A 288358-nucleotide genomic window follows, 5' to 3' on the forward strand; every position below is an offset into this window, starting at 1 on the left:
ATGAGAAACCATATGGAAAGCCTTGCTAATGTGATAGTAAGCAATGTCCACTGTTCATTCCTCATGCACAAATCTAGTCATTTCATCATAGAAAGCAATCAGGTTGCTTTTGCCTCTTTCATCCTTCGTAAATGCATGCTGGTTATTTCCAGTTATTTTTGTTCCTTCACCTGCCCAGAAATGGGTGTCAAGAGGACTCTATGATTTTCTGGGCATGAAAGTGAGATGAAGCAACCTGCATATCCCTGAATCATCCTTCTTGCCTTTTTTGAGGATGAGTACCACATTTGTATTTCTTTAGCCACTGTAGGTCTTCCCTAATTAAATGCCATTTCAAAGACAACAGAGAGTGCCACAGTGACATCGATCAGCTTTCTTAGCATGCCCAGATACATCTCATCAGGTGCCACGGACTTGCATAGGTTGAGATTTCTCAGGAAATCACTGACTTGGTCCTTTTCCATTCCTGGTAGATTGTCTCTTCCCTGAACTCTATCTCTAGGCGAAAAAGCCTGGGAGACTTTGTTGGTGAAGACTGAGACAAAGAGAGCATTGGGTACCTCAGCTTTAACTGTGCTATTTGTTATACAAATAAATATTACAACAAGAGGAAAAAAGAGTCAAACTGTTGCTAAAAGTCTGATTCTAAGTCCCTGTGGTAAAATGTGTCCATTTTACAAGAGCATAATAACTATGTTTCCATGTTTCTGGAAATAAGGAACTAAAATGGGTAACATTTTTAAAGCTTAAAATACCCAAGCCAGAAGTAGGATCTTCTGTCCATCTTTTTTCTAAGGGTTGAAAGAACCTCTTGCTGTTTAATTTTCCAAGCCAGCCTTTTCCAAAGAGGGATGTTCTCACTACATGTAGAGTTCAGTCAAAGACAGGATGTGTTATTGAGAGTGCTGTCTTCACGTGTCTATTTGAGCTATTATCTCCATTATTTATCCACATGTATGTACATTTACATATACAAGCGTACATACTTACATGCTTACAATTACACACATAAATTTCTATATACTCATGTATAAAGGTAGGTCTTAAATACATGCTCAGAAGCACAAGGCAGGTAAGTTTCAAGTATGCTTTGAGTCAAGAATGAGTCCTGGAGGGTTTGAGAATGGCACAATTAAGGCTTTTTATATTATAACTTAATCTGTCAATTAGTATTCTGAGCTTGTATCTCTGTAAGCACAACAGGGATGCATGAAGAGAAATCCAAGTTAATCTTATCAGTATAAGATAAGATAGGCAGTGCCTGTGGGGCTTAGCATGCTTAAATATTCTCTTAACACTACCCATTAACCCTGCAATATAAATATAGCCAAAGATCTATGTTCTCATACAGCTCTAAGGGTCTAAAAAAGAGTAGCACAAGGGGGCAACGGAGAGGAAACAAACCATGCCAGCCAAGTTAATATCCACAAAATGCTTCTGCTGTATGTGGGGGAGAGGGAAATTTAAGACATTGGAAGTTCTTTCTCGCGTGACTATTCATTTGTCTACCTTTATTTGCTGACCCTTTTCTCTAGGCATCCATGGTGCCTTAATGAAACTTTTGTGATATATTTCAAAACCTTTTTATAAGGAATATTTTTTAATTTTCTAGTTACATCTGAAAATTATTGTTTGAAAAATACGGGCCAGCTAAATTATGCAATTTCCTATATTACTGAGTCTGCAAAATATTATGAAGGTTTTGTGACAGAAGTCTGACACAGTAGCAATAAAGTATTCCTGTTGCAGGTATACTGCCCCTGTGTGAGAGGTTTTGACAATAAATGATACATTACGAAAGTATCTGTGTAAAAGAAAGATGATGACATGTGTAGGGCATGACCAGGATACATTCTGAGATGCATTTTGTTTGGCAGTTTGAAGTCATGCTTCTAAGTATGTCAGGAGCTGAACAGTACCCTCAGGAACCACCAGTCTATATCAAGATTCTTATCAAGATTCAGATCTCAACGATATTTCGTTAATCTGGATCTCATTTTCTGTGCCAGCATTTCCTTTTCAGATGACAGTAGAGCATCTCTTTCAAGGTTCAGGATGAGCTAGTCTATCTGTTAGGTTTTGTGCACCTGGATGTAAAAGAAAATTTCTAATATTGGATCAGAATTTTTTCTTCTTATTACAATAGAGAACATACTGCAAAGACTGCGGTTGTTGTTGTATGATAAGGAAAATGTGGGCTGCAGAAAATCTGGAGTGTTACTGTGTCTTGGCTCATCCATGCTCTGCCACCATCTGCATACATAATGCTGTGGCCTTATGAGTAAAGATGAAAAGCAGAAAGTACAAGCTACTTGAGCAACAACAATGAAAAACACTCCTATATACTGAATTTGATGAAAGGCTTCTGCTGATTTTCATGGGCATTGAGCTTCTGTTGTCAGTTTTTCTTGCATGTCTGAGTTTGTGTGCCTCTACTAGTATCATCCATTAACTGTGAAATATGCTTTACTACCCTACATTTGCATTTGCCATTGGAAGCACTCTACCTGGGCTTATTATTTCTTGGGTGAAATGCTAAATGCTGTTCCTGCTGTTTCAAGTTTCCTTCTTCCATGAGAACCAGTCGTCTTTTAGTACTTGCTGTAGTGTCTTAAGGTTTGCCTGAAATAATGGGAAAGTAAGGGAAGAAAGAAGCAAGGAATGTTAAGATTTCTGATGGTCAACAAGTCTTTTTTTGGTGCCAGTCCTATCATTAAGCTCAAAACACTTTGGCAGATTTGACAGGCTAGGAACTATATGCAAAGAATTGCCACCAACGTGAAGTCAATATGGATGGTCAGCAGATACAAGTTTTTTCATGGGTTTAATGGTGATCCTACTTATCGGTTCAGATACCACCCTACTGCAGAATTGTTCTTCTTTGTTCTTCTTACTGTTTCCTACCTTATACACAAATTCTAAGATTCTAAGTCCAAATCACAAAAAAAAAAGTAACTAAATTAGAAAACATTTGTAATGTCTATTATTCCTAAGTGTTAGGTGATCAGGAAATCACAGCTCTTCCAGTTTCCCAGCTTCAAAACCATGCTTTTGTTTCAGTGGATGTTTAGATTAAGCTCCTTCTTAAACCTTCTGCCAGAGATGTTTTTCATTCTACCCAGAGGTGGGAATAAGTTAAGGACACAATATCTTTTTGGTCCTACATCCTGAGACATCGCTTCTCCCTGACTCCCTGGCATACCCAGAGTGAGGAAATGCCTCCTATATATCTGTTTTTCGCAGGCCAGGTAAACTCTTTGTTATAAAATTTTTGGAAATAAGGTAGTTATAAATAAAATGAGAGAAACCCATTGCACCTGCAGCAATTGTAGTCTCACTACCTAGTGAAGAATTATCTGTTCCCAGTAACTTAATATGAAACCTGTGGAAAAGAGATTCATTATGTGAAGATGAGAGTGATCTAATCTGTAAAAATAATAAATTGCATATACCAAGAACCCAAGACATCTGGCCCTTCGTCAAGACTTGCTGTATCTCCACTTGGTGCAATAAATTAAAAAGCTGTTTCTACGTGCATACTCAAGCCAAACGTATTTTCTTTGAAAATATCTGCTGTCTCAGCTGCTCATTATGTCAAACAGGAGTTTCTTGTCTTGTTTTGGTTACTGTCCTGCATCCTCCACATTCTCAGTTGACATTACCTCATGCTCACATAGATAACGATCTGAAACTCAGTGCTTAGTTTTCAGAGTAGAAATTGTCTCTACCCTTCTGTAGTAAGGAGTCACAGTTCTTGAGTTTCACCGTTACGAAGAAGGAATTTTCTGGAACTGGCACTGTGATGATTAAACTATATTATCCCTGAATAGTTATTCACTGCTTTAGCAGTTGAAACCTTTGAATATATACCAAAGCTATCCCCACCTCATTAATGCATGTAACCTCCAACCCCAAGCTAAGCATCTATACACTTTCTATGAGGGACTTGAGTGAAATAAGGAGTAAGAGATGATAAGGTAGAAATGGGACTTGAGTATCCAAGTGCAACATGGAATGGGATACCTCATTTCCCTCAGTATTGACAGCCAAGATAGTACTCCTTGAGTCATTCTCATGCAAAACATAATGCCAAGATATTATAGCACCCGTGAATCCTGTAGTTACAGAAAGCACCTTGCTGTGTTCAGAGAAAGAATGTGAGTTTGGCTTTCCAGTAAGAGTGCTTACATCACCTGCTGATAGACCAGTGTACACAAGGCTTTCCTGCTAAAGCTGTTTGATTCTGTGTAAATAACTAGGTATTCAGTGCACCACAGAGAGAAAGAGAGAAAGTAACTTTCACTTGGTGGGTAAATGCTGATGTGGGTGAATCAAATTCATGTTTTGATGAATCTTCAATTGTTTCTGAAAAGAAGAACTGTTTCATTGGTTTTCAGCTGTATATTAGGTAGCCTGATGATTTTTGGCACTTTCTCTCTGAGTTAAGACCCGTGGCCCAAAAGGCATTTTGAACCCTATCTTGAGAGGTATGTTCTCAACAAGTGCTGTAATGTCTGAGCTGTGCACAAGCAGCTTTTCCTAGCTCTGTGTGAGTGTGGGAGAGAGACTGAGGGCAATAGAACAACAATGGTGGAAAGTAGGACTAGCTTTTACAATTCTTCAGCCAGGAGCAATAACTACTCAAAGGACAGATAGTCTTGTATATCCACAGCAAAAAGCGGACTTAGGTCCAGGAATTCAGGATCCAGTAAATCTAAAATCCCAGTCCAGAACAGGCTCATAAAGCTGCAGAGCCCAAATTACTCCTCTCATTTCTATCAGCAATGGAATATTGACTCCTCTAGTGAAATCATTCCAGAGCTCCCATTCTCCAGGTGTTACAGTCAGCAATTTTGTCGTTCTTAGCTATGCAAAAACATTAGCCCGATGGTCAGGAGATCAGGAAATCTTGTTACCTTATGAGAGTGTGCACACCAGCTCATGCCCCACAGATGACCATCGATCTTTCTCACTTCATCGATGAATTCTGCCTGAATTTTAAGAGCAGCACAGCTTAGGGTGTTTGGAGGAAGACATTCTTGCACCCTGAGAGGAATATGTCTGCCTTGAGGCCCTAATAAAATTTATGCCTCAGGAAATATATCTAAATGCTTCTGGGCATTGCCTGAGTAGGAGGGTTAAAGTTTAAATTTTGAATTTTGGTATATAAAGGGAAAGTTATTTATTATCTTATTGTTCATCCATTTCAAAGAGATTTTGTAGATCAGGCTGGAGGCCTGATTTAAAGACTGAGGATGCTGCTGTTTTGATCTACTTCAAGTAAGCCTTTAAATAATTTTTAATACATCTCCCAAACCTCCACTACTGTAAGTCCTCTTAGGTATACCACCTCTACATGGAAAGAAATATTTCAGGATTTGGAAATTGATAAAATATTGTTAAGCATAATTCCATTGGTTTCTAAAAAAATATTTGGATGCCATCAAATATTTGGGCTTGCCCTGCTAGAAAAGGTTTGGATGCAAAGCTTTTCTTTCTGTGCTACTACTTCCAAAAATAGTTAACAACATCTGCTAGAATGGTTTCCAACTAAAACAGAGATTTTGGAGTTGTTTCTCATCCCTAGCAACATTACACATTCATGGGAGAATGTTACAATTTTTTATCTATTTGGCCTAGTTAAGTGTATCTGTTGAAGAAAAAAAAAATGAGACCAGTAATGCCTCAAGGAAACTGTGACAAATAGAGGCTGTGGTCATCAGCCAAATAGTTTACCAAGGCATGTCAACGCGGTCTTTAAAATTTTCAGCTTTAAACTTGGCTAGATTGCATATTTATGATACACATACCGCTTTTCTTGCCTTGCTTCTTCTTCATCTTTGTAACACCAATAGTCAACCTATTAATGCACCTCTGGAAGTGATATGCATGTAAATATTATAGGAACTGTATGAATAGTTCAGAGGGCATTATTTTTTACGTCAGTCACTGTTTCCTGGTGCTTGGACATGACAGCGACTCAGACTGGTTTTGTAATATTTAGCAAATGGATCAGATTCCTTGGATGGCATGGGCCTAATTGTCTTACCATGACTTTGCTATTATCTTCAAAACAACAGTTCGATAGATAGGAAGCCACATCAGAAAAAGAGATTAATTCCCAGTCTCATTCTCTTTTACTCTTGGCATACTGCAGGTCATGATCTAGTTAACAATATTGTGGTAGTGATGTCCATTGCAAAAAGCTGAAATTGAGTGGAAACTTTGAACCTCATTGCATATAGCTTTCAACTGAAATACCCATCTGTGCCCTTGGTTTCCTTCAAAACATTTTTTCTTTTCTAAATCTCCCTCTCTCCATCCCCCACCATAATGAGATGAGAAGATGGAAATATATTATGTGCCAGTGAACCATCTGCTTATTTTTCTTTCAAGAGATTCTTCTGCATTGACTGGTCTGTTTACCTAAATTGATCCATAACCTTTACATAGAGTATCTTATCTGTAACTGTTTTCTATAATAAAATATAGCTTCTGTTACACTACAGTCATCTTTCACAGCATTGCTGCTTAACTTATGGAAGATGCTTCTACATTGCTTGAACATGACCCAAAGCATGTGGGATGCTAGAAATATCAAAATCTCCATTTTAGAATAAATCACAGTCACTGATGTAAGTGTGGTAGGATTGTTGTCTGTATGTTTCCAACACTTGTGAGAAACCTGAAAATCTTGTTTGCCTGTCATTATTGTGTAGTTTTGACTGTGCTGCATATGAGAAAGAAATGTTTGATGAAGGCATATAGGAATATGTATCACCTCAAATCTCAAATTTTAAGCTGGACAATGTCAATGGAAAAACTGAATAAATAACAGCGATTATTTGCCTTCAAACCAAAAACTTGCTACTTAAGAGTAATGCTTTTAAAAGGAATGCTCTGAGAGTTTTATTCTTAGAAAAGCTTTAAAACAAACACAGTGAGAAAATGTTGGTAGCTGAAGGATAATTAAAAGTGTATAATGGAACACAGTCAATGTAAGTAATTTCATTTGTACTAAAGGCAAGAGGAGAGCTTTTAAAGATATAGTAAATTATTTCTTATGGATGTCTGGATTTCAAATATGAAGACTGAACTTGTCCCTATTGAAGCCAATGGCAAAGCTCCCATTGGCAGTGTGAGAGCAGCTTTGAGACTGTGAGCTGTTACAACTGTATGAAATTCCTCATATCCACTCTGCAAAATGTATTGCTGGTATAGTAAGCCAAATAGGAACTGTCTCAGAGCTAAATTACATATATATTTGTGTTACGCTGTGCATCCTAAGGCAACAAGAAGTGAAAATAAAGATTTAGCTCTTCTGCAGATAAGTGACAGTGAAGCATGAATCTGTAGATAATATACAGAGCTCCAAGGAATTCAGAATACATTTTTGTCTTATGAAATGTGCACTAAAATCTATCCCTGTTGCATGCTCAGGAAAGCTAGAGCTGAGGCTAGATGGGAGAAAGCAAAAAAAAGAGGCAGAAGGAAAATAAGGCTTGACAGGCTCTAATGGCACAAGGTTAAAATGACAAGGATATTTATGCTAATGAGTCTGTCATACTATACATACTCAACTTTTGTCTTCTGTTAGAGTCTATATTTACTCTTAGGGCAGCATAAAATGTTGAGAGGAAAGGAAAGAGGAGGTTGGTATAATTTCCACAAACCAAAACATATGTGAGCATTTCAGTCACCTATAATAGCTTTACATTCTAGAAGAGATTGCTGTGTTTTCCATGCTGGACTCCATCTTTCCAAACCTTCTGAACATAGAGGTAGATACTCAGTGCACACCATCGAGGACAAAGGTGGATCTGTCCTCCCTGGGCTATCATGAGTGGCAATGCCTTCCTTGTGCTATTGACAGCATTGCCTGAAAAGGGGTCTTTGATTTTGCCATCTTCTGTGAAGAGATCCTGTCACATCCTTCCTAGACATCCCTTGCACTGCAGTGAACTGTTTGGGCACAAAACATAAAATTCTGGGTCGCATCACTATTCATCTGATGTTGTGTAGGCAAACACATGCCTCTTTAAGTTCCCTTCCTATCATGTATTTGTACAGTAAAAGTTTTCAGTTAGAGCATTATCTGCACATCTCAAAACCAGAGATTAAAGAAAAACATGGGGAGTGTTTTGTTATTTGTATGCAGGGCCCCACCTTCAACAGAATAAGTAAGTAAGCAAGTAAGAAAGTAAGTAAGTAAGTAAATAAATAAATAAATCTTGTTTTGATCTTTGAAAGCAGGTGGCTTATTTACATTCAACAATCTGAATTACTCAGAGGGGGTTTTAAAATGTTGACAGCGCTATTGATAAAATAAGCAGCCTTCACTGAGAAAAGGTAATTGAAGCAGGAATAAGCAGGCCTATTCAGGCTGCCGCTTTTGTAATTCAAGCTTTCTGCCTTGGCTCAATGATCTCATCAAAAATAAGTCATCGAGGGAGAGTCCCATGTTGTGCTTTGTTTATTCAGGAACCAGGTGCGGCACGTGTTAGCAATTTTAAAGCGCTGCTATTCTGCAATTTCTGCAGTGTAGGTGAAATCTGCCACAAAACAGATATCACTGTCCAATTTGTTTTTCTTTCTGCTAGTCAGTAAGATGCCTTTCTACTCAGCTAGAGTTCTCTGAAAGAGCTGACTCTTTAAACTGAAAAAAATATCAGATTAACATTCTAGTTTTGCTGGATATAAATATTTACAGCTTTTGTACTCATTTTATGTTCCTTTATTAAACATGGGTGAGGAATCGTCAAGTCAGTGAAAATGCCTTTTTGGTGGAAAATTGGACAATTAGCCTCTGACATTTTGCTGATGAACGATTAAATAGTCATCAAGAGTGATAACCAAATATTCTCAGTTTCTAATTTTCTGCACCTTACAACTAGCATTGACAAAGCTGGCATCTATCTCCAGCTGACATAAAATTAATATTGGCTCTTGAATTCAAATATTAATTTCTGGCAATTAGTAAATTAGGATTCCCACCACAGTAATGTGTAGCACATATTCATGTAGTTATTGCCAAGAAAAATTTCCTCATGTTTATAGCATACCTCTTCATAATTAAAAAGAACACAGAGATGATCAGTTATGAATTGCTTTCTTCTAGATTAGAAATTATTAAACAAAGAAAATAAAGACTTCACAGCACCAGATGAAATGAACGTGCAGGGGAGGAGGGGGGAGGTAGCATGAGACAGCCCTGTAGTAAAACCAATATGCACTGATTGCTAGATGGCACTGGGCTCTCAGCATCCTTCAGGAGCCATGCTCACCTCTGTGGTCCTCAGTAGCATGAGATGTCCTCATCATGGAATGGACGGCATTAGGAATGAGGAAACCAGAGCAAAGTTGTACACCAAGGACAGCCACACACCATTTGTGATCTGTTTCACAACACATTTTGCTGCACTCACCTTCAGTTTTCTTACCTCTAAAGTAGAAAAAAGTGCTACTTTTATCTTAAACGACACCCTTATGAGAAAAAAAAAAAAAAACAGAAAAAATCAACCTTTCCTACAAGTATTGCTATTAGTTACTAAGTTTAACTTCTAAAAAACTCCTAGTTGTAAATTATAAAAAAGGTAAGAATCCTGATTTCACCTTGTGAATATTTATTCATACTAGTGTCTCAGATTCTCTGAATAAAACTAACTTTTGAGAGAAGCACAACTGCATGAGCTTCTTTTTAGTATTTATGATCACCAGGATATCACAGAAATGGTTACTTATAAATTTTTAATGAAGTAATGCCCACATTAATCTAACAGACTCAGCCTGTTTCTTCTTACTAAACTCTGAAGTACAAAAATGGAAATATTAAAAAACAAAAGTCACCTTAATAGAATCAAGGTCTCTAGTCATGCAATGAAGTTGGTCCAGATTATTCTGCTTCCCTCACCTGCTTGCTATTTTTATTCTTTTAGGAAGTTGGTTTTGGTTAATAACATTATCATGGAACTTGACTTCAGTAACTATGGAAAAAAATGAACTCTTGGTTGTCATAGGTAACTGAATGTGTGCTAAGTATTATGGTAAAATGACTTCTTTTTGATAAGGCTAAACAAAACATCGGCAGGTAATCAGCAAAACGAAGCAAACAGCTTTGCTAAGGTTGCTTGCACAATTCACTACCTGCAGGTTTTGAAAAATATCAGTGAAGCAATATTGAAAAGAGGATTCTGGGTCCTCAGCCTTTTGCTGTTTTACTGTGGGGTGTGCCAGCTTAAGGGTTTAGCATTTCTAGGAATGTATCAGAAGGGTCTGCCTAATTCCACAGTAAATCACCTTATGTGTGGGATACCAGATGTCTTTATCTCTGTCCTTATGATGATCTCGCTCTGTACCAGTCTGCTATTGAACTAAACACTTTTCTTTCACATACATTTTGCCAAAACATCTCTTGATTTTTTTGTTTCTTTTTCTATTTTACAAACAGATACAGGCATACATGCTTACCTGCCACACATGCATACATGCCATGTTAAGAACAGTATTACAACATGTTAGGGAGCACTTAAAATTGATTAGGAGCTAAATATGTATCTTAGAAGTTTCTTACATAAAGATGAAAGCCTGACCTTGCATTGTTGTGCTGTTAAATCACTGGCACACAAACATACATCCAGAAAGTATTGCGTCAGTACTATTGCATTTGTTTAAACCAAAAGTGGTTGGCTAAAACATAGGGTAATACACAAGCTGATGCAGGCTAAAACTAAACATGCATTTGTTTTTTAGAATGAACTGATGAATGTCTCAATTCTTTTTATCTTCTCAAATGTCAATTAATGTATTACTCTTTATTACGATAATCACTATAGTTAGAGGTAAGTGAATTAATGAAGTGCTGTCTGGCTTCATCCTACATCCTGGATCTGTCTCTGCTCTTTGGCCCTGAACAAATATGAGCTGAGGACAAGAAGAACAGAGCCAGAAAAGTATTCAGGCATTATACTGGTAGTCATAGGTGAAGAATGTGTTCATGCACCACACTCAGGACAAAGCTGCCCTCAAAGGTCTCGAATCTACTCTGACAGTTTTAATCTCACTGATAGAACTGTTCTCCACCCCACAGTGATCTGCACTGTAACTGTGACATGCTCAGTACAGTAGTAGCCTGATGGTAGTGAAGAATTAATTGCCCTGTGTTATTTTAACTACAGCAAGAGACAAGAGGCGCTACTTACTCCTGTATGACAAATATTTCTGTCCTTAGGCCCCTGTGTCATGACCTTTGTCTGGCAGGATGTACAACTCAAAGCATTTCCTCCAAAATCCGTTTGCCCCTTATCTAAGGAACATCTCATTTTCACAATCTTACCTTTTGGATTGTTTGCTCCTTCTAGTATTACTTAAACAACTTTTCTAGTTACAAAGAAAGCAAGCTAAAAATGAAGTATTTATGCATTTGTTAAGATTTTTTTATTTGTATTTAGGGATTTCTGAATAATGATGGTTCATAAGTGTGACCTCCATATTCTCTGCTGATACCTCTACTGTCCTCAGCTATGACTGAGTCACACTTCGGTGCTGGTCCAGACAACTATCTCTCTGCCAGGAGGACCACCTCACCGTGTAGTCAGGCAAACAGTGGAGCTGGTGTCAGGGCAGGACCATCCTGGGGCAAGAGAAGAGGAAATAGATGGGGCAGGCAGTTGTGCAGGCTGTGGGGCTTTTCAGCAATGTATGGAGATACTTTCAAGGCATTATCAACAAAACAGATTTTTGAGACAGGGAGATATTGTGCCCCTTTGACACTATGAGAGCTTGAGTCTCAGAAGTAGGACTAGACTCCTGAGTTTCACTGAGTACTGTTTTCTATCTCACAATACCAGCAGAATAGCTCAGCTTTCCAGCATTCCCAGATTAGAAACCCTGTATAGCTCTGTAAGCTCTAGTAAGAATTCATGAACACTGTTTTTCTTCCACCTGGGAACAGGAATTCAACTACACAAAATAAATGCTTTAGTTGTTATCAACTGAACTCACACATTAATGAAAATAAAATAATAATTATGTTTCCTTATAGTTCCCTGTAAGATGAAATCCCACATAAAATATTGCTAGTGCTTCACTGTTGTTGATCCAAAAGTCTCTCGGACATTAAAGGAGTTATATTCAAAAATACTGGAGAATAACTGACTGTCTCATCTTAATGCTGACAGCCTCCCCTCAGCTGACATTTCTTGCTTTGCAGGTCACTATGGGGATGAGTTGACATGTTTTTACATCTTAAAGAACTGTAATAATTTTCAAAAGCAAAATCATTTAATAAATTCTACTTGTTAAATTTCTTTTCTACCTTTACTCAGTTGCACCCACATGGGCAATTGAGATATCTTGTAGCCCTTTTTGTAATGTCTTCATCAAAACGAAGTTAGTGAGACTGATTAAAATCTAAAGGTTACATGACTTCCAATATATTCATTCCTATTTAAGCCTATTCAGAGAGGAAACAAAATGGATTATGGAAATAGTTGGATATAGAAATTATTTTCTTGGCTATTAAGTTTCTTTGGTTTCTTTGATGGTTATTCTAGTGTGTTGTTTTTCCCATAAAGTTCATTGCAAAGTATGTGGATCTGAACACAACATGCAAGCCTAGGAGTTTAGTTACAGATGAGTTAATCTGCAATTCTATAGGCTGTCTGTTAAACACTAATTAAGTCAACTGGTGTGTGCTTGAATGCATTTCTTATCAGTAAGCATTCCAGCCTCTAGTAAATGAAGATGAGCTGATGAACAAATTGCACATACATACAGACACACATGGTGTGTTGTGTACAGCAAAACCAGGAAGTAACATATTAATACTACAGCAGGATGAGGATTGTTCTTGATTCACTTTTGCAGAATGTGGAATGATATCCTGTATGCATGGTATTGGATTTAAAATTATCACCTTTGAAGTGTAAAATGACATCCATTAGAAAGCAGATAAATTACACCTTGCATTGGGGATGTGTGTAGGAAGGAGATACTTTTAGTTTGGCAATGACACAGTATTAACTGTTATTGTGGCAAATTAGCCCCAGCAATTTTAAGGGTCTTGCTGCTTGTTCTGATATTGTGTGCTAAGTATCCTTACAGTTAGTTGGCTGTGGATTGTGTTGCTCACCACAAGTAATGATTATCTATAGCTATGAATCGTGCAGTACATCAGAAGACACTATACAGCTTTCTGCAATGGACACCTGAAGGAACTGTCTGTTATTAAAAGAAAATTTCAGTCTGACTAATCTTCAAAAAATCCTAAAGCCTTTCAAAGAAAGGCATAGGAAATATGTACCACAGTGACATTCTGTATCTTGTTCTCTCCACCTACTTGTAGCTGCTAATCTTCTAAAAAATGTGTTTTAGTAAAGTCTGCATAGACATCCTAAAACTCAGAACTAGGGTAATTTTACTAAAGTAAAAATAATATGCATTTTTTCTATTCTCAGGAACTCTTACTGAATTATATTTGTATATGAAACTACGGCTAGCAGTTCAAATTTGTTTATGAGGCCAATACTTTAAAAAGAACAGATGTTGGATGTTCATTCACAGTCATTTCAGGCCAGCTCTTGTAGGTCCCACAAGCAAACACCTAACGCTGAGAAATCAGACAGTCAGGTTTAAATACAGCAAACCTCAATTTTGTTTGTGTGGTTATATCGAAACAGTAGTTACTAGACACTTGAGGGAATACTTGGTGATAGCTTGCCAAGCTGTCCTGGTTTTGTTTAAAACAAGACCAGTTCTCTTTTAGTGAATTTTCCTTTCAGCTAAGTTTTTCTAAGTAACTGCACTTTTTTGAATTTAGCTGCATGTTTTTCAGACATTGTTCACTTCGGAGCTGATAACGGTAGCAATGGTATGGAGAAGAGGCCCAGGCTTAGACTTATTGCTATGGTTACTGATCAGTCAAGGTTACTGATAAGCAGGTGCCTTATGAGCTGACCAAAAATCCAAAGCATTGTTGTTTTGAAGTGTCATCTTATTCTATGCAACAATGAAGAATCATTTCTTGATCGGATTGTGACGTTCAATGAAAAGTGGATTTTATACAAAAACCGGCGACCACCAGCACAGTGGCTGGATTGAGAAGAACCTCCAAAGCACTTCCCAAAGCCAAACTTGCACAAAAAGGGTCACGGTCACTGTTTGGTGGTGTGCTGCTGTTCTGATCCACTACAGTTTTCTGAATCCCAGCAAAACCATTACGTCTGAGAAGTCTGCTCAGCAAATCAATGAGATGCACCGAAAACTGCAACATCTGCAACCAGCATTGGTCAACAGAAAGGGCCCAATTCTACATGACAAAGCCCAACCGCATGTCACACAACCAGTGCTTCAAAAGTTGAACGAATTGGGCTATGAAGTTTTGCTTCATCTGCCATGTTCACTTGACATCTTGCCAACTAGCTGTCACTTCTTCAAGCATCTTAACAACTTTTGGCAGGGGAAATGCTTCCACAACCAACAGCCAGCAAGATGGAGAAAATGCTTTCCAAGAGTTTATAAAATCCTGATGCACTGGTTCTTACGCTACAGGAATAAAGAAACTTATTTCTCATTGGCAAAAATGTGTTGATTGTAATGCTTCCTATTTTGATTAATAAAGATGTGTTCAAGCCTAATTATAATGATTTAAAATTCATTGTCCAGAACCACAATTACTTTTTCACCAAGCTAATATAATTATATAAATATTATGAGAATGATAATTCTACAATCACCTTCGGGAAATATTATGCAATTATCTTATTTTTCCCCATGCATAATAGTTGCAAAATTTTTTTTGTCTTCTGCAATGTGTGCAGGAAGACAAAAAGTGGTCAATCGCCCCTCACAGAATCTCCACATATAAAAGTGTCTATGTTTTTCCACTGTTTTCATTAGCTTGTATCTGTGCACTAGGTAACTGAATTGTCATCTTCCTGTGCCTCCTTTAACCACCAAAGCACTAGAATTTTCAGATGGTGAGAGCTGTCACTGAGAAGTGTTCAGCCTAAAGCTGCAAGGGATTCAGTGTGGTAGTGTGTTTGTTGGAAGACGATAAGTTGCAGCAAATAGTTCTGAGGGAACGCAACCAGAAGTATTTTATTAAAATTGACAGTTTGACATTTGGGCTTTTAGGCAGAGTCCTTGCAAGGTTTCATTTGACCTTTTGCAAAAGTACTCTCTGCCCCTGCAGGTGTGTTCTGCTGGAAGAGGCTTTCCTCCTTCTAGATTCCCCAAACTTTCTGCTTTTGCAGTGAGACCGAACCAGAGGTTAGATGAGAACAAGTAAGTGGTAGATGTTAGATCAGTTTCTTAAAATAACTATGAAACTGTGGCAGCTCAGAGTTGTATGCCTGCCCCCTCCTATGGTTTACTGATGGGAGAAATACATAATGATATTTACTTGGCTCTCAAGAAATAATACTAATCTTGAAACATTAGAAAATAGAATTTCCCAAGCTGCTATAGGTAACTCAGTGTGGCTATTCTTCAAAGCAAAAACTGCTAACTCTTTAACAGTTAATTTAAAGGTCATAGGGAGAGGAATAATGGTGCTGGATGATAATAGAATATATATAAACTGATATGAGGTTTATTTCACATTGGAGTGAAGCCTTTTAAGACTGTAATGGTGAAGTGTGTAGTGGCTAGTGTGTAACTGGTTTAAAAAATACATAATTATTTGAGCTGGTTTTGATACAGTGTTAATAGGAGTAGAAGGAGAAACAAAAATCACACACAGATACAGCTAGCTTTTATAGTGGAATGACAGTTCTTTATGGCAAATCTCTTCAGCTAGTGAATCTGTGAAGCTCCTTTTAAGTCAATAGAAATACACTGATTTATAGAGATATGGTCATGTATCTTTGATCTTCCCCATCTCCTTACACAGACATTTTGCTCCTTCCTCTGCATTTATCTTGGAAGATATGCATCTGCATCCTTAAAGCATCATTTCCTTAATTGCCTTTCTTCGCAATCCCTTACCTGCAATTGCTCCTGTGGTTTATCGATGGCTCAATGTCTGGATGGACACTGGTGACAAGTAGTGCCCTCAGGGGTCTGTATTGGGACCAGTACTGTTCGATAGCTTCATCAGTGATGTAGACAGTGGGACCAAGTGCACCCTCAGCAAGTTCATGGTTGACACTAAGCGACCCATTTTTTTCCCAAAAGTCTTTGGTGTCTTTTCTGTGTTCAGGCAGGAGATATGCACTGCTCTGTCTGGAGCAGTCCTCCACCCACTTCTCACTGTAGCACAGGTAGGTATTTGGGCCATTAAACTCACAGTTCCTCTGAGAAGTGTTGGTATTACACCTAGATAGCAACTCTGACACGGTGTAAAAATTTTGTAGCACATCAAACAATGTTTCTGTTTCTTTTAGTGTTCTTGGAACAGATACATGAGCCATTTCTACTTGTGAACAAAGTACAAACATGAGATAGAAGCAGAATAGCCATTCTGTGAATTTTCACTGTTTATTGCAAGACAGAATGCTGAGAGTCCTTATTGCATGTCAAAGTAGTCTTTCAACCCCCTGGGGAGTATAAGATTGCTGAATGTAAAGAACTAAAAATGGTTTTTTGAAGTAGTTTGAAATGCATCTGACTAGCAGAGTCAGTTTGTATTAAAAAATCAGATAATGTTTCTAGATATGAGTTAGCAAACAGGAGAGTAGATAAAACAAAAAAAGTGGAATGTTATTATTACCAAGGTAATGCATCTCCACAGAGCCAACAATTTGTGACTTGTACTTGTCATCTAGAAACATTGTTAGGCCTGAGTTATAATGAGATGAGCTTAGCATAAATGTTTTGGGGTTTTTTTTTTCATTTTCCTGCATATCTGTAAGAGTTATTGCCTTTAATCAACTGGTGTTAGTTCCCTTTCAACAGACTGATTCAACAACTGATTATCCCAATAGAAAGCTAACTCGGAAGTAAAAATGAATAAATAAATAAAATATGAGAGAAAGAGAAAATAAGATTTTGTTGTTGTTGTTTTTTATTGACTTAAGTAGCATGAGAACTGAAATATTTGCTCAGATGGGACCATGTGGCCAAGACAGAGGGGCTGGACCAAGGGAGGGCTGGAGAGAAGGCAAATGTTTGTCTAATTCACTCCCTAGACAAAAGCAGTATTTCTTTGTGCTTCAGTCTTCTCAGAAATCAAGACTTAGACTAATATTTTTTAACAGCCAGGTTATCTCAGAACTTCTGTTATTTAAATTTATTCCATCTGCAACTGGACATATAGTTAGTCCAGCTCTCATCATGAACCAGTTCAAATCACTGAACAAGCAGAAAATGATCTGTAGGGTTTGGCGCCTTTTTACTTGTACTAGTTTTTGTGTAACTAGTTTTCAGTCAGTCAGCTGTTTTGATTCATGGACAGATCCAAGGAACACCAGAGCTCGTATACAGTGAGTAGTAGTTATTTCTCTACAATAGCAGAAAAGTAGAAATAGGTATCACACTATCTTTCTTATACAAGTACAAACTTTTCTTTTTGCCCATTATTTCCGTACAGCAGACATTTGATAAGTCTGTTTTATAAAATTTAGTTTAAGAGTTATAGGAGTTGTAAGGAGTGTAATGCTGTAATAGAATCTTGGGAGGAATAAGCCTGTGGGGCCTGTTTTCTCTAGTGCAAGACTAACCTGGATGTTATAGCAATTCTTTTCTGTTTCTAGCAGCTATTATTCTATAGTATGGAGACATCAAATGCTAAAGTAAATCAACTGCAAAATGTGAAACTGATAAAATCTGTGATAATTCGAGGAATACAAATACGGAAACCCAGGTTCATTTTTATTGAGTAGTGTGGATATAAAGTGTCTCCATATGAAGGAAAGGCCCACTGAAGATTAGATCAGGGGAAGAGTGGGAATGAGCAGTTAATGCCTGACTGCTCACATGGAAATTTCTTAATGAAACCAGAAAAAACTTTCCAAGATGTCTTAGCAAAGTTCAGAGAGAAAGCTATGCGGGAGGGAAAGAGAGCCCATTACTCAGGATCAGTGTAATATTGTCTTACTATCCAAACAACAACAGAAAAAAAATCTGAAGCACAGTGCATGGTCTTTCTAGAACATGCTGTATGTGATATGCTTCTCATAATATGAGCCATCTGCCCATCTGAGTAATCGGAGTCTTTGTCATTGAAATGATGAGAAATAAAGGAAGATTGTGATATGTATCGCTTAATTTGTCAAACTTCATAACTGATTAGATTGGACAAAATTATTGGTTTAGGATTTGTCTCTTTCTTCAGTTTGGAGGAGGATTGATAAAAGTTCATTGAAAAGTATTTAGAATAAATATTGCCTTGAGAATGTCTTATATAGATAAACACAATATCTCTATCATTTCTCATGGGACACTTTGTACTTAAAATCCTGGTCATTTTCGTCTTTATCTCTCTTCCACTAGACGTGAAAAGAACAAGCTTATTAAGCAGTCAACAAGGCCATTTCTTTGACTTTTGTAGGGCTTTTCTTCAGTAAGCGAAGATTTTATTTTTTAGAGAAAGGTGCTTGTACTTGTAGTAATTGTGTACATGGGTAGCTGTGTCACTAATATGACCAAGATAAAGGGTGCTATGGGACTCCTTGCTAGTATTTCTCACGTATACCTCTTTTACCATAGCCATAATTTAGAAGAACAAAGAAACTAATTCATCATCATATATATATTCTACTGAGGATGACTGACATACTTTGTAATATTTGAATTGTGTAAGAGCTAATAGGTACAGGAAAGAAACCAACCAAAAGCTCCTGTGTCTCCAAACACCAGTAGCTTTTCAGAAGGTGTTTACAGTAATTTTAAGCAGATGAACAGAAACTAAAGTGTCTGTCTTTCTATGTCTCATTTTTCTGTTCTCAAGCTAGTACAAAATCCTTGTACAAGTGCCAGCAGAAGAGCAGGAAGCTCATGTGGATCAGAATTTCCCATGAGGAAAGCTTTCATAACCCAGGATAGGCAGAAAGCAGTGAGTGCTTATAAGATGCCACTGTGTCATTTCATCGTCTCTCTCAGAACCGCAAGATCACAGAATGGTTGGGATTGGAAGGGACCTCTGGAGATCATCCAGTCCAACTCACCTGCTAAGGCAGGTTCACCTAGAGCAGATTGCACAGGAGTGCGTCCAGGTGGGTTTTGAATGTCTCCAGGGAGGGAGACTCCACAACCTCTCTGGAAAGCCTGTTTCAGTGCTCTGGCACCCTTAAAGTAAAGAAAGTTTCCCCTCATGTTTAGACAGAACCTCCTATGCTTCAGTCTGTGCTCGTTGCACCTCTTCCTATCATTGGGCACCACTGAAGAGAGTCTGGTCCCATCCTCTTGACATCCACCCTTGAGATATTGATAAGCACTGACTGATGCCCACACCTCCTCACCCTTTCCACTGCCCCACCCTGTTCATACTGTCCTTTTCTCATACTCTGCTCACAGTCCCAGTTTGTTCTTCTCCCTTTCTCCTCCTGCTTAGGATCCCTCTGTAATTTTTTACCTCCCAGAACTTAATGCTTAACTTTTAATTTTTTTTTTTTTCTGGTGGTGATTCATCCGTGCAGTTTTATTCTGTTTGAAAATAGACTAAAGGCCTTCTGAACATACTCTAACAGCAGAAAAACAATTCCCAAAATGAAGGCAGAACCATTAAAAACTGAACAGGAAGACTGAACAGGAAAGCACAGGTACTGTTCAACTCTCTTCCTGAGTCATGTTTCAGCTGACTGTACCCAGGTTTGGTGGGTGATGGCTGGTCTGGGCTCAGTGGCAGTCCAACTCACATCATGTGTGCTCAGTGAAATCTTTTTAGAGCCTGCTTCAGTTTTGCTTCCCAAAAATATATATATTATATATATTATTTATTTTTATATATATATAATTATTACTATTATATATTTTTATATATATATAGCCACATCTGTAGCATAAATCCTGAACACTGAGACATTCCTTCAGCTCCCTGCCCTACCAAATCTACTTGAAATAAATGTTTGAGCAACTGCAGCCTACTTGGACACACTGAGAGTTGCAACTACTTCCTATAACATGAGGGGGAATAAAAAATTATGAAAAAAAAAAGTATGGCTTAAAAAAATGTTTTATTTGAACTAAATTTTGGAAACCCATTGCTCAACTGACACAGTATTTGGATCCCTATACTCTATAACTTTCCAAGATAGGCTAAATATCACCATGGACCAAAAAGAATGCGATTTGAAGGTACTCAGGAATTAACTTTTGGAGTTAAATTGTCATCCGCCTTTGCTATTGCAAAACAGAGCTCTACAATCATGTAAAACAATGCCCCAAGGTGCCATTATAATAAGTATTCCTCTCCTGTATTGCTGAAATCACAGTTAATTCTACAACACAGACTCCCAAGAGCAAGCTCAAGAACCAGAGGCCCTCAACTGTTTTCATTCATGAGAAACAGACTGATAATTTTTTAAGATGAAAACATTTAGTTACTCTTATTTCAAAAGGAAATAGCTGGTCACAACAGTTTTGAGTTCAAATGATGCTTGTTTTATTTTCAGAGTAGATTTCTATGTGCAAGTATACTTGAAAGCACTCGGAGTTGCTTGAGTTAATCCTCCACACTTTGTCATGGTGAGAAAAACATAAATTTAAGCTGAGAAGATAATCCCCCTTAAAATGTCTGAAGAGTCTTATAAGTTCAACAATGCTTCGAGAATAAATACCATTAAACAATGTTAAGGATAATATTTAACATTTGGTGCAGTAAATGGCATTTAAAAAAACTTTTTTTTTTTTTTTAAGGTAGAAAAGCATCAATGTACATTTTATATGTCAATGTTTTTTCTTACTACCACATGTCATGTCAGGAGTGTGATGGATTGAGCCAAACCATGATGAAGAATCTGGGGGTTCTGGTCGGCAGCAAGTTGGACATGAGCCAACAGTGTGCCCTGGCAGCCAAGAGGGCCAACCGTGTCCTGGGTGCATCAAGCACAGCATTGCCAGCTGGGCAGGGAGGTGATTGTCCCGCTCTGCTCTGCACTGGTGCGGCCTCACCTGGAGCACTGTGTGCAGTTCTAGGTGCCACAGGATAAAAAGCATATAAAGCTACTGGAGAGTGTCCAGAAGAGGGCTACAAAGTTGGTGAAGGATTTGGAGAGGAAGCCGTATGAGGAGCAGCTAAAGTCACTTGGTTTGTTCATTCTGGAGAGCAGGAGACTGAGGGGAGACCTCATGGTGGCTCCAGCTTCCTCACAAGGGGAGGAGGAGGGGCAGGCGCTGATCTCTTCTCTCTGGTGACCAGTGACAGAACCTGAAGGAATAGCAGGAAGATGTGCCAGGGGAGGTTTAGGTTGGACATTAGGAATAGGTTCTTCACCCAGAGGGTGGTGGAGCATTGGAACAAGCTCCCCAGGGAGGTATTCATGGCCGCAAGCCTGACAGTAGTCAAGAAGCAACCAGACAATGCCCTCAGACACATGGTGTGAACTGTGGGGTTGTCATATGCGGGTACAAGAGCTGGACTTGACGATCCTTGTCAGTTCCTTCCAGCTCAGGACATTCTATTTCTAAAAAATGTTGAAGGAATTTAGTGAAGACTTGGTAATCTCAAGGAGAATGAATCTTCACTTGCAAGTCAGATATGTTCAGGAAACAAAAGCTACCAACCTAATAATGTCTTACATGTGCTCATATCTGACAGTTGTTGTCCAACTGTAACATTTTAATTTCTGAAGACAGATCTTAGCAGGGATGTACTGACTTGGAAGAATTTTTTTAATGGTTATGTGTCAACTTCATTGCACTGCAGAATGGCTACTCCTAACATGGATATTTTAATGTCAGAAATAACTGTCAATCTGGTTGTGCTACAGAACATCAGGAGACCAAAGAAACGACATGCCAACTTTCCTCATTTCTATGCTATGAGGCTTGGGTGATATAACACTTGGATGAGACTGATTATCCTGTACCACAAATGCTGAGAAATCTGGGCAGGCTAGAGATCTAGACAAATTCTCTTGCCTTAAGCATCTCCCATTTGCCACACTTGTGGCAGGATTTCTTGTTTATCCTGAAGATCCCACCAGTACTATAATGACGCAGAAGCAGCATTCTTCCAGGAAAAAAAAAAAATTATACATTTATTTATTTTGGGAATCCATGTTTTCTTCAGGGGACTGTTCCATCAGAAAGGTGTAAGGGTTCTGTGAGATTTAATGGTGATACAGGAACATTGAGAGTGTAGGGGAGGTTAAAAATCTCGGGTGTTATAACACGAATAGGATGTATTCCATAACCCTTCAATGTTTAGTTTTCAATTGAATTCTATATTAGGACAATCAATACAGATGTATTAGGTTGGTGCAAGAGTAATTGTGGTTCTGGACAATGAATTTTAAATCATTATAATTAGGCTTGAACACATCTTTATTAATCAAAATAGGAACCACTACAATCAACACATTTTTGCCAATGAGAAATAAGTTTCTTTATTCCTGTAGTGTAAGAATCAGTGCTTCAGGATTTTACAAACTCTTGGAAAGCATTTTCTCCATCTTGCTGGCTGTGGAAGCATTTTTCCTGCCAAACGTTGTTAAGATGCTTGAAGAAGTGATAGTCAGTTGGCAAGAGGTCAGGCGAATGTGGCAGATGAGGCAAAATTTCACAGCCCAATTCGTTCAACTTTTGAAGCACTGGTTGTGCAATGTGTGGTCAAGCATTGTCATAGAGAAGAATTGGGCCCTTTCTGTTGACCAATGCTGGCTGCGGATGTTGCAGTTTTCGGTGCATCTCATTGATTTGCTGAGCAGACTTCTCAGATGTAATGGTTTTGCTGGGATTCAGAAAACTGTAGTGGATCAGAACAGCAGCACACCACCAAACAGTGACCGTGACCCTTTTTTGGTGCAAGTTTGGCTTTCATCATCTAAAATAAATATAAAATAAACAACAAGTAATAAGTCAGTAGCAAAAAACGTAAAGCAAGAAAAGTGCATTCAAATTATGTGTAATATAACCACATTTATTTAAGAATGTATTACAACATCAAACGGCAAATTTCAACAATGCGAAATTGTGATTACTTCTGCACCAACCTAATAAGTTCTCAGGTATTTGCTTTATATGCTGTCATCTCCTCAAAGTCTGTTGTTTTAGGACAAACAATGGGGAAGCCAGAGACGCACTTGAATGTGCAGTGTTCTTAGAATTTAAGTGACCATTGGCCTGAGTGTTAAATCTTAACAAAGACTTACCTTTTTCTCTCTCTTCTCCTCTTTCTGCTGTCTCTTGACTCTTTACACCTATTGTGGGATCATCTGTGTATTTGTTTCCCTTATACTCTGCTTGGGTAAAATGAATCATGGATTGGATGATCTGCAAAGGATATTTTATATAGCAGTATGGAGGACATGTTGGTTTTCAGATAGGATTGCTGTCTTTCTCTCTTGTAGTTCAGAATATTTACCTTCTCAAGTCATCACTAACCACAGCAGTCTATGACCCTCTGACTTGAGATCATCCTGCCTTTTGACCCTAGTTAGCTTGAGATTAAATCTGCCCTTATGCTCATGCCTACTCGCATACAGGAAAGTAGATTACTTGATGATGTGAATGTCTGGAGATCCGCCTGCTGCCTGACCAAGAAGAGAGAAATACATGAACACATAATTTTCTATACTTATTCACTCATCGCTCATTTTTAATTTTGTTCCTCCTTTTCTACGTGTTGCGTAGATGATAAACTGTTTGGGTCACATTCGTGGTGCCTATATGTGTTTATAATGACATAAGTTGGTATTGATGTTATTTCAGTAACCAAAAAAATTCTTTTCTGCTTCAAAACTAAGATGGTGGCCTTTCACACCTACCACCTTGAAAAAAGAAAGGGAAAGGGAAGGATATGTTCTATGTCCTTTTGCCCTTTCAATGTGCCAGCTCCATGGCAAACTAATTTGTCAATATTCAATTAAGTAAAATATTAAAAGTATCTCATTTCATACATGTTATAAAATTACCCTTGTTGGATGTAGCTTGAGATCATCTGGCATATCCTTGGAAGAAAGAGTTAATTTTTAACAAGGCTTCTGCTGAATGCTTTTAAAGGTGCTTTCTACAAAATATATTCAAGGCATGACTACTACTAATATTTCACAGCATGAGGCAAGGCCATTGCCTTGCTGTTCATGGTAACTTCTGTTCTTGGGAGTCTATAAATTACAAAACCAAAAAAGAAAATCTGAGCTTTAATGAATACTGTCTCCTGGAGGCTCCAAGAAGAGTGTGGGAGCTGGGGAAAAAAAAAAAAATATGTTATCTGTCATTAGCCCAGCCTACCCCTACATTACATCACTTTCAAAAGGAAAATAGTATTATATGTTGCAGCCTTAGTGCAGACATCAAAACTGCAGGGAAAAGAGAAGCTAAGTGGGGTAGTTGCACATTGTAGACATCAAAGCGAGTAGATTTTTCCCTGGACTACTTCAGGAGCATTTAAAAATGCTTGAAACAAATCATCCAGCCAGCCACTAGGCTGGCATAATGTATGAGTCCAGGAAAACAGTTTCTGTGTAGGTCTCAGTCCCTATAACGCTTTATCTGAAAACTCAGGGTTCTCCATCCAGCCTGTAGCAGCCTCGACTGTAAGGGGAGGAACTGAACTTCTAATGTGGGGTGCCTTTCAGAGCTCCTTCAGCAGCAATACAGGAGTGCTTGCTGCCTGTATTGTGCTTTACACTTGTCTCCAGTTCTCTGCACATACCCTGCAAGACACTGCCAACACGGATTGCAGAAGAGGTAGCTGCGAAGCCGCCCTGTGTTGTGTTGCAAATGGCCACTTTGGTATGACCTTTTTGGGGGGATGTTTGGATACAAGGGACCATTCCCCTAGGCATCTGTCCTTGAAAAAAATATATGCTTCTCATACCAGCTCCACTTTTTGTTTAAGACTGCTGCACTTGCCTGTAAGAAGGAGGTGCAGTCTTCTCTTTTAATAATTTAGGGCAAAGAGCTAACAAAGAGCTCCAAAACTGGAGGAGAAATGTCCTTGAACTTATATGGCTGGATAAAAATAGGCCCTTGATACAGTGAGGCAGCCACCGGAAATGTGCTTTCTGACTGCCACTTCATCAAACAACCTTTGACATTGCTGCCACTGCCTTCCAGCCTCCTGTGAGCAGGCAATAAGGGATCCTTTCCACCTCCTCCTGCCAGTGGCAGCACCAGGGCCAGCAGTGCCCTGCAAAAAGATGCCCTGCCTGACCATGCTTGATGCTGAACAGCAGTACTTGAATTCCCCACCCAAAGTATGCTGTCATGATTTTCAATCCCCAGGTTAAATCACCTGAGGATAAATCAGGTAAAGATACAAAAGAAACAGAAATCTAACCCAAACTGTTCAAAGTCATGCAGATAGACACAGGCCAGAAGCTGTGAATAGATTCCCAGCCTCCTTACTCATATTCCCATGTCTGCTGCCCCACACTTTGTTCCTTATGTTATAAAAAAGACAAACATTTATTTTGGAAGCACTGTTCCCCCTCCCACCTCACTGTTCTCCTCCCCCTGTCTTTCTTTTCCCTGCCCCACCTTCTCTCCCAGATGCTGGAAAAAATGAAACTTCTGTACAGACTATCCCTGTACAAATGAGATGCAGAAGAGCATGATCCTATGTGAAGGCAATGCTGTCTGATGTGCTGGCAGTGTGGAGGTCTTTTTCTATATGCTGCCAGAGGTGAAATGGATTGCCTTGGCCAAAGCAAAAGACCTTTCTGTGACTCAATTTCCCCTCTTGGGGAAGAAGTTTAATCATAACACTGGGGATTTTTTGATGTCTAATTCAATGACATTCACACAGAAGTTTGTGATTAGTGCAAGCAAAGATATGAAAAGAAATGAAACTGTTCTAATGTAGCTGTCTTGTCGGCACAATATTAAAGCAGCTGAATATGGGCACTTAATTGAACGAAATAACAATTATGATCGGTTAGCACAGAAGCAAATAGGTGATCCACAGCCTGATGAGAATGTTAACTCCACACTTTTCTGTTCTGAAAAGAAAACTGAGCCATGACATGGGCATGTTTTTTATGTAAGTTGAAGATGCTTTGATAACTAAAGCTAGGATTTCCCTTTGGTTGAACTCATGCTTTGGAAGAACTGATGAGGTTCTGCAATGCATGTCCTGCCTCACAGAATGAACCTGAGCTACAAGTACAATTGCTGAGATCAGCAAAGGGTGATGAGAGGCAGACGGACTGAAACTGCACATTTAAACAAGAAACATTGCTCTCGCCTTGGTGTCTTGATATACTCCTCACAACCTGACCTCCAGTAGGGTAATAAGTGGTCTTTGCGAATGGTGGAATGGTCTCTTCCACAAAACAGCTTGTTTTAAACAATTTGTTCTAAAGCCACATTTTCCTTTGGTGGCTTTAGTCCCCTTGTTTGCTTTCTCTCTGCCTGGCTAAGAATTTTTAAAACAGAAACCTCTAGCAGAAAAACATGTCAGTATGTCAGTCGTGTTTCTGGATATACCTGTAGGGTGCTTTAGAGCAATGTTTATCACTATATAAACATGGTGCTTTGATTTTTGCTTACTGGGTTCTTAGCATGACATTTCCATAGTATGGCAAAGATGCAACAAAGGTGTGGCAAGAATTCTGACAGCTAAAGGACACCATTCCACAGGTGCAAGCCTCTTGCAGACTGCGACTTCGAAATTCCTTTCCCAGGTGAATGCCTGGAAGAAATTGGGGCATCACTTTGGCTTCCCTTAAACTATTAGTGAACCACAAGGCATCTTTAAAGAGTATAAGAAGTTGTCTTTGAGGATGTAAGGAGGAGACATGAAGTGAAATACATTGGTTTTTTTCACATCACTTTTATCAAATAGTTTGTGGGCAGTAATGCCTGGCATGCTGGGTCTGCTTGACTAATATATAAAGTATGAAAGCTCTTCATTAGCATTTTTGCTCTCCTTGGCAGATGCCTTTTGCCCCTGTGCCTCTTACTGTGCTTCCTACTGTCCTTCATCCCTTTTTTTGAAACAAGACTGTTTTACTTCCCTCTTTTCCTCATGCTCCTCTAAACATTAAGTAATGAGGGAAAGGGGATGGCCACTTGAATAGTTCCATGCTACATGTTTGGTTTTAAAGAGTGTTATCCAAGAAAACTTTATAAGATCTTCCATTTCACTTGTGTACCATCTGCCAAAGATTCATGTCAACAAGGCTTGTATGATATCCAGAGGAAGGTTTACAGACACTTGCTGGTGTTTTATAGCAAATTATATGGAGGAGGAAAGAAGAAAAGGGCATTGTCACCAGTTTACAATGATGCTAGTGACTTTTTATCATTATAAACTTGAAAGCAGCTACCTTGCAGTGGTTTGATAGTTCTCTTGTTGAGTGTGACAAGCCTTGCTGTTGTGCTGGAAGTTACAACCCTAATTCCAGGGCTATGAAGAAGAGCAGAGGCTTTTTCACTGTCATCAGGGAGCTCTGCATTAAGTGACATCCACAGCTCGGAATCCTTTCCATTTTAATTGGCGTGTATGACACTAAAAAATGGATGTGGATTAAATTTCCCTTCCAGAAACAACAATAATTCAGAGGGAAGTTTCCAAGGGTCAGTATTTCTTGGGCTTGAGCCTTTTTTCCAGGTTAGTCCATTTGCTCGGTATTTTTTTTTTTCTAAGCTGTACAAGGACAGCTTAGTACTAACAAAACATTTACATTTTTACTGGTTTAAAGGTGTTTCATGGACAAAATATATTGGAAAAAAATTCAAATCCAGCGTTATCTCTTGAATATCTTGCTTTGCTTTTTTTTATTGGATTTTCACTTAAGTTGGTGAATTTTTCAGGTGAGTAATAAGTACCTACTAGAAGATGAATTCAGAATACAAAAATGTAACCTAATTCTGTCTGATTTGTTCTAGCTGACAAGTATGGAAGCATACCAGGAACAAACCAGACGTGCTTCCTGAACTTTATCAAATGGTCCACTTTGGCAAAGGCATAGATAGGAATCTACCCACCTCACTTCAATTGCTCAGGTTTGAGTTTATTTTGTACTTCATAAGAGGCTGGTGGAACACCAGCTGCCTCCGATAAAAAAGAAAGAAGGGTAATTGTGGTAGGCAATTCCCTTCTGAGAGGGACGGAGGGCCCGATATGCAGAGCTGACCCTCAGCATCGGGAAGTTTGTAGCCTACCTGGAGCTCGGATCAGGGACATGGCCAGGGCCCTCCCCAAACTGGTGCGCCCAACGGACTATTACCCCCTACTGATCTTCCAGACAGATGGGGAGGAAGCGGCATCCCGTAGTCTGAGGGGAATGAAGAGAGACTTCAAGGCCTTGGGACAAATGGTGAAAGAGTCTGGGGCTCAAGTTATCTTCTCTTCCCTCCTTCCATTTTCGGATGATGATGTGGGACGGAATAGAAAAATTGAGTCCGTAAATGATTGGCTTCGGGACTGGTGCTACAGGCAGGGCTTTGGGTTCTTTGATAACGGCTGGTTTTATAAGACACCAGTCCGGTCAGTGATATGTGGGAAAGGTTTATCCCACAGGGGTAAAAAGATGCTGGGACAGGAATTAGCAGGGCTCATTTGGAGGGCTTTAAACTAGATTTGAAGGGGGATGGGGTTGTAGCTGGGCTTGCATCAGTGGGGCAGCATGCTGGAATACATAAAGACTGGGAGGCCCCCCAGGCCCCTAGGGTGAAATCGGTGTACTCGGCTCACTCCCTGAAGTGCCTGTACACCAATGCGCGAAGCATGGGGAATAAGCAGGAGGAGTTAGAAACCTGCATTCGGTCAGGAGATTATGATCTGGTGGCATTAACAGAGACATGGTGGGACAGCTCACGTGACTGGAATGTGGTCATGGATGGCTATGTCCTTTTCAGGAAAGACAGGCCAGCCAAGCGTGGTGGTGGAGTTGCTCTTTACGTGAGAGAGCAACTACAATGTATAGAGTACTGTCCAGGTGCGGTTGAGGAGCAAGTTGAGAGTCTGTGGGTGAGAATTAAGGGGCAGGCTGGCAGGGGTGACACTGTTGTGGGAGTCTATTACAGGCCACCAGATCAGGGTGAGGATGTTGATGAGGCCTTCTACGGGCAGCTGAGCGTGGCCTCACAGTCACAGGCTCTGGTTGTTATGGGGGATTTTAACTACCCTGATGTTTGCTGGAAGGACTACTCAGCCAGTCAGCCTCAGTCTAGGAGGTTCCTCCAGTGCATTGACGATAACTTTCTGATGCAAATGGTGGAGGAGCCAACTAGGAGAGGTGCGCTGCTGGATCTCGTCCTCGCTAAAAAGGAGGGTCTGGTCAAAGCAGTAAAGGTGGGGGGCTGCCTTGGTTGCAGTGACCATGAGATGGTGGAGTTCAGAATCTCCTGTGGTGGGAGCAGAATACCGAGCAGAATTGCAACCCTGGACTTCAGCAGGGCCGACTTTGGCCTTTTCAAACAATTGCTGGGGGAAATCCCGTGGGCAAGGCTGCTTGAAGGTAAAGGGGCCCAAGATAGTTGGTTAACTTTCAGGGACTGCTTCTACCAAGCCCAAGATCAGTGCATCCCGACGCGCAGGAAGTCAAGGAAGGGAGCCAGGAGACCTGCGTGGTTAAACAGGGAACTGCTGCGTAAGCTCAAGTGGAAGAGGAGGGTTTACAAATCATGGAAGGAGGGGCTGGCCACTTGGAAAGAATATAAGGCTGTTGTCAGAGGATGTAGGGAGGCAACTAGGAAAGCTAAGGCCTCCTTAGAGTTAAACCTGGCGAGAGGGGTCAAGGACAACAGGAAGAGGTTCTTCAAATACATGGCAGATAAAACTAACACCAGAGGCAATGTAGGCCCACTGATGAACGGGGTGGGTGCTCTGGTGACAGAAGATACAGAGAAGGCAGAATTACTGAATGCCTTCTTTGTCTCTGTCTACTCTGCCGGAGGCTGTCCTGAGGAGCCCCGTACCCCTGAGGCCCCAGAGGAAGGCAGGGCAATGGAGGAGTCTGCCTCAGTTGATGAGGACTGGGTTAGGGAGCAATTAAGCAATCTGGACATCCATAAATCCATGGGTCCAGATGGGATGCACCCGCGGGTGCTGAGGGAGCTGGCTGAAGTCATTGCTGGACCGCTCTCCATCATCTTTGCCAAGTCTTGGGAAACGGGAGAGGTGCCTGAGGACTGGAGGAAAGCAAATGTCACTCCGGTCTTCAAAAAGGGCAAGAAGGAGGACCCGGGCAACTATAGACCGGTCAGCCTCACCTCCATCCCTGGGAAAGTGATGGAACACCTTATCCTTGGTGCCATCTTAAGACATATCAAGGATAAGAGGGTCATCAGGGACAGTCAACATGGCTTCACCAAGGGGAAGTCGTGTTTGACCAACCTCATAGCCTTTTATGAAGACGTAACAAGGTGGATTGATGATGGCAGAGCAGTGGATGTGGTCTACCTTGACTTCAGCAAAGCATTTGACACCGTCTCCCACAGCATCCTCACGGCAAAACTGGGGAAGTGTGGACTGGATGACCGGGTAGTGAGGTGGACTGCAAACTGGCTGAAGGAGAGAAGCCAGAGAGTTGTGATCAACGGGGCGGAGTCTGTTTGGAGGCCTGTATCTAGTGGAGTGCCTCAAGGGTCAGTTCTGGGACCAATACTGTTCAATATATTCATCAATGACTTGGATGAGGGAATTGAATGTACTATCAGCAAGTTTGCTGATGACACCAAGCTGGGAGGAGTGGCTGACACGCCAGAGGGCTGTGCTGCCATCCAGCGAGATCTGGACAGGCTGGAGAGTTGGGCGGGGAAAAATTTAATGAAATATAACAAGGGGAAATGCAGAGTCTTGCATCTGGGCAGGAACAACCCCAGGTTCCAGTACAGGTTGGGGAATGACCTATTAGAGAGCAGTGTAGGGGAAAGGGACCTGGGGGTCCTGGTGGACAGCAGGATGACCATGAGCCAGCACTGTGCCCTTGTGGCCAAGAAGGTCAATGGCATCCTGGGGTGTATTAGAAGGGGGGTGGTTAGTAGGTCCAGAGAGGTTCTCCTTCCCCTCTACTCTGCCCTGGTGAGACCTCATCTGGAATATTGTGTCCAGTTCTGGGCCCCTCAGTTCAAGAAGGACAGGGAACTGCTGGAGAGAGTCCAGCGCAGGGCCACAAAGATGATTAAGGGAGTGGAGCATCTCCCTTATGAGGAAAGGCTGAGGGAGCTGGGTCTCTTTAGCTTGGAGAAGAGGAGACTGAGGGGTGACCTCATCAATGTTTATAAATATATAAAGGGTGGGTGTCACGAGGATGGAGCCAGGCTCTTCTCGGTGACAACCAACAGTAAGACAAGGGGTAATGGGTTCAAGCTGGAACACAAGAGGTTCCACTTAAATGTGAGAAGAAACTTCTTCTCAGTGAGGGTGACGGAACACTGGAACAGGCTGCCCAGGGGGGTTGTGGATTCTCCTTCTCTGGAGACATTCAAAACCCGCCTGGACGCCTTCCTGTGTAACCTCACCTAGGTGTTCCTGCTCTGGCAGGGGGATTGGACTAGATGATCTTTCGAGGTCCCTTCCAATCCCTAACATTCTGTGATTCTGTGATTCTGTGTAACACCAGAAATATGAGCTCAGATGAGCGAACTGGACTAATTCCAAGTCTAATTGTTTATTTTCTTCAGAAAGTTATGCTACCTTTAGAAATGTATGAGTTGACGCCACATTCACATGAGATTTTTGACCAACCTGTCCTCAAATAGAGGCAAAAATACTGATAGAATTGACACTCCCAATCCAGCTATCAAACAGAAAATATCATCAGAGATTAACGTATCTACTAGTTTTCATTGCTTCTTTAAAAACTTGCATGTGAAACTTATCCATGTCCATAAATTTTGCAAGGAAAAACAGCTTGCAAAAAGCCATCTTCTGTTACCATGTTTTCATTTGTCTTCTTCCTTACAAGTAAACCTCTACTCCTGCTACCTACGTTTTGGTGCGGGAATGTCTCTACAATCTGAACACCAGTTTGGTTAGCTCGAATTTAAAAGAAACATTAAGAATTAACATATCTGGATGGACACTTGTGACAAGTGGCATTCCCTCAAGGGTCTGTACTGGGACCAGTACTATTTAATATTTTCATCAATGACACAAAGAGGGAGATTGAGCATACCATCAGCAAGTTTGCAGATGACACCAAGCTGAGTGGTGCAGTTGACATGACTAAGGGATTGGATGCCATCCAGAGGGACCTGGACAAGCTTGAGAAGTGGGTCCATGTGATCCTCATGAGGTTCAGCAAGGCCAAGTGCAAGGTCCTCCACCTGGGCTGGGGCAAGCCCCAGTACCAATACGGGCTGGAGGATGAAGGGATTAAGAGCAGCCCTGCAGAGAAGGACTTGGGGGTACTGGTAGATGAAAGATGGGACATGAGCTGGCAATATGCGCTTGCATCCCGGAAGGTAAATTGTCTTGGGCTGCATTAAAAGAGGCATGGTCAGCAGGTCAAGGGAGGTGATTCTGCCCCTCTACTCCGCTCTGGTGAAACCCCACCTGGAGTACTGCATCCAGCTTGGGACCACTTAGTACAGAAAGACATGGAGCTGTTGGAGACAGTCCAGACGGAGGCCACAAAAATGATCAGAGGAATGGAACACCTCTCCTAATGAGAAAAGACAGGGAGTTGGGGTTGTTCAGCCTGGAGAAGTGAAGGCTCCGGGGACACCTTATTGTGGACTTCCATTATGTAAAGAGGCCTATTAGAAAGATGGAGACAGACTTTTCAGCAGGGCCTGTTGCAATATGACAAGGGGCAATGGTTTTAAACTAAAAGAAAGGAGATTCAGGCTAGACATGAGGAAGAAATTTTTACAATGAGGGTGGTAAAATACTGGCACAGGTTGCTCAGAGGTGGTAGATGCCCTGTCCCTGGAAACATTCAAGACTGGACTGGACAGGGCTCTGAGCAACCTGATCTAGTTGAAGATGTCCCTCCTCATTGCAGGGGGGTTGGACTAGATGACCTTTGAAAGTCCCTTCCAACCCAAACTCTTCTATGATTCTGCTGAAATGCCTGGATATCCACAAAGAGCTTTCCAGCACAACGCCTGAACCCTGTACACAGGGCTTAGTTGTGGTTACTTGGTTTATTGGAAAGCAAAGGAAGGGACAGGGGTTTCCAGTGTCACACACTGGTTGTTTGAGAGAAAAGGAAATAAAATAAAGAAGGGACTAATTGTATTGCAGATGATACTTCCTTAGCAGTACAATGTGTGAGAGGTGGGACAGATGCAGACTGTAGTACCACTGAGGCAAAGTAATCTTCTCTGTCTGGAAGACTAGCTGCCTGCAGGCTATGGTTCTAATTTGAGCCTCTCCAGTGCCTGTGTTTAAGACACATGTTTTACCATAAGCCTAAAATGAGATTTTTTTATTTCCAAAACAAAGATAATTTGTTGATTTCCCACTTCCTTCTATTGTCCCTCCAACTGAAAGATCATGTTCAACTTTGGCATTTTACTTTCCGCACCACCATCAGCCTTTTGCAATGAGGGAATCTGGAACTCTCACAGAGCACTCTGAAGATAAGGAAAACACTTTATTTCTTGAATCTTTAGTGGTAGAGTTGGTGTCACGTATACTTTTTCAGGTGAGAACTCACTGATTAGATTTGTTTAAAAGAGGCTGAGCATTTAAATATAGTACATATGCACAACTTTCTCCCCTAACCCATACCTCTCTTGTTGGGTTGTAAATAGGAGTAAGCTATTTAGAAGAGGGATTGTCATTTTGTATATTTTCTAACTATGGTTAGGTGTCTATTCTCAGTTTAATAATACTAGTCCCCAAGTACTATCTGTTATTTCTTGGTCCACTGTCACAAATTTGGTGTGAGGCTTATTCCCTTCCCCCTCAGACGCACTCACAGAGAGATTGATTTTCCTCTATTACTCTTCAGACTTTTTGTTTTGGTCTTTTTGTTTTGTGTCTCTTCCTTGGACCTTTGAGTTTCCTCCTCTGGGTTTCTTCACTTCTTCCACATCTTCCTTAAAAAAATTATTTTCCCAAAGTAGATACTGTTCTAGTTGAAATGGGCCAGAGTTGTCTCAAGTGTAAAATTTTTGTTTATAATTCCAGTTTCTGAGGGTAAACTTGGTGAAAATATTATAGTCTTAATTCATGTTGGGCTTCCGTTCCACTGTAAACACTGGCTGCTGCTTTTTGCAGAACTACTCCCTACCCTCATCTTGTATTTATATAGCTGAAGGTTCACAGGAACCACAATTAACAATAATACAGAGAGAGTGAAGAGCTCAAACATTACAGTATTTCAATTAAAGAGTATAGTGAACTGTTACAAACTTGGATCTAAACAAGAATATCCGCTGTGTAGCTCTATCTTGCATTGTAAATGTGTCATCTCTCAGTGGCTGAGCAGAGTTTAGACAGAAATAAAATTTCAGAAATCCTCTTTGAGCAGCAAGCAGTACCGTGTATATTCAGGGACGGCAGCAGAAGAAGCTGATTCTGTAGATATTCCAGCATATTTTCTTTCAATTCATTATAAGCCAAAATGTAAGGTGACTTTTGCTAAGCTTTCAGTGTGACCTAAAATTGATATCCCCATTCTGATGTACTAAGTAGTGACTAAGTTATAATGATGGTGAGATACTTCAAATTAAAATTAGAGGTTGAATCAAATGATCTTTCAAGGTCCTAGACTCAAAATCAGCCTGGGCTTTTTCAACCTGGGCTGTTCTGTGATTCTGTGATTTACGAAAATAGAGAAAAAAATAACATAATTCTTTAAAATGATACTGACCAGGAGAAAAGGGGAACAGGGAAGATCAAGATACTCATTGTGCTATCAAGCGAGGGGTGTCAAACTCATTTTCACCGGGGGCCACATCACTCCTACATTTAAACAGTCCTAAAATTACATTTGGCCCTTGAAGGCAACTGTGAGGCTGATGTGGCCCCCAGTGAAAATGAGTTTGACACCCCTGGCTTAAGCCATGTATAATCTTTTTTTTTTTTTTAACCATCAGGTCAAGCAAAACAGGAGAAAAAAGAAAACAGCATATTGGCTGTGCTGAGCAAAGGTACTGGTGTACTGACAAGTGCAGAGTGGTTAGTAATCCTGCCCAGCTGCACATAACTACCAGCATGTAGGTCAAGCATTTGTCAACAGGACCCAGAAACTGAAGCTCATCCATTATATAAATTGTAGATTAAAAGGTATCTGGTAGAAAGGAAATAGTAAGGACTTCAATATCCCTGGAAAGTGTCTTGGACTACAGACTCACTGGACATCTCAAGACAAAACAGTACTTAACTGCTGGGCTCCCAAATGTCATGGTTTGCCTTTCAATGTTGAAACAGTGTGCCCAGCATAATAATGTTCAAGTCAGATCTTTTGCTCTGTGCCTAAACGATACAGTGTTTGCTGTTTGGCAGCATCTGTAGAGGAGGCAAACAAGATGCATGGTTCTGGAAACACACTGGACTGGAGCTGTAATGGCTGTGCGTGTGGCAGCTGCTGAAAAAAAGGCACAGATGTTGCCCCCACTGCAACTTAGTGCAAAATAAAAAACAAACAAAATCTCTTTCCCCAAACAGTGTTACCAACAGAGCTGAGAGAGAGAATCTCAGGATGACCTTTCTACCTTTGTGGTCTGCAACATGCTGCATTTGTAAGGAAAAGAAAAGCCCAAAGGTTGTTTTGAGGCTGACTTGTTCGTTTCTGTGGCGTTTCAGCAGTGAGTGTGATCTACTGTGATGAAGAGGAAATAAGGGGACACAGTTCCTTTTGGTTTTGCAGTCCATTACAGTGCAGCTCATTTGGTTTATATTTTCTGTTTGTTTTGGTTATTTTTCTTTCTCTCTTTATTTCTCCTATTCTAATTAAAGAGCCAGGTGGAATATAACTTTTATTTTCTGAGGTAGTTACTGATGTCCTATTATGGTATAATGGAGCTACCTCTGCTATAGGAAATGGTGGGAGATTTTTCCTTCAAGGTGTCCAGTGCAACCTGGCTGTATATTTTTGTGACTTGCTGGTAAATTGTTTCTGGGATCAAAGCTGATACAAGACTTTGACAGAAAAGATGCAGACGGGTGGCAAATTGCCCTACGGATGGATTGCTTTGACTGTTGGTGACAGTGATAAGAGCACTGGCTGTTTTTCATGCCTAATGCCCTTCTTCAGAAACCAGAAAAACCCATCTAGTCTTATAAATTGTTACTGAGCCTTCCAGCTTGTCAAGCTGCCACAAGGAAAGAAAGTGCATGAAAAACAGAGCAGGCCCAGTTCGTTGCCTAAACCTGAAAGTTTCCCATTGCAGCTGTTCTTGAGTGAGGGCATAACAATGTTCAAATCAGGCCTTTACAACTGTATTCCTAGTGCCCATATTTCAGAAATGGCTTGTGAGACTGCTCATGCACGTTATTAATATGCTTTTTTGCTAGAAACCATGTGTGTGTTAGACTCAATGATCTTAAAGGTCTTTTCCAACCAGAATGATTCTGTTTCTATGCAGATTCTGAGGCCCAAATGAGAATTAGAAAAGGTCAAGAATATTGAGAAGAATTAGGAACTTATTTCAGAATAATAATAAGGTATCTGCAACAGATAAGGTTATTTTTTAAGTCAAGCACCTGTTTGAGGACATTTTCATTTGTATTTATTTTTTGTATTATGTCAATGATATCAGAACCTTTCCACAAAACTTATCTAGACAGTAAGGAATGAAAGCATGCAGCAGACACAGTCTGAAATTGACTAATTCTTAACAAAGCCCTGTGTCTCCATAAACTTACTGACTACTATTTCTTTCTAATAAGACAAATGACTCAGAAGACCAATTTCCAAACCATAATGCTAACTTAAAAGAATAATTTGTGATATTTAATGTGAATGCAATAAAGGACTTTTGTTCCTATGAATATAATGGTATAATTATGTTAATACATGTAACTATATTTATACATCCTGCATAATTATTGAAAGACATAAATTTAAGGATAAGAATCTGGGCATTTCTTTTCCATGACTTTCCTGGCTTCTATCATCTCCTTAGCTTCTCCCCTTCCCACTCCCAGAAAAGGATAAAACCCAGTATAGAACTGCTGATAAAACACTGCTTCGTTATGTGCACGCCAGCAACGACTCTTGGGTGCCCACAGGAAAGAACAAGACACCTAATCTGCACTTCTGTTGTGACAGCATATAAATGCAGTTTCAAGAAGAGTGTATCATTATCCAAAGAGAGGTAGCTAACTTCTTCTTTCCCTTTGTGTAGGTGACCACTCGGAAATGGGTATTTTTCCCGGCCTTTTCTTAGAGTGTTGTGGGTTCTGCTAACACTAGTGCATTCACTCTCTCTGTGTCATTTGGTTTGAACTGGTTGTTCTGCAGGTTTTCAGGTGGCAGCATATCATCTGGTATTGCTGGTGCCAGATTGCCTGATAATCCTCAGAGATGAACTAGTGTCTAATTTGATACAGCCACTTTGTGCATGTATGTCTGTATGAAGAATGCAATAGCCGATCCCAATGTTGAACAAAAGGGAGAAAATCAAAGTGGAAGGATAGGCTGGGATACTTGGTATAGCATGTCAGCCAGCACATTGCAGCCTCTCACTAGTACCAGGAATTGTGGCATCCATTCCACGTTAGGCAAGATGGATGAGGAGCCGCACAGCCCACACCACAGCCTGTGGCTGCATCTCACCATCAGCACAAGAAGGAGAATGGAACTGCAGCTTGCACAGTCATAGAATTGAAGGAAAGAGGGAAAAGACTTCTTGTCACTTGTTTGCATAAAAGAAAGCTGTAAGAGAGATTTACGAGTATTGCCAACCTGGAGAATTCAGATAATATAAATTGCATCTCAAATCAGTAATACATTTTGGTTTTTTTATTTGTTTGCCATTTTCCTTACTTTCATTTGTAGAACTTTTAGGGCAGGTTTGCAAATTTCCTTTGACACTACAAAGGCAGGTGGGTTTTGCTTTGAATGAAACCGAAAATGTTTAGGCAACTACTGAACTCCAGGAACTGTAGCTTTAAGAAAAATGTCAAATAATGCACAATGGCTATAAAAGCTTGAAAGGGGAAATGAACAAATTTTTGCCTTTGTGTTTTCTCTCTTTTTGTGGTAGGTAGTCCAAACTGAAAGGGAAATCCTCACAGCACTGAAATTAGTAATACACAGATAACACTACACATCTGACAACAGCTTGATCTTTTGCTCAACTTCCTGGATCAGCCAGCAACTACTGTTTCAAATTTTCTCCACACCAAATTTTAGTATCAGCTAGAAAACAGAGAGTAATGCAGAGGGATAAGCAGGGGAACTTTGCCTTTCATAAATCCATGCTATTCAATATCTACACAGCGTAGTGCGAGCACTGTTATAACAATTATGTGCTTTTTAAGAAAATATTTTTCTTCCATCTTTAATTTCTGTGACTGATTGTGGGTTGGACTAGAAAATAAGAATATTGATGTATTTCCTATGCTACAAATAAAATTAGAGTTGAATTTACAGTGTTTGTTTGGTCCAGATCTGAGTTTTATCACTCCTAGGAACTAAAGGAAGAAAATACAGGAAAAAAAAATCTTGCTGCTTTTTCTCTGAGGTGTTATTCAAGACTATGCAATAAGTGTGCTGGACTATGCAACAAAATAGCTGACCTCCATATTTTGTTCTTTGGTTCAATTTCAGTATGTAAGCAGTGTCACAGAAACTTACATTATAAGAGAATCTTTGAATAGAATGGTTGCTGTAAGTAACAGATAGTTGTGACCAAGCTCCTGATATTTTCTCTTCTACTACAGAAAATATCACAGACTTTTCTTTCTGTACTAAAAAAGCAAGAGCTGGACTTTGGAGAGGGCAATCAGAAAACAGTTACTGTGCACTTTTCTATGTATGGATGTTTTATTTTAATTCTGTACTAGCAGTAGTTGAGTAAATTTGGATAAAAATTTAAAAATAAGGAACTGCCTTCAGGAACAGATTGTGCTCTTACACATATGGTAGCAGCACGCTCTTAAAGTACAAGTAAACACAAGGAACATGTTTTCAGATTAGTAAAGTTAGCACTATGCAAAAGTTTCATGCTGAGCTTCAACCTATTGTACTTTAGTCAGTATTAGCAATGTGTTTTTCTTGACATCAGCCCCCTACTGCAAAAGGTTGACTGAGAGGGCTGAAGAATTTGCAATAAGTTTGGTAGTCCTTGACTGAAACACCAGACCCCTTCAGAATATCCTTCCAGGAAATGCAGCATTTTAGTTTGGATCAGAGGCAGACTATGAATAACGTGCCAAGAACACAAAGAAAGTGGGAGGGTCTTCCTCAAAGTATCTTGAAAGGATCAAGGTAGGGACCTTTTCTGGGAATGGGACTGTTCTGGAAGAAAATTTGATAAGGGTGTGTGAAGAGTAGAGGCAGAGGGGAAAAAATTAATGATTGGTAGCACTGATTGTACAGCCATAAACAGCTCATAATTATTTGGGGGAGAATACTTATTTGATGTGTTATGAAAAACAGAAATTTCTTTAGCAGCCTTGGTCTGGTGTTGAAGAAAACACAGATATCTCTTTGAAATGAGCAGGATTATGTATTTTTGTCCTGTAAGAATGACATACATTGTTGTGATGCACCTGCAATTCAAGAAAGGATAAAATGCTTATCCCAAAAAGAGAAAAAATGCCTGTCCAAGATGGTCATTTGGTAATGATGGGTAGCTTGTTCCTCAGACTTTCATGTGACTTGGCTGAGCAGCTTTGTGGCTTCTTGAGGAAATACTTTAATGCATTTATAAATCTTAAAATAATTGGTAAATTCTAAAAGACTGGAAAAGAGATTCTGTGATTATCCTAAAAAAATGGCAAGCAAATGATACAATGAATAAAAGCTTCTCACCAAGTTAGGCAAAAGTGGAAAAGCAGATAGGGGAGTCATATGATAAAGAATTAAGGGATCATACTGTAGCTGCAACCAGCAACATAAATTTATGGAAAACAGGTCTCGTCAAAGAATCATAGAATCATTTTGCTTGGAAGACACACTCAAGATGATCAAGTCCAACCATTAACCTAACACTGGCACTAAACCATGCCCCGAAGAACCTCATCTACATGCCTTTTAAACACTTCCAGGGATAGTGACTCCATCACTTCCCTGAGCGGCCTGTTTCAAAGCTTGAAAACCCTTTTTACGAAAAAAAAAATTCCTAATATCCAATGTAAACCTCTCCTGGCACAACTTGAAGCCATTTCCTCTTGTCCTATCACTTGCTACTTGGGAGAAGAGACCAACACCCTTCATGTTACAACCTCCTTTCAGGTAGCTGTAGAGAACAAAAGAAGCCTGATTTCATTCTTACAACTGTTTTGTTAATAAAGGTACCTACAGGAAGACTTTAATAAAGCATTTCAATGATAAATTCTGAACAAAGTGCTTACTCTGAACACTTCTGTAAGCAGTAAGGAAGCTTGTGTACCAAGGAAGGGGTGAATGTTACCTGAGTTTCTTCTCTCTTTTGTATATTTTTTGATGTCTACTAAAATGTGAGTTAACATTGAGGTTTTTTTCCTCAGCCAAACCTTTTAAATAAGATGTTTCTCTTGCCATCAGGGAACCCGTTTCCACAAAGCTATAAAAAGTTAATAGCCTTTCAGTCTTTTAACCCAGATAAAGTTAAATGGTTAAATGGTCCAAAAGTACTACAGGTTGTGGGCACACAGGCAGATGAACAATACAGTGAATACAGAAGCCTCGTTTCCAAAGCTATTCTAAAAAAAAGGAAAAAAATTAATATTAATTAAGCAGATCCTGATGAATTTAAAAACAGGCCACATGAAAGTGTCAAATATGTACCCACACTTGAATGGGATGCAGGATGGCAAAAGGAATAGTTATAGTGATAGCCAACTATAATCTTTATAAACCAGTGATAAATTTCGTCTCTTTACAGCTCTTCAGCTACCAATTTCAACTCTATTTCTGTGCCTCACATGGTGGACTATCTCTAGTATTACTAGAAGCAATAATTAGATGCTACTGAGGATCCAACATGCTGATATTACATGCAAATGCAAGTACATGATGCTGTCATTAAAGTTGCGCCCAAGGGTAAATTCTTGATTGATGAGGATTTAGCTACTGATCAAGGTGAAAGTAACAAATTTTCTTGAGGTTTGTCATGATTTGATATGTGAAAATGTTGATGACGTGATTTCATGTGCATATTGACTTCAAGAACAGGAGGAATTTTTGGTTCTTTCACCGTTAGCTCTATTTTCTGGATTACTGTACCACACTGCACTGCACTGTCAGATTAGCCCAGAAAAAAAGGAAAGGTGCTGGCCTATTAACATGGTCTGGTACTGTAAAAGGGAAAAATAATGCAAAAAGAAAGCTTTTAAAAAGTAATCATGTCACTGAAACTGTACTTCAAGCCCCTGTGAAACAAACAGAAGTTTTGATACATATACAAGACGTGTATATATTTATGGTTTATCAACCTTTTGTTCAGGTCTATGACATCATTCCACATCATCCTGTCAAGCATCTGTGGCATGCTTTGTGCATGCACAAATGCCCAGTGTAGGTTTGTGTCACCATTTACTGCAGGGCGACAATAAACCATGGCAGATTCTCTCTGTCAACCCCCCACCCTCCTCACTAGGAAAGGTAAAAGAAGGAAAAGGGAGAGAGACTTGCAAGTTGGTAAAGTTAAAAATGCTTTACTAATGCTACTAATAAATAGGGAAAAAAATACAAAATATACAAAACTAATCTTGAATTTCCCAGGGTAGCGCAGTGTTGCCCGCGCTGGCGTTGCTCCAGCGGTTGCAGGATGGGCACCCGGAATTCCTGGGCTGGACCCCACAGTAAACTGGAACTGGATTCAGGGATACAGGGTCTGGAACCAGGCCTAGGATTACAGGCACCACAGGCAGGGTCCTCTTCAGATGCCAGACATGGTCGAAGAGAGCGAGACCCTCATGATCTCCCACTTTTATAGGGTGTATGAAGTGTATGGGATGGAATACTCAGTTGGTCAATTTTAGTCACCTGTTGTGTTCGCCCCTCCTTGCAAATACGACCCTCTCACTTACAGGATGTGCAAAATGTACAGTAACCTTGGCTGCTATAGCAATAAGTCTAAACCTGGACCTCTTCTGCACACCATTGCTACCGCTATCAGCTCCAGAGCGAACAGTGTCTGAAAACATGCAGCCAAATTCAGAAAAGTTCTGTTACTTAGAAGAACTTAACTGAAAGGAAAATTCATTAAAAGAGAACTGGTCTTGCTTTAAACAAAACCAGGACAGTTTGTGTGTATAGTAAAGAGGGGATCACATCTCTGACTGCCTGGAGGCTCCTGTTTTCTGTTTTGAATTATCTTAGTCTTCTCTGTAAATTGAAATAAATATAAAGCTCTAATTTATATGAGATTATCAGTTCAAACTTAACCTGGCAGCCTGGGCTGGGATTCAAACATTATACTCTCTTCCCCTGCTATACTGTCCATACTGCATGGCACAGAGTACAGCACAGAAGAGAGTTTATTCCTGCTGTTTAGGTAACTTCCGTTAATCCAAAAGTCAGCAAAAAGAATTTTCTGCCTTTTTTTTGTAATTTCAGCTTTAAAGCAGATGAATCAGGGAGAAGCAGATAGCTTTTAGTCCACTCTTTCCTGGAACTATCTATAATCTGTGGTTTTTAAGCACATTCCTCCTAGATACATTTTATTAGCAGACAGTACTGCTCTGTAGTACCCACATGTAGCCAGCCTGTAAAATGCAGTTAATAAGGGGTTAATGTGGACTAACTGTAGCCTGTAGTGTTGGCAGGGTCCCAGTGGATTCCTTCATGTGAGTCACTCATGACAGTCTTCCCTGCACCAAACAGGCATGCTGGAATGCATTATTCAGGTTCTAGTCGCTGGAAAGATGCTTTGCATATAATGAACCCTGTTTTCTAGGCCAGAGATTGAGAGAAAGGTGTTTAGTATTCAAAAGAAAACACATTTTAGTGATATGTCAACTCTATTGACTATGTTGTGGAAAAAGGAAGACAAGTACTTAATACCGTGCTATACAGAATTTTCCTTCTTAAATTCTCTTCCTCTTTTCTTTCCTATTCTGAGTGAATAGGTATTGCCAATGTCTGCTTGGCTTGTGCTGTCATAGTAGATTAGTAATGTCAATGAACTAGACTGGTTGTTTTTTTGCTTCTACTGAAGCATATGCTAAAAACAAGGATGCAAGACCTGTATCCTGGGGAATGGATGGGACGTGGAGGAGCCACATCTTGCTTGATGATTCTGTGTGTTGGCCTACACCAGGTGTAACTCCAAATCAAATTAAAAATGACATGTTGTTTCTCCAAATTTTGAGCATTGTAGAAGGAATATGAATTGTGGAGAATCAGCTGATGTGACATGGAAAGTCTGCTTTTAAGAGCTGGGGAATTTGTGCAGAGGGAAACTGCGAGTAAGTGAAACTTCTGGGGAAATTCTCAGCAACACAGAAGTTGTCTGAGTTTCTATTCTGGCCAACATCTACAACTTCTGTGCAGTTTATGTATGACATTTTTTGTTTACTAGCAAAACATTTCATACTTTTTAACAGCCTATCCCTAAAAGGAAACCTCAGAGCTAAACTTCTTCAAACCTTTCTTTCAATTTCTTTTACTCCCTTTCTTAAACTGAGAGCCAGGCTTTCCCTCAGTGTTTCGATGCTCTGTCCTAACCATACTTTCATTTGGGATCATCCTCATCCTTGGGTTTAATTCTGTTGGTTTTAAGTAACTATTTCTTCTATCATTATTAATCTGTAAGTGAAATGCTCCCCTTACTTTCTCTTTTTTCATTTTTTTCTAACTCTAACTCCAGAGATAGTATGGAAAAGACTGGGATTCCCTATCCTGTCTCATATAGCACTTTTCACTCTGTCCGATCCAGGTACATTACTGTCTCCCTGGCTCTTGTCAGAAGACAAAACATTCTTTATACTGTGAAATTTACAGTACGGGCACACTGCTGCACATTTTCTATGTAATAGCCTGTTGCCTTGAGTAGCATGTATGTGAAGAAATAAGGATAATACATTATCTTGACTAGGAAATTAGACTGAAACCTTTCCTAGTACTTTTATTTTTTGTCAAAGCCAATATTTTCTTTTACTTTTTCTTTTTTTTTTTTTAAAGTAAAAATGCCACCCTTTCCATAAGGATCAGCCCACTAAACTCACTCCAAGCATGCTGAGTGTGAACAGAGTGTTTCTGAAGCTTAAGCAGAGTGTGACCAAGCTGAGCACTTGAGGAAATCTCTGAATGCTGACAAGTCTGGCTCCTTAGTGCTTCCAATATTCTCAAATGCATACTCTTGACTCCCGACTGTGTGTTTGAGATAAATTGAGTTGATGTAGCTTCCACTCTGGTACCTCTGACCATAATAAACACTGGACAAAATTCCTCCCTTTGTAGCCACATTGATTTCTGCTGTCTACAATCAAGGTGCAAACTATATTCTTTACAGCAGCATGACGTTCGTTACAGATACCATTTTAATCTAGGTTTCATCTCTCTGCTATGCCAGTGAAGACAACCTCAGCAGCCTTGATCCTGCAAGTCATCATGTGGTACTTACCAGGAAATGCAAATCTGTAGTGCTCCAGGACAAATCCAAATCAAACACACACATATGCTCCACCCCCCATCCCCCCACCACTGAGGAAACAACCTCCAACACATAACCCCCTAGCCCGTACCTGTGCTATGAAGAATAAAGTCCAAGGGCAAGGAGATCTTAGAGTGTCTTTGATTCTGCAGAATGTGATGATTGCTGCTAACCAGTGTGTGGGCAAATGACATCTGTTCTATTACCCAACAAGAGGCAAGTTGTTTATGTCCTTAGAAATAAAGCAAGCATGTGGTCTTATGTCCAGGACAAAATAAAACTTCAAACAAATTGAGACATTTACAAAATACCCACTACTTGTGATGATGATAAGTATTCTAACAAAATTCTGTCACTGGATCATAATGGAGAAAAAGCAGTAAAACAGATGGAGGTATTCAGGGAGAACAAAATCAAAGGAGTTGATTGAGAAAAATAAAAGATACACTTTTAGATGGGATAACAGAGCAAGCAGGAAAGCTCTGGAAAGCTAGAGGTAAGTAAGTAATATGAGACTGACTGAAAGCCTTTACTTCCATGACAAGAGAAGTTACCCATGTTTGATTACTCAGGCTGTTTCCAACCTGTGCTGGATTTGTGGATGCATGAGCTCAAATTGCTTTGCAGTAATTATTTTCTAAGATCTACAGCAGCAACCCTGCAGCCTGAGTAAACTTTGGCCTTAGATGTCTTCAGGCACTCCCATATAACCTGTCCACAGGCTTCTGTGTTTAGACCTGTATGTATAGCATGCAAGAAGAAAAAACTATAGGCACAGCCTATGTATATAAGGCTAGAGGTACAGCCCACTTGAGAAATTATCCATACTCTGAACATAGAAAGGATTTTAACTAAAAAAATAGCCAGAAGGATATAGAGAAAAGCATTGGGGCAACTGCAACTCTCAATCTTTTTTTTTTTCAGTGCCAACTGCATTATCTTCCAAAGCCATGGAATTTCCCAAAGGAACTTCATATGTCTCACCACCTTGAGGGATAGGAAATTAAATACTCTTCAGCTCATATGAGACTGAAAGAACAGGAAGCCACTGTGAATCTGTTGTGGAAGGAGGCTATCAGTTACCATTAGAAGAGAACTCATAAATTTTTGGACTTGTTGCCTTGTGATTTTCTGATCCTTTTCAGAGATGAACTGTAGGAAGTTCTATTGGTCTCTTCCAACCTAGTGGTCAACTCATCATCATCAAATTAAGTGGTGTAGCTCCATCTTGTTAGGGATGCTACTGGCAGCTGTAGATATGTCAGTATGTTGTTAACTGAAAACTTGTGCAGAGCCTTCCATTGTTGGTCCAGACTGTATTTAAATATCCCAGATGTGAGACAATATGTGTTTCTCTGCTCTGAAGAGATTGGGTGGGCAAAATGGGAACCTTTTTAAGATTCAGAAGTTGCAGTTTTTATTAATGAAAATAAAGAGACAAACAAAGACAGCAGTTTTGATATTCACATTAGAACTGCAATAATTTGGCTCTTTCCTGATGTCATTGACTGATTTTAAAGGTTCATTTGCTTGCTTTCCTACAAGATAAACTATTGTAATTATAGAGATCATAACATTCTAAATGTATTTCACTTTTATTGACTCTGTTTAAAAACTGTAAAGGAGAGGCTGTGCCAGATTTTTAACATGGATATGTGCCAACCACGGCAAATGTATGAATGATGTAGTTGTCATTAAGTCAAAATGGCCATTGCTATATAATTTTTGCCATCTCTGCTGTAACCCCAGGTGCTGCAGCTTGGCAAATTACTTCCAATACTGTGGGAAGTTAGTCTATTTTCTTCTGGCAGCAAAGCTTGCTACTAGTTGTAACGTTACTTCTTTGTCAAACATTCAGGTTTAGCACATTTGAGGTTCAGGTTTAATGAAGTCTCATTTGGTCAGCTTAATACGTGTTAACATATCAGCCAATTAAGACCTTCTTTCTAGTTTGGCCTTAGGACAAAATTAAGGGGAGTTTCTAAGGAAAAGAATCTGGATGCAAAATTGTGGTATCTTGGCAAATGGCAGAACTCTCTTTGTCTTCAGCAAGACCAGCACAACACTCTAGCTGTTGTACCCAGAGCAGACAAACCTTCAAAGCACCATGAAAGGCAAACAGTTGTGAGCAGAGGAAAGAACACTTCATTCTCTAGTTCATTAACCAATGTGTATAGGAGGAGGAAGGAAAGGAAGACAGAAGGAAAGGAAGAAGGAAGAAAAAAAAGTGTTGGGGGATTGCTGAACAAAGTTGTTCTTTAAAAGTATCATAAACAGAGGAGGAAAAAACTTTTAGAGGAGAATAAATGTTGATCTCTTTGTTACCTTTGCCAGCAGTCCTGAATATGAAGCTGGCAGTCTTTTATATTCTGAGAAATTCATAAAGAATAATCCAACCAATATGTCAGCTATTAATTATGTGATCCACCCAATTACAGATAAAATAATAGCATAATGACATTTGTGCCCAAAGAAAGAAAGCTGCTGTTTTGAAGAGAGGCTGCTTTGTTGTCTAAAGTTTTGGAGTAGAGTAATAGGCATACACACATCCCTATGATAGTTTTCATGTAATTGTGTGAATGTACGGAAGGCAAAGCTAAACCATCTCTTTGTTGCTGATAAAAAAATATCAGTGAGTGCATTTTAAGAATTGTCATTATATCAGAGTCAAACAATTGTACAAAGATTAATGGACTCTAATTTTTCCTGCCTTTCACTGAATAGCTCATAGTACATTTGTGAAAACACACAGTAGAAGTTGCATAAATCATGTTGCACATTATTCTACTTGCCTGTGATACATCCCAGCATAGATCTACACCCCTTTCCCTGTATTGCCTCGCCTACATAGTTTCTAGATGGCTACTTCTGGCAAAGGTATGGGTGCATATGAATTAATAGGAATAGGATGCATTTTTTGAAACCAGGAAAGTGACATTGAATGAGATATGCAAGCTGAGATATGGGGGGTAAGAGGCTGTTGCAGCAGTTTGAAACTGTGACATTTTTTATATTGCAGAAGTGCAAAGAAAAATAAGGCAGTGGCCAGCCACTACCTGTGAAATCACAGATGAAGTTAAAAAATCCTGTCCATGCATCCAAAACTTGAACTGAAGTAAATTACTTCATCGGTATAAATGAAATAAAGGCTTTACCTGTGTCAGGTTACTTGGGGGACAAGATTGCAAGATTTCTTTTATTCACAGGTTTTCCAGCATTCAGCAGTTGCTATTGTGCAAGTCATCCACTCCCAGTGTCTTAGTTTATCCATCCGAGGTGGAGATTGATTTACTTTTCAAAACACTGTATAAGATATCCAGTTAATTACTGAAAGTGACCAGTGGCCTCTCCTTGATTGTTCTTCAGTGGTTTCATGTATTTTTTACAAAGCAAACATATTTTTTTCTTTAAAATTTCTTTGTTCTCAGTAGTATTTTTTCCTGCCTTCACTTTCAAACCAATTGTTCTCTCAACTGAGAAGTTTTTTTCAATTATTTCCAGTAGTTTACCGTGCTTTTCATACATTTGAAAACTTCCTAGACTGTACATATGTTCTCCCTTAATGCTGAAACCTTTTGGTTAACTTCCTAGCAAGCTTTCTTCTGACGTTCAAGATTCACTTGAGGAGGTATTAATATCAGCCTAACAATTTCTTTAGATCTGATCCAAAACCTTTCTAAACCACTGAATAGATTCCTAAAGTTTGTGTTCTTCCCGATTTATTTACAACTTAATTAAAATTCAAATTTTGCATAAATTCTGCATGTTTCTAACCTATATTTTAGGCTATGTTGGGTTTTGATTTGGCTAGTATTACCAAATTTGACATTGAGAAGTCTTCATAGTTTTTTGAGCAAGTTGCATGTTGTTTAAAGGATGAGGACCTTGCTCATCTCTCTAAAGATAACTAGATTTTTGCATATATGTTTTTCTGTACTAAAATGGCAGACCAACAGATATAAACATCAGAGATGGGGATTTATAGGCAACCGAATATGACAGATTCAGTGTATTCTTTTCTGACAAGGATGTCAGCACAACCATTGCTGCCCATGTAATTAACGAACCAGTACCGACACTCTCTCAGTTTAAAAGCTACTGAAATGCTGGTCTCCAGTGGAACAGCCAACATCTAAGATTTAAAAAAAAAAAAAAAAAAAAAAAAAGGCTATAGCAGCCTGCTCTAAAGATGTTCTGGCTTATTGCAGGAGAGACCTTTAAAGGTCCCTTGCAATCCAAACCATTCTATGATTCTATGATTATATGGTATTATCTTTGGTATTACTGAAGTACAAGTACTTAACCCTAAAGGGTAATATAGTAATGCCATAGTTTAATGCTAACATTTTTGTATGGGTGAACAGTATTCTAAGTCCTTTTTTTTCCAAGACTGAAAAATAAAGTGAACTATTGCTGCATTTTATACTTCACATCATTCCTAAGAAAGTATGGCTTTTTGTTATCCTTACATTTAATTAATTTTAGAAGCAAAGAAAGAAGAGAAATTCTACCCTTTCACTGCCTTGAACTAGTTGCTTATTGCCATGAGTCCTTGGTGTATTTTAAATGGGTAATAGTTGCAGCGTCTTAAAGTAGATCATGGAAAGGACTATATGCTTTTAGCTGCCATAGGAAATCTACAAATGAATGCATAAATACATTAGTGTAAGCAACAAAATAGTCAAGTTGGGGTTTAATGGGCCATTAAAATAAGCCTTTAGGCCCAAAACCCAGCTACAAGAAATAGATGCAAGCTTCAGTGATTCACAAATCATAAGCACAATGCCATTTAGCAACCACAGCAAATACGCATAAGGTTGTTCCTCTGGCAAAAGCTCCCAACAGACTCTTCTAGTTCCCTACAGGAGACAGCAATGATACCAAAGCAATTGGAAAAGTAGAAAAAATGGCTTTGCTCCATTTATTGACATGTTATATCTTTGTGATAAAAACCAGTTATTCAGTTCCTGTCCAGGGCTACATGGAGTTGGGTGTTCAATAAATGGAGACACCTAAAAAGGTAATTGGAAGGCTCCTCAAATCATGTTCTCTATTTTTGTCTGAGGAAAAATTATATTTAGCAATGAATCTAGCCAGCTGAAGTTTACAAATACAAGAACAAAAGGAAGAGTAAGGTCTAATACTGAACACTGCTTTTGGACAAATAGAAAATGAAGTTCTTTTGGACCAACCTACTTGACTTAGTGTTTCTATAGATATTTTATATTTCCCTATACACGATTCTGCATGGTTCAGTATCCCAGGTATGCCTATTGTTGTTCTCACCCTTGGATACAGGGTACAGAATGTGGTATTTTCTTTGCTGATTAGAATCATAATCTGTAACATAGAATCATAAAATCATAGAATAATTTGGGTTGGAAGGGATGTTCATAGATCATCTATCCCCCTGAATGGGCAGGAACATCTTTCACTACATCAAGCTGATCAAAGCCATATCCAAGACTGCATCTTAGTTGCAGTCTCCTAGGAGATGAGGTATGTATGTATCCTCATATAAGCTGTGTTTACACTGTATGAGAAAAACTTGTTCCAAACTAGAAGTGACTAAGCTGATCTAGTCAAATTATGTTAAAAATGCAGTGAAGAAAAGATGTCTTATGTTTTTATTCTAATCATCTCTAAACCTGAGTTTAACCTGCTATCTCAAAATAAAGCCCAAGTGTCTCATCTTCACTGCTATTTTAACCAAGTTGATCCAGATGAAGATCACATAGCTTTTCCCCTTTTTTGAAAGATTCTACTAAAATACCCCTAGCCTATGCTGTAGGTGTGCCAGCTTTTAAATATTTATGAAAATAATACCAGCTGAAATGCTTTGTATTATGACAGGCATAATAGATTGTATTCATTACCATAAATGTATGCACAAAACTCAGGTTAAAAAAAGTTCCCCTTGATGATAAATAGGTTTTGAAAAATCTATTCAAACGACAGGCTGATCCATTTTAAATACTGAAATCGTAGAAGGGTATTTCATCTACTGTGTGTAATTGAAATACTACATAAGATGAAAAACATTAAATGTAAAGGGGTCTGTGAAGAGTTTCACTGAAATCATAAAGACACGATAACATGAGGTACGCACAAGGACCCTACTGAACCAAAACAAATACTGTTCAGATATGATGGGTGAATAGTATCTCACGCTGTTTTCATTTCCTTTCTTTTATTTTTTTTTTTAGTTTAATTGTATGAATGATGAAAAATGGGAGAAGAAATAATGTTATGAATCTGTAAGTTCCATAAATCACAATATATTTAAAAGAGGAAATAAGAGTCCTGTCCAAAAGGCAAAGGCTATAAAATCAGATCATTACACATGGTAACTTTTGAAAGCTATGCTATGCTATGGAATCATTTCCAGGCAGACTATTTCGAAGACTGCAAAAAAGGTCACCTTGATAGTGCACAGTTTACCTGTTTCTGCTCATGCACACAAATTTGCACACTCTAAGTCAGATCCTGTGAGTGATCTAGGCAACCAAATAAAACCTAAAGACAAATTACATTCCTCAGATCTCTCATTCAACTGCTGCATAAAACTGGAGTGCTAAAATAATGTTTCCATACCTCTTTTGGCATATTTTCTAGAGACCTGGCGTTTTCACCTGTTTTCTCAGAACTACTCCAGTTTTGACAGAGTTTGAAGGATTTTCTCTCTTACCCCAGTCATGGGTATGCCCAGCTAGCATATCTAAAGTAGTTGTTCCTTTAATTGTTCTGTAACCCCATGAGAAACTTGTAATATAGTACATCTAACACCTGCAAGATCAAGTGTATTAGAAAACACAGTTATACTTTTGTATTTTGCAATCATTAGACATGTTTCACAGGGCAGATTTTGCATCATGCAATCTGCTTTTTCTTTGGCAAGCTGGATAATTTTTATTTTTCTTTTTTAACATAAAGTAGAAAATGGGGGACACAGTTCCTGCACATAAAATAGCCTGCCACTTGGAGTGAGGTTGCACCAGAGTGGTTTGCAGCCCCCTCCCCACATATATCACACAACCGGAGCATCACAGAAGGGCTGAGATTAGAAGGGAACTTCAGAGGCCATCTAGTCCAATCCCCCTGTTCAAACATGGCCACCTAGAGACAGTTACCCAGGACCAAGTCCACATGGCTTTTGTGTCTCTAAGGATGGCAACTCCACATCCTCTCTCGGCAACCTGTGCCAGTGCTCAGTCACCCTCACAGTAAAAAAGTGTTTCCTGATGTTCAGAGGGAACCTTCTGTGTTCCAGTTTGTGTCCATTGCCTCTAATCCTGTCACTGAGCTCCACTCAAAAGAGTCTGGCTTCCTCTTCTTTGCACCCTCCCTTTAGGTATTTATAGGCATTGCTGAAATCCCCCTGTGCCTTCTCTTCTCCAGGCTGAACAGTCCCAGCTCTCTCAGCCTTTCCTCATAGGAGGGATGCTCCAGTCCCACTGGACACAGTGCTCTAGGTGTGGCCTCACCAGTGCTGAGCAGAGGGAAAGGATCACCTCCTCGATCTGCTGGCAGAACTTCTCCCAATGCAGCCCAGGATACCAGTAGCCTTCTTTGCCATAAGACCACATAATTGGCTTATGCTCAACTTGGTGTCCACCAAAAGCCCCAGGTGCATTTCTGCCAAGCTTCTTTCCAGGTGGGCAGCCCCCCGCATATACTGTTGCATGATAGGCATAGTACTTGATCTTCCTACATCCTCAGAAAGTGCTTTCATCACTTTTTGGATTATTGCTGCTATATTTTTCCACCAGGTCCTTGGAGAAAGTCCCGTGGGTCTCTTGGGGAAAAAAAAAAAATTACTTACAAGTGAGAATTTTGAATGCTTAGTCAATAGGGCATTTCTCTTCAGTATTTGTTTTGTGAGTAAGTCTGCGTTGTGCATACGCTGACTGGAAGCACCTTGCTGACTGCAGGGACTGTTGTAAATCTCACTGAAGAGGTCCATCAACCACACATGTATCTTGACTGTAGAGGTCCAAAAGTTACAAGTCTGGCAGAAAACCATGTAGAGCTGATGGAAAATATCCAGTTGACTTCCTTGACCTCTGGAATCAGGCCTGCAAGATATGTTTCCACTGAAATCAGGGGAATTTTTCTTAGATGGTGCGATAAGCAGAGCTGGCCACCATGAGGCAGAAGTCATCACTGGCACTGCAGAGCGGCACTTGGGGCTAAAGCGGTGGGAAGGTCTCCCCAGCTTTTGGTGAATTTGGTGCAGATCAGAAGGGTATGTTGGTACTCGACAAAACTGTAATGTCTACTAACAAAATAAACATAGATTTCATGACTGCAATGGTATTTGAATATTCCTACAGATTTTTTTTTTTTTAATGTTAGCATTGTTTTTCCTCCCTTACAATCCTTTGGAAATCCTTAGGAAAATATATTTGCCCTTTAGCGTCACCTGATAGTTTGCAGTAATCTTGCAGTGACCTTTCTTTCACTTAACTGGAATATTTTAACTGCCCAGACTACTGTGTTGTCTTGCTAAACACGATTAGGGGAAGAAAAAGAGCACTTAGCCTTGTTTAGAGAAGTGAGATATATTTCAGACTAGAGGATAAGACTCAATCTATAATAGATGTAGTCAGGCTTGTACATACTCAGTCTGAAGTTAAAAACAAAGATAAGCTCTCCTTAGAGTAATGCGTCTCTGTGCTTTAAAGTGCTATGAGCACTGAGGAGGGGAAGCATTCTCAGGGATTAACTGCTAAGATGCTATAAAAATAGCTGTACCAAATATGCAATTAATTTTTTAGGCATGCAGACCTACTTTTAAATAAAATTTTCTTTCAAAAAATGAGATGATTCCTATAAGTCCCTTCCAAATAGATATATTCTGTATTCTATGAGATTTTTAATTGCACCTATAGGTTTTCAAAGAAACAACCTAGTTTTCAATTGTAATCTTGACTGATAAGCAAACAGATTGTTTAGCAAGTAAATTAAAACACAATAAAGGAAGACCGTGTGAAAAAGGTATGAGATGTTAGTAACGTCACTACCTGACTATGTAACTCCCAACTTACCTCACATTAAGAAAAAAGTAAAATGTTTCTCTTTTTTGTCTTAAGAAAAAGAAAAAAACCCTCCTTCTCTACATTTACAAACATACACACTCACAAGCACAGACACACATATACATCCTGTAATATCTGTGGTTGTTCTAAAGGCTCCTACTTTTGCATCAGTTCAGAAAATTGTGTGTTTCCTCTAATCATTAATAAGAACAATAACACTTATCTCTTAAAACTCCTTTTGAGAACACAGTCTCTCTTTCAAACCTTCATGCACACGAGCACATGCACAGTGTGTAAAGAGGAAGAAAGAATGAGACAAGAAAATAATTAAATTACTTTACTAAGCTGAATTTCCAGTTCATCTATTTATAGTAACACTGGAGCATAAGCTAAATAGCATTATACAGGTTTATGCAAATTGTTTAGGATAAAAGGGGAGCACAGGTGACGAGAAAATAAATAGAGCATTGAAGGCCACCAGAAATCTGTCTTAAAGTTGAGCAATGGTCTGACTAAAGGATTTAGTAAACACAGTACAATATAAAGTTGTCTTTGTACTTTTAACATCCAGCAGTTGTTACCTTAAAGAGAAGAGTAGCTCCATCTTGAGGGTTTAAACTCAAAATAGATCCAGTAACATACGTGTCGTTAATTTGACCTGATTAGTTGTTGCTAGTTGCAGGACTTGCATGAAGAATCTCATTACATAGATTAGATATAAAATAGAGGGAATCTTGGCCCTTGGTGGAGATCAAATGGAGCAGCAGTTTAATTTCTGATACATGCTGTTCCTGGGTACTCTGGTCTTTGCAAGGGGGTATTAGAGGAAGTGAATCTCTAGTAATTGTCTTCTGTGACTTAGCCTTCTGTAACAAGCTTATCTTTCTGTTTCAAAAACATAATTAAAATTTTTATTTAAAATTCCACTGGTTTTGGAGATTATTTCCTTTGGTTTATTAAAAAAGCAAAGGACTATATCTGTATTCACTTCAGTGATGAAGTGCAAGTACTAATTGACAGGGAAGACACTGGTTGTCTGTAGTATGTTATGTCTTGAAACTATTGTTAGCTTCATAGTTATCATTAGAAAACACTAAAATCAGTATAAAAGAGCAATGTTTTCCTCCAGTGGGAACTGTTTGCAAACACATTACTTGTTGTAGTTGTTAAATTCGTATTGCCAGTGTACTTTTCACTCTTTGACAGGAGGCTCTGAAAATGAAAATATGCAGGCTTTCAGAACAATTACTCGAGAAAAGCTCCCAAATAAAATCAATGTGGAGTTCCGCCCAAATCAAAAGTCCAGAAGACAGCCTCAGATCTGGCACTTGAAGAAGTTACTCACAGAACCACTAGTGAGTGCAGTCTGATAGCAGAGCATGCTCTGAACATTACTAAGAGTGAAAACTTGACATAATTAAAACATATATGGGACAAAAAAAAAAAAAAAAACTTAAGCAGCTAATAACCTTCATTTAAAACAAAAATAAAAAGGAAAAAAAGAGCTGTTTACTAAATTTTCGATTCATAAATGATAATACCTTCCTTTATTATAACTGATCTCAGAACATATTTTCAATCTAACTTAGAGGTGAGCAAAACAGAAGAAGATCAGATCTGGTGAATATGAATTTCTATTTAATGTATATTCTTAAAAAATAGATGTATCAGAAATACGACTAGGAGTGAACTGTGAAATTCAGCTATGACTTCTGTCTTTATTTTTGCTTATATTCTTGTCTTTTCCTTTTCAAAGGATTCAAGGGATTACACTGACCAAAATGCTTGTCCTTACACAACTCTGAAATATATCTAAACTACATTTCACTAGGCAAACAAGGACACTATAGGCTCTGAACAAAGCCATGCTCTTACATTCGAAAATGGCAATATGAACATAAAGAAGAACAGAAACCTTCCCTGGGAAATAAGCATGGTTATACTATTAGGTCTAATATAGCTGCAGTGAATATCAAAACTTCCCTTGATTTCATGGAACAGGATCAGAACTTTTTAATGTTGTCAAACACTGACAGCACCCTGATGCTAGGCCTTTGCAGAACTCCTAAAACGAGAATTGAATGCTTTACATGGAAGCAAAGAAAATTAAAATATATTTTCTTCCAAGTGGTCTCAATTTTATTGAGTATGTTTTTACAGCTAAGGGATATTTTAAGAATGCCCTGGCCAATCAGATCACCTGCATAACAGAAATTGCTACCAAGTCTGCTAACTGGTTTGAGAAATCCCAGAATCACAGAATCACAGAATGTTAGGGATTGGAAGGGATCTCAAAAGATCATCTAGTCCAACCCTGTCAGAGCAGGAACACCTAGATGAGGCAACACAGGAAGGCGTCCAGATGGGTTTTGAATGTCTGCAGAGAAGGAGACTCCACAACCTCCCCGAGCAGCCTGTTCTAGTGTTCCATCACCCTCACCATGAAGAAGTTTCTCCTCAAATTTAAGTGGAACCTCTTGTGTTCCAGCTTGAACCCATTACCCCTTACTGTTGGTTGTCTTACTGTTGGTTGTCACCGAGAAGAGCCTGGCTCCATCTTCGTGACACCCACGCTTTATATATTTATAAACATTAATGAGGTCACCCCTCAGTCTCCTCTTCTCCAAGCTAAAGAGCCCCAGCTCCCTCAGCCTTTCCTCATAAGGGAGATGCTCCACTCCCTTAATCATCTTTGTTGCCCTACACTGGACTCCCTCCAGCAGTTCCCTGTCCTTCTTGAACTGAGGGGCCCAGAACTGGACACAATATTCCAGATGTGGTCTCACCAGGGCAGAGTAGAGGGAGAGGAGAACCTCTCTCGACCTACTAACCACCCCCCTTTTAATACACCCAGGATGCCATTGGCCTTCCTGGCCACAAGGGCACAGTGCTGGCTCATGGTCATCCTGCTGTCCACCAGGACCCCCAGGTCCCTTTCCCCTACACTGCTCTCTAAGAGGTCATTCCCCAACCTGTACTGGAACCTGGGGTTGTTCCTACCCAGATGTAAGACTCTACATTTTCCCTTATTATATTTCATTAAATATTTCCCTGCCCAACTCTCTAGCCTATCCAGATCTCGCTGGATGGCAGCACAGCCTTCTGGCGTGTCAGCCACTCCTCCCAGCTTGGTGTCATCAGCAAACTTGCTGATAGTACACTCAATTCCCTCACCCAAGTCGTTGATGAATATATTGAATAATATTGGTCGCAGAACTGACCCTTGAGGCACTCCACTAGATACAGGCCTCCAATCAGACTCCACCCCATTGACCACGACTCTCTGGCTTCTCTCCTTCAGCCAGTTTGTGGTCCACCTCACTACCTGATCGTCCAGACCACACTTCCTCAGTTTAGCCGTGAGGATGCTGTGGGAGACGGTGTCAAATGCTTTACTGAAGTCAAGATAGACCACATCCACCGCTCTGCCATCATCTATCCACCTGGTTATATCTTCATAAAAGGCTATGAGGTTGGTCAAGCATGACTTCCCCTTGGTGAAGCCATGTTGACTGCCCCTAATGACCCTCTTATCCTTGATATGTCTTAAGATGGCACCAAGGATAAGTTGTTCCATCACCTTCCCGGGGATGGAGGTGAGGCTGACTGGTCTGTAGTTGCCCGGGTCCTCCTTCTTGCCCTTTTTGAAGACCGGAGTGACGGTCGCTTTCCTCCAGTCCTCAGGCACCTCTCCCATTTCCCAAATCTTCATTGTTCTGTTGCATGGACAAGTACTGAGATGTTGAGGGAGAAGGATTGGGTTTGGTTTATTTTTCTTTTTTTCTCTCCTTTTTTTTTTTCCTCCTCTTTTTTTCTGAAAGAATTTGCAAAATAAAACTTGTGGGAATTCAAAAATATTTGTATTTTGCCTGAGAACTGATCCAACTTCATAGAATTGTGGGTTTTGTGAGATATCAACTGTGGAGTTGGATGAGAAAAAGTCTGTTAACCAAGCCAACCAGGAAAGACAAAATAATAGCTTTATTGAAGTAAAGACAACTGCTTGGGCTATATCCTGGCCTTAGATGGGAATGTGATTCTGAAGATACCAATGTATTGAAAGATCTGCCTTACTGAAAGGAAAAGAGGGGAAAGGCTGTCAGCTGCTGCTGGCTAGCATGATATTTCTAGTCTCCAGATCACAGTGTAAAGAACTCAAGGCAGCCCTGAACAAGCTGTCTTCAGACACGGTTACTGCACAACAGTGTAAACGTAGTATGAACTCTGAGCAGGCAAGCTCTGGCACAAGTGCAAGGCTGTACAACGTGCAGATACATGGGTTTCAGTAAATGACCTGGTACCTCTGCATGGACCTGCATTGCATCATGAGGGTGTAGCAGACCTTCATAGTCAATTGAGAGTAGATACATCATAACCTCTTGAGCACTATTCTCCATGGAAGAAGAGTAGGCTCTAACTTACATATTTAAAATGAAATAACAGAAGTAGACCGTGGAAGTGCTGTCTAGGTTTTGCAGGTGGTTTGTGATTTCTTGTTTTGTTGCTTTTTTTTTTTTTAATGAATATATATCACTGTTTTATACTCCTTGGCAAAGTATGCAGCAATCTGTTTTGAAGAAATTTTGAAATGTTTCCTGTGTCATTTCCTTGCTGTTCCCATCCATGGGCTCATGAAGGAAAAATCCTGACATTTCCCTGGGATAACCAGGAAGATGCAGTAGGGAGTGGTGAAGCTGAAGCATAGCCAGATGAGGTGTGATATTTGGGGAAGCTCCTGAAAACTAGTGGTTTGCTAGCATCATGAAAGAAAATAAATGAATCCCTCAGAAAAATGCACCAACCCTCTTTCCTGAAATTTTGCCTATATAATAGTATTTAGATGGCTCTAATTTTAGATAAAGAATAGAAAAATCAGAGTTGATGTAGTACTGATGAAGGAAATTAATGACTTGTCAAAAGCTAGAAGAATCCAGCTGCCCTGCTATAAATCCATGCTGGTTGAAAAGCATGTTGCTTGCTCACTGGAGACATTCATTAGTATTAATATAGAAGTTCAGTAGGTCACAGAAGTCTCATGCTCTCCTGGAAGGCTTAGAATAGAAGAGAGACGTAAAGGATTCAAATGTTCTTAATGTCTGTACTCTCTGCTTAGCAGAAGACTGGAGAAAATCCATCCTCATTCTCTGCTGGCAAATTAGCCACTTTAACCATATTAATTTTTGGTCAAATTTCCTAATTGCTTCATCAGCAGTCTTATCTGACAAGTGACTTGAGGTCAAGGCTTTAATGTAATTTTCTTCTCATGTGATTTATTTTTCTCCAATAGATTACACAACTAAATAGACTTCTACACAGATAGAATTGTGATTAATATAGTCTGAGTGCAAAAACACTGTGTGGTGCAAAGAAAACTGAGTGAGCAAAAGTGCTGTTGTTAGACATAAGCAGAAGGTAAGGCACAAGTTTGACACTGAGTGACTAGTGTTATAACCTAATTTTACCCTTGAAGGACTCAGCTGTGTTCTGGGGGCCTTAGGTAATTGCTCATCTCTTAAAAATTGTTCCTGTATGAAGCAGCAAAAAGGAAAACTTTAAACCAGTAAGTTGGTTTAGCTCTGCAGAAATTTCTCAATAGCTTTATGCAGTGCCCTTAGTCTTACTGTCAGAGGAGGTGAGAGGAAAAAAGATTTCTATCCCTATCTTAAATGATAAGCAGGTAAAACTAAATATGGATAAAAGATTAAGATCTTTGCAATCCTTACTCAGATAAAAATTAACCAAAGGCAAAATTATATTGATGCCAAACTTTAATTATGCTTAGTTCTAAAATTGTCATAAATCTTAAAAGCTCTAGTGCTGTAAAGAGTATTGCTTCCAAAGATGATTTCCAGCCAATGCATCAGGTAGTGGGTGCTTGAAACTGTTAAAAGTGGAGAGATACAAAAAGCAAGTACCAAGTTCTGTAAGGTAAAACAAGATGGACAGTGAAAAAGAAATAATTATTAAATGCATAATCTACACGTACAAAGTAAATAAAAACAGATGTTCTGAAACTGAGTAGCCCTTTAATTCAAGACTACTCCTAAGGTCCGGTTAAAGGTACAGAGACTTCTGCTTAGTGTAACCTAGATCCATATACTGCCCTACTCTCCATGAAGAAATGTTTTACACTTCCAGTGACTCAAACGACCAAGTCAGCTTGCATCTTAGGAAAAGTCTGAAAAAACAGATAGGTTTTGCAGTGCAAGAGGTGATAAACCTGGTCCCTAATTGTCCTTTCCTGTCAATACTACGTTTATTTCCAGAGTAGTCTCGGGTTACAAACGCAAGGGCATTCAACAGGAAGAGCTGGCTTGGATCCAGTCAACATTCAGAACTTTGATGGTATTGTATATCAAAACCAACGACAGATCTTCCTTAGAAATGAACCTGACGTGCACTACAGACCATAAAGTGTTGTTCACAGTTCACAAAACCCCAACTAGGCTGCTGTCATCTGCAGCAGATAAGTTGGGTCAGAAAATACAGTACTGTGTCAGTGCATTCCAGCAGTTTTAAAGCTGATTATTTACTTTAATAAGTTGCCTGTTTCAGATAAATGTTCTGAGGTTCCTTTTTTATATTTGTGGTGGTAAAAACTGAACTCTTCACTGTGCAGGGTAAGGTGAGGTATTTGCCTTGTGCTGTGTAACAGTGTATAAAGGATGGAAGAGTTTCATTAATCACTGTGTGGCATTTCCATATTCCTACAATGTCTAAGGAAGATGAAGCTTCCACAGTTCACCGCTTTCCCTTGACCTAATAAGAATGGAGATGTGTATGTCTCATACAAATGGGCCTTCTCTGCTGTATGTATGTACTAACTAAACCAACCTGAGGTTGTAAGAAGCATGAAAATGATCTAAACCACAGGGTGCCTTGTAGGGAATAACTCACTTTCCATTTTCCCAGCAGCAAGCGGAGAGGCAGAAAAAAGAAATTATAACTGCTAGCATGACAACTCTTTCAGTGCATTGTTTCTAGGGCTGGGCAGCTAGGTGCCACCTCTTATGCAGTGTGAGATGTGAGATACTGATGTATCCCTCAGGATATATGAGCTCAGAAGAAAGCTGAGGACAGGTGAAAATACAACGTGTATTTGTCTACTATATGTGTGACTGAAGTGAATTTATGCACCTAAGTGAATTCATACACCAAAGGAATAAGGAGATGAATTTTATTATCTTTCCAAACACACTAGAGATACTGCAAAACAAAGGAAGCTTTTTTTTTTTTCTAGATTTAATTTCATTTCAGCTAAACATCTCTTCCTGTTTCCAGCACTTGGGTCAGCAAATCCAATCCCTTTAGTTTCTTCCTGAAGGAATTTAAATAAATCTAAACACCAGCTATTTTTACAGTTCTGCAGTGTTTGGGAGCCTAGGTTGCACTCTAGGAAACCACTATGAGTGGCACCACATGAACACAAAGTAACAGTCACTGTGTCAAGTGTGAAATATTTTGAATCTGTAACACACAAACTCCAGCAATGTTGATTCATTCTCTTCTCCTAATGTGGTCTGTACAGATTTGTAAGAACTACTGGATACTGAGTCTGGAGCACTAAGACTAACTTAAGATACTAAAACATTAATTTAAAAACTATGTTGCTTTAGATCATATATCGGAGATTTTGTTTAAAGCTACATTACTATCCAGAAGTGAAGTACCAACATCATTCACAGCTATAACAAATCTTAAAGAATTGCTGCCTGCTGTTGATCTTAAGGCCCTCCAACCCAAATCCAGAACCAGAATCTGACATCACCGACACAAAAATCAACAATTAGATCTTCAACATGCCCATGATAGTAGGATTCTGCTTTGATTCTGGAAAGTATTCCTGTGCTGCTACTGAAAAGCCAAATGTTCGTAATGTATTAATGTCTTCTATTTTGACATTTTCCTAGCCCTGAGTCTTACAAATGCTTGAAACAAAGCCAAAAGAAACATTGGAGTCCATTCTCTAGTCCTTGGTAAGTTTGGATTCAGTCTCGTAATCCCCAAATTAGATGCAATGGTTACAGAAAATAATATTGTCCTGTATTCTTTGGTAGCAACTTGGTAATAGTGGTATGTGGTAGCAGCATTATAGGCAGAACTGGGGAGATTTTTTCAAAAACAACACAGAGACTCCCAACTCAAGTTTTTGATGAGGGAGGAAATGCAATTTTTTGTGAGATGATAATTAACTCCTATCACAAGAATATCTCTCCACAGTCACTGACTGACTTGTGCTGATTTGTATTTGGTTTTGTGTGCACAGAAACATGTTTTCTTGAACATTTTCTCATTCATAACACTTTTTTCCAACTGTTTCAGAATCTAGGAGGCAAAACCAGTAAAACCAACATGTTTATTGAGACAGATAAGACTTTGTTTCTCAAAGGATGCAGGATTCACCTATATGTATACATATTTTTAATATCTTTACATACTTATGTATATTTACGTGTATTTCTACGTCGTTATATATAGATTTTGTATACTTATACATATTTGAATAGATGTAAGGCGGGGGGCAACACAAGGCTATCAAATAGCAGGTGCAGCCCGAAGGCGCGTGTACCTGGAGAGCCGGAGCGCTGGACGCCACGCAAGGAGCGCTGGACGCTGCGCAGGGAGCGGGCGGCCCGGCAGCGGCTCCCGAGCCGCCGTGCCCCGGCGGGGGACGTGTCGGGCTTCCCAAGCGAGCGGCGCGCAGGCGCCTCTCATTCCCCAGCCCCGGTGAGATGCTCTTGGACGTGAGAAGGGGATCGCCCTGCCTTTCCTTGCCTCCCGCTTTGTCTCCGGCCCCTCTGCCTCACGTTTCCTCATCTGAGCCCAGTTCCCTGGCTGGGTTTTATTATTTTTTTTTTCCTTGTTGTCGTGGTTTTTCTTTTTTTTTTTTTTTCGTCTCAGTGTCGCTTACTCCCCGGGAGGCTGTTTGCCACCCGCCCTCCGTAGCTCCTGCTCCTCCAAATAGCGGTATCTGAAGGGAGACCCGCCTGTTGATTATCCCCCACTCCTCTTCGCTTCCACCCACCATCCCTCCGCTTGATTTCAAACCTTTGGATGGTGTTTTGGTGTCATTAGGAGATTAACATCCCTGAAGCACCGGGGGAGGAGGAGGAGGAAGAGGGTGGTGGAGGGGAGAGAGACAGCAGGCAGGAAGGTTGGCGTATTAACATAAGTGAGGCTCTCCTCCCGCCGTCCCAGCCATCGCCGGCTCCTTGGTAGCAGCGGAGCGGGGCGTTTGCCGGCGCCGCGGGTTGCGGCCGGCGGGCTGCACCCGGTGCCCGCGTCCTCGGAGCTGCCGCGGCGGGGGCTGCCGGCGGGCGTGCGGCCGCGGCTCCTGCTTGCAGCCCCCATCTCTTTTATGAGCAGCGAGGCGCAGGAGCAGCAGCGCGGGACACCAGGAAGAGCATTTCTTCCCCGGGGTTTATGAATGGCACTGACATGGAGGAAATACCGTTTCAGAAAGTCAAGACCAAGAGGAAGAAGTGCTGCCACTGCTGCTGTTCCGCGCCGGCTGCCGCGGCGACCGGAGCGGGAACCGGGCTGGGGGACCCCCCTCCCTTGCTGCTGCTGGATGCCATCGCCTGCGAGGACGAATTTGACTGCAAGGAGCTTGAGGCTCTCTTCCAGAGCTACAACCTAAAGCTGGAGCAGACATCCACCCTCAAGGCGCTGGCCGTCCTCATCGTGCTCACCGCCAGCTTGGCCCTGGTGGAGTTGCTCTCCGGCCCCAGCCTGACAATCTCCAAAGGCTCGCACCCGGTGCACTGCATCATCTTCCTCTCCCTCTTCATCGTCACCAATGTCAAGTACCTTCAGGTCACCCAGCTGCAGCAGATCGTCAAGCTCACCTTACTCTTCAGCTTCACCTTCTCCTTCCTCTGCTGCCCCTTCTCACTCGGCGCCTACGGCATGGAGCCCCCCAGCGCCCCCGAGCAGGGCATGTGGCAGCTCATGCTGGTCACCTTCGTCTCCTACTCGCTGCTGCCCGTCCGGACCCTGCTGGCCATCGTCTTCGGACTGGTGGTGTCCGTCTCCCACCTTATCGTCACAGCCACCTCCGTCAGTGCCAACCGGCAGCGGCTCTGGAGGACGGTGAGAGAGGGCCGGGCCGGGCACTGCAGCACAGCACAGCCGCGCGGTGCGTGCCCGGCGGGCGGGCGAGGAAGGGCGAAAGGCGCGAAGGGGCGCGCAGAGCGGCCTGGGGAGCGGCAGGCGCTGCATGGCGCCCCCCCAGCAGGCAGACAAGGTGGCGGCAGCGCCAGGCGGTGTTTCCCCGGTGTGGAAGGGGCGAGCACGCACCTGTGCTTCAGGCAGTGTCTGTAGCTCCCGGACGTTTCCGGGAGGCAGAGGGGGATAGGGAGGCTTTTGGGAGACGGGCTTTCTCGAAGGAAAACCAGGAACAGGATAGGGGAGCCAACACGACTGTTTCCATGCTGGGGCAGATTCAGGGGCACCGCATGCATGGTCAGTGCAAATTCAGTGCGTATAAATAACACCGCTTGGCTGAGTACAGCTTGGCATAGATAGTAAGCTGTGTGTTCTAATAACACTTCTATCAAGTTGATTCGTACCCTCGCTGTCTCTCTCAGCTGTGGACCCTTCGTGCCCACAGCCGATCTCAAGGCGGGGGGAGACGCTCTGCAGAAGCGCTCTGGAAGAGGTGGGACACTCAAACGGGGAAACCCACCTCGCTGTTCTCCCAGCGAGCTCAGCATTCCCCCTTCAGTTTTCCCAGGGCAGCTGCTGCCTGCTCCTCCACAGGCAATACCTGCCATGTCAATGAACTTCCTAGCGGTTCCCTTTCTCCTCTGAATTAATCCAGGAAAACCTCCCTCTGCTGCTGCACTCTCTCCCCTCCCCCGAGTAGCTATTTATAGCCCTGCAGGGCTTTCTCCGGCTCCCGTGGCCTGATGGGCTGCACTGGCAGGAGGAGGAGGATGGAGAGATGCACGTATGGGAGACGCTGGGACTGGGAGTCAGGGTTTGCTGCTTAAGGCCCCGTTATGTGTTAGCTCTGAACCACTGGGAAAGAGAAATGGGAAAATTTTTGAGTCCTCCCTCGCATTGCATTGATTATGTCAGCCCTCAGGGGAAGCACACGGGTTCTGGGGTCTAAATTGGTGTTAAACAACAGTTTAATGCATAATTGAAGTACTTAGTACATTACTTCTGCTTAATCCTGGCATGAATCTCCATGGCTGTGTAAGGCTGTGTTGTGATGCTTGGATGTGCACAGTTGGCATGGACATAAACACTGCCATAAGCAGAATTGTACGCCTTTGTGCCCAGAACTCTGAATTCTTTCTTCCTCCTTACATGCTTGCACAGACACACACATTCAGAATGACATACATGCACATAAAGGAGATACGCAGGGACAATCGAAAGAGTGGGGTTACTGAGATGAACAGGATTATTCAAGGCTTCATGCTGCTTAGCTGGTGGACAATAAATTGTATATTTTGAAGGGGAAGAGACAGATAAGCTGAGCTTTATGATTTACCCAGATAATCTGATGTCTATTTTTAAATGCATGATTTAGAGCTTCCATGAGAGGGAAAGCTGCTGAAATGCAGCAGCACTGAAAGGACCCCTCCTTAAAAGCATCCAAAAGGGTGTTAATACCACTAGAATATTTCTCTTTGAGTGAGGCTGAACATAGCTCTTTTTATTGGAGTACCAATTAGTCCTTATGGGAGTCCAGGCTATCCTGGCTGCTCTGACACACAGGCAGATTTTTCTTGATGCCAAGTTGCAGCTCAATGTAGCACCTACTGTTCTAGACAAACAACATAAAGAAGCTGAAAATAACGTCTGCTCACTAAATTGTCTGGCCAAGGGCTTGAATGTGAAACCTTTTGAAAAGAGGAAATCTGCTTTCTTCACACTAGTGTAACTCAGTTATGCAGTAGGCAAGAAGCTGGCTTAAAAATACGTACAAATGGTTGACTAGGGGCTGATGTAACACGTGTGTGTTTCTTCTTCATTGCCCTCTCCTCCCCACCAAAGTAATTTCAGTAATTTGTATGCAGTCCCCAGAGCAGTATGCTTTGCTGACAACAGGAGGCAGAAACCAGCTCTGAGTCAAGCAAAATAACTGGTTTGTGAACTTGTGTTGCACAGAAATGCACATTGATTTGTTGCATATTCACAAGCAAGAAGTCTTCTGATTTGAAAACTATCTCTGTGTATGGGAGGGACTCTTCCCTTACACAGAAGTTGTTTTTTCTTTTCTAAAGAACAATTTCGCAGTGGTTATAAATTTAAAGCCATGGAAGCACCACATAATCTGAATTTTATTTGCCTGGCCTGAGAGCAGCCTGAAAGTAGCCCAGCATTTTTTGTAAAGGCTAGAATGGATGCTAGCTTGCAATCCAGATCTGCTTCCCAGTCACTGGATTTTATCATGACTATCCCAGTGCTTGTAAACACAGCATGCAGTCAGCCTGTCAGGGAGGCAGGACTGCTCTATGCAGAGCTGCAATAGCGTGAATGGCTCTCTTCTTTCTCCCAACCCCTTGATTCCCAGTCCCACGAAAATGGGTGAATTTAAATCTTTAAATAAAAATCTGCTGTGTCTAGAAATGCAGAAGCACCTGTACCATCCACTGAGGCCAGTGTTCCGCTAAAGAGGCCTTTGATTTTTGGGCGATTCAGGCAGGGAACCAATTTTATTTTTGCTTAGTCTGAGCTTTAAGAGAGCACAGATCTACTAACTTCCATTGAAGTTAAACTAGCAAGTTAAATTGTCAGTAACAACAAGCACTTCGTCTGGTTTCAAGTTCAAACCAGTCAAAAATGGGCATAGGCAAGTTAAGGAGTTTGTTCTGAAGTGGGCTTTTGGATGCACATCTTCTATTCCATGTTATCTGAGGACTCACCATATGCAAATCTTTGAATGCCAAGAGCCTCGCTGACTTCAATAGTGCTGAATCAGACTCTGAGTGGGTCCTATGGTGTGCTTAAAATTTCCATGTATATGTATATAAATTTACAAACACTTCAGCCTATTAAGATCAATAGATAAGCTCATTGTGAGGGAAGTTTGTTATGAGGTCTACACAGTAAAGCACATTTAATTTGCAAGTGATAGTTTTCTGACAGCACAGTGTTATCTGTGGATGGTCTGTGGAGATCAGAAGCTCATTTCTTCTAGCTCTCTCCACCATTAGATGTCACGTCATGTTATGTCACATCACGTCCTGTCATGTCAAGTCACATCGGGGTTGGGACTCAGGTGTGTGTAAAAGCAAGAGCAGAAGAGGAACACAAGTGCAGGGAAGCAAAGAGAGCTGAGGAAGTAACATGTAGGAATTTAAGATTAATCTTTCCACTCACTATCTGTTTTTTCATCAAATGAAAGATTCCAACCTGTTAATCTGTCCTGCTCATTTCTCAAGATAAATGTAGTAATAGACAAAAAATAAATATAAATAAGAGGAATTTTAAAATATGCAAAGTACTTGTGGGCAACTGTCACCCCATTTGGAATAAGTTCATGGCAAAAGGCATGCTGACTTCACAGCTGGTTGTACATGTCATATTTTATACTGTGATAATGATATAAACAGTGTATATAATCAATAGTGTATTGGTCATGTCAGTTGGACTCTTTCACTTCCTTTGGAGTCATGGAACAAAGTGCTCTTGTCATGTAATTTGGCAAGGTATCCACAATCAGCTGAACCTACAAATGAAGATTTAACAGCTTGGACTCTAGTATTTTTTTTCTTCTCTGCACCTTTCAGATGCATGTTAGGTGCTTCAGAGCAGTTACAGAAATATAAAACGCTGTGCCAAGGAGCTTAGTCTAATTTTTGTTGTGATGCAGTGAGTGGGTGTTAGAGGTATTAAGGCCAGATGGGGTGAGGAAGGCAAAGGCTGCTCACAGAAATTACTCAGTGGTGGCATGTGCACTGTTTCATGACTTACTGTTAAATAACATGTTTGGTCCCTCTGAATATTTTCCCCCTTGTTTTTGGTTTTGTTTTTTGTTCCTTTTTTTTTTTTTTTTAAATATATACTTATTTCCAGAAAATTCAAAAGCAACACCAACAAAGGGCCCTTACATATCATAGAAATCTTTGTGAAAAAGTAAATCTTCTGTGAAAGCCAAAGTTCCAACATGAATAACAAAGAGCAGAAGAAAGGTGCTAGCATGAATTAATGATTTTTTGTTTTCCAGCAGTGTGTTGAAATAAATGTTGTAATATTTTTATGGCTGTATTTTAAACTGATTTTATGCATTTATTTATTTATTTGTATGACTCGTACTTTCACTTATTCAGCAAGTACCAAAATGGTAGTGGAGAATGGGGTAGACTATGAAAAGGATAATGTGGAGGAAGCTGGTGACAGTTGTTTAAAATAATTTATTTAATACTTACGACTTTATCTTAACTCTTCGCTTGGTTAGGGTGATAGTAGTCTGGAATATCACAAAGAATTATCATTATCATGCCAAAGTTAATCTTATTTCTGTTAGGGTATAAAAAGTAATTAATGAACACATCACTGACAGAACTTAACGTCCACACCTTTGTCTCACACAGAAGGTAGGGTCTAGCAGCCTAATAAAAAGGATTGCAAATCAAATACAGCTCAGCTACGTTGTCATTATTATTCAGTGCAAAGCTCAGGTTTTCTCCTTCATGCATATAAAGTACTGCTGACGGACAGCACTAGTTCATTCTCTGTGGTGCTTTTAAAATATTAGTATCAAGAATATCTCTAGTATTGAAAACATATCTATGCACTAATATCCTGTTTGAATTCACTGTTTTTGTCTGTACAAAGATGGGGACCACTGTTCTTAGAGATTCTCAATATCTGTGTGTAATTCTAACTTTAAGTTGACATTTAGTCCATATTAAAAGATTGAAAAAACTTTTTTCTTTCTTTTTCTAGCTAAAGTGAGATTTTAATCTTCATTTGTGACATGGGAATTGCCAGGTATTGACCACAGTCCTTTTACCTAGGGGGTGAAGTATAGGATTTTCTGTGGAATATAGAGCTCAGTGTCTTTTTCCATGTGGAGACTAATATGCTTTTGACTTCCTGAGTCTCCAAACTGCTGACACTGCTGCTTTTTGTGGGTTTCCAAACAATAACAGCATGCTGATGGTTCTGCATGCTTGAGAAACAAGAAGCTTTTAGGAAGCTAGCAAGAATCATACAAACTTGGAGAAATAATGAATAACAATTTATTAGATAACTTCAGTTGTTTTTCTCCTTTTTGCTCAGGGAGAATGCAGCTTCCCTCTAAAGTATGTCACCATATTCACAATTTTATAAGAATTAGGTTTTCTGGTAGCAGTTCTTTGCAATGATTTGTCATATGACCTTTGTATGGACACCTGTGGCTAGTGTATTACTGTTTGTATTGCAATAACATTTGTGGGTCCCTGTGATGGACCAGATGCCTGTTAACTAGTCCAGTGAAGAAATACATGACAAAAGGACAGACTTTCTCCTTGGCTCTACCTCTTCCTCTCCCATTCTGTTCCATTTGGAAAACACTTCCAATGGAAATGTAAATTGAATTTGCTAAAGGTAAGCTCTGACTGACTTGTTGAGGTAACATATCTTAGTCTTGTTATACTTGAAATCTTGTTTACGGTCAAAGAGGCAATGCAACTTATATAAAGCTAGGATTTTTTTTTAGTGCAGTTGAAATCTTAACCAGCTAATCAAGGATCATTAACATACTAGATCCCGTTATTACCAGAGAGGGCTTCTATGCAGAAAATGTTTTAATGATAATAAAGCAAACATTGTTGCACACCCACTAAATTCCTACCCTCTTTCCTTGACGTTATGATATTCCCCTGCTTCTCCAAGTCTTGAGGCTGGTGGCTTCATTCTTCTGGTGGTGTTACCTGTGTTGGCAGCATCTGGAGTCCTTCACTGGAAGGAATGGGATGTTCATGTTAATGGCTTCTTCTTCTTTGCACTAGGGTCCACTTGCGGACATTTTTATAAGTTTGCTAACATGCATTCCTTGTTCTTTATTGATCTACAGCTTCATGTTGCATCTAAATTTACTACATATGGTTTCTTTAATGTATATTGGAGACTTGTTCTTTGTTATCTTTGTTATACCTAAACCCAGTTTTGTCCATCTTCAAGTCTGTATTTCCTTAATTAACCATTGGCGAGCCTTGGGTTTTGTCTTCAGCACCAAGCCTATGCCCCATCTTTTGTAATTCCATGCCTGTACTCCTCTACACCATCTCCTGTGTCTCCACTTCTGAAGGCCTCTGCTATGTTTCCATAGGCCTATATTTCTGCACAGTACATCATTATGTTATAGTCATAAAACTGTTGTGCTAACATATAAAGATAAGCCAAAGTAACACAAATCAGCTACAGACATTTGGTCAATCAGAAAAAAAATGCTGTTAGGTCTAAACTGAGTAAAACAAAGTGCAGGAAGGTCAAAAAATGTAGCCTTGGAAGCTAAACTTTTAGCCCAGATCAAGACTGACATGCTTCAGAGGTCTTGCAAATTCACTACAAAGCTTATGGCTTTATATATACCAATGGCAATACAGTAAGAGCAATAGCAGTAGAGTATTATATGGCTACATGGTTGCAGTCTTTGTTACTATGTGTGTGGTTTAGACTGCCTGCATGTGTCTTATTGTTTTCATTTTAATGCCAACAAAGTGGGCTAAATGGTGGCTTCATTTCAAAATGGTAAAATTTTATCGTTCAGACCAGGGGTGTCAAACTCATTTTCACTGGGGGCCACATCAGCCTCGTGGTTGCCTTCAAAGAGCCGAATGTAATTTTAGGACTGTATAAATGTAACTAGTCCCTGGTCTAGACCCTGGTTAAAAGCAAAATGTTGCATGTAATGTTAGTAATTAGGGACTGTATTTAATTCACATACTTACTGTGTGTTTAAAGATCTTGAAGGCTTTTATGGGTTAACTTATTGAGGGTTAACTTATTGAGGGTTTCCCTCTTCCTCTCTTCCTCTCTTCCTCTCTTTCTCTCTTCCTCTCCTTTTCCCTCTCCCTCCCTCCCTCCCTCCCTCCCTCCCTCCCTCCCTTCCTTCCTCCCTTCCTGCCTTCCTCCCTTCCTTCCTCCCTTCCTCCCTTCCTTCCCTCCTTCCTTCCTTCCTTCCTTCCTTCCTTCCTTGCTTTCTCCCTCCCTCCCTCCCTCCCTCCCTTCTTTTCACATGTAATTTTGGGTATATTCAGTGCTAAACTCCTATGGGAAAATTTTGAGAATAGGCAATACTTTTCCTTGATGTGATCTGCCATTTGTTTTTCTGGATTCAAACTTCTCTTTTTTTCCCCCACCTTGTTCTCCCCAGTTACTGTTACAGTGCAGTGTCTTGCTGGACAGAACTGGTGTAACACAATGTATAGCTAGTGCAGGTTTCAATTTATTTTCATCTACTTAAACACAGCTGTGAATGTCTTCATGTCTATAATAGATGGCCCTTACTAACTAGAGCAGGTTTTCTTCCAGCTTTTCTTATTTCTTTGTCTGTTTAGGTGCATTGCATTCTTACACGCTAAATTCTGCTGTTGCCATGTTAGAAAACATAATCTAGCATAAAATAATGTTTTCTGTTTGTTACGGTTAGTTATCATCTTGTACTTTCTTAGATTCAAAAGGCCATGTACTCCTGTCTACCCTACAGGAATAAAGTAGTGCAAAACATAACAATGTGGATAGCATGTATGGAAAGAAGGAGATGAGCCAGGACAGCATAGTTCCTTGTTTTCAAGCTCTTGGTTGTGTCAATAGTGGAAAACTGTTACAAAGTCTTTTATGACTGTGGCAAACGGATGGCATGGTTTCGTGCAGGCTTCATGTTCTGATTAATTCATAATATGTTACAAGAAAATTTCATCTAGGATTTGAAATGTTTGTGATTTAAAACTCTTTAACATTGCTGACAAGAAGAAATTAGGCAGTATTAACTCCTGCAAGACCCTTGCTGTTGGGAAGGGGAGTATGTTATCATGGATGGGCCTGAGAGACCATGGAAGAGTATAACATAATTCAGATGCTTTGTTTTAAAATTTCTGAAGTACGTGATTTCCTTTCTTGCTTTCTTCCTCTGGAAAACTTTTCATGGAAGAAATTGGCTTTGCTTGAAATGTTTATGATACGTACCTGGAGGAATTTCAGGAAACAACGTAATTAACTACTCTGTCCACCTGGTTGTGTTTGGAATAATTAAGAACAACACCATTACCTTTCATTTACTCAAGTGTAATCTGGGCAAAGCACTGCCCTTCAATGCAGGTTAATATAATGTAAATTTTAATTCATATAAATGTACAATAAATATAACACAGAAATAAATATTCTGTATGAACTTTTCACATGAGCTCATTCCTGAAAGAAATAAATGCCCCAAACATATTGTATACACAGAAAAACTGTTTTCTCCAGCAGGATTGGAAACAGTGAAAAATCCCAGAAATGTGGATCTAGTGTGGCTCTAAGGCAGGTAATAAAGTGAGACAAAGCTGTAAGAAACATAGTTATTTCTTAAGTTATAGAACAATATTCCACCATGAGACCAGCTTTCAGATGTTTGTTCTGGAGATGTTCATTATTGGATACAGTAACAAGTGGTTGTGTATCCTCCTATACAACTTTATAGAAGTAAACATAATTAACTGTTCCTTACAGTGCTTAGCACATAAAATTAAGGGGTGTTTATACACAACCTGACAGTTTTTCTTTTTGCATAGGTTGCTCATTCATACACTACAATAGCAGAGAAATATTTTTCAATTTCCATAAATCCTGCTTATGATTCTGTCTTAGAAGATGAAAGTAATTATCCACCCACATAACATTAGGATACAGTAATAAACTCAGTTTTAAAAGAGATTTACATAAAATATATCTTTAATTTAAAGTATCAACAGCCTGAAAAAGAATATTGTGCTTGAGCAAACTTGTTAAATTTGGTCATATGAAGCTGAGAATAGGCCTATGCCTTCTAAGTAAAGAATGGTGTGGGGTTTTTTTCTGTATGGAGTTTATTTGTATGAAATACAATGTGGAAAAATGAAACTTTGCAGTAAATTGATAAATGTTAATTCAAAGGTGAATGATATAGGCCTGAGCTTCATTTTAAACAACAAAAACCAACTCATAGGGCTTTGGGGAGATTTACAGAATGTGCCAGGAATTTTTCTTGCCAGTAATAATTTCATTCCAGAATGATTTAACTAAAAGGGCACACCATTTAATATGAACTCTGTAGGAAGTCAAGATCTGTTTATTTACCTCATGACATGAAAGTAGTAATGACCATGGAAAGGAACATCTCCTTAGGGGCAAACAGGCCCCTAAGAGAGAGAAGCTACATTAAGATCAAATTTTCACTGCTGCAGGTTGCCCCTGGAGTCTGCTCTGCAGACTCCTGGTCACTGCTGTCATAGTATCTAAAATTTGGATGCTACGCCTCACTTGGGATTATGGGTCACAGAGTTTAGATGCTACGCTCCAGAGATGAGGGATGACCCCTCGTGGATGTCCTGTGTGACTCCTGGTACTGTACTTTGCAGCCATTATGCTGATGTCTGTGCTGATCCGCACTAGTTTAATGCAAATCAGCTGTAGTGGGGCAGTGGGAGTTGAAGAAGTCTGATGTTTAAGTCCATGGTTGGATTAGCTACGATGAGCACTCTCTCTGTCATTCATCTATGCTTTGAAATATAAGGAATAATGATGCTTTTCGAAACAGAGAAACAAACTGAGTGTTACCTCTATGTTCAATATGTGTGTTTCCTCTTGCCACCCCTGGTTATGTAAATGAGAGTGGGGAATGATAGCTGTTTGAGTTTCCCCAGAAGGAAAGTTTACATTAGCTTATTTGGCTTTCTTTATGCAGCCCTCTCTCTTTTTTAGGCGGCAGTAGATTGAAGAGATTGCAGTCCAGCCTCATCTGTTAGTTGAAATAAACTGCTTTATCAATACTCCATTATTTCTTGCTTACACTGTTAAAAAGATTAGTCTGATTTTTTCCTTTAAAGAGACCACAGCCTGAAGAGGGAATTCTTATTCTAAACTGCACTTTACAACATCAGTTAATATTAATACGATGGCTGAAATGGCTTTGGTAGGAGGGTAGTGTGCTTTTTTAACTGAGACTGCATGCTCTTCTTAAAACTGATAAGGATATTCTGGAGTATCCTTCACTGAAAAAGATGATGATGTTTAAGAGGAGAGAGTGAGCTTAATTTGCTGGACTGTCAGTTCCATTGGTATTGCTAAATTCGAAATCTAGAAGAACGTGATTGATAAAATTGCTTGCCATGGCTTTTTTTAATCTCAATAGCACTATTTCTAAGCCTTATTTGTTGCCTGACAGAAACATTAAGGGAATCATGAATGAGTTCCTGAATACCCGCTGACTATTTAGTGCAAATCTTATGTGTAGTTAATGTATTTATTTGGTGGGCAATGTGTAGAGTAAGCTATAGAATTTTCTTAGCTTCCCCATGGGCAAGGAACATGAAAAATGCACCTTTCTTACCCTTGAGTTTTAGAAGAATAGGCTGAAAAAATTTACAGTTGGTATTTTGCAGTTAGGATGAATAAAAGTACTGAAATGGGCAATAACCACTTGCAAAGCTATGAATTATTTATTCTTGATCCTTAATGGATATTTTTGTAGCATTGCTAGTTTATCATCAGAGGACCTAATAACTTTTTTTAAAGTTTTGCTTATTTGCTTTTTTTCTTCTGCTGCTTTTGTGGAACCAGTTCCTGTCAGTTTTGTGCAACCAGTTCCTGTCAGTTTTGTACTGACTGTTCTAGTTCTTGGTGCAGTGACCTCTACTGAACTTCTCCCAACAGAGAACATCAACCAGATAAAAAAGAGAGAACATTCTCCTGGGATTGAGATGACTGCAGAAAAGAGGTTGATCTTTCCTAATTTCCCTAAGGATACACAACCTTCAGGCCCAGGACTTCATCTGTCTCATTGGTTAATGAGTCTACACTCATGAACCTTAGTCCCAAATCTCTATGGTGTCATTTGCAAAAGCCCCATTTCTCCAGCACAATAGTGTACTGAAGAACTGAGCTTGGCTACTGATCACAATGATTTTTCCTTCTCTTGGGCAAAAGATATAATATCCAAAGTAGAGAGAAATTGCCTTTCTTACAAAATGTCTTACATGCTCCTGAAGTTGTATTTTGAAGTTTGCATAGAGTTGCTGGTCCTCTGTAAAGGTAAGGACTTGACACGTATATAATCCATTATCTAACATTCTCAAATAAATTTTCTTTACAGGGAGATATCAGGTGCTATATTGGCTTCTTTTTCCATGTATATGATACTTGCTGCCATTCCACTCATAAAAAAAGGCATGGCTGAAAAATCAAAGACTTACAACTGCTTTGTAAAAAGCAGCTGATAACCTTTTTCCGAAGTTGTAATTAAAAAACCAAAGTATTCCTAAAGATGACGCTGCTGAGTTATTGTAATCCTACTGTGCACAGTCCTAAATGTGGATGACTTTATTCAATGGTACAAACCTTGGAAAAGAGGTTTATGTATATTTTTCTCCTTATTGCAACTAAGAGGTTCAAGAATGGAGCTGTATGTGGGAAAGGTCCTTTCTTTTTTAGAGTCACAGTTCAAATTTAGGTTGCTAAAGTTCATTTTCCTCTACTATCTAAAGATATTTGAATTACCTACTAAAATGTATAAGAAAGACTGATGCTGACAGTCCAGTTTCTGAGATGCACATGCGATTCTAACATAATACCAAAGACAAGAAGCAAACTGCTCTTTGCGCTAGCTTGTTGATGATGCTCTTAGGGTCTGAAGCACACTGTTCCAGCATGGGGTCCTCCATGTACAAACCTTAACTCATGTTTATGCCAGTTGTTTAAAGTGTGCAGACAGACCAGAAACTCCAGCAAATACATATTCTTCTCTGACTCAATGAAACTGGAAGACAAGTCTTTGTATTCAGAGGAGGAGGGCCTTGGTGGCACACCTTGGTGCACCATGTTTTGGTGCATTCACTTTCTGTGCTATGGAGTCACTCCTATACTAGGTCAGTTGTGCCTGCGCCTTTGGTAAGAGTAGGTGGCGCTCCATACTGTCCCACCTGAGGCACGCTTTTGGGAATCTGTCTGTCAGGCTTAGTTGTGTGAGTTTACAAACTCTGTCACACAGCCAGGTTCATTTTGGCACTACAGCCCTCTCTTTTGTAATGTCTCTCTGTGTGAATCACAAAGTGGCACAAAAGTGCTAACACACAGGTAGATAACAGGAGACGTAACAAAGCCTGGTAATAACTGCCGATATCATCACATCTGCTGTTTATATCCTGAATAGTAAACCTGGGAACTATTAGCAGGTGTGATGACATGTGATGCTCAAGTAATGCCCTCTGAACAGGAATCAGAAATCTCTAGTGTTGAAAAGCAGCACCTAGACTTTGTTCAGACCCCAGGAACATCAGATATCCAGAATCTAGTAGGAAGGAAGTCTTATAGGTGAGTGACTAGGGTTTAACAAATAATTAAAAGGCCAGCTATTTCTTTCTGGGTTTCCTAAAGAAGCTATTAATGGCTTAGTTTTACTCTCAGACATATTTTAAGTCATCATTACCACTGAAAAAAGTAGTCCCGAGGATGTGGATATGCATCCCTGTTCACCCATTTTCACCACTCAAACACAGTTGAAGCCCTGCACCAAATGAGCCAGGGAGTGAATGCAGGTTAGAACCAGCTAGTCCTGTTCACGCCCGCACGGGCTTCTGTGCTGGCATGAAGAGGCTGAGAATATGAATGAGCAACCAATGTGAAAAAGAGGGTAGAAATGTTTTGGTGTTTGTTGTGGGGGTTTTTGTGTGTGTGTGTGTGGTTTGTGGTTTTTTTGTTTTGTTTTTGTTGTTTTTTTGTTTGTGGGGTTTTTTTGTTTGTTTATTTGTTTGGTTTTTACCATTCTGTCAGTTTGTATCCTCATGTTGTAAGAGCAGCTGTGTTCCCTTCACTGCTACGTGAACTTCAGTGGGATAGCAGTAGCCTGATGACATCTTTTGTAAATGCAGCCTAACTTTTAACTTTATAGTTAATTACACGTGCATTGGTTTAGATATGGATTTTTGAAAATCAGTAAGTCAGGTGATATAAGTAAAGGTTGGGTTGATTTCATATAGCCACTAAACCAATGTTTTTAATTAATGGATCCTGGAACAGCTTTCAGCATAGGTGCCGAACATTTATAAGCAATTTACAAACCATTGAAGTTATGATAATGCCTACAGGTGCCAACTTTGATTAGCTTCTCAATTCGCTGCTTGCTGTACAAGTGCATGAATAGCAGGCAATCCGTTGTCCTCTGCAAGACATGGCAGAAAACAGAAAAAGACTAGAGATAGAGAAGCAAGATGAGTTTCCAAAACTCAGAGGTCAATCAGAATAGTGAGTCTCCTGACTCCAGCTGCTGTTATCTAAGACAAGAAATTCATAAAGACAAGACTTCATATTAAGCATTGTAAAGCCCCAAGGAACAGTTTAACATATTTCCATTTACTCTGGGCTAAGTCATACTGCCATTGTTCCTTCTGTTCGATTTCTTTGAGATGAACCTTTTCCTCTGGTCTGCATGACTTGGGGCAGGATGTTCATAAAAGAGTGAGGAGTTTCATGTTACAGTTAAATGGAGCACATTTATGAGCCACTTAAAGTTTTTTTTGATGTATTTTCCTCAGTAACTTTGTTATCAACTGCACAAGGTATAGATGAAAAGTTTATTTTGTTTACCCAAAGCAATGACATGAATGTAGACAACAAAGTATAGCTATTTATCTATATATTTTCCAATAGTAGTGGGAATTGTTTCACTTCATCTTTTCTCTCTTGGGCATAGTGAGGCTACAAATATGTTTTTGAATAATTTTTCATCATGTTTTAGAAGAAACAAGCTGTAATTTTTACATTATAATGGCTATTCATTATTATTCTGTATCCCAGCTATAATGTTGAGATAAAGATGGATGGAGTTATGCCAGAGCATATTGTATTTTAGTTCTGATAATAGTAATAAATTAACACTAAGCATGTGGAATCTGAAAAATGGACATGGTCCTTAAATGCTTTTTTCTACGAAGATTTTTTAAATTTCTGTTTGGCATTTCTAAAGAAATATTAACAGGCTTTTTGGAGGCAGTACACTGGTTTACCTGCAGAGGATTTTGGCTTATTTTTGCTCCATGACATAAAAGAGATAGATGTATTAATAAGATACGTGTACCTGGCCAAGTTGAGAGGAAGCTTGAAGGAGTCAGTGGTTAGTCAAACAAAAAGAAGAAGGAAGCTGTCTTGCATTCCATTGCTAACTGATGATAATTCCCAGGAGCAGCTTCACAAATATTGTGAGTTAGAAAAATCTTACTATGCACATAATGAAATTTTACCTGTCGCTGTATGTTTGGCAGAACATGGATGGAGCACACTTTAGCAGAACAAATTAAAATGATGAAAGAATAGATTAAAAGTTTATGATGTGAGGAATATAAGTGGCTTTGTTTTATAAAATATTGCGAAAAATTACCATTTCCCTCCTCTTGTCTGCTTGCATTTGTGAAACTTTCACTGTACTTATTTTTCGTTATTTGAATATTACATTTGAATATCACAAATGCTAGTCTAAAGTATACAATCGCCTACACAAAGATAGAGCAGATTTATTCTGAAAGTTGTTGAAAGAAGTATCCTGCCTGATTTCTATTTTTTCTCTTTCCTCAGTAAGTTTTTCCCTCCCAAAGGAAATGAGTCAGAGGACTCTTAATTTCTCATTCTGTCTCTTTTCCTTGTTAGTGTTCTTTCACAGGCCTCTTAAAGATTTTCCCTGAACTCATCTCTTCAGCATCTGTATGACTAGGAGAATTCTCTTTCTTTGATATATTTTCTGATTTCTTTTATTGCATAGGTGATTAATATAAATTTCTGTATCTTGTCCTCAACTCCTGCTTGTGTAAGACCCTCAGAAGAGGAATCCACCTTGGCGCAGCTTCCATTTCTTACACTTTTCAAGAGTAGAAATTAATGCAGAAATGAGAAAAATCAAAGGGTATCTTTCTAACTGTTCTGCTTCAACCTAGAGTAAGCAATTCACCTAGTGACTTCAGTGGTGGGTTTGCTTGAGTATGATCATCAAGACTCTTCTGTAGACTGTTGTTCAGTATGTAAGTTCAGAAAACAGTAGGAAGTGTATAGGCTCTTTCTGCATGGGGTTTTGTACAACTTAAATTTGTGAACCTCTGATAGTAGCTGAGTTCTTAGAAAAAATAATGTTCTCCCAGCTTCTAAAATTAAGAACATTTTGTCAGTTAAGTATTTGAACTAAACTCAAGTTTTTCTGCCTGCTTAATTTTAGCTTTCTACATTTTACACTTTTTCTAAGAAGATCTCCTTTACTCTGATTACAAAGTAGATTATAATCTGATGGAGGTTTCTGGATGCAACCTCAGGGTCATTACTGAACAGATGTAAACAGAAAATGCTGACAGTACTTAAACTCTTGGTGCTCCTTTTTTTCCCCCCCCCCCTTCTGTTTGGTTAGAAGCTCTCTGTATAACCCTGACCAGCAAGTGTAACATCCCGTGTGTTGCTCTTGACTTTGCATAAACACAACACAAAAGTACAACTACTTCTTTTTTTTTTTTTTTTTCTTGAAAGACTATTAATCATCAGCCAGGGAAGAAAAATTACATCAGTCAACCGTCAGCCTTCTAAAAGTGAAGTTTGCTTTTTTTGTGGATAAATACTCACTGACAGTTCTCGTCTTCTGAAGCTTTGATGCAAATATTAAAAGCCTCCCGGACAATATGAGTTGTGGCCCTTTACAAATACAGTTTCCAGGGAAACTAGAGGGCTTGCTGTTTCCTAAACATTGTGCTCTCAAGGAGAAGCATTTGTCTGTCAGCTGGAGGATTATTTTACATTTAAGCATGTTAATTTTAAAGTTGTATTCCTCCTGTGAAAAAATAGCTCTCTCGTCCTCATTTGGGTCTGGACTATTGGAAAGTAAGGCATGGAAATATATTGTACAACTGCACTTGTAAGTGAGGTTTGGGCTGTAAATATGACTAGTGTGATATAAGAAACCTGGCAGGTTTCCCTGTGTGCTGCAGCAGTATCCTTTCTACCACCCAGCCGGGGACTGACGTGCAGCCCCCACTCAGTGTGGTGTGCTTTGCTGTTGCTGTCTGTGGGAAGATCACTGTTAAATCCCAGGTGAGGCTTTTATTACTGTTCAGTCGTGGAAAGGGTGATGTTTTGAATTGACAGAATATATTTGGGTTGTAGCTATGAAAAAATGTATTACATTGCTATTGACTTCAACATGTGAACTTTTTGTGTGAAAAAAAGTGATTGTGTTAATGAACTTGTTTCAGAAACTCCGTATGCACTCATATACCACTTGACTAATATCCTCCTTGAATAATTTAGTCATTTGCAATGACCAGCACCATTTTCCTTATTTAGACTCTGAATCAAATCCTTTGTTGTTGTTCTGCTTTTTTGTGATATACTGCTTCATGTGATCACAGCATTACAAGCTTAGCTTTTGCATGTCCTATTTAAGTATTAATGCAGGACCAACAGACAGTATGTAAACCCTACGCTTCTTACATGATGTAATTAATGTAGCATATGAACAGGTAATTAACTGACTTGGCTGGACTGAAATGACTTCTCGATAGTTTAAAAGTAAATTCTGAAGTGAATATGTAAAAAAATATTTGAATGCCTTTCTAATTGTGCTTTGGGTAATATATTTTCAGTATGTGCAGTGTTATTAGTCTGGTGAGATTTAGAGAACATGGTAAATACTGTGGGATCATTATTTAGTTTTCTTGTGCAACTAAAGAGGTGGTTTAGGCACAGTAATTTTGGAAAATGAAGCAGATCTTGTCCTCAGCTATATTTGGATAAACCTTCCTGATTTCTGCACCAAATGCATTCATGCGTATCTGAGTACTATACAAAACAATGACCTAGATTAGAAGTTTGTTTTAATTATGTATACTCAATTTAGTACATTTTAAAGTTAGTCAGTTTTTTTACGAATGTTAAGTCACCTCTTTTTCTCTTTCCATATTTATCTCTTTCACTCTCTCTCTCTGCGAGGTGATAGGAGAAAATAAGTAAACAGTATTTTCTTCCTTTATTTTCTTCCCTCAGGTACAAATGTTGACTTCACTGTGTTCATGCTGACTGCTCAGATGATGATTAACACAACACAAGCACACTGGAAAATCTGTAGACAAGTGTACAGGTGCCTGTGACCTTCTGTAGGAATGTGTTCTGTGTCTGACTTCACTGGGGATTTTGACTAAAATGGCCTAAGGAAGAGTAAAGTACAGATTTCAAGATTTGCTTTTCTGGCTGCTTGTAGTATTTCATTAATTAAAGCATTTTAACTTCTGAGGCTTGAAAAAAATTCTTAGGTTTTTTTTGTACAGAGAAGCAGTGACCTACTCAGGCCTTATCACCAAACTGGTCCCTAAATGTAAAGGCATTAAAGCACAAAATTTGTAAAGGTATCCTCTATTTGCTGTTACAAAGGCTAAGTATCACTTTGGAAAAAAAATTAAGACATGGTGGTGACCAAATTATATAGAGAATACTACATTATCCATATATTCAATGAAACTTGAACTGTGAGGCACAGGTCCTGACAAGTATTTATGTCACACAGCCTCTGGATTGATTTTAAAGACAATTAGGAACCTAAATACCTGTGTGGGTTTGCACCCAAGTCAACCCATGGTTGACTGCTTTCAGCTGCCTCATAGTAATTTCTCCACAACCAGACTTTTACTTAGCAGACACTATGAAGACCCTGGATGCTGATAGAAGCTCTTATTCATGTGGAAGAAAGTGCTAAGAATTGGCAGGAAATAACTTCTTTTTAGCAGTAGGGTTTAGTTTGATGAATATTGACTCAGGAATTGCTTGTCATTTGTCAGATTCCTCATCAGGAGGGACGCATACAAGCTGTGAAGTACAAATGAATGCAGATAGAAATGGTTCGGTGTGTCGCTATTACTTTGGGCATTTACTGGGCACAGCAAAGCAAAGGTGATTGAACTCTGAGAAATGGCTTTAAATGCCTTTCCTCTGCAGAAGGAGGTCCAACTCTCTTTGTTCCATGACAGAAGACCTTGGGGTTCTAGCTTGGGCCTGAGGTAGATACCACTGCATGACTTGTGCTACAGAAGCTATGTTACAATAATGCTCCAGCTGTGCTGGAACACATTTCAGGATTGCATACTGAAAATGTCTTAGCTGTTGAATTCAGTTTGGGCTGAAATATCCAACAGGTACCTAGTCATGCACTCCCCATGATCTTGGTAGAATTAAGCTCTAACTCCAAACATTAGTTCTTGCAACTGGATAGAGTGGTGCAGAAAGAACTTTGTAAACCCAAGCTCTTGTTTTGCACAGGAGTTATAGCAGCCTCATAGGACTGAGTTCCTGCTGCATGGCCATGTGAGTCACATTGTGGTCCCCACAGGCATCTCCATGAGCACCGCAGGCTGGTGATTCCCTAAATGTGCACATGAACACTGGTTGCGCGCTGCACAACTAGTCAGTTTGTGATTGGCCTTGCTTAATTATTAGACTGTAGTAGGATGTTGTGTTTCAAAGGGCAAGATAGGAACCACTGGTACCAAACAAACAATCAAAAGTGTGTACTAAAATGGTACCAGTCTAATTGTGCAACTGTTTGCTCAGGCACTGGCAGTAAAAACATAGTGATACATGCTTCATTAATTATGACAGCCTACCCAAACAGGAGAGAGAGGTTTATTTATACACTCCACAATTAAGAATTGAACTTTATTCCTTGATCCAGAGAATACTTACCACCATAGCTCCAGTGATTTTAGCTTATATAAACTGAAAACCTACCACCTGATTTTTTTGCTTTGTTAATTCTGTTCTTGATTATAACTAATTTTCAAATAACCACAGAATACATTTACCATCATTGAATATTTTAAAAGAGGGATTTTAAGAATTTTCTTGTGGACATATGCTCAGTAACAAGAATAATATAGTTTGCTATGATGAGATCATACACAGAGGAGAAAGAAACATACGATCATACAGAATTACATAGATAAATGCTATCTGTGTTACCAGGAGGGATCGTGACTGGGCTATTGTGGTTGTAACTGCACAGCTTAGATTTTTGTTCTTAATCACGCTGATGAGCACAAGCAACACAGCATCGGGGCTGGGGATTTCAAGAGCATTAGCAATCACTGAAGACAAGGCATATGAGAAGCATGTGCTAAGTTTTTATGCTAAGAAGTCTGACAAATCTGTGGGAACTGCAGGTCTGGATGAGTTAAGTTGGTATGAAAATACTTTCCCTTTAGAAAAATAATTTAAAATATTATTAGAATTTTCTTTGGTTCCCCTTAAGCAGCATTATGGCTTGTATAATGCTGAAAAGGGAAAGTTTCTTAAGCTATGATACAGGAAAAACAGCATGCCATGTAGGTTATCTTAAAATAGAAGCTGTTCCTTAGCCATCTCCCACTTGACTGTCAGAGTATATAGCACCACTCTTTGTATTAGTAACCTCTATGAAAATCAATGCCATGTAGAGTAATGGAAAGAGGGTCAGGCAGAGCTTAATCAGACAGGCAAATCAACCCCCAAAAACCTTCCATTCCCCTTTCTTCAATACTGCTTTAGCACTTTTGCCATGAAAACTAAATTTAATAAAATAGATTAAAAAAAAAAAATCCACCAGCAAAGACGTGCATCAGGATTTTGTTGAACTAGATGGTCTGTTAGTACAAAGCAGAAAGATGGTCCCAGCTTCCTCTCAAATAAATGTCTTCTTATTGTGTTTGATAGTGAACAGTAAATATTAAAGCACTGAAGTAGGATAACAAATTATCATAGTAATCATATCATTAATGCATCCATGTTGCCTTAGGGTACCTCTGCGTACATATAGAAAAAAGCTGATTTCAGGGAAGGTAAGGACCTGTCCCATCTGTTCAAAAGCTTCCTGTGTCTTCTGGAAATAATACTTTCTGCCTTTGTTGCTAGCCACTGTGACACCATGTCCCTTACCTTCCTCTGAAGATATTGCTTTTGGTAGTGAGCACTCCATCAGAGTACTAGTCCTGTTGAAGGGTTTGCTGCATATGTCTCCAGCACTGATCTGTTTCAGGAAAAGGGTTTTGCCCCTTGGCTTGAAAAATGGTCACAGCTGCCTGTCAGAAATACAGAGATTTATACAATAGAAAGTGAGGCCAAATAGAGTGTAAAAGGATTGTAGCAGAGAGAAGGAAAACTGAGCTCAAACTGAGAGTGGTGTAAGGGAAGCATCCAAGAAATTAGCTGAATGAGAGGAGGACTTCAGTGCTCTGCTCTTGTTCTGCTTGGGATGAAGTGAGCCTCACCTCTGTGTACAATAGCCAAGGGATATTTTACTCATCTCTTACTGATGGGGAATCTCTCTGTGCTTTGTGTGTCAATATAGCTACTCTCTGGATATGTATCTGGATATCTAGACTTTCACATCAAAATTGCCTTTGTGGAGAGTACGGTCAAGAATATGGTACATTTAATGATAAAATAAACTCTTATTCTATGGCCTATTACCCACTTACAGTTTTATGCTTGCTTCAGTGTACCTAGTGTCTGGGGCACGTTCAGTGGTGTTCTCAGTAGAGCTTTCTCATAGAGATTTTACTGATGCCCATGCTGTTGGTAGCAGATTTTGGAAATTGCTTTCCACTCCCTTATTTTTTTTCCTCTATCCCCCTTTTCTCTACCACAGAGTGGGATAATCTCTCAGTAAAATTAATTCAGGCCTTTGAATTATGTCAGGCTGTGGGAAATCATGCACTGTGTTCTACAGGGTTAATAAAAATTAGATGCAGTTGCAGTTCTGCATATCTAACAGTAAGAAATTACTGATTTAGTGATAATCTGGCCCATCATCACACAGTTACCACTAGCTGGCTATTCAGTCCAGTAATTAAAATGAACTGACATTTTGCTTGCAGATTGGCCACACTGGTGCTGGTACCAGCAAGTGAGCAGGGCAGAGTGGGGCAGAGAGTGACCATCAGATCAGGTGCCAGGCTGTTTGCCATGGTTGTTTTCTGCCCCTCAGATGGAGGTCAGTGGCTCACCTTCAAGGACTACTGAACCAGCTCATACATTTGACGTGCTGTAACTTCACTTTTTTTGCACTGTGTATTATATTCTGTTCAAATTCACAACAAGTCCTAAGTGCAACAAACTCAAACTGGAGAGTCCACTGCAGATGATGCTGCAATGTTGCACTCTTCACCCTGACTAGAAGTCCTCTGGTTTCCAGTGTTAGAAGCAAGGGTAGAAGTTAGACTCGTGATTCATTTGAGTGAGTAGATAATTGCTGTATAAAAATTATTTTCTTTTATTTAATGATAAGTACATCATAAATCACTTGGGAATGGGTGTATCTTTGAATAACTATTTCAAGCAGAATTGCATGAAAGTTGTGAATTCACCATTACTTCTGGTTCTAGTTTGGCAAACACCACCATTTATTCCACCATTTTTTTGGTCAATACTTGGTAAAGAAGCATGTTTATGAAAAGGTTAAATCCCTGTTGTAAACATTTAAGTCCTTTCTGATAATTAATGCCATCTGCGTTTGGGATGTAGGAGGTTTGCATGTGTGTTTCCAGGAAGGTGGAGTCATTTGCAGGAGTAGAGAGCATGATGTACACTCTTAGAATTCCATGCGTCCATATTGCTGTGGGGGTTGGCTAAGCACTTAATTAGAAAAACAAATAAAGCATGTCAAGGGGTATTTTGTGTGGAATTACATCAGAGCATTAGCATTTCTTGCTCACTTGCAAAGCTGCGAACCATTGGCTACATGAAGTGAGAGTGGGAAAATATGGCAGGGCAGCATATATATTTGTGTTGAACTGTAATTAGAAATAATCAAGGACTATTGCATTGCTGTTTTATATTTTATGTTTTGATTTTATGATAATATTTGGCATAGCTTTTCAGTCATTGTAAACTGGAATTAGGAACATATTTTTTTTATATATACATACACGTATATAAAACATATATATAACATATATAGATGTCACACACACACATATATATACATGTATCATTTTGCAATGGATGATTTTGAAAATAAGTTTAAATTTATTTTCCTTTAAGTAGGTTAAGATATTCCAGTTATCTGATCAATGGAATACAGTCACTGACCTACATTTGTGGGGAAATATTTTTTCTGAAAATGCTGTTCTAACTTTAAAAGAATCATTAATGAAACTTATCTGGCAGCCTAATTTGCATTTTAGATAACTCAGAATTATTAATTATCATGTTATATCCAGCAAACTTGTAATTTCTGCAGAGAAGTATCTAGGCCTTTACAGCTTAAAAGGAGATAGCCAAAACCAACTATGTGACAAGGGATAACTGTATGGGATGAAAGGGATTTGCTCTCCTATGGAGTTCCTACTGTGCTATTTTGTATCTCTTGACAGGGTTGCAGGGCTAGCCTCATGTATTTCTCCATGATCTATTTTTGGTTTTGGTCCTGGCCCTTTGCTAGGTAGTGTCTCACAGTGGAGATTTGGGATTCTTTCGTATATTTGTTTATATAAATAAAATATTTCCCCAGTGAAATATCAGGGTGGCTATACAAAACACTGTGACACCAAACCTGTTTTTTTTCAGAGCTAGTGTCACACTTCTCCATTGCAGTGCTTTGTGCAGTGACACGCAGGCTGGGATGTGCATCAGTCACTTCTCACACCACCAAACTAGCCAAGGTCTCTTCCCCATATGCCATTGTCTGTGAAAGTCTTCTCTTTTAGGTGATGAAAACAGAAGAGACCTTGTATTTTTCCACAGATTATTCTTCCAACTTAATTGTTGTGCAGAACATGGCATGCAGCTACTCCCAGCGATTGTCTGTGAGAGCCTGGCGAGTGCTCTGCCTGGCTCTGTTTGGTTCAGTCTGTCCCAACAGTGGTTTGGTTCAGTATGTTTTCTCTCACCCAGAAGAACTGCAGAGGAGGGGCTGTGCAACAGACAAAACCAAACAGGATGACCTTTGCTGCTAGATCATTCAGCCAGTTTTGTCATCGGTGCTGTCCTTCTTGGAAGCCAGGGTGCAGAAACTGTCTCATCCCATCTCAAATGCATAATCGTGTTTTGGATAAAGGCAGAAATACAACGTTCTTGCATGTATTCCTGGTCATATTGCATCATAGGCCCCATCAACTACTTACAACTGCACATGACAAAATAATAGCTTGTGCAATAATTTTAGTGCCACAGATGGTGGACTTGATGTTAGCTTTGTCTCTTTGTTCCTTTTTATGTCAGCAGCTAGGCTCAGCTCTAGTTGGGCTTTGGCCCTTTCCATTTTCTCCATGCATATCTTCACAGCATCCTTGCAGTCTTCCTGAGTAGCCTGCCCCTTCTTCCAAAGGTTATAAATGGTCCTTTTATTCCCCAGTTACAGACAAAGCTCTCTATTCAGCCAGGCTGGTCGTCTTCTCTGCTGGCTTGTCTTTTGGTACAGTGATAGCCTGATCCTGCACCTCTAAGATTTCTTTCTTGAAGAGAGAACCAGCCTTCCTGGACTCCTTTGTCCTTCAGGACTGCCTCCCAAGGGACTCTGCAACCAGTCTCCTAAACAGATCAAAGTCTGCCCTTCAGAAGTCCAAGGTAGCAGTTCTGCTGGCCATCCTCCTTACTTCTCCAAGAATATAAAACTTGATCATTCCATGATTGCTATGCCCAAAGCAACCCCCAACGGACACATTACCCATGAGTACACCTCTATTCACAAACTATAGGTCCAGTGGGGAGCCTTCCTAGTTGGCTGTGTCAGGAAGCTGTCTTCCATGCACTCCAGGAGCCTCCTAGACTGTTTCCTCTCTGCTGTGTTGTATTTCCAGCAGACATCTGCTAAGTTGAAGTCCCCCACACGAACAAGGACTAGTGACCGTGAGACTTCTCCCAGCTCCCTGCAGAATACTTCATCTGCCTCTTCATCCTGGTTGGCTGGTCTGTAACAGACTCCCACCAGGATATCCACCTTGTTTGCCTTCCCCTTGGTTCTTACCCGTAGACACTCAACCCTATCATCACCCTCATCAAGCTCCAGACAATCAAAACACTCTCTAACATACACCTTCTTTCCTTCCTTGCCTGTCCCTTCTGAAGAATTTTTAGCCATCCATTGCAGCACTCCAGTTGTGGGAGTCATTGCACCATGTTTCTCTGATGGGAACTACATCATAGGTTTTCTGCTATACAGTGCATTTGTATAGATGCACTTCAGCTGGGCTATTGATCCTGCCTCCTTTTTCTGGTGGGAAGTCCTGATTCCTATGTGACCATTCTTAGGCACTTCCACAGTTTCTAGCACGTGTATAACCCTTGTGTCTTCTACCACTTAGCACTTCATCCCCTACCTCTGCTAAGATGGCAGACCAAAGGGCCTCACTAGCACCCCGTCCCTCAAATGCTGCCATGCCGCCCTTGGGTTCACCTCTGCTGCGCCTGATTTTCTCTCCTTTGCCCTTCAAATCAAGTTTAAAGCTCTTTCAATGAGCCCTGCTAACTCCTGCCCAAGGATTCTTCTTCCTCTTTGAGACTGGTGTGGCCCATTGGTCACTAGCAGGCCGGGTGTCATGTAAACAGACCCATTATCAAAAAAACCAAAATTTTCCCAGTGACACCAGTCCTGCAGCCAGGTATTGATCTGCTGGGTCTTCCTGTATCTTACCTCATCATACCCTGCAGCTGGGGCAACAGAGCAGAATGTTACTTGTGCTCCTGCTCTCTTAGCCAGTTGTCCCAAGGCTCTGAAGTCTCTCTTGAATCACTTTTTCCCTTTTCAGTCTCATTGCTGCCTACCTGAAAAATTAGTAGAGGATAATAATCTAAGGGCCTAACCAGGGAAGGAAGTTTTCTCTTCATGTCTGTAACCCTGGCCCCAGAGAGGCAGCAGACTTCCCTAAGAAATGGGTCTGGTCTACCTATAGAGCCTTCTGTTCCCTTTAGAAGGGAATCTCCTATGATCATGACCCACCCTTTTTTTTTTTTTACAGCAGCTATGGAGAGTGCAGGTTGACTTCTCCTCTGTGGTACTTCCAACTCAGTTGAACCACCTTCCTCAATATTTTTCTTTGGTTCCACTTTTCTAGATTCTTTTTAGACTGTAACTAACTTAAATGCACAACACGTCTTGAAAATCAGCAGCTCCATAATTGTCACTAACCTCCCTGTGGAAGTAACCAGGGCCAATATTTTATGACTTAATACATACACCTGTGGCATCTTGCTTTATTAATTTTGTTTAACTGGAACAAGTTTCCATGCAGTGGTGCAGATCATGTTGCTTACTGTCGAAATACATGCAACATCTTAAGGGGCACAACTTTGAAAAATAAGATTATTTGGGAAGTGTGGGTTATTTTTGGCCAGGTGAGTTCCTGGAGCCAGTTAAACATGTGACTGCTGGCACAGGATAGGAACAAGAGTCAGCAGAGGGGCAAGTAGCATCAGAGCAGTGTCCGCTTCAGCTGGCTCAAGCTGCCTTGGTGTTCCCTGCCCCCACTCCTCATTTAATGCGTATGCAGCAGCACTAACGAGGGCACAGTGCAAAGCTTACAGAATCCATTCTAGCACTGTAACAAGAAATATTATGGCCACAATAGCACAGCATTGCACCCAGAAGGATAAACTCTCCTAAGAGAGGGTTTCAAGTCTCTCAGGCAGAGAGACTGTGCTGTTGTGGACAAATAGTTTTCAGAGATCAGCTGGTGATGCCTTTGCAGTACTGTGCTGTGTTTGGAAGACATACAACTACTGGTCAGCCTTAGGACATATGCCTTTGAATGGTATTAGGTGACTGGCTTTCTATTTGGACTGTGAAAAGAAGTCTAGCACCCTAAATAAACTGACTCATTAAGCCATGTCTTTTGCCAAACAGTTGCATTGCTAAATCAAATTATTGATCCACTTACACTTGTATCCTACTCCTACCAGTAGTCTTGTCTTGATTACTCAAAAAGCCATATTGTGCATGCACCAGTCACTAAAAAAACCCCTGGAAAACCAATGGTATTTCCTGTCAGCACCTTGAAGGACTGCAATGGTGAGCTCTAACACACTGAGCTGTTGTATTACTGGAGACAGCAACAGATGGGTTTCATTAATTTTGCGGTTGTACAGATGAAAAGCAAGATTTTACATATATTGGTCCATTTGAAAGCATGGTAAGGATTTACAGACTTAGAAGAATTATTTTGCCTACTGTGTTGCTGAAAAGCTGCTGCTCGAGGTGAAATACAGTAGCTGCTTAACAGCTGGCAGATTCCTATAATCAGCCGAACCTACAGGCGTAATTTAGGCAGGCAAAAATGTAATTACTTGGTATATTTCCTACACTGAACTAATTATGCTGTGCCTTTCACTGGAAAACTGTCTCACTCAATGTCCCTGCGAGCATAGGTCTCTAAGGGTAGTGTTGTATATAGTTTATAGAATCTGAACACAATTACAAACATATATTAACACGTATAAAATTATTTAGAGTTCTTTCTAAAACTTTAATCTCAATTCTTGCCTCAGTTCTTGTGCTTAATTAATTCTGACTATAAAAAGGGAGCTGTTAGTTACTCAATATGAAAATCTGCTTGTTTCAAAGAATATTTTTTAATGTGTCAAAGCGAAGAAATATAGCACATGAAACAGGCGAAATTGGCAAATGTGATGCCCATCTACAAGAAGGGTTGGATAGTGTGGCCAGTAAGACTAAGGAAGTGATCAACCCCTCGCACTTGGCACTGATGAGGCCCCACCACGAATGCTGCATTCAGTTTTGGGCCCCTCACTATAGAAAAGACATTGAGGTGCTGGAGAGAGTTCAGAGAAGGGCAACGAGGCTGGTAAGGGGCCTAGAGCACAAGTCTGATGATGAGCAGCTGAGGGAACTGAGGCTGTTTACACTGGAGAAAAGGAGGCTCAGGAGAGACCTTATTGCTGTTTATAACTGCCTTAAAGTAGATTGTAGCATGGAGGGTGTTGGTCTCTTCTGCCAAGTAGTAAGTGATAGGAAATGGCCTCAAGTTGTGCCAGGGAAGGTTCAGATTGGATATTAGGAAAAATTTTTTCATGGAAAGGGTTGTGAAGCAGTGGAACAGGCTGCCCAGGGAAGTGGTGGAGACACCATCCCTGGAGGTATTTAAAAGGCCTATAGATGAGGCTCCTAGGGACATGTTTTGGTGGTAGATTTAGGTTATGGTTGGACTAGGTGATCTTGAGTGTCTCTTCCAACCAAAATGATTCTATGATTCTATCTTTACCACATATCTCATTTTTAATTCCCTTCTTATAGACTTGTATTTTCCAGGATTGTTTCTGACATAATCCTGTAATGATTTAGAAAATACTTATTTCAGAAGACTACTATTGTCAGGAGGTATTAGGAAACACTTAAATCGTTGACAAGTTATTGATTGAATAGGTGATTCATAATCTAATCTTTCTGCAGGTAGCAAATATTTGCCATGGATTAATAGCATCTGCCAGACTTGTGTATATTGTCACTTGCTCTTATACATGTGGTATAATCAACAGTGCTATATTTGCTTTTATTATGAACCCCTTTTATACACATTTAAGATTAGCATGATTCAGCACATATCTATGATGTCAGGGCCATCTTTTCCTGTACCTATGCAGTCTTTATGATACAAATCCTTTGAGACTTATGGGATAGTGAGTTGTTTCAAAAAAGTAATCTCTATTTTTTACTGCATTGGAGGAAAAAAAAAAAGAAAAAGCCTCAAACTCTTGTCTGTATTCTGGTAATGCGTCTTGTGCCTTTAAGAACAGAGACTTCAGTGGAAAGTAGGCTGACTATTGTTTGGTCCACCAGACCAAGCTGGAGGTGATCCACGTTAACCTCTCCCAAAACGCACATACTGTGGGTAGCCTTAGCAACATCTCTTTCCAGCTGCAAGTCCACACCTGTCAGGCATTTTTCTTGTTGTTTTAGATGTAGTCAAATGCAGTCCTCGATTTATCTTGCATCTTAAAGAAAACACAGAGCCTACACCAGAAGAAAGAAAAAATGCAGCAGCACTGAAGAGTATATGTCCTGTTCCATACTTGTTATTGCTTTGTTTCTTTGTGCTAAAAAAAAAAAAAAAAAGAGTGCAGTCAGCAAAACCTTAAGAGGAATTTGTGTACAGTTAAGAAAGATGTAATATGACATAATATGACATATTACAGTAGTTGCAATTGACTCTTATTATGTTTTTACCAGCGAACAGCTTGCTTTGAGGCTTAACATACTGTCTCCTCTGTCTCATTTGTTTTGAAGCAGAATAAGAAATTACGAAAGTTTTCTGCTGTAATTTTTGTGATTCTCCATAACTCATTTAAATCTCCTCTTGTCTTTTCCAGGACGTAAAATTCTGCTGTTTGCAATCTCTTATAATATGTAAGTGGAAATAGCACTATTTCTCTTAAGACTGCACATTCTTAATTTGATGGACAGCCTTAAGCTAATCAGAACTGAGAAGATATTCAAAGCAGAAAAAAGACCTACCAGACAGCTTGTAGGAAGGAGGACTTTTATCATTTAAATGCAAGTCGAGATGAGTTTCTGAGTGTTTTGGTAGCTGCAGGAGCAAAAAAAAACCCCAGGAAGGTACCTCATTCACAACTCAAAGAATAGCAGTTCATGATCCTTACCCATCATCTCTTTCATTCAAATAAAAAAAAGACTTTCAAAAACCTTGCATACCTCTCTCTAATGAGATAGAACGAAATGTGACATTGGAAAAAAAAATAAAAGGAAAAAAGCATTAGCACAGTCTTCAAAATTGTGCAAAATTTTATCTAAATTTAGCATCATATCTGTAATTCTAGCCCCCTTATTATTTTCTCTTTTCTGCTCAGAGTAAGCATGTTTCAGTTCCACTTTTTATTATTATTTTCCTTCTTTCTTTTTTTTAAATTTTCCCTTTACCCTCAATTATTCTTCCTCTTCCGAAAACATACTTGATTTATGTTCTGTTGTCTCTTACACACCTCCAGGTTCATGATTTAATACTTTGATATATTTCTACAGTTCAACTCTCTTTTTAAATGCTTGACATTCACAATATTGTGACTTTATTACAAAATCTTTTTTTTTGCATTCAGATGATGTTACATTAAAACAGAAACAGAAAACCTACACACAACAAGATCATATAACACAAGAAGTTATCACTCATGCGGTCTCATGATATGTCTTTAAAAGTATCCTGTTGCTCATAAAATCATCACATTGTTCTTTCTAAGGTCCTGGTCCAGCAATGAGGTTTGTATGAATCAGGTTGGAACACTAGCCAAATTCCCAACCACAGAATCATGTTTCCATTTTTTTAGCACACTCACACTATTTTTAATCATACATTATAACAACAAACTTGATTTTTAGGATCACTAGCTGAAAATGAATAGAGTTTGGTCCTTTGGTCCTAAATCTTCAGAATTTTTCTGTCTTCTTTTGAAATAATTGACTGATTAATTCAATTGTCAAATAGAATAATTAAGCAGAGGTATATCCTCTTGTTTTCCTAATAAGTCTCTCAAGGGCTAATATGACTGGAAATATTTTTTTTACCCTTCCATCAATTTCTTGATTAATCAATTGCTTTGTTACATACTGTATAGCTGGTTTCTCTTTGCAAAAATAATTTTCAAAATTGAACAAGAAAATGGCTATCGTTCTCTATCTCTTCTGCTTAAATTGTTCCTTTCAAATTTGACAGAATGAAAGCTCTCAAGTGCCAACACTGACAGAAGATGCCACAGCTTAAATGACCCTGCAGAGTGAAAATCTTATTATCTGCAGTGACAGCTCTTGCAAGCTGTAAAGCACAATAGGAGAAAAGTAAATGGGGTCTGTGTAATAGAACATAGTTTCCTCAAGGCAAACACTTTCATCTTTTCAAGACATTTGACTAGAAGTGACATCATGCACCAACTGCTTCAAATATCTGCATGGAGAGGAAAAAAGAGTAAAGAGATACAAGAGGACATTTGTCAGGTCTAGCAGGCAACCCTTCTGGTGGAGAGGGAAATGGACTGAGATCAGTCTAGTACTAATGCAGTCATGTTTTCCTTTAGCAGTACACAGGCAGCCAGAGCACTTTTTCCTCTCCTTATCTCCAGCTGCCTTCATTCATCTGGAAAGAGGCCAAGTGCTTCGGCAATGAATGAGAACCAAGGCCTCACGGTTTAGTAATTTGATTTAGTTTGCAGCTGGCTTGCTAGAAGACTTCTGTATATTTCTTAACTTTGTTGGGACAGACTTTTTCTAGTGGCATAAAATAAATATGAGGCTCCATGCTCGATATGAAAAATGTGTACTTGACACTGCTTGCATCACCAAAAATCAATTGAATTTGCTATATAGAAACTCAAGTAATGCATTTCAGCATGATTTCCTAATAGTGAGTTCACTACAGTGTAATATTTGGACAGCTGCTTGAGCTATTTTTTATTTTCTCATCTGCCATATGCCTGTGGTTATACCTAACTGACATTCACTGACTTGGGAACCTGGGTGTATCCATGGCTGTCTCCCAGATCTTGAGAAAGTCCCCTGAAGCTAAATTCAAAAAAGGCACTTTGAGGTTTTAAGGATGGGTGCTGGATTTCCTAGGTTTTATGCATCCAGCCTTCCAGGAGGAAAATTAAAGACCTCTTTAGAAGTAGCCTGTGTACAGCACAGGAGAGTGCCATTTCAATACCAAATAGATGGTGCAGTGTCTGTGCAGCATGTAAAATAAACCCTAGGGATAGTATTTTGCCCCCAGCAGTGCAGTTCCTAGTCTTGACAAGACCCAGCTTGAACCTTTGGAAAAGAGAGCTGGGACTTGGGAAGACCCATGTATTGTCAGCAGCTCCGTCACTGGCTGACTCAATGAGCCCTCCACCCTGGTGCTGTTTATTGGCAAAGCTTCGTAGAGCACTTCTGAGTTTGTTACAGAAAACACCTTAACAACTAAAGCTGACGAGTAAGAGGTCCTGAGGGAAAAGCTGGAAGTGTGTTTCAGCTGCCAGAATATGCAGGAGCTCAGAGCATAGCTATCAGTCTTCAGTAAGCCAGGTCCCATAAGAGGCACATTGTGGACTACATTTTATGGGTATGACCAAATCATGCCACAGGACTGTGAGACAACAGTGAGTTCACTTGACTGATGGCACACAGTGGGCTGCAGAAGGAGGCTGTCCCTCTTTGACTGGGCAATCTTCCTCCTGGGTTGTTACAGGAGCAATCTGAAAACCTGTTGCCCCTTGCTGAACTGAAGCCATGGCCTCATTCTGTGCCTCTGTAGTCTGAGAGCTGTAAACTAGATAGGAAAAACTTCCTGTCTACAGCAGCCAGGCACCAGACTGAGGCTGCTACATGTTGTTTCTCAGTCATGCACAGGACTCAAATGAAGAAAAATTGCTTTTAAGATCTGAAGGTCCAGTCACGTAGCAACTGTAGTCCCACTAAAACTTTTAAACTAGCTTAGATTTTATATCCTCACAAGTCTTTATTTTTATGTATTTAGTTGCTGCAGCTTTAAAATAAAATGTATTAAGATGTTCAGATATATTCTTGTGGAGGAACAAGTACTGGCAAAGAACCATGTGTTGCATACAGCAAACGCAGACAAATTTTGGACAACAGACTACTGTATTACTCTCTAATTACAGAATCACAGAATCACAGAATGTTAGGGATTGGAAGGGACCTCGAAAGATCATCTAGTCCAATCCTGCTGCCAGGGCAGGAACACCTAGGTGAGGTTACACAGGAAGGCGTCCAGGCGGGTTTTGAATGTCTCCAGAGAAGGAGACTCCACAACCTCCCTGGGCAGCCTGTTCCAGTGTTCCGTCACCCTCACTGAGAAGAAGTTTCTTCTCAAATTTAAGTGGAACCTCTTGTGTTCCAGCTTGAACCCATTACCCCTTGTCTTACTGTTGGTTGTCACCGAGAAGAGCCTGGCTCCATCCTCCTGACACCCACCCTTTATATATTTATAAACATTGATGAGGTCACCCCTCAGTCTCCTCTTCTCCAAGCTAAAGAGCCCCAGCTCCCTCAGCCTTTCCTCATAAGGGAGATGCTCCACTCCCTTAATCATCTTTGTGGCCCTGCGCTGGACTCTCTCCAGCAGTTCCCTGTCCTTCTTGAACTGAGGGGCCCAGAAATGGACACAATATTCCAGATGAGGTCTCACCAGGGCAGAGTAGAAGGGAAGGAGAACCTCTCTCGACCTACTAACCACACCCCTTCTAATACACCCCAGGATGCCATTGGCCTTCTTGGCCACAAGGGCACAGTGCTGGCTCATGGTCATCCTGCTGTCCACCAGCACCCCCAGGTCCCTTTCCCCTACACTGCTCTCTAAGAGGTCATTCCCCAACCTGTACTGGAACCTGGGGTTGTTCCTGCCCAGATGCAAGACTCTACATTTTCCCTTATTATATTTCATTAAATTTTTCCCCGACCAACTCTCTAGCCTATCCAGATCTCGCTGGATGGCAGCACAGCCCTCTGGAGTGTCAGCCACTCCTCCCAGCTTGGTGTCATCAGCAAACTTGCTGATAGTACATTCAATTCCCTCATCCAAGTCATTGATGAATATATTGAACAGTATTGGTCCCAGAACTGACCCTTGAGGCACTCCACTAGATACAGGCCTCCAACCAGACTCCGCCCCATTGACCATGACTCTCTGGCTTCTTTCCTTCAGCCAGTTTGCGGTCCACCTCACTACCTGGTCATCCAGTCCACACTTCCTCAGTTTTGCCGTGAGGATGCTGTGGGAGACGGTGTCAAATGCTTTGCTGAAGTCAAGGTAGACCACATCCACTGCTCTGCCATCGTCAATCCACCTTGTTACGTCTTCATAAAAGGCTATGAGGTTGGTCAAACATGACTTCCCCTTGGTGAAGCCATGTTGACTGTCCCTGATGACCCTCTTATCCTTGATATGTCTTAAGATGGCACCAAGGATAAGGTGTTCCATCACTTTCCCAGGGATGGAGGTGAGGCTGACCAGTCTGTAGTTGCCCGGGTCCTCCTCCTTGCCCTTTTTGAAGACCGGAGTGACATTTGCTTTCCTCCAGTCCTCAGGCACCTCTCCCATTTCCCAAGACTTGGCAAAGATGATGGAGAGCGGTCCAGCAATGACTTCAGCCAGCTCCCTCAGCACCCGTGGGTGCATCCCATCTGGACCCATGGATTTATGGATGTCCAGATTGCTTAACTGGTCCCTAACCCAGCCCTCATCAACTGAGGCAGACTCCTCCATTGCCCTGCCTTCCTCTGGGGCCTCAGGGATACGGGGCTCCTCAGGACAGCCTCCGGCAGAGTAGACAGAGTCAAAGAAGGCATTCAGTAATTCTGCCTTCTCTGTATCTTCTGTCACCAGGGCACTCACCCCGTTCATCAGTGGGCCTACATTGCCTCTGGTGTTAGTTTTATCTGCCATGTATTTGAAGAACCTCTTCCTGTTGTCCTTGACCCCTCTCGCCAGGTTTAACTCTAAGGAGGCCTTAGCTTTCCTAGTTGCCTCCCTACATCCTCTGACAAGAGCCTTATATTCTTCCCAAGTGGACAGCCCCTCCTTCCATGATTTGTAAACCCTCCTCTTCCACTTGAGTTTGTCCAGCAGTTCCCTGTTTAACCAAGCAGGTCTCCTGGCTCCCCTCCTTGACGTCCTGCACGTCGGGATGCACTGATCTTGAGCTTGGTAGAAGCAGTCCCTGAATGTTAACCAACTATCTTGGGCCCCTTTACCTTCAAGCAGCCTTGCCCACGGGATTTCCTCCAGCAATTGTTTGAAAAGGCCAAAGTCGGCCCTGCTGAAGTCCAGGGTTGCAATTCTGCTCAGTATTCTGCTCCCACCACAGGAGATTCTGAACTCCACCATCTCATGGTCACTGCAACCAAGGCAGCCCCTCAACCTTTACTGCTTCAACCAGACCCTCCTTGTTAGTGAGGACGAGATCCAGCAGCGCACCTCTCCTAGTCAGCTCCTTCACCATTTGCATCAGAAAGTTATCGTCAATGCACTGGAGGAACCTCCTAGACTGAGGCTGGCTGGCTGAGTAGTCCTTCCAGCAAACATCAGGGTAGTTAAAATCCCCCATAACAACCAGAGCCTGTGACTGTGAGGCCACGCTCAGCTGCCCGTAGAAGGCCTCATCAACATCCTCACCCTGATCTGGTGGCCTGTAATACACACCCACAACAGTGTCACCCCTGCCAGCCTGCCCCTTAATTCTCATCCACAGACTCTCAACTTGTTCCTCAACCGCACCTGGACAGTACTCTATACATTGTAGTTGCTCTCTCACGTAAAGAGCAACTCCACCACCACGCCTGGCTGGCCTGTCTTTCCTGAAAAGGACATAGCCATCCATGACCACATTCCAGTCATGTGAGCTGTCCCACCATGTCTCTGTTAATGCCACCAGATCATAATCTCCTGACCGAACGCAGGTTTCTAACTCCTCCTGCTTATTCCCCATGCTGCGCGCATTGGTGTACAGGCATTTCAGGGAGCGAGCCGAGTACACTGAATTGCACAACGTCGCATTATACTAACTAATAGGAAAAGAGGAGAAAGCTGCAGATTTTTGGTTGATATAGAACATCTTCAGGGGCTGATCACTTGGACTCTGTCAAGCAAGTAAATAACATGCACAAATAAATAAAAATATTGGCCAATATTTCTATAGAAATTATTTCAAATGGCTTTGGCAACATATTCCAAGTTTTTTGTGATAGATGCTTGGGAACAATTGCAATGTCCAAAAACCCCTAAACATAACAACCCACCCCAAAAGCACAAAAGAACTGAGGTCTTATTTGTTCTATGGTGACTTACAATACACCGTAAAAGAATGCAACAGCTAAATCAGGAAAGAAATGTGACATTTGCCCGTTTGCCTCTCTTTTCTCAGCACAAAGAAATTTGTGGGATGTGACATGTAAGCCAGTTAATAAGAATATTTTGACTTTTAACTGGGTAGCTCATTATGTCAGCTTTCCACAGATGGAAGTGACTGAGATGATATTAGTACATTTAAGGTGTGTGTTCTGCTGTGAACCTGTTACATAGTCTGGAGTGCAGTACCATAATGTAACAGCAAGAGAAAGAAATATAATAGCTGGGATATCATCTCTCTCATATCTTATCTGAGAGGCATTCATAGCCTCCCATATAGTGAAAAACTGGGGATCAGCCAGTTCTCTTTTGTACCTAGACTTGACTGATTAGTATGGATGACTGGGAAAGTGTACTTCTTTACATGTAATATTCTTCATATATTCTCTTCTGTCTGTGATAGCCTCAGCACTTCTATGGGCTTTGGAGAGAGTTTGTTGCCTTGCACTAATGGTCCCCAGTGCATGTTTCCAACTTAGAAGGACATGGCCTTTAGAGAAAGGTGCAACAAATGAACTTTTAACACCGAGGAGCTCAATGACTTTGTTTTTGTAGGGGGCATTTTTTAGGAAGGTTTATGGCATGTATTTTAAACAGTGGTTATAAATTGTATCTTGTACTTTAGTCAAACGTATGCAAACAGAGAGAGAGACACACAGAATGTACTTCTGCAATTATACATTGTGCATATACATTTCAGAAAAACTAGCTGTGGTTAACAGACAGCATTCTAGGTATCCTGAAAGTTTTTCTTCACTTGTATGGTTACAGACACTCCAGTGCTCCTGTCTTTTCCTCAAAAGTGACATCTGCTCTCATTCAACATGTTATCACTGAAACAATTAGTCACTAATTCCCTCTGAGAATACGCTGTAGATTCAGGAGGGATGCAAATGAAGACAAACATCACAGAGAATAGCATAGCAGAACAATATCTTCTTAGTACGTGGCATAAACCAGTTAGGACAAAAACTAACAAAATTAAGACAGGATATTTATTAAAAATGGGAATATGTTTATTTAATCTGGAGAAAATCTGTTCAATTGCCTTCTCTGGTAGGATGGTGTGCTTTTTGGGATGCAGTCCGGAGCTAGGGAGAAGTTCTCTGCTCCTATGTTATGCCACTTGAAGCAAAAGGAGAGAGCAGATACAGTAATTAAGTGTTCTCAAAAGGTTACAAAGTGAGTTGATTGAGTGAATTACTAAACTTGACAAAATCATGTCAAGATCAACAGGCAATCATGCATTCTCTTTAATGCAGTCTTGTGCTGTAAATAAAACACTGCTTTAATGGTAACATCTTCCATAACAGGAAAAAGAGAAACTATTTTTGTTTAAACTTGTAAAAGGTCTTGTTCATGATATCAACAATTTTCATGAAGAGCACAGTCTTGCTTTCCTCTTCAAGGGTTTTAATGGTGGAAGCACTGACTCATTTTGGTAAGCTGCTCATGACTCTCCTTAAAGGCATGCCTCACGATAGACATTCATGTTTTACAAAAACACATTTCATTGCCATATCTCAAAGTATTTTGACAGAATGAGTAAATGTGACATTGTCTGCATAACAGGAACAATAGTGGCACAGAAATTACTTGCAGTAAAATTCAATTAACAGGGAAAACTGGAAGTAGAATCCAAGCCCTGCATAACTCTCATCTTAATCAGTTTTGTGAGTGGTAGGATATACAAGAACTGCATTGATCTTGTCTTTTCTGCAAATTTCAACCTTCACCTGGAAAAGCCAGCCATTTTTCCTATGTATTCCACTCTTCTCTACTTCATGGGATATCGGGAGAACTCATGCTGCTGAGAATAAATAGAATATTGATATTAGCCACTAAATTATAACCCTGGGAGTGGTAGCTATTGAAATGCCTTCTCAGTCCCATTCACATGACAAGTTTTAGAAATCACAATGAAGTTCTGAGGGAGTCTCCTGAAGTTTTCTTTTCTGGGAATTTGTATTTCTCATTTAGCATACTTCAGTTGAGTATTTTAATATCTATCAATATTTATGCCACTTTGTAGTCTTCGAGTGATCCAGAAGTCATTTGCATGTTTGTGAAATAGCCACATCTTCCTATGAGGCAATTTTGTGAGACAAGCAGAAAGCTATTCCACAATGAAAATCAGCCTCAGGTTTGAATCATCTGCTACGCAACTGTTTACCTGATAGCAGAATTAGTGTGCTGAGTAAACAGAGGCCTCTCAACAGGCAAATAATTACACATAGAAGAATTTTTCATTATTTATTTGAGAGAACAAGTGCATGCCTGAGTGTACACATGAGGGTTCTTGCTTTGATGGTAAAAGAAGTGGAGAATAAATTCTAACTGGAATAGAGAGAAAAGTTTTGAGACACTCTTCAAAGAGCCTCTCAACTAATCCCAAGGGACACTCAAGAAGTGGGAGATGATTCTGGGGAAGTAAAAAAAAAAAGGAGATCTTTAACTGAACTCTCCAAGCCCTGTGTATGCATGTGCATGTTACATGCTTCTTACCTCCAGAATTATTTGCTCACTCCCTGATGGGAGTTCCCTACCAAAACTAACTTGAGACCCAGGAACATCAATGGAGAAGAAATCAGGAGAGACAGAAATTTGGTTAAAATACCTGCTGGAGCTACCAGTCTCTCTTCACTGACTAGGCAGCCCACAAGAACTAGCTCTCTGTGTTGGAAGTCTGCCTTTGGTAACACCCTCTAGAGTCAGCACAAGGAACCATGCCAGAGTTCACCCAGTGACAGAAAGTCTACCCTATCAAGGACTAGAGAAACCTAAAGCTCAGGATGTTGGTATGGAAGCGCAGCACATATGCTGAATGCACAATAAAAGATTCAGCGACAACAATACATTAAAAAAAAAAAAGTCTTTAATGACCCTGATTCATTTTTTTTATTCTGTCTGACCTATAATCTCATTATGGAATGTGAGAGTAACATTGTTTGAAAGAGATTGCAGCATAAAAATGTCTTCCAGACACTTTGTGTTGCATTAAGTAAATCGTTTCTTTGGTAGTACTGTAAATAGAAGACAATGGTGAAACCTGAAGAGCACTCTCTGCTACTAAGCAGTAGTATAGTGAATATTGTAGGAAGGATTTAAAATTTAATTCCTTGATATTTCAGCAGCTCTGAAGGCCTCAGTATATCTTCAAAGATTCTTAGTTTTAACAGCAAGTCTCTCAACCTCTTCTGGAGTTATGGCACATAATATATGTAAGTTTTATATGTATGCCTGTGTCTATATATATAGCGGTACATATTTACATATTAAAATGAAAGGGACCAGGAAATGGCATGCATTTGAGAAACCTAAAGAGAGAGATGTATGTAGTTTGCAATTGGGGAAAAAACAGTAATTAAGCAGAAAATGGGTTGTGGAGGGAAGGAACTCATACCTCAGGAGACAATCTGCCCTACTTTCTTTTCTCACATTTTGAAATCTATGAATATTTTACTTGCTTTATCACTTTTCCTGATTCCCTGCAGGCCAGAGCTGACAGCTAAGCCTCTGTTTTATCTTAAACTGTTCAAAGCATGTCAGAAAATTACTTACCCTGCTGAGTCTGAAAGCAGCTGGATGATTGCAGGAATGCACTTACTGGTTACCCCCAGTCCAGGTGATCACCATTACTTGAGTGAAATCATAACGATAGTCCCAGAACAGCTGGCAGATTGTTACAATATACGGTCTTTTACGGCTTCCAGTTAAAGTCCAGAAACTGAGTTGACTATTTTTTTTTATTCTCTCTGGAAGTAATTATTTATGTCTTGGGCTACTGTGATATCAGCACATAAAGATAGTATTAGTTTTTCACCCTGTGTTATTAGGAGCTGTTTTGTATATGGACACAGTCAAGTAGTTGCACTGTCTGTAACTGTCTTAACAGGTTATTCTGTGGGCTCTTTCTACTGCCTTTGAATATGGCCTTTACAAATCCTTTTGTATTTTTATTCCATTATACTTCTAAGAATTAGCTTTAAAATACTCTGTTGTCTCTACACTGTAGCATGATAAAATGCAGGGATGAGGTGAGTGTGGCCACATTCCTATTTCTAAAAATAGGATTCTACTGGAATTTATACAGTAATTTCATTTTAGTAGGTTTTAACTTGCACTGAAAATTTATATACTTCAAACATTTCTCTGTGATGACACAAAACAAGGCGGGATAGGAATTGCACTGTTCATGCTCAGCCTATATCATGAAATAATATGCTCATGTACTGCTTTTCATCTTCAATTTTTTACCATCTACAGATCTGAGAAATGACATGTAAGTAACTGGTATATGAGATCCTTAGGTTGAAATTAATCTGATTGATGACACCTGAACCCACATTTTACAGTTCTCAAGAGGAAGCCATAACAGTATTCTTCACTAGTGTTAGCTCCTGTGAGATAACTGTTTCTTTTTCAATATCTGAGGAGAAAGAAAATGCTAACACCAGGCACAGCTCCCTTTACTGTCACAGGGTATCTTTTGATTTTGTGCTGGTGAGAATGTTTGCAGGGAAGTTGTTGTTCATGTCCTGTTAAGTAATATCAACCAGATATGAAGGTAAAAGAGGAGCTGTGAATCCATGAAGGTCAGGAGAACCCACCCAGAATGAATCTTTCCATTCTCCCCACTATACTGAGATCATAGGAAGTGGATGTATACTGCTATTAGTTACACATGTCAGAAACTTTCTTCTTAATTTTGTAGAGTGAAACGTTTCCCAAAGTTTCTCCAAAGTCAGCAAGGAGTTTCTGGATGTAATTTTGGATCTTTGCTTACTGTATTGGCTGGATTTAAGCCTTCAACACTAGTCCTGTTAGTCAGTGAGCATTCTCTACAATGATGTCAGTGGTTCTGTTTTTCTTAAAACTTTATTGTGTTGTTGGCACAGCTGGACTCACTATGCAGTGCTAACAATGGCAGTGGTCTCCAATTTACAGTAGCAGATCATGGAACAGCAGAGATGTGCTAGCTTGAAATGTATACTTTGAATTAGGAAATAAATGTTAGCTATATGGTCTTTATGAACTATTTTAGGTGCACAGGAATTGTACATGAATTGTATTACTTGCTGTAAAGCCTTTCTTTGCTCTTATTATACCCAATCATGGTCAATTTATGTGCCAGCTGATTTCTGAAATTTTGGAATTCGTGAGTTTCATGAACCCTTATCATGATGCTGTGGTAGTAACTAGAGTAAATATGGAGAATGAGACTGAAAATATATTGGGTAAATAGGTCTTATTGCCTCCTTTCTAATCAACTACTGCACTGCATTGCAGAATTTGCCATCTGAAGGCATGTTTCGGACATTAGAGATGCGGTGGGAAACTTGGGCAGTATTGTCTTAGGGAGGTTGTGTGCAAGCCACTTTTCACTTAATTAAGTTAGTTAACAACTTTATCACATACTGTAAAAACATTTAAAAAATCTGGAAAGGTAATTGGGTCATTTCTGTCTCCATCAAAGCACCGTTTACTGAAGTCGTTCCAAAGTAATTAATCGTTCCTGTTTATAGCATTGTGATGGGGCTTGGTTTGTGCCAAGGGCTATCATTTGAAAGCACTCAGCACCTTCTGAGAGGTCTGCTGCAGGATGGCATCAACAATATTTTGGATGATTTCTCAAAAAATACAGCGTGGTTGCTAACAGTATAGATATGGGAAGCAAAGCAGATTTTCCAAGTGCAAATTGCACATTATGGAAGCTTGGGGTACCCAGGCACACATTTTGATTTAGTCACAGATCTTGTCAATGCCTTGCTTCTCAACTATTAAAAAAGGGACAGTAGTCTCCCTACTTCACAAAGGCATAGTAAAATAATTAACTTCAGAAGATGCAAAGTTCTGTATTTTGCAGTTTTGCTTTCTTGGACTTGTGGTAGCTGCTATAATTGTTTCACTGCAGTTGAGTTGTGGAAAGGGTTATCCATGACATGGCTAGCAAGGTAGAATTTTTAAAGACAGTGCACTTTTAAAATTTTTTTCTTCTTTTTTCCTTTTTTTGTTTTAAATTTTGATGAGCAGAAATGTAACATAAAAATCTGTATTTTAAAATATTAATTTACTTTTCTTTCTTTCTTACAGCTTGTGGCCAATGCAATCCTTTTTGTCAGTGTAAATTTGTATGGGGTCTTTGTGAGGATTTTGACAGAAAGGGCTCAGAGGAAGGCATTCCTTCAGGCCAGGAACTGCATTGAGGACAGGCTGCGGCTGGAGGATGAAAATGAAAAACAGGTCAGTTTCTAAACCTTATTTATTTTTCTGTTTCTTCTGAGATGACTGTAGCTATGTGAACTACAAGTCAGGACATTGCTGCTGAGTGCATGATAGGGTATGTGTGTGTTTCCATGGTGAAGGAAGGGTGTTGCTTCTCCCTGCCTGCTTCAGCTTTTCCTCCCCAGTGCAAACACACTCTTCGCTCTTCATCTGCAGCACACACAGGAGGTGCAGGCTAATCTCACAGCTACTGTCAACTCCAGCAACAGAGGGGATTGCATTTTAGGGCTGATGCAAAGATAACATTCTATTGCAACTGAAGATGCTATTGTTTGTTTGTTTTTTTCAGCATGGATGTTTTTAGGTGGGTGTTAGTTATGCTGTAAATACTTCTCTTCTGGCTGTGTGTGCTATAACCTGTTTGCATTCATGAGACCTATAAACAAAAGTCAGCACTTTGAGGAGAGAGGGCTGCACCGATATATATCAATAACTGTGATAACAACCTATTCTGTTTCTCAAAAGCCACCTTAGTATTTTGATGGTTTATTTCACACAATTTTATCAATCAATCTTCCAAGCCGATTCGGAAACAATAAAAAAAAATGCTATATTTTGGAGCTTGGTGTTGTTAATCACAGGTCTGAATCTTAAACCTACTAAGGTTCATCAGTAAGGTTTGGATGAGAATTTTCTTTCTGTCTAGGTGATAATAGAGGACCACACTAGAATCCATTAGATATAACTCCATTGATCTCTGTGGAATGATGGTAACTTATGCTGATAAAGGACTTAAGTGGTATTCAAACCTTGCTATACAAGATGTCAGGGTCCTTAAAGCTTGTGTACCTCACACACTTCTGCTTCCCTTCACTTGCATTTTCTCTAGCAAGTCTATTCCTATGCATGAAATAATGTGGGTCATTAAGTACTTTCTGTTATGCACTGACTGAATGCATTTTTATGACCTGAACATACTCTATAATAAGTAGACGTCTTTTTTGAACGACAGCAATTTTCTACTCACTGTGTAAAAATGGTGTTAAGATCAAAGCCCTTAGGTTTGAGTCTGGTCTTTTGTAATCCAAAGCTGCAGATTTTCAAAGGCATAAATGTGCCAGCAGTGAATTTCCATGGGATTTAGTCAACTCTATTTGTACCTTTGAAAAAACACTTCCGTGATCGAACATTAAAATAATATTGATTATTGTGCTTCTCTAGTTAGCACATTAGCAATCTATCTTGTTTTGTATTTTATCTGTGCATATAGAAACACAAGAAAGCAAAAACATTGCACATAAGTACCATTATTGTTGATAGTATACCTAGAGAATCCTGCAAATGTTTTTCCAATGCAGTATACAGGTCAGTGAAGAGAAGACACTTTTCTCCTACACTTATGAAATTAACCTCATGCAACACAGTATAAAACTGAATACATGTGTGAAATACACTAATTAACTGTCAAAGTACCACAAAATGCTTTATATGACTGCTCTCACACTGTATTAGAACACCTCTAAAACCATCGTAACAATTAAGATGTGATTACAGGCTACAGAATTATTCTGCGGTTGCTGTGGCATAACTCAGCCCAAGTTTCCAGCTGGCAACACTCGAAAGTGTTTGAGAGGAAAAGCAATGTTGCTGACCTAGTTCAGTTTCTGTGTTCATTCATGTTTTTTTTGTTCTCTGAAGTACCAGCATTACATGATAAAAAGGAATGAATTTTTTTGTTAGATTTTCATGTCTCATTCAAATGCTCTGCCCTAAATACCGTAGCCCTTTTACACTGACAATTGTAATCCAAAATGCGAAAACCTTTCCCTGGTATTTCCATGCAAGTCTGTAATGGGAAAGGAAAGAACATGGTCTTGGCTTTTGAACATAAACAGCCTTCTGGAGTTAAAGTGCTGACTCTGTGAGACAGATACTACAGCTGAAAAAGTAACTGAGGTTTCTTCCCCTGTGTCCTACTTACAGCGATTCTCCTCATATGGGATGCATTTGTAGTAATAGTCCCATGTGATGATTTTGATAAATCAATCTCTATGAGCTTGAGCAAAGATCTCATGTTGTAGCATTTTTGGAGTTATCATGCAGGAGTTTGCAAGTAGGCTTTGGAGGTGTTGCTGGGGAGAGGGGGAGCAGATGGACTCTATTTTAAGCTTCAGTTTGTTGTTCACCTGTTCTCTTTGGTCACAACAAATAACTGGCCTCGATGGTGGCTTCATACATTTGTTACATTGCTGAATGTTAGACTGCAGTTCCAGAATAACACCAGGAGTGAAGGCCAAGAATCAAATGAGTTTTAAACCATGAGCAAATAATAATAATCATTCACTTGGGATAAGGTTTTTCATTGTCTATAAATCTCAGCATGAAGACCATCCTTTGCAGAACAGGCAGTTAAGAATAAATATTATGAGGTGGATCCTGTTCCCTGGAACTGCACTTGTTCTGTTCCTGCTCATTCAGAGCACCTGAGCACTTCCCCTCTACTCCCACTGCACCCTTTCTCTGTGTCTACTTCATGCAACGCATTATCACCCTGCTCCCTGGAGGACTCCCAGCATTAGACGTCTCTACTAATTCTGAGTGGCCTCCAGGCAGTGCCTCACCCCTTCCCAAGTGAGTGAGAAAGAAGTGAGCAGGAATGGGGAATGAGGGATGCATTCAGCATAGAGAAAGAAGTAATCTGCTGCTGAATGAGGCTGCTTGCCATCTGATTCAAAGGAGAAACCAGTAAGGAAGTTGTAGTCACCACTTATTAATTCCCAGTGTGGCAGCTCCTAAAGAGGTGCTGTGCTCCAAGGAAATGGTAGCATTGTAATTCTGAGGCTATCTTAATTTGAAGTGCAACTGGACCACTGTGTTTATAGGCCTGTAGACTCCCATTTTGCATTTTTCCAGTCTCTCTTTCAGTGTTTATATAGGTTTGTCCTCACCACAGTTTTGTGATGGTGAATTTGACTTTAATTATACACTCTATGAAATAGGACTTCCTTTTATTTGTCATAGGCTTGCTGTCTGATGACTTGATTCGGTACTCTCCAGCTCTTGTTTTGTGATAAATTATGAGTAGTCATTCTACAGTAACCTTCTCCATGCCACTGTAGACTTCCCTCATAGTCCTGCTCATCTCCCTCTCCAAACTGAAGAACTGTAGCCTGTTTAGTCTCCGATGCATGGAAGCTATTTCCTACCCCAATCTTGCCAACTTTGTAACGAATCTTACTCACCTCCTTTCCCCCCCACCAACAATAAGAATATTTTTATGTATATTCATGCATTGGATTTGGAGATAAACTTTATAATTTCCATCAGTGAAATGCACTTGCTGCAGCACAGGCTGATGTGAAAAGTGCCTGTTGTTTTTGTATGACGAAAGCTGGAAAAACGTTTGATGTCATTCAAACCTCCAAAGCCCACAAAAACAGCTTAGATATCATCATTGGTTTTTAATTGCATAAGTACCTGCAAATATGGTTGCAAAATAAAGACCATATTTCAAGCAACTTCTTATACTTTTCCTTAACTTCTAAGTTACTGTTGTACCTGCTCACAATTAGAACATGATGGTGGAAAAACAACAGGAGAGCAGCAAATTCTCCAGAATGGGGGGTTGCTTATCTTAAAAACTATTTATGAATTCGCATTTAGCCTGTCAAACCACTGGGACTGGAGAAATGTATTCAGTGGTGGCATCCATCTTTCATGAAATAGTTACGTACTCCACTACAATGCATGAAATTTAAGTTTATTACAGGCTTCAACATAAGAAGCTGAAGGAAGCACTAAAAACTACAGGGAGTTAAGAAGCACTGGGCTGAGACAGCCAGCTCTGTGCTTCAGGGCTGGAAGCACAGCATTCCAGCTAGTCCGATTAGTTTTGCTGAGAGGTAAGGTTTTTCCTTTTACTAGTACAACACCATGCTAGTGGAGTAATGATGGTTCTGGGAGACAGCCTAGCACCTTGATGTTGCTCTGCAGTGCTTCAATAGATGTTCACCAGGTTGTTTGAAGCTAAATTATCTTTATGCAGTGCTAAATCATGCAAGCAAATGTCTGTGTGTGTATGTCTATGCATTCCAAGTGTCTGCTGCATTCTAGGGCAATATCCTTAATATTGTGTATAGTAACTGGGACATCACAGAGTCAAAGATTTGATTAATACCTATTCATGGAAAATGAAACCGCGTCAGCAAAAGATACCATGAGTCTCAGTGCAGAGTACTCTGAACTGCCACTTAGGGTGTTTTGGATTCAAATTCCCTGCTGGGTTCAGATTCCCCTTCAAAACAATCTTGATATTACACATTTTGGATATGTGTACTACCTCTTGTACCTCTTGTACCTTTATATTTTTTATTCTTAGGATGTTGCATCTTTTTTCATTGCAGTCCAGAAGAAAATAAGAAATCTAGCATTAAAACACAGGCACTGTGTCTATAATAATTGATACTGGCTATATGCATCAGCAAATTGCCCTGCAGCAAAAAATTCATCTGGATCATGTGTGGGCACAAAAACATGTTCTTGTAAAATTACCTAGTGTGCAACAGGGAGGTGATCCTGATTTTACACAAATTGCAGGGTGAGAGGTGCTACCTGATCCTCTGCAAAAGCTAGCCATTGCAATCTTTGAAAAATTTAGGTGGACTAACTAATTTTAGCTAACAGGTTGAGCCTGTACCATATTAGCACTGTGTTCTATGTTATGAGGGGGCTTAAAACTGAATTTATTGTGTCATCAAACCACATCTTACACAGGAAAGTCCACCTTCAAAAATCTATTTGTTCTTTTCTAGGATAGGGAAAAGAGAAAATAAGGAGTGTTGCAATTCCAGGCTCTCAGTTTGAACTGCTGGGTTTCATGCCCACTCATGCAGTCTGGCCAGCAATGCCCCTTAGCCAAATAACCGCAGCAGCAGAGATGGGAACTTGTCCTGCTCTATGCTTTGTTTGCAACCTTTGGCTGCTTAGGTCCTTACACAGAGCTGGGATGAACCTATGTGGCAACCCTGGTCTGTCTTCCACCTTTCTCAAGTAAAAGGAGTTACAAAGAGGCACATTTCTCTGTTCCCCACAGCACTAATTGCCCAGAAGCTTTCCACTGACTAGCATCAATTAGTTCCCAGTCCTGCAGTAGTCATGCACATGTCTATCCTTAATACAGCAAATAAGAAATCTGAGGGCTACTGAGGTTAAATGTGAACCTTCAGGTGGAAGGCTTCAGCTTCAACCTAGAGCCATTAGGAACCGCTTGTTTACCCCTTGCAAGGTGAGATATACCAAACGAATAAATGTGTTCTAGTTTTACAGCTCTGTTTCGCCTCTTTTTATGCAGACAAGCCATCTCATCTGAACGCAGTTAGTGCCAGAAGCTGCATTGTTTGGGATACCATTGGAGTTCTTCTTACCTAACTTTGGCCAAGTAAAAGTGAAGCTTGTAGTCTAACTTTTTAACTTACAGGCAGTAATCCTCAGTAGTAATAGACACACACAAGGATAGTTAATCCCTTCTATCCTTGCTGATGATGAGATGAGGTTTTATCCTGGGAGTGGTATCAGGTAGACACCTACGCTTAGGGCTGCACAGCTGAATGGTAAGAGAGAGAGGTGTCTTGCAACTGGACTTGGAATGGCAAACTGTAGAAACTCAGTAACACACAAGAAAAAACATATACTTGTAAATCATACAAAGTACATGTATTTTAATTTCCTTATAATTGTGTTAGTCTACCCACCTCTTTTATTTGCAAAACGTAGCATATGATATTATAGAAAAAACAATAAAACCCTTTAAAAAGACACAATTGTAACAGCAGGCCAGATGAGTACTATAACAACTTGCTTTAACTTTATTTCACTCCCTGAAAACTTCCTAATGTTACTATGTGAATTAGATCAGTCATCAACCATTTCATTTTTTCACACAAGATGTGAACTATGGCAACTGAACAGATTTCTAAGGAAGAAAATAGGGCATGTGAATTTTTTTTTTAGTATAAGTCTATATAGTCATTCATACTAGGGGGATTCCTTGGACTGCTGTTTGTTGCAGTTTGTTTTTTCTTGTAGATGTATGTATGACATATAGTCATGCCACCTATGTTAAGCTCTTCTATGTTGTGATGGATGCTGGCTTACATTGAGTAGACAAACATAAATAGATAAGTGAAAAAATAGTTGTATCATTCTAAACCATGTTAATACTTTGGCTATTAGGAGTTTTGAAATAAATATTGGGAAATATCAAATATGTTCTGCTTCAAACAACTGTCCATTAAATATGCTGGTGGTGTTTAACTCTGTGAGCTTTTCAGTTTATTTTTCTTGCTTGCTCTGTGTATTGTCTCTTAGAGAGAATGGAGGAGGAGGGAAAAATAAGAGCGCACAAACCTGTCATTAGATGATTAAAAATACACTGCCATACAGCTATAACAGATAACATCATGGATAACAGTTGCTAAGGCAAATAGTCATTGGTAAGAACTCTGGCTATAGTGCATCAGATCCTCAAGTTAAATAGTAAGAAAGATACTTCAAAAGCACTTTCTTATGACTGATTTCTAAATTTAGAGCAATATCCATGACAGCAGCGCTGTGTGGACACTCATGCAATGCTTTTATGTATTTTAGTAGGACGCCATAGTATAAAGTAGTGCAACCTCAGGACTGATTCCTGATGTTCTTCTCTCAACAGAAGGAATTCATAGGGAGCTTTAAAATGTCATTAGGAAAGTTCTCTTACACGTATTTTTATTGTTATCTACAGAATTGTTTTAACTTCTAGAAGTGTTTTAACTATAACAAAAAGATGGCTAATGCTTTAACACAAGCCTGACATGACTTTTGCCGTGCCACTCTTCAAATGCAAAGTGCTTCTACCATAGACCAGCACCTGTGCCACATAGGTGCTTCACATTACAGCAGCTGGTGTAGCCACACATGCAGTTTGCCAAGTGGTCTCTGAGTTGCTGTGTTACTGCTTAAGCACAGATTATCTCCATGAACAGGATACTGAGCAGAGCACTTTGCTTTCGTTCCAGTGTTGGACAGTATACACTGTTTGCACACACTCTCATAGATGTATTTCCTGTTTCTTTTGGTCAATCTTCTGTGAAGGAAAAGACCTAGACCACATCCTGTTAACTGGAAAAAAATACATTCTAAGGTAATTTTTTTCAGATTTGCCATCCTAGAATGGACTTCCATCTGTCACATAATTTAAATTCTTTCCAAAGTTTCTGTTCCTCATTACCTCTTCATTATAAACTGATTTTATTTGGAGTTTAGCTTCCTTTCAGGTACACTTGATTAGGAGTTTCCCTGTTTGACAAGGTAATAATGGACTAAATCTGAATCATTCTTGTTATTTCAAGTGAGTGCATACACGAATTGCTTCCTTAGCATGTTCATGGCTGGTCCTTGTTTTTTTCCTCTTTGGAAGGTAATGTGATTTTCTAGTGGTGGGTTAGGCTCACTTCCCTGCTCTGTGAAGACAAAATGAGGACAAGCAGCAAAGGACAAAGGCTTTTAGAATTTTCTAATCTAGATTAGAAAAAAAGCTGGATTTTTCAAAGCAAAGAATTTTATCTTAGTGCCTGGAGATTTTGGCGTCTATTCTGTTTTACTGTTTTTTGCTATAATTTGCTTTCATATTCCTATACCAAAGGCATCTGTGGTTTTTGAAAAAGGAAATGCTAACTGCTTACCACTTAGTATATCTTAGGTCCTAAAATTATTGCTTTGGATTCGAGATTCCTGTTTCTTTAAAATCCTTAGTCTGCTTTCATCCACTACTAAGCTCATGTTTCTATCACTAGTAATCAAAAGGTTTATATTTACTGAAGAGTTCTTGCTTGTTCCACCACCAGCAAAAATCCGTAATAAGGAATGGCATGTATTAATATTGAGTGGCTAGTGCAGCTTTAAATATATGCTGCGTCAGACAGTAAGAATGTTGTGAAGCACCGGTACTAGTGCAGCAGTGTGTCCTTAAGATTCCTCTGATTCTTCCCTCATTCTGGACCCTCAGCTGCACAGTGTGTCTGCTCAAAAAGCGAAGAAAGAGGACTGGAGATGTCTGTGGCCTTTCTCCACCCTCTCCTCTACGCTGGCCCCATTTCCTAGCAAGGTGCCAGAGCAGACTACAGCAAGTTTGCTACATATCTGTGTGGAGCTGGTGAAGATATCTGGATTTTGGAGAAGGAGTGGGGTGAGGAAGGATGTCATATCTCATGGGGCAGAGGAAAAGCAGAGAATGCCACAGTCCCAGTATCATCTTGAACTGGAACATGTAGTGTGTTCTTCAAGAAATATCCCACTAGCTGGGGACTGGAAGATTAGTGAGGGCAAAAGAGGGGTATGTGTCAGCCTTGTTGAAGGTTGAGCTCTGTGACTTTCACTTCCTGAGGAATACATACATGCTAGCCCAAGTATTCAGTGTTACATTGGTGGAACAAACCAGATGTGGCTGTGGACTGGAAAGACATGAATGTATAACTCTAGAGGAAACTTAGTACAGCAGGGTTAAGCTGGTGAAACTCTGTCTGCTCTTCCATTTACCCTGGAAGGAAGTAGCGTTGGTGAAGCTGATGCTGCCTGTGATGCCATCTTCCTAGCATATTCAGAAGAAAAGAAGAGAGTGAGACACGATGGAATTGTTGTCCCAGTCCTGTTCAGGGTGGAACAGATCCCTCTGTGTGGTGCTTCAGCCTCCAGCAAGCCTGAGCTCACATGTGTCTTGGCAGCAGGCCTGCCTAGGAATTGCAATAACACTTCTGTTCTCCCTCTGATCAAGACATTGGCAGATGATTGGTAGTCTTTCTGATAATTTTTAAGGACACTCTTTACTTAAATCACAAAAGTCTTTTTACAAAGAGATTAAATTTTTGAACATTGTGCTTTAAGTATGTCTTTTTGTTTTTAACATATATACTCATATGCATACTGTCAGTGCTACTTTGAGGGGATCATTTCACTGAAAGCTGAAACCTGGTCTTCCTGACTTTCCAATAGGAGGGGCAAAATGTTTTCTTTCTACATAGGAAGATTTAGAATTATATGCTCAGTGGCTGGTCTGTGCCAAAAAAAAGTTTCATCTTCATTGATATACCGTTCATTAAAATCCTACTAGAGCTTGATAGATAGAAAAAAGGGCATTTATTAAACTAACAATAAAGAAGAAAAAATTCGAAAACTCCCATTTGATTTTTTGTTTGTTTTGTTTTGTTTTCCTAGCAGATCACCCCACCAGTGGGTAAGCTGGTGGTACACAAAAAGTTGGGAGGAGACAGAGCTGGGACAGCTGACCCCAACTGACCAAAGGGATATTCCTTATCATGTGATTTCATGCTCAGCATATAAAGCTAGGAGAAGAAGAAGGAAGGAGGGGTTAAACCACACATCTGATTATATCTGTATAGCTACTTGCCTGCAGTATCTGCACCATAGTAAGGCAAATAAAGATGACTTAAGCATAAAGGCACTACTTGGTTGTGTGAATTTAGCTTCTCACTCAAGTTCACTTGTAGTAGGAAGATTTCCATTAACTGAAAGGACTATCATTCTTTTCTTGTTAAGTTTTCTGCGATGGTTTTGTGGATACATTTAATTTTAACCATAGAAATATGTCAAATTGGTCTGGTGCAGGCCTGTTTACTCATCCTGAATCCATTGTGCAGTTCATACAAAGTATATTGATCATCTACCATACCTGTACGTTGTTAACCATGCTCTTACTACTCAAAAACCTGTGCATTAGATGGCAGCTTTTTGAATGGTCTTTTATGATTATGATTGTAATAATGACTTACTGATAAGCATAATTTTTCAAGAAATCTCAGGAACGTTCTGAAACATTGCCACCTTGTGGCTTTTAATAAGTCACCATCCTTGACAGTGCTTTTTGTGCTTAATTGGAAGAAAGGCCATAGCATAGTTTAAAATAATTCACTAATGAAATCTGCTCTCTTTTTTTCTCAGCTTACAGGAAGTATAAATGAATCCTAGTAGTTTTACCCAAAGATTTTCTTCCATGCATTGCACTAGGCTTCTATTCTCTCTCATTTTTAAAATTTTCCTTACAGGGAATTAAAATGGCTGTGCAGTGTAATATAAGGATGACAGAGACCATAAACCCACTAAGCTGTAGATTTTAAAATTATTCAAGAATGAACTTATCAAAATATAATTAGGCAGCTGGTGGTAATATTTAAGATGTACTTTGGAGTCCCAGATGACTAAGTAGAAAGTGAATCTCAAAATTGTATAGATGAGTTGACATTGAAACAGTCTTATTAATATTTTTATGCATATCCAATGCTTGTCTTCTCCAGGAACAAAATGCTTCTAATTATGGTGGCACTTTCCTTTTAAGTATAGCAATAACAAAAGAAGATCCGTGGTAGACTGCAAAAATTGGTAGGTTAGATTTCATGTTTTGTATTGTAAAAAAACCTTGTAGAATAGATGATCAAAATGCTCCTTTCATTTGTGAGCTCATTTTCCTATTTGTCATCATTGTTGGAGTGTTACTATAACAAACAAGAATATTCATATTTTATCAGCCAGGTACAAAGGTGCCAAACCTGTTTTTGTTAAATGCTTCCTCCTCCTCCTCCTCCTCCTCCTCCTCCTCCTCCTCCTCCTCCTCCTCCTCCTCCTCCTCCTCCTCCTCCTTCTCCTCCTCCTTCTCCTCCTCCTTCTCCTTCTCCTCCTCCTTCTCCTTCTCCTTCTCCTTCTCCTTCTCCTTCTCCTTCTCCTCCTCCTTCTCCTCCTCCTTCTCCTTCTCCTTCTCCTTCTCCTTCTCCTTCTCCTTCTCCTTCTCCTTCTCCTTCTCCTTCTCCTTCTCCTTCTCCTTCTCCTTCTCCTTCTCCTTCTCCTTCTCCTTCTCCTTCTCCTTCTCCTTCTCCTTCTCCTTCTCCTCCTTTTTTCCTTCCTCTTCCTCTTCCTCTTCCTCTTCTTCCCTCCTTCCCTCCTCCTTTCTTTTTTTAGAAGTCCTCATGAAAATGCAGAAAACAGTGGCCCATGGGCATGCAGTCTATCCTGAATAATGTGGTTCAGTGCCAGGGAGCGTGAGAAAGGACCGGGATCTGGTGTGCTATCCAGAGTTATTGCTTTCCCCAGCATGAGCTTGGGAAACCTCTGAGTCTCATTTTGAGCAAGCTGCAAGAGACACAGCTCTCTGCCGAGACAGGTGTAGGGCTCAGGCTCCTTGGTGGGTGACAGCAGCAGTGCCAGCAGGCTGGCTGTAAGCAGCAGTTCAGAAGGAACCTAGTGAACCTGACTAAAAGAGACTGAGTTGCTTCCATTACAGTCCTGCTCTCACGGGATTGAAAGTCATGCAATGCAGTAAATTTTTCTGCATGGCCCTTCAGGATATCCAGAATTCCACTCCGTGTGTGTATACAGTAGCGTGAGAGGACAAGGAGTAATGAGATTCAAGGAAGCAGAGACACATGACAGCCTACAGCTTTGAAGCCATGCTACAGTTCCTCTGGTTGCTTCTCTTCTGTCGACAAATGTCAACAACTATTTCCTTTGATAAAATAGTCTGCACTGACTATAAATAAGATTTCCACTTTGTTTTTTATTTATCTCATATGATAATCTACAGGAATACAATTTAGCATGGAGAAGCACAGCAAGTGCATCCATTTAATGGGTAGAAAGTTGTAAGGGGTCATCCAAGTGCACAGTGGGCAGTGGGAAAGAAAGGAAAGGGTGCTATCTCGAAACATTAAGACGTTTTTCTGCATTTCAGTCTTTTCTGATTAAGGGAGAGTGGGTTCATAAATGATTTACAACCTGCTGAAGGAATTTGAAAATATTTCACAGTCATTCCCCATACAGATGTCAAAATAAATCATTTTGTACAATAGGAATAGAATGTGGTATTGGAGTAGACAGTATTGTTTGGTGAGCAGCATGAAATATTACAAATCCAGGTGAAAATGTCAAAGCGACTTTGAGAAAGTTGTAAGTGTTTGGAAGAAGCAGTAAAATAAGAAAGACAATGATTTTTCAAAATGGGAGGGGAAGGCCATCTTCATTTGGAGACAGGCAGAAGAAATATACTAGGAACATGCACTGGGCATTTGCATAACAGCAGAGCTGGGATGCAGGTCAGAGAAGCTGTGCAGGCCAGGGATGGGGATGGGAGAAGGAGTTGTATTGAGAAGCCTCCAAACTGGTGAAAACTGAAGAGAGCATTGGGACAGAATAGAGTTTGCAGATGATGGAAACTGTTGTTTCAACAATCTCAGTTGTCTGCTTGCTTCTTTCTGCTTCTCCTCTCAGGAAAGAGAAATCATGCTACTGCTAGAGGGTGCTGAGCCTTGAGCTCCCCTGCTGTTTTAGAAGCCACACTTGTATGTGGCAATGTGGCAGGATAGCTTCAACCAGGAAGCCACAGGCATCCTCCACTCCTGATCCTTGTGCTGTTGTCCCCCTTGGTACACAACGGTCAGAAGGGACTTCTGGAGAACATCCAGTCCAACCACCTTCTCAAAGCAGGACTGCCAGCAACACCAGGTCTGGTCAACTGTGGTTTCGTCTAGCCAAGTCTTGAACAACTACAAAACTATTAGTTTTTCCCTAGGTCCAACGTGGAGTGAGCATTGAATTACAGGAGCTTGTACTTGCAATTAGGGTTGAAACCATTCCAGAGAACTAGTAGTAATATAGGGTCCTTTTGGTCATTAACAGTGGGAAACAATTTGGTTTTATTTTAATTTCTCTGCCTTTGCATATTTTCCTTCTTTACCATGTGCATAATGGTCCTAGTTGTTGAATAGTGCCAAGGTAGCACTGAATACTTCCTAACTGGCTTGATATGCACATTTTGACTTGCCTTGGAGTCAAATGAATGTTTGTTCCTTCTCTTATTTCTAGCAATGCTTCATTACTGTGGGAGAAAAAAAATCTGGTTGTTTTTCTAAATCAAGTGTCCTTTTCGAAATTAACTAAGTCTTCATTAATGGTGCAGAAATCCTCATTAGTGAGGATAAAATGGTTGGCAGAGGCAGCCCAGTTTGGCATTTCAAATCCCAGGCTAGGACTGGCAATTTAAAATACAAATTTAATGAAGAATGCAGTGAATGAAGGAGATACAGATACTCATCTGTCGTTTTCTTAGTGAGATTTGTGCAGGGCATGCAAAATCATTGGCAGACAATTGCAGTCTCTGAAAATAAACTTTTTTTTTAGCATGTGGTTTCACTTTACACCATATTAATGCTGAATGAGGATTTACAGCAGGAGAGTAAGAGAGTACAAATTTCTAAAATAACATAAGTTGGTCACAGGGCCAAGTTTTAATCTTCTGGGTAGAAACCAGCTGTAATAAGCCTAAACAGCATTGTGAACCAGTGAGAAAGGTGAAAATATGGAAACATTTTTCTCTCCCTGTGTTTTGGAATCTGCCACATGTTGAGGCTACCTCAGTACATCATTTATCACCAATAAGAATGTCTGCAGCATGAGTTTTGTTTTATTCTAGTCAGAGTTGCTGCCAATTGATTAGTGCCCCCTGTCTCACTCATTCAATTTTTTTCTGTCACCACCCATGTCTGTCAGAGGCGACAACCACTCAAGCATGAATGTCACCACAAATGTGACCAGCCTTGCTTCGGTGCTGTCACTTGTTCCATTCAATACACTATGCAAGCCATGCACCTCTAGTTCTCGTTTTAACCTGATTTTCAGACTATTTTTATAATCAGATCAGACATACAGGAGCACATGAAAAAAATAGACAATGATGATAGGACTTGCTGAGTAGAGATCCAGGCAGAGGCCTTTCCCAAACCTTCCAACGGTTTTGGTATACATGAATTCACTCTTGCAGCTCCAGCCTCTGAGTCCTTGATCATTCCTTAGGCTGTCCTGAAGGCCAATACTGCTTTGACTGACAGATGAGATTTTGCCCAAAATAGAAGAGACTTTTCTTATATTTTTTCTAGAGAGCTAGATGCTGTCTTTTATTTCTTTTCAGTGTTTCGAAGTGGAAAGTCCACTCTGGACTTGTTTCTTACATTTTCCAGTCTCTCTTCCAGTGACAATTCTTTACAGCCACAATGTTGCTTCTATTCTTGGCTCGAAAGGTCAGCAGTGGCTGCCCTTTGAGAAAGCCATAATTAAGTCTTTCCTTGCTTGGTGAATCGGAGGTTGCTAACCCTCTTTGTAAAAACGCTACAATACTTTGTTCCTCAGTAATCCACTTTTTTTTTTTTTTCCCCCCCATCTCTAATGAAAAAGCAAGCAACAACAATTTGATGTAGTATTTTCATAAGCTCCCTTCAGGTCTTGTAATAGTCAGGCTAACATGTACAGGAATCACCATTTTTTGTAGGCTGCCTTAATATAGTAGTGCCTGACATCTGCAAGTTTCAATGTTGTCAAGTGCTGCATCTTGCAGCTCTCCAATGCTACCTTCATAGTAATAATGATTGTTATTACTTCCCTGGCTTCTGTGCTATTTGCCATGCACTGCAGAAGTTATCTGTGAGTTTTTTATTCACATCTTGTATTGCAACTGTGTTTACAGCCATAGAAAAACTATTCAGTCAGCATTGGTCTCTGTAAGAGTCTGTCAGTGTAATTTTTGTTTGGTTGTTTGTCTGGTTTTTTCAGTCTGACTTTCTAGGAAACAGAAGGTGAAACCCCACTCTTTCTCCATAATAGTTTTGGAATTTATTTATCCATTTCAGCAAAATGGCAAAGATCTTGTTTAATGTCATCACTTAAATCCAAGCTACAGTGAACATTTAGTCCTTATAAGACACAAAATTGGCATGCAGGATAATATTAGGTTGGTACAAAAGTAAATGCAGTTTCAGACTGTGAATTTGAGATCATTATAACTAGGTTAACGCATCTTTATTAATTAAAATAGGAACCATTACAATCAAGACATTTTTGACAACGAGAAATAAGTTTGTTTATTCCTGTAGCATAAAAATCCATGCTTCGGGATTTGACAAACTCTTGGAAAGCATTTTCTCCATCCTGCTGGTTGTGGAAGCCTTTTCCATGCAAAAAGTTGTCAAGATGCTTGAAGAAGTGGTAGCTGGTTTGCGAGGGGTCAGGTGAATGTGGTGGATGAAGCAAAACTTCATAGCCCGATTTGTTCAACTTTTTAAGCATTGGTTGTGCAATGTGTGGTCGGGTGTTGTCGTGGAGAAGAATCAAGCCCTTTCTGTTGACCAATGCCAGCTGCAGGTGTTGTAGTTTTCAGTGCATCTCATTGATTTGCTGAGCAGATTTCTCAGATGTAATGGTTTTGCCGGGATTCGGAAACCTGTAGAGGATCAGACCGGCAGCACAGCACCAAACAGTGACCATGACCTTTCTTTGGTGCAAGTTTAGCTCTAGGAAATGCTTTGGATATTCTTCTAGGTCCAGTCACTGAGCTGGTGGTCACTGGTTGTCGTATAAAATCCACTTTTCGTCACACATCACAATTCGATTGAGAAATGGTTTGTTGTTGTTGCATAGAATAAGAGAAGACGACACTTCAAAACGACAATTTTTGGATTTTTGGTCAGCTCATGAAGCACCCACCTATTGAGCTCTTTCACCTTTCCAATATGCTTTAAATGCCGAATGACTGCAAAATGGTCAACGTTGAGTTCTTTGGCAACCTCTCATGTAGTTGTAAGAGGATCAGCTTCAATAATTGCTCTCAATTGGTCATTGTGAGTTTCCAATGGCTGGCAACTACTCTCCTCATCTTCAAGGCTCTCGTCTCCTTTGCGAAACTTCTTGAACCACCACTGCACTGTATGCTCATTAGCAGTTCCTGGGCCAAGTGTGTTGTTGATGTTGCAAGTTGTCTCCACTGCTTTATGACCCGTTTTGAATTCGAATAAGAGAATTGCTCGAATTTGCTTTTTGTCTAACATAAATTCCATAGTCTAAAATAAATATCAAATAAGCAGCAAGTAATAAGTCAGTAGCAAAAAAAAATATGTGTAACATAACCACATTTATTTATTTTTTTATGAATGTATCCAATATCAAACAGCAAATTTCAATAATACTTTTGCACCATTATAATACTTACGAATTTCCAGCAACCTTTAGAGTTTATGCCATCTTAAGCGCCAGAGAATTTAACCATCAGTCCAAACTTCTCTCTTTTGTGGATTTTCTATAGTCTGATAGGTGATCAGTTCATTTTATAACCTCAGTTACTCCTTGTTTATTTAATGTCATTTAAATAAGAGGAGGATGTGGTGAGGCCAGGATCTGCACTTCCGTGTTGTCTCTCAGCTGCCGTTATGGTGGCTCTCAGTCATCAGATAACAGCATCACAGAATAATTGAGGTAGGAAGGGAACTCTGAAGGTCATCTGGTCCAACCAACCTGGTTTCCAGATGAGCTGCTCCATCACTTTTCCAGGACTCAAGGTCTGTAGTTCCCTGGCTCCTCCTTCTTGCCATTCTTGAAGACAGAAGTGACATTTTCTTCCCTTCAGTCTTCAGGTACCCAGTCACCACGTTTGATCAAACATTATTGAAAATGGGCTTGCAATGACATCTACCAGCTCCTTCAGTGCTTCTGGGTGTGTCCCATCATGGCCCATGGACTTACGTATATTCAGTTTGCTTACCTATTCCCTGACCTGCTCCTCTTCCACCAAGGGCACATCTTCCTTGCTCCATCCAGCCTTTTTCCATGTTCTCTGGAGCCTGGGATTTCTGAATCAGATCAGATGTATGTATGTGAATTCATTCAGACTGTTGCCATGGCTGAGGATAGCAGATCTGATGAATAAGCCTGGAACTGCATTTTAAATGGCAAGTGCTTTCTATGTGAAAACAAAACTTAAGCAGGTATCTAAGAGGTGTGGTAAACCAGAGGTTTATACTGATGCATTCCATTACTGAGCTGGCTGGAACAGACATTGCCACACTGGATAAGATGCAATTAAAACTGTACCCTTATTACTGTTCCGATGATTCAGACTGTGTATAGATCTGTCATCCACTCTCCCTGCTTAATAACCAGCTGTCATAGTCCTTGTAAAGTAACACTTTAACTAGATTCAGAAATAGGACACACAAAAAGATAGCAAATGGTTCTGGGCAGTCTTTCCCAGACAGATAAATGTTACTAACAATAAAGTAAGTTGTTATTATTAGCATTGTGATGTTAATGAAAATTATGGACAATTATCTGCTCTTGAAGCTGTATCTTCCCTTTCTGTATAGTTTTTTATTTCATTTATTTATTTATTTATAGTGCATAAGACATGCACCCAGGCTGCAGAAGTTGGAGAGAAATGGTCACACACTGCTCCACAAAACTGATGTTGTTTATGTTTTCTTTTAGGAACGTCTCTTGATGAGTCTTTTGCCCAGGAATGTTGCAATGGAAATGAAGGAAGATTTTCTGAAGCCTCCTGAAAGGATTTTCCACAAGATTTACATTCAAAGGCATGACAACGTTAGGTAGGATTGATGTGTCCCAAGAAATAATTTAAAAAAGAGAATATTTAGTACAAATACAGTGACGTGAAATTGCAGTCAGGTCTTAGAGAAAAACAAAACAAAACAACCACAAACAAACAAAAACCACAAAAAACCCCCACAAACAAGCAGTACAGTGAAGATTGGTCATTAATGCAGAGGGGGAGAATGGGCACGCTAGGAATAATTGTCTTCTCAGAAGATAATGGTGAATCAATAAATGGTTTAGAATAGCAGTGCTGGGAGGCAGACATAATTCTCGAATGAGTACTCACGCTTTTTGCACTGTATTATGTTTTGGGTGAATAGGAGTATTTATTTAGCATGATAACTTTTACACATTTATATTTTCCTGATAGTAAGATGGGTTACTTTTAATGCAATAGATTTTCTGTGTAACAGCATGGAGATACAGAAAGAAAGTGTGATGTAAACTTAAAAAAATGTGTGTCTGTCCCCATCATCTGACCATTCCTCCTCAGAGGTTATTGGCTGAGGCTCAATTCTATTTCTTGCTCTGTTCAGTAACAGACTGTTGTGCAAGTGCCCTCATTTATACTGGCTGTTGTTAAAGTGCATTCTCATTTGCTATTCCTCTCTGCCCTCCAAACCAAATTCCTTATAAATCTTGTCTGAGTGGTATTGTTTTATCATACTGTTTCTAGTTACTTTTTCTCCAAGTGCCTTGCTTCCACACCAAATCAGTGTCGAAGAGGTTTACTTGGTGCCACCCTTGCACTAAGCAAGGTGCAGGCTTAACAAGTGGTGCTGCAGAGCTGCCTTGATTTGCATTGTGTACTCATGTGGCAAAGGAGTAAATTCCATTAGCACCTCCTCCTCTCCCACATCCACTGGTAAGTTCTTTCTCTTGGAGTTCAGTCTATCTCCCATTGAGCTGACTAGTATTTCCAAGGACCACATTTTAGTGACTAAGCTGTTGCAACTAAAGGCATTTATGTCAGTGAGGGAATCAGAGATGGCTGCAATGGGGGTGTTTAGAAGACAGAAAAATTAGGTCGGTTTTACACTGTAAAATTAAACATTACTCAATTTATTCATTAGCAACTCACTTCTTGCTAATGGTTAAACCTTACATGATGTTTATCATCATCACCACTATGTATACAAAACATTTCGTCTTTAACAATCGATCTGAAGTTAGATCTAAGTGTACAGTATCCCAGAGCTCATGCTGCAAAGTTATTGGTTACAGTCTTTGATGGTTCTTGATTGCGAAAGTCAGACTTGCGAGCTCCTGAAGGAGATAATTCAAAATCAAGGTGGATTGTCTTCCTCCTTCTCCCATTTTCCTTGTTTATGCCTCATGCTTTTATTCTGTTCTCCCCTCCAACACCAGTTTTCTTTTTCTTCTTTTTTTTTGCCAATCTTCTACTTATGGATGATGTCCTGTCTATTTGCAGTCTCTTGTGTTTATCTTGTCTGCTGTCTGCCAGATCTCTGTTGCTTGGGTGCCTTCTACTCTCTTTGTCCCTTTTGTGATCACATTGCTTGCATACTTACAAAAATTGTGTCTAGTTATGCTGTCACAGTGCTATGGAATACATGTGTACTACTGTTGGTTGCATTTACATTCAGATTCAAGGCAAGCCAACGATAATTATATCCTGATTAGTACATTTATAACTCGCGTGTGTCACAGGTCTGCATTGGTTACAGTGCGGGTAGTCTTCTTAAATGGTATTGCTTTGCAGCTGAACTGGTTGATTATAATGCTTCTGAGACCTCTCCTACACCAAGATCTTTTTGAAATGTAACCTCAGGAGTACCCTTTTTGTTTTCTACATGAAATGATGTTTCGCATAACCACTAAGGCAGCTATGGCTTACTCACTGCTTCCATGTGGAATTCATAAAAGATTTTGAACCTGAATACCCCGTCTGGAGAGGTGAATTCATTCTCTGACATTAAGATGATACTTTTGGGGCTAGTGGAGGCAAAGTAAGATGGTCTCATTTTAGTGTCAAAAGAAAAATCCTCAGGGAAGAGAACGGATAACAGGAGACCTCTCCTCACCATCTGTACTTTAAGAAACTGTATTACCTTTTATTTCAGTAATGCAACTACTGTAATAATTAAAGAAAAAAAAATATATAAGAGGGGGCATAGTGTCCGAGTAAATATCCAGCAAGCTGTTGCTAGCAGGTCCCGATAAATCAGAGTTTCATCACAGGAGCTGTGTGACTCTGCTGATCTGAATGATGCCACCACCTCCCTACAGGTGCCACCCTGACACCAGTGTGGGTGACAGCACTACAGAATCCCTCCGGGAAGTGCTGCTGGGGGTGAGTGTCAATAGTAAGATGTGGGCTTTACCTTTTTAGGAGATGAAAACAACTTTTTTTCTTTTGAGTAGTGGCAGTTTAGTGCTATGCTGGGCAGACCTGAGAGGCCATTCCCATATTGTCATAACTTGCCATATTCACATGAAGCATTCTGTAAAATACTACTATTAAAACAAACTAACAGAAAACCCCTCTATTGTTCTAAATTCCTGGAGTTTTTAACGCCAAAGCTACACAGTGGAAAATAGAAAATGAGCTGCACTTTCATCTTTACTATTGCAATGCTTTCTTTTTCTCCCAGCAAATATATAGAAGTGTTAGAGCCTTATCCTCCAGAAAGGATAGGCTGGAGGAGGTAGGCATGCAATTAGTAAACTACATGATTTTTCAATAAAATAAAAGAAAAAAAAAGGAAAGGGAAAAGGAAAAGGAAAAGAAGGAAAAGGAAAAGCCTCACCAGCAACAAAACCCGTCTGTTTCAGTCTTCTAAATAGCTGCATGAAAAAAACAAAAACCAAAACCAAAACAACAAAAACCCCCACAACGAACCCCACACAAACAAACAAACCCCATAAAACAGCAACAACAACAACAAGTCTTTAAGTATTAGATCTTGCATGTGAAAAATAAGAGATTCATACAGGTAGCTTCCTCACCTTCTCCCAGAAAAACACAGGCTGATACATTACAGCAATATATATATATATATATAGATATACACACCCCTGTAAGAAGTGAATAATGGACTGGGAAAAGATACTGGCATATTTCAAATACATGTGGCAACCGCCCTGGTTTATCATTTAGTTGATAAATATTTTACTAACTATCAAGTAGTTGTTGAATGACTGCCTGCAACTGACCATGCCCCTGGAAGGGAATGCAAACATGCCTCTCCATATTGAGGACAGAGCCTTCAGTGTTGTGTCATGCTTCAATAAGCTATTCCCACATCTATAGTAAAGAGAGGATTTTATTTTTCTTACAGATAGCTTTCTTCAGTTAGAAATCACTTCAGACTTCCCCCTTAGTACCCAGGATTTATTTTTATTTCTGCAGTACAAAGCATTAAACTCCTTCAATATCAATTGAAGATTTCTGCGTGGAGAGGGCGCCAGTTTAAATCTTACTTTATATTTCAATTTGAGACAGTTCTAAGAGTATCAATGAATATGGCCCATAAATGAGCACTGAATAGATGGCTCACTACAACAAATTACAGTGTCATCAAAGTAACTTGCAAGGGCCCTGGGAACTGTAGTGGTTTGCGGGGAAAAACCCTTTTCTCCTCCAAAATGCTCACATTTAGCAAATGAAAAATTCCTGCTAAGAAAGACATGTGCGAGCTCGTACTTTAGGGAAAGTCTGTTATATAACTTTACTAAAAGTGCCAGAAGTGCAGAGGAAAGACTAAAGACTGAACCTTCCATGTTCCTCCAATGCCAGAGCTTGAACTTCTATAATTTAGTTCCAGTAAAAGCAGATCTTTTGCACAATGCTTAAGCTTACTGCTTGAGCTTTGCAGAAACAAATACTGACAGTCCACAATCTGAAATGTTGTTTGGCCCCTTTGATCTATAACTCTTTATTTTTTTATTTAGCTTTTATATTTCCAAATTAATTGCTCTGAATATTTTGTTTATGTTAACCTTTTATCACCTTTTTTGCATTATTCTTCCTTTTATTTGGTTTCTCCTAGTGCACTTTTGTGGTGCTTCTGCAATTTTTTTTTTGTCTTGGCTGTATTTGGAGATTAAGCAAAACATAAGGGAATAACTGTTCTTTTCCTTCATTAAGTGTTAACTTTCAAAGAGCATCAAAGCTCTCTTTTTAGCAGCAGTTTCAAGTCAAAAAAACAAAGATCACTAGGCACGAATTCACCTTATTTTGGAAGCCAGATAATGGTACAAAAAAAATTTTTTTATCCATTCCAACCCTGTCCATGTATTAGTGCCTGAGAAAAGGGGAACGAGAAATCTTTACCAGGGAAGTTTTATTATTTCCTGTGTCCAGGAAAGTTGACTGGAAGTTGGTGAATGTGATGCCCATCTATAAGAAGGGTTGGAAGGAGGATCTGGAAGATTATAGGCCTGCCAATCTGACCTTGGTGCTAGGGAAGATCATGGAACACACCATTTTGAGTGCCATCATGCAGCACAAACAAAACAACCAAGCAATCAGGCCCAGTCAACATGGGTTTATGAAAGGCAGGTCCTGCTTGACCAACCTGATCTCTTTCTATGCCAAGGTGACCCACTTAGTGGATGAGAGAAAGGCTGTGGATGTTGTGTACTTAGACTTCACTAAAGCCTTTGACACCACATTCCACAGCATTCTCCTGGAGAAGATGGCAGCTCATGGCCTGGATGGGTGTACTCTGCTATGGATAAAGAACTGGCAGGATGGCCAGGCACAAAGAGTCGTGGTGAACAGAGTCAAATCCAGTTGGTGGCTGGTCACAAGCGGTGTTCCCCAGGGCTCAGTACTGCGGCCAGTTCTGTTTAATATCTTTATCAATTATCTGGATGAAGGAGTTGAGTGCACCCTCAGTAAGTTTGCAGATGACAGCTTGTTAGGTGGGAGAGTTGATCTGCTGGAGGGTAGAAAGGCTCTTTAGAGTGATCTGGATCAGCTGGATCATTGGGCTGAGGCCAATTGCCGAGTGCTGCGCTCGGGTCACAACAACCCCATGCAATGCTACAGGCTTGGGGAAGAATGTCTGGAAAGCTGCCTAGAGGAAAATGACCTGGGGATGTCGATCGACAGCTGGCTGAACATGAGCCAGCAGTGTGCCCATGTGGCCAAAAAGGCCGACAGCATCCTGGTTTGTATCAGGAATAGTGTGACCAGCAGGACTAGAGGAGAGATCATTCTACTGCATTTGGTGCTGGTGAGGCCCCACCTCGAATACTGCGTTCAGTTTTGTGCCCCTCACTATAGGAAAGACATTGAGGTGCTGGAGCGAGTTCAGAAGAAAGCAAAAAAGCTGGTGAGGGGTCTGGAGCACAGGTCTTATAAGGAGCGGTTGAGGGAACTGGGGTTGTTTAGCCTGGAGGAGAGGAGGCTGAGGGGAGAACTTATTGCTGTTTACAGCTACCTGAAAGGAGGTGGTAGCATGGAAGGTGTTGGTCTCTTCTCCCAAGTAGCAAGTGACAGGACAAGAGGAAATGGCCTCGAGTTGTGCCAGAGAAGCTTCAGATTGTATATTAGGAAAAAATTATTCATGGAGAGGTTTGTCAGGCATTGGAACAGGCTGCCCAGGGAAGTGGTTGAGTCACCATGCCTGGAGGTGTTAAAAGGTCTGTAGATGAGGTTCTTACAGACATGGTTTAGTGCTAGAGTTAGGCTATGGTTGGACTTGATGATCTCAAGTGTCTCTTCCAATTGAAATGATTCTGTGATTCTATGATTCAAAAAAAGTTCAAGAGATAGAAAGTTGACACTGAACTGCTACCAATTTCTTAAGCCTCTGTTACAGCAATTTCATTTAGCCTAATTTTTACAAATGTGAAATAGAACTGGCTGCTTTGTAAGAAGATATGTTAATTTCAGGCAACATATTGCCTGATTCAAAGCTACCACTAAAAAGATTCCTCATGGCCATGTAGAGGTTGTTGACCCAGTCTGAGGCCAGAGAACAGTCTGCAGCAAATACACATACAAATATACATACAAATCCTTCTGATCTGTCCTGTCTTCTAGAAAGCATGAGGATTAAAAACAAATTGGGATTTAGCTTACCTATTCCAACGTTTTAAAAAGCCATGATCATGACACCTATGAACAGGCTTTTGCATGTAGGCTTTCTGAGCTCATAAGACTTCCCAGTTAACTAGTTTTCATTAAAGATTATTCTATAAAAACAACTCTCCCTTTGTTTTTAACTTTAATAGCCCTCATTAATTTTTTGAGAGGACTTGTTTCTTTGTTGTCACAGTGAGTTATAGGTAAAGTTATTAATAATTTTCACATATGGTTGCTCTTTAAGAAAAACAAACAAACAAATACAAACCAGACAAACAAAAAACTCCCAAAGAAACAAACAAAACACAAAAAACCCACACAAAACCAAAACAAAAACAAAAAACCACAAGACCTACAGGTTCCTTTGTGGGGCAGCATGTGCCATTAAAATATCATTCTTTTTGTTAGTTGTACTCTAATTAAACAAATGACCCAAGAGGAAAGAAAAAACATGGCATACAACTCCTTATTTTGCTGAGTATTTGTTTATACAAGTGGCTTCCTTGAAACCAGCAGGACTATTCAAGTGCATAAAGCACATGAATGCGCGCTGTTAAAAGTGAACATTTACCACCTAACAAGCTCTTAAATGTCTTGTGTAACTTGGCAGTCCTTCTGCTTGTAAACACCCCACAGAGTAACATAGAAAAGGCTTGCTTCATCAGTACTTGCAGTTGGGAAGCAGTTAAAATCTCTTAAACCAAGCCATAGGCTTTCTGAGCAGGTGCAGCAGCTCCCTGCAGTGCTGCGGGAGGGCTGCAGAGTCACCAGGCAGGTGCTGGCTATGTCGGCGTGCAGGGATCACAGGGGAGAAAACAGGAATACAGAGGGTCATAGAGGGATGACTCAGGGCTTGCCAACACAGAAATGCTCCAGATGGTCAAGGAGTATGAGATAATGATGTATATAACTTGTATGCCTGTGCTGAATCAGCTCAATTCCTTGTTTGTGACAGAGATGAGAGAAATGCCTGTTTATGTTGTCTTTCCTGAAGTTGCTCACTGTATTGTTGCTTTGATTTTGTTCAGAATTTTTATACCAGAAGCAGTTAGAAACAGCTGTTTGCATATCAAATCAAATACTCCAGGTAACTTTAAGAAAGGTTCTTAGAAAACCTCCATTAGAAGTTTGACTCATGGAGTCATAGAATGATTTGGGTTGGAAGGGACCTTTAAAGATCATCTAATCCAATCCCCCTGTCATGGTCAGGGACATCTTTTACTAGATCAAGTTGCTCAAAACCCTGACCGGCCTGACCCTGAGTACTTCCAGGGATAAGGCATCCACAACTTCTCTGTTCTGCCCTCATAGTAAAGAATTTCTTGCTTGTATCTAATCTAAATCTACCCTCTTTTAGTTTAAAACCCTTAGTCCTTGTCCTGTGAGTACAGACCCTGGTAAAAGCTCTCTCATCGTCTTTCTTATATGCCTTTTTCATGTATTAAAAGACAGCAATGAGGCTTTTCCCGGAGCCTTTTCTCAAGGCTGAACGACCCCAACTTTCTCAGCCTTTCTTCATAGGAGAGGTATTCCAGCCTTCTGATCATTTTCATGACCCTCATCTGGACTCATTCTAACAGGTCCATGTCTTTCGTGATGAGGACCATAGAGCTGGATACAGTGCTCTAGATGGGTTCTCATGAAAGTGGAGTAGAGAGGGAAAATCATCTCCCTCAACGTGCTGGTATGCAAGTATGTTATACATCTTGAGATATAATTTGCTTTCTGGGCTGCAGATGCACAGTGCTGACTCGTCTGATATTTCATCCACCAGTACTCCCAAGTCCTCCTCGCAGGACTGCTCTCAATCCATTCATCTCTCAGTCTGTATCCAGGTTTGAGATTGCCCCGCCTCAGGTGCAGGACCTTGCACTTTACCTTGTTAAACGTCATGAAATTTGCATGGGTCCACTCCTCAAGTGTGTCAAGGTCCCTCTGGATGGTGTACCTTGCTTGTAGTGTTTCAACTGCACCACTCAGCTTGGCATCATCCGCAGTCTTGCTAAGGGCACGCTCCCTCCCTCTGTCTATGTCAGTAATAAATAAGGAGGGAAATGAATAATCAAAAGAAAAACAGTGCCCTTCAATGCTTACAAATCTGTATTTACACATTAAGATACAGGTATCTACCATATATGCTTTGTTGCAGTGATCTGTTTGGCATACAGTCTTATACCAAATTTATGTGGATTTTAGAGTTGAGGCATGTTGTCTGTGTATAGAACATCTAGCAGGAACTGTTCATTGGTAATTGTAGATGCAATTACTGTACACTGTACAGTATTTAAGCTTCACTCTAGCAATCCACACATTTAAAAAAAATGTTAAAACTAAAATATTATTATAAAAAAACACAAATAGTTTTAAGCTTATTTTACTAAACAAGAGTAAGACTGGTCAAAAGTTTCAGAAAATAGCCACAGAAATGCTAGAATCAAAACTGGGGTTTTGCCTTGCTTTGAGAGTGCTGCAAGAAGAAAGGCAATGCTTACACAGGTGCAGTTGCACCTACAAGCAGTGTTACAGGAGCAATGGGAGTTTTAAGTCATGGAAAGGGTAACTGTAGCTGTTACCTTGAGAGAGAAAACCAGTAGCAAAAGCATTCCTTGCATCTCAAATGAAGCCATCACAAGGAAAGATTTCAAATTAGCCTCCTTCTACTATACCCATTATATGTTCCCCTCATCTTTTGTAAGCGAGCAGGCAGCATTAGGAGCAAGCAAACCTCTAACCCAGGACAGCACTTTAGCAGACTTTAAAATCGAGAGCAGAGCAGAAGTTTGACAAAGCTCTGCTCAATAACTAGATAGTTTTTCCCCTAGGATTTAATTAGAATATTGACATGCTGTTGTAATTTATGACGCTAATAACTTGTCTGTCTAAAAGCTGAAGTGATTTAAGTTTTTGTCAGACTAGCCAAACTTCCTGATCCTGTGAACTTGTTGGTAAAATCTTAGTATGACTGAGAATACAGGATAAATGCTGAATATTTCAAAATGCATAGGATTGCAGCATTTTTGCTGTAGCCCACAACGAAAAGAGTGATAGAACCTTGGGGTCCCTTTGCTCAGTTGTGGAACAGAGGAGTATGAGCATTACTGAGTCTCTAGGCAATGAGACAACACCAGGCTTAGCACTGAGATAACTACTTAGCCTTGCTAACCCTCGCATTCACACTGCTTGTCACAGAGAGCGATGCTTGAATCATGTGCAAGCTATGCTGTTGAACAGACAGAAGTATCCTTTGTTTTCATTTTCCACTTTCATTTCTCTTCTTTCTTTAATAGTTGCAGTTTAATTGAGATTGTTGTTTTGTTTTGTTTTGTTTTTCACCAGAGTGCCTCAATGGCATTGTTAAGATTTCTGTGGAGTTAAAGCAGAGAGAGTCATATCCCTGAGTGGTTGTTAAGACAAACAATTGTTAATGAGTAGCTTCTCACTTGCTGTTTCTATATATGCTAATACATGGAGGGTTTTTTAATGGCAATCACTGTTAAGTGTTCCTTTGTATACTATATCATTATGAGGACTCTCTCATGCAAAAATAAGGTAGCCCTAGTTTACTCTGGTTTAATCCTCTCTGAGGATGTTGAACCTCCATGGCAATTAGTGATTAAGTTACTGTGAACCAAGGCTGCTTTGCTCTTGAATGAGTGCATCTACTGGAGTGATTAATGCACCTTAAAACTGGCATAATTTTTGTAGTAGCTTTGTCTTAGCTTTTCTAAATATATAAATGTTAGTCATGGCCTACATTTAAGAGTCTCATTATTTTTGTGTGAAGATGCGTTATTTGACTCCATAGTCAAAACTTTGTCACAGACCAAGATGCTGCCCAAATTTGTTTTAGACATCGTACAATGAAGGGTAAGTAGTGGCACTGCCCCAACAACACTTGCAGTCCAAGTAGTAAGGGAAGAGGCAACAGATGGATGCGAACAGGTGAAGAAGTGCAAGAGACAGTATCGGTCAGCACAGTAGCTAAAATAAAATGAACTGACTAATGAGTTTCAATGCCATTTTTAGAATACGTGTGTGAGAGGGGGTCACCCTCCTCAAGACTGCTACCCCTGAATGGCAACTGACCACAGAAGCAGCAGGCTCTCAGTCCCAGTTGTTCTTTGGTTCTGCAAGGCCCCTGCTCATTCACTGGCTGTTTCCTATCATCTCTGCTGAAAAATCAGTTTTGGTCATTTCTATTTCAGCCTATATTCAAAAGAAATGCAGCAGCTGCTATGGTTGTAATATTTCATGGTGGTAGAAATAAATAATTTCTCTAAAAAAAAAAAAAGCAGGGCTTGTACTCACATCATTTACTGTGCCATGTCCAGTCATGGGAGTTATACTTTGCACATTTTAAGAATATTGTACTAAAGCAGTTAGAAACTTTGTAAAAAAAAAGCAGTTACAATTTTTTTAAGAATCCTTATGCCAAAAAAGTGTATTAGTAATTATGTTACCTAACATATTCCATTAGCCTTAAGATATATATATATATGCAGTTAACCATTGTATGAAGTAATTCACAAGCATAACTGAACTACAACTTTGTCTCAGCACACAGTAATTATGTATTTTACCTAAAGTTGCAATTACATGTTCAGTTACGTATTGTGGGTACTTTTATGGACTTAACTTTTTTGTATAATTACCAATTTTTGAATCAAATTCTGAGAGTTAAGCACTAATAGATACTCTTTCAACATGTTTAAAGGATTAGCAAGGATCTCATACTGACTTATTAAGGTAGTCGTATATAAAATAACTTTCCTTTTAACTGAGTAATTGTGCATGAATGTATTTCCTGTGCTTTGTACTTAACTACTTGCAAGGTTTTGATGTAAGTGTACAAGTCAGCAGTGTAATGGTTGCTCTGTTTGCTGTTAAGACATTGTTACATACTCTCCACAAACACTGGATATTTCTGGTTTGTGTGTATGTGTGTGTTCTTCATTGTTAAAGACTTTGGTAAACAGATAAACATTGTTATTACCTCAAAGGCCTAACCAACCATAAAAGCTAATTTTTTTCAAGTGGATATTGTTGATGCTGTGGGAGATATTACTGTTACTGTAAATGTAGTTACACACACACAAAAATGTGAGCTGCCGTATTTAAAATCTAAATAGAAAAATAAAAACAATAAAAATGTAGAATGTGCAAAGGATGAGATGTAAAATGGCAGAGAAGCTAGCAGAACCTGTTATTATAAAATAGCATCTAGATTTCCCCTCCATACTAACTAAAACCTGGAAACTACATGACATGTTGAATTGCAACAACTGTAGTTGTATGTATTCTGATGTGAATTTAGGTCATAAAGCAAATGGGTTATAAAGCAAACTGTGTGAAAAACCTTGATGCACATTTAAATACACTTGAAAATCTTCAAGGAATTTAGGAAGATGATTTGATATTGACTGATCGTTTTCCAGAACGACCATCCTAGGGCTGTCAAACAAAAAGGATGTAAGTCCAGATTCACGAGATTTAGTAGATCCTCACAAGCAAATGGGCAGAGAACTTTGCTGGTGTTATTGCACTCTGTTAATGCCTTTTGCCATACCCATCATCACTTGCTTGGTTCATGTTCATGGTAGCAGTCTCAAAAATCAGTAAAATTTACTAAATTCTGAATATTTTAAGAAGACCTTTCGTTGTGCTTAAGCAGCATAGTATTTCATAATAGCTACTGTTGACCTGAACCAGGGCCATCTTGAGTAATGTTTTCATAAAGCATGCTCAAAGGAGAGGAGAGTGGGGAGACCACCCTAAGGATTAACATGATAACTTAGACGCTTTATTTGTAGACTAAAGTGGTTGAACTTTAGGTGAGTTGGTTTTGTGCTGGAATATGTTACCTAACCTGCTCTGATTAACAAGAGATTTTAGCAACTGGGTTAAATAAAATTATAGAAACAGGACTGACTCAGGAGTTGTGTTTGCTCTTTTTTGTAGCTTCATGGAAGAGTTCAGACTTGGTTATGTTGAACGGGAAACAGTACACTTGTTAGTCCTGCTTTTCTAGCATCTGCTATTTTATCTATAGGGTGAAGGTTTGTTGAGGGAAAGAGGAGTAGGTAATGCTTAATTTAACTTACAATTTGCAAGCTAAGTTTTACACTATGTCAAGTATACCTAAGACATGCAGCACAGGACTGTTTGTTAGCATTTGTATAAATAAAGACTTGTTTGACATTTGTAGTCTGGGTGTTGGAGATAAATGCATTAGGTTTCTGCAGCAGTCTCTGGGCCTCTGCCAACAGATAAAGGGATCTGAATAATTAAAAAGGATCACACCTCCATGCTGCTGAGTTCAGGATCTGCACAATAATTTGTATTCACTCTGTCACAATAGTATCTGCACTTTTTCAGCTCTCTCCCCTTTTCATCACAGATGGGCAGTAATTGTTAAGGCAGATTAAACTGCTGGACATTAAAACCTTGCTAACATTGGTGAAAGCTGGACACTTACCCAAGACATGCAGCACAGTACAGAGAATCCTGGCCTCACACTGTGGATTCTAGCTCCTCAGAAGGAGCAGTAAAACCACATCACAGAGCTACTGTATACAAGTTATTAACTAACTCCTGTCTTTCAGTACTTAGTAAACCTCGTGCAAGGTTTATCAATTTGGCAGTGGAGGTCTGCCAGTGAAAAACTGTCTTTGAAACCAATCCAGCTGAGAAGATCCCAGCTGTAAGGAGGAGAAGCAATTGTTCTCTGTACTCCTGGAGTGCTGGTAGAGCAACCTCATGAATGAGGTGCTTTGCTATATGTACACGGGATAAGTATACAGGCATTGAAAGTGTCCCAGGGTTCTCTACAACAGTTGACAGCACCAGACTGATGTGTATTGGTTTGAATCTTTGCCATTTTTGTTCAAACTAGCACTCTATTGGTAGTGTTTAAGGGCTTGTTTGGAGTTTGTGCATTTCATCACATTCATACTATAAAACTAATAAGAATTTCAGTATGTCTTCTGTACTGATATCTCTTTGTCTTTTTCCTTCTTTACAGCATTTTGTTTGCAGACATTGTGGGGTTCACAAGTTTGGCATCACAGTGTACTGCCCAAGAGCTGGTGAAGCTGCTGAATGAGCTCTTTGGCAAGTTTGATGAATTAGCTACAGTAAGTATAACATCCTTATTTGAATTTAATTTGAATTCCCTTCTGAAAAATGATGCATGAGTTATACATGTCAGAAATCTGTAATAGATTGATTTAGCCCCGTGTGTCATGAATTTCTAACGCTTGCATTCTTTATTAATATTCTGGAGAGAAAACAGTCTATTTTAATTGTTTAGGAAAGAAGCTTAAGTTGCTATTTTTAAATATACTTTTCTTCCCCCTCCTTGCAGGCCATCAGTGTTCATCACTGGTTTTGTTTGCACAAAAGAGAGAAAATGTTTCAATATTTACATTTTTGTCCTGCATGGAAAAAACCAGGATAATGGAAAATATGAATATTGGCAGTATGACATAAAACTACTTTCTGTGATAATAAGAAGCTAGAGAGTAAAATTAGTTCTTGATAAAGAGCATTCCTTGTCACAGAAATGATGTTAGTTTTTCAGATAGGCTATTGTAGGCAAAATGGGATCCATATCATAACTGAAGCTTATGTTTTTGGTCATTGCAATCACATTATGCCAGATTCCCCAAGGAAAAAGAAAATGAGAGAAACGTTCCTAGCATATAACTCCTAACAGTCTAATGGTACCACACGCATTTAACTAGAAATGAGAGGAATGAATGTACCTGAAAAAGCCACATATCTTGTTTCAAATTTCATTTAACAATATGCTGAAAATGTGTTTTCCCCTTGAACAAAGCATAACTTCATCAAATCCATCTTGTTTGCCAACCATGTCCTCAGAGCCTTCATTGCTGAGAAGTATTACCTCCACATAAATTATGCTTCTTCATTGTCTATCTAGCTTGTCTTCAGACTCTGCACAGCAGCCAGGAGAACATATTTCTTCAGGTCTCCAACATAAACAGCATCCACATTTTTTCAGTCCAAACTCACTTCTCCTTGATGTAATCTCCCACTTGAGAGATCTGAAGTCTGTGGACTCAGTTTGGGTCACCTATCCTGACTGTGTCCCCTCCCAGCTTCTTGTGCAATCCCTGCTTTCCTGTTGGCAGGCCAGTATGAGAAGCTGAAAAGTCCTTGACTGCTTAGCAACAACTAAATCAGTAGTGTATTATCAACATTATTCTTATTATAAACCCAAAACACAGCAACATACCAGCTACTAGGAAGAAAATCAACTCTATCCCAGCCAAAACCAGGACACTCCCTCTTGGTAAATAGCTGTCAAGGACCTCAAGGAGAAATAAGTCTTCTGCTCCACAAGATGCCAGGATTGAGGAAGACCTATTCTTAGTTAAATGGGTTATCGTTTGATCAAGTGCTATGTCCTGATTTGCACTAGATCTTCTGTTCAAATCTGAACAGGGAGGGATTATTGTGTGTTCCCTTTTTCCATGAAAAACAGAAGATTAACTGGATGCTGAATAGAGATGCAATGGAGGTACTGGTTTGGGGTGAATTTGTAACACACTTTGTGTAACCGATTCATGACTGGAACTATTGGCAGTGCCTCATAGAGAGCACAGGTCCCCAGACTAGAGTACTTCAGAGATGTATACCTTAGAAATAAAAGAGACTGCAATAATCACTGGCAAGAGTTTAAATGGCTTTAAAAGTTCAGACAGTCTCCTTACTTTCATTTCATTACTGAATTTCATCCTCCAAGTGTCAATCAGCCATCTAATAAGCTCTTTTAAAACTTATAATGCTATAATTTTTGGAGTCATCGTAGCCATGAAACACAAAGCAATGTAATAACACCCAAGTACTGTGACATAACAGGAGATCCCACATGTGCACACAGAAATGCACATGGGCTGTGACATGTGACATGGCATTGAAGCAAGAGAGATGGCTACTGCACCATACTTGCTCCCTTGGCCGTGGCCAGGTGCAGCCAACTGGAGGTCTCAGTGACATCTGAAGCCAGCGTACCAGGCAGATGCCAGCTTTTGGTGCAAGGTCAGTTTGTCAGGGAAAGAAGCACATCGAAGACAGCAGAAGAGCTAAAAAGCCTTGGCTTTTCTGTTCAGCCTTCATACATTCTTCTTCCACATTTAAAAATAAATCTCGTGGTTTCTTTCAGCTGTGTGAGGAAGATTTGTTATTTACATGTCCTTCTAGTACAAACTGTGCTGTATTGGGGTGTGATTAATGACAGAACACAGGAGCTTTCCTTGGCACCTTCTGATGTGGTAAAGGGCCACTTGTTATTGTGTCTCCTGCAGTTGCAAGAAATGTGCTGAGAAGTGCAATTTTTCAGAAGGATTATGATCTCCCTGTTAAATCAGCTTCTAGGTATTAATTATTAGGTCAAAACAAAGGACTAGGCTGATTTTAAAATAGTGCTGTGCTTTAGCATTCAGCATGAGGAAGGAGCAAACTGCAGGGACTTTAAAGAAAAATGTAATGGTGATAGTTTTGTTCCCTGTGACTACTGAGGTATGATGTGTGAGTGTGCATGCTGTGTGCTGCTGTTTCTTAGGAAGCAATGTCAACTGGAAGGGGCAGTTTATGGCAATCCTTGTTAAAGAAATTGTCCTGTCTTAAAATTGTAATGCTTAAAAAAAAATCCGTGTTGCTACTGTGGGAAGTCTAGTAAGTGTAAGGCAACATATTTGCTGGGACACTTATGAAGAGCTTTGGCGTTTTGGAACATTGACATATTGTAGGAATAATGAGTCTGCTTTTTGACAGTGTAGCTCTGAAGCTGACCAGAAACAGGTACTTCAGATGAGCATAAAAAATTCTTGTAGAGAGATCCAGGGCAGTTTAATCCTAAAGTTTGTTCTTCTGACATTTAGAAGCTGGCTTATGCTTTTTAGCATTAGATTTTTTCCCTCTTTCTATATGCTGTTTCTTTGATTTTTTTTTTTGGCCAAGGCAAATAGTTCTGCTTTTTTCGAAATGCTACTCCTTATTTTTAAATCATAGTATCTTCAAATATAATTACAGCTCATGACAGGGAGCTCTGAAGGCAAACCTTAGGTTTCAATTTATTGTCATTCAACTCTTTTGAAAGTTTGCTTGTGCATTCTGTTAATAGGGAAGAAAATTCCTGATCTTCTTACTCCCTAGTAGAAATGATTTGTACTTTTATCATGTCCTTTCTTTTTTATTCACCTCTATGGAAAAAATGTTTTTCAAACACTCGTACATTGCTGCTGAGCCTTAGGCAAAGGGTCAGTAAGTAATATTTTTAATCAGCTTCTGTGGTTTTGGTTTGTTTTGTTTTCTTAGCTGTGTCAAGAACAGTCAGTCCTTTGCTGTGCTTTGAACTAGCTGTTTCTACAAAAAAACACTTTAAGAAATTGATTCTATTGAATATATAGAACGCTTTTAGTTTATGAGAAGATAATTAAAATGTATTTCTAAAATATAAAATGAACAAAGTTTTGTGGGCTGGTTAAGATGGGAAATTTAGTGCTGGAAAACATAAACTTGCAGCATGTAACCCTTATTTGTGATAACTGGTCAGTGCACACTAGGTGGAGATGTTTACAAAGGCTAATTTTAAGGAGACTTGTCTACCTAGTTCCCTTGAGAACCAGTGTAGACACAGGATCCCACTGAGGCAGATCACACAAGTCAGCTTGAATTCAGTCTGAACAACGGTCTGGAGAGGTCTCCTAAAGAGACCTAAGGAAGTAAGCTTGCTTTAATTAAAGTAGTCGAATATGCCTGAGACTCTATAGGATTAAGGACAAATGATGTATGTGTGTATGGTATGAAGCTAAAGTAAGTGTCTGTGGGACAGTTTTCCAGGGAGGAAGAGGATGCCACATGCTTTAAGTATTTTAGGAACATCTAAATGGACAGGTACTACAGAGATTAGGTCTTCCCTAACCTTCTTTATGGTACTTTTTAGGTAAGAGGATACAGAGCTTGGTGTGCCAGTGCTCTGTCATGCATGCTTGTGGTAGATTACCCAATTCTTCCTGAGTGTGCATTCCACAAATCTGAGATATGTGTCTTTGTATAGGACTGTGTTGAATTATTCTGATCAGCTTCAGATGTTTGCAGTGGGGGCATTTGTACTGAAATGAATTGTTTTGATTCTTTGTGCAGTTACCGCAGAAAAAGGAATTTCTGGAGTTCATAGAATAATTTACATTAGAAAAGACCTTTAAGATCATCCAGTCCAATGGCAAACCCAACACTGCCAAATCCACCACTAAACCATGTCCCTAAGTGCCACATCTACACATCTTTTGAATACCTCCAAGGATGGTGACTCTAACCACTTCCCTAGGAAACCTGTTCCAATGTTTGATAACACTTTCCATGAAGAAATTTTTCCTAACATGCAATCTAAACCTCCTCTGGTGCAACTTGAGGCCATTTCCTATCGTCCTATCACTTTTTACTTGGGAAAAGAGACCAACACCCACCTTGCTACAACACCTCGCTACAACATCCGAAAAGTTCTCCCCCTCAGCTTTCTTTTCTCCAGGCTAAACAACCCTAGTTCCCTCAGCCGCTCCTCATAAAACTTGAGCTCCAGACCCTTCTCTGAACTCTCTACAACACCTCAATGTCTCTCCTGTAGTGAGGGGCCCAAAACTGAACACAATATTCAAGGGGGGGCCTCACCAGTGCCGAGTACAGGGGGATGATAGCTTCTCTAGTCCTGCTGACCATACTGTTCTTGATACACACCAGAATGCTGTTGGCCGTCTTGACCACCTGGACATACTGCTGGCTCATATTCAACCAGCTGTTGACCAGCACCCCCAGATCCGTTTCTGTCAGGCAGCTTTCCAGCAACTCTTCCCCGAGCCAGTAGCACTGTTTGGGGTTGTGACCCAAGTGCAGAACCCAGCACTTGTCCTTGTTGAACCTCATACAATTGGCCTCAGCCCATCAATCCATCCGGTCCAGATCCCTCTGTATGGCTGTCCTATCTTCCAGCAGATCAACAATGTCACTATTTGATGTCATCTGCAAACTTACTAAGAGTGGACTCAATCCCCTCATCCAGAGTATTGATAAAGATATTAAAGAGAACTTGCCCAATACTGAGCCCTGAGGAACACCACTTGCGAGCAGCCACTAACCTCGTTTAACACCATTTGCCATAAATCTTTCGGCCTGGCCATCCAGACAGTTTTTGACCCCGGAAAGGATAAACCAGTTCAATCCAATATGTGTCATCCAAGGAGGTTGTGTAATTGCACTCCAGGAGTGCCTGTTTCACTTCATTGTTGTAGAGGCAGTTTGATAAGACGGATGTGTCTAATGTACTCTGCATACACAATCCTACCTTTGCCTATGTGCAGATCTGTTATGCGGGGCATGGCAGTGCCTCAGGAGAGCAGCTGTCAGAACCTCTCCTCAGCCTGGAGGTCACCATGTCTACTGCAGTGGAGTCCAGAAGCGCTATCTTCAGAGCAGTCAGCTTTGCTCCTCTCAAACCACACTTTTTATCTCCTATGGAAATCTCTCTGGAAACTACTCTCTTTATAGCCAGCTGTACACAATATCTTGCTAGTTCTTCCTATGTTGTCATTTTTCAGTAATTCTGACAAGTGGAGGGGAATGCCTGTTTCCAATGATTAGGTCTTAAAGATTTCCCATGCTTTCTGTTTGGAGAATGACTGAATTTCAGACTTTTATTGGTGCACAAACGTGACAGGTTTTTTTTAAAATCTTCTCTGTTGTGTTGTTTCCAGAAGAATCTGGGAAAATATCAGTTTCCTGAAATTTAGGGCTTAGTTTTTCAACATTTAGAGTGTATTTGATTTAGACTTGTTTCTCCTGGGATATTCCTCTTCATAAAAAGATGGCATCTTAAAGGATACTTAACGAAAGCTGGGAAGGAGACAAGCATGCATATTGGTCGTGATGACTGTGTAAAATATTCTTCATAAAATCCTTTTTAATTTGCAAGTAAATTAACGTATATGACTGTTAAATATGTTCTCACTCTCCAGTACTAAAAACATTTAACTTTCTAGTTCTGTAAAATTACACTCCATGTGGAGTAGGGAAGGAATTTACCGTGGGAATGGGAATGCACAGAAAAGGTAGGCCAAGAACCAGTAGGTTATTGCAAGTCAGCATATATAATTACCAATAAAATTGAGGGAAATTGAAGAAAAAATATCTTCCTTTTTATAACTATCTTGAATAATTTTATATTCATTCTTGTATGATATGGTTCCCATGGTGGTAGATAATTTGTCATGACTTCTCAAATAAATACAGTTCTAAATTACAAGCTTACATATACTCATCTGGAGATGGCCAGCTTTCCTCAATCAGAGCTTATCAAGCCATTTTCTGTAGTACTTCCTATACTGTAACCAGATTTGTTTTCCTTTCCTATTATTTCTGCCACTCATTAGAAGCTCTTCTTGTTAAGACTATATTCGTTCTTATTGCTATGAGTATGTCTTTATTACCCTGCTAAATTGAACTCTATGGAGTATTGCAGTTAGCCTATTCTCAAGGTTTTTTATGCTGGGACTAGCAGATATGCAAGAACTAGTGTAAGTCAATAAAGTTACTATTTGCTGGCATTCCATTAAAAGGTTATCAAAATAGTTGTTTCAATTTTTAAATGCACAGTTCAAAACCTGAGTGAAAAGAAATGTTAAAATATGTATGCAGTAATTGACAAGATTCAATGAAATTTTCTAACGAGCTGGACAGTTTTCAAAAGTGTATTATCATTATTAGCATGTTGCAATTTAATGGACCTGTTGGTAATTTCCATGTCACTTTATTACACTTAGGATTTGAGTATGAAGTATATCTGTAAAAATCACTTAAATAACCTCTCACGTTTTGGCCCACATTCATCAAGTTATAAAATGGATTTTGATACTAGACAGAGAAACCATGTTGGTAAATCTTTTTGTTTTACTGAAAACAGAGTAAAATAATAAGTGAAATTATTGTCTGTCATTAATGAAAGTTGCAGATGGTGTGAGTAAACTCTGTATCCACCTCTGGGAACCCCAACACAAGACAGACATGGAGAGGGTCCAGAATGATGGAAGGATTGAAGCACCTCTCTTATGAAAAAAGGCTGAGAGAGTTGAGTTTGTTCAACTTGGAGAAGAGAAGGCTCCAGGGAGATGTTATTTAGGCCTTTCAATATAAAAAGGGGGCTTACAAGAAAGTTTGAGAGAGGCTTTTGCCAGGGTCTATAGTGATAGGACAAGGGGAAAAGGTTTTAAACTGAAAGACAGTAGACTTAGATGAGATATAAGGAATAAATGATTTATGATTAGAGTGATGTGACACTGGAACAGATTTCCCAGGAATGTTGTAGATACCTCATCCCTGGAAGTGTTCAAGGTCAGGTTGGATGGAGCTTTGAGTAACCCGATCTAGTGGAAGATGTCACTACCCATGACAGGGGAGTTTGAACTAGATGATCTTTCCAACCCAAACCGTTCTGATTCTGTGATTTTATGATTTTCACAGGTTTAGCTGTGAGAATTTAGCTTAAGTAGGCTCACATTTCATCAGCACAGAAAGAGGGCCCTTTCAAAGCGGATTCAAAGCAGGGTTCTAAGGAGTGTTTTTTCATGGGAATCTAAAACCATTTTTTCATCTTTTTCTGTACCTAGCTGTGCTGTTGTAAATACTGCTGCAGTCTAAGAGACTTTCTCTGGGTGGTCCTTCCCATGGAATGTTTTTGGTTTTGTTTTTCTCTAAAGCTCTTTGGTGCACAAAGTAATACAGCTGAATGAAAAAAATAGAAAGATTTTTCTGTTTTGCCTAATTTTATAGGGAAATTAAGTATAGTGGGAAAGTGTAAATATCAAAAATGCAAGCTGATATCTCAGAAAGGATCTGTTCCTCCCACTGTGCACTGAGCTTAAATAAATAACTTAATATCGTATTGCTTAGTTGCACTATACAGCTTTCCAGCTAACTCCATCTAATTCACTGCCTTTTCTTCTACGATCCTGAAGGAGAATGGCTTGTCCTTCACCATTTCCTTAACAGCAGAACACTGTACTATTCCCTTTCAAATGTGCTTGGAACAGTAAGGCATTCACTATACCTCTGTGTAAAGGAAGGACTGGACTAGTAATGTTGGGAACAGGCATCAACACCTAGGTATCTTCGACCAGTCTGTGTTCATATCTGTTGAAAGGGGGGCTCAAAACAGGTATCTGACCTATAATTGTCAAGCAGAATCAACTTGGTTAGTATATCAATAGTGCAGAGGATGAATATTAAAATTTGCATTTATCACATATGTCGTGTATATATGCAAGACAGTGTAGGTAAATTTTCAGAACTGTGTGTCTGTACATATTGTAAATGCACATATATATGTATGGGTTCATATATTTACACAGCATGATACCCAAAATATAGGTTTTTTCCACTTCTGTTCCAATCTCATGGATGAATTTAATGAAACTGAATAGAGACATCATTCCAGCTTTAGAGGATGTAGTAGAAAATGATATCCCTTCTGCAAGTTTCTTTTGTGTCTCTATAAACATAGGTAGTATAGATAAATTTATGTTGACTTCTAGAGTGATTCAAACCTTTCTAAGCCAATTTTCTATTGAGATTGTTTATATACTGAGCAGAATGTTATATGTTATTGAATATCCCTTCGGCTAGTTTGGGTCAGCTGTCCTGACTGTGTCCCCTCCCAGCTTCCTGTGAAAATTAACTCTATCACAGCCAAACCCAGGACAAAGTAGAATGAAGTTCTAGATTTGTGAAGAGAAATAAATAGGGAATGCATTTTATTGCTATCACATTTTTTTCCCAAATAGTCATTTTATACTGTAATAACTAAGAAAGGACTGTAACTGTCATGTTATTAACCTGGATTACTGAGTTATGGCTTGGATTCCTGAGGATTAGAGGGACAGCTGGTGTAAGTTAGTGTACTTCCACTGAACCCATGATGCCATGCTGATTAATATAAACTGAAAATTTGATCCCCTTTGCCTGCCTGATACAAACAGTTCAGCTCTGAGCACAGCAGGCTGCTCAGAGCAAGCTGTTGGAATGGGGCTTTCCAAACCAAAATGACTGATAAACCAAGTAAGGAAAACAAGAGGAACAACATGAAAGTACTTCTGTGATGGGTCCTTTCCTCAGGGTCACTGTGATCTCCCTCTTGTCTCATTGAACTCCTGTAAAGGAGGGTGACCATGCCCCTCTGTGGCACTGCCTGGCTTCAGTGATTAAGTTCTTGACAGCAGTGGCAGGGCCAGGAGAGTGGTGTATATTCCTTCTTCAGCCCTCATAGTTAACCACTGTCCCCCTAGAATTAAGTCTACTCAGTGAAAACTGAGCCATCAGAGATTTGCATTTTGATGGTTTCCCTTTACCCAAGACTTCTCTTCAATGTTTGAAGAAAACATTGAGCTAACACTTTTTTTTTTTTTTTAGGGAGCCAGGCAATATTTATTACTCCACAGATTCAACCAGTTTCAGACAGTGAATGGATGAAGGAGGCAGGAAGGGTTTTTGAGATCAAGAGATCACTGTGCTGCCAGTGCACCTCCTGCCACTCCTCTGCTTCATGCAGTGTTGCTCTTGTGCTAATTTGCAGCTGTGCAGGGGCAATATCCAGACATGTCACTAATGTTGAAGTCTGAGGTTTGGTGAGGATGCCAAAGCTTTCCCCTGATAAAGTTAAGCCTTCAGTGTAAGTCCAGGCCTAACAAATCTCCTCCCTTTTACCTCAACATGTAAGCAGCTGAACCTGGACATGTGCAGGTTTTGGTTTTCTCTTTTTTTTTTTTTTTACACTCTAACTTTGCAACCAGTAAGCATCATAGGTAATGACCAAACTCCTGTTCACATTTTTCTAGCCTAAACAAAACTAAATGTTACTACTGCTCACGTCCAAGAGCATTCTAGAAAAGTGTAAGACTGGTAGGGTTCGAGTTGCATCTTTTTGTAGTCCTTATTAATCTTTTATGTTACTCTGCACAGCATAACTAAATCCAAATTGTCTGAATATGGTAAAAGATCTTTATTATGTACATTAGCTGATGCAGTTTTTATTAGTAGGAACAGTAAAAAACCTGTCTTTCTAACTTATGGATAAATAAAATCCCTCCTACTCATAGACTGTGATTCCAGGAGGATAGGACAATAAAAGTCTGAAGAGAACACCTGCAAATCAGGTTGCTTGCAGCCTTGCAGAAAAAATTAATGGATGTGTATAAAAAACATAAAAGATACTGGAATTAAGTCAAACAGAGTCAGAATCATCCTTGGTGTAATACCACTGCAGTTAGTGGAGTTATGAGAGAGAGAAGTTCAATGTTTAGCTTTTAAAATTGTAATACAGCTGACCTTCCTTTTTGGCTCACTTTCATAGGTACTCACATACCATGAAGACACATGAGTATGTAGAAATACATAGATTGTTTCAGTGACAGAAGACAGAGCAGGGACTCTTTCCTGGATTAGCATCTGTCATCTCTAAAATAAATAAAAGCTTTAAAGCTTCTCCTACCAGACAGTGTTACAAGAAATAAAAATAAGGTACTGAGCATCCCTGACTTTGGATCTATTTATGTAACAAATACTTACTTGGATAGCCGATAAGATAAAAAATCCAGCAGAAACAATAAGAATTGTTGCAATCTGACATCTGAGAAAGATTTTCCTTTAAAAGACTTTACATTTATGCAGTACAGTCTCTCTGTTCAAGAGAACACCTAGCTGGGAGAGGTCTCCAAGCTCCTTAAACTTTGTTATTTCTTTGAGACAACCTTTATATATATATATATATATATAAAATATATATATTTTACAAACCATAAATTATTTTCACTTTACTTTTTATTGAAAAAAGAACCCTCATCCCAAATATACTAAATATTATTTGACTTGTATAGTACAAGAATATGGAGATAATGGTCCAAATTTCCAGTTTTGCTAAGTTGGCAGACTTCACTCTGTCTGCACAATACATTTAAATAAAAAAACCTACAACAACAAAAACCCAGAGTTGTTTGAAACAGAAGGCCCTCCCTACTCTACCTAACACAGAGGTAGAATGAAATTCTTTATAAAGTACTTGTCTGAAAGTGTAAAGAAAGTGCTTAGCAACTTTGAAGTATCCTCTGCTTTCCCAGCTGGACCTCCACACTGACAAACCCTGTGACTGACAGTTGTGCCAGAGAGAATTCTGCAGATCCGCTTGGAAACATCTCAGTAAGGCACTGCAGGTGGGGAAGCTGCCTGGCTGATGCAGTGCTAGCAATCTCTGGTGCTTTTTATCATGTGCATAAAACCAAATAATCAGCAGTTACTAAACAGACATTGCTTGTATCAACTGTGACTGGAATTTGTAACTATTACACTTGAATTCATCACTGTCACAAATGTGAAAAATATTGCTGTGTCAAAGGGTTCTTTGGAAGTTGCTGAGGAAACAAAACAAAGAGAGGGAAAGGGTTTGTTTTGTTAATTTGCATATCAATCCTTAAAAAGATTGATATTACAAAGCTGCACTGCCTCTTCTTCCTGGAATTCTGCTTCACATGTCAAGAAAAAGAAAACAAAGATTTTTTTCTAGAGATTACTGTATATTAATTGTTTGTTATAAATAAGGACAGTGAGGATACATCTGATAAGGAACAGAGTGGTGGTTTCAAAAACAGCAGGTGATTTAGGCATATGTCCTCCATCAAAATTATCTCTCTCTAGAAAATGCTGTAGTCCTTATTTTCTTTTTTTTTCTCCTGCACAAGTAATAAACTGACTTGAAAAAGTGGTAATGGATCAAGCTTTGTTATGTTTTTGTTTGTTTGTTTTTCCTTTCTTAATCTATCTACCAGACTGCTAGATCATGCTGTGCCAGTCTGACAGTAATTTTGTGTATCCTGTTATAAAATGTGCAGCACTGCTCTATAGCACAGGAAGCTCTCTAAGAAAACTAAGTCATTAGAAATAAGCCATTTTGGAGGTAGACACTGAATAGGAGAGAACACTGATCAATTTTATTGTCAAGCACAGGTTACTGAAATGGCTTTTCTGAATAACTTTTGACTGGGTCAAATAGCCATTGCCTGGCCACAGATCATGCACGTGAAATTTGAAGATGAAAAGGGCTTTATTAGAGGATTGTAAGGTGTGAGTCAAAACTGGATTTATTTTGGAAAGTAAGTTCCAGCTTTAACTAATTAGTGCCCTTTACTGCTTTAAGATTTGCCCTTTTTTTTTTTAATGGCTTATTTTGGCAGTATAATTTAGTGGTTTCTACTAGAAAATGTGGGGATTTCTATTAAAAAACTTAGTGGTTTTTGTCCAAAAACCTTGATTTGGAAGGCCTGTTTTGTGTCAGGATAGATTTGGAGCTCTGCATATTATTTTGTGTACAGCAATAATTATTTTATTAATATAATACCATTTAGCCAAGGATCTCAAAGCATCCAATTAAAACTCTAAGCAAAATTGGTGAGGCATTTGTGATTATAGGCTGTGGGAATATTTTAAGGCCCCAGTAATAATGCTTCTACAATAATTATGCTTGATTAAAATATATCTTAGCAATGATAATTGGCAGTATATTTAAAATCCTGCTGTAATGCAGAAGAAATGTTTAGTAGTCACTCTCAGAAAAACCTTTCCTACTACTTAAGCATAGCCAAAAGGATTGTTCTCTTCTTTGGTTCAAGATCTGAATTTACTGCTTAATTTATAAAAAGAAGTAGATAAACCCATTTTCCCAAACAGTGTTAGCATGCCTTCTTCCATTCCTGAATAGAGGTAGTTCTCATAATATTTGTTCAATACTCAGAAACATTTACAAAGATGACAGACATGAGAATGCCTGCAGCTGAAAAAGAGTGTAAAAACCAGCCCCAAATGCTGGTGTCTGACATGTCAGAGAAAGGGATTGCTGTAGACATAGCCATCACTTCTGAGCTGGAATATGGGTAATGATGTGGAGAGTGTGGTCAACTCAGGAAGATTTTGATTCTTGTAGGCAGGAGACTGGATGAGAATATGTGCCTGTATAAGACATTAAACCAGTATGATTAGGTCATTTTTTTTCCAGAAATTTTAAATTTTCCCGCCACAGCTCTCTCTTTTTTTTTTTCCTCTCCTCCTTTCTGTGCCACTGAAGTCAAGTCTATATAGCACAGTGCTGGGGAAGGAATCAGATTTTTGTTAATCCTCTCTCATCATATTCACAATGCTGATTTTGCATGTCTCTTACTGATATAGTCCCAGGTGTTTAAGTTGGATTCATTTAATCAGGTTATTTACTTTTCTGTGCCATACTCTGGATAGGTACAAGTCCCCATAGTTTAGCTGCAAGGAATACCATCATCTTGTCATGTTTCCTCATAGTTTGTTAGTTAAAGGCACTGCTTTGTTGAAGGCCTTTTGTTATGTGCTCTTTGTTTAGAAATGAACTTTCTGCTCAGATAGATGTAGCAATCATGACATGACATCATAGGTTTTTCAAAATAGGAGGGATTTATCCAGATGTCTTTGGCCGTAGAAATCAAATTGTATGGAAACAGGAGATAAATTCAATGGTAGTGCAAACTGACTGCATCTTCCGATCTGCAAGTGTGATTACTTCATTTGACCACAAGAGGATTCCCTCAATGATTGCATAGTATTGGAGAAGAATTTATCTTCTAAATATTGGAATATTTATTTGAATCGTAAAACTTTTTCCATTCTGTTTTTTATTAAAGGAAAACCACTGCAGAAGAATAAAAATCCTAGGGGACTGTTACTACTGTGTATCAGGATTGACCCAGCCCAAAACAGATCATGCCCACTGCTGTGTTGAAATGGGACTAGATATGATTGACACCATCACGTAAGTACTGTGCACAGTGAACCCAGACAGGAGTGCTACAACATCTTCTATGTGGCATTCAGGAAGTGTGTTCTCAGAGAAATACCAGCGTCTGCTAGCACTGCCCATCTAGCAATTCACACTGCTGCATTCAGGTCACAGGATACTGGTTTTAGGAGGAGTCATTCTAGACATCAATTTTCCATTTAATCACTGTGAGGAAAAAGTGCACGAGTATGAATATGCAGAGTCACATAAATGTACTGACTAGGGAACAGAAATATACTGGGAAATAATGAAATATTCCTCTTGCCATTTGCCACAAAGGAGTCCAATTTCTTGGTTTACAGCAATAAACACCACTCATTTTGCACACCAGTACATAAACTCAAAGCCAGTCCTGATGTATGCATTTCGTATATGCGTTTGTATTCTCAAAATGATAGCTCGTTGGTTTTTTTGGTGGTCGTTTCTGTATGTCGTGTTTAATCCTTGAATTTATTTTGCTTTTCAGAAATGTAATGTGAAATTCACTTTGCTGATCAAAATATTTTTTCATGCTTGAGAGCTCTGCATTGATCATTATTTTACCAAGGTGAAAAATGTGTATGTGAGAGAACTGTGAATGAGCTTTTAGTGAAAGTTGGAGGTTTATTTCATTACATAGGAGGAAAGGGATAAATATGGGAAATACCTTCACTACTGTACTGCTCTGTGTGTGCGTTTTACAGGGAGGCTGCAGGAGGGAGTGCACATCTGTGTTAATTCTGTATGTAAATAAATACTGGTCCACACATTGCTATTACATTTGAAATGAGCTTGCACAAGTGTGTCACAACAAGAGCCTTAACCTGTTTTATACTGGAAAGTGTTTGCCCACTGTTTCCAGTAGCCAGTTATTTCTCTCTGTTGTCAGCTGGATTGTTGGGAATATGGAGTTGACTCAAGGCTCTGCTTCCCCTCACTTAATTGCTAAGTTTTGCATTGTACACAGAGAAGACCTGCCTTCTCTGTGAAGGTGAACAGACCACAGTGTAATCTAAATTTTAAAATGAATAGCAAACAATTAAATAAAGAAAAAATATATCAAATAAGCAAACATAAGACTTACCAGTTCAGATTATACATTTTTTGTTTGGAACATTTCACCTTCTTTCTTGTTCCTAATAAAGCTTTTACCACATCTTGTATTTTATGTCTTCCATTTGCATGTGAGGGTGTTTATGCACATATATGCACACAAAGAAGTTGTTTTTCCAAATCAAATTTGTGCTTTTTTCTGGAGAGTCTTGTTTTTGTAGAAGAATGTATTATGATCCTCTCACAGAGTTCACTGTAAGTTTTGCTCAAGAAAGTTAGGTTTATCTCTCTGGAAGTAATGGCTAGTGATTCAAACCTTGCTAATGCCTTAGGGGAACACGGACATTACCACACATTTTTGTTATTTGATATCAACCTTAAACTTTTCTTTGACCCTGAATTCACTGAGCTTTCTTTACAGAGGACTTGAAAGCATAATAAAAAAGGAGAGTACCTAAAGCAATTGAAGGCTAATTGTCATTTCTAGCTCAATCCATGTGTTTTTATTTATAAGTTCATTTATAAAATCTCTCAGAGTGTAAAGAGATGGGCAAATGAATACATATTCTCCCTCTCATTCAATGCAGGCTCATCATCATTGTAAACTTTGCAAAATTTATAGAAGACTTTGTAATCTATGATAATAAATGATACTATAAAATCCTGAAAGAATATCCTAAGTCTGCAGATGATGCATATGTGCATTCTTCCAGCAGTATATGGATACTCCATTGATTAGGAAGCCTTGGCCTTTGGAAGCATATTTACATGTACAGGTCTTGTACACATTTTCCTAAGTATTTTTTTTACTAAATCCCTGGAAAACTCTCATCCTCTTTTAAATCTAGCATTAATCTTTAATTCAGTAGTTGTGCTGTGTTTCATGTACACAAATAAGGTAGTGATATAACTGTCTGAATTTTCCTTTTTTGAATGTTTCAATTTTATTAATATTAGAAATTAAACATGTTCCCTTTTTATATTATCATTTTTTGGCTGCTGTCATTATAATGTAAACTTGAAAAAGGAGTTGAATTAAAAAGGAAGCAATGAACTGGAACTGTTCAGCCCTGAGAAGAGAAGGCTCAGGGAGAATTCTATGAATGCAAACAAATATCTAATGAGAGGGTGTAAAGAGGACAAAGCCAAACTTTTCTCAGTGGTTTCCAGTGTCAGGACAAGAGGAAATGGGTACAAACTGAAATACAAGAAATTCCATTGAAATATAAGTTGGTTTTGTTGTTGTTGTTGTTGTTTTATGTGGAGGTGGTCACATACTGGAAAGGTTGCACTGAAACATTGTGGAGTTTGTATCTTTGGAGAGATTGAAAACCCAGCTGGATGTAGTCCTGGGCAACATTCTGCTCTGACCGGGGAGGTCTGCTCTGACCCAGAGGCCCCTTTCAGCGCCAGCAACTCTCATTCTGAGTGGATGGGCTATAGTCTGTTATCTAGAAATGTTTAGTCAGATGTTGTGGTAGAAGATGACTAACTGACAATTTCAGCATTTTATTTTTTGAAGAATTTATAAATTGTAAGTCTTCAGTATAGTCAGTGGCCAGAGCATGGTGAGAGGGCAAGATGGAGAAGAGACAAGGTTGTAAGAGAGTGCCAGATTTATTTAGGGTTGTTGAATGGCTAGAGACCTATTCTGCATCCTTAGTACATAAGCACAATTAATTAATCCAAATTTTTTTTTCCATGAGGAATTAGTAGAGTGAGTAAGGACTGTAAGATCCAGGTTCAATGCATATTGTTTCTTTTAGTGAAATGAATGCACCTGTTCTGCTTATGTTAGGAAACAGGAAGATGATGCATGCCAAGTACCATTGCCCTGGATGGCAGTACTATATTTTCCTTTACTGCAAGTGGAGCATCACCTGTTCAGCTATTGGTGGATTCTGGGTGAGGTTCTTTTGTTGACAGAAGCATGTGCCAACTGCACAAAAATCTCCAAATCAGGAAATAGATTCTGCTGAATATTAGGAAAGAAACTCTTCATTCCTTCACAGAAACGGAAGTTAGAAGGTGAATTCCTCAAATTAATTTGTTTGAAAATATGTTGAGCAAATGAAAAGGAGAAGTGAAGAGCCTATGACAGTGAAGTTGGAATGCAATATTTTATTTTCTATTTGTATGGTTATGCATAGAATTATAGAATTGTATGAGATCATAGAATCTCCAGGGATGGGCCATCTACCGCACCTCTGGGCAACCTGTTCCAGTGTTTCCCCACTCTCACTGTAAAAAAATTCTTCTTCATGTCTAGCCTGAATCTCTCCTCTTTTAGTTTAGTCCTTTAGTCCTTTGTCTTATCGCAACAGGCCCTGCTAAAAATTCTGTCCCCATCTTTCTTATGGCTCCTTGGAAATACTGAAAAGCCGCGATAAGGTCTCCCCAGAGCCTTCTCTTCTGCAGGCTGAACAACCCCAATTCTCTCAGCCAGTCCTCATAGAAGTGGTGTTCCATCCCTCTGATAATTTTTGTGGCCCTGAACTCAAATATATGAACTCATTATAACATTAGAATCAGTCAAATCACAGATCCAGCAACCAGCCACTAGAAGTTTGTATTTCTTGATTTCCTGGAAAAAGCACATCTTGGTGCATGCTTTTGACATCCGTCAGCTGAATCACATTTCACGTTGGGGTTGGACTAGATGACATTTGAAGGTCCCTTCCAACCTAAACTATTCTGTGATTCTCTGATTCTATATAAATGGATACTTTCTGTGCTCTTCATATTCCATATAACTATTACTTAACTATCTTAGAATATGGTGCTGCATGTAAGTATCATCTGAGAATGTTGTCTCATTACCTTTAGATTGAGATCTTCAAGGTAATTTTCAAATAGCATTATAAAATACTTAAAATCTTCAGTTTCATCTGCCTTCTACAAAGTATTTTTTTCAAGGACACAGTTGAATTCAGACCAGAACCATTATGGGAGGATTTTTTTTTCTGAAAAACACCCCAACAAAACGGATAGTGTTATATTCTCTTCCTATTCAAAAAAAATTCTGCTGCCAATGAGTTTTGTGTCAGTGAGTCAGTACAGGCCAGGTGTTTGTTCTACTTCAGAGTCACTTAAACCATCATGGCAATATTTAAGTGGAAGTTAAGTATTGGATACTAATGATGTTGCTTTCATCAGGTGAGTTTTAAATGTCAGATTTTTGTTAGTAATATAATAAAAACGGGCAAGTTCATTAGTGCCTCTAATGTGCCAGGTGTTACTCTAATGTGGCAGACATTGTCCTCACCTTGGTTTTGAACAATGTGTTAGGCCAAGTAGGGTCTTCATCTTACTTAAATTGCTTGCCACACTTGAAGGTTCCACTCTATCTACTACAGTATTTTGCCTTCTAAATAGATACATTTGTTACCTAATTGCCATGTAGAAACATTTTACCCAGCTACCCAAGCTCTTCCCTCTCTCTCTCCCATAAACTGGCTAGAGTTCAGGTTTGAGCTAGTGTTACAGGGGAAATTTTATACATTCTTAGCCATAGTTTGTCTTTCTTTACAGAGCACTTCATCAACTGGCATAAATTATATTAAACAGTTCTTTGGCTTAGTCCAGAAATGTAACCTCGTAGGAGATTAAATGGGATGAAACGAGGGAGTTATTTAAATGCATTCAATAATGCCATAGGGCAAGAAGCGAACTGTAATGTTTCCAATTGGAAATGAGGAGGGAATCTAGGTGAGTAGGATATAAATACTAGATTTGGGACTGGGCCAAAACTTTTGAGTTAACATTCACAAACTTGTCAAAAGTGTAATAGGATCCTGTAGTCATTCATGTTGTCACATAAATGATGCATTCTCATTATATTCCTTACTATGTCTTACTAGGATGCCATTTTAGTAGTGACTCAGAGGGAATTGCACCAATAGCCTCATCACTAGTGATGTCTACATTAGCAGATACCATGGCACAGTAGGAGCACATTTGTAGATCACAGGAGCTGCTGCTGACTACTTCAGTTTAACCTATATATATTACAAGGGGGAGGAGGGAGAGGATTACTTTAGAAAAGGTCTTGTCTGGCCCCCTGGATTGAATGTTCCTATTCCCTGGGGGGTTTGAAGAGGTCTGAAGGAAAGTGTCCGTGAACCTTTGCTTCTTGAAATCTGGGCACCACAATGGGGTCTATCAGCTCTTCTTTGTGTCACATAGGTGAGTTTATCCCATACGGATTACTCCATCTAATATGGATGACTCCTCCAGTAACAGATGGAAGTTGGGCTTATTTTGCATTCACACATTGTGTTGCTGCTTGGTTCCATGGGGCATTGTGGAGGCTGATGCTTGAATTGTTTCCTTCCTATGGGTTTTGTCGTTGGCTCACCAAAGGCACTAAAGGAGGGAGAGAAACTACAGCAGCCGATTTGAGGAAGCCCAGCTGAAATGACAAGTGTGATCTTTTGTCTGAGGAAGAAGACAGAAACACTAACTTTCCTGATGTCAACACTGTTGATGCTTTTTCCCTGGTCCTCCAGAGGTCTGAGGCCTGGGAAAGTTTGGACTGGCAGGAGTGAGTTGAACTTGAATTCTGGGAGAACCAGCAACTGCATTTTCAGAAGTGGAGAAAGCTGTCTACCATTCATGAAAGCTTAGTCAGCTTGCACCTCTGTCAAAGTCAGCCTCTTGACCACTGAAGCCATCAGACCATCACAGCTCAGGCTCTCTGCCCTAGCTCTCTGCTGCAATGCTCTGGGTGAGCAATGTACTGTGAAAGCATGCAGAAAAGGTTTTCAAACAACAAAACTTAATTGCCTTTATTCTTTATCTGTTGCTTAACATTCCTCATTTTTGATAGTTCAGTAGGGTGTGTTTATGGAAATTAACTGCATAAAGGGCACACAGATCTTAAAGGTAAATCCAAAAGTTTAGTAAACTGTTCATGAGCTTTTTTTTTCCTACTCAAATTTAATAGTGGTGAAAGCACCCCTGAAAAATACTGTAGTTTCTGGGGAAAATGTAGAAATGTTTTATTGATTTGGATTTTTTACTAAGTGACTACTTCTGGAAATCTTTTGTTCAAAACATAAAGTGTTTTCAGATTCTGCTTTATGGTTTGTTGGTACATTATACAGTCCAGCTTATTTAACAAGTAGTATGATCAGCCACGTTGTATTTCTCTGCTCATTTCTCATTTAGCTATTCAGATTTCTAAAAGCAGATAAAATTTCCCCCTCTCAAGCAGGCTGGGACAAGGCAAGGTCAAAGGTCTACAATGGTCTTTATCAATGTTTGAATTTCATTGTCTTTCCACTTAGATTTAGCCAGAGGTTTTATGCACTGTTTTAAATCTGAAAAATATAACATTCATTTGTGAACAGAGAAACTCGTGCACTTGCATGTTCTCCAAAGAAGATAATTAACTACTAGGTTGGTGAAAAAGCAATTGTGTTTTTTGCATTGTTGAAATTTGCCATTTGATACTGGAATACATTCTTAAACAAATGCAATTATGCTATACATCATTTGCATGCACTTTTCTCGCTTTATGTTTTTTTGCTGCTGACTTATTAGTTGCTGTTTATTTGATATTTATTTTAGACTATGGAAATTATGTTAGACAAAAAGCAAATTTGAGCAATTCTCTTATTGGAGTTCAAAATAAGTCATAAAGCAGCGGAGACAACTTGCAACATCAACAACACACTTGGCCCAGGAACTGCTAATGAGCATACCGTGCAGTGGTGGTTCAAGAAGTTTTGCAAAGGAGACAAGAGCCTTGAAGATGAGGAGCATAGTGGCCGGCCATCAGAACTTGACGACCAATTGAGAGTAATCATCGAAGCTGATCCTCTTACAACTACATGAGAAGCTGCTGAAGAACTCAACATGGACCATTCTGCGGTCATTCAGCATTTGAAGCAAATTGGAAAGGTGAAAAAGCTTGATAAGTGGGTGCCTCATGAGCTGACCTAAAATCCAAAGCATTGTCATTTTGAAGTGTCATCTTCTCTTATTCTACACAATAACAACAAATCATTTCTCAATCGGATTGTGATGTGCAACGAAAAGTGGATTTTATATGACAACCAGTGACCACCAGCTCAGTGGCTGGACTGAGAAGAGCCTCCAAAGCACTTCCCAAAGCCAAACTTACACCCAAGAAAGGTCATGGTCACCAGTGGTCTGCTGCCAGTCTGATCCACTACAGCTTTCTGGATCCTGGTGAAACCATTATATCTGAGAAGTCTGCTCAGCAAATCGATGAGATGCACTGAGAACTGCAACACCTGCAGCCGGCATTGGTCAACAGAAAGGGCTCAGTTCTTCTCCACAGCTACACCTGACCACACATTGCACAACCAACACTTAAAAAGTTGAACGAGTTGGGCTACGAAGTTTTGCCTCATCCACCACATTCACCTGACCTCTTGCCAAATGACTACCACTTCTTCAAGCATCTCAACAACTTTTTGCATGGAAAACGCTTCCACAACCAGCAGGATGGAGAAAATGCTTTCCAAGACTTCATCGAATCCCAAAGTATGCATTTTCATGCTACAGGAATAAACAAACTTATTTCTCATTGGCAAAAATGTCTTGATTATAAAGGTTCTATTTTGATTTATGAAGATGTGTCTGAAACTAGTTGTAATGATTTAAAACTCATGGTCCACAACTGCAATTACTTTTGCACCAACCTAATACTACTTAGTTATGCAGGGGAATATAGGCAGGCAAGCAAGGTGTAATCCTGAAGGGCTTTGGCCTGCAGGGTATGATATTTGTGTAAGGTCAGTCTGTTAATGGCACAATACACATGCACAGGTGAAGATACAAAGATTAAGTTATCATTAGGTGGCTTATATTATTAGCTCCTTTCATTTTCTGAAGGCTTTGTCAAGCAGACAGTGTACACAGTAAGTCCTGTAACACTTGAGTCATTTATGACTCCTTGAAGTCTTTTTTGAGGCTTTACTGAGAACAGATACTGAATAAAGGAAAGCTGACTTGCAGCAAGCAGAAATAGGACAAGGAAATATGTAGTCTTTCAGAAAGCTGTGCATAAGCCTTTCTGTGCTCTTGCATAAAACACAACTGAAAAATGTGGTATCCCTACATCTATGGGGAGAAAAGAGATCTCCATGTTACTCGCATTAGTGATGGCTGACATGGTTTATACTTCAGCACTTCATGTCTGCAGAGTTCCTTACTTAAATTGAGGCCAAGTATCTTGTGCTGCTTACTCCACATCTTGACCGATGCTGCCCTTTCCATTAATTGTATTTAAACAAGTACAACGATACAAGAGACAAATACAGTGACTGCTCCTGCAATAGTTGAAAAGTCTTCCTAAAAATGTTTCTGCCAAATCCCGTGTAGCTGGATGAGACTTTAAAAAATATATTTGTCAAATGAGATCAAAGGAAAATTACAGCCAGAGCCTCAGTTTAAGATCTTCTCCTATTAAATGCATTGGAAACTTTGAATTTAAACACCTGATAAAAATCAAGTCTTACACTGATCAGTCAGTTTCATTTATTCACCAATATTATATCTTTTTGGACTACAACTTAACCGGGGAATGACAGGTATCTCTGTAACAGAAAAAGCTGCAAAGATTTATGCAATGTTATCTCTGCAGGTAATGTGTAAGACTATTAGCTTCAAGACTCTTTTTCAGTGTTCATAAATTGTGTGGAGTGCAAGTTATAGCATGGCCTGCATTCACAGAAATGAAGAATCCTTCCTTACTGTGGCACTAAAATTAAAAATGCTTTTAATAATGACTTTGCCAATTAATTCCTCCTTTTCCAGCTACAAATGAAAATCTCCACAGGTTAGGTTTAATTTACAGATACAAATCCATAATTACAGGTGGTTTCTGTGCCACTCTTGCAGGAGCTTTGGAAAGATATTCGTGTTTCTAATCACTCTTCATCTGCTGCTCTTGCACTGACTTATTGGTTTTATTTGTCCTATAATCCTGTAACTGGGTAACTGAACCAGTTAGAACATAGTAGAGTGGAGTTGTTGCTTATTCATTTGCCTTTTCAATTTGCAGAAAGTGTAAGAGCATTTAAATATGTCTGTGCCCTTTCAGTTTCACCATAGGAAATGATGCTTAGCTGTGTGTACCGTGAAGGTGCAGCACAATTCTGTATGATTATTAGTAGCTGCAACACTTTCCTAGCAGTAATAACGGGAAAAAATATCCGTTGAAAAAAGAGAAAACACGAAATATTAAAGAAGTTTTACCCAAGAAGACTGACAGTCTGAGACAATTGGAAAAAAAAATATTATTTTTTAACCAAGTAGGTTTTCATTCAACTGAAATTTTAATTAAATTATGAACTTAAAGAACATCAGAAATCTAAACTGTGACCACATACATGAGACAATAACTTTTAAAAAAATATATTTTTAACCCAGTGTGCTGCAGATACTGAGATTTTGGTTTAACCGTAATTAATATATGACCAAGAAAATTATTTCTTTGGAATTACAACCAGGGCTTTGAAACTAGTGAAGGAAAGGAACAGTACCTCAATATATAATCTGAGATTTTTAAAATATCCTGTCTATTCAATCATGTGTGTATATATATATATATATATGTTAACTTTTGGGGAAGGAAAGAAAGAGAAAATCAAGAGCAATGTCATTGTCTAAAGACTAATATTCTAATGCTGTCTATCCCAGATCTGTTGCAGAAGCCACAGAGGTTGATCTCAACATGAGAGTTGGATTGCATACAGGCAGGGTGCTTTGTGGGGTCCTGGGTCTCCGAAAATGGCAATATGATGTCTGGTCAAATGACGTGACTTTAGCTAATGTCATGGAAGCTGGAGGACTGCCTGGGTAAGTCTGAGAAAGAATCATAGAAAAAGAAATAGAAACCTGTATGGTTGAAGGATTTATTTCCTTCTTTGAGGCATTTGCAGCGTAATTGCTATCAATAAGAAGGGTTGTGTTTGATAACAGCAATGTATTGTATGATCTATCCTGCAGAATTCCCCAAATTACCTTGGTATTTACATTAGTAATAGGTTAGGTTGCCAAATATAAAGAGTAGGAATGCAGGAATGCTAGATTTTCACCATTTCATGTTATAAAAGTAAAACCTTCTAATTATTTCGTGACATTTTTACCCTTGCACCTCTACACATATTGAGGGTGTGTGTCTTACTCCTTTTACATGGCAAGATTTCCAATACTAGCACTGTGCTATAGAAAAAATACCCGTTTATGCACTCAAATGTTGATGGTGTGTGTGCAAATGATACAGTAGCACATAGACCTACAGCCATTTCATGGGGCACAACCTGGGATTTTAAGTGCTCCTTGGACCCAATTTAAATGCATACTTTTGCAAAGGTACGTGGGTGTACTTCTGTGTGCAACTCACATTTGGACTGGGACCTACCATCTTCTGTCGGTTTTTTACAAGATAATGATTTGCTGAAGAAGGGGACAATGGAACCTCTTTATTTTTGTGGTTAAGATGAGTGAATTTCTGTTCGTTACATATGTCCACCTTACACAATTTTGGCAGTGTGTTTTGTATGTTCATTACCTTAAGGCTTTCCAATGAAAAAAGTCTGAAGACATGTTTAATAGAGGAAAGCAGTAACATATTTTCAGATATCTTCTGTGAAGACATTTTAAATAAAAGGGGTCTTTCAGGAGAAAATGTGAAGTTTTCAGGATAAGAAAACTCACGAATAGTGTCAAAGATGGCTATGCTGCCAAAACAAATTGAATTAGAAAGCTGTCTATGAAACAGAGTGACTAAAAGAAACAAGTCAGAGATGTGAAGAGGAGCAGAAAAATAAGTTTCTCCTTTATGCACAGGAGAGATTTGGAGTGTGAAGTCACAAGTTTCAAACAGCAAGATGCTTTTCTAAGCAGGCAGTGAGGTAAATGCTTAAGAAAGCCACACAATGTAGATGATGATGTGCAGGCTTTCACTTTATACAAATCAACAAATCTGCAAGTGTTTGGACAATCAATAGTTATCTTTCTGTTCACTCTGCTCAAATTTAGAAAATGCAAGTAACAGAAATATTTCAATGTTCATTTTGTTGAAAAGGCTAAAGAAAACAAATTTTTTACATCAACAATAGGGTTTTGCACATAATTTGGCCTCTTTATGAACTTCTGCACAGGAGTGTATTTCGGTCGCAACCCGGTCATAATGTATCTTTGCTTTGAACAGCAATGTCCAATTTTTTTCTCCAGGAAAGTTCACATTACAAAGACCACCTTAGAGTGCCTAAATGGGGACTACGAGGTAGAACCAGGACATGGTCATGAAAGAAATAGTTTCTTGAAGAAGCATAATATTGAAACATATTTTATTGTGCCATCCCATCGTAGGAAGGTAAGGTCCACAAATTATAGCTTATTCTGTGATATGTTTTCATAGTTTAACAACTGTTCCGTGATATTCTGAAAGCAGAGGCAATACTGGTATTTCTTATTTCTAAAGGCTCTTCAAATACTCTTGAAATTAGATCTTTTGATTTTGACTGAGACAGGAATGCTAAAATAGCTAACCTTGAATATTACACAGAGAAGATGATCAATTTACTTTTGAAGTTTAAAAATAAAACTTTTATTCCCTTTATCCTCCCCTCCCAAAAAAAACCTGTTATTTTATTCAGATTCTGTAATTATTCTATCAGAAATTATATATGTTCCTCCAAAAATTTAATTCATTCTTCCCTTCCCTCTCCCTTCAAAAGGGTGTTTCAGAATATTAATGCTCACAGGTTGGCTATTTTTCTTCTGGTTTTCCTTACTCTTTCATTCCCATGGGAATACCCATCCCATTTTACTCATGCTCTCCTAACACTTTCTGCAACAACTTGTGATACTGGTGGCTCCTTTACTGGACCTGGAGGATTCCCCAATGAATAGACACAGAAAAAGTAGCATTTGCAGACATGTCATGCCCACAGCAGAGAAGTTAATGAAATTAATTCAGCAGTGACTGAACTAACATCACATGGAAGTCTGGAAAATCCACCATGTTGCCAAGCTGTACAACCTAAGCCCTTTATCCAGGTCAGAGGAAGACGCTGAGGTCAACCATCCTGCTTTCAAATGTATATACCACTGAACCACAGATCAGGTATTTATGCTGAAGCTGTATAAATTTTCTAAAATTACTGCAATAAATAATATTCACTGTCCAAAACATGCATGTTTTTTCTAGCTTGAGCTGCTCATGACAAATTCAATGTTTTCCTTGCTTGCTCTGCCACCTCAGACTCCTGCAATTATTTTGGCCATCCCTTTCTTAACTGCCCTTTCCTCCAAATTTTCTTAAGCTCCCCCTTACCTTCAGCTTCTTCCTTTTATCGGACCCCTGGAGACATACAAGGGAAAAAGGAGGAAATCAGCAGTGCTGTTGAGGGACAATCACATTTTCTGCTCTTCTTTTTGGTGGAGAACAGAAAATGAAAAGTGTGTAAAGAATATATATAGTAAGAGAAGATTTTAGCACATTTGAGCAGGAACTTCATTTTTTAGCTGTTGCTCAGGATTTAGCCACCCCTAATGGAGATGGATGTGACTAAACAGATTTTCAGGATAAGGAGAACAGAGGCCCAGCAGTGTGATGGTAATATCTCGAGTCTCAGCATGCAGTGAAGGTGGAGACAGTGGTTTCTCAACAGATTCATTTATAGTCACATCTTTCTTCCTCAACAAGTTACTGAGCTTAGGGCAGCCTTTTGTTCTACTACAAAATGTATTGTGACTTCAGTAGGAGCCTTGAAAGTCCATAATCGTCATTTAAACACTTTCAGTATGTTCCAAACTTTTCCATATCAAATGAGGATTATCTTAGAAGTTATCCACCATAACATGTTTATGGGCCACAAGGAACTTTATTGCTCTTAGCCAGACAACTCAGGATACAGACGTTCACAGCTTTATCTTCTGAGACTCTGCCCAAACAAGCTTCATTGAGGGATTTGACCTCTATAGGGAAAATTATGCAATTCTGAAAGTAAGTGTGAAAACAACACAGAGGAGTTTTTGAAGTGATGTCAAAGCTCCATGCTTGAGGATGTTAACCAATGGATGCTTAACAAAAATGTGAACAGGGAAAAACAGGTCATCTTTAATTCCATGTCTGCAGTCAGTTTCTTGGCCTGAATTTGATGACTCAGGGAGTTTTTATGGAAATATTGGGAGCCCAGTCACCAGGGGAATTTGATTCTAGGAGTGAAAACTCTTGTTGTTTTATCCCAGAAAGGTTGCTGCAAGGATGTTTTTTATGCACTTCCTCTAAAGCATTTTGTTATTAAAGAGATGGAGTACTCTCATCCACTGCAAAAATCATGCAAGCTCACATTTTGTTCTTCTGCTGGTATATATGATTGGATTGGTTTTTAGGTAGCATGAAAGAAAACAGGTGGAAAAACAGTGGACTGTTTTAGCAATCAGTGAGAGATATTTCTAGTGGCTTTCTTGAAATCAGAATTAGTTTCCAAATTAATCAATCCCAATAAAGAAGAAATCACAAGGGGGGGGTTCAATTAAGGTAGGTGTGTTGCTTATTGCTACTAGATTTGTTTATATTGGTTTTCTGCTGTTTTCACTCCTGCAGCATTATGTATAATTTTGTTTCCTATGTTATTATGTATCAGGTTTCATTTCATACTGAGAAGAGTAATAGCTGAATTTCAGGAAATAGTTGGTAGGTTTGTTTACAGAGACAAGTAGAGAAAGGGGGATAAACATGGCTTTCACATATAAAAGCTGTGTTGTGTCAATTCTGCTGCATAAACCAGTGACTGAGGAACAGAAGCTTGACATTCACATATTAAAGTAAATCAGGTCAATGCACATTTTCATGTACAAGGATGAGAGCCTACTACTGTGTGAGCACGTTTCTTTGTCTTTGCAAGATTGCTGAGAAACTATCGGTGAGTGCTGAGAAATGACTGATCAGTTTGTTATCAGCTACATATACCAAATGCCATTTTACCCATGGGTGTCACTGATGTGTTTGTGAAAGTGGCAGATGCTGTGCTACAGCTTGGCTAATGACATTAGCTCTATGGCATGCATCCATGGCGTGTCAGCCAAACCAGCAGACAGAAACACTTCATGAATTTTACTGTTGTTGACTGGCTTCTCCACTGGGCTCATAGATGAATCAGCATGTTACTTCACTGTTTGTCACAGTACGTAACAGCTGTGTCCAGTCTTCATATACTTGCATACTGGTTATTGGACCATGAGATACATAATAGTATTATTTACCTTCAAAATAAATGCCTGTTCTCCCCTCCTACCCCAATGCAGTCATTAACTCTTCAGACACATAGAAACTGAAAGCTACTCATGAGGCACAGACAAGATGGACTTTCTTTTGGTCAATTCAGGTATCTGCTGGTTTAATGTCATATTTCGTCCTCCGGAGCCTCAGTAGCTGGAATGCAGACACATTTGTTATTCTTCATGCATCATCTCTGACATTAATATGAACCTACTTTAGCAAGTATGATGCCAAGAGGAATGAAAAAGAATTTTAAGGGTAACAGATGACCAAGTATCTGTTGAATTTGGAAGGTAAATAGGCCCACTTAGATTTTTTTAAAAAATTTAATTTATTTATTTAGAAGAGACATGCCCCACAATCTTCCATATTTGGTCTGACAGGAAAATCGTCCATCACAAATATTGCCCAAGCCAAGAATGAGAATAACAGTAGAAGACAAGTTGCATTTTAAATGTGAACAAATTATAAAGTATTCCAAATTTTTTTAATCTTTTATTGAATCAGCTAGCAATCACAATTATCTGATCTGATCTGATCTGACAGTTAGTTTGGTGTATAAGCTACTATGTGAGAGCACTTCTAAGTCACCACTGGGGGAATACTTTTTTGGTTTGTTGCTGTTTTTATTTTGGTAGACATCATATTAGTCTACTATGATTATTATTCAGCAATAATTATGCATGTCTAACTGGACAACATTCAGCTTCTAAACAGATTTAAGTAATTCATCTGATTTCCAAAGTTATACAGAAATTTTTTGAATTAATTTTTTTTGCTGGCTATCGTAATTAAAGATGTATGCAAATATGGTTTTAATTATAATACAAAATGTTATAATGCCTTGAGAAAGTTTCTAGTTTCAAAAATTCCAGTACATCCCTTTTAAATAAAGTTTAATTATGTCTTCAAGATATTTTATATTTATACTAAAACTTACAGTGGTGTGACCAAAATATTGCACTGAGACAAGATTTGAAGAGTTTGATTTATTTAACTAGCCACAAATCAGATCACATACATTAACATCTTGGACTTTTAAAATGGGTCTGACCCAGTTAGAAAAACAGATGTCTTTCTAATATATTAAATATTCACAAGATCTATATTCTATGCTTTAGACACATGGGCATTCTCTTAGTTTCAAAATATCCTAGCTTTTTGAAGTACTGTACATATTACTGTGTTGTAATCTTAGAGCCCCTTATAAGAACTTTATAACTCATACTTATCTAAATAACTGTTTCCATTAATGATTCCTTGGTAATCTACCTGTCTAATCCTGTTCTGACTTTCAAACTGTACGCTTAACATTTAATTTATATATTTTTAATAGAGTTGATCTGGCTTTCACCAGAATTCTTTATTCTTTCATTGTCTAAATATCTTTGCCTCAGTTTTATAGCTGACACAGCTGGCTCCCAGAAGCACAGCAGAGGTAGTGAACTTAGCTGGACTGTCTTCTTCATTTCTATGGTTGCTCTAGAAAGTATGATTCTCCTGCAATATAACACCTCCTAAGGTTTGGCCACAACTTCAGTGATAACCACATGGTTTGTACTTGGCCTTACTTCTCTGTATGTGTTGCAGCAATTCACTCTCTGATGGCACTTCTCAAGTTTTGAAAAGACTCATTAATTTTGCCAGCTGAGAAACAGCCCAGCACAGACAGCTAAGCAAAACTCCTAAGGTACTTTTACAGATAGCCAAGCAATGGGCAGAAGTGGTCAAGTTTTTGTGAGGGGAAAGATTTATTAGACTGTGTTAGTTTTTGCATTTACAGAAGTGGGCCTGCCATCACTATTACTCACTGCCAGCTGGCTCCAGAGCTAAGGCAAGGACAAATAATGCTCTAGAACAGTAACAAGAGCAATAGAGCTGTGTCCAGGAAAGGTGGTAATAAAAATTATAAAAATCATACAGACACAACTTATAAATGATTCCTATATATTCATAAGTATCTCATGGATCTGACAGCATACCTCAAATATAAAATATAATCAATAATATAATCAATAATATAATCAATAATTGCTAATCACCATCTGCAAAATATCTACTGATGTGCTAATGAGTTATTCACCAGCTAAATGTGTATACAATTATATTAGTAATCTTTTATTTCTGGCAATGTAAATCACGTGGTATCTGCATCTACCATTTGAATAGCACACAGTGGCAGACATTCATGAAAAGTCCATGAAAGTGAGTACCACATCTGTTCACCCTTTGGAAATTAGCTGTTTGTCTGTAGAGGCTGACATCTCTCTTCCTACCTTACCACATACATACAAAGCCATGGCAAGCAGTCTCAGAAAATCTTTTCTGGAGCTTGGACAGCCCTGCTCTGTTATCTGAAATCTCTGACTAATGTTATGACCATCCTGAAAATCCCAGGTAAAATTGTCTAGTATTTGGGGAGTTTTGGTTTTTGTTTTTTTCTGAATCCTTGTTTAGTTATCCAGCTGGAAGGAAGCACACACTTGTTACAGGAATGGTCCTCTGTCTCCTGCCTGGTTTGCTGTGTTGAATCAAGCCCTAAATGTTCCAATGCAGGTGGCTAAAATTTCAGTTTTCTTTTTGTCCAAAAAAATAATTATACCCAAACCAAAATACCAGCAGTATTTGAAAAGAGAAGTTAAAGCAATAGTTGAGGAAAAGGAGAGAACTCCTGTCAGTCTTTTGATTTCAGGAAAACTCAGTCAAAAGCCTGAAGATTCAAGAATCCTCTAAATAAGCAAACACAGCTTAGGAGCATCCGTTGGAAAATACTATTTAAAACGTAAAAATGGTTGCGACTGTCAGAAATCTCTAGAGCAATTATGTACACTACACACCTGTGACATAATTTGTTGTGAACTGCAGATGGATTTAACAGCTCAAAATGTTGATCAGTTAATTTCTTTGACTCATGACCGAATAGGCAGAAATTCAGCAACCTGAGATTTGTTCTAATTTGCATGACAGCAGCTGCAAGAAAAGTGGCAAAGGCTGGCTGTCACATCACTTTCATATGTTGTTGTTTCACCTAGCATAAACAGATGTGATTTTAAACTTCCTGCCTTGCAGTCCTGTTACCAAAGGATAACAGGAAAATAAACAAATATTCTATCACTCTCCTGCTTGAGAAAGCAGTATATTTTGGCTTGGAGTACAATAGTTTCCTTCACTCTTAGTCAGCTTGGCTTTGATGCATAAAGCAGATTATCTGCTGTTAAAATAAAATACTAGGGTCCATATCTTTCCACCAACAACCAGCAGGTTTTTGTCTGCTTATGTCTTTCCTGTGGCTGATTTGATTTTTTTTTTCCCCAGCGTGGAATGAACTTTATGCAATACAGCACAGAAAAAAAAACGTAGATTCATGATGGCTTTTTTTTTGTGTTGCATAAATGAAATACATAGTAACTACATGTGCTTACCTTTTGACTTTATTGGTGAATCACTGTGAATCGTTGTTAGCAACTAGCATATTTCAAAAGTATAACTGCTCATATATGCTCTTGAGATGCATTCTGTCATGTCTTAGTAATACTTTCAGCTGACTTTTTAAAGTGAAGCGATTTGATGTACCTAATTCATATCTTACCAGGATTTTTGATAGCAGGTTGTTGAATTCTGTCTGACCTGATTAAAAGATGTCATCTTGACATTATCATATGAACAATAACAAAAGAAAAAGATGGCTACGTAAGGAAAAAATTAAACTGAGTAAAACAATAGGTCTAAAATAACTGAATTCTTTTTAATTAAATTACTGAATTAAAATGACTTAATTATTTTTAATTTATTGTTTCCATTCAAATTGAAGTTCCATCTATATTTGTAGGAGATTTCTTTCTCTGCAAAGTTAATTATATTTAATCACTCTGGTTAGGTCTACATGAACATGCCATACTGTTCTCAGATTCTCCTTTTTTTTCAAAACGTGTAAAATTTCTGTTTGTCACAGAGCAGTTATGGCCCAGTAAATCCACCCATAAGGCTAGCAGCTCCCCAGAATTTTTTTTTTTTTTTTGCATTTGACTCTTCTAAAAATATCCGGTCAACTTCGTCTCAAGAAAGTTGTCATTGTCATTGTACATTGTCAGCTTTCTGGACTAATTAATTCTGAGGATATTTTTACTTAAGTTACTGTCAAGGTTTGATTGCAGGGTGACAATAAACCGTGGCAGACGCTTTGTTAACCCCCTCTCCCTCCCAGCCCTCTCAGCCTCCCCTCTCCCCCTCTTCTCACTAAGTAAAGGCGATAGGAGGGCAAAGAAGAAGCAAAGAGAAAGAGACTTGGAAAAAAATAAAAATGTTTTACTAATGCTACTAATAAAATAGAGAAAATAATGCACAATATACAAAACCAATCTTGAAAATCCCAGCAAAGAACTGCTCTGGCAGCAGCAGGAGACACCTGGAAGTCCTGGGCTGGACTCTGCAGAAAACCAGACCTGAATTCAGTCTGTCACTAGGCCTCAGTTCACAGGGACGACTCGCAAGGTCCTCTCCTAATGTCGGGCATAGTCCAAGAGGAAAAAGGGGTGAGATCCTCATGATCTCCCACTCTCAAGTATCACGTGAATGGGATGGAATATTTAGTTGGTCAGTTTTAGTCACCTGTTCAGTTCACTCCTCCTTGCCCCTCTCACTTACAGGACATGCATCCTTATGAGCGACCTTGCATTCCATTGCTATGTTTACCAAAACATGTATCCTACTTTAGAAAAGTGCAGTTACTAAGAAGACTTTAGCTGAAAGGAAAATTCACTAAAAGAGAAACTTGTCTTGTTTTTAACAAAACCAGGACAGTTACCATGTGCTTACCAACCCTTATAGAGTGCTAGAGCTCTGACTCCCAAGTTCTAAGTAGTAACAGAAGAAGAGAGCTTTATAGTTAATGCAGGGCATGTGAAAACTTTTCCAGCGACTCAGACAAACTTTCTCCTTTGCTAGTACACAGCAAGCAAAAACGTATTTGACAAAATTGTTCTAATTATAAATGCCCCAAGTTAGGCATCTGAGTCCATAGCTGGGCACACACTGATGATTTCTGCTTTCAAATAAATGACTACCTACAGCTACTGCTACTGCCATACATAGCAGAGTCCAGGGTGATCTTTGCTCTCCATGGATGGTAGCTCCTACAGAGGAACTTAACTAGAGATCTAAATGCATAACTTTGGCATTTTAGGTTTTAACAACTCAGATATAACTTGGCAGATCTGATTTAACCAATAAATACACAGACTTTTGATGGAAGCTCTAGCTTGTACCTGGAAAGGGGCTGATCTGTGCCCGAGACATTGCATTGCACAATGTTCATATATATGCACCCCGACACTGGAAGTATTACCACTCAGCAAACACAGACAGAGGCATGATGCTTGTGTTGCAGAGTGTGTTGCTCTACATTTTCAGGATTGTTTCTGCAGTTGCTGTGAAGCTGCTGGTGCATCACTGGCAATGTGACAACCTGCAGTTTGGATATCAGTGATGGTGGAATTAGTTAAGTGCTGTAACATCATTCTCCTCTCTTCTTTTTCTTCCTCCAGAGATGTGGAATCTGTAGAAGGCAGAAACGTAGGGCACTGGTATAAGATTTTATCTGTTACTGATCTACTAGAGATTTTTCTAGTCTTCATAGCTGCTAAGAACTTCTTCTACATCTGTGTAGAGAAAGTGGCCACACCATTCTGAATGTTAAGAGTTTGTCTTATAGAACTAGTGAAAATCACTGATATACTTTCCTGATAGACAGCTGAGGTGTGATAAGCAAAATGAATCATAAGGGTGGTAGAAAAGGATGGAGAGGCAAATTTCTGATTATTTTGACTTTAAAGAAGAAAAGAAAAAAAAATATCGTTCACCTGTCTCAGGACAAAATGGCTTGCAGATGGTAATGGAACAAACAGTACTACCAGGAGGCATGGTCCTGCCTGCCTGAAGATAGAAAGTGTGGACCAACATTGTGCTACAGCACCTATGGTTTCTGTAAATGTGTTTTGAATGTCATTCGTATCTTATTTCCTATGACATTTTAAGCACTGCTGTTGAATGTAGTTGGGGGAACAACAGTCTGCTGCTGTTTCTGAGAATCCCAGGTAAGCATCAGTGAATCCCTTACCATAGTATTACAGTAGATTCAAACACTGGGGTGTTTTCCCAGAATTTTAATCAGCACTTGTTTGTCTTCTGCATACTTAAAGACATTTACAAAGCTGTAGATAGTCTGGCTGCTTTCAGAGTGCTGTTAGAAAATCTTAGCTCATAACCTTATTTGCTAGCTGTGTTGCAGCAAACAATCAACCTTTCCTAGAATTATAAAGCAGATGAACAGTGAACAAAATAAGCGATGATCCTGAGGGTTAAAAACAAGTGTGAAAGTAAAATGTGTTGACAAAATATGCTGGAATGAGAACACTGCAGTCCAACTTTCCTGTAATGCTGCCCTGGAGCAAGTTGAGAGAAAAGGCAGAGTGAAAGACATTGGTGTTGGATTTGGCTGGGGTTTTGGTTGGTTTTGTGTTCTTTGGGGTTTTTTGTTGTTTTGTTTTGTGGTTTTTTGTTTGGTTTGGGTTTTTTTGTTGTTTGTTTTGTTTGGGGTTTGGGGGGGGGAGTGTTTGTTTAGTCTGTTTTAACAGACTGTACTGCATTTCTTGCCTTTATCAGAGGCTTACAGCAGAAGGTGAGATTACTTAAATATTGCACTCAGAAGTTCACTGTGCCAAAAGTGTTGTTCTGCTGTAAAAGTAATAATAAAGGGACATGATTTCTGAGATGCAAGTGGAGGAGAATTCCTTTGCTTGTATTTTTGATATTGTGTATATATAATAGTAGAATGGAAAAAGCTCAGTCCTCATGCAGAATGTATATGTTCTACAACCACTAGATTAAGAAAAAAAAAAAACCAACACTGTATGTAAAATTTTACATGATCTGAGAACTGCCAATGTGCCTAACCTTTGTGTCTTGCAATGTCACTTGCGTGGTTAGGTTCTTGGCCAGCCATGAAGAACAGTAGCCATATATGTGCCATACATTTTCATAGTGTCATGCATTTGGAAGGGGCCTTTGAAGGTCACATGGTCAACCTCTGTGCTCAGTGCAGGGCTAGCTTCACAGTTAGATCCACTTTTGAAATTGCAGGTCGCTCAGGGCAACTCGTCTGCATGAGTGCTGAGTGTTGCCCTGGCTGGAGATTCAGCAGCCTTTCTGGGAAGCCTGCTCCAGCACATGATCATCCTCATGGTTGTATCAAATAGGAATTTCCCTTAGTCCAGGCACTGGCACTTTTTCTGAACATTTTGAGGATGAGTCTGGTTCTGCCTTCTCTCTATTAAGGTGGCTGAAGACATCAATTAGATCCTTCCTTAGTTTTCTCTTTTTCCAGATAACTGAACTGAATTCTCTCATAATCTTCTCATACGCTTTAGAATGCCAATTGTTTTTGTGAACTTTTGCTGAACTCATCCAGTTTTTCAATATTTTTCTTGTACTGGGAAGCCTGGATGTAGATACGCTATTCTATTTTTTTTCAGTGATCTGAGTTGAAAAACTTCTACTTGACTCCAAGACAGCTGGAAAGCTCCTCTGTATTTCCAACACACAAAGGTGTACACAAAGTATACTGCTGATATATTATCTGCTGATCAGGTTTATAAATGAAAAGAGCAGTTGATGGTATGAGCTAAAAAGTACCTACTTCTTTGAAGATAAAACCAGGCAACTGCATGAAAATATGTGTTTGAGGAAAAGTCATGTTGGTGGCAGGGCTAAACTGTATCCATTCCAAGTTTTCAAGTTCCAGTTTGTTCTCAGAAACACATCTGTTATAAGAAGTTTGCATTGAGGAAAGTCTGAATTCTTCTCTTTTCACAAGACTTCAAATCCTTGTAGGAGGATATAGTCATGCCCATGTGCTCACCTTTCTCGTTTATGCCTTCTTGAACCTTTTGCTGGTAAGACATTCTACCTATTCTTTGTTACTCTTCCACTTCCATTACAAAGGCTGCCAGGCAGCTTCTGTAGCTCTCTGAACTTATTTTAGAGCATCTTTTCCAGCATATCTAATGGAGACCTAAACACAAAGTTGTTGGCCTGGTTAATGCAATGTCCACAGTGAAAGGTTTGAGCAAAGAAAGAGCTAATGGTCTCTTGAGATATGGTCCACCTGTAGACTTGTGTATTCCCTTTTTATCTCTCTGTCTTAAAAAAAATGAAGCAAAATGCAAAACTGGATGGAGTTTCAAGAAAGTTGCTCATTTTTTTGTGTCAAAATGCTGATATGGCAACTGAGTATAATATATAGTACTTCTAGAGGAATTTTGGCTACCTTAGGAGAATTTGTATGTGGAGTACCTGTCCAAAAAGTATGTTTTAGCTGTTAGGAATGGTAGCTCAAAAGCTGATCACACCTGCCATACTCAAGCCTAACAACTATCTACATGGTGTCCTTAGGAATACCTAAAAGATGATTAGTATGTGAATATCCTTGTGCAGTGTCTTCTCTGTGGTTCTTGCAAGACAATGGTAAATCTTCTGCCAGAAAGCCCTCAAAAGAAAGGGTTCATACTGGGAATCTCTTCATGGAGATTTTTTAAGCTGTCACTTATGTAAGTCATTACACACTATATACACTGGCGGCCTTTTAGATTCCAGCTAATGACCATGCAGTACAGTAGTGGTGATGCTAGCTAGCTTCAGTCAGCCTTTCATTGCACAATAAAGCACATGTGCATACCTAGGCACTTTTCCACATTTGAAACATGTCACATGTTTATTAACATAGCCAGCTGCTAATAAAAAATGTACAATATTGTTCAATCAATAGGAGATACCCTGAATTCTCCAGAAAATGCAAGTGCATAGCTGTATGTTATAAACAGCATAGCAAACTAACATCTGCAATGCCATTCAGAGTATAAGCAGTGTCATTTATCCTGTCCTTCTAGGTATCCATGAAAATATGCATTAAACAAATGCTTCCAGTTTACTTCCTTCTTCATTCTTTGGTCAGTGAAATAATATTGTAAACTGCTCTAGTAAAAGATAGTATTGTGAAGACTGGACAGCAAATCCTCAGTGCCATTTATGGGGTTTAGGGCATTTGAATAAAGTTTTCGGACTGTGATTTGCTCTGTCTTTTGTACCTAGGAACACTAAACACCAAACCTCTGTGCTTCTTTCTTTCGCTGTTTCAGAAAAGACTAATTATACAAACTTCAATTCCCATACTGTGGTGGCATGGAGTCCTTCCACATTTCCCATGAACACTTCATTACCCATTCCACATGCCAGATTGGCATAAATACTGAGGGTAGAATACAGGAGTACTCTTATTCTGATCTGTGAAAGCACCTGAACATGTGCTAAGGGTTTACCAACATCACCAAGAGTTAAATACATGCTTGAGAGTTAACCAAGAAAATATTTGTCCTTGCTGAACTGGGTGCTTTGGGGTAAAAGTAATAGATTATACCCAATCTTTTGAGCATAACACTTCTTGCTTTGAAGAAATAAGAAGTATGATTTATGCTCAGTGCCTCACAGCCTCCCTTTAGGGCATGTATGTAAGTGTATCTTTAAAGCAAAAGCTACGCTTTTATGATTTTAGTGGGTTTACCAGTGGCTGAAGTAACAAAATAAGGAAATAAGAAAAAGATTGAAATTATATTTTTAATATCAGTTAATAAGAATACTGATTTCCTTCTTTTTTTCCCTGTATTTTTCCAGAATTTATTTTAAGGTGAAAGAAATACAAATATTGCCTCTTTTATGATTTTCTCATTAATATGCTTTTTATAGTCTACATTTCTACATAGAAAACAGTTCCCAAAATGTTATATGTGTGTCTAAATACTGTCTGTTCAATAGATGTGTTATATCTCAGGTTAGAAAATGTGAAGTAATCTTCATCTGCAAATACACAATATTTATCAAAATGTGTTACTTCTTGATTAGAGTATTACGTTGTTCTGACCACTAGATGGTGTAAATGTCTGCATGGGAATGTGGTGACACATTTAGAAATATAATTTTTCTGACCAACAGATATTTCCTGGACTGATTCTCTCAGACATTAAGCCTGCCAAAAGAATGAAGTTCAAGACAGTCTGCTACCTGCTTGTTCAGCTCATGCACTGTCGTAAGATGTTCAAAGCAGAGATCCCTTTCTCCAATGTCATGACGTGTGAGGATGATGATAAGGTAATCCATGCATCTTTGACATGGGTTCCAGGGCTGCGTCAAGCACACCTATTCTGAGAACCTATGGGGTGATCTGATCAACTGAGAGAGGAGTTTCTGGTGTTCCTGCTGGAGTTAACACTAATGCCTACAGCCTTCTCAAAATAAAGACAAAAATTAATTATAACAGGCCTCAGATTTGGATTTCCTCTTGAACAAGCCAGCACAGTTGACCTACAAGGCTTCTATTAAGGGCTTCCTTGACAGGAATTAGAGTTTCTGAGGCTTTTTCTGCAATTACCGAGAGCTGGTCTTTTGCATCATGAGTCCATCGCAGTCTGAAGCTGATGGCAGCAAATGCAAAATAACATAATAATTTTGCATCTTTAGATAGTTCTCTAAAAATGACAGGCAACTGATTAGCCAAAAGACCTCTTAGTCCCTAATATAAATGCTAAATACAAAAGTCCCTAATACAAATATGAATACCACTTTCTTGAATGACTAGTAATGCCATAACTTAAAATTGCTTTACATACCAGCAACTTGGTTTACTTCCTTTTCTACGTGTGGATCTATCCTGAAATTTATGAAGAAACTTTTGAAAGGTTGCCATTCCGACTTTTTTGCCAGCAGGTGGCAATATTATATAGATCACTCCACCAGTTCTCCAAGGCAGGGCATGTGTGCGTTGGAATCAGTAATTCATCTCGACTGATTGCTCAATTTTTTTTTTTAAGAATGTCCTTTTATTGAAGATTCAGCCTCAATCTTACGTTCAGAAAGCTTTTTAAATTTTATATTTTTTATTTTAAGCGCGTTTGTGTTTCTTCCGTGGGAAAAGGGTAGAAAAGATCATTAGTTCCAGAAAACACAGTTTCAGTGAAGACTTCCAGGAATTCCAGATTTGATTTTGAAACTGGCCACGTGCAAGGCCTTCCAATTGTGAATTAATACTGTTCTTTTTGTATTTTTAAAAAATAACCCACACAGTTTTTCAAGCACATGCAATACTTTACAATGTATCTTTTATATATGTATGTATAGATATGACAGTATACACAGAAAATCCTGATATGGGTTTGCAGGGATCTGATGAAAATTTTCTCATGTCAGAACATTCACAGTGAAGTTCCACAATGCTATCTTTAACAGAACCAGTTGTTCTGAGCTTTTGGACCTAATACGTAAAATTTATTGTGCAGCATGATGTATGATTTTAATATAAATACACTGTCTTGTGATGCAGGGTTTATTCAGTGATATCAGTCCTCCAATCATGTGAAACAAGCTATGGCTAGAAAGTCTTTGAAGCCAGCACATTACTATAACATGTATTTATTTATTTAATTTCTGAGAAATATAAATACTGGATCTTGATCACTTATAAGACATAACGTAAGTCTCCTGTGTGAAATAACAATACAGATAAAAATAAGAGACCTAGTGAAAACAATAGCGTATGTGAGCAACAGCCATTTTGATTAAGCACAGTAACTTTAACCCTATTTCAAAATAGCAGAACAGATAATATAATTTATTCCAGATATCAGAATAACTCCAATTGTCTACCCTCATTACAAATTTTAAAGCAAAGAAGTTTTTTCTTTTTTCTTTTTTTTTTTGTTTTGTTTTAAAATGCTGTTTTGCTGACCCCTATTACTATGATATAGGCTTAAATTTGCATTATAAAAATCCCTAAAGATGCACTTTGTGCCACTCCTTAAGCAATATATATGCTAATTCTTGTTTATCTTTATGAAGAGGAAAATTGTATATTCCTGACAATATTCCTAAAAGCACTCAGTTTCCCTACAAACTTGTGAGACAAATGTACTCTGCAAGTGAACAAATTCATCTCTATTTAGAAACATTTAGAATAGTTGTTTGGCTGACAATTTAATATTTCTGTTATGGCTGACAGAACCCAGATCGGATTTGAAAGCTCTATGTCCACAAGATTATTTTTCATGTTGAAACAATTGGTTTTTACACCAAAACCAACAAGTAATGGGATCTGATAGTTTGAAGAAAAATGTTTCAAGTAACTCCATAATTGTTTAATGCTGGTATAACCTGCTCTCTACACATAAAGCCAGCAAAACAGGACTTGGAAAGTTATTTTATCTTTGTTAAGGCCCATTCTTCTTTATGATCAGAAAACTAAGGTATCAAGTCAGCGGTAAGCCCTTCCCACCAGTCATAAGTATGCAGATCTAATACACGTATAACATAAACTACATTAGCTGATGAACTACTGTAGTCCACTGTTTGTTGACTGATGAGGATCTCATGAAAACTACTTCTTGTGGAGTAAGACAGGAAACTGCTATTCCTGCAGAATTACTTAAATAGCGATCACCATCTCTTTTTACCATCTTGTTTAAAAGGATATTTTGCCTTTAAAGAGTGGGCTGTTGAGTACTGTCTGCTCTAAAGAGAGAAATGTTGTATGTTTTTGCAACAGCTTGCTGACAGACTCTACTGATTATATCCTGAGCCAACGTCCTTATTCCTGAGCAGACTTGTCATTCTGTAATGTTTTGAATTGTCTTCCTGAACTCTGCAGATGTTAGATTAAAAAAGTATTCTTTTAACTGTATATAAATAGTATAACTTGCCTAAGCTTGGTTGGCAAAACTCTTCTGGGAAGTAAGGCTCAACCCCTTTTAGACCATTGTGAGACAGGTCAGTTTTGCCCTACTGATTACATGTTGTTGCAATAATAATCCTTTAGAGGATATTCAATTGATGTATCTTTCTTCCTGCGCAATGCACTAACCATTAGGTGACTGGTTTTTTTCTTTTACAATGTTAGCCTACATATTTCTCACTCTCTGTTTAAAAAAATGCTGCATCTACAAGAGTATTTTGTGAAGACCCTGACCCTGTCAGTGTGTCATGGCATAGGCAGTTATACTAGTGCAGATCTAGCCATAATGGTTTAGATCATAGTGCCCTCAACTCAAGTGTACCACCGGTGTGGCTGAGATGCTGCTCACCATCTTCTGAGTGCTGTTACAAGTGAGACAGATTGTCTAAAATCCCTTTCAGATATGCTCTGCGATAAATCTTTTGCACTGAAAAGGACTATGAGTGATCACCTTGTCAGTTGTGCTATCTCAGCTGTGGAGGAATTAACTCCAGTGAAGCAAGGTTAGCTCTGATAATTTATTGAACTGCTGCATCTAGGTCTGCAAGTGCACTTAAGGCATAACCAAAAGATCTTAACAAGAGAACCACTTGAGTGGGTTAAAGATAGGAACACTTGAGAATTCAAGCCCTCTGAAGTCACGTATGGTCATTGTACAAGAGGTTAAGGAAAATTATATTTTGAAAATATATATTGTTACCTAGACAGTCTTGGACAGTGGGACTTTTCTTGTATCATGAATAGACTGGTTTTCTTGTCTTCAAGATGTCCAGAGCTCTATGTCTTCCATCAAGAAAAAAATTCTAATTGTGTTTCCTAGGTAAAGTCACTGATGGGGACCAAACTGATTATTTCCTTAGTGACAGAGAAGTGTTAGAGCAGTACCTGAAGAGAATTTCTGTGGATGAAGACTGAAATTCAGGAAGGCAGCAGAGGTTTTCTCATTGATGCTAAGGAGGTTTTAAAAGATGGCAATCATATGCAGATAAGATCTCTGTCTTTTGTAGTTGCTCTACTTAATAAATTCCTCATCCTGGCTGTTAGCTTGAGATAATATGAACAACAACATAAAATTTCCATGTTAATAAAATCTGTGCTTCTTTCTTCATTTGTGTTACAGAGAAGAGCATTAAGGACAGCCTCTGAAAAACTCAGGAATCGTTCCTCTTTTTCTACCAATGTTGTATACAACACTCCAGGAACTCGAGTAAACAGATACATCAGCCGTTTGATAGAGGCCCGGCAAACTGAGTCTGAAATGGCTGACTTGAACTTCATTACACTGAAGTATAAGCAAATTGAGCGTGAAAATAAAGTAAGGGGGTTTTAAATTATTTTTACTGATTTCTCTGACTATGAGCCAACTAGCATTGGTTTTTTGTTTGGTTTTAGACAGTATTTAAATTCTATGCACCATCTTTAAACAATCCTCTGCACTGTCTCTCAGTTAAGAGAGAGACATTATTTCCACCTTCTATGGAAGCTCTTGGATGCCATAAAAAGAAAGATCGGTATCTTTCTACTAATAAAGATCCTCCCCCATAAAGTTACACATCCATTTTTTTTTGCTTTCCTTTTGCTTCTCCAAACTGCCTGACCTGCATCACCTGTTTAATGCTGTCTCATGGCAATTTGGCTGCCTACTGATTAATCTGCTCTGGAGAAGTGTTAAGGACAGGAGGATGCTTCCCTCTGCATAGGTAGCCTGATAAGTATTGATCCCATCAATCCTAGAAAATACAAAAAAATTCTTAAATATCTGGGCTAAGTTGTGAACTTATGCCAGTGTGACTGTGCTGAAAGCAGTGAACTTAGTCCAGACTTACAAGCATGCATATAAACTAACAAAGTAGACCTGTTTGTTCCTACCATGTATGGGGTTTTGTTGTAAATATAAATTGGTTTAACTGGGGGAAAAAAAAAAGGCTTTTGGTTTATGTGTTTGAAAAAATGTGATATGATTTTGGATTAACTTGGCAGTGGCATTTACTTTTGCACTGTAGCCTTAAGATTTCACATCACTACTGTTTTGTGGCTGTGTGTCACACTAAACTCAATTTTTTTAAGGTTTTGAGCATTAACTTTGATTTCCAGTTTCCATAGTGATTTATTTTTTAATTTTAATTGTTTTATTTCAAAATAAGAAAGTCTTTTGGTGTAAATGAGATTGAAATTTTGGTCTGAGAAAACACTCGTGTTTCCACTACTAAAAAGCGTTGTGTTGTAAGGACTGTGCCTTAGTGGAATCAGGGACAGTAACTGCTCAAAACTGACCCTGTGTCTCATTAGTAGCTGCCTCCAGCCCACCCATTAGTGTCCTGTCCTGAGCAAATGAAGTGACAGAACTCCTTCAAGGCAGCACCAAAGGAGTTCTGGCCTTTTTTTGTGAGGAATAAGTGGAGAGCATGGAGTGCCACCTCCCTCTGGTTCAAAATGGCTGAATCCTCTTTGCTCCGAAAAATAAACTTGTGTCTGAGCCTAATCCAAATTTGACTAGTTACAGGGTGAAAACTAAACAGCTAGGCCAACAGGAGCAGCTGAAATGGAAGACTGTCAAGGAAAATGTTATGTAGACTTGCCTCATCTTTTTTTCATGTAAACTAAGCAATAATTATTTGTATGTTTGTAAAATGGGTAGAGGCTTGTTTTGTTTTAGGCTATAGTTCTTTCTTGATGAGAATGGACAAGCATGGGTGCTGGGTGTATGTAAAATGCTCAGTGTCTTCCTTTCTTCCTTTTTTTAACAGTACCACCAGCTTCAGGATGAGTACTTCACCAGTGCTGTAGTTCTCTCACTAATTCTAGCTGCCTTATTTGGCCTTGTCTACCTTCTAATAATACCACAGTAAGTTTCTGTCTTTGACCATTATAATTCAAAGTAGAACATCTTTAAGCATCCTGCACAGTTCAAAATGTTAATGTCTTTGGAATGGGAATTAGCCCCCAGGTCGATATCTTTTCAGACAGAAGGATCTCTGTTGGTATACTCTCGGTCTTAACTGTTATCTCTTCCATTTGTCCAAAGGAGCCACATTTTGCTACATTATTAAAAATATATATATATAAAAATTCTCTGGTTTTGGTTTGCTTGGAGGTTTTTTTGTTTGGTTGGTTTGTTTTGGATTTTGTTTGTTTGTTTTGGTTTTTTGTTGGTTTTTGGGGTTGGCTTTTTTGGCAGAAGGGTGCACTTTGAAAACAAAAGCACAGGAATCTGCTAAACTTATTTAAAGCATTTTGCACTACAAAGGTGTTACTGCAGCTTTTCTAAATGTAGTTGTGCTGGCTTTGGATAAGGTACTTCAGGTATTGATAGCAATGTAGATAAAACTATACAGAGCTTAATGGGAACTAAGTACTGAAATATCCATCCAGCTTTTCAACCCAAATTTACAGGCTGCATTGAGGTTTTTGGTATCAGTGCTATCACTACAAAAACTGGTTAGTGCATAGTTTGGTCATTTCCACATGAGTTGCAGTCCGACCTTGGCTGCACTAAAGCAGACATAACCAAATACTTGTGATTTGTTTGATGGGTGTCTGATGCCTATTGCTGAGTGACGTATTTTAGTGATTACTTCAGATTTTGTCAATTTTATGTGAATGCTTGCTAAATAATAAAATAATTAGACTTCCTTTTCAAATCTGGAGGTTATAATAAGTAGATGTAATTGCGTTCAAGGTATAAAAATAATTAGTAATAAGGTTTTTTTCAGATGAGAATATCAAAACATTCAGAATAAGTTTCTCTTATTTTTACCAATTTTTAGGATTTCAGTGAGAATAGAACTGGCCACAGGATAATGGTTTTGAAAATGCCATTTTAAATTCTGATCTTTCCTATTCACAGATCCCCAGCCAGAATAATACTTACTCCTATAGTCTATTATTTCTAATTGAAAGCTTGAGAAACAACTTTTTAACTTTAATAATAATCATCATCATTTAAATTTGTTATGTAACACCTTTCATCTGAAGAATTCGAAGTCATTTACAAAAATCATCCAATTTCCAGACTAATGGCCTCTGATGACTAACTTAAGCATAATTAAGAACTCTTTCACCTACTTCTGAGGTAAAGCTTGGTACATGGCAATTTAGAACACAGAGAGACGAAGAGTATTAGCATAGTTGAAACTAGAATGAATTTCCAAGAGTCATATGGTATGGTAATTGGTAGCCTTTCCAAAAAGTACTGCCACTTAAAAATCACCTGGACAGAGATTTAGTTTAGGCTCTGATCTGACAGACACACAAGCTCCAGCAGAACACGACCACTGAAGGCCATGAAGATGAATAGGTTCATCATTGGATTAGCTAGAAAAGCCACCCACTGAATGGCCTTAAGTTCTGTCTTCCAGTGTCTGTTGGTGGTGGCTTCATGCAACCAAATTACTAGGCTTCTCAGGCTGTTCCCTCACTGTGACGCAGATGCAACAAGGAGCTAGACTTAAACTTCGGAAGCATTGGAAAGTTTTCCCTCTCTACAGAACTTGGAGCTTTAAGTTGCTCTTTAGATTTCTGAAGTAGTTGTAAATATGACAAAAGAATGCAAAAGCCAAGAGAATACGTGTAATGTGTTACTATAATGGGGGAAGTAACGAGAATAGTATTTGACACGTATCACAATATTCCAAGGAGGTTCAAAACCTGGAGACAATAAAATGTTGTAGAAAAGTGAATTGCTGCATCAATACAGAGAAAGCAATGGGCTTGACTTTCTCACAATTCCTGTGATCATTTGAGCAAAACAGCCTCTCAGTTAAAGGCATATTTTACAACCCCAGTTGGAGGCGGTGAAAGACTATGTCCCCATCAACCTAAGCTGCCCGATTATGGAGGTACACATGCAGTGTAGCCACTAATAGCCCTGAGGATGTCTTGTGCGGAGTTTATTTTTAAAAGCAATGTAGCCCTCTGTTAACCCAAATCTCTGTCAGTGTCGCACTCAGCACTAGGGTTGGTTGTTGGCTGGCTGTTGCTGCCTTAAAAGACACTGTTGCAATCATGTCCTCTGCATTTTTTATAACACACTATCATCCTGAATACAAAGCCAGTTCCCTAGAAACACACCCTGCTATCTATTAATACTTGTATTCAGAATCTGCACTGACAGCATCTACAGTCACACCCCATTCTGGATACACATACTACACCACAGAATTTTCCCTGTTAGTGTATTCGTTGGAATTATTACATGAATTTGAGATCAAAGCCAAATACTGAGAAATTCTACAGCAGAGGAATTGCACTCTTCTGCTGTTAGAAACCCTACATAAGCAATCTTTCCCCAGCGATGGTCAGGGACACAGATAAATAAATGTCTGCAGCCATGGCTCACATCTTCTGGACTGTCAAGGTTGTTCTCATGAGACTAGAGAAGAAAATGTGAAGATCATGTTATGCTGCTATCATATGGCCCTGGTTCCATGACTAGCTTGGGGCCAGGCTGACCCTGAGCATAAATCAAAGCAGCAGCACTGGTGAACTAATTTTTGCCAGCTTGCTCACATCCACAAGGTACTGTTCCATTAACACAGGCCTTCTGGAGGAGAGAAGTGCTTGGTCTGCACTCCTCATGAAGAACAAGCCTATTTTGATAGATCAGGAGAGGGAAGATTGAGAATTTTAAAAATTATTGCAGCTTCTTTGACCTCTGATTTCTGAATTTGGAGAAGGAGATTATAAGGGAAAAACATCTGGTAACTGTTACACAGCTGCCAAGGCCAAGTAATTAGGTTACAGACTCCACTTACAAGAGTCATCATGCTGAATATTCTGCATTAGCCTTCAATTAGAAAGTATCTCCCCTGACACACCATACAGTTTGAATTTTTGAGGCGCTTTGATCTCCTTGCTGAGGTCAGAGTGGGCACCATATACAAGAGCATTTACCGATTTCTCATTCTTGAGAGCAATGTAATTCACTGTGAAATTTCCTCTGCAACAGTTTAGTAATACAGCAAAGGTGAGGGGGAGATCCTCCACCATACATCCAAAATACCATTTCAGAAGGACATCTGTGCTGTTTGTTCTCATCTGCTATCGAGTTGCATTGCTTTATTTCTATTGTGTTTTGATTCTAGGAGTACCGTAGTTCTTGTTCTCCTGGTTTTCTGCATATGCTTCCTAGTGGCTTGTATTATGTACCTACATGTCACACAAGTACAAGTAAGTGATTTAAGATTTTATTGCTATTCTTCCTTTTGGTGCTGTTTTGTTTGTCCTTTGGAATATGAAGCCATTGGCACATGCTTCACAGACTCATAGAATTTGAAATCTATGTGGTTTTCAAGTCCATTGCTAAATAATGTATTAGGCACTTCAAAACCAAAAATGGTTCACTTGAAAGCAGACTTTTTACATGAGTAATCATTACAGCAGTGTAAGATTCAGTGCTATTAATACTATGCTTTTTCTCTTTTTTTTTGGTATGTCTTCCCTGAACACCTACCACTAGCTACTGAATCATTCCACTGTTGAGATAAACAGCTGCTTTAATCTGACTTTTTCTCCTTTCTGACTACAGAGCACACAGGTTGTCCCATTCCAACTGTATCTGGGTGTAAAGTCTTGCAAACTTCCCCTCTGTTTTCAAAACATTTTCTGCCAAAGCAGCAGCAATTTTGATGGTAAAGCACAATGTTCTGCACATGAAGCCCTTGGTCTTTTCGAAACCTTTAGTAATGATTAATTCTCCTACATTACATTTTCACAACAGTAATGATGCAGACGGACATTTGGTTGTTGTAGGAGAGAACTAGGTCTGCCAGATCAGAATAAAGCATCTACAGACTAATTTTCTGATGAAAGAAATCCGTAGTGGCTTAATGTAAATTTTGTTTTTTCAGAAAAATATCAGAAGAAAACACCTACACATTTAATCAGCCTTGCTGATTAACACACACTAATTTTTAGTTAAGAAAAATGCCCTTTGACAGGAGGAAAGTAATTGTTGTTGTGGAAACATAAATAGTATATTAGCAGAGTATCTGGTAGAGAGCAGATGTTTGTTTATAAACTTACACAATTATTTGGGAGTAGTTTTGATGATCTCTTTTGTTTCATAAAGGCACAGTAGTTTATCATCTGTTGTTCTGTCTATGGACAGTAGAAACATAGATGAAGTTTGCAGGAAATTGCTCCTCTTTATGCCATTTCCATGGAGCTAGCGCAAACTTAAGGTTTGTTTCAGCTGTTTTGGCAGTCAGCAGAATTTTAATGTATTAATTATTTATTAATTATTATTTATTAATGAGAGCAGCCTCGCAATTACAGGCTCTGGTTGTCATGGGGGATTTTAACTACCCTGATATTTGCTGGAAGGACGACTCAGCCAGCCCTCCACACTCCAGGAGGTTCCTCCAGTGCATTGATGATAACTTCCTGATGCAAATGGTGGATGAGCCAACTAGAAAAGGAGTGCTGTTGGATCTCATTCTCACTAACAAGAAGGGTCTAGTTGAAGCGGTAAAGGTTGAGGGCTGCCTTGGCTGCAGTGATCATGAGATGGTGGAGTTCGGGATCTCGTGTGGCAGGAACAGAAAAGCAAGCAGAATCGCAACCCTGGACTTCAGTAGGGCCAACTTTGGCCTTTTCAAGCAATTTCTAGGGAGAATCCCGTGGGAAAGGTAACTTGAAGGTAAAGACGCCCAAGAGAGTTGGTTAGCATTCAGGGACTGCTTCTACCAAGCTCAAGATCAGAGCATCCCAACAGGCAGGAAGTCAAGGAAGGGAGCCAGGAGACCTGCTTGGTTAAACAAGGAATTGCTGGGCAAGCTCAAGTGAAAGAGGAGAGTTTACAGATCATGGAAGGAGGCACTGGCCACTTGGGAAGAATATAAGGCTGTTGTCAGAGGATGTAAGGAGGCAACTAGGAAAGCTAAGGCCTTCTTAGAACTAAACCTTGTGAGGGGGGTCAAGGACAACAGAAAGAACTTCTTCAGATACATGGCAGATAAAACTAACACTAGAGAAAATGTAGGCCCACTGATGAATGGGGTGAGTGCTCTGGTGACAGAAGATACAGAGAAGGCAGAGTTACTGAATGCCTTCTTTGTCTCTGTCTGCTCTGCCAGAGGCTGTCCTGAGGAGTTCTGTACACCAGAGGCCCCAGAGGAAGTCAGGACAATGGAAGAGTTTGTCTTGGTTTATGAAGACTGGGTTAGGGACCAAATAAGCAATCTGGACATCCATAAATCCATGGGTCCTGATGGGATGCATCCACGGGTGCTGAGGGAGCTGGCTGAAGTCATTGCTAGGCCACTCTCCATCATCTTTGCTAAGTCGTGCAAAACGGGAGAGGTGCCTGAGGACTGCAGGAAAGCAAATGTCAGTCCGGTCTTCAAAAAGGGCAAGAAGGAGGATCCAGGTAACTATAGACCGGTCAGCCTCACCTCCATCTCTGGAATAGTGATGGAACACCTTATCCTTGGTGCCATCTCAAGGCATATCAAGGATAAGAGGGTCATTAGGGGCATTCCACATGGCTGCACCAAGGGGAAGTCATACTTAACCAACCTCATAGCCTTTTCTGAGGACATAACCAGGTGGATAGATGATGGGAAAGCAGTGGATGTGGTCTATCTTGACTTCAGTAAAGCATTTGACACTGTCTCCCACAGCATCCTCACGGCTAAACTGTGGAAGTGTGGTCTGGACGATCGGGTAGTGAGGTGGACTGTGAGCTGTCTGAAGGAAAGAAGTCAGAGAGTTGTGGTCAATGGGACGGAGTCTAGTTGGAGGCCTGTATCCAGTGGAGTGCCTCAAGGGTTGGTATGGGGACCAGTACTATTCAATATATTCATCAATGTCTTGGATGAGGGAATAGAGTGCACTGCCAGCAAGTTTGCTGATGACACGAAACTGGGAGGAGTGACTGACACGCCAGAAGGCTGTGCTGCCATCCTGGACAGGCTTGAGAGTTGGGCAGGGAAAAATTTAATGAAATATAACAAGGGCAACTGTAGAGTCTTGCATCTGGGTAGGAACAACCCCAGGTTCCAGTATAAGTTGGGGAACGACCTATTAGAGAGCAGTGTAGGGGCCTGGGGGTTCTGGTGGACAGCAGGATGACCATGAGCCAGCACTGTGCCCTTGTGCACAAAAAGGCCAATAGCATCCTGGGGTGTATTAGAAGAGGTGTGGTTAGTAGGTCGAGAGAAGTTCTCATCCCCCTCTACTCTGCCCTGGTGAGACCTCATCTGGAATATTGTGTCCAGTTCTGGGCCCTTCAGTTCAAGAAGGACAGGGAACTGCTTGAGAGAGTCCAGCGCAAAGCCACAAAGATGATTAAGGGAGTGGAGCATCTCCCTTATGAGGAAAGGCTGAGGGAGCTGGGTCTCTTTAGCTTGGAGAAGAGGAGACTGAGGGGTGACCTCATTAATGGTTATAAATATGTGAAGAGTGGGTGTTACGAGGATGGAGCCAGGCTCTTCTCGGTGACAACCAGTGATAGGACAAGGGGCAATGGGTGCAAACTGGAACACAGGAGGTTCCACTTAAATATGAGAAGAAACTTCTTCACAGTGCGGGTGACAGAGCACTGGAACAGGCTGCCCAGGGAGGTTGTGGAGTCTCCATTCAAAACCCGCCTGGACACATTCCTCTGTAGCCTCATCTAGGTGTTCCTGCTCTGGCAGGGGGGTTGGACTAGGTGATCTTTTGAGGTCCCTTCTAATCCCTGACATTCTGTGATTCTGTGTGATTCCAGGTTCGTCTAGAGATTTGGTACCTCACAGGATCAAATCCAGCATTAGGAAAATAAAGAAATATAAAAACTCAGAATATAGCAGTTCGAAATTTTGTGGTGAAAATTTGTCTCATATAATAAGTCAAATAAAATGAATATCCTATGTATAATAAATATGGAATTGTAAAATGGTCATTCCCCTATTTTAATCAGTCTCCTGGCATTTATTTGCTATTTTACACTGGACAAGTTATTCAACTTCTCCATGCTTTAGCACGAAATACTTCACTCACAAAACCATTAATATACTGCTTTACTGTACCAGTTATCAAACATTTCAGGGATCTGACAGTACTTATTTAGTTAATAAAAATTCCACAAACAAAAGACAACAAAGAAAATTAGGCCTCAGATGCTATGCTATCATGATAGAGGAGATACAATCTTAGAATGATAAAAAGTGAGTATAATTATTTTAAATGTCAGCCAGAGTTTTAATTCAGACATGTCTCATACCTTGCCTTTTAAAGGTTTATTTTCCTTTTTAACTCAATAGCCTAGCATGTCAACATTTAAAACATATGCATACTACAGACAAAAAAAAATGTCTACACAATGTGCCAGGACACATTGTCTTTGAATTTGCATTTTGCTCTGTTGCCATTAACAATACAGCATTAACTTCGAAGTATGGGGATTGTCTCCTTAACAAGTGGCAGATAATTTATTTGGTTGCAAAATGAATTAATGGAATATATATTTTTCCTTCAAACAAAATTATTATTTTGTATTTTATTTATATAGAAAAAACCACACATGTTCCACCTCATGTGTGCATAGGATTTTGATCTAGTTAAGTGGACAACTCGATGGGTAAAAAAATGTCTGGATGATCACATTTGGAGCATAGCAATTTATGGTCATACTCTACATGGAAGCCAGTAATAATTGGTGTACCAAAGGAATTCGTCCTGGGACCTGTCATGTTAAACATTTTTATCGATGACCTGGAGAAAGACATGGAATATACTCATGTCAGGTCTTCCAGTAACTCCAGCTTTGGGGTAACTGAAAGGAACTTACATAGATTGGCAGAATGGGTCAGGAGGACTCTTACGAAATACAGTATGGATAAATGCAAAGTCCAAGCCCTGAGAAGGAAGAACATCTGCAATGACCAGACTGGGGACTGATCAGATCTGAAAAAATGTCTCTGAGGGTCAAGGCAGACAGTACTTTTGGGTCCCTTGAGGTCCTTTCCAACCTGAAATGTATGATAACGATGAATAAATGCAGAAATGTCTATATCTTTTTTCATAGTGTAATTTTGAACACTGCAATATACCCTCCCTTGAGACACAGCTTTTCAATGTGAGATTCTTACAGTTTGAGGTTTTCGTTCTACAATATGCTCACTGTTTTATTAAACATGACAGACCTCTGTTATCCCAATATATTTCACTGATGCTGACTAACAGTTAAACTGGTTTCTGGTGTAGCCAATTAACTCAGGTCCACGACATGCTTACATAAATCTAATATTGGTGTTACACTGGTTGTTCTCCACCTCCATTTACATAGACTTAATCCATACTGAAGCCAAAATGTATCTGCAGATCACACGTGGTTTTTTATCTTTTCTGTAATTGCTGTATTTCATGTTTCACAGCCCAGATGAAGTTGATTCACCTATAACTATCTCAGACTTTTAATTCATGGTCACACATACAGCAGAAAAGTCTCTGTGTATGTGAATGGAAGGGGAGGATTTTCAATACATGATTTCTGTTGTGCCAAGACCAGAGAAGCCCCTCTGTATGGGTACTTTGCTGCCTGCTGGAAGCTATGCTTTTGATGTGTATGATACCCTTGAAGTAAATAGCTTTTCTTCAGGACTGGTGACTTTCATCCAAAAATTAGATGTTTGCTTGCTCCATTTGATATTTAGTCAAATCCAGTCTTGATAAGTCTGAGCCTTCTCCTTTTGAGGCACACAGGATTGTTCCCCCTTTAAATCTGTTTGTTTCCTGAAGTTGATTCTTGCCCCTTGAAGTCACTGGAAGAAATTCTGTGATCTGAATGACGTGTCGTGGATCCAGTTGATAACAGAGGCCCCAAACATTCTTAATGCAAGGGGAAAAGATGGAAAGCAGGTTTCCCTGAAAACAGAGATCAGTATGACTAGAAGAACCATAAGCACCACAGCCTGACAAACTTATCCTTCCTCTCTCACCTTCTGTCACTGTCTTCATAAATGCTCACAGCAGCACGCACTTCACACTTCACAGTGGTGGAATCAGGGTAAAAATGGCGATGAGCAAGAGATTCACAAGACTCCATTCCACCAGACAATTGACAAATTCAATATTTTAAATGAGTCCTGATAATTAAAACTACCCTGGCATTTAACAGGACTATCATAGCAGAAGACACAAATACCACTCCAAAATTCTGTGCTATCACAATATATTCTCTTGGATCATTATTTTATCCGATCATTTAAAAGGCAAAATATGCTTTGGGTATTTGCCAATGAGAAAAAAAAATCAAATGCCATCCTAATTTATTATTTGCTTTATAAGCAGACATCCCACTAACCTGCCAAAGAGTTTTAATTCTAATGAGAAATAGTGTATAGTAATAATAATCTCACATTTGTTACCCCCAAAAATGCAATTAGCATTAAAACACATATACAAAGTAATAACTGCATGCTTGTTTCATAATTTGCAGTGCAGGCAAAATTTCCATATCCCTTATTCACTTCTTTTTATAGACTACTAAAAAATAACAGCTATTCTTTAAAAAAAAAAAAAAATTATCTAGTAATCTTTTTTTTGTTCCCTAGTGTTTTCCAGGGTGCCTGACAATACAAATTCGTACCATTTTGTGTATTTTTATTGTGATCTTAATATACTCTGTGGCTCAAGGATGTGTGGTGAGTATTTAAATCAAGCATTGCTTAATTTAGCATTCTTTTTAATGAACAACCTGGTATGGATCTGTTAAACACATACCATAATCTCATCTGGTGAATTTCAACTGGTTTTATTATTCATACTTGCAGATCATATTTCTTCTTTGCTAATAATTTCAACTTTCACTGCCCTGAGTCAGGGTGTTGAATTAAGAATAGCAAAGCTATTAGCAAATTATAGAGATGATACCTTGTCAAGACCTATAGAAATTTTTATATCAGACCTTAGTATCACATAGTCTGCTGATGTCATGTACTTCATGGGAAAATGATTTTTAAATGTTCAACTTGCTTACTAGTTCAATGGCTAATATTTTGTGACAGACAAGGCATGATGTCAAACAACATTACTATGTGGCAACTTATAGAACATATCTCTGTCTAGTAACAGGGATATTTTTAGTCTAGGCAGATCAGAAAAGATAACAAGATCTTTAAATATAGACAGTATTGTGTAACGAGGTGAGGTGCTTACACGGTGCTACTTACATGATCCTTCCACATCTAATGTCTAGGAAGCTTCTCTTGTATGACATGAACTTTCTCAATACTTCTTGGACTTGAGTGTCAAATGGGATTTAAACTTCCCCTAAGTATTTGGCATTAAGTTGCTTTGCCTAATTCCTAGCACTCAATTTCAGCATTTTGGCTGCTAATGCTAATGAATTAAACCTGTTAGGTTACCCAAAGGAAAGAATCCACAGAAAAGCAGCATGCTAAGCACAATTGGAAATGCTGAGAAGGCAGATGTCACAAATCATGCCTCCCTGTGGGATTTAGATAATGTGTTCTGACCAATAGGAAGACAGTGATTTCCTGAGTAATTCACAGTGCTGACATGCCAAGCCCCTTGTTTTGTATTTTATGTATTCACTTCATCCCTGGACCTGTCCTGAGAACATCTGCCAAGCTGATCCCCATGAACTGAATGGGCAGAGGATCCCTTGTCTGCTAATTCTAATGTCCTGAGAGGTACCAAGGATTGCTGTTGTCCAGACATTTCTGGGAATTCTTGAACATCAGCTGTGTGAGTAACACACAGCCTCAATAGCACACAGACATACATGTGTTTCTTAATGTGCGTATAAACCCAAAACACATAGATATGCGCAGTACCTCCAGGCTAGCTAGCATCTCAGCAAGCTCTGTGTTTCTGACTTTGGGACTGAGATGAACATTGTGACAGCTAGAACCTTTCTGGATCAGCCCCCATAGATCTGACACTTACTTTGACCAAATGAAACAAACACCATTGTTGCCACTTAAAGACAGTGAAAATGGGCAACAGACATCCTAAGTCCTAAGGCAATGTTGAACATTGGTAGAAGGCAGCAGATTAGAATTCAGAATTTCTGGCCTCCAACAAGGCAGTGATCATTCAATTGCAACTTAGAATAGATCACAAATATAACTTTATCCTTTATTGAAGCAAGAATAGCCCGTTAGAATTGAAATGCTTAGGAAAAATGTTTAATCAGTAGAAATTATTGGTTCCTGCCAAGTAATGCCTCTAGAATTCTCAGCTGACAGAAGAGCTAGGTGTTGAGGTTTCACTCTTAGTTGTAGGACAGATGATGTTTTCCTGGATGGATTGCACATCATTTATGAAGCCCTCATGCATGCCTATGTTTTTGGATGAGTTTAGTATGAACAGCATTTTTAAGGATATTGAATGAAATCACATTAAACATTTTTCACTTCACTCTTTCTCATCTCATTATGTTAGCCATTATGAGTTTAACTCACATTTTATCTGTTATGTCTCATCTTTTTAAATGACGACAACCCCCTGTAAAATATACTGCTTAATCACCTTTCAGGTTGTCAGTTATTTTACAGCATGCTATAAAATTTCATTATCAATGGTTAGGATGAAATAAAAAGGTTTAATAACACAGTTCAAAAGAGAAGCTTAAGTACAGCGCAGGGCTTATGTGGTGATCCCTGATAAAATTGATTTCACACTACAATCCCACTCTCCCCATTTATGCTCTTATCCTCTGCCTTCATAAGGGGTGAAGACTGGAGCGCAATTAAAATCGGAGCTCTAAGGACTTGCACTGTTTGCCAGAAATTCCTCCCTTGATTGGATAACAGCTCCAATATGTATACATGATGTTGCCTTTATAAGAAGCAGGTTAAATTTCCTCAAATTTCCCATAGGAAATGCACTAAAACATGTTTTTACTTCACAGTCTAGGGAGGAAATGGAACTCCTTGGATAACTGAAATGGCAGGGATAATTAAAGATGAGGCCTTGTGGTTGAATCACATGTGATAGCAGAAGTAGTTCTGAGGTGTAGAAAACATATCATTTATGTTTAGCTTTTCATTTATATTTGATTAACTGAAATTGTTACAATTTATGTAGTCAATAAAACAAACAAATTTTTTCATGTTCTCTGTGCGAGAACCTTTCTCACTCGCATGACCACATAACATGTTTACTGAAGTTCCCTAGCTTTGCAGGAATACGTTAGCTTGAGAATCTTTTGGTTTTGAGCACTGAGCGGGAAACTTTTTAACTAAGCCCAAACTTTAACTGTTTGACCTTACTGGCATCTAATGAATAAAGAGTGTCTCCCACCTAAGACTGAGTAAAATGTTACAGGAAAAGGAGAGAGATTCTAGTAGAGGAGTGGGCCGGATGGGAATCCTACAGCCATATTTTCCCAACTAGAAATGACCTACAGTCAGCCCCCATAGCAGCTCCATTTCTTTTTGGTTTATATTTAACTTTCTCCCCTTCTTGTCTCTCCTCTCTTTTCTAGGTTGGCTGTATGCCTTGGGTTTGGAATATCAATTCCAGCAGTTCAATAGTTATCATTTCTTCTGGTGGAACAAACAAAACAATGAATGAACTTCCATGTGACACAGCCCACTATGCTTTCCTGTCCTGTGTAGTGGGGACTCTCACCTTGGCAATATTTCTACGAGTATCTTCCTTGCCAAAAATGATTCTTCTGCTTTTTGTTACAATTTTGTACATAGTTATTCTGGAACTCAGTGGTTACAGAAAAGCAGTGGGGTAGGTATCTTGCAAAGTAAAAGTTATGCATATTTCTGTATGGATAATCACAACATTGACTACTCATCTATGAATTGTCCTCTAGCACTCAGTGCTGCTTAGGGCTATATACTCAGTAGAGCACAAGAAATACTTAAGCCATCCTCCCCCCCAGCAATTGTAAGATCTAGTAATATCCATCAACAGGAGATCAGCTTTTGTGAACTAGCAAATGTCGCACCATTATTCTGTAGTTTTATGCCAGCATACCTCAGCTGAACACACTGCAGTCTAATTATAATATGAAATAGAAGAACACTGTGAAAAACTTCACTTCCATATTTCAGCAGCCCTCAACCAATTCAAATTCCATTTAAGCTTTTGAGCTTTTGAGTGTTTTTATATTTCCTAATTAAAAGCACGCACACACATTATAATAATCACAGAATCACAGAATGTATAATGTATAGCATTATAAAATCTTCAAGAATTTGAATGTTGATGTGATCAGGTTTACTGTCACCCATCTCCCTGCCCATGTGAGCCTCTTCAGAAGAGGCTAGTGATTAGGGGGTACCCATGTGTTCTAAACTGAAGATCTGATATTAAAAACACCCAGTGTTAGGTATTAGAAAACCTGTAATAACCCATTTACTTTCCTTTTATTTTTAAGGGGTGGCTCCTTTTATATGCGTGGCTATGAACCAATACTAGCCATTTTGCTATTTTCTTGTGCTTTGGCACTGCATTCCAGACAGGTGGACTTGAAGCTGCGTCTGGACTACCTCTGGGCTGTGCAGGTAAGTCATAGGACTTTTCTTTCTAGTATCCATGCACACAAAATTATGTCTGACCTTCTGAAGTGGCTTGCAAATATTTTCAGAACAAACTAGTTTGACTAAGACGCTTTCAAATTTTCATGTATCTTGGGGTTAACAGAGAAAAATTAGTAGAGCTTTCTTTCCACAGACCTATAAAACTCATTTGCTCTGGAGAAGTGATTTTTTTTGTTTGTGCATAGTTGTTCCATAACAGTATGTTATTAATAAAGTAATATATCTATATCCAAGATGTATAATGAATAGAGAGAATTTCGAACATGGGAAATTGACTGTTAGCAATATCAACTTGAGATAAAGATCCATGTTGTTGTTTCATCTTACAATACAAAAAGGGATGAAAATAAATTGATGTTCAGGTAAACTGAAAAGAAGAAATAAAACTGATGAAATACTTATACCCATATCATGCAATGAAACTGTGGAACTCTTTCCCAAAGGAAGATCAGTAATTTATTTAGATACCAAGTGCATGGACTTTTTTTTTAATATATATTTCCTATCATAATCACAGCAAAACCTATAGAAATTTTATTAGCCATAAGTAGGAACATCAGGAAATGTCTACATCATGTCATGCCTCTCTTCAGTCCTGTTCCCACCTCTGAAGGGTTTCCCACTGGCCCTTGAGGGAAAGAGAAAGTTGAAGAAGATACAAGTTTGTTTTGTTGGAATTTGGAAGTTGCTTTTATGATAAAACTTACACTCTTGTAGTTCACAGAGATCACATCCTGTTCTCACCTACACTCTATTAACTAAGTTGTTAAGAGGACTGTGTAAATCATCAGAGTGCTTGCTTTTGCGGGTAAGATCAAGGCTGGAACACGTGAGTTAGCACATCACTGGCTCTACTGTGTTACCTAGAATGGAGAAATCAGGAATGACTTAGCTCTGTTATTTTCTGCTCTTAAAGTTTTTCTACCTACCAACTGTTAGACAAGCTCTGTTGGGATTTTTTGTTTGTCTTGATGTCCAAGACCATGTTCACCCACTTTATGATTTAAGTTTATCTTGTTCCATAGCTTTAGTAAACTGTTTAGTAGCGCTGGTTTTAGATTGTTTAGTAGTGCTGTTTAACCGAGTCAACGTGTGACCACTTAGTTTAATTTTTGTCCTGTGACCTGCAGTATTGATAGGTGCTGTGTGTGTCAGCATCAGAAGTTTGTTTTAGATAAAGTGATAATAGTTTCTACTTGCTGTGGCATCAAATATTCTTTTCAGGTGGAAAAAAAAATCCCCTGACTTTGAAACTCAGAGCAACAAATGACTAGCTGTATAGCAGCTGTCTTTATATAGGTGGGCACAGGGTGGAGTGCCATATGACCCATGAATATGAGACCTTCTGTAATGTATTCCTAACCATGAAATAGAGTAGCAAGGAGGAAGATACTGTTTTGCTCTCCTGTGGCTTTTCAACAGGTCAAGAGTGGGTTCCAGCATCTTAAATGCTTTTCTTCATTCCAGCTATTATGACTTGCAGAGTGAATTGCGCATCCCTAAGGAATGTAGTGCTTAAAGATTCCTAGTTTTAAGTTAGCTTTTAATTAGAAATGAATTAGTTGTAACATTCAAGTACAGGAAACTAATAAGTGATTTAGGGTTCCGTTTGCCTCAGAACAATGTGCAACTTTAACAGACTTCAGTGGCAAGGTTCCCTCCATTACTTACTCTGTGAAGGAGATATGTCAAGCAGAATCGGTGAGAGTTGCTTTAGAGTGATTTCTATGGGGACAGGAAATGCGAAAGTGTAGAGGGAGGCCCTCCCATTAAGTAACAAGGTTCAGAATGGACCCCCTTCCTTTCTAAGCTTCTCAGAGAGAAGTATAGGTGCAGCTGAATCCAAATTTAGCCTCAGACTTGATCAATGATTTAAGTCTAAGAGGGTAGGGAAAACAGGTGAAGAATGATATGTGTATGATATGTATTTATGGCCAAAGGGTTGTATGTGCACATTCGATTCTTTATATTGCTTGGCTAGGATTTCAAAGTGTCATTACTCTGCATCTCAACCTGCTTTCTTCCCCTCCAGGGGCCTGGTGTCAGGTTGCTCCGAAGTCTGGATGCTAGGCCTCAAGGCAAGGTCTCAGGCAGCAAAGTTCATGGGCAGTTCTGAGTCTGGATCCTAGGTCTGTCAAGCAAAGTCTCAGGCTTCAGAGTTTGCAGACATAAATAATTTAATGGAGCAGTATAGCAGCAGGGTTGGCTCAAGCTGGGTGCCTTCATAGAGGTCCCAGCCAAGCTGGTAAATCTCTGGATTTTTATATCCTCACAGACTATTTACCCACCCCTCACACCAAGATTCAGTCCAATAGCAATATTTCAGTTTGGGGTCTTCTTGCTTCTCTCTTTTTCACTAATCTCAGGTGGGCCTTTGTTTTGTTTAACTGTAGACATTTTTTATAGTTCATAGCCTTGAAGGTGTTGTTTTGTCTGAATGAATCCTTTTCTTCCCAGCAAAGTGCAGAACAGGGCCTATCTTGGAGATGTCTGTAGTCTTTGTGTTAGCCTTGAAGTCATCATTTTGTCCCCAGTCAATTCCATTCTTCCTAGCAAAGTGTGAACCAGACCTTATCTCGCAGATGTTCAGTGTAGCTTGCCTGCTGAAAGATCAGAACTGGACAATAGTAAAAGAAGAAATATAAACTTTTTCTGTTTTCTTGGGGCCAAGTATTACAGAAATGCCTAGTCATCTACCAGCATTGTTAAAACCATTGTGCACTTACTTCAAAGGACAATAAGGGGAGTTAAGACATATGGATGCCTATCAAATTTCAGTAATGTCCAGTGTCGTCTTCAGGTAACACTTCAAAAAGTATTTTTCATCTGAGATCAAATGCCATTTTCAGATCTTTTCAATTGCAAATCAGGTACTTATATGGTACCAGCTTGTCTGTGATATCTGTGTGATAATCAGAAAGGAATAAAAAAATCAATGTAGGTAAGAAATTCAGAAATTAGGGATCAACATAACTACTATTCTTTGAAACTGATGTGCTGGGTAGGATGCTTGTCCTCTGATTATCTGGGCATATGCGCTTGCTCTTCTTGATTCCACATGGAAGATTTATTCCCTGGGGGAATAAATAATAGTGGATAACATGTTATAAGGAATGACTTCCTAGTTTCTGCTCTGTGTATTAGTTGTAAATGATATTGAATACAAGGGCTAACTAACATAACATGCAGAAGTACCATCATGATGGATGTTACAGAAGTGCGTATGGTGCTTACCTAGTCAGATGGACAAGTGAAAAAAAAAAACATTGTCTTTGTACTTATTAGGCTCTTTGGCATAGTAAAAATCTGAGTATTAAAAGCTCTGGGAAGACTTGGTTGGAAATATCTATATGTCAAAACTGCCTTTGAATAGTTAGCAAACTCCAAGCTAAGACTGTTAAGTCTTTAAGAGGAGACAAGGGTAAAAACCACCTTCCTGAGTGACAGTTTTCTCTAGCTGCAGGACTGCAGGAGCCCTGTGCATGGTTAGACAGCATTCTCAGTCACGTTTCTTTCCAGCCACACTACTACTTACTGTTGAACCACGCTGGCTTAACTTGGTTACATGCTTGGTAGCAGAAGTTTTAGAAAGACCATTGACTTAGTGAACGGGGGCTGTGGAGATTTTCTTCTGTTTTACCGAGTGAGTGTGTGGGTTCTTTATGCAAACACTGAATTGCACAAACCACTGCTAGAGCTAGAGACTCACATCTCCCAGTAACCAGATGCTGCTATGTGAAAGATATGCTAACACGGTACATCCATTTTTAGAAAGCTTCACATTTGTTACCTTACAACTGGGGGAATTTCAGACTCAAGGGCTATTCTGGAAGCTGTAAGCACTGTGTTTGCCTGCTTCTAGTAAGGTTCATTGTGAGGCTAACCCAGCAAAAATGCTCTCAGATGAATAAAACCATTTGTAGCATAAGCTACAATAACAAGTATTTGATAGATATTTTCATTTACTTTATCATGAACAACAAACAGTCTAGTGCTAACTAAATCATAATTTAAACACTGAAAGTATCCTGCAACTAATACCATTATTAGTAAGATAGATGCTCAGTGGTCTATGCTAAGGTCTGAGGAAAACACATTTTCATAGATTTTCTCTGCCACATCAGGGAAAAAAATGTGTTTTGAGGAAAAGCAAATTTCAAACAAGAAAAACTGCTTTAGAAAAATCATACAGTTTGAAGACAAGTTAATCTAATTTCCATGCATCGAGGTTATATAACCAGAACAGAGATGATACAATATGACTTATGGACATAATGTGGAAAAAAAAAATTCTGACTGATGCTAAGTTGTTAGAACATTTATATTTGTACTTACTCTTCACACATCAATGGTGTTATAGGTTCCTGTTGATTTTGCTAAGTTTTTTTCTGTGCCGAATTTAACCTTCCTGAATATCACAGTATTTCCAGAAAATATCTGTTGGTTTTGGTTTTTTTAAAAACAGGCAGTAGAAGGAGAATTTCATTTGCTACACAATGTTGTTGAGTGACTGTGTGCCTCATATGACGATAACTGTGAATAGCAAATAGAGGAGCATTTTACTTACTTGTGACTGATAATCACTTTTGCTTATGCAAATTCTTCAACAAAACTGGAAAAAAATGGACAAATAAATACAAGCAATAGATGAATGAAGAAGCTAAAACTGCCAAAAAAAGCTGAGTTGCACGCTCACTCAGGATTTTTCAGGGGAGGAAAATGAGAATAATACAATGATATGACTGATTGTTGCACTCTTTAGGGAACACTAGAATATCATTCAGCTGTCTTTTCTAATCCATGACACTTGCAAGAAATATGTATTTTACACGCGCAGGCAAGACTGGCCAGGTTTGCTTGCACTTCCTCTCAAAAATCTGGCCCTCTAGAAACAGCATGATGGGTCTCTTCCCTGTGGTTTTAGTGCCACCTTCAGGTACAGAGATTTTGTTTCTGTGGTGCTGGTGCCCGGCTTAGCTGTCTTGAAACAGTGGATTTTCATGTGATAACTTCAGTCAGTGACATAGCTACAGCATTTTTATGCTTATTAAACAGTCACCTGATATCTCAGGTGATACAAGAGCTGAAACCACTTCCTGAAGAGAGAATGTGTAACCAGTTACCAGCATAGTAAAAATTCTAGGATGCTGTGAAACTTTGTAAAATGCAATAGCTGTAAATTACATTGATGTCAAAAGCCATAGTACCAAAGAACATTTTAAATTTTGTCACCAGGTCCAAAGCAAAAACAAAGCCTGCTTTTAAATACTGCAGCTCTGCAAATACAGTTAAGTTCTGCAAAATTGCATACCTGCCACAAATACCAAATGGGCATAAGCAAAAAGCAGAATATAAAAAATTATGTTGCTCATGCCTTTGTATTTTCTTTCTTGTTTATTTTCACAATAATCCGCCTTGTTTTTCGACCCAGCAGGTATTGCATGAATATCATACTGGCATCTTTCTTTAATTAACAAATTGGAATAGGAGCAAATAGATGAAGGTTTGGGTGCTATTTAGCTGTCTGGATAATATTTCCACCAGGAATGTAAATACCTGTGATGTGTGCTATTTTAGCCTTCTTTCTCCCTGTGCTATTTTAATCTTTCTCCAGCCTCAAGTACTCCTTCTTCCTTCTCAGTGTCTGTTTTGCCTGGGAAAGGGTGATGCCTACACTTCCTTTTATCTTAGCTGCTCAAAGAGTAGGCACTAGTAGGAGTTCATGAGTCACAAGAAGAACAGTTTTTATTGTATTCCCCTTAAGGGCAGAAAGCAGGAAGCTGGAAAAAGGTCCAGAAAATATCAGTAATCAGTTTACTTCCCTCCCCTTAGAGCCATGTGATGGGATACTTTGAGAGTCCTCACTGCTGAATATGACCAAGTCTTTTTTTACCTTGCCTTCACTCCTTATTTTGCCTTGCAAGAGACACAAGGAGTTCTTTCTTCTTTTCCCAGGTAGATCCTGAAGAGCTGCATATATTAGAGCTGTCATAGGCAGTGCAGGTTGAGAGAATGGGTACTCGAACTCTATGTAGTAGTAGCAGAGAATCATAGAATAGTTTGGGTTGGAAGGGACCATCAAAAGTCATCTAGTTCAACCCCCCTGCAACGAGCAGGGACATCTTCAACTAGATCAGGTTGCTCAGAGCCCCATCCAGCCTGGCATTGAATGTCTCCAGGCATGGGGCATCTACCACCTCTCTGGGCAACCTGTGCCAGTGTTCTACCACTCTCATTGTAAACAATTTCTTCCTCATGTCTAGCCTGAATGTATCCTTTTTTAGTTAAAAAGAATTTCCTCTTGTCCTATTGCAACAGGCCCTAATGAGAGAAGGTACATTTGAGTTCACATTCCTAGATATCACTCTAAGAAAGGCAGGATGTTAAGACATTTGGTATGTCTTGATGGAATAAGTGCAGTCCTTGCAGACACTCTGGCTGGGGTACCAGCAATAATATAGCGGTATTAACCCACTGTGTGGTGTGGGATATTGTACCTCGCTTTTCAACACGACTAAGTAGCTCAGAAGGAGTGCTATGCTAATTACATGAATATTCTGCTTCTATGTCTGGGCCTAGGTCAGGCAGAGCTAACACAGCTTATTCTTCATGGCACTGCATTGCCCCAGATAGCCATTGCCAGTGCAAACGTCTCCCTGAACCACAGGGAGAGACTGCACTCCTCCCTCCCTGTTGGCTAGGAAGTGCCTGACATGAAACAGGCCAGAGCACAAAAAGCTAAGAGCACTTGACCTACCCTTGTTCTGCTGTTTGCATAATATGTCTCTATTTAGTATTTGCTACTGTTACTCACCATGGTATCATTCAAGGGCGTACCATGACCTTAGTGGCTTTCATCTCATTTCTGGCAACTGAACCTTCTGAGTCAAAATTGTAGTTAACAGCTTTGCACCCAAAGAGAGGAAGAGGCACTTGCTAGGTGTGTTGGAAATGTAGCATTCTACTGTTCTTAGAGGATTTTGCCACCCCTTCAACCATGACTGGTGGTGTAGTTTGAGCCACTAGCTCTTTTCTGCAGAGCTCAATTCTCAGCCTCTTAGTCACAGCTATGATCCCATCATTGTGAACATTGTCACACCCATAACTGCATGCACACAGTGGTGTCACTGGCATTTCTTTCCCAGTAGTTTCGTGACTGTAGTGAAGCGAGACAGAAAGAAGGAGAAAAGCCATCACATGCCTTAAAGTTCCATCAGAGGGAAACAAGAAAACCAGCAGGCTAGAGTGTCCTTTCTTATTTCATGTTGGTGTATTAGAATTGTCTTTTATTTCTGTGCATCAAAGGCTGGACAGAACTTCAGCAACATGACCAAGGTCACAAAGGTCTGTTTCAGTGCTGGCAGGTTTGTCTTTGTGCTATGGCTTGCTCTAAAACCTTCGTTGTGAATCATACACAATGATAAGAAACATTACGTATTGCTGAAGAACCTTCTCAATAATTTCTTCCAAAATAAATGCATTGGTCCACTACTGGGCAAGGCAGAGGAATCTGATCACACATTTCTAGATCAGAAATGAACAGCAGCTGCCAGTGATTGAGCAACATCACTATCCATGCAATGCGTCAAACTGATTACTCCATTTACCTTGATTACTTTGACTTGTCCAGAAATCTCTGCGTCCTGGCCCAAAGGTGTGTTGTTCTTTAGGCTGCTATTCTGCTCCATATTGTATTGGGAATGTAACTGAGAGCCTTAAACATTCCTAGGAAGAGAGTAACAAAGAAGTTTCTTATTCAAAAAGTAGAGAAATGGATAAGCAAGCCCCAAATGGATTTTTTAATACAGAGCATGGATTCAGTTTGCAAAGTTTTTTGCTGTCATCAAAGTAAAGTTTTCCATATTCCAGTATGATGTAAAAATGGAGTTCTAAGCTTAGTTTGGATTTTCAGCTGGAAAAAGCTTTTTGTTTTTGCCATTAGGACACTGAAATTCCAACAGTCAGACTAAACACAAGAGGCCATTTCCACATGTTTATTGACAACAATAAGTCGGAGATAGAATTATACCACCAAAATAGGGGAAGAATAGTTTAAGAAAACAGCATATGGAATTTAAACAGCAAAAAAAAGTGTCGAGAAAACAGGACACAAACAGGAAATAGATACTTGCTTAGAATAAAAATTTCAGCTGTATTTCTTAGAGAGCTTAACTACTACTTAATGTTTACTGACATTTCACCTCTGGAGTAAATTCTGATTCTTATTGCACAAATTAGAGGAGGAACTAAGAATGTATTTCAAAGGGAATGATTCTTGAAGAAGTCATGTTTATAAAACCAATTCTGTTACAGTGTTCTTTCTACTTGTAAAGAAATTTAGGAATATAGAAGTAAACTGCAAGGCAAAGTGGACTGTGTGATTCGAGTAAAAAGGTTGTTTCCTAAGTTTTGTCATAGAAAGCAAAAATTAGCTTACTGGGGAGAAATAAAAAAAAAAAAAAAAGACTTTTTATTTTAGGACTATGCAAAAGGAAGAGGTGACTGGTTTTGCCTACTTAGACAGAACTGTGTAGTGAGAAAAGTATGTGGACTTTGTAATAGATTAGGATAGCAAATTCTAGATACAAAATGGGCACTAACAAAAATTAGAGCAGATTCTTCACTGGTTTACATGATTGTAGTTTCTCAAAAATGCCTGAGATTTGGCTTTCCAGTCTTCTGGTAACTGTAACAAGGTAAACAAAATCATATAAGGATCACGGCAGATTTGTGTTATAATTCTGTAAGTGTGATGGAAGAGCAAAGAATAAGCTGTGATTTATATGAGAAGAATTATATGATACTGATCAAAAGTTTTCTCATTTAAATCAGAATGTGGGCCCAAAAGGCACTCTAACAAGGACCAAATTCCAGAGAAGTGATTTTGCAGGGAGTCTACTAAGGACTAGGCTGGAATTTGCAAACCTAGGAATCCCAAATGAGATCTGTAGATATTCAGTATTTTTCCAATAAGAGGTCTCTGATTTTTAGAATTGTTTCCTAAGGTGTGACTCCCACTAACTCCTGTGAGTCAAGACACTTGTAATAAGATACCACTATCTTGAATTAAGGACTTCAGCTGTGTTAACTCCTAGGGACCCTTTCTGAGTGCTGTCATTCACATGAATGATAGAATTTCTGTTGCTGTTGTGCACAGAAATTTCTGTGCACAGGAACTGTTTATGTTTTCATGCCAAATACCAGAGTATTTAAAACCACCTCTAGAAACACCTTTTTTTAAAAATTTTTTTAATGGCATATCATTTGGAGGGGAAGCCAGATGAGGAGCAGCTAAAGTCACTGGGTTTGTTCAGCCTGGAGAAGAGGAGACTGAGGGGAGATCTCATAGCGGCTACAGCTTCCTCACGAGGGGAGAAGGAGGGGCAGGTGCTGATCTCTTCTCTCTGGTGACCAGTGACAGAACCTGAGGGCATGGCAGGAAGATGTGCCAGGGAGCTTTAGGTTGGACATTAGGAAAAGGTTCTTCCCCCAGAGGGTGCTGGACACTGGAACAGGCTCCCCAGGGAGGTGTCACGGCCCCAACCTGACAGTGTTCAAGAAGAGACTGGACAAGGCCCTCAGACACACGGTGTGAACTGTGGGGTTGTCCTGTGCAGGGACAGGAGTTGGACTCGATGATCCTTGTGGGTCCCTTCCAACTGAGGACATTCTACAATTCGATGATTCTATAAATTTTTGCTTTATGGAAAGGTTTTTCTTTTTCTCTGTCCCCACAGGCAGAAGAGGAGAGAGACGATATGGAGAGAGTCAAGCTAGATAATAAAAGAATTCTCTTCAACCTGTTGCCAGCACATGTTGCACAGCACTTTCTTATGTCTAATCCAAGAAATATGGTAAACCAAGATAAAATTTAAATACCTGGTGATGTTGCATGCGTGTAACCCTGTGTAACTTGCGTCACCTTTCAACTGTATGTTTTCATGTTAAAAGGGATAGTTTTATAAAAACTTGCATTCAATAATTAGATTTGGATTATTTCTTTCACTGTAGTGTCCTCATTCTCTGAAGAATTTTCATAAAAAGCAGGATAAGGGAATGTCGTGTCATTCAGCATCAATGCAGCCAAGTGTCTATGTGCAAATCACTAAATTTTTTTTCAATCAGTTTTGAATATTGGCATTTATCATAGTATTTCATGAGTCAGTTTGGTTCTGAATGGTGAAGTAGTGTATTAACTGCCAGATACTTCCATATGAACCACCCTCGTTCTGGAAATATGCTGCCATTATCAAGCCCATTCATTTAAAGTTAAAAACAGAATTGTACATACCCAAGAAAGACAGAGTAGCTGTTAACACCAGTGGCTGCAGTGATTAAAGTGGTTCAGGAAGCCCTTTCCCAGAGTCCTGGTGTAGCTGCAATACCTGCAGCACTGAAGTAGTTGTAATGGCTATGATACTGCTCTTGAGAGTTTGTTCAATGTATTTGAACCACAGAAGAGTGGGTGTACTTTCCATGAGCCCTCCAAATTCTTAAGCAGAAACCTTACAGCAGAACAGCATTGTATTGTTAGTGTTGAATACAGGACTCTGCAACTCAGGGAATGACATGAAGGAGTGAGGATGGTTTTGTGCTGCTGGGTAAAATTGTTCTGTCTCCTATATTAGTTATAAAATAAAACTGAGAAAATGCAACTATATTTCTCATATAACAAAAGTTCTACAACTGTTAAGACTTTCTACAGAATTTTTACTCACTACTTCCCTGCCTAAACAGAGAAAAATACTAAGTTGGTTTAAATGGGTTTAATAGCTGAGTGTCAATTTTCTTTAGTGTTTTTGAGTGGAGATATCTTTCAACTTTTTTTTAATAAGCCTGTCTTTACCAAAAGAGATGACTTTTGTCCTAGCTACTCTCCTACTAGAGAGAGTGCAGAGGAGGGTGACAAAGCTGGTGAGGGGCCTGGAGCACAAGTTGTATGAGAAGCGGATGAGGGAACTGGGGCTGTTTAGGCTGGAGAAAAGGAGGCTGAGGGGAGACCTGATCGCTGTCTACAACTACCTGAAAGGAGGGTGTAGCATGGAGGGGGTTGGTATCTTCTCCCAAGTAGCAAGTGATAGGACAAGAGGAAATGGCCTCAAGTTGCACCAGGGGAGGTTCAGATTGGATATTAGGAAAAAAATTCTTCACAGAAAGGGTTGTCAGGCATTGGAACAGGCTGCCCAGGGAAGTGGTGGAGTCGCCACCCCTAGAGGTGTTTGAAAGGTGTTTAGATGAGGTTCTTAGGTACATGGTTTAGTGCTAGAGTTAGGTTGTGGTTGGACTCAATGATCCTGAGGGTCTCTTCCAACTGAAATGATTCTATGATTCCATTATTCTATTGCTTAGTAGTAGAATAGATATCATAGTAATGCCTGGTTTGATTAATCTTTTTAAAATAAAAAATTTATCTGCTCATAAACTGCAGGACCTTTATTACCAGTCATATTCACAAGTGGGAGTGATGTTTGCTTCCATCCCAAATTTCAATGATTTTTACATCGAATTGGACGGCAATAATATGGGAGTGGAATGTTTACGCCTGTTAAATGAAATCATTGCTGATTTTGATGAGGTAAGTTCTAAATACTTTGTCTTTTGACCATTTCAGTTCTACCTAATTGCTATCAACAGAGATTATCTGTAGCAGCTCAGCCTATCTTGCACTGCCTAATAAAACAGTGCTGTAAACTTCCTATTTGATTGTAGTTGGTGTCCACTGGGCTTCTCCTAAGTATCCAGTTTGTATTTTTAGGCAAGTGAGTCTGACCTCAAATTCCTCTAATATAGGTAGAGTATTAAAATGTGAGTTAATGGTCATTTTTTCAATTACTTCAAAGTGGGCAACCCTCAACTTACCAAAAATAATATGGTTTAATCAACTTGCACATATTATCTGATAACTATGGTTGCTTGTCTAAAATATTATGTAATATTTAACAGTTTTATGTTTTAAACAAAGCTTATGGACAAAGAATATTATAAGGACATAGAAAAAATCAAGACAATTGGAAGTACATATATGGCAGCTGTGGGACTCGTACCTACTTCGGGAACTAAGGTAAGAAGATTTTACATGACAGTCATCTGTGGACGAACCATTGTCCTTCAATTTTTTATTGCTCTCTACAACTACCTGAAAAGAGGTCATAGCATGGAGGGTGTTGGTCTCTTCTCCCAAGTAGCAAGTGACAGGACAAGAGGAAATGGCCTCAGTTTGCACCAGGGAAGGTTTAGATTGGATATTAGGAAAAAATTCTTCACGGAAAGGGTTGTGAAGCATTGGAACAGGCTGCCCAGGGAAGTGATGGAGTCACCATCCCTGGAGGTGTTTAAAAGGCCTTCAGACGAGGTTCTTAGGGACATGGTTTAGCGCTAGATTTAGGTTAGGTTATGGCTGGACTCGATGATCCTGAAGGTCTCTTCCAGCTCAAATGATTCTATGATTCTATGAATTTCCAGAAGAACATCAGAAACACAACTAACTCTATGTGATTATATATAACCCATACTACTTCTTTACAACAATTTCAATCTGAAATTAAAAGAACAACTTTAGCCTGAAAAAAAAAAAATGCTATCCTAGCAGTTGCTCACGTGGCTTCATTTGGGATTTTGTTGTCTGCAGCTCTGGGTTCTCTGCAAATTGGCCTATAAAGCTACTAAGTCAGAGTGATAATGTTTTAAACCCGGTATCTCAGATGACCTTGTAATATACAGGGAAGGGGAGACTCTAGATGTAATGAATTGCTGCAAAACCAGCACATGAATATTTTTTTTTCTTTTTTTTTTTTTTATATTGAAATCTGGGTGCAACCTACAATCAAAACAAACAGCCTCTCCCAACCACCACCAAGGACAGGCAACTTAGGGCTTAGGTACATTGCTGCATTTTACCCTGGTCCCTCCAAATCAGCTCTTCTTTGTCTCTAATGCTAGCATTCTTTTTCTCCCCTTAATAATAAAAAGTCAAAGTCATTTCAGACCCACTATTTCTGCAGCACAGTTTTTATTCTATATCCTCCTTACTACTCCTGAGTGTGTTTCTTACCTTAAGTTTGTGTCTTGGGACAGAGATTTCCTAGATTTGCACACAGCATCTGGAAAAGCAGAAAACCCTGCAGCCAGTATACTGAATAAATTGTATACAGAGTACTATGCACATTAATATTACTAAAATTAATTTACGAAAAATAATATAATTAATAATATGAGGAATATAATGAAAATTAAAGCAATCCATGCACCTTGTCTGCCCAGAATTTCCAGACACCTCTCCCCTGTTCTGATATGCATTTACGTATGTTGTAGAGGTACACTCATGCATATGGTTTAGCATTACAAAATAACACCCAATTGGAGTGCAAAAGCAAAAAGGGCCAGAAGATGGCCTGTGAACTTTCTAGCAACGATTATCCTTGCTAAGTAAATAAAAAACAAGGCCACATTGAAATCAGCTCTTAGGATCGTGTTGGAGTATATCACATGCAACTAATTTTCTGGTCTGCAGGGTATTTGCAGCTGATGCTTGCCTTTGTATCATTCCTAGAAATCTACACATTACAAAAAGATATTTTAAAAACTCTGTTTATGCTAAATGTTTGACTCCTGGGCCCTGAGACAGGAAAAAAAAAATAATACTTCAGATTTTGTTCAGTGTGATCTCAGGCAACCAGGCAACGGCATACTTGTGTGTCTGCTATAAATGCTCTTTGAACTATAATGCTGAAAACAAGTGTGTTATTGGGTAACTTTGGCCGTATATGTTCCAAAACCTAAACGTGTTTATCTCTTGTATTTTATAGTTGCTAACTGAAGGGTCAGCTGAGTTAGCCCCGTACTGAAGATACCGCTTTGAGCTTATGATAGTAATGTATTTTAAATGACCGCAGGTGGTCTTCTATAGGACTCTGCCTTTCTCTGAGATCTTGGGGCAAATTTTCAACTTTTCTGTACAAGTAGTATTTATTTAACATTCTGCATTCCAGAAAACCTAAACATCTTGTATAAAACAGACAATATTTTTTACTTCAACTTGAGGTTTCAGCTTTTCTGTGATGTCTTCCCACTCCTCATGTGATGCAAATGAATAGAAATTATTCACATCCTTTTGGCAGTTTCACCTTAGGTCTTCAGCATCCAGTTATTTATTAGAAGTCTGATGATCCTGGGTAGTCTATCATGTGCAGATGATCACTGCCAGCCATCACACAGCTCCCAGGCTGCCCTACAGAGTCATATGTGTCCATGGGGAGCCATAAGACACTAAAGTTCTTCTGGTCTCTCCTTTGCTAGGTGTGCCCCAGATTCATCAGATCTGACACAGGCTCTCTTTGTGAGCCACCGATTTTATTCTAGGATTTGGACATTAGCAGAAGGCAGTAGATGAGATTAACTGTGCTCTTAACTGAGGATATTTACACACATAAGAACCCAGTAGCCTGATGAAGTCAAATATTTAAATCTCATATTTTACAGGGCTATTGTTTCTGAAGCTTGACTTCAGCAAGTGACTATAGTAAATGCACATTGCCTCTGTCAAAGTGGTTTTGCTGTGATGCTCTGGGCAGTCTTGCCATAACGATTCCTCTGATGTTTAAATAAATAATTTCTTGCCAGTTACACCACCAGGCCAGCACACAAACCAAGTTCTTTTGCAGCATCCTTTGAAATTACATCTGTGATTTCACCATCGTCCTGACTTTACCGGGATCCTAACTTTGTGGTGTTCTTCAGTGCAGGTTCAAAAGAGCTTGCCAGTAATCCTTTTTAGAGGTATCTGTCACCTGCAGTGCATCCAGTGTTTGTCACTGGATCTCTCTCCTGCAACCCCAAGAGGCACTGCAGAAAATCAAAGCATTCATCGGGCAGCAAAGAAATGGAAGGATAAGGAATATAAGGAAGATTAGAGGATTACATAAAACTATACACTCCTCCATTCCTCCTCCAGACATTCAATATTATTCTTATTCTCTGTTGGAAGTGTAGCCATCACCTCTTTAAATTTAATTCTTGTTTTTCCTTTGTCTTGGTTGAGGCTGGAAATGAGTAGACCTAGTTGACATTGCAAGAAGCAGAATGCCAGAAACCCAGGCAGGTAAATAAAAATATCCTTCCTAAAAATTGGGACTGCCCCAAGGACGACTTTCATAATTTTTTGTTAGCACTTTGCTCTAATTTTCATAAATTTCTCAGCCACGTGAAGGGAACCTTTCAAACAGAGCTGAACAAAGCAAATAGCAACCTGTTTCTGAGGCACTGTCAAGTCCTCCATTTATACAGTCTCACTATGACAAAAACCCAGCAAGCTCTCATCTCATGCCAGCTGCTACAGCCCTGTTGTGCAACACCCCACTGAAGCTAGACTGCTACTGACCCTGCATTTCTTTCACCATATCCTACCTTTAGCCCACTTTCACTTTACAAATCTGTTCAAGAATTCACATTTATTATTCAAATAGAGCACAACATAAAAGCAACCAGACTGAGTCAGGTCAAAGGTCTATTCTAGTAAACCATCTTTAACTAGCCAATGGTAGAACCTGGGGGAAGGGCATGAGTTACAGGACAAACATGCAAACCTCCTTTTTCCACTACCTAATGATATGATGCTTGAGAAATTCTAGAGCTACAGATAACATATATTTTTACTACTTTGTAGAAAATATTTCTTCCATGAGTTTGAGTAATTATGTTTGAATCTGGCTAACTTTTGGAATCCACAATATTCTCTGAAAATGAGTTAAACATTTTAATTAGACTGAAGTTGTAAAAATTATTTTCTTATGTTTTGGGGTTTTTTTACAAGTTCAAACTTCAGCATTTCATTTAATCCCTTCTGGTTCTTTTGCTCTAGTTCATTTAGATACATTTTATAACAACTCACTTCAACTTGCCTGGAAAGCAAAGAAAATAGGGGTGTTTTGCATCTCAGAGGATTAAACCTAACAGGACTTTTGTCAATGGGAACAACATGAACCCCATGGAGCTGGGAGCTAGCAAAAGGCACAGAGGGAGAAGAGGGCAGAAACTATAGTTATTAATAATCATCACGCAAAGAAGTTTTGTAAGAAAGCAGGTTACATTCCCTGCCATGCTCACAACAAACATCTGCAGCTCTCTAGCAACAGAACCACTTTACCACGGGAACTTTGCTTTCCATTCTTCCCAGAAATCAAAAAGAGAGTGGGAAGAAAAAAAAAAAAAGAAAAAAGAAAAAGAGTTCAGTACTTGAGAAAAGAATGCATGTGCTGTGGCCACCATCAAATGTTTCTTTTCACAAACAACAAAATGGTTTAGATTCTTTTCCTAAGCCATCCAGTTTGAGCTTTTCATTGTTTTTCACTTCAGTATTTCATCTGCCTCTCAGTACCATACAAATCTAATGTGGAATACTATTTTGTTTCTAGGCTAAAAAATCAATTTATTCCCATCTGAGTACACTGGCAGATTTTGCAATAGAGATGTTTGACGTTCTTGATGAAATCAACTATCAGTCTTACAACGACTTTGTCCTAAGAGTTGGTAAGTCACATTTCTACAATTATCACGCAAGCAGAACATTGTTGTTTGTTGTCTTTCCCTGTGCTGTCTGCAAAGGATTACCTGTCCCGCACTCCTAATTAAAACTGAAAAGCCTCCTTTAGTTGGAGAGTCACATCCATGTAGAAGGTCAGCAGGCTGGATGATGAGCATCAGTATTAAGGAATTATAGTTGTGTCCAGTTCCACTGTGTTTACTTAATCTAAGCATCCCTAAAAGGAAACTGCACCAATATTTTTCTACAATATAATTAGTGTTCCCAGTCTTGTGGCTTACACTGGTTTGCATTGCTAAACTCTTAAGAACTGAGACTGACTGTACTTAACTATTAAGTTATATCTGCAAAAGCTTTGTTGGCATTAAAAGTGTGATGGGAGCTTTTTGTGCGCAGATGCCAAATCACCTCAACCAGTCCTGTTTTCTCCAACAAATCAAATCCTCTGGTCTTCACAACACAAACCTTCTCATCAAATCCTTTACATGTTATTACATCTTACCTCTCAGAGTCCATTCTCCCAGTCTTCTTAGATAGCAAGTTCCCTTCTTCCCTTCTTTTCTGGCATCCTGCTCTTCTCCAATGGTACTTCCACTGCTGTTCTCATTTCATTGCATAGTCTAACACAGATAGTTTTCTCCAGCTTCTTTATCTATATATTTTCATGGCTGAATTATGAGAATGGGGGCTGGACAACGGGAAAAGTGAGGTTGTTGGCAGCAGAAGATTGAGAAACACCAAAGATATCAAGGGTGGAAATAGAGTTAATACATCTTTGCCCTCCTGTACATCCTAATAATTATAAACCCCAAATTGTCTTTGACCTCTGTTCTAACTGGCCTTTCCAAGTTCACAAAGGGCCAGAAGACAAATGTCTAACCCACATACTTCTGCATAATTTGCTTGGGAAATACTTTGCACAAAACATCATGCAGGGTTTAGCATCTGCAGCACTTCAGGGCGTTCAGAAGAAGGAACATCACAGAATCACAGAATGTTAGGAATTGGAAGGGACCTCAAAAGATCATCTAGTCCAATCCCCCTGCCAGAGCAGGAACACCTAGATGAGGTTACACAGGAAGGTGTCCGGGTGGGTTTTGAATGTCTCCAGAGAAGGAGATTCCACAACCACCCTGGGCAGCCTGTTCCAGTGCTCTGTTACCCGCACTGTGAAGAAGTTTCTTCTCATACTTAAGTGGAACCTCCTGTGTTCCAGTTTATACCCATTGCCCCTTGTCCTATCATTGGTTGTCACTGAGAAGAGCCTGGCTCCATCCTCGTAACACCCACCCTTTACATATTTATAACCATTAATGAGGTCACCCCTCAGTCTCCTCTTCTCCAAGCTAAAGAGACCCAGCTCCCTCAGCCTTTCCTCATAAGGGAGATGCTCCACTCCCTTGATCATCTTTGTTGCCCTGCGCTGGACTCTCTCAAGCACTTCCCTGTCCTCCTTGAACTGAGGGGCCCAGAACTGGACACAATATTCCAGATGCGGTCTCACCAGGGCAGAGTAGAGGGAAAGGAGAACCTCTCTTAACCTACTAACCACACCTCTTCTAACACACCCCAGGATGCCATTGGCCTTCTTGGCCACAAGGGCACAGTGCTGGCTCATGGTCATCCTGCTGTCCACCAGGACCCCCAGGTCCCTTTCCCCTACACTGCTCTCTAACAGGTCATTCCCCAACTTATACTGGAACCTGGAGTTGTTCCAGCCCAGATGCAAGACTCTACACTTGCCCTTGTTATATTTCATTAAATTCTTCCCCGCCCAACTCTCCAGCCTGTCCAGATCTCGCTGGATGGCAGCACAGCCTTCTGGCATGTCAGCCACTCCTCCCAGTTTTGTGTCATCAGCAAACTTGCTGACAGTGCACTCTATTCCCTCATCCAAGTCTTTGATGAATAAACATCCTCACTTATCTTCTAAACAAGGTGTCAAAATAAGTCAGAAATGTAGAATTTAGCCCTGTATTTTCCCAAAAAAAAAAAAGATACTTGAGCCATTTTCACATACTCTTGTCTTCTTCCAGTGTCTCCCTGATCTGAGTTATCTGGTACTGTCAACTAATGTGACACACTTCCCTTACCCCATTCCTTGTGTCTTTCAGGCCACTATATCTGTTCCACTTGGAAAACCTCCATTAAGAGGCTTTATATGAGCACACACAGTGGAAGTTGTAGCAAACAATTAAAGATCCTTGTTTATCCTGAATTGTTCTACAGCTAAACTCTGCACTACCACTGTTTTCCTTCTTTTCTTAAAACAAACAAAAAAAGAAAGTCCACAGATGAGCCAAATTTCTACGTGGTCTGTCATATTGCATTTCCAATAAGATATGTCTGTGTATATCTTCATTTTGTTACTAAAGCTCTTACAAATGCAGAAGTCCAATTGGCATTAACTTAACATATATTATGTCCTATGACCAAAAAAATTCTAAGGTGCTCGTGTTAGATCTATTTTGCAGAATTCATGTTTCCTTTGGATAATATGCTGTAGTGTTTGAAACCAAACTCATTGTTTTGATTTTAGGCATTAATGTCGGGCCAGTAGTGGCTGGAGTCATTGGAGCCAGAAGACCACAGTATGATATCTGGGGAAACACTGTAAATGTTGCCAGCCGGATGGATAGTACAGGAGTGCAAGGGAAAATTCAGGTGAGTTCATTCTGAGACAATTTTGCAAACTTTACATACCTCCTGGTTTATATGTGGTTACATTTTCAAGAGCACTTAGAAAACACAGCCTCACTTGATCTCGTGGTTCGTATGAAAAGGGCGACATTCTCCAGATGATTCAAGCATCAGAGGTATAGTTGTCTTCAAGTACGCTTCACTACTTAGAGGTAAATAAATCCCCAAATAAATCATTTCCCACCAGAAGAAACAGAGTTCTCTGCCACATTGCACACAGTTGGAGGCAAGCCTGGGAATGCCAACACTACATGGGCCAGTCCTTGTGCTGTAAGAATTTTGCCTGAATAAGGACTACAAGGAAAGAATCCATGTCCATTTGCATCTTGTAGCCTTTTATGAAGCTTTAACAATTCCTTGAATACTTTTGATCAGAGAGGCTACACAGACAAAGAACATTGTTGTTCTACTAGAGCTTGACTACAAACTATGCTGCACCTCTCGAAATCTCAGTGAACTCTTTCAGTCCTTTATCCAACCTACCTGCCTGGTCTCCAGGGATCAAAAGTTCTTCTGGAGTAAATTAACGTCACTGGAACTGATCCAGCTTACAACAGTGGACAACTTGATTACACATTTTTGTTGGACGGATCTTAATCTGTCTGTGTAATGATTCAGCTCAAGACCAGAAGTCCTGTTTCTCAGATTCCAATTTGATCAGTCATTTTTAATTCCTTAAGAAAATTCTAACTGAGCCTGAGAACAGCAGAAGGTGCTAATTCATTCTGCTTATGCATATTTCGTGACAGAGAAGTAAAATGAGGAGGAGTAGGCAGTTCAATGATTAACCTTATATGAACAGGAAAAACTAATGATTGGTTTTTTCTGTCTTCAGGTGACAGAAGAAGTTCAGCGGATATTAAAAAGGTGCAGTTATGAATTCATGTGCAGAGGTAAAGTCAGTGTAAAGGGAAAAGGCGAAATGTTGACCTATTTCCTGGAAGGAAAGGCCGATGGAAATAATTCACAAACACGGTCTTTAAACTTAGAGCGGAAAACGTACCCTTACGGGCGAGCAAACATTCAAACAAAACTGGGCACCAGCTGTCCATCGGTGTCCTCAGTTGCTAGCTTTAATGTAAAAGCTGGGCTTGGAGCAGGCCAGGTGCCTGCCACTCAAACAAATCAAACACTGCATTATCTTCCTTCTGTGCCAGCCGTGAAGGAGGCATAGAGCAAAGGAGATTTGGTTGTGCCATTTGCAGTGAACTTGGAGAGCAGTCGTTGCCTGAATTTTTACCAAGAGATTAGAGGTCATAGGCCATGGCATTAACCAAGGAGCACTACAACCCAACCAAAGACAACTTGGGGACTGTGTAATGAACTCTTGAGATGGAACATATAAGGGCTAGCAATTCTGTTAGGAAAAGTCAAAACCTGATTTTCTGGAAATGAGAAATATTTTCTTGGCATGTTTAAAGGGTAAATGAAAAAAAAAAAGAGATAAATGTGCAAGCAATTATTTATGTGTGTATATATGTTTTATTCTATATATGCACATATACAAACAGTCCTGTGTAGACTTAATAGAGATTTATAGATATAAACATAAAAATATGTATTTATTTACACATACATGTGCAATGACATAGCAAAGAGATTTCTCTTTCTGTCATAGCCAGCAGTATTAGCTCAGGCATTAGCAAAGCTGCATTTAACCATGGATTGTGGGGCAGCTGAAGACTCTCCAGGGCTATAGCAAGAGTTAAGAGAAACTGCGCTCCCAGTGCATGAGTTAAAGCAATGAGAAGAGTGTTCATTGTGCTGTCAATGGCAGATTAATGAAGAGCGGATTAAGCTCATTGCTAAACTCCATATATCTTTTAAAATTCTCTTTGCATGCTCTAAAACCTTCCAAAAAAATCTAATTCAAACCATAACACTAGGACATGAAGTACATAAACTACAGAGCTTAAAGTTTTGGCAGAAGAACAATATATATTCTTTTCATTAAAAAAAAAAAAAAGTGGTAGAGTTTAGAAGTTGCTGCCTCTTCACAGGTCATTTGACTCTGTGCAAGACTGAGGAGCCACCCTGCAAGCACAGCAATATGCTTATGCAATATAGAAACATTCCTTTATGTATGGTACTGATTTTATTGAAGAGCAGAAGTATGGTGTTATTTCAGATGTTTACAAACAGCACAGGTCCTGTGGCTCAGTTCCAGAATTCAGATTTACCTTTCTAAACAGCTCAAATAATAGTCCTGTGCTGGTGACAAACATGCTGTTGCTAGCTTTGTGACATTTGTATGTTTGCCAACATAGTCTTACATCTTAATTGATTTTTAAATTTACGCCACAGTTTTATTATATATTGATTCTATCCAGGCTCACTCTTCAAAGCTGTTTAATTATAGAAAGCTATAATTCTGAGAAACAAGCACAGTCAAACTTTGCCCAAATGAGGAGCACACTCGTAAATGTGCCAGAAGAGTGAGGCCTGCTCTTAATTGGCATAAAAGGGAACATATTTTGGCTGCGTTTTCCTTCAGCGCAGCCCACATCCTATTGTTCATGGTTTCATCTTGAAACACTGATCTCTGGGAGCAGTTGGAGGTCATCCTGATGAGTGACGTACTCTATGGAAAGGTGCTGTACTGTCCTGTTGGGGATGCAAAGGCTAACCAGCCTCACTGCTTTCCAAAAGAGAAGCAACATTTCATGCTGTCTAAAAACATTCAAAACTTCCTTTTACCTAAAAAAACCAAAAAAACCAACAAAAAAAAAAACAACCAAAACAAAACAAAGGAAAGGAAAAAAACCACCTAAGTCTGCAGAAGTTGTCCAGACAGTACAGTAGAAAACTTGCATGGACTAGATGTGACATTTCCCTTTGGTGGACCTATTTTATTACTGATTTCAGTGGAAATAATATTCTGATTCTCCTAAAATCGGCATTTATTTTGGAGCAGTCACTGTTTGTGTTAAAAGTATATGGGCAAATACTGTGTCAACAGATGCAAACAGTTAGAGAAATGCCACAGGAGTTTCCATACTCCATGTAGCCATAGCAGGCTGCTGTGGGACTCCAGTGGTTTTCAGCAGGGTTTTTACTTAATTTTTATGTACCCTGTCAGGTAGGTGCTTCATTACAAAGTTAGCAAAAATAGTGTTGTTATTAAAATGACTAAAAAAAAAAGAGAATAGTTTCCTAATTGTACTAGGTGTATGCACCCTGGCTGATTTGTGGAAAGTCACTGCATATCTTTGTCTCTCTAACAGCTATCCAGTTCACAGATAGTCTTCTAGAATAACTTAATTCTGGTTTTGAGTCATTCAAAACCATTTAAAGAAATACATGTAGAGAATAATTAAACTGAATAAGTAGTATCCATGTAAAGCACACTGCATATTTATGTTTTCTAATAGGTTTGTAAGAACTAAATTATCACATAGGTAAGTTATATATTTAACCAAATTGAAAGCATTATGTGCAATAGCATTAATCACTCAGTCCCACTCACAAAGAGCTCAAGTTACCCAACTTTTGAATTAATGAATTTGTTATAATTTCACCGATACATTTTTTTACATGTGTAGTTATTGAAAGCATTTTCAGATCCCCCAGTACATCTGGCAGCATATGAACACATAGACAAATAAAGCCATTGACCCACCTCAAAAGCTTACAATGAAATGATTTGTTACTTTTTTCATTATAATAGGTCTACAGTATAGGCATATTGCCAGTGTTTCTTTTATCACTAAATAGACAGTGAGCAGAAATGAATTGTCCCCTCTTTTAATATTTTCAGAACTGTTATTCCCAGACTCATTCCTAGCCTAGTCCTGGAGTAATGTCAGTGGAAGATCATGTAGCAAGGTAAATTTGGAATATTTATTTGAATATTTTAAAAGATTAGCAGGTGCTAGTAGAATTACTCCAAAGTTTTTCTAAGCCTGGTCCTCCTGTCCAACAGTCGAATGAGGTGTGTGACTTTTGTAATAATGTTTTATCAATGTTGAGCGGAAAGGACCAGACAGGTGCAGTCCATCATTAGCTTCTCATTCGGCCCTTGGCAGGAATGTATGTGCCTCCAGAGCAAGTTGAGTGGACCAGGACAGCTTCTTGGTGCTGCAGCCAGTCCAGTGTGCATGTGTTAGCTTACAGCACCAATGATGGTGTATTTTGAGTCAGTTTCCAGACTTGATTTGACTCCTACCCTTAACACTTTTTGTATTTTTGTTGTGGTTGTTGTTGCTGATTTTACTATGGGAAAAACTGTATTTTTCTATGTAGTCCTGGACTAAATAGTACAGAATCGTGAACAAGGTTCAGACAAGGCACACGTTAGTAAAAAGCCATGTGAAAATGATAGGCAGTGTTCAACAGCCATTCCAACAGGGAAAACTAAATGCCTGTTGAAATCATGATATAATGAAGCTGTGCTCTTGCCTTTTTGCTTCCCCCCCTATTCATTTAATTTTTCCCCATTTTCCTTTTCTGTGTACATTTGTTTTATTTCAGCTCTTGTGTGATAGCGTTAAATGATAGATTTAATCTCTCTGCTCTTCTGCATTCTTTGATATGTTCAGTAAGTTTTATACATGTAAAGAGGTAGTAGTGATACTTCGGATAACCCCACAAATGCACATTTTCTGCCAAATTAGAGAAGCTTGTCAACAAATGTTTATTGTCAATTGGCTGAAGATAATATGTGGGCCACTCTAATATCCCTGAAAATCATCAGAAGGGTTTCCTTGCATTTCTGTGGGATTGGGGTTGTCTCCACCTTAATGCATGCAGTTGAATTTCCTGTGTTGCATTCATTAATTTTCTAGTCAAGCTCTAACTTTTGCCTGGATGACCTTGCTGTAGCCCGAGCATGAAGTCAATTCTGTCCCACAGTACCTCAAAGTCCCTCACGTTTAACTGAGGATAGTAACTTGTTGCATTGTGGGCAGAATAGCCTCCTGCTCTTCCGTTCACAGTTTATGTGCAGCTGTCAGCTTGAAACAACAGATACAAGCCCTACAACAAAGTGATGCCATTTTGGCATGTTGATATCTGTCAATAGCAAGCACAATATTTCACATCAGTTTGCACATTTTCTCTTTCAGATAATAGTAATTCTGAAGTCTGTCTTTCTTTAGGGAGATAAGTATCAGAGATCTTCAGACTTCACTGTCTTCAGAGCGAATTTCAAAGTGTTCCCATGCTACCTTTATCTTTAAATGATTTTTTAATTATTATTCTCTGCTGAGATTACAAACTGGCATTCATTTGAATTACTGGCTAGATGTTTCCAAATGTTTCCCGTTTGCGTTGACTAGAAAGCTAATTAATCCAGACTGTAAAATGCATTGTTTTTTGTGGCTGCTTCCCACTGTGACAAGTCACACTGCATTGTCTTCAGTAAAGCAGATGCAATTTCTCCCTTGCTTTCTCCAGGTGAGACTGAGAGCCAAAAAGCTTCAGTTTGTTAGGGCTGAACCTGCATCTGCTATGTAGCCACAAGGCCTGTAGAAATCACCAGGAGTTTAGCACGCTTATGAAGGTCAAGAGCTTCTGTAGGCCAAGTTCTGCTTTGGGTTACAACGATGTCTTGCATCAGTACTGAACTGAATATTTTACAACACTGTAAACAAGAGTAGGTCATGTGCCTAGATCTATTTCACACTTTTGCCTGTAATTTATCTGTAAGGCAAAAGAAAATACTTTGGAGTCACTGTTTGAAGGGAAACTGACTTGTGCCATTTCAGTGCTTTGAGGAGTCTGAACACATTAGCAAGTAGCATAAATCATTTTAATGTGTTGAATTCCTGCTTGTAGCAGAAAGAAAGCATTTTCTTTACATCAGCAAGTCCAGATTCAGTATGTATTCTCCCCAGGCAGGAGGACTATTTAGCCATAATGTTCTTTCAAGTTAGAGTTTTCTATTACAGTGAAAACTGACATTTTTTAATTTGTGATAAACCTGTATTATAATGCCTTATTTATTTTTAATCTTGTAAAATGTTATAAAGCAACAGAAAACATTGGCCTTTCATGTATTATTCACTTTAAAAGGTGTATTGTATTATGAAGTTTTGTAAATAGTTTTAGGTCAGACAGGTAATTGCATGTACACTTGTATAAAAAGAGGTAAAAAGGCACACTTTTAACAAATGTTAATGATTTTTGTAAGAGACATTTTACATGTGCATGGGTATTATAATCCTTTGGAAATGGATGTCCTTTTGCTTTTCCTTGCAATCTACTGCATGCCACTCATGCCTGACTTTGGTAAAACGAAACAAAACAGTAAGTTTTTGACATATCACTTCTGGCACAGAGTTAAATCCATTAGTTGCATGTGCGTTCAGCAAAGCAAAATCAAAATGCAAACAGCAAATAAAGAAGAAAAATAATTTAATTATTGTGATCTGCCAACCTCAGTGTTCCAAGATCCATAACACAGTATATGAAAAGTGTTATCAACATCTGTGCTGTCTTCATAAGGTACCTTCTGGTCATTAGAAGCAATAAACTCAACTTACTGTAATATAAAAAGTAAGCAGATATTCTAGTTCATAATGATGTAATATCTCACATTCAGTGGGTATTCTGTGATACTGCATTGATGTAGTATTGTCATCAAGAAGGACCAAGTGTCAAATCCATCATTGCTGTATGCAGGTGCAACACTATGAAGGAAAAGGAGGTGAATTTTTGGCCCATTGATGTTACCCAGAGTATATTTATAATGTGGTAATAAGTTATTGTATATGAAAAGTACACAATGGAAATAGATTGTTTTCCTAGATACATACATATGTATATATACATAAATTAATTTTGCTGCCTTATTTTTGTTAGGTTTTTTGACTCATTTTCCAAATAACTTATATTGCTAAGCAGAAAGTATTTAACAGAACTATTAGGAGAAAGTTCACTGGGTTCTCTGGCTTTGAGCCATCTGGGTTTTGTGCTGATGCTCGTGCTGCTCCCACTGAAGTCATGCTTACAAGGATGCCTCCCTTAAGCATAACAGCCTTGAGGCCCATGTCAGTTAGTGACATAGGAATAAGAATTCAATATCCAATCCCCTAGCTGACTTTCCCCATGTTGCTGCTGAACAAAACTTTAAATTCTGGAGGTATTTTGCATGCATCATTTTTAAAGCTGTCCTATCTCTTCCATTACAGCTTGGGACTACTTATCAAATTACTTATATAATTGCTGCATGATAAATGAGGAGTACTGTAGGAGCATAACACTGAGGTTGTGGCAGAAGAAAAAGGGTGTGGACTGTGAATACTTTCTACTATGGATTAATAAGGACTTCTTGTATTTTAGAGATTTAATCTAGTTTTATAATAAGACTTAGAAATCCATTAATTTGTTTGTTTAATCAGGTGACTGTGGGGTTAACTGAGCGGTATAGCTTCTGCAAGTATTTCTATCATCATGAGTTAAAACCTAGTTTCATTCAACCTATCCCAGTTGCCTGCACACAAGAACCACTACCTTGTACTGATGATTAGCTTCATACAGCAGATAAAGGTTTCTAACAGTCATAAACTAACTTATCTCAAATTCAGTGGGTTTTACATGTCAATGTGGCATAACTGTTGTAACTAATGACAATCTGGACTCTGCTTCTCTACCCCATCCCTGTTTGTGATTGGCTTTTTCCAGAACTCTGTATAGGCTTCTTTCAGCTCTTCATTCCTTTTAATCTCATCTCTTACCGAGTTTTCAGGCCAAATCAAAATCATGAATAAATATATAAATCTAAATAAATGGTAAAAAATACACATAAGGAGGGCTACCTGTTGCTCTTTAATTATTCTTCAAAATGTCACACTGCTTGGGTGGCCTGGTGTGACTTATAATCTAATTGGCGCAAAGACAAAAACAGGAAAAGAATTTTTTAAAAAGCACTAAGTTAATAGGAATACAAAATAACAAAAAGAAAAGGAGTGTGTGAGGTAGCAAATGCTGGAAGGAAAAGGCGAAGAGCCAGTATGCTTTTGGAAGTCAGTGGTGAGGCTCTCAGTAACATGGGACAGGTCTTGAGTATCTGAGCTGGCGGAGTATTCAAACAGATTACTAGTGCAACAAAACTAAGATTTATGGTAACTGCACAGACAGATCCATATCTGAGTTTTGGTGTCTGTTCACATTCACAAGAATGTTCAAGATCCCTTTGTGAATTACTTTCAGAATTTCAGAAGGAATCTTTAGAAATGGTTGGGAGTTGTCACTTTAAATGCCTATTTTCTCATGAGGAAGAAATTTGAATTAGCGTTGGTTAATAATATACATAGCCTATGTGCTGAAAGGACTTGGTTTTGCTTGTGCCTTACTGCATGCTGAAGGATCTGCTTTTTTATACTAGGATCCCTGTTTTATGCCTTCTGTGGCATCGACATGTTACACCTGCATAAAACTGAAGGAACAAAAAGTGCTGCACCACTGTGAAGCTTTTTTGCTACTTGGGTTTACTACCAGCACAGCTATGTGTGTGCAAGGAGTGTTCCAAGTGTTTATGGGAGGGCCATACACAGGTATATGTGGGTTCAAGTTAAATAAGAACAAGAAAGCTCAGCACACACAGTGAGCTGAGTTCTGTGAAAAATCTATCCAGACAGTTTTGAGCTCCTTTTAAAAAGCTGGCTGCCCTCCTCTTCAGAATAGGCTTACACAACACATTGATTAAAAACATCCAGAACACACCTACAGCTTGTAACTGCACTGCCAGATTTGCTAGATGTAAATAAGCTTGCTGGTAGTAAAACAGCTAAGCAGTTCTTGTGGGCAAGGCTAAGGTGTGCTTTAATTATTGCAGTTATGCACACTATCGTGTCTTACTTTCAAGTGCCTGTCCTGCTACTCTGACTCTGGACTTGTCAATGATGGCATCATTTATGAAAAATTTGAGCTGGCACATTGAAGTTTTTTGGGTGATTTCTCATGCCTTTTGCGCCTTAGTGCACATGGGTGGAAAGATTGTCTGTTCCTACATTTCAAATGTGATTCAAGCAATAAATCAAGAATTTTCAATGAAATGTAGATGCAAATGAATTACCTGTGCCATCACAAAATTGCTTCATGATAACTACACTTCTAAATTGTTACAGCAAAAATCCTTCTTCACTTAGAATTCTTGCTTTTTTACAGTCACATTACTAGCATTCAATTAAGAAAAAAAAAAGAAGTGATTGCGTAACTTGCTCCTATTTACAAGTGTAATTGTCTGTACAAATTTGGACTTCGACAAACCAAACCGTTTCTTTTCTGCATTCAAGCAGTTGCTTATTACACAGAGGTAGCTTTGAAAAATGTTACAGGATATTGTAAGAATGAACGTAATGCTTGCAGAGTTACTGGTGTAAAAAACAGAGTCCAAGAGCAGTTACCATTTCTGGCATAATTTAACTCAATACAGAGAATTCTGGAGCAGTGAGATTATTTTCAGTTAAATTCCAACAGAGGTTAAAAGCCTTTTCTTGGAGATTGTTCTTCCATTATATACTTTTGTGTAGATCTGTCTGTTTGTACACAGAATGTGTACAATATGGAAATGGAATGTGGAAAACGGTGCAAAACAGTAGTAATACACACATTTCAGAGTTTCAATCAGATTCATTGAAATTTGACCCATCCCTTATAAACTCTGCCAATAAAACTTGTGCTGCAACTCACACCTGTCTGGATATTATCCTGCTGAGTAGTCCTTGCACTCTCCACTGACAGGTTAATTTTTGCACTTCCATAGGTTCTGCTTGGAAATTAGATATTAAGTATTTTCTGATCTGTTAATTGAAAAGATTTTAAAGTGCATGTGATTCCTTTTTATAACGAAATGTTCAGCAGTCTAAGGTAGGAAGCAAAAAAACACATGGAGCATGTGTTCTACAATCAAAATTGGTCTGTCTATACATGATGGCACAGTGTCCATTGTAGGCTTACCTATAATTTTAAGAGCCCTGGATACATTTAAATGTAATAAACACCATAGCACTAAGAGGAAAAGGAGCTAGGCATGCCTACCTGCCTCTCAACACCATGTAATTCTTTTTTGGACATAAAAATGTGACCCGCAGCTAATAAAACACTGCTTCTTAAGAAATCATTGTGCCTGCTGCCATTAACTCGACTTAATTTGTTCAGTGCCATGACATTTTTGCTACAGGCTGTTACTGTCCACTCAGACCTGCTTCTCATTTCCTCTGTAGGTCCTCCATCACGATTGTTAAACAACTTATTTTTCAAAAAGAAAATATATTTTCAAAAATCTGTTTTTTCACATAATAGGTGTTTGGGGGAAAAGAAATAGCTTTGACATAATCTGGTTAAGAAGCAGTACATGTGACAGCAAACCTGAAAGGGCGAATAAATGTATCCTGTGGTGGGAGTGCAGGCACCAGCCGCTGGCAGCAAGCTGGGCAGCGAGGCTCAGCCCTGCCAGCGACAGGCAGTCTCTGCTCAAGTCCCCAGAGAAGAGACACAAATAAGCTAGACTGGGGTAGCCTAATTCATGTTCCCTAGCAGCTTACTAAACATGTGCAAACCCATTTCAAGGGCAGTCATGTTGCCTGTGTCTGGTTGCCACTTTTTATTAAAAAAATAAGAGTAAGGAAATAGACAGTCTTAGGTTTTTATAATATAAGGCGGATTGAGTTGAAGTATCCAGTAAGAAGACCATGCAAGAGGAAATTTATCAGCTGCTTAACCTGCACATGTTTGCAGCAAATTCTGCATTGCTTCCAAACTAACTTGAATATTCTGCTTGGACTTTCAAAAAAAATTTATTTGCATCAGGCAAAGATATACCATTCCTCAAATGGAAAACTGAATGTATCCTTTTCTCTGTTTAATTGGCATACGAGGTTTCAGAAGATCTTTTAGTCTGATTTACAGCCCTGTAAAATTAATGGAAGTATTAACCTCAATTATTGTTGGATTGTTAGGTCAGGCCTTATTCTAATGTCTGTTCCTCTCCCACTGATGTCAAATGGCATGTCGCCTGTGACTTCAAAGGGACCACGAGGAGGCCTACTGTATCACAATAGAAACATCTACATAGGTAAATAAAATGAATAGTCTTAACTTTAAGGAACACACTAGTAAGTCAAAATGTCATTTTTCCAACTATTGTAGCCCACTGAACCTAGAAATAATTTTTATATCTATATAGCTATACACTATATATATATATATGTATGTATATACATAGTACAATACAATAACTTAACACTGGGTAACTTCTAATGATAGATTTGCATTAATAATACGGGTCTATTTTTATGTAAATAGAATATTGTAGAGTATCTTCCAGTCTTTTTCAGAATTGTTAAATTGAGAAGAGCAATTCAATATTTGTCCTATTTTTATGTTAAAAAGTGAATGGACTGAAATGTTAAATGTGAATGTAAATTTCTTATTGCAACTTTTATACTGAGTGTTTGCACTATTATGATTTCTGAAATAAAATTAAAATAAAGGAAAAAAATTGCTTGAATAAAGAGCTGTTTGGGATTGTTGTTTTCATTTGGGGTGGTTTTTTTGTAAATCAAATAAATAATTATTCTATACCAAGCTGCTTTTCCAAGGGTCCAACTAGAACTTCTTGGCTTTCAGGATATGAGCATACATCTAGAAATCCTGCAACTGTACTTTCACAGTTGCTTTGAACTGAAGAATGTTATGGGAACAATTTAGCTCCCTTGTGAGTCTTGTTGACTTTCTGCATTGACTACAGTGAAAGTCAGCTTGGACCAAGTTCTCCATCAATTGTGCAAACAGTGGAAAGTAAACATGTGCAAATACTGGCAAAATACTGGCCACGTAGAACAAAAGACAGGGAAGGGAAGATCATCTCTCCCTTTCCACAAGCCAGGAATAATTGGCCAACTTGGGCCGGGTGTAGATTGTGTAGACAGTTTATATTGTGCAAGGTACAGAACCAACCAGAGTGTAAAATTGCATAAGTTAACTTAAAATTGATTTGAAAAGTGATAAAGTTGTATCAGGTAACATGTCTCTCAAGAGACTCCATAAGTTTGGGCACAGGACCAGAGTAGTTTGTACCACTTCCAAATCACAGCAGACTCCCATCTGGCCAGTTCAGAGTTAAAGCAGAGGTGCTCAGGACTGTCAAGCCTGTCCTTGCAGATACGCCTTGAGATAACTTGGAAATGCAGAGTCCCTTGTGATGGAAAACAGCCTGGGCTCAGATACAACGGTTTCTGTTCCAAGTGCTAGACTAAGGCTCTATAGCTCTTTCTCTTGCAGGTTAGAGAGCATAGTGTGAGTTATACAGAATTATCTTGATGACAGTGAGTGGGATGGAACCATTCTTGGTTTGCCCTTACACCAATGAGAAGAGTTTGAGGCCTTATGTAGCCATTTTTTAGCTTTCTCCTTCCCCTCTGAAAGACAGTATGACTGACCTTCATAAGTGTCAATCAGAATAGCTCCACTAAAGTCAAAAGGACATAAGCAAACTGAAAATCTGGCCTTCATCTTTCATCAGACCTATTCTGCCACATTGGTATTTTAAGTCTTTCTCTTAAAGTGCAACACTGCCTGTGTGGTTTTGGAGGATTTTATGTATATACACACAGACCTATATATGCTTGTATGGAAAATATGCACACGGACACACATTTGTTAATGAGATAGTGTATATTCTGGATTAATGACCCAGGTCAGGTACTTGGAAACTTTTTTCTGCCACGCCCCATTACACAGCTGAATCACTTCAGCAACATAATCACACAGTAAGAGAATTCGTTCTGCTTAAAGAATGAAGTTGTATCAATGGTGGGTTGCTTATGTTCTCTGGTAACAGTTTTTTACAAGAACACCAGTTCCAGTTGTGGGTGGTTTATGCTATAGAAGTGCAGTCCCTGAATGAGAAATTTCAGAGAGAACAGGCGTTCTTGTCCAAAAATGTTACCAGAGGATATTGTCAACTTGAAATAGTGGGAAGGGTCAAATGAGAAATGAGAACATTGTGTACATTATCCAGGCATTATTGGTGTATTGCTACCATATACGTGTCAAAGCCTACCAGTTCTGCAGCCATTCCCTAGGGCAGCTGGTCACCTAATGCACCATTCCTGCTGGTGGAACATGATGTTCAATGGAAGGAAACAATTATACAGGTACCAGTCATGGACCATGTTCTCATTTGGATCATTCTGATGGAAAGCAAGCCATAGCTGGAAAGTGAGCCATGTAGTGGAAATTGTCTGTGACAATTCTGGCTCTCATTAAATCCCACTGAACTGTGGAGAAAGCATTTGAAGATGGAGACCTTGAGGTATAGCCAGGCTTCTTAGGAGTCCTTATCTGATCCTAAACATCCAATCCTGTGAAGATTATTTCTGCTATCAGTTGCAGCAGTAGTTTGCATAGGTTTTCAGGCTCAAGGCTCAGAGAATAGAAACTGGCTTTTACTATTACGTTAATATGATCCTCCCTAGGCTTATGCTATTTCTATACTTATAGCCCGACATAGGTCCACTATTAGATTTAGCCACAGTGAGCTCGCAATGAAGCAGTAGAAGGAGCTAGTGATGAAGTAGTCATGATTATTATCAATGTTTACCTTTCCATTTACTAGGCATAGTCTGAAGATGCCAATGAGGGCTTTCATTGAGAGAAACATGTCAATTACTACAGCATCACAGACAAAGCAGATGAACTTCCTTATCACAAATGCTCTGCTTCACTAAGTCAGTGGGACTCCAATGACTTCATTAGCACTCCCTCATCTCAGACTATCTGGGGAGTCATCTGCGCGATTCCAATATGACAAGAAAGAGCCATTGATATTCTTCTGGCCTGACTTCCTGCACAGTACTACACTCAGTCTGGCCATGCTACTGCACTGCACAAACACAACTTTTTTTTTGTTGTTTATTATTAGATGTAATGAAGTAAAGCAAATCCAACATTTTCTTGTTGCTGAGAGATTTGAAGTTAGACATTTGTTTGGCATTAGCCAAACTGTGCTCATACTGTTGCCAAAGGTCATGAAAGCACCACTGACTGTTTTCCTCCAAACTCTATAGTTACTCTGTATGTTTATTGAACTTTGGCAATAATATGATGTGTTCCTCAGCAGCACTGCCAACATAATTAGAAAGGAGCAGTCATATCAGAAAACACACAGCAAGTTACCGAGGAAAGGTCCTAGTTGAATATTAACTCAGATTGACTTCTAGCGTGTAGAAACACGTAGAAAGTGTATAGGACACTTTCCAGTGAATAAACAACATGCTGGTAGAACACGTTGTAGGACTCTGGTAATACTGAAGTGGGTAAGCCTGTAATGAAGAGGAGTCGTTGACGTAATTACAAAGGCAGGTGGTAGCATATTGATTTTATCAAGGTCAGTGACCCCTACTGCTACTAAAGTGTACCTAGTTTCTTACTACTGAGGTAATTAGACTTTTTGAAGTCAAATATTAATCCACCAGATAAAAAAGATACTTTTCTCAATTTGGCATTCCCGCAATGGTTTCAGAGTCGCTACTTGTGTATTATAACCTTGTTTAACCAAGAGAAGCAACAATTTTTAATGTCTTAAGGTTCTATAATTGATCTTAAGATAGTGGCATCTTTAAATATGTACGACCTAATCCTCCTCTCACATAGACATCAAGCACTGCATCTTAGGGCAGAGCTGGTCCATGCTGAGGGAGGATGTGGCACTGAACTTATCTATAAGGGATAAAGATGTGTTCCTTAAGGCTGTTGTTTACTCAGTCCTAATGTTATGTTTAAGCAGAAAAAAAAATGGCTGTTAGAATACTACTTTCAATTCCCTGCAATTGGTGGACCTAGCTGAAAATATTACAACATCAACATCTACATTAAAAGCATTTAAGAATATTTGCGATGATTCAAAGAGCCAAGTCTCATTGTTCCTCAAACTCTCACTGAAATTAATCATATGGAAGATGATTTAGACATTTAAATAAGGGTTTGACTTTCTGAGCAGCTGTGAAACACAGTATATCAAGATTGTAGTTTCGAATGTGCAAAATCAGATTTGTTGTCAAGCTGGACAGAACCAGTCATAGCAGAGGTATGCTACCCAAAATGTGTAAACATATAACCTGAAAGACACATCATGAATGGGTGTATTGCTATTGTACAGCCATTTTTTTCTGATAGGTTATGAAACCCCCAAACCATCTGTTCAGGTTTCCCTAAAGCCTTCCTCTTATACTGCTTATGAGACAAAAACTTTAAAGTTCCTGGAGGGCAAGTTCATAAATGTACATAAGTGCTGTTTAAGCATTGAAAAGCTTGTTTAAAAGACCGCAAAGAATTCATACAGTCCTTGGTTTCTGAAGGTTTCAGTAAGGGTTTTGCTAGTGAAAGGACTAGAAGGCATGTCGTCTGAGGAGCACCTAAGGATTTGGGGTTTGTCTGGTTTGGAGAGAAAGAGGCTGAGGGGCAACCTCAGTGCTCTCTCCAGGTTCCTGAGGAGGGGAAGTGGAGGGGGAGGTGCTGAGCTCTGCTCCCAGGTACCCAGTGCCAGGATGCCTGGAAATGGCTCAAAGCTGCACCAGGGGAGGTTTAGACAGGACATTAGGAAGCATTTATTCGACCAACAGGGTGGTCAAACCCTGGAACAGGCTTCCTAGAGAGGTGGTTGATGACCCAAGCCTGTCGGTGTTTAAGAGGCATTTGGACAATGCCCTTAATACCATGCTTGAACTTTTGGTCAGCCCTGAAGTCATCAGGCAGTTGAACTCAATGGTCCTTGTAGGTCCCTTCCAAATGAAAAAAAAAATCTATCCTATTTGGTGTCTTCTAAACACATATACAAAATGACTGCCTTCACTGCATACCCTATTATGAACCTCAGGATTTTCAATAGTGCTCAGGCATATAATTCCTACTGAAATAAATGGAAATAAAGTGCTGAGGTGCTTTCAAAAAGTCCCACCAGGTTCCTCTTTCCAGCTTTATGTACCTACAGAGGCCAAGTCCACAGGAAGTGGTGAACTGTTTCCATGTCAATGTCTCTGGCTGCCCAGGGAGCTTGTGATTGACTGGGACAGAGGCTCTGCTCCTTTTGCGTGCCCCACTGTGCCATTATGCTGGAAAGAACCAGGGAGGCACTACCTCTGCAGAGCTTATTTCATGATGAGGCTCCCTGCTGGTTTCAGTCTTCATGTCAACAAAGGAGATGTTCCACTCATATTTTTACCCAGGAGTTCAGCCTCATCAGCAAACTTACACCACATAACTCAGATACGTGAAGAATAGGTTGTGGGAACTTGACTCAGATTCACATCTTAATGGAGCTTCATCCATAAAAAACTTATTATCAGGGCCCAAGTCTTCTATTAATAAATAATTTAGGAAATACAGTTTAATTTCCTTTCTTTTTTATTTTTCCTTTGTCTTGCCTATTCCTTTAATTTTTCTTCTAATTTATTCTTTCCATATGGCTCTATATTCAGGCAAGAATTTTCACCTCTCTGTGCCTCTGTTCATTTCTCCTTCTTCTTTTTGCCCTCCTTTTACTCCCCACCACTATATATAATCATCTTCTGGCTCTTCCTTCTTCCTTCTAATTCTCCAAACAAAGGTCATCCTACCATGGGTCATCAGACGGAGTAGAGGGCTGAGCTCCACTTACCAGCTCCTACTGCCTATTATGTACTTCTTCGTGGAATCACCCTCTGTACCAAAAAACATCAGACTAGTTGCAAGAGTAGGGAAAAGGCCTCATACTGTTCTGCCCAGGAAGGACTGCACCTGGCTCCTAACTGCCTGGACACTTTTGCAAGATTTGTGACTTCACAAACTACAATTACATATCCAATTCAATATAATATGGTAGGGAAGCGTATGAGCTAAGGGCTGGTTCAGCATCCAAGTTCCCTTCAGGAAAACTGTTTGGCAACATCGTCAGTGTGAGAAACGAAGAAATGAATACTAGAGCGGCAATTGAAGAAGCGTACTCTCTCAGATTAGACTAGAACACTAAGGGGAAAAGGTATCTCTTTGTATCCCTGTATGTATGTCATTCCTTGGTAAACTGAAAAATAATTCCAGTTTCGTCCTCTTCCAGATGAGGCCTCCTCAAACCCCCATGTCTCTGAAGTGAATTTGTGTATTTGAACTGGAATGAAAAGGCTGAAATTTGAACAAAATACTGTGCTGTTTCCATTTTCCTCACTTTTGTTGGTTTTGGAAGTAAAGGTATTAAGAATTAGTTTCCCACAAGGGGATGCAGCAAAAACATTTAAATAATTTCCTATGTGGGTTTTGTAATTTTGGAACAAATTTAGAAAGGGAGATGAAGTTATCTCCTAAAATGAGATCAACAAAAGTATCCTTCAAGTCATAAATGTAAGGCAGTGGGAGGTTTGATATAATATATATGGAAGTGCATAATAATATTGCTAGAGTTGTGTGTCATCTTGCATCACACAGCAAAAACAGTGGAAGATATGTAAACATAGACCAAACAAATGGATCCAGGCCTATGGAATTATTGCTCCAAACTATCAGGTAGAAAATGCTGAGGAGGAAGATGGCCATACCAAGGAATATAATTTTAGTGAAGGAATGTTTCATAATGAATAGGCCTGAGTGTAGGACATACTGTGTGTCATTCTTTGAAAGATGCAAGAAGCCTTCAAGGTGCCACTCATGCCAGAGCTTGGGTGTTTCATGTCCAGACTATGGACACACCAAGGTCAAGATAATATGATCACTGCAGCTGCTGAGCTCTGCATGCTTACATTAATTTTGGACTCTTTTCTTTCTGATCTCTGCATAGTTACATCCTTCCTGTTCTCTGTAACATCCTGCTACCACTTCATAAAAAAAGTGAAGTCTGTAGGACACAAGAGAAACCATGGCTAACAGTGAGAATAACTTCCAAATCTCCTAATTTATATCTTGAGAACATTTGGTAAGGAACTAGACGAAATGGCAAGTAATGGCTTTGCAGGAAAACGGAAGGTTATTTTTGAAGAGGTTTGCAGGAAAAGGCCATGGACGGTAGGCATAAAGATGATGCAGTTACAGACAGCACTGGTGGACTGTGAGATGCCACAAAAAGGATACACTAGAAAGTGAGGGCAAGCATGGCAAGGAGAAGACACAGGCTGGAAGACAAGGCCAGGAGTTTTTGAAGGGGTCCAGTGAAATGACGTAAATTTTGCTCAGACCCACCAGAAAGCCTCTTATGCAAGTTCATGCTGTGCAGCATTTTTTGCATCACTGCCTCACTGGGAGAGGCGATATTGTGTCCCACTGACACAGCAGGACAGTGCAAACATTGCAACACCACGTCAGGACATCACTCTTCGCTCTGTGCTATATAAGGAACTGGCTTGCTGAGCTCTGCAAGGTGCTACAGTATGACTGACCTGGTTGGTTTTCTCACCAAGCCACAAGGCCACTAGTTTGAAAACTAACTACTAATATTCAAAATGAGGTAAGGGTTGGTCTAGCGTCTTCTATGTTTATAAAGGACTGAGTTTTGGTTGGTTTTTTTGGCCCAGCCACAAATATCTCAAAATAGTTTTTGTTTAGTTCTCAAAATATTCCTGTAGGAACTTCTCCTGGGAGTTTAGGAAATAAATAGCTTATCCTGGACAGACTATTTATTTCCAGGATGTTTACTTGTGTGATCCATGTGATTGTAAAGTGCCTCCATTTCTCAAGCTCTCTTTCAGTTCCTTAGGGGCACATAATTTAAACCTAGCAACTTTCTCCATATACTGACAGACTGTTATTCTTCAGTATTGAACTGGTAGCTCCAATTCTCTATTCATAGTGCAATTATTAATGCAGCAAGGAAGGATGGTTTATGATTAGGTTTGAAATGCCCAGACACTCTGGAACCACAAGTTCAAATCCCAGCAAGATCAGCCCTTCATCCCTCTCTGCGCTTGATGCACCCTACAACCTCAAGTCACCCACGTAAAGCCCTGAAATTAGGTCTGTCTGATCAGCTTAGATTTTAAAGGTCCACAGGTCATGCTTTTTCAAAAGGGGTTACCCCAGCATTTGTGCACATGCTACCTCATGCCTGTTCTTGCTCTACAGTGCTGTGATAGCAGCCGTTTACTGCCATCCACCACAGAGCTGACTTGCAATTCAGCAGGGCTGGTGCAATTTGGCTGCTTTTCTCTGTCAACAATAATTATGGTCCTTAATGTGAACCATACCACTTCAGACCAATCCAGTTCTCATGTAAGACCTGATATTTTGAAACCACTTCCTTCAAGATAAAATGCTGCCATTTCCACAGTTGTTAGCTGAAAACACCATAAAATTCAGACTGCAGTAAAATAAGCTTCAGTTTCTCACTACTTCTTTTCCTAATAGAAGAAGTTTTCATGGCAAATTTAACATTCGTTTTCTCATTTATATTTTGGGCAAGAGAAGCAATGAGAAAATAAAATCAGAATGGGAATAGATACATTCTATCAACATACATATATCCATCAACATACATCTTATCTTGTAACAGATCCTCAATGTGCCTTAAGCAGCCATGTGAGGCCAATTAACCACTGGATGTATTTTTGTGATTGAAATAGGTAGCAAGCAGCAGCGAATAAATTGCAACAAACATAGCACATAGATAAGTTGGCTAACCCATTTTCCTGTGATTAATTCATCCCAGATTTCTATTTAGTAGTTTATTCAGTTAGCAGCACAGCTGAGACTCCTGAAAAATGCTAAATATTTCTCTGCAACACAGGATGTTGGGAAGCCAGCTGGAGTGAAGTAGCAGCTGAAGCTAAGTCACTTGAAGAGCAGAGGAAGAGATCGGGGAAACTGGTAGGTAGGGTAAGGCTGTGGTTTTTTGGTTGTTTTCTGTTTGTTTGTTTGGATTTGGGTTTTTTTGGGATTGTTTGGGGTTTTTTTTAATTTGGCAAATTGCTGCAAGATACTTTCTCCATGGTAGACTCTGACAATCTTACCTGGTTTATGTCTTTGTTGTTTTTAGACTTCTCCCCTTCTTTAATGGTTTTATTAAAACAACTGAACAGAAAAAGTTTGTTGCTCGTATATATATCTATATATATATCTAAAGCATGGAAAACTGTGAAATTAAAAAAAAAACGTTGTTTTTCTCAGAAACTTTGGTTAAAACATTCTTTAGAAACTAAGTTTAAATTAAAAGTAGCTTTTAATTGGCCATTTAAATTTTAATGAGTAAGAGGAAGGCATTAAAATATATAGCTGATGATGGGCTTGTGGGAATGGTGGTTGCAAACTCCTTCTTATTCCCTCTCCAAGTGCAAACATACTGTCAGTAAGCTTCTACAATAAAGACTAAGGGAAGTCAATCTGGCTAAAAACAAAAAAAATATATCAGTGCTGTATCTCTTGCCTCCTGTTCTTTAGAAACACAAAGTGGATATGAAAATCTGCTAAACTCAGACCATACACAGGTGCAAAACATTGGCAAGGAATGGAGAAGTGATGTCTTTAACTCCAGCAAATATATCTCCCTGTCCTCCTGTACCTCCCTTTGTTGTAGCGTCCTTCCAACCCCTGACAAGGCCTTTGATCTACAGGGCTTAGAATATGGGCACTTAAAACGTATTGCCCCCTTGATGAGCTTCATGAAATCAATCTGGGTGAAATATCTGAACTGCCTCATGAAAGCAAAGAGTTCAACAGTTACTAGAAGTACTTAACTGCTCATCTAATTAAGATATTTATCTTGAATATATCTCAATCTGGATATATTTATTTTAGGCTTCTTCATGTGTAAGAAGTCAAGTCCCTTTTTCTTGGGAGTTAACACATGGGTAGGGGAAATGCTGCTAACAAAAACAACCTTGCTATTGTTGTAAATTCAGTTGAAAACAGACTTGCACAGAACACAGGTGGTGTTAGGATCAAAGTTTAGGGTCAGCAGAAGAAGTAAGCCAAATGTCAAGTAACTAGGAGGGAATGAGAGATCTGTGAGCCCCCTTTTAAGAAAATAAGAGAAGCAAAATGGTAATTGGAGTAAGAGATGCTTGCTTGAGTCCAGAACTTTTCCATGTATCTCTCTAGTGCACTTGAATTTTTGCTACATTATGGTAATTCTTTCTGGCATGTAACAGTCTTCATCCACCTACCAAGTGTTAGCAGTTGAAATCCCAGAAGCATATTATTCGTATACTCTGAAGGAGAAAGCACAGTCTTAATGACGTTGCAGTTAATGAGCTACCTTAAATTCTAGTATATATGGAGCATCTGGGGCAAGAGTAAGGGTTGTGTATGTGACAAGCTGTCTTCTAATGTTCTGTTTTCAACATGGCTCTTCCAAACCTTTGAAGAACACTGATCTATACAACGGATAAATTCCATTTTTGGACAGAATTCAAATATGAAAGTAGAATATCTTGGATTTGCTTTTGCAGCACCTGAATGCCTTACATAGCATCCCTCACTATGTAAGCAATGACACAATTTTCTCTTCATATTTTCTTAAAGCAATAAACTTGACTTCAGGATGTTGGAGGAAGAAGATTCTTTTCTGAATGTTAAAAGATCTCTGAAAAAGAGAATGGTGAAACATAGCACTCCAGTGGACTCAATGCTTTCAAGAACAATGCCATCTCTTACAGATCTGACAAATCAGTCAATTAAGGACCAAGATGTCAGTAAGAGAGTTTATGGATCTCCAGTGCCAAAGTCAAATCTAAGTAGAACATTAGCTCAAGTATCATTAGTACGTGTTGAAGCATATATCCCTCATACGTCCCCAAAAAGGCTTTCAGCAGTGTTTGACTCACAAGAATTGAACAAAGAGGTAAACCAAAGCTCTCAGGCTGTATTTTCTAGAAGGAAGCTTTCAACGGTGTTGGCCTCTGATGAATCAAATGAAGAACCAAGTGACGAGGTTGTCGCAAATGTAGAGACTCAAGCTCCCACCAAATCATCTGAGGAGGCTACAGTAACTCCCAAGAGTGGACCTTCATGGCTTATTACTGGAATACCAGGGATAAAAGATCTGCCAATAGTAAAAACCAGAAAGAAGAAAATTGATAAAGCTCTTGTGGTAATTGTTTTCTCTTACTTATTAAATAGCTAAACTATACTATTTCCCACCAATGTTGAATATATACAGGTCTTTCTAGTAATATGGGATAATTTTAGTTATGGAACATCTCCACAACTTCAGTAGTGAGAACATATATTTATGAATTGAGTCATAACCTGCTAGACTCTGTGGTATCATTCCTTATCACAGAGTGGATGGGATGCAGTCTTCCAAACCAGTACTTGCTTCAGCTTGTGAACTTGCATGACTAGTTGCATACACTAGTGCAAAGTACACTTTTTTAGTATATCTTTCTTTAGGATAAACTTAAGAATGGGAAGAAATCAGCAATTTAAATGCTCAGGTTTCTTAATGTTGGCAAGTTAACTAAAACTGGAGAAACAAATCTACTACTTTCCTTGTTCAATCCAAATCATACTGCTTTATAAAAAGAATGTCAGTCATTGCAAATGGGGTCTTGTGTGCAGTACTTTGATTAGTGTGGGATTTCCTATGGAAAGTTTAAATTAATAGACCTTATACAGGTCTTTATTTTTCTGTTCTGTGGAGCACAAGAGCTCAATTCCCTGGAACTTTGATTGCTGGCTGTGGAAAGCCCTTAGAAAGGATAGGGAGGCAGTAGATTCAGACTCTGAAGGCTGTCTCATCAGCATGAAGCCATCAAATTCTGTTCTAGTTTGTTTTTTCCCCTGTACCATATTGTTCATAGGTATGTTGAATGTTCAGGAAAACTTGCCTGCTCTAAGAGTAAAGGTTTCTCAAATTAAAACAAATTGAAAACTTCAGCCAAAATCCAGTTGAGTTCATAATGCTTTTGTGTATGTTGTATGGTTTTATTGTTTTGTTTTTATGTTGGTTTTGTGATGGTGGTTCTTTTTAAGCAGGTGACACCTGAATGGATTTGGTTGACTACATTTTATTTTCTATAACAGAGGAAGAAACAAAGAGAATGGGTTCTTCGACAACTGAAAAACATTGAAGAAGCAACTGAACATGAATTGACAATTGAAGAAGCTTGACTGAACTACTTATGGAATTAGTGCTATCACATCACTCTTGTGGGAATAACTGGTTCAAATAAATTGCACACCTAACTAGAGTGCCTGTTAGACTTCCTCTTTCCTTCCAGAATGTTCTTTTTGTTTGTTTGTTTCGTGGTTATTTCTGCCTCTTAAATCTAGGAAGAGTTGGGTACAAATTAAAAAGTGCCTGTACGTGAGAGCCAATGTTAATTTATAATGGTTGAAAGCCTGGAACAAGGAAGGGAGGGAGAACTTTGTCTAAGAATCATTCTTCTTCATGCCACAGCTCTTCCCAACTATACTCTTTTGTGTAGTGTTCAAATCTTCTAGGGTTGCTGGCATTCCTTAAGTGACAAAGTCCTAGTGGCCACACAGGGTGCAAGCCTGGTTAGCTAAAGGAGAATCTCCTCATCTAAAGAGTAATCAAAACTGATGCAATCGGGAATGTTTTTGCTGCTAGCTGAGGAGATGAGGAAATAGTTAGAGGCACCAAGGAGGGAGGCCAGCCTCTAGAGATTACTAATTAATGACAGTTTGTTTTGAAGTTTTGGTTCAAAATTAGTTTGCCCCTGATGGTAAATGCACTTCTCTGTTGCATTGAAGGTCCCTAATGCTCAGCTGTGTGTTTTGAGGGGATATGGGTTTTCTGTTTTTCTCTGGAGCTGCTGCATGTGGAGGGAAGAAGGGTATCTCCTTGACAGCTGTATTGGCAAAAAGGCAGTTCAGCTCACAGCAGCTCTTTCTGAAGCACCAGTCAAGAAGTGATGCAAAAAGCATAGTGCTCATCTTGGTTCCTACTGCTGTCTGTTACTTACTCTTTAGGCAGAGTTTAGTGCTTGTGAAGTGATCTTTGGCATGTCAGCAGCAGGCACTCAGAACAGATTTACCACCTGTGCACACATAGTATTACACTCGTGTGGCTCTAGCACATGCATTTTTCCTGGCCGTTCTGGTTTTGCAGCCTGTCCTCGGCACTACCTAATTACCTGAAAGGGGAGCATCCCTGTTCAAACAAAGCTGCAAATTAAGGTCAGAGGCAAGGGAAGCTTTTGCATTTTCTTCTCACATACTGAACTTGTAATATGGCAGAGAAGCTGAAGCATGGCCCATGCCAATGTTATGAAACAGGCTAACCAATAGCAGCTGTGTTATGCTCAAAAATGCAAATGGAGTTGTGGTTTTACAAACTCTCTCAGGATTTAAAAGGAATTAGGATGTTTTTGCTATTGATTCCTGAAGTGAAACTTCAAAGTTACTCAGTAGAACAGCCTTGTCCTCAGACCTGGTTTTCTGTGGTAGCCAGGCAGTGGGGCGATATTGCCTCTCAGGTCAACAGCAAAAGCACACTCACATAGTTTGATGTTTAGTTAGTGTTCTTGTGTTTGTTTGTGTGTGTTACCCAGGCTGCTTGTCTGGCCCTCACAGGTTCCTCTGGCAACCAGGGAGCTCCTGGCTGATGTAAATCCCAAGCTGCTTTTGAGATAAAATAGGCATGGTTGCAGATGTGCTGCTATTCCTCTTGAGCTTGCAGGTATTTCATCAGCATCTATGATTTGTGCCAGGGGCTGAACTAAGATCACACAAGTGCAAGGTTAGCATAAAACCCTCCTCTACTCCTAGGACAAGCACATATTAGTCTGGCCACATGACCTGATTCTTAATCCAAATGACCCAGTTCTGTCTCTTGTTTATTTGTACTTTCCCAGATAGCCAGTTACACTTGTTCCTTCTTCAGGCTTCTCATCCTGGTCTCAGAAAGTCTAGATACCGCTTCTGTTTTTTTCTCTACCAATCACCTCTCAAAGTCAATCTTAGCTCCTGCCTGAGCCCATCCAGTTCCTTGGTCTTCAAATGTCTCCATCTAATGTCTTCTCCAATCTGGCCTCTAGTGGCTTCCTTCCTTATGAAACATAGAAGTCTTCTGTCTCACATGCCTGGTCTTCACTGCTGAATTCCTTGCCCATATGATACAGAATGGTTGGGATTGGAAAGGACCTTTGGATATCATCTAGTCCTACCCACCTGTTAAAGCAGCTTCACTTAGGAATTACACAGGAATGTGTCCAGGTGGGTTTTGAATGTCTCCAGAGAAGGAGACTCCATCACCTCTCTGGGCAGCCTGTTCCACTGTTCTGTCACCCTCAAAGTAAAGAACTTTCTCCTCATATTCAGATGTAACCTCTGTTGTTTCAGTCTGTGCCCATTGCTCCTCATCGTTGGGCACCACTGAAAAGAGTCTGGTCCCATCCCTGTGACATCCACTCTTGAGATATTTATAAGCATTGATAAAATTCTCTCTCAGCCTTCTCCTCTCCAGGCTGAACAGACCCAACTGTCTCAGTCTTTCATCATAAGAAAGATGCTCCGGACTCCTAATCATCTTTGTAGCCCTCCTCTGGACTCCTTCCAGTAATTCCTTGTCCTTCTTAAACTGGCAAGCCCAGAACTGGACACAGTACTCCAGATGTGGCCTCACCAGGGCAGAATAGAGCAGGAGGATAGCCTCCCTCGACCTGCTGGTCACACTCTTCCTAATGCAGCCCAGGATACCATTGGCCTCCTTAGCCACAAGGGCACAGTGCTGGCTCATGGTCAACCTGTTGTCCACTAGAACTCTCCATTCCTTCTCTGAAATGCTGCTTTCCAGCAGGTCAACCCCTAACCTGTACTGATGTGTAGGGTTATTCCTCTGTAGGTACAGGAACCCTACACTTGCTTTTTTTGAATTTAATTAGGTTCTTCTCTGCCCAGTCCTCGGGCCTATCTAGATCTCACTGAATAGCAGCACAGCCTTCTGGTGTATCAGCTATTCCTCCCGGTTTTGTATCACCAGCAGACTTGCTGATACCCTCTGATACCTGATGTCAGTCTTCTGTCAAAACTCAGACTCAGCTGTCATATCCCTAAGTGCCTTTGTCTACTTAGGCTGACCAAGTTCATGACGTTAGGCCAAGTGGAAAGGTTATTAAAGGCCAACTGGGCCAAGTTCCAGCCCTTAGCAGGCCAGGAATGTAGTTGCTGGGAAAGTCCTTCTCAGGACCTGCTTCAGGCTACATTGAATGTAAGAGGGATCTGGGGAATATGGCTGCTTAACATCTAAGAAATCTTTGGGTTTATGCCAAGTGCATCCCCAAACTTTCTAAGATTCAGAACTGCAAATGCTGGGAAAGTTTTCAAGAAAACAGGGCTGCCACCCTGCCAGATTCATGGAATTAGTTTGTTCCAATGAAGTCCCAGAGACTTTCTTCAGTGGAGTGAAAAAAATTGATGATAGTAGTAGCATAGAATTGACTTTGACTGGGTCTTTGCATGTCATGAAGCTGTATCACACAGACAGATGCACAAAACTAAGGGCTATTAGTATTTTGGAAACCATTTCTATTCCTTGTCTTTGGAATGTTTAAAAAGAAATACAAAAGACTGTATAGTATCCATCTCCCACTAATTTAGGTCCCCATGAATTTCCAAAAGTCACAATATTGCTCTGATAGCATTTCATGAGAAAATACTAATAGAATTAATTGGTGCTTGAAGGGTTTTCTGAAATGTGTCTGATACTACGTCAACATCTACATCAACAGTATTATATTAGGTTGGTGCAAAAGTAATTCTGGTTGTGGATCATGAATTTTAAATCATTATAACTAGGCTCAAACACACCTTTATTAATCAAAGTAGTAACCATTACAGTTAATACATTTTTGCCAACAGGAAATGTTTGTTTATTCCAGTAGTGTAAAAATCCATGCTTCGCGATTTGACAAACTCTTGGAAAGCATTTTCTGCATCTTGCTGGTTGTGGAAGCATTTTGCCTGTGGTCAAGATGCTTGAAGAAGTGGTAGTTGGTTGGTGAGAAGTCAGGTGAATATGGCAGATGAGGCAAAACTTCATAGCCCAATTTGTTCAACTTTTGATGTGCTGGTTGTGGAGAAGAATTGGGCCCTTTCTGTTGACCAGTGCTGGCTGCAGGCATTGCGGTTTTCAGTGCATCTCATCGATTTGCAGAGCAGACTTCTCATATGTAATGATTTCGCTGGGACCCAGAAAGCTGTAGTGGATCAGGCGAGCACCACACCACCAAACAGTGATTGTGACCTTTTTTGGTGCAAATTTGGCTTTGGGAAGTGTTTTGGAGGTTCTTCTCAGTCCAACCACTGAGCTGGTGGTCGCCGGTTGTCGTATAAAATCCACTTTTCATCAATGTCACAATCTGATCAAGAAATGGTTCATGGGGGGGTTTTTTTGCGTAGAATAAGAGAAGACAACACTTCAAAAGGACAATATTTTTTATTTTCAGCCAGCTTATGAAGCACCCACTTATCGAGCTTTTTCACCTTTTCAATTTGCTTCAAAATCCGAATGACCATAGCATGGTCAACGTTGAGTTCTTCAGCAGCTTCTCATGTAGTTGTAAGAGGATCAGCTTTGATGATAGCTCTCAATTGATCCTTGTCAACTTCCAATGGCTGGCTACTACGCTTCTCATCTTCAAGGCTCTCACCTCCTTTGCAAAACTTCTTGAACCACCACTGCACTGCACATTCATTACCAGTTCCTGGACCAAATATGTTGTTGATGTTCTGAGTTGTCTCCACTGCTTTATGATCCATTTTGAACTCAAATAAAAAAATTTCTCAAATTTGCTTTTTGTCTAACATAATTGCCATAGTCTAAAATAAATATCAAATAAACCGCAAGTAATAAGTCAGCAGAAAAAAAACATAAAGCAAAAAAGTGCATTCAAATGATGTATAGCATAACCACATTTATTTATGAATGTATTCAAATATCAAATGGCAAATTTCAACAATGCAAAAACGACAATTTCTTTTGCACCAACCTAATAATTCATTATAGGTTAGAATACCAAGGGACTTCAGCTAGACCTATATAGCACTAAACTACACATTATCCCCTAGTGAATGATGTTCCTAAAGAGAGGTTATCTCTAACTTTTAAAAGCCAGGATGTTAGGGAATATGAAACTACATATATCAAATGACATGTACAAAACTACACTGCTAGTATTACACCTCGTGCAATATGTGAGTATATTCATAATGAAAAAAAAATAGTATTTATTTTGTTCACAGAGTGTGCACTTTCATTTGTTTCTTCCACAGACTCCTAGGTCTACTGGAGTTTAATGTTTAAGTTTAATGTTATAGCTAGTTTTCTCTTATAGTATACAGAATAGGCTTTGAGAGAGGCAGTAATAGTATTCGGTTTCAATGTTGTTTAATGTTCATCCTCTAGTGGCAACAATGGCAAATTACTGTTTAGTTAGCAACTCTCTTCGTGTGCAAAGTTCCTTTAGGCATATTTATATTGCAATAGCAACACAGAGTAAAAAAACAAACAAACAAAAACAAACAAAAAAACCTCTGTGTCAGCCACAGAGTCGAACACCTCCAAAAAACAGGCACCTCTAGTTATTAGTGACCTTAAGTATAGATTGCAGGTGCTGAGGCTGAAAAAAATTAGGGACTGCAGACAGTAGATTCTTATGAGAAGATAGCCCCCAAGGCATCACATTTTGTAAAATAAAATAGCCCTTTTTCTGGATGGATGAGTGCAAATCAGGATTGCAACAGGTTCTCGAGCCTTGCTCTTGTCCTGATTTTCAAATGCAACACTGAACATGTTTGGAAGCGTCTTCTCACTGAAGGTGCTCTCTTAGGGCAGTATTTTTCCTTCAGGAGCTAAGCTATGACCTTGACCTAGGGAACTGTTTTCAGCACACTTGTCTCTGAATGGATATTACACAATCTACCTGCTGATGGTGACTAAGCATGATGTCGGATGGAGAAGAACAAAAACACTACCAAGAACAGAGGGATGAGACAGAAATGTCTTCACCCTGGATTTATGAGCTCAGCCTTGTTCCCACTGAAGCAATGGTAACACTCCTGTTGACAGAGCTGGGAGTGCTCTGTCCAGCTGCAGTGCTTCTATAGGAGGCCAGATTGAAGAGAAAAATGTTTAGCACACATTTTTAACATATTTGTTAATATATTTAACATTTAAATAACAGAGAACTGGTAACTAAGTTACTTCTTTGCTGATCATGGCTGAACAATTTTAGGATAACTTTGAAAAGTAGAAAATTCTTAAATAAAAACAGGTGTTTTTTTTCTCTAGATCACAATGTAGTTACATTCCTGCTACGGACAAAATCTTGAATAATAAATTGCACAGCAGTGTCACTGACCCATACTTCAGTGTGTTTTGTTCTATAAGACACACAAGTACAAAAGTCTCCCTTAGCTCCCTCTGTCGTTGCAGTCCACAATGTCTATTATTAAAACAGCTCACTTCTCAACACTTCTGACACATTAGAAAATGAACAAACATATTGAAGTTTTGACTGAGCCTAGCAGCCCCTAGAAAAGTTGGACCAGTTGAAGCTATTCTGTAATGTTTTCAAATGTTATTAAAAACTAGACCTAGGCACAGATCCTAGGACACCACCTAGAATGTAGGGGACACCTCAAAAAATCTTCACATCTGCTGCTCAGCCCTTGTACTGCAATGTGGGTGCCTAATGCTCCTATACAATGAAGTTTTGTTTGATAGTGCAATCAGTCCCAGCAGGCATGCAAACTCTGTAGAGCCCGACAGCAGCTCACGGTTGCCAGCCTCCTGGCTCTGCCCATGCATGTGATCTCACAATACTTTACACCAGACCCATCCCTTCGCCCTGAAATGGGTCTTGTGCACAGGAGATGCATAGCAGACACCGGTCAGACAGGAGGTGTATCTATCTGCTTCTAGTTTCAGCAGCCCACAAGATAAAACTCCTGGAAGTGAGAGACTGCATTTCAAATCCCTTTCTCATCCAAGGTAGGACCTTGACACTGTCCTAGGCCACAAGGCAGTAATCACCCTCTCTAGACTTAATGTGAAGTCAGGCCTTTTAAGAGTTACCTGTCAAAGTTGTTCTGCTTTGCCTAAGTATTCATTAAAAAAGACGAACGAACATCATTGATCAGTGATACACTGTCTTGCATCTGTGGAATTTTATTTCTTTGGGGTTTTGTGGGAGGTTTCTCTGTCTTCATTCATTTTTATTGAAGAAATGGAAAAAAGAAGGAGAAAAACCACCGTTCGTTACTCACAGGGATCAAAAAAAAAAGAAAAAAAAAATCATACCTTTCCTGTTTCTTGCCGTTTATGCCATTTTGATTCCTTTTATTGTCCTCCATTTTGTTCTTTTGGCCTTTCCTAGCGCTGCATGTCCTCTTCTAACTGGCTTGCTTTTAGCTCTTCATGTCATTGCAGGTTTGTCCCCTCTTTCACTAGCAGATATCATAAGCCTCCTTCCTAAAGCTTACATCTTACATTTCCTCCTAAAGAGGAGATGCCAGGAATGAAAGGGGAAAAGAAATATCTCATACCTCTAGGGCAGGAAAACAAAGGTTCTCTTTCTAGAAATTAAATAATCCGACTCTCTAGTATGGAGTGGGCAGCATGGGTGGCACTGCTGACAAATGTACTGGGAGAGGACCTGGATCCAAAAAAGCACTTACAAGATGCCTTTCAAAGTATACTTCCCAGCCAAGAGAGCACCAAACAAGTTATTGCATGATACAGCATGAAATTAAATCAAATTGGTGCTGCATGAGACTATTCGTACAAATTAGATGGGCGCATTAGCAGTTGTTGCTCCTCTCTGGAAAAAAAAAAAATAAAAAGCCCCTAAACCTACATAAACCATAGCTCAACATCAGCAACAGGCTTTGCCGCCATGACAGGGAAGCCATTACAATTGGACATAAGGCTTACAATTGCCATCAAATATCTTCAGTTACAACAGGTATGCTAATGTGGATACGTGTTATAATTGCAACTGTGCTAGAGGGAAGAAAGAAGGGGCGGAACTGGCATAGTGGAGAAAGAAGTGCAGTTTGGCACCCTGAATGCCCCTGGCTAGCTAAGAAAAAGTCCACTGGACTGTAGGATTGGAAATTATACTACAAAGGTTAGGAGGCAAGTATACTAATCAATATTGTATCCTGACCTTGACTAGCATATTCAGTAGTAGGTGGATTTTTTTTGGCCAGAACTGGGTGATGATAAAAACTGATTAAAGAAAACAAAACACAGAACAAAGCTCTTACATGAGACTGGCCAAATGAAAAGTCTGTGATGACTCCATTTGGAGAAGAGACGAATAAGGCAAGCAAAACCACAAGAGCAGATTAATGACATCTAAAAGATCAATTGGCCTTTCCGGTTTCTCAGAATGCAAAATCAGTGGAGTTAAAGAAAAATAAGACTTGAACTGATATTTTAAAAGGTGCATTTTTATGCATATACTTAATAAGTCTGCAGAATGTGTTTTCACTAGATAGATATCTTTGAAACTGAGAAAATTATCAAATCAGAGGTGGGGGAAAAGTGCTATATGTGAAAATGTAGACAATTACATGAAAAAGAAGGTGATGTTGGGGGAGTTGTTTATTTTTGTCATGTTGACCATGTCATGGTCAACCAGTCACTGATCATAATAGCAACAGCAACAACAAAAAGAAAGTTAAAGCCTCACTTTTGTAGTTACACATACAAGCTTTTCTACAACAGCTCAGTTAATCAGATTTCATGAGAGAAAAGCTTTTGAGACATCTAATAATTCTTCTCTGTGTCTGTCTTAGTTTTTATAACTGACCCATCATCACCAAGATGTGGGTCACTATAAGTTTTATACTTTTCCATGTGGCTTTGCTGCAGAAGGCAAAATCAGAGTGATTTACTGAATGCAGTCAAATTCATATTCGTAAAGAGAGGCACTGTGCTTTCATCTGAAGTGCCTTGACAATCTAATCTTGGCTTTTTGCTTTGTTTCATTATACATTAATTATATTGATTTTTTTAAATCCAGTAACTGTGTGTGATTTCTGTGTTTGATGGCAGAGATTATTTATACAGTAGGTCAGGCAAATATTCATGTGACATTCAATCTTATCTCCAGTGTGATTTTGATACAGTAACAGGTTGGATTAACCCTTTCACATCTCTATTTGCAATATGTGCTCTCCTTCAAGGACCCTTAAAACTGCTGACAAGTAGAGTTAGGAGCTTCCGTTTTCTCTAAAATGCTTGATGTATTTGCCCAAGAGTAAGTGCCACAGAGGCTGACCTGTCTGAATGAGGCTGTTGTGTCTCATAGTTACATTATCTCCATGCTCTTCTCCTACTTCTCCCCACAGAAAGCAAGTCCTGCCCTCCTCACACCAAAAGGTTCAGGGATCCCAAATAGAGGCCAGCACCTCTGAGCATCTTTGTTCCTCTGGACAGTGTGAACTTGACTATACCTCACTGTGAATCCCCTGCAAAGAGTTTGAAATAGTAAATACATGTAGATTAAGGCTGTAGTGAGCATCAAAAGTTTTCACACTTGATAATTATCAGGCACTAACTCAATGGTGGTGATGCTCGAATAGCTCAGGCTACCCTGAATCCCAGTAGCAGCTTGCCTAGTTTCAGTTCTCCATGCAAGCAACAAGCTCTCTACAATTGATTGAAGTCACAGAGTCCTGTCTGCCATCCTCTGGGGAAAAAATAGAGGCTCTGAAACCTGAAAAAAAGTACTCTTGGTATTACTGGCAACAATATTATAATAATTATGAACAGCAGTAATATTGTTGAAATCAGAAATGTGCCGGGACAAAAGGCAGGGACAGATTTTTTGACAAAAGAAACTAGGCAAACTTTTTTATTTTTGTAAGAACCACTGCAGAAGTAAAGAACCTAAATGTGGAAAGAATTGTAAATGATCTAGAAAAATGTGCTCTCCTGTTTTAACAGAGTATCATTTTGCTGTCAGTAACAGCCCTCTTGCTGAGAATTTCAGGCTGCTGTCTTCTGCTCCAGCTGAAGCCCAGCCCATGTTCCTGTAGCAGGCACAGTTCAGGCATGCTTGTCCCCCAGTTTTAGCTTCCCACTTTGTAGGATGGATAACCGGAGAAAATAGACCTCTTAACTTACTGTGGTCTGGGTCCTATGACACATTTTAAATTCTAGTACTAACAGCCAAATATACTCATGGAGGAGAAAAGCCTCCATGAAGCCTCAGAAGGAAAGAGCAGGAATTTGAAACATCGAGGGCTCCTCGATTTTTGCATTAGCAGTAAGCTACTTTAAAAATCCAGCCTCTCTACTGTGAAAATGAATATCCACTGTTGCATTCGATGAGGTATAAACCAATATAAACGAATTATTGTTGGCTGTTTTCTCACAGACCCTTTTCCCCTAAGTTGTGCAAGTAGCTCCGACTCTGATATCCCTGGTTTGGGACTGGATGTCACTTTTTCTCCATCAGTACTGCCTAATTTTCTCCCTACTGCATGTGAAAAGTCTTGTTCCTGAAAAGCCATATATTAGTTTGGGGAGGAAAGGGGAGTTTCATGTGCATCCTGGCATTTAACCCATGTGACAGATCCATACATCAAAGTAAGCAGTAGCCTTCTGTTACTGTCTCAAACTGTCCTTCATATGAGATGCCTTAATATGTGGCCTATCATACTTAAATTGCTTTTAGAGTTAATCTCTGGGGAATTTACCTTTTCCGTTATCAACATAAGATAGCAACCACTTAAGAAAGTAAACCTAATGGTGGTGAAGGCTGGAGACTCATGTCATCAGTGCCTACAGCTCTCAGGGACTGCAGTAAAGAGCACATTACTTGGTTCGTGGTTCTCTTCCATCTTTGGGACCAGAGAGACACAGTGGCTGAAGAATACAAAGAGATTTAAACAGCTGATGCTAGTTTAGGTGCCTGGAGCCAGTGCTACAGGGATCATTTACATTCTTCAAAGCCTCTGCTAAGCTATAGCTCAGTCTGGTGGGCACTGAAAAGCTTTGATTTCCATAGCTGGTCCCAGGGAATATCCCTACCTGGGGTAAGTGATACTGACTACAGCAGAAGGGGTGATGCAGAATCTTTTTTGTATTAACTCTCCACACAGGAACTCACACTCTGCAGCATACTTTCAGCTTTACCTCTTGTCAAAGTGTTTCTGGTTTATTTCTCTGGCTAGGCAAACTCACACTTGTGTCATCACTGCATGGAGCAGCTGGACCATGGTAGGGTGACTGAAGGACTTTAACCTGTCTTGCCAGAAGAACTCAATAGTTCTTAGAAAATAATTATCTGGCTAGTCCACGCAGGCACAACATTGTGAATGAGGGGTTTTACTCAGTGCCCAAATACTTCAGATGCCACCAAGGAAATCACTCTTTTTTGGACCTGTTGACCTATGATTTGATGCAGAAAGTCCATAGCCTTCCCTAACTAGGCTTGCCATGAGACAGGCTTTCACTTCTCTCACTAGAGTTTCTGCAGTTTTAGTTTTAGGTATTTCTAAAATACTCTAGCTGGCAAAAAAATAGCAAAATTCTATCTGCAAAAGTCAGAGAATATCAGTGCACCACAAACTTGCAACATATTATCTACATCCAGAATCTAATTCTAAAAGTCCTGCTTAGCCAACCAAAATAGAGAAATAATACCAAATAGCATATATGCCACAAAGTGACAACAATCAATCAATAAATGCTTGAATCAAATTATTCATAAATAACCTAAGCACTGTCAATTACTTGGATAAAAAATTCCTAATAATCCATAGAGCTTAAATAAAGCATTATTGTTAGGGGATAAATGATAAAAAAATCCCAGACTCTATTTAACATGCAAAATGAGGTCATTGGCTAAGAATAATTGAGAAACCAATTGGAAGAGTCTTGCAGAAAAGTAACCCTTGCCTCAGATTCATGTGGTATCTTTTAACGAGTGGTTCAAATTAGGGGATAACTGTTAGAACAATTAAAAATTACCATCAGAAGTCTTCAGAAAGCACAACTTTACATCATGGATGTTTTTAACCTCCTGACTCTTATCTATTTGTGTTCTTTAAAGCAATGTCAGGCTCAGAGATGGAGATTGGTAGATGAGTTGTAGTATTATATCAAAGAGAGCCTACATAAACATATAGACTACTTTCACTTCATTGATGTCCCATGGCCTATAAAAAAGCATTGCCTTGTTCATTGGTACTGTCCTAAGTTATCACAGCCTGTTCTAACATATGTTCATTACATTTATATAAATGAAATATAAAGAGACTGAGTTTTATAGGTCTACCTTTTGTGCAGAAGAACATCTGCTCACAAAGTCTGCTTTAGCACAGTATTAGGTTTCTTCAGTTTGATCGTACAAAAGACTGCAAGGGAAAAAGGCTTGGCCATCAGAGTTGACCTGCAAAACAAAACGAAACAAAACAAAAACACCTTCAAAATGTTTTCTAATCTGGGGGGGGCGGGGGTGGTAATTTATCTTTTGTTTATCTTACTGGGTAAACTGAAAAAATCTGGTTTCTAAAAGGCAGCCAGTTGTTAGGATCTGCCTGGTCAGTTCAGATACTGCCAGCTGCCTGTCAGCAAGGAAAAATGTGCCAAAGACCTGAAAATATAGTGATGCTTTGGAAGAACGAGATTCTGAAACCAATGGAAGTTTCGTGATGTAGACCTGTATGTCAGACGAGGACTCTGTTCTTGCATTCACCATCTTTATGTAGTTACTTAAAAATGATGCTGATGAGTTATAAAAATCATTTTAAAAAACATTTCATGTGCATCATTAAACACTATTTTCTCTAGTTCACATCCTTTTTTTTAAAGACAGAAGAACTGGCAGGATGGTACCAGTCACTCTGGAGTACAGTCATTTTGGGTGCAAGTAGCTTCTGTTAAGCAGTCAGTAGTAAAATTATCCTCAGTTCTGTTCATAGAAAGCTACCTAACACAAGAGAGAGACATACATAGGTAAGTGAATGAATACATGCATACATACACACAAATGCATATGAGCTCTTTGGGTCTTTGTCATTTTGCAACTGGGTCTTCTTTTAATTTGTAACTTTTTTCATGTTTCTCCCTGAAAGGGACTTTGCTTTACATTGTTTTCTTTTTCTCTTTGAGGGAGGAAAGAAGACATGCTTCTGTATATTTTTCACTTCACATTGAATGGTAAGAGAATCGTGATTTTCTAAGAGAGACGTATATGAAAAAATTACAAATGAAAGAAGGAAAGAGCATTAAGTTTGAAAAGTCTAATTGCAATGTTCTGCAGAGATTGTGATGCCCTAGGTTTTCAGCCAAAACTTGCTCCTAGTCAGACGTGTGAAGTCCACAGAATTATTTTAAAATCTATAGAATTAGTTTTTTTTAAAATGCTCAAAAATGTTAGTGAGTTTTAAGGCCTGTCAACTTCTGTGTAACCAGATAGAGAGCCTTAAAAAAATGAAGTAAAAAAAAAAAGTTTAGATTAAGTAGTTAAGTGAAAATGTCTCAAGTTGTAAAAGTCTGTAACCAATGAGAATACTTTTGAAAACTGAGTTATGAATATAGGGGGTTAAAAATTCACTACATTATAAATGAAACCTTTGGCATCAATAATAGAAAAAGAAGAGTGAATAATAGAACATTAAACAATACTCTGCAGTTCTGCTTCATTTTCACACAAATTATATCATTACAGAAGAGGAGGACTAAATGCAAAAAAAAGATCAAACAAAAATCATGCTACAATAGGTGACTTGACAGTGGAATTTGCTATTTCAAGCTCAGTATATGCTGCAGATGCCAGGATAAAATAATCTATTCATCACAGTGAAGTTTGAATACATTTACTTTTATTGCAGTGGCAATCGTTGCATGCAAAAGAGATTTTTTTTTTTTTTTCCCCAGGTGATACAGGAGGAGATGCGGAGGGTAACAGGATAGACAGAAAAGCAGTTATCTCATTTATTTCAGGACTGTTTGACAAACACTGGTTTCCCCCAAGTGGATGTTTTGAGGAGTGTTAATCCTCTCATCCCAGCAGCAATAGCAAAACTGAGCCCAGACGCAAGAGATGCCTGCAGCTTCGGCTGTGCAGCCCCTGCCGGAGGTTAATGCAAGGACTCCTACGTGCATGTGTGCAGTGGTTACAGGATCCCGATGCCTTTATTACCCCTGGGGCCTCCTCTTCGGTATGTCAGTGTCCTCCTAACCTGCAGCCACATGACGAAAATTAAACAAGGGTTTGTTGCATTTTTGCTGTGGAAATATGAAGTCAGTTGCTTCAGTTTCAACGGGATCTCCCTCCTTCCTTTCCTCCCCCCACAGCACTACCACCAACAACCCCCCCCAAAAGGGGAGGGGATACCCCCCACTCATCCATCCCCTCTGCCTGTTTCCCCTCCACCCCCGCCACATTTTTCCCTATTAACTATGCCAGGACAGAGAGGTGGGGGTGAGGGCATAAAAGCATTCCTGCATGTCTGGAGGAAAGAAAAAAGATAAAGGGGGAAAGTGAAAGAGGAGGGGAAGAGTGCTCAGGGACTTGAACTGCCAGTGAAATGATGCTTCTCTAGCCGTCCTGTTCAGATAATAGTTAACTCGGGGTTAAAGATTAATAGCCAGGCAAAGCACTGTATAAATGGCTCGGGCGAGCTGAATGTATGTAAACTGCCTGCTGCTTCTCAGCCTGCCGAGCTACCCTCTCTGTCGTCCCTCCTCATCAGCGACATGAGTAGCCCGCGGTCTCTGCTGGGCCGCTGCTGGCTGCCGTCCCTGCTGCTGTCGGTGCTCCTGGCCCGCCGCCTCACCGCCGCGATGGCCCTGCAGCCCATGCACTGCGCCCCTTGCACCCAGGAGAAGCTCGCCCTCTGTCCGTCCGTCGCCCCCGGCTGCCCGGAGACGGCCCGGCAGCCCGGCTGCGGCTGCTGCCAGACTTGCGCCCTCGGGCCGGGCCAGCCGTGCGGGGTTTACACGGCGCGCTGCCGCCGGGGGCTCCGCTGCCACGTCCCCGCGGGAGAGCCGCGGCCCCTCTCCGCCCTCATGCAGGGGCAGGGGACGTGCCTGCCCGCCAGCGAGGCCGGGATGAGCATGGCGGAGCCGGCAGGTACCGCGCGGTCGCGCCGCCGGGCTGGGGAGCTGCGCGCCGGGCGCTGCGGCAGAGCGGGCGCCGAGGGGAACGGGGCTCGGCAGGCGGGATGCGCCTGCGGCCAGGGAGCGGGCTGGGGGACCGGCTGTCAGGAGACTAGCAAAATGAGCAAAGTTAGGCGGGCGTTTGAAAATAGGGAAGCAGGACCGCGTTTTCCATGAAAACGTGGTCTGACCTGTGCCAGGTGGGAGGCATCCGGGTGGGGAGCCAAGAGATGTTCGCAGCAGGCTGTTATCCCTCAGGCGGCAAGAAAACCCTGAAGCCTAGTAAGGGGATGATGCAAAATAATCAGAATAAGGTTTCTGGGACACTATAGACAGTTTATGTTTAGTGGTAAACAGGGAGTAGGACAAATATTTTCTAGACTTTGTTAATGTCCATCTCCAAAAGTCATGATAGAGAATTAAAAGACCTAAACAGGCTTTGTGCCTGGCTTAATTTCAAAAATAAAATGTACCTGAAGTAGTGCCATGCTGGCCAAAACTATCTTTGAGCAAAAAGACATATCAAGCATCTTAGACTCTATGATGATAAGGAACTTCTTTGGTGTGATTTTATTATTTTGCAATTTATTACTGTTAATATTTGCACCATCATTACTGCTATGTTCATGCAGTGGTGATTAAGGTAGTTCAGTAGCATTACAAAAATAATCATTGTTGACTCAAAATAACAATGGACATTGGTGGCAGTAAGTGAAGTTTCTCTTGTACTTGAGGAGGTGGGGAGGAGGGACAACAGTGACTAAACCGACTGTTTAAGCATCCAGCAGTTTAAAAGGTCTAGAACTTCATTTCCTTCCTTCCTTCCTTCCTTCCTTCCTTCCTTCCTTTCTTTCTTTCTTTCTTTCTTTCTTTCTTTCTTTCTTTCTTTCTTTCTTTCTTTCTTTCTTTCTTTCTTTCTTTCTTTCTTTCTTTCTTTCTCTTTCTTTCTTTCTTTCTTTCTTTGTTTCTTTCTTTCTCTTTCTTTCTTTCTTTCTTTCTTTCTTTCTTTCTTTCTTTCTTTCTTTCTTTCTCTTTCTTTCTCTTTCTTTCTTTCTTTCTTTCTTTCTTTCTCTTTCTTTCTCTTTCTTTCTTTCTTTCTTTCTTTCTTTCTTTCTTTCTTTCTTTCTTTCTTTCTTTTTCTTTCTTTCTTTCTTTCTTTCTTTCTTTCTTTTTCTTTTCCTCATCAATTTTCCACCTCCAGTTTTTCTTAAGCACTGTCAAAGGGAAAAACATGATTTTTATTCAATTGGATAGTGTTTACAGCCTTGATCCAGCAAGTTATTTAGACACATAACAAATTTTTATCCCATGATGAGTCCCTGCAATTGCAAATGGCTTCTGTTGTTTCCAGTGGGAGAGTTCACACGTGCTGAGTTAGGCACTGGCATGCAGGCCATAATCACACAGATCCAGTTTCTGCCACTGCCTGGCTATTTGATCAGCTGCAGGCCGGCATGAGCTACTGCTCGCTCTTGTGAATCACTACCCCTTCTTATATGTGAGGCAAGCCACACAACGAAGTACAGGATGCCACTGCATCAGGTCTGGACCAGTTTTTCTCGTGAATAAAAACTGACACACATCATGCTGACAAAAGTAAATCTAAAGTAAATTTAAAGTTTAACTCCAGTCTTTTCTCATTTAGCAAAGTCTCTGCAACCCACTGTGGTCAAGAAAGTTTTTTCATTTCTAACAGACTGGCTGCAGCTTCTTTTTTGGGATTAGAGTAATTTTGAAGAATTGTAAAATAACCAACTTTTTAGCAAACAGCTGATGCGTCCTCATATGAATTTATGACAAAAGTTTAATTGGCTGTGTTGCACACATAATTTATCACACTTGCAAGAGCTACTGTAATGGATCTGTCCTAGATATTACTTTTTTGTTGCTGTTGTTGATTCTTCTTATTCTTTACCTTTTTAACTTGGAGAAATAAATGCTGAAATGTTCACGTTAATATCATTTCTTTCCAGACTCTATTGAACCTGAGGATATGCCTTTGGAAAGCACTGAAATGACACAGGATCAGCTGTTGAACTATCAGTTGATGTTTCCCATAGGCCAGGACAAATCCATCCCCTGGAATGCCATCACTGCATACGAAAACATGAAAGCAAAGAGAATATCTGAACTCAAGAAATGGAAAGAGCAGGTAGGTTTTCTTTGCAAACCTTTCAGAGACCATTTCAGTAGATGCTATTGATTCAGAATACGAAATGAAAATGTGCGTGAAATTTTAGCAGCAACACTAGCATGTCAGTATTTTGGGTAGCCAGCAAACAGACTTTTGGAATGCCTTCATCAGATGCTTGAGGAACAGGCAAAATAGCAGCAGCAATAAAAACAGGTATGCATCATATATATCCTATACACACTCCATGCAGAGGCTGAATCTTTCCCTACATTTATTATCAGATTATAACATGGGCCCTTAACTTCCAGGAGTTCAGATTAAAATCTTGGACTGCTTTTGTGTTTAAGTTAAAAAAATCAACGGCAGTTGTTGCTGGTTCAACATTTAGTGAAATAAAAGGGAGTCCCTACATACAGTTATTGGTGAAACACCAATGCAAACCAAAACGTATTTCTTGATGATCACAAGGAAACACTGTTAAGTAGGTGCATGTAAAAAGATAGAAAGCTCAACAATTAAAGTTAGCTTTTACCTTTGGCACTGCAAAATCTCGTGGGTAATGGGGGTGTGAGACCTTTGCAAGCAGGTCCGTGTTCCACTGGAGGGCACCAGCGTACCACAGTTAGACAAGTCCCAGGCAGCCAGCACAGCCGCGCCACGGAGCTGAATTAGAATTGGGCATCACAGAAGCCCAGTTTTGTAATGGTCACAGACAAAACGAAAAAAAAAAAAAGGCAAAAAACTACTAACCACCCCCCACCCTAGAAAGCCTCATTCCACATCCAGAACAGGACTTAATCACTGATTTAGTCTGAACTATTATACGTAAGTACTGTGAGCTCCAGTTCTGATTTTTAGGCTTCTGCTTTTGTCACCCAGAGTCACAGATAAGCTACTTGACTTGAATAGGACCACTTAATGTGAGGGGCCGATATGTGGAAGTCTTGCAAAAGCAGAGAGTGTGATTATTTTCACTCTAAAGTAAAAATACTTGTTCAGTCACTTCTCCCCTTTCACTCATTTAAACGTTAGGTACTAATAATAAATGGCAATTGTGACTTCGAAAAGGGGAGCAAGCAAATTGTAAAAATAGTGAGTATTACAAACAGTTCTTCATCTCCAGTTCCAGGCACTTTCACTTTAGGTCTCGGAGCCACAGGGGTGTTCTCTATTCTGCTTTGGCAACAGCTCTGTCCTGTATAAAAGATAACAAACATTCAGATGTTTGTTCTTGCACTGTCTATATATGTCTTTCACCTATTCTCCATACATCAACAGAGCACAGGGCCATGGCAACCCAGAAAACGTGGCTAGTCTCACGTACACCAGCCTTCTAACGTGCACCTCCCCATAATAGGAGAGATTGTACCCTATGAGCAGTAATGTGTTTACTTAACACAGGTTAAATTTCCTTGTGTGGCAATTTGAGGACTTAAATCCTCCTGTTTCTGAGGACAGAAAATACCTCAAAGAATAAAAACAAAGGCCTAAATGCAACACCAGAGTTTTCTGGCCATGCTCCTACTGAAACAAGTAAAAACTAAATGAAAAGCAGCCTGGTGCAGATTATATGACTAATAAGTATTTTCAGCTATTTGCTAGCTTTATACTGATCATTTCTTGTTTAGCTGGTTTCTTTGCAATTTTGATATTGATGATCTTTGCACGGTATTCCTGCAGGGACCTTGTCAGAAGGAGCTCTACAGAGCCCTGTATAAATTGGCAAAGGCTCAGCAGAGAAGCGGAGGGGAGATTTACAAATTCTACTTGCCCAACTGCAACAAGAATGGGTTTTACCACAGCAAACAGGTACATGTTTTTTTCCTCTGTCCATTCACACTAGCTCGACCACTAGCCTGACAAAGCCAACCCTTTCATAGCCCTCTGCTCCCAAACTTCCAAGTTTGCAGCTGCTGGAAGAGCAGGTTGCAAAAACAGGGATACTTAGTAGTGGGAGCAGATGGTTTGTCCTTCTTCTCTTAAAAGTGAGCTGCATGCTATGGGCTGACAGCAACGGAGGCAGGAGCTTTTTCCATTCACAGAACAGGTGCAGGCAAGGCCTTCTCCAAAATATTTTAACCCTTTTTGCTCCCAGGCCAAATCAAGCTCCATGTACCTAATTTGTTAGCAAATTGACAGTTGACATTAATTCATAATATCCACCATACTGCCTGCAAAGCCCACTGAATATATAGGAATCACTGTGGAGAAAAGAGGCTTTCAGCTCCTGGGCAGTGAAAAATTCACATTGTTAGTGAAAAAATTCTGTGGCGTAAGATTAGCCTTCTGAAAGTAGAAAAAAAATACTGATTTGTGCTGCCTAAGGATGATGTTATATGCTCATTTCCATTATAGCCTCAAAAAAAGCCATTGCAAGTTACACTGGGAGTAATCTGCAAATTTAACTAAAGCTCCAAACTTCAAGCCACACCCTTGTAACCACAGGTCATGCACACAAATTTAGTAGGTTTTCATAAATCTGTGTCACGGAGACTCCTTGTTTTTGGGCATGGCACCACTGTGTGAGTCACAAACATTGTGACCTGGGATCTAATCAGGCACACACAGAAATCTATTTAAACTCCTCCCCAAGAAAAAAAACCCACCATGTTTGCCTTCTTGCATGAAGAGCCACACCAGCCAGTCATTGCTCTTGCCGTACCAGCTCATATATTCTGTCTTCTTCTGGTTTCTCATGCTGGAAGATTTCCCTTTTTTATACTGCTGTTTACCATGGAGTGGACAAACTTTTAAATCTGAAGCTGCTGCTGTGGTTGCTGAGCTTGGGTCATGGCTCCCTAACCAAGTGTTTTGGTCAGAGGCTCTGTCAGGGCAGGGACCACCACATGCAAAACAAGTCTGTGCATGGCAGGTCCCAACCTTCTGATCCTAGTTCTGTCCAAGACCTCTAATTGCAGTATCTCACGTGTAATCTTCTACTTACAGTTACTTATTGTGGGGTTTGCTTTGCTAATAATGTTCTAGTGTGAAACTTCACTGGATGGAGGGCCTGCTGGATGCTGGTGTGTCTATCCAAAAAATGGAAGAAGAATTCCTGGATCTCCAGAAATGGAAGGAGACCCCGAATGCCAACAGTATCTCAACTCGCAAGAATAAAACTAAACACATTCATTCACACCAAGTTTTCTACGGGGCCTGATGCAATCAGGAGACATTTCAGTCAGGAGCTGTTTCAGTATGGTAGTTTTGTGCACCTGATTTTCAGCATATGAGTAACCCCATAAGCAGATTTTTTACTGTCCTGGGGTTACTCAGATGCTCGAGTGACAGATATGAGCAAGTGCAAGATGAAGTCCTACATTCTTGTATATTTTGTTTGTATAATATCATAGATACCCTCCTATGTAAAGCTGTTTAATTATTTATTTTACAGTATGTCTATTTTTGTGTGTTGTTACTAATTTATATCCTCAAACACTTCATAACTTTATATGTAAATACTTAATATTATTGTTCTTAAATGTATTCTTCTTATGTTGGAGGAATGTTGCTACTTAAAACTTCAAATGGCATAACTCTATTGGGAAAAATGGCTTGTAAACTCGCATTTTTTTACCATGTATTTGTAGACTTAAAACTGCATTTAAAAAATAGCTTTCACTAGAGAACTTGCTCAGAAACTTATTTAAAACCTGTCTTGTTTATATATCATGTTGCTTTTGCACCTCTGTTTCAATGTCAAGCTGTGTCTTAAAAAGGGATGTCTAAACCTTGATTATACACTGAAGCTCCTGATGGGAACAGTATTTTTTTCTATTTTCCAAACATATGCACCAGATAAATGGCAAAACACAACAGGATATTCTGTACCACCTTTGACAGGCGTAAATCATTCACATGTTGACATTGTCATGTTATTTAAGATGAGCTATTAAATAATGTCTTCTACACTCTCCTGGTCTCTTGCTTTCTGCATGTTCCTGTTCAGTTGTCGACCTCAGCAGGACAGCACAGCGGTGAGTGAGAGCGTAGGGGAAAATACACTTTTTGCACTTCTGCCTCCTGAACTCCTAGCTCTATTTTCCTGCAATGAGTTTTCTTCTTTTGCTCTCCCTACCCCATTCCTCTTCTCTCATCCTCTTCAATCCCGTCTGTGCTCTGCAAGCCTTTGCCTTGGGCAAAGCAGCAGCATCCAAGAGAAGTTATTAAGAAGTTCTCTGGATAGGAAAGCCTTTCTCCACTGAAAAGCCCAAGGCAGCCGTATTAATGCATTTAAAAGATAACATTGAGACTAGAAAGAGCTGTTTCCTGCACAGAATGTCAGAGGTTATAAAAAGGAGGCTGTTAAAAAGCCAGGCCTTACTTTTTTTGCTGAAAGCAGAGAAAAAGGTCCCCTTGGCTTGAGATGTGGTCCCTTTCCCTCCCCAGAACGTTCCTTTGACTTAGTGGTTATAGAGAAAAACGGAGAAAGCAAGTGAGAGCCCTGCTGCTTTCCAGCTGATTTTGTCCATGGAGAAATTAGTGTGGGAGTTAGCAAGTCCCAGAGGTGGGAATAGGCTGCACCAACCCTGCCTGAGAAAACAGCCTAAGAAGAGACTAATAACATTTTCTAAGAGCCTGGCAGGAGGGAAACTTGGCATAAAATCCTTCTGCCATTTGGTGGCACAAGCTTTGGATTTTAAATAGGAGTGGGAAGCAGCTTGTAGAAACTGCAAAGCCAAAGCATGGAGATCTCTGCTCTCTGTATCATGGTTCTATAGCGTCGCGCGTTGTGCTCGCTGAATGTGGTGGCTGTATTTGCATGTCAATGTCAGCAGATCCGACTGGGGTCTAATAAACTGTTCCAGATTTAAAAGTATGATTATACTACTGAGCTGCTTTGTGAAGTGTTTTGAGATCTTCCCAAGGAAAGCACTACAAAGCAGTTAATGGCATTGGCATTGTAACTAATTAATGTCTAACCTCCCTGTAATGAGCTACAGTGAGACCTGGATAAAACTGTGTTATAACATTGCATTCATGGTGTCAAAATACTTTGGCAATCATTGTGTCAGAATAATGAAGAAGCAGCAAATTTGAGCAGAACCTTAGAATCCTTTCATGGAGTCTACCCAGCACTGAACAGCTGTCATGCAGCATTGCCAAGGGAAAATGGTGAAGAAAGGAGGGGAAATCATAAACTCACAGCTACAGCACCTGCTTAAGAGCACTCTGCTCTCACCCCATCACCCTTGTGTAAAGGTTGATCTCCAATGAGCAGAAATGGGTTATTTTTCTTGTGGTCATTATATATATAGGGGAAATGTTCATCATATTAATTTGCAGTACAGCAATTCAGTAGACAGCTACTGCCAATATTTTGCAGGGTGGCAGTTTCCCATCCTAGCTGCAAGAAATTAGTTTTTAACAGGTACAGAGGTTTAGGGAATCTTTTTCCTTTAAATGTTAAGTATCAGGAGCAGAAGTTGCTTTATATAGCATTCGGGCATGACAGGCCAATTTCTTAGAGGGGTTTAGCTCCTTACCTCCCATTGAAAGCAACAGGGGATGGGTGCCTCCTTATCTGCAATCTGGCCTCATGTGACATCTTGCCAGTACTCATCAGGACAGACTTCTGCTGAGCTGCTCTGGGATGGACTGTCTGACTTGGGCCAGACTCTTCTGTATATTGGGATTAGAACTAATGCAAGGAGGCAAGGAAGGCAAATTTTATCTCCCTTATCACTGTGCTGCCAGGAGCTTGGACTACATTTAAGCCATAGATGCCACGTGGTTGTGATTTGTCCTGATTTTTATGATCACCCTCAGTAACAGGGTGAAAAATCGAAGGTCTGTAGTTTTCCCTTGGTTTAGTTATTTTTTTCGGTTTGTTGGGCCTTTTTTTTTTTTTTTTCCCATGTGTCATCTGGCAATCCTGGCCTTAGTGTGTGCCTGTTGAAGTGGTCCCACCTGCACTGGCGAGCCAAGCCTGGTGGGAATGAGGGGGGAAACGGGGAAAGTACCACAGAATGCTCTTAGCAGCTCAGATCTCCTAGCGTGCAGCTGGATGTGCAAAGGCGATGTACTGTTCCTCGTTATTTCAGCTCCCTCCCTTCACACCCTCTTGCATTCCTCCCACCCAACCTAAAAAAATTAACTGGTGGGAAGGTCTTAGGTGAGCATCTGTAGTGTTTGGTTCATGTTATCTGAGAACCCTACCTACCCAGTTTGTGCTCCTTCCTGCCAAAACCCTGCCAGGTCTGCTGCAGCAGAACAAACGTTCTAGCCATGCCTCCTCCTGCCCCTGGCCTACTGCCAGATGCAAAATGTTCATAGCACAGAAATGAGGTCACTGCCCTCTGCACTTTATTTTCTACCTTGCTTTTCCACTAAAGCCATCCAAGACAACCTCCAGTCACCTGTCACTGGGCTCCACTCATATGGAGTCAGTTCTGCTGATCACTTTGGGGTACCCTGTTGGCTGGTGCTAGCAGGAGGCGAGGGGAGAGAAGGAAGGAGAGAAAAACAATGGGGGTGGAGGGCAGCCAACACTAATACTGAAAGCTCATCAGCATGTCTGTCACTTCTCTACCATAAGGACACATGCTTTGCAAAGGTAAAACTTAGGTAAGGAATGGCTTTCTGTAGACCCAGCCCAAAACATGATCAGATATTAAACACATCAAGATTTAGCCTTTTCCTTTCCAAACCAAATATATTCCTTTGACCTTGCACTCCCCAATGAGAGTCCTAAATACATCACAAAATAAAAAAGGAAATGGAAAAATGCATCACATATAGCTTTCTTTCCTCAAGGGGACAAAAAGTGGTTTGGAAAAGAATGGCACAAAGCAGAGGCTTGTCACAGGATTTACTGCACTCCTAGGAAGTGCACAGGACCCATAGCATCAGACGCTACGTGGGAACCCCAACAAACTACTATTAATAAAATGACATTTTTTTTTCCTGCCAAGTCAGAACCAAAGATGTTTGTGCTTTACCAGCAGTCTAGAAGCACTGACTCTGCAGAAATAGAAACGTTATTTTTCTACTCCCATCAATGCCTTGCTACTGCAGAACAACTCCAATGTCTAAACCAACCCAACCCATCATAATAATAATAATAATTAAAAATATCTGTAAAAAAAAATCTAAGTAACTCATTCCAAAGTAGACTCTCAGCCCATGGTTGCATGTCAAATGGGCAAGTCCTATCCCTATCTTTAGACCCTACCTTTGAAGTGGGTCTATTCTCCTCAGCTATCACTTAACTGATAAACCACTAGCCCAAACAGCCTCTCCTGGCCGCACTGATGACAGGTCCCAGGCTTTCTATTTGCTGACACATTTCATATTTATGGACCAACTTTTTTACGCACTTGTACATTTCATTGAGAATCAGGCAGGGATTCAGACCACACAGGAAAGTGGGGTATGAGCATCCTAACAAACACCTAAATGTGTTTAGCACATGTGCCTTCTTTAAGGCTTGGGTAAGTGATACATGGTGAACAACGGTATCAGAGTTAGGGCAAGTAGAGGGCTTCTCTCACTACTGGCATATCACCCTATATTACCTTGCCACATTTAGGTAAAGGCACAGAAGGCTGGGACCTGCTGGGACCACAGCTGGTTAGTTCTGTATTACCAGAAAGGACCAAAACCAACAGTGGAACCCAAATATACCAGCACTTGCACTCTGAGTAATGAAAACAGCTCTGATGATAGCTCTGCCAACAAACAAGGGCTTTATTTTATTTTCCCTCCTTTCCTCCTCCCTTGACCCAGTTCCTCCCCTAGGGTGCAAAGTTCACCTGCTAGTAAGCTACCATGAGGGCTCAGGGAGAGGGGCAACCTCTTGTGGGAGAGATGTGGGAGCAAGGGTGCTCGTGAAGGTTGAAGTAAGGTGACATGATCAAATCTATACTTAGTGCATTCTAGATCTTGGTTGTTTGATTTTGCAAAAGTTTCTGCTCACCTTTTCAGACTCCGTGCTGGATTATCACCTCTGAGTGGCAGCATGGGCAGACCCGCAGAGACAAGGGCACGCAGGGGGAGGCAGAGTTGCACACGTACTTGGCTCGCTGCTCCTTCCTTACGTTTCCTAACAGGGACAGTGCTTGGCCAGCAGGCGCAGCTATTCCAGCAGAGCCTCCCTGCTGCAGTTCCGCCGTGTAGAACACGGCACAGGCAGACTTCCTCCTGCTCTCAGTCTCCTCCAACTGCTGTTAAGCTACCGAAGAGCAGGCCATTTGTGTCTACACTGAGGTTTTTTTAATTATGCCGGTGATGACGTGGGTTTTTGTCTCTCTCGCTGATGATGCTTTCTAGTTCAATGGGCTGATGTGTAGATGCTGAGGTTCCTTAGAAAAGCATCTTGGTGTGGGATGTCTCTGGAGACCTACAGCAAATACTGGCTACATCATCATCTTCGTCCATATTTTCTTTTTGCCTTGGCTTCTGTTCATCACTGCTTTGGCAGCTGTCACCATTTAGCCCCAGGAAAGGAACAGGAAAAGAAGAGCAGCAACATGTCACTGGTAGCAGGGTAACAGCAGCTGTGGAAGTATATGGCAGGATCTAAGCGCTGACGGTTGCATGTGGCACCTCAGTGATAAAGGAATAATCAACTCTTCAAGCTCGGTCAGTTAGGTCTTTTTTACTGGGTGCAAGTTACATGATATGTAGCAGACATAGGAAACAAGTCTGACCTTGGATATTCTTTGTGTGGCATAAGCAGGAAAAAAAAGCCTCTGCTCCCCAGTTGCAGGGAGTGAGGCAATTGCACACTCAGCCTAGCTCTCATAAGCAAGTCCCTTCACTACCCTGCTTTTGGAAGGTCTTACCACATGTGGCTGTGGGAAGCAGCCCTTCTCAATGGCATTTTCTTCAGCTTTACAGATTTTTCTGGAGGAAATCTCAACTGCTCTCTGCAGCAATAACTTTGCTGCCTTTCTTTCCATCCTCACTCATGGAGAGACCAGTGGGATGAAATTAGCCATGACAGAAAGGCTCTTAAGGAATTTGGATAGGTCAGCAGAAGTGGAAAGCCAGGATACATACTGCAGCAGGACCTGCATTCTGCAAGGATAAACTGAGATTTGCAGCATTACCCTTTGCTTCTGCTAATACCTGGTCTCCAGGTTTTTTTTCAGCTGCAATTTTCAGCCTTGAAGTCATTTGCATGTTTTAATTACATGTACAGGGCAAAAGCAAAGTTTTTTTACAATGATTTTCTCTAAGGCTGGTGTATATGCTTCTAAAGCTGCAAAACCTGAAGGGTTTTAAACCTAAAACTTCTGATGAACAGCAAATTTGTACTACATGTCATTCTATCAGAAAATTTCCTTTTTAGCAGAAAAAGATGTAACATCATCTCAATCAATGTGTTGTATAACGCAGACAATCTCATGCACTGGAACTCCAGACAGCAAGCTACCACATTCTGACAGGTTCATAGGATCACAGGATAGTTGAGGTTGGAAGAGATCTCTAGAGGTCACCTGGTCCAGCCCCCCTGCTCAAGCAGGGCCATCTAGAGCCAGTTGCCCAGGACCATGTCCAGATGGCTTTTGACTGTCTCTGAGGATGGAGACTCCAAAATCAAGTGGATTAAATACTTTCCAGTTGGAAGAAGATACCCAGGTCCACTAGACATACCAAAACACTTCTAATGGCCTTAAAAAAAATGAATTTTGCACACTTGCGGATGAAGGCATTACTGACACCACAAAAAGTTTGGCCTTGGAATTCTCTGATACCCTTTTTGGATCTCATTTTTGGATGTCTCAGAAAAAGACAGGGAGTAGGGGAAGAAAAATATGTCCTTTCTAATGCAGGAAGCAAGCCTGTTCTTCTGAAAGAAATTAATAGATGTGAAGAGTTCCTAAAAGCACAGCAGGACCACATACAAAACAGCTACCTATAAACATTTCATTTTGAATACTAATATGCTTTGGCATCCAGGAAAATTGCTCAGCATTTTTCATAATTTAATTCCTATTGCTAATATGTAAAATCTCTACGGAGCTATCCTTGCTTACACTGTTTTAGAGAGTGACTAGAGATACAAAAAAAAAAAAGATTTCCCAAAAGGTTTGTAAAACCATTACTTAAATTTAGGGCTGAGTTCAATAATTATGCTGTGTTAAGGTTTCTAGAGAATTCAGTCATAAAAAGTTCAGACTGTACTAAAAACTAATTAATTCTGTGGTTTTGGTATTCATTGAAGCCTCCTTCCCCTGTGCACAAATAGCTAACATTATGCCCTGAAGGGCATGCATGCCAAAAAGGTCAAAAAGGATATTCTGAGCTCAAAAGACTATAGCACAGCAGGTCTATTAAAAAAAGGGAACTTTTCTCAAATAGTTCGAAAGATAATAGAGCTGCCTGAAGGCAGTTTTAACTTGCACGCTGGTCAATTATAGGGATTTACGCAACTATTTATTACACTGGTTAAAATAAATAGTTACCACATCAATCTGGGCTACATATGGCACCCATGTAGCATCTGGAGACAAAATATACACAAAAGGAAATGAGCAACTTTTGCAGTACGTACATTAAGCTTTTGTATCGCCTTCCTATGCAAATATTTGATGTGTAAATAATGTTAGCAGTTACAAGGATTTTTCTGACTTCAAAATGTTCACCCAGATCACCTGAGATCCTTGAAAGGGCTCGTTATAAATAAGAAAAAAGCTGCCAAATATTCACTTAAAAAAAATTGACCATCTGAGCTGAAGGCAGTGAAGGCACCAAAACAGGAAGGTTATTTTTCTAATGCATTGGTTCCATTTCTGCCACCAAAACCAAAGTGCTCCACTCATTGCAGCTCTTCACGGGAAACATTTCTAAGCAGTGCATACAGGGAAATCATTCCTTGAACTGATACTGAGCCATGCATTTGCTCCCTGCTGCCCACACTCTGCTGCTTGGCTGTCACTCACAAAGATTTGTTTGAATTGCAGCCTAGATCCCATAGCCATGAGAAAACCCTTTGAATGGCAAGTAACTTGTCCATTGAATTCAACCCGTCTTCACAGAAACAGGAATGTTAAAAAAAAAAGCCACCACTGATTCTCTTAATTTTAAATTTTTGGGGGGTAAATGATGTTATTTTGCATTTCATGCCAAGAATGCCAGGTGCCAAGAACATCAGATAAGACAATGGAAAGTATCCAACACCAGTGCAAGCAACTGTGCTCATAAAAAATGTCTAGAAGGCAACTGCTGAAAAAGGGGAAGATTTAAATTACAGGTGAGATTTTTTTTTTTGGCTATTTTTTAGACAGTTTTTGTCTTAAAGAGATCTGTTAGAAGCAAAATAACCAAACCAACTTGCACAATCACATTCCCCCCCCAGCTTTTATTCCCCCTCCTTATGGCTGTTTTCTGTTACATACCGAAAACCATTAGTACCACTAAAAGAGCTGAATACAATTTCTTACATAATTCATGTGACAGATTGCTTGCTTGAGTCAGTTTGAATTCCTTGAGATGTATTTTTTTAGAAGGTTGGTGCTCTGCACAAATTAGAGAATTTAATATCACTTAAGGACCTTTACTAGCCAACTTCTTCTATGTTTATTTCTTTTTAATGGTAGGTCAAAAGATAAAACCCTTTAAAACCTGACAAAATACACCAATCAGAAATACTGCCACAGGCTGTTAAAACATTTCTTGTGTGCTGGCAAAATGTAACTTCCAAGGCAGCTATCTAGCTTCTTCAGTGAGAAGCTGCTTTTCTTTTTCAGGAGGCTCATGAGAGAGAAACTAAAAAACCCCCCACAAAATACTCACTTTCATGAATCCAACCCTTATTTTCATATCTATGGTTACATGCCCAAATATTGGTGTATATATAACTTTCTTCCCTCTGTGAAATTATTTGAAAGGAACTGGTTTACAACTTTGAAAAAAGAAAAAAAAAAAAAGGCCCAGCATTTATTTTTTTGCCAACAAATCTTTGCAGGCATTACATTTGCATTAGCAGTAAAAATATTGCAACAAATCTTGCCCTCACAAAGCTTTCTGTAACCATCTGTCAGGAAATCTCTATTAGCCTGGAGTAAGTATCACATATACTTTTTTTCCTTACTCTAAAGTTAAAAAATTTCAGTTTTGACAATGACGCAAACTCAGTTCATTAGATAGAAATTAAGAAGATATGCACAAGGCACACAGGGCTGTCCAGCTAATACATTTCAGGGTTAAGGCGTTAAACATCTGACTTATGGTGATTGACTGTCTTGATCCTGGCAAGCTGCATATCCAAACTTTACCATGTCAGAGTTCCAAGACATTTGTCATCACTGGCAGGAAGAGTGGTTGTAATTCTTGGGGCAGGAAAGGAATGAGCTCCTCAGCCCCACGATCTCTCCTCCATCAGCACAACCCCTGGCCCCATCAGCTGGAAACCCTCTCCCCTTAATCATGTAGTTCCCAACCCAACAGGAAATTACAGTGTTGATGGTTCCTTTTTTATACAGTGACATCAAACATTTATAGTGACATATATAAGAATATATTATATATTTATATAAATATATAAAATATTTATATAAAATATATAAATAAATACATATACAAAATATGGCATAACTTTCCAAAGAGATGTTACATTTCACAGGCCACTTTTCCTTATCCAGATTTCACTGTCATACAGAATTTGTCATGAAGTTCAGTAAACAATCAGTCTCAAAAAAAAATGTTGCCAAAGTCTTCCTCATGTGAAAGCATCACATACCAGAACAAAACCAAATCACTTCTCTTCCGATTAAAAGAACATATAACATCATGGCAAACGGTTGGTTTAAATATTTAAACACAATGGTTCTTATTGTATGCTTAGATGCAGGCAAATCATTTCTACCAAAGTGAAAGCAAGCAGCAGTTCTGTGTAGCATAAACGAAGCACACAGGTCTCAACACCCAAGTCCACAATCCCCCCATCTTGTCAGTATTGTTTTAAACAGGAGTTCCTCAGACAGAGTATGTGCTTTAGCAGAGTGTACCAAGACAACACAGAATAGATACAGCTTTTCAAAATAAATAAGCAAATAGAAAGGGTGCTACTGTAATGGCAATGTTTTGGCCATGAATATTCTATATTAATGTGAGCAGGAAATGGAAGAAATTTAAGCCCTGTTGCACAAACTGAAGCGAAGGACAGACAGAAAAATGCTTTACCAAGAGCTTCAGTGCAACTGTTATCCTTTCCAGTGGCATAATTCAGTGATGGGTACACTAGAAATACCAATAAAATAAAATCATTAAAAAAAAAAATCTTGGTATTTGTAGCTACATCTAATAACAAAACCATATCTCTTCTGGAAACATTTGTTTCACTCCATGAATTCTATTATCTAGAGTAAGTCCATGTGTATGCATATGGATCTATACGTATTTGTAAATCATTTCATACCCTTACTTTCTCTTTGTATACAGAAGTATACACTAGAATTATTGTGTAGTATTTGGTATTCACGTTACATTTAAATAAAGTTTATTTTTTAAAAAATTATATTAAATACAGACTAACAGAATATTCATACTAACTTTTACAGAAAAAAATAGCCATGTCTTTCTTTTAGAAGTACATTTCTTAAAAAATTTGAGATTTTTATAAAACTTTTTACCCGTGAAGATAAGTTTCCCGTCAGACCTGTACAAAAAGCTTAACCTTTAAATTCTTGCTTTTTTCAGTTGTTGTTGTTGTTCAGTTTTTTGTTTATTTGTTGCTTGATTTGGTTTTGCTTTAATACTTTTACAAGCTTACAATCTATAAATTCTTAAAATAAAAAAAAGTATCTTTCAGGATCGAATTGGTCACAGGCCATACTTTAAAAAGCCAGTGGAGACTCCCTGATTCTATTCTGAAGTGCCTTTTGTTTTTCTCTCTCTCTGGGTATCAATAGTGCAGGTTTATATGGGAATTCAGAGCTCCCTACACGTCCCACAGGAAGCCTGACGCGTGCTGGTGGCAGGGTGCAGCTGCAGCAGCATCCACAGGGACTGCGACTCCCCATCCGCTGCAGGAGGCAGAGCTCGTCACTCCACGTGCAACTCAGTCAACAGTGTGTGCCCAGCCCCTCCAAGGTCTCTGCGAAGTCCAGCGGCCACGCACAGATGCCAGAAGAGCTGGCATCCAGCCCTCATTTGCTTTCCAAGTTATAGCAGTGAACATCTCCTTTTCCCTTCCCATCATACCCAGGAAGTGGCTGTCCGTATTTATCCACACACCAGCAGTAACCTCTCCTTCGGCCTTTGGATGGGCGACACTGAAACAGAATAAAAGACCCAGTTTGCGTTATTTTTGTTTTCTCTGTTCTTAAGTGTTATATAGCAGGGATTCCTGCTTATTTGAGAGTTGCACTTCCACTTGCTGGCCACATCTGAACAGAACCAAACAGAATACTTATTACCACTAAAAAGTATTAGAACAAACGCTTACCTCCTCTGCCCGTCAACCCCTTTGGCTCTAATTACTCCATAATAAAACTGCTTTGAGAACTACCAGAAAAGAGCATTATGAACTACTCCCTATTATATTAGGCAGCACAGTTGCCCCCTTTGAATACCAGGACTACTTACAACAGTACAGGCTGACAACTGCAACCCATCTTTGGAAAAGAAAGTCAACGGATTGTTCTATGCTAAAGCACAGGTCTGGCAAAGACAGCCATTGCAGCAATAAACACCCTTGGCTTGCATCTGTTTGCTGGAGGAATTTCAATACTGTAGTTGACATTTATTAACAGATATATAATCCTTCTATAATGGAGTTACCACTTCAACAACTGCTAGGTGTACTAGAATTTACATGTGTATTTCCCTATAAATAAGGTTGCTTATATCCTACTCTATAACCTATGTCAGCTTTAGAAGTTTTCTGGTGGATTTGCCTGCAACACTGACTAACCTGAAACTACCACTAGACAGGCAAAGACACTGAACTTCTTTAGAAACAGTAATGCAGTAAAAATGCATCATAAATTCTAGTATGTACTAAGTAGGCAATGCTCTCCCCAAGAAACCAAGAATGGTAACAACTAGACTAAAGGAGATGATGCGCTGCAGGTTGTATTCAGTATGCAACTCTGGACACAGTTACATACTGTGAACCTCTGGGACCCTGTGAGGTTTTCACCTACTTGAAAGACATGTCTCCAGGACACAGAATGCCTCCCTTGCTTTGCCATGGTCAACCTCATTGCCAAGACATAGCCTCCATGTCAGCTCAAGTTTTAAGATCTGGTGATACAGGATTTGCTGCAAATGCTAACAGAAGTGGGTGTTTAGCCAGGACAGACTTACAAAGGAATCAATGACACAAATATATCTAGCTTTTAAAAGACTGAGGTTTCCATCTGTTTCGTCGCCAACATGAACGAAGATAGGCTAGACTGAAGCCACTTATGGCCCTCAACACTGTAAAGGCTATCACGCAAGCAGAACAAGTGCTGCCTCCGAGATCACACTCGGAGCAATTCAAGTATTTCAGAGGCTGGTACAAGTCAGGTAAACATTGCCACTACTGTGCAACTGCTTGTTCTTCAGAGTCTAATAGGTGTCTCTCACATGGATATGGCAGTGGCTTCCACAACTGTCCTTTCCATGTGCAGGTATACAAGGAACCATAAAGCAAGTGTTGGGCTTCACATGCTGCCCAAAGTACTTGACCCTTTCTGTGTCTAGTTTAGGACCTCAGGTGAAAATGGTGGTATTTCAGACAGAACTGTGAATATGGGTCACTCTTGGGACAGCCTACACCAGCACACTGGCCCCTGAGCCAACTAATTTGTGGCAGCATGGAGGAGGGTAGACAGTCTTCACTAGACACTTGTGAGATGAGAGCAGATCACACATCAGACACGAATTTCTGAACAAGTTTCCATCTTGTTTATTTAAGAGTAAATGAGGTAATGTTAATCACCGTTAAGTGTGCATTAATCTACTCTTGTGATATATTTTTGAGTAACAAACCCAATGCAGAAATAATACAATGCCTTCTCTTTGAATTTGCGGGCCTTCTGCGTTAGCCCTATGCGAATGCATGGCAGCAGGATGACAAGATCAAGCTTATCATATCAGCTTATTTTAGGAGAGGGTGAAGAAGTTCAAATCTACTGAGATAACAGCTACATTAATAATTTGCTAAACTACATAGTTAGCTGCATTTGAGTTCTAGTTCACTGTTCAGCTGGTTTTCTGCACTAAGTCTTTAAACTAAGTTTTACAACTTATGTTTATTGTCTCACAAGCCTGACCACAGCTTGTGTGTATTCTCCAGGATTTTCATGAATGACTGATTGAAGGTCACTGTTGTCAATGGGAAATTTTCCTTCAATTTTGGTGGCAACTGGACTGGACTCTAGCTTAAGTGGTATTAACATTTAGTGACTTAAATTCTTCAGGCCCAAAACTGAGCAATTCACAAACAACAGCCTTTGCACAATTTAAATTTTACAGACAAGGAAAGTGAGGCAGCAGTTTTTGAGTTGTTTTGCCCAAGAGAGCAGTCACAGATGGAGCCTGAATTAGAGCACAGGGCTTCTGGCTGCCAGCCTGGTGCTCTGGCAATGAAACTACACTTCTGCTAATAATAGTAACACAGCCTCCCCTTTTAGAAGTACTATATGAAGCATGTTACACAACATACTGATTCATAGGCTTGCATCACCTTAAAACAAAAGATCAATTAAAGTTATCTCATTTTGTTGGAGGTTCTGATTGCTTTTTACAGTTGCATAATCAATTTTCAGAATTAACTGCAACACAAAGTTGGTCTGCAAGGAACACCTTTCCTACTACTAATATTTTTTAATCTCTTCTAGACAACCCATTTGGAAAACAAAACCCTTAGATTGCTCTAAGCTGAAGTAACACTCTGTGAGGAAACAATTTACCTTTTTCAATATGCAATTTTTCACAATCTCCTCAGCAGTAGGGCACTTCTGATTCAAAAGTGATGCTTTTATCATAGAGCAGCTAGCTTGCGTGCCTTAAAGAAGTAGTACACTGCCTTAAAGAAGTAGTACACAGTTCATATAGAAAAAAAGAAAAATCTATTCATCTGAATTTTGTACTTCAGACATATTTCAAGGCACTGCCCAGCTCTTCTGTATGACTTCACAAGTCCAGAAAGCTGGAAAACTGCCCAAGCAGTGGAGTCAGTAATAACATCTGATAAGAAACACCAGCTGCCAGCTTCCATGCCACCTGCCCCTCTCCCTTCCACAAAGTGCCACAGAGGCATTCGTGAGGCACAGCAAAGCATATGGTATCCCATTGAATTCCTGGTCAGCCCAGATATCTCCATGGAGCTACAACTGTGGTCTCCCAGAACAGACTGCAGACAGCACTGACATATACCTCGGGCCATTCTGGCTCCCGCTAAGCCCAGCTCTGTTTTCAGTGGAACAATGCCAGCTCACATTTAAGTGAGTATCTGGCTCCAGTATACAAATACAGGGCAATTCTATTAATTGCCCCATATAATAATTCTAATTTCATCAAAACATTTTTTTCCATGCTTGAGGCAGAAACATGCCTGTATCAACCTATTCCATATAAATACACCTATATACCACAGTTGAATAGTACAACCTTACACATGATTTATTAAGACAAAAAATTGTAAATTTTAATAGGTTTGCTTTTTTAAAAGCTCATATATAAACACAAGGTGTGAAATATTTTTCATGTTATATCCTGATAAATTTACATTCTTAAAATTGTTTCACATATGCAAATTACTCCATATGGTTGTTCCTGAAAAGTCAATTTCTAGATATCCACAAAAGTCTTGAAAAATAACTGCTTTCAACTTGACAGGAAGAATAGGTGACCAGGAAGGCAGAATATACTAACATGTGAAATGCCTCCTGAGTAAGTTTTCCAGGGTGATGATAATTTATCAGGTTCCTACCATCACACACTGTGCTGGTTTGACTGAAAGCAAATTAATTTTCTTCATGCAGTTAGAAAACTTTATTTTGCATAGCTAGTGCAGTCATTGTTTGGATTCAGTTTGAGAAGAAGGACATAAGACCTCAATACAGAATTAATGTTTTTCCTCAGGTAACTTTCCAGCATCTTTGAGTTGGAGCAAAGAGAATGTAAAAGCTAATTGTTATCTTAGTTGTTGCCTGGAAGCCAAGGTCTTTCTGAGTTCTCTGCTTCCAGGTGTGAGGCAACTAGGAAGGGTGTATATGGGGCAGCCCTTGACTGGTATCCAGACTGATCAAGAAGAATATCTCATGCCATTAGCATCATAGTTCGTATTTAGAGTCAGGTTTTCCAGCTAGAGAAAGGGAAACGGAGACCCATTCCAGTTCTGCTCTGTTCCAGTTGACTTCCATTCAGGAGTTTAAGTTTGGCCTTTTGCCATCCTGCTGTTTTGCAGTGGACCTGTAGGCCTTTCTGGCTTTTTCTCTCCTCTCAGGATCAGCTGTTTGGGACCAGGGTGCTCGCTTCCCAGAACTGGCTGCTCAGTGCAGACAGAGTTCGTGAGGCATTGCATTGAGTATCTTATATATATATTTAATGGAAAATAGAAAATAAAAGTAGTAGTGGTATATTAGTACTGTGTTGTTATTTTATTAAACTGTGTTTATCTCAAACCACAAGCTTCTCCCCTTTTGATTCTCTCCCCTATTTGGGTGAGGGGAGTGAGCAAACAGCTATTGCGGTTGTGATTGCTAGCTGGGGTTAAACTGTGACACACATGTATCTACATTATCACCCTAGGCAGTGGTTTTGGCAGCTGTTTCCAGAATTTAAAATTCCTACCTCACACTCATTTTTTGATGGATTTACTGTCTATTTCCTAACATATTGTTCTGAATTTTGTTGTCATGATAGAATATAACTGAATTACAGATTGAATGCTGCTAATAATAGTAATGAAGGAAATAAAAACAATAGCCTACCATTTTGCTAATGGCATGAGATACCTGGTCACAGCACCTAAAATATCAGGCCTACATGTTGACGCTCCAAAACAGAAACCTAACCAACACAATTGTTGCATTGCCTTTTGGACAGTCAGGACAGGACTCACTGACTTCTCCAACTGATGTTGTTTTCTAAGAGTTAATTTTAGAAGGGCAACTAAAATACATTATTTTGGGTTTGTACTTTGTTCGTGTGAGAAGCAGCCTGCCTCTGTAAGCCCTGCCTATGAAGGCCTGTTCCCAGGGTTGATTTAGGCCCATTTACAGGAGAAGCACTCCAACTGCGTTTCACTTAAAATATTTACTCACATGGGCTCCATTTGTGGGCATTTCCTACAAGATCCCAAGTTGTCTGAAACTACCATTGAAACTACCGGACCTGTCTAAATTGGCACAGCACTTGACAAGGCTGGCCAGGTATGAAATTGCCCTTTCATCTTCTATGTTTGCTGACTGGATGGGCTGTTGCACATAGTGCAGGAATCTTTCCTAGATCAGTTTGAAAGTCTCCAGGCAGCACAGATACTACACAGAGGGCAGAAGCATGTCTTTGCTCCACACCAACACCTTATTCTCATAAATCAGCTTCTAGGAACAAAGACTAGGTAAGTGTATTCTGTCTTTCATATTTTTTTTTCCATCTGTATTTCCTTGTTTTTCTGTCTCACTGGCAGATCTATGACTGCACTTTGATGTACAGTCATCCTTTAAAGTAAGGCACTTTAATACATGCTTACTGTGGATCAGATTTACTACATAGACATGCCAGAGACTGCATGCAAAAACCTCAGAGTTTTATGACCGATGAAGAGAAGTTCTACTGAACAAAGTAAATACCAATCCGTGATTTTCTGTAATACCTAGAGAACGAAAAGGGCTACAGTATGTTTGTGTGTCTTGAATGCAGTTAAATGATGTGCTGTTGTAGAGAAGCTAAGCAAACGCTTTCATGGCACAGGCACAAAATACGATCCCAGCATCCCTCTACACAGCAGACTGACATTTTCTGAACAAATGCAGAATGAGATGTGACCGTTGCTTTCTGCTGGCTTACACACAGTGGGACATGAATGACATGGGCTTTTCAAAACTTCAGATAACAGAAGGAAACTCTGTCCTTGCTTGGGAGTTGCCACCACCTGCTCAGGAAAAGCTGGGGAACACAGACAAGCTCAGCAGCATGCACTGAAGAAGGTCAAACAGTGCAGTCAATGCTGGGCTGATGGCAGAAGGAAAGGTTGGAATCCTCACCCCTACTGCAAATGCCCCACCTGACACTGCCAGCTTAATGCAGAGCTCCAGGGAATACCTGAAAGGGAAAGACTCTTTCTAAGAAAGCTGGAAGCCAAAAAACAGAGATACCATTTCTTAAGCAAGGTTGCATGGCCGGAGATTGACCTCTCACCACAAACCAATGAACTGCATTAGTTAGTAACACAGAGCCAGCCTCTCCTTTGGTTCCCAGAGAGGCTGACTTGTATAAACCCAAATGGAAGAGACAAGATGGTTCAAAACCAAAATCTGTCCTTACAGAGAGTTTGCCTTGAAGAATATCTTAAAAAGAAACTTTTGAATTCAGAAAATTTTGGAATTATACCAAAAAACACATTTGGAGGCAGGTCACTAACTTAAACACTGGCATTAGATGTCACGTGCACACTAAGCAAATAACCTGGCAGGTCTTGCACTTTTCCAAGTTCCTGAATAGGCTTCAAGAGCAGCACTGAATGGAGAATGCTGCCATAGCTCAACCCAACATAAAGCAAGCATGAATACCTGCAGTTTAGGTCTACATTCGTCAATAAAGGTCATAACCCTAGAACCCCAGAGCGGTGAGAAGCCATCCTTGCTGCAGAGTAACTACTAGATGTATCACTTTCATGATAACATGACCTGGATTTTGGAAGCAATCTGTGTAGCACATAAAGGACAGATATACACCTTTCTCAAGTTGCTTTTTGTAATATGACCCAGTGAAGTTCTTCTAGGAACTCTCAAGCCGCTATTTACAATTCAAAGCATTGATCTATTGCAGTCATATGGTGAGTGCAGCATTTAGCTCTGTGGGTTATTATAGAAGCACTGCTTTTTTTAAACCAAAGGGCATTAGTATCTAGGACACCAGCCAACCCATGTGTGATTAGGTATGAAGTTTCTTAAATGAATCTGTTGTCATGACCAACACAAAATAAAAACACTGTCCCCATTTGACAAGGTTCGGCACTATCAGATTAGGTCCTAAAACTGGAAATGAACTAGTTTCTCTGTAAAATGATACATAATGCACCTTGCTGGCAAGATCCTTCAGCAAAGATGCAAAAAAGGTGAAGTGCATTCATTGACATGATCGAGACTGTACTTACTTGCTTTTTCTTGTAGAATCCCTTCTTGTCACAATTTGGAATATGAAAACCCCTGGGACTCAAGACATTCAGGATTTTTAGGTGGTTTAAAGTGTCTTCCATTTCTCTACGACACGGACCCTGTTAACAAGCATGTTTTAGAAAACAGATGAAGGTTCATTCCCAAATGTTGTCTTTTACACAAGAGTTAATAAATCTTTAAAAGGCAAGAATCCCAAACGTAAACAAATCCATTAAAACAAAGGGGTGGCTGGATATGTCAAAAGGCAGACCATTCACAGATAAAATTCTGACTTTCTGCTTTATTCAGGATAAATAGATTTCTAAACACTGAAGGCCCTACGCTATGCTGAGGCACAGACTGGCATTTCCAGTTCAAATCACACCCGCATATACCTACAAGAAGGCTTAACCAGTACATAAATCAATCACATATAACATAACTTGGGTTTGGAAAAAATAGCCTTGCACCAAGTGGGAAAATATGAAGGTAGGCAACTGGAAATACACCACTTCGTAGATTTTCCCTAATACCATTTGATTTTTGTGATTCTGCTGGATTTGAAAGCTTAAATGAAATGGAGTTAATTGAAAACAAGTAGCTCGGCATATCGTATCCACATATATAAAAATATTGGAACTTTGGACAGCAATTCTCAATTTCAGCTGGACCAAACACATGCTGCCATGCAAAGGAATGGCTGCACACAAGACTCTCATTAGATGAGTATGCCACTTTTTGCCTCACCTTCTCCATCTGCAAAAGGCTGACAACAATATAGGGAGTATCAGCTCTAGGACAATGAGCCAAAAAGAACTTCCAGAAGCAGTTTTAAGAACATGTCTCAAGCACCAACTAATTATTTCTCAATGCAGCCTTTCAGGGTAAGAAGTGTTACAAGCCCTACTTTGCAGTCAGAAAACCAGAAGTGGAAAAGTTCACATTTTGCCAGAGGCCAAGAAGGCAGTCAGTGTCAGCAGTGGGATTTGGATTCAAGAGTCAAAGCCTACAAACTCTGTGCTTAGCCACACTCCTGTCTGGGCACATTACTGACTCAGCCCACCAGCCCGCTTCCTCAGCAGAGACCTGAAAAAATTCTTTTGCACAGTTGCATGGATTTAAAACATTTAAGTTGCTGTATCAACATAAAGACTCATCTGCTGCAATTTTTAATTAGTGAAGTAACAACATTTATACTTTCAAGTGGTAATATTAATAGTTTACTCATGTAAAGTGCCTTTCATGTGAGTGTCTGAAAGCATACAGACTCTACAGCTCTACTGGAATTTAAAATTTATTTCCCTGGTTAGCAAAGACATTCCTTGTTGCTTTCATATGTTTTCTTTCAGTATCAATCTCACAAGCTCTAAATAGGCACTTTAAATTGCTGCTCTTATTGGTGGTTCCTTAAAAAAAAAAATGAAACTGCTCAGACATGCTGGCTGCAAATAACACACATTGAAAGACGTAGTCCCAAATTAGGCCTACAAAAAGATCAGCAGCTTTTTTTTTTTCAATTATTATTTTGAAGCATGCTTCCAAAGTCAGAGATATCAATATCAAAAGCCAACATGCAGACACAGCTATAAGGGCATTTGCTGACAAAGGCTCCTGTCCTCAGTGGACTTATTTCTGGTTCTTACAGATACCAGCAGCCTTGATAAGGCAGCGCACCTTTGGTCATGAGGCCCACCTACCACATAAGAGATACGTTCATCCTAGCCAAGACCAGAACCCTGTTCCCTCAGAGCTACCAAAATTCATTCTTTTACTGTAGGCAGTTTACTTCACATTTTTGGGAAGAGGACATGCTGGAAGGCAGATACTGAAGTGTTTTTACTAGGCAACTGGACATCGGCGAGAAACAAAACATGCAGCTTCACCACCCTTGCTGTGTTAACTTGGAGGCCACACTCTCTTCAGACACAACTTCCCTCCTCATACAGGTTTCAAAATCACCTTTTTCAGATGGGAAGCCATGTCTGGTTTCACCATGACTGTTTTGATGAAAAGCCAAAGTATATACAGACATATTTTTTTTAGGCCAGCTGGCACAGGCATAAGGATAACCACCAGGTTATCAGCCAGGATGTCCAGGAACAGGAATTATTCTCCCATCAGGTTCACCACACTTCAATCACCCTGCAAATCCACTGGGCACAGTTGGTAGGAAGCAATAGCTCATGAGCTCGTGTGGTGAGCGTTTGCATGTAGGCAATGGTACCAAATGATAACTGCAGGTGGTGCTGGTGGTGTTAAGCATGTCATACAAACAATGGCTGATCAGTCAAGATCCTAATCCTCAACCCAACCTAAGTTTATCTCCCATTATTTGTGCCATGGAGTGTGAACACAGTGCCACTACACTGAATATGAAACAGCTTTTTTTCCATTATTGCAATCCAATTATGCTGTTTGCAACCAAATTTAATTATGACACTATTAAACCTGTCCCAACTCCACTCACACAAATGTGTGTTAATTACAGGATGGAACAAGAACTTTCGCTCTCTAAGAAATTACTTGAAAATTATACTTGTATCAATGTAAACATCATTGCATTAGGCCTCCATATTTCTGAACATGATCTGCTTGGTCTGCTGATTGTCTCCATTTGTGGATCCAATAGTTTTAGCGGTTAAACAGCCAGAATACCCTAAATGGCTAAAATTACCACCATTTAGTTATTTAGTTAATTTATTTCTCTTGTCCTATGCACAACATGCATATACATTCACAGGCACACTCACATGCTGGGAAATGCCTTTCCATTGACAGAAGTACTTACGTATTCAGTCTCTTGTTTGGATTCAGAAGAGAAATTCAGTGTATCTGTACTCTGCGAATCATATTCCACTTTATAGCGCTGTGTATTTTTGGCTTGCACTTTCCTGATGATATCTATTTTGATGTGTGGAGGATGAGATTTGGAATCTGGCACCCTGTGAGAGTTTGGAATGGCCTGATTTTCTATGCTGCTGGTACTCCGGTCATCTTCTTCTGAATCACTGGAATTTCCTTCAAGAAGAATAAATGCAGCGAAGAAACAAGGTTAATCAAGTGCCAGCTGCATCTGGGAGGGCAACAAGCCACTAGATCAGTCTACATGCTTAATTTTCCTTTACAAAATAGCAATATATAAAAAAGATTGACAACTTAGCATTCTGCATGCATCAGCACTCCTGTTGCCAAGCAATGACTCTTGTAACTGAAGCATCCCCTTGCTCCCGGCAGCCTCACAAGGTACCTCATTGCACCACCCATGCTGACTGCCCAACACCTGAAAACTGGCTAACTCTACTTTGCTGCAAGCCACCACCACCCCAGTTTTTGCCCCTGGATATCTGCTGCAGGTTAGCCTGCCAGCAGGAGGGGCTAGGTCTGCAGGGTGGCACAGTGGGAGCCCACAGCAGCTCTGCAAGGAGCGCTGAGCCTTTCCCTTCGCAACTGCTGACCCACAGCTGATTTAATCAACTTCAGTTAAACGCAGCTGGCTTGGGTAACTCATGGGCTGTAGGTCTGCCTCCGTCTTCCCCAGGACAGTTTTGTTTTGTTTTTTTTAAAGAGGACTTAATACAAAAAAGTTTAACCACATTGAGTTTCATGCTTCTAGATAGTTACTTTTAATACTTTCTTAATTTTATTCAACATAGAGAACAGGAAAGTAAAAAGCACATTTTCATTCTTCTGCTATTAAAATCAGAAACATTTCTAGGTGTACAAAGTACATTTTAAAGGTACTGGACAAAAAAATGCCATTCATTCTGTAACTGTGTCAGAGGACAAACATCTGCTTTCATTATGAGCTTTAAAAATATTTTCTCTTTAAACTACCATTCACAAACATACAGGAGAAGCACATTTTTTCCAAAATACTGCATAAGCCAAGTGTTCCTGTACCTTCTGAGGTATTTATCTACACTGCATTTCTCCCCCTTAAGTAGACTCCTGCAGTGTAACTAACTGGCTGCATTTCCTTCATGGAATTAATTTTTCAAGTTTGGATATTCCTATCAGCTAAGCAGCTAACTCCCACTAGATGCTGCCTTGGCTGCTGGCCACTTTTTTTAAGGAAATCATATTGGGAGTGCACAGTGATAACTGACATGCAGAGAACATCCTGGAAATCTGTATTAAAATTGTACTTGATGGCTCACTGAAAAACCACAAAAGCCAAGAAATTCAGTGCTAAACCTGAAAGCCCACGTTCAGATAGCCCATTGACTCTAAATAGTTCAGAGGCAGTACAGTGGTACTGCCAACACACAGGAACAGGGAAGGAGGAAGAATAATCTGAGTTAACATCTTGGTACTGGTGGTTTCCGTGTAGCCACTGCTGGCAATGGACATAATTGACCAGGAAAATCCACCTCCCTGTGCAAATGAATTAAGGAAGTTTAAGACTTAAGTCTAAATTTCCTGGCTTTTGTGGGTTTAACTCAGTCTCTCAGTGGTATTTGTACATCTTTTTGGTGGTTTAATGTCCCGTTTTTTAACAGTGGTGGGGTTTTTTTTCCACATTCTCAATGAAGTCTGCAAGAAATTAACACAATGTTATAAATCTGAATCTCCTAAATATAAATACTATGCCTACTAGGTTTTCTGCAGTCAATCCTGTTCATGAGACTGCCTCCTCTACTAAAAACAAGCAGAAAATATTCCTAATATCCATTAAATAACTACCAGGCTGGTCATTTCAGTTTAGGTAGACCATCACGTTTCAATAGCACTTCTTACACTTCAATTTGCAAGGGTCATAATGCCACATTTTAAACTATAAACCATATTTCATGAACTCAGTTTCACAAAACTTGGTGTCATGTTAGCTTTACACCCTTGTAACAGAAACAAAACTGCTATGAGATTTACTTGTTCTTTTCAAAACCAGATTAGAAAGGTTGCACATGCACACTACTACTTAACACTTTAGTGCCCCAAAAAAATGGAAAGTCAGTGGCCTACTACAGTTGCTGTTAAGAAGCTACTGCAATGTACACCGCCCCATACCAATTTCTAGCAATTTCTGTAAACAAGGAATAACCAAGTGTGTAACATGTCCTGCAGGACCCAACTGCATGTAAGGGAGATCATGTGAGGCTGCTCAGGGAGGGCATGTACCAGGGAGTTTTGGATTTAGAGCTCCAAGTCAAGTGGTCCTCATGAGAGAGGGCATTATGTGTCACACAGGTTCAGCATACTTCTTCCTTCTCGCACCCCAGGTTTGCAACCTTCACTCCTTGAATGTTAACTGCAAGAGTCCTACTTTGCACTTTTTAAGAAATCAAAGCTCCTACTGATTTCAAAATCCAAGTTCTCCCTCAGCCAAGAATGCAGAAACACAAACTCGGCATTTTGACTATTTAGGCTGTAAACAAAGATTTTCAGCACAGTGCAGCTCTGCCTTCACCATTCTCTTTCTCCAACAGTACCCCTCCATTAAACAGAACTCTCAAGTATGGAGGAGACACTCCTTGTTTCCAATTCGCGTAAAAGATGAGTAAGTAGAGCCAAGTTCATATGACGAAGGAAGCTGCTCCATGTTCCACTGAGATTTAAAACTTCAGTGAGAACCTCTGAACTCCCCACCATTCAAATTATCACAGTTAAGGAGCAGCACAAGTAACTATTATAAGGCATCTCCCACTCTCATAGCAGCCAGTTAGCTGGAGCGCTGGTGTCACTTCCTCAGCTAAGGAGGGGCTGGCGAAAGAATCACTGCAACCAAGCAAAAAGACTCCTGGCTTTTTAAAAATGCAAGCAGTGGAATACCTTTTGACACACTTTTCTATTAAGTAAATGTTAACATACTTGCTGTTGGTTGGCAAAGAGTTCAATGAAATGTTTGCACAGAGGGACTGTGCCTTCTTGATCTGAATCCCAAGTTTCCCTGTCTTAAGTTTCCAAATGTGCGTGGCTAACAGAACTTTTTCCAACCATCCCTTCCTCTTCAAACAAAACAAAACCCACTCTGTGAACGTCTCATTTACAAGACATGTAAAAGGTATGGCAAAGTCTCATGTGACCAAAGATTTATTTGCAATGCAGGCAAAACACCAATGTCTTCTTAAATACTGCTATGCAAATGCTTTGTTCTGAATAACCACCCTCCCAGGCCAAGGAAATATTTAACTTTTATTTTTCCTTTTTTTTTTTTTTTCCCCTCTGTGCTTAGCATTCCTCTGACTTAGCCACGCTGCAGCGCAGGAGTTAGGCCACACTCTGCAGTTTTCTCGCAGCCTCTTTCCAGGAACACCGGGGGCAGATCGCCACGGTTTCACGCTCTCTCCATCCAGGCTCTGCTGCCTGGCAGCTCCACGCACCCGCAAGAGCAACGTGCAATCCCTCCCCATCCCCTCAATATTTTTCTTTTTTAAGGAGAGCAGCTCTGCCTCTTTTGCGAGGAGCTGCTTCTTAGTATCGGTGTTAAAAGAAAACACATACATTAGAAAAAGGTATATGACGAAAATCTTCCTTTCCTCTGTCAAAAGCACCCCGCCTTCAAAACGATTTCGGCTACGTGGCTGCCCTGGGACCCCCCGCGGACCGGCAGCCGCCAGGCAGCGAGCGAGGGGCCTTTCCGGAGGAGCAGGTCTGCTGCAAGCCTGCCGGCGCCTCCACCCCAGGCCTGCTGCGTACAACTTTTTAACTTAAAAAAAAAAAAAAAAAGGCAAGGAAGCAGCGAACAAGGAAAGATAGAGGCACGCATGCTTGCGATCTCGTCATGCTTCTTCGCCTCCCACCCCGACAGGCAGCCCCCTTACCTGCAGCGTGCGGTCCCGGCAGGAGGAAGGCCCGCAGCTTGCTGCCCGCCGTGGTGTTGGTGCAGAGCCCGCGGCCCTCCAGCAGCGCCTGCAGTGGCCGAGCCTCCTCCCGCCGCGGCTGGCAGCTGAGGCCGGCGCCGCAGCGCTCGGTGTAAATGCCGCAGGGCTGTCCCGGGCGCAGGGCGCAGGTGAGGCAGCAGCCACAGCCCGGTTCCCGCACCCGCTCGGCGCAGTCGGGCTGCAGGGGCTTGCATTGCTGCAGCGCCCGCGCGTCGCAGGGCTCGCAGCGGACCACCGGCCCCGCCAGCGCCGCCGCCGCCCGCCGGACCAGCAGCGCCAGCGTCGCCGCCGCCACTGCCCACAGCACGCCGGGCCGCGGCACCATGGCAACCAGCAGACGGGGGGGCCGCCGGGACGCGCCCCCGCGCACCCCCGGCCGGGGAGCGGGACGGGCAGAGCCCCGCGCCGGCACGCACACGCTGCCGCTCGCCCGCAGGAGCGCGGCCGTCGCGGGCGGAGGGCAGCGGTGCGGAGCGCACAGTCCGCGCCGCCTCTGATGGGGCTGCGGGGAGAGGAGCCACCGGTCACTCGTAGCCCTACCCGCGCAGGCAGGCAGGGGAGCTGCGTTGCCGGCACACGCACGTCGACCCTCTCTTCAGCCGCCTGCCCTTAATCACATGAAGGTACTAAGAGCCCGCTAGCAACAAAGGCAACTTTTTCCTTCTTTTCCCCCGCTCCTCCCTGCAGAGCGCCTCTATCAGTTGGCTTGACGCTTTTTTTGACCACACACAACACTCAGGGGAAGAAAAAAAAAAAAAAAGCCTTGTAAAAGGAAACAAAAAACCCCACAAACCAACAACAGAAAAACAAGCCAAGCCCAGACGGTCTGAAGAAAACTTGGTCCAAAAAGGCTTCAGAAAAGAAAGAGAAAGAGTGCAGGTGAATAGGAAAAAAATAGAGAAAGGAAAAAAATAAATTAAGAAAGCAATATTCCCTTCTTTTTATTCTCGTTGCCGTCTGCTATCCACCCCCACTCCCCGCCACTCTGCCCCAATGCCGCCCGGCCCCGCCTTATATAGCGCCGCGGCTGCCGGCCCGCCCCGCGCCATGAATAACGAGCGGCGCGGAGCGGCGGGGAGCGCCGGCCCTCGCCAAATCCAGGTTTCGGTCACGGAGGCCTGGGCGGGCGGTGGGGCGCGGCGATGCCGGGGGGCGCGGCGGTGCTGGGGGTTTACGGGCACCTCTTAGAAGTCAGCTGTGAGGGGTACGGCTCTGAGAGAGCTGCACGTTGTGTGCTTTTTGTTTCAAGAAAAAGTGTGTGTGTGTGGGGGGGGGTGTTGCCTTGGCAGCGGGAGCGGAGACACAGGCAAAGCTCGCGGAGAGTGTCCTTTTTTGGACTCCTGTCTACAGTCCTGTCTGCTTTAGGTCTGACTGAAAGCCCCGACCATTGAGGAGGCGTTGCCTTTGCTTACACACGCACACACACGCACGCAGGCGGGTTCGGGGCATGCCTTGGGACCAGCTTACAACTCACATGACAGCTGCATTTCCTAGGAAGATGGGGGGAAATGTGCATGGGCACACGCACACGCTCGCGCCAGCTATCGCTCTCTCGCGCTCTTCCCCCCCGCCCCCCCCCGCCCCCCACACAGATGTTGCTCTCTGGCACAGGACTCGGTCCATGTGGTGCCCCAGCCTCGTGGATGTGCCTCCCACAACTATATTTTTTAAAGTGTTTTCTGAACTCTTAAAACTTCCCCCCTCCCCCCCATAAGAACGGTTTCCATTGCAATATCCTCCCAAATCTAGGGAGAAAAAAGAAAACCAAAACCCAACAGCGAAACCCTATGTTGATTTTGCACAATGCATGCGCTTGTATTCTGCCACTGCAAATTCTGCCCCCATTCTGCTTGGCTTATTTCATTCCCCCTGTTAACTTGGCTTGACTTTGATGGAGAAAAATCTGAATTAGCAATGCCAAAAATTGTGACCATCACTTTTGAAGCTCTCCTACGAGCTCACCCAGAAAGGAATGTTGAGGTGTATATGTAGACATATATATGGGTTTTCGTCCACAGGAGCCTGCTCCTTATGCAAAATAAAACCAAGAATGCTTGCAGATACTGGCTTATACAAATATATTCTGCCATAGGAATGGACTACTGCTGTTTTCAACTCCTTCATCACTGACACCGAAGCTCACCTTCCCGTAGTTCATCAGCTGTTCATGTGTCTAAATGCAACTGGAAGAGTGGAATATATACATTATTGCTCAAGGTACAGGCCATGATACTGTGAATCTTGAAAACTGCACTTTTTACAAATCTGATCTTTTTAGATAATTCGAATCAATTATTCAGTTTGTTTTCTCTGTTCTTTATTTAGTAATGATACCCTTCAGATATCACCTTGAAAAGGGCACCGCACATAGCAGGATAAAAATATCTGATTTTATGTATAAGAGATATGGTGTAAGAGTAGATAGAGACTTTTCCTCAGAAAATTAAATAAAAGATGTGATGGAAGAGAGATTACCCGTGCTTAATGCTCTGATGGGTGACCGTACCAAGGCTTTTCAGCCTTCTTTTGTCCTCTTGCTCATTTTGTTAATTGACCAAAAGAGGTCGCAGGTTGTCCAGGATTGAATTAGAGATTCAAGAAATCTATGAGAGCCCATCTACAAAGGAGGAATTGACATGCACAATATACTGCATGTTTGGTTTCAGGATTGTGGGGTTGTTGTTGTTTTAAGACTGTTGCAGGAAAGCTTGCTGTTACCTTTTTATTTTACTTTGGTTTTAATAACTTTATAGGTGATGAAGTCTGAAAATCTTTGGAATTGTTTGGCAGTATATATCAGGAGAACTCGGATTAGGTCTAGCAGAAAGAGGCCTTCCTTTCTGCTCTAGCTGTAACATGGTAGGGTAGCACTGTACACTGTATATATATATATATATATATAGGTATCTTTTTGGTTGGGGTGAGCTTTTACAGCATGCTGCTTTCAAAACTGCAAAAATAAAGCAGGGGAAATGCTGAGAGAAGATAAATAAAATGGGGCAAAGGGAACTAGGGGACAGAAGGAATGAAAGAGAGCAACCTTCTCCTTCACTACAGTTGTATACCTCTTACGTACTAATACCAGTGTAACTTGTATTTCAAACTGTAGCATGTATGTTTTCATCAAGCTGAAATTTTATTCCCACCATCAAAAAGACTTCTTTTTCCTTCCCTTCTTTCTTTTATAACATTCCACAAACTTAGTTGTGCATCATTTTGAAGTCCTGATATTTGCAACATCACCAAATGTAAGTGGTCCGCTTTTTTTTTTTTTAAATACACAATTGGTGAACTTGGTATATATTTTTAAATAGCATAAACCAAAGTTAATGCAACATCAGGGTACTCTGAACAAAAAGCAGTCCAAATGGAAAATTAACTCTGCAAAAGATGTGGCTATATCACCTTTGCAGTAAGTGAGTAGAAAGCCAATGATGTGTCAAAGATCAGGTTGGCCTAACAGCTTTTGCTAAACAATTAGCTATTTGTACTGTCTTAACCAATGGGCACTGCGTTACAATGCATTTATATGAATGAAAGAATTTGGTTCAAAGCCCTGTTTGGCAATCGGAAGATGGATACCAATATATATGGAAAGTCAGGTAAGAAATTTTTGAATAAAAATATTAAAAATTCCCACATCTATAGCTAACAGCTGCATTACGCTTATCGACCAAACTGTAGTAATATCGATGGAACTATGTGGACAAGGTCAAGGGCTAAATATGCAAAATACAATGTTTATAAAACTGCACCAAATCTGAACTTCCAAATTCACATTTACTGTTTATTCCAGAGGCTTTGCAATTTTTTTCCTGCTTATTCAGCTTTATTGGGGGTAGAGGGAGAGAAAAAAGTCACGTAGGGTCATAATGAACCTCTACATTCAGTTCTAGATGATGGAGAGCAGAAGAGGAACAACTGAAAAGCACTGTGCTTCAGAGAGTCTCACATCCTCCTCCCATTGCTCTAGAGAATGGAAGTGTAATTTTATGGAAGAACAAATAGGATGTACTTTTTTTTCCCCTTCCACTTTATCCTCCTGCCTCCTTCATAATCAGTGCTCTCTCTCTTCTCTGGTGCATTAGCCAAACTCATACCTTTTGTGTACTTGTTAATTGGTGGCTGTGTTTGCTACAGGGACAAGACATGGAAACTAGTGTTGAGGTAGCTCTACTTTCCACTACATGGTCACATTACATTTTGGAGCAATCCAGACTTTTTTGTGTACTCCCTTTGTACTGCATATGGTTATACTACCTAAAATTTAACTCTCAAGAATGCGAGCTTCCTTATATAATGCCATTTTAATACTTGTGTAATTTTGCAACTCTTTTCCTTTTTTAGACCAAAAAAAACCCTTCACAGAAATCTAGAGATATATAGCTCATCTTGGGTTCAGGGCTAAATCCACATTTGCCAAGCATCCTTTAATTTAGGTCTCTCTAGACTTTGGAGTTTTATGTTCAATTAATTTCTGAAGTCAGCAGAAAGTAGGATTTCTTCAATATGTTCTTGTTTTGCAGAGGAAGAATACTCAGATTTACAATTAAGTCAGTTGATATATGTACTTTAAACTTAAATTACACTTTCTAGATCACTGTTTTCACAAAGGCATGGATCAAGATCTCAGCATTATTTGTTAGCTGTCGGTAAAAATATAGTTTAATGAAAATTTCCTGCAGACTTGCTCCTGGCTTGGGACTAGACATGAACATCTCAAGTGTTTTCTGGCTCCCCTTCTTAAGCCAAGCATGCAGGCTTATAAAGTAGAAAACTGTGCTGGATTCTTCACAAATGCCACACTGTGCTGCTTGTCTGAAGACGACAATCTGAATTCAGCGTGACAGAACAAACGAGAACTGAATTTAGAAGCAGATAAAATTAGGAAACCAAAGGAGAAATAACAGATCCTTTGTTGGGAAGCCAACTGAATTGAGACATTTTACACATTAGCAAAGACTTTTCAGGATTTGTCCCTTTCTTTGCTACCAGAGGCATACATAATGAAAGGACATATACTGGTTGTGTTACAGAAACAGTTACCAAACAATTCCCTTTACTAATTGAGACATCTTGTTAAGCAAAACAGAAGGGAAGGTAGCTGATAAATCTCCTATTACAAAGCTTATCCAAAGAGATCTTAATCTCTTTTATATACTAGTTAGATATTATATAGTGTGTCATGGCAATAAAAATCTTATGGAATTTAAAGAGAACAGAGGGATTAGAGGGAGGAGGAAATAAAGAAAAAAATCTAGGGCTCACAACTTTTTCATAAGAAGATAAAGAGATTGCTGCTTGACCAGATGTTCTTCACACTCAAACCACAGCCAGCAATCTGGGTATTGTGCAAGTTCCAAAATGCAGGTGTCATAAGAGGTAAAAGGAGAAATGCTGCTGCCTCAAAAGTGTAAAGGCTGCTGGGGCTAGATTTACTGACACACTTAAACGTCTGTCTGCAAGTAAAAAAAAATCATATTCTACCTTAAAATTTCAGTGAAGTTTTGAAGTGGAAATATAAGTGATTTTGTATTACTGGAAGGAGACTGCAGCTGAGACTGTAGTGCATGGAGAACTGACTTTACATGTATTTGATTTTGAATGAATACATTAAGTTTTAGGTAATTCTGTAAATTAGTGGTTCATTAACATATCTCTTGTTAAGGTGGATTTACATACAATGAGGGTTGGAAGGCAAAAAGTATAAGAAAATATGTAAGAAATTAATTTAGCATGAGCTAATCCCATTCATCAATTCCATCCCTTCATGACACTATGTTACAGAACAAAAATATCTCACTATATTTATAAAGTATCTTCTATATTACATATATTATAAAAAAAGGAAGTAATTTTAATGCTTGCAAATCTAGATGCCTTATTACCTTGTGGCCTTCAGAATAAGTCACAAACAAAAGACACTCTTAAAAACATTGCAGTCTACAAGTTGTGCAAGAAAAACACCAAGTTGTCAAATTATCTGTGACTGACTGATGTTAAAGCTAAAAGCATATGCTGTGAGTTCTATTGAGAAGTTTCCCCTTACCAAAAGCATGACGTTTTCTGGGGCAGTCCGTGTGCAAAAGAAGACAGATAGTTGTAAATCCATTGTTTAAATTACCCAATTTAAAATCACACGTCTCAACCAATTCCAGCTGAGAATGGCATGTCTAACAGCCTATGTATTGCCCTAGCTACTGAACCATTGATTGTTAATTGGCAAAATTTGTCTTACCTTCTCTCTTTGCAACTCTACTTTTTTTGTTTTGCTTTATCTTGGATCTCTGACTATGCATCTTAGTCCAACGTGTGGCAGCCTCTTTAGCATCACAGGAGTTAAGGTCCTTTCTTCTGTTGATCACACTGGCTAGGTTTCAGGTCTATATGAATCTCTGCTGTTATGGATCTCAACCATCTGGGTGTTAATGACTAAGGAAGTGATAGGCTACAATCTTATAGTAACCAATTATTATACACATAAGTTTTACCAGTAACTCAGGTATGCAAATAAAATCAGGAAAAAGACTCATATTACTTACCATCTGCTGCCACTCTACTTCAGCTTACACACCTATTGCATTTATTTAACCAAGATTTTAATCTCTTGGAAGACAGAAGTGTTCATACTTTCAATTTCCTAAGTAATGCATAATTCTGAGTATCTTAATGAAATGAATTTTTGATGGAATAATTTTGATGTCCACCATGACAATGCTGACAGAGAGCAAGTAATAAGTAATTTCTGATCAGCAGATCCCTTTTAAACTATCTGAAATATCAATTCCAAGTCACTGGTCTTTTTTTTCAATGTAGACCTATATTTTTAAGAAGACTTCATAAGTAATATTGTTCTCTCAGACATGCAGGGCAGACTTTCAATAAAATATACCAGTTTGTAGATTCTGAAGCTTTAAGCACTTTACAGTGCTTATTGAACAATACATACCTAACAGGCCTGTTAGCTTTTCAGTCTGAAACCTATTTTCTTTACAATGGCATGCAACAAGAGTAGTGCAGGACCATTCACAGAATTATAAAGGAGCAAAATCATGGTACAAAAATTGTAACTTCCTGTAGAAAAAATAGGTTTGCTATACTTATTAGGATTAATGTAGATACTTTAAAATGTAAGAGAGTGTCTTATGGATGAGAGGTGCTTAATTGCTTGTTTCACAAGCAAGATTTGTTTGATAGATGCTTTGCTGATTGCAAATATGTTGTCAGTGGGCATTTCAGCCTTTTCCCAAAGCAGAACAGGAATTAAAAAAAGCGAAGTATGGCTGAGTTTAATTCTTGCAGGAAAATTTGAATGGCTCCACAACAATAAAGTATCTCTTGGTGTCAGAAGACTGGCACAGTGCAATAGTATCACTATGAGTGATCCGATTCCAAATCCATCAAATATAATAGGAATCTCTGTCATTTTAGGAGCCATTAGTTAGGGTCTCTAGCTGGAGTACAGCTTTGTGCATAAATTTGGCCACTGCATGTGGAAACTGCAGAAATGTATCCTCAGATCTGCTACAGACTGAAAGGAAGAATTTCCCAGGAACACAACAGAAAAACAGTTGTTTGTGTTTTGTTTGTTTGTTTGTTTTAAATATATTCACATTCTCTAGTCTGGGAAGCCATACCTAGAAAGAGGACAGAAATACATATTACGTATTTGATGACACATGCTTAGTATCCCATGCTGTCTGATGCTTGTTGTTGTTGTTCTGTTTTTCAAAATTCCATCTCCTGAGGGTTAGTCAGAAAATTATCGAGTTTTTTTTTTAAATATTGTAAAATGCTGGTTCCAAATTTCAACATCGTTATCTTTGCACAAAGCC

The 288358-nt window shown here is 39.6% G+C and overlaps 4 protein-coding genes across 4 annotated transcripts; 3 read left to right on the forward strand and 1 right to left on the reverse strand.

Moving 5' to 3' along the window:
• The first annotated feature begins 63028 nt into the window (after positions 1 to 63028).
• Positions 63029 to 213509, forward strand: ADCY1 (adenylate cyclase 1). The gene is made up of 20 exons (XM_065628679.1): positions 63029 to 63827; positions 104867 to 105016; positions 122345 to 122463; positions 135550 to 135661; positions 149291 to 149418; positions 159151 to 159309; positions 160690 to 160831; positions 173786 to 173941; positions 177694 to 177888; positions 179321 to 179418; positions 182657 to 182741; positions 189110 to 189199; positions 192010 to 192266; positions 192919 to 193045; positions 202819 to 202935; positions 204510 to 204656; positions 205044 to 205142; positions 209491 to 209605; positions 212158 to 212282; positions 213154 to 213509. The coding sequence occupies exons 1-20, from the start codon at positions 63159 to 63161 to the stop codon at positions 213490 to 213492; spliced, it is 3429 nt and encodes a 1142-aa protein (XP_065484751.1). The 5' UTR covers positions 63029 to 63158; the 3' UTR covers positions 213493 to 213509.
• Positions 213510 to 230219: 16710 nt separating this feature from the next.
• Positions 230220 to 235328, forward strand: CCDC201 (coiled-coil domain containing 201). Its single transcript, XM_065627918.1, has 4 exons — positions 230220 to 230291; positions 232060 to 232085; positions 233739 to 234306; positions 235242 to 235328. Exons 1-4 carry the CDS (start codon positions 230220 to 230222, stop codon positions 235326 to 235328), a joined length of 753 nt encoding a protein of 250 aa, XP_065483990.1.
• A 14575-nt stretch (positions 235329 to 249903) lies between these two features.
• Positions 249904 to 255794, forward strand: IGFBP1 (insulin like growth factor binding protein 1). Its single transcript, XM_065629734.1, has 4 exons — positions 249904 to 250279; positions 252279 to 252457; positions 254120 to 254248; positions 255425 to 255794. The coding sequence occupies exons 1-4, from the start codon at positions 249904 to 249906 to the stop codon at positions 255554 to 255556; spliced, it is 816 nt and encodes a 271-aa protein (XP_065485806.1). The 3' UTR covers positions 255557 to 255794.
• Positions 255795 to 263759: 7965 nt separating this feature from the next.
• IGFBP3 (insulin like growth factor binding protein 3) lies at positions 263760 to 281497 on the reverse strand. Its single transcript, XM_065630128.1, has 4 exons — positions 280464 to 281497; positions 276491 to 276720; positions 273702 to 273821; positions 263760 to 266661 (listed from the first exon to the last, which is right to left on the reverse strand). The coding sequence occupies exons 1-4, from the start codon at positions 280846 to 280848 to the stop codon at positions 266536 to 266538; spliced, it is 861 nt and encodes a 286-aa protein (XP_065486200.1). The 5' UTR covers positions 280849 to 281497; the 3' UTR covers positions 263760 to 266535.
• Positions 281498 to 288358: the final 6861 nt, after the last annotated feature.

The sequence above is a fragment of the Caloenas nicobarica genome, chromosome 2 (genome assembly GCF_036013445.1).
Source record: "Caloenas nicobarica isolate bCalNic1 chromosome 2, bCalNic1.hap1, whole genome shotgun sequence".
In the NCBI taxonomy this organism is placed as follows: domain Eukaryota; kingdom Metazoa; phylum Chordata; class Aves; order Columbiformes; family Columbidae; genus Caloenas; species Caloenas nicobarica.

Excerpts from the sequence above, each read along its gene's own strand:
- ADCY1 (XM_065628679.1), top strand. The coding sequence starts at position 63,159 with ATGAATGGCACTGACATGGAGGAAATACCGTTTCAGAAAGTCAAGACC. Across the intron at positions 182,742-189,109 it reads TACATGTCACACAAGTACAA|TGTTTTCCAGGGTGCCTGAC; the intron begins GTAAGTGATTTA and ends TTTGTTCCCTAG. Across the intron at positions 189,200-192,009 it reads CTGTGGCTCAAGGATGTGTG|GTTGGCTGTATGCCTTGGGT; the intron begins GTGAGTATTTAA and ends TCTCTTTTCTAG.
- CCDC201 (XM_065627918.1), top strand. The coding sequence starts at position 230,220 with ATGGCAAGTAATGGCTTTGCAGGAAAACGGAAGGTTATTTTTGAAGAG. Across the intron at positions 230,292-232,059 it reads GCAGGAAAAGGCCATGGACG|AGCAGAGGAAGAGATCGGGG; the intron begins GTAGGCATAAAG and ends AGTCACTTGAAG. Across the intron at positions 234,307-235,241 it reads AAATTGATAAAGCTCTTGTG|AGGAAGAAACAAAGAGAATG; the intron begins GTAATTGTTTTC and ends TTTCTATAACAG.
- IGFBP1 (XM_065629734.1), top strand. The coding sequence starts at position 249,904 with ATGAGTAGCCCGCGGTCTCTGCTGGGCCGCTGCTGGCTGCCGTCCCTG. Across the intron at positions 252,458-254,119 it reads TCAAGAAATGGAAAGAGCAG|GGACCTTGTCAGAAGGAGCT; the intron begins GTAGGTTTTCTT and ends GTATTCCTGCAG. Across the intron at positions 254,249-255,424 it reads GGTTTTACCACAGCAAACAG|TGTGAAACTTCACTGGATGG; the intron begins GTACATGTTTTT and ends ATAATGTTCTAG.
- IGFBP3 (XM_065630128.1), bottom strand. The coding sequence starts at position 280,848 with ATGGTGCCGCGGCCCGGCGTGCTGTGGGCAGTGGCGGCGGCGACGCTG. Across the intron at positions 276,721-280,463 it reads GCCGGGACCGCACGCTGCAG|GAAATTCCAGTGATTCAGAA; the intron begins GTAAGGGGGCTG and ends TTCTTCTTGAAG. Across the intron at positions 266,662-273,701 it reads GATTCTACAAGAAAAAGCAA|TGTCGCCCATCCAAAGGCCG; the intron begins GTAAGTACAGTC and ends ATTCTGTTTCAG.